General features: G+C 49.8%; 1 protein-coding gene and 3 long non-coding RNA genes across 9 annotated transcripts; 1 reads left to right on the top strand and 3 right to left on the bottom strand.

Moving 5' to 3' along the window:
- Window positions 1–103,548: 103,548 nt before the first annotated feature.
- LOC123582813 lies at window positions 103,549–116,547 on the bottom strand. Of its 3 annotated transcripts, XR_006704586.1 has the most exons (6): window positions 115,902–116,547; window positions 107,796–107,885; window positions 107,189–107,336; window positions 106,635–106,892; window positions 104,187–104,291; window positions 103,549–104,037 (listed from the first exon to the last, which is right to left on the bottom strand). It is a non-coding gene; the product is annotated as an uncharacterized LOC123582813 (long non-coding RNA). The 3 variants fall into 3 exon arrangements; XR_006704584.1 differs by having other exon boundaries at window positions 103,549–104,291; window positions 115,902–116,544; XR_006704585.1 differs by lacking the exon at window positions 104,187–104,291 and having other exon boundaries at window positions 115,902–116,543.
- Window positions 116,548–116,550: 3 nt separating this feature from the next.
- Window positions 116,551–250,125, top strand: CORO2B (coronin 2B). Of its 4 annotated transcripts, none has more exons than XM_045449292.1 (13): window positions 116,551–117,002; window positions 118,480–118,573; window positions 186,075–186,275; window positions 226,574–226,690; window positions 236,220–236,369; window positions 237,026–237,190; window positions 239,193–239,309; window positions 239,435–239,539; window positions 240,092–240,188; window positions 243,759–243,871; window positions 244,210–244,300; window positions 244,502–244,641; window positions 248,161–250,125. In XM_045449292.1, exons 3-13 carry the CDS (start codon window positions 186,075–186,077, stop codon window positions 248,290–248,292), a joined length of 1,428 nt encoding a protein of 475 aa, XP_045305248.1. In that variant the 5' UTR covers window positions 116,551–117,002; window positions 118,480–118,573; the 3' UTR covers window positions 248,293–250,125. The 4 variants fall into 4 exon arrangements, with proteins under 4 accessions (XP_045305248.1, XP_045305247.1, XP_045305246.1 ...); XM_045449290.1 differs by lacking the exons at window positions 116,551–117,002; window positions 118,480–118,573 and adding exons at window positions 117,759–117,927; window positions 203,996–204,174; XM_045449291.1 differs by lacking the exon at window positions 118,480–118,573.
- LOC123582815 lies at window positions 223,845–228,110 on the bottom strand. The gene is made up of 2 exons (XR_006704587.1): window positions 227,959–228,110; window positions 223,845–225,596 (listed from the first exon to the last, which is right to left on the bottom strand). It is a non-coding gene; the product is annotated as an uncharacterized LOC123582815 (long non-coding RNA).
- LOC123582816 lies at window positions 246,221–248,223 on the bottom strand. The gene is made up of 2 exons (XR_006704588.1): window positions 248,116–248,223; window positions 246,221–246,295 (listed from the first exon to the last, which is right to left on the bottom strand). It is a non-coding gene; the product is annotated as an uncharacterized LOC123582816 (long non-coding RNA).
- Window positions 250,126–285,287: the final 35,162 nt, after the last annotated feature.

Raw genomic sequence — 285,287 nt, 5'->3', positions numbered from 1 at the left:
ACACCTAAAATAAGAGCTAAAACAACAAAACTCTTAGAGGGAAACCTGTGTAGATCTTTCTGACCTCAGCATGACCTTAGAAAATGATTTCCTAGACATGACACTAAAAGTAAAGGCAACAAAAGGAAGAATCGAGAAACTGAACATCATCAAGATTAAAACTTTTTGTGCTTTTAAAGCCACTGTCAAGAGAGAGAGCACAAGAGGGTGACAGGGCAGAGGGAGAGACAGAGAATCTTAAGCAGGCTTCACACCCAGCACTGAGCCTGATGCGGGGCTTGGTCCCATTCCGGGATTGTTACGTGAGCTGAAATGAAGAGTCCGATATTCAACTGACTGAGCCACCCAGGCGCCCCCACTGCCTAGAACATTCTTCAAAGTGTTTCCTGGTGAACAGGTGCAGAAATGTCTTTATTTCACAGTGGAATTCGAATTATAGGCTTTCCACATGTTCAACCCTAGATAAGGGTAAACATTTTCCAAATAGTTTCATCAACCTAAAAGCCCACCAGCAGTGGGAGAGGGTTTCATGGCTTTATAACCTTACCAACACTTGGTGTTGTCAGACATTTTAGGTTTTGCCTATCTCATGAATGTATAATTGTATCTCATTTTAACTTGCAGTTTCCTGATGACTGTTGGGGTTGAGCCTCTTTTCCTATAGTTATACAGTTGTATACTATCTATGTTTCTCTGTCTATGACATCCCTGTTCTTTTTGGGGTTTTTTTGCCCATTTGTCAATCATTTGTCATTTTCTTCTTGATTCATATTTATAAATTCTGGAAGTGATTCAATACCTTGTTAGTTTTACTTGTTGCCATTACCTTCTGCTAGTTTGTGGTTTGTCTTTTTACTCCCTTTACGGTATCTTTCCATGAACAAAAATTCTTAATTTTTTTTTTTTTAAGTTTTTTTTTTTTCAACGTTTATTTTTAGAACAGAGAGAGACAAAGCATGAACGGGGGAGGGGCAGAGAGAGAGGGAGACACAGAATCAGAAACAGGCTCCAGGCTCTGAGCCATCAGCCCAGAGCCCAACGCGGGGCTCGAACTCACAGAGGGCGAGATCGTGACCTGGCTGAAGTCGGACGCTTAACCGACTGCGCCACAGAGGCGCCCCAAAAATACTTAATTTTAATGTAGTTAAATTTATCAGACTTTGTCTTTATGGCTTGTACTCATTGTGTCTTAAGAAATCTTGCCCTACTTGGAGGTCGTAAAGATAGTCTCTTATATTATCTTCCAATACTTTTATGGTTTTTCATTTTACGTTTAAGCTTTTATTCCATCTGGAGTTGATTTTTGTGTATTGTGTAAGTTGGGGGATCTAATTTCACTTTTTTCCATATGGATAACCAATTGTCCTAGTACCACAGATCTGCAATGTCTGGTCTGTCGTAAATCAAGTTCTTGCATATGTGAGGGCTTGTTTTTGGGCACCCTATTCTGTTTCGTCCCTATGCTAATATCACATTGTCTTAATCATCATATCGTTATGATAAATCCTGATATCTGGCAAGGTGAGTCCACCATCTGGTTTGTTGGGGATTTTAAAATCAGAGTGTCTTGGCTAGTCTTGACTTTTTTGCTCTTTCCATAAATTTGAGAATCAGCTTGTTAAATTCTAAAAAAAAAAGAAATACTTTTGGGATTTGAATTGGAATTATATTGAATTTACATACCAACTTTAAAGACCTGACACCATGAAATCATGATTTATTACTGTTTCTTTTGTAGCAAATGCTGTTTGTGTCCTGTTTAAGAAACCGTTGCCTGTTTCTGGGAATGCAAGCTGGTGCAGCCACTCTGGAAAACAGTATGGAGGTTCCTCAAAAAACTAAAAATAGAACTACCCTATGACCCAGCAATTGCACTACTAGGCATTTATCCATGGGATACAGGTGTGTTGTTTCGAAGGGACACATGCACCCCCATGTTTATAGCAGCACTATCAACAATAGCCAAAGTATGGAAAGAGCCCAAATGTCCATAGATGGATGAACGGATAAAGAAGATGTGGTATATATATATATATATATATATATATACACATATATATATACACACACACACACACACACACACACACATATATATATATATACACATACATATAATGGAGTATTACTTGGCAATCAAAAAGAATGAAATCTTGCCAATTGCAACTACGTGGATGGAAATGGAGGGTATTATGCTAAGTAAAATTAGTCAGAGAAAGACAAGTATCATATGACTTCACTCATATGAGGACTTTAAGAGACAAAACAGATGAACATAAGGGAAGGGAAACAAAAATAATATAAAAACAAGGAGGGGAACAAAACAGAAGAGACTCATAAATATGGAGAACAAACTGAGGGTTACTGGGGGGAGTGTCGGGGGGATCTAAATGGGTAAGGGACATTAAGGAATCTACTCCTGAAATCATTGTTGCACTATATGCTAACTAATTTGGATATAAATTTTAAAAAAGAAAAAAGAAAATTAAAAAAAAAGAAACTATTGCCTGTTTCGAGGTCATGAAAATATTCTCTAGTGTTTTCTTCTATTATTTTGTCATTATTTTTAAACTTTTTTGCTCTTCACATTTAGGTCTTCCATCTAATTCTGGATTTGTTTTGGGGTTTTTTTGTTTTTTTTGTTTTTTGTATTTCAGCTAGTAGGCCAAACAGATTTTTTTTTTTACATGTGAATAGCCAATCAACCTACTACCATTTATGAGAAAACAATCCATTCTTATACTACATTAGATGGTCTCCTTTATCATAAATCAGGTGACAGAATATGTGTGGATCACTTAATAGATTCCTATCTGTTTCATTATTCTGTTTGTATATGAAACATGTTGTTTTAACCCCAACAGCTTTATGACAGGTTTTGTTACCTGGTGGTGAAAATCTTCCAGCTTGGTTTTCCTGAAGATTTTTAAAAATATTTTACATCTTTTAGCTTTTTTATGTGGATTTTAGAATTAACTTGTCTATGCTCACTGAATACACACACACAGAGGTTTTGATTGGAATTAGATTGTATTTATAGACTAATTTGAGAAAACCGACATTTTCACAATATTAAATCTTTCAATCCGTAAACATGGTATATTCCTCCCCCCTTTAAGGAGGAATATATCCATTTTTAAAAAGATATTTTAAGTAATCTCTACACCCATCGTGGGGCTCGAACTTACAACCCTAATATCAAAAGACACACACTCTGTGACTGAGCCAGCCAGACACCCCAGGAATGTGTCCTCTTTAAACATCTTTCCTCAGTAATATTTTGTAGTTTTCACCATAGGAAACTTGCACATATTTTGTGAGGTTTATTCCTAGGTACTTGATGTTTCTTGATACTATTATAAGTTGTCTTTTAAATCCTACTTATTTCTGGTATACAAAAATAACATAAATTTTTAGTATTAACTTTGTATGCAATGACCTAGTGAAATTCACTTATTAATTCTAGTAGTTTGACTGTAGATTGTTTTTGGATTTTCTAGGCACAAATTAATGTTATTTGTGAATAAAAAATGTTTTGTTTCTTCCTTTCCAATCTGTATGTCTTTTATTTCTTTTCCTGCCTCATTGCACTTGGCAGGACCTCTAGTACAACGTGGAAGGCATCTAATAGGAGCCATCCGTGTCTTGTTCCTAATCTCAGACAGAAAGTTTTCATTATTTTATGTTGATATTATAATAGCAATAATAGAAATTGTGTTGGGGCACCTGGGGGGCTCAGTTGGTTGAGCCAACTTCAGCTCAGGTCATGATCTCACGGCTCATGGGTTCGAGCCCCACATCAAGCTCTGTGCTGACAGCTCGGAGGCTGGAGCCTGCTTCGGATTCTGTCTCCCTCTCTCTCTCTGCCCCTCCCCCACTCACACTCTGTCTCTCTATCTCTCTCAAAAATAAATAAACATTAAAAAAATAGAAATTGGGGCGCCTGGGTGGCTCAGTTGGTTAGGCGTCTGACTTCAGCTCAGGTCGTGATCTCACAGTTCGTGGGTTCAAGCCCCATGTCGGGCTCTGTGCTGACAGCTCAGAGCCTGGAGCCTGCTTCGGATTCTGTGTCTCCCTCTCTCTCTGCCCCTCCCCTGCTCATGCTCTGTCTCTTCTTGTCTCAAAAATAAATAAAAACATTAAAAAAAATTTTTTTAATTGTATTAAGCAATTATACAATAGCAATATTAGGCATGATGTTTCTTGTAGTTTTTTTCTAGATACCTCTTAAAGTTTAATAATGTTCCCTTATATTTATAGTTTGATATGAGTTTTTATCATAAATATGTTAACTTTGGTCAAATATGTTTTCTGAATCTATCAAGATGATCATATTATTTTTTTCTTTCTTTTGTTAATATTGTGAATTATATTAATTGATTTCCTAATGTTAACCCAAACTTGCATTCCTAGAATAAATCCCAAATAGCATAACATGTTATCCTTTTTTTTTTTTTTTTTTAATTTTTTTTTTTCAACGTTTATTTATTTTTGGGACAGAGAGAGACAGAGCATGAACGGGGGAGGGGCAGAGAGAGAGGGAGACACAGAATCGGAAACAGGCTCCAGGCTCCTAGCCATCAGCCCAGAGCCCGACGAGGGGCTCGAACTCACGGACGGCGAGATCGTGACCTGGCTGAAGTCGGACGCTTAACCGACTGCGCCACCCAGGCGCCCCACATGTTATCCTTTTTAATATGTTGCCAGATTTTATTGACTAGCACTTTGACAAGGATTTTTGCAGCTATATTCATGGGAGATGATGATTTTTGCCTTTTCATTTTTTGTGATTTTTGTTAGGGTGTAATATCAAAGTGATGCTGGCCTTACAAAAAGTGTTAGGAAGTGTTCCTTATTTTGATGTTTTCTGGAAGATTTGTGAAATTAGTATTCTTTTTTCCTTAAGTGTTTAGAAGAATTCATTTGTAAATCCATTTATTCCTAAAGTTTTCGTTCTAGGGAGATGTTTAAAAAATCAAATTCCTTTAATAGATATTAGACTATTCAAAGTTTCCATTTCTTCTGCCAATGTTGATAAATTGTCTTTTTTGTCTTCTAAAATTTTGTCTTCTAAATTTTCTAATTTATTCAAATAAAATTGTTCATAATATATTATTTTTTGACATCTATAAGATTCATGAAGGTGTCTATATTTTCATTTCTGATAGTGGAAATCATATATTCTCTCTTTTTTTCTTGATCAGACTTGCTAAGGAGTTATCAATGTATTAATCTTTAAAAAAAAAACAAAATTGGGGGTTTGTTGTTTTTTCCCATTGCCCAGTTACTTTGTATTTTATTAACTTCTGCCTCTACCTTTGTTCTTTCCATCTGCTTTATTTAAGATTATCCTTCTGAACTTCTTTGTGTCTGTTAGACACAGTATATTTGAGCCTTTTTTTCCTTTTCTAAGGAAACAGAGCTAGAAATTATACATCAACAGTGTAGGTAAAACGTCCTACAAGCTTTGTTTGGTACATATAATAGTTTCATTATTGTTCAGTTATAAGTATTTTCATTTCTGCTGTGAGTGCTTCATTGACCTCTGAATTACTGAATAGAATGGTATCCTTAAATTAAAATTCTAAAAAAAAAACTTAAAAAAAAAAAAAGGAGGCACCTGGGTGGTTCAGTTGGTTGAGCGTCCGACTTCGGCTCAGGTCATGATCTTACGGTTGATGGGTTTGAGCCCCACATTGGGCTCTGTGCTGATGGCTCAGAACCTAGCGCTTGCTTTGGATTCTGTGTGCCCCTCTCCTTCTGCCTCTCCCCCGTTCACACTCTGTCTCTTAAAAATGAATAAACATTAAAAAAAATTTTTTTAAACTCAATGTGTGAGGTTTTTTCCTAATGATCTTTTGGTTATTTGTTTTCAACTCCGTTGCATTATATTTAGAGAATATGACCTGTATGATACCAATTCTTTGGAACTTTTTGAGATGAATTTTGCAACTTGCTATAAAGTCATCACAGGGGCACCTGGGTGATTCAGTCGGTTCAGTGTCTGACTCTTGATTTCGGCTCAGGTCATGATCTCACAATTTGTTGAGTTTGAGCTCCTTATGGGGCTCTCTGCTGTGTGCAGAGCCTGCTTGGGATTCTCTCCCCCTCTCTCTCTGTCCCTCCCCCCAAAAAAAATAAATATTAAAAATAAGTTATCATGAATGTTTCCTATGTGTGTCTGACAGTTCCTATATTCTTTAATTGTTGGGTATAATATTCTATATATGCCCATTGGATCAAAATTTGCATATTGTGCTATTACAGATTTTTTAAACATTTTATTACTCCACAGATACTAGAAAAAGTGTTAAAAATCTTTCACTATAAGGTCTATTTGTCTATTTTTTCACTGTAGATATGAATTTTTGCTTTCATCTTGTGAGGATATGTTATTACATGCATACAAATTTAGAAGTTCATATTGGTAAATTTTTCTATTTACCGTTATATACTGTACCTCTTTAATTGTAAAATACTTTTGGTCATAAAGTTCTTTTTTGTTTTTTATTGATATAAAAGTCCAGGTTTATTTTGTTAGTATTTGCCCAGCACATCTTTTTCCATGCTGAGACTTTCGATCTTCTGTTGTTCTTTGTTTAAAATTTTTTTTAACGTTTATTTTACTTTTGAGAAAGAGAGAGACAGAGCATAAGCAGGGGAGGGGCAGAGAGAGAGGGAGACACAGAATCTGAAGCAGCCTCCAGGCTCTGAGCAGTCAGCACAGAGCCCGACACGGGGCTCAAACTCATGAACCACAAGGTCATGACCTGAGGCAAGGTCGGTTGCTTAACCACTGAGCCACCCAGATGCCCCTGTTGTTCTTTGTTTTAAACACGGCTGTAGCAAACAGCTTATCATTGGCATTTTCCTTTTTAACCCAATCTGACAACTTTTCTCTTTTAACTTGAGTTTTGTCTATTTACCCTTACTGTGTGATGTATTTGAGTTTACTCCTAATATCTCATTATGTACTATTTCCTTTTCTGGCTTTTTTTGTCTCCTTTTCCACCGATTTCTTTTGGTCTTCTTTCTCATGTATCAGGTTTTTCCTCTTTCCCTTTACTTTATTAGAAGTTGTATGTTTAAAATTTTTTTTTAACATTTATTTATTTTTGAGAGAGAGAGAAAGAGAGAGAGAGAGAGAGAGAGAGACAGAACATGAGCGGGGGAGGGGCAGAGAGAGAGGGAGACACAGAATCTGAAGCAGGCTCCAGGCTCCGAGCTGTCAGCACAGAGCCCAATGTGGGGCTTGAACTCACGAACTGTGAGATCATGACCTGAGCCAAAGTCGGACGCTTAACCAACTGAGCCACCCAGGCAACCTGGAAGTTATATGTTCTTTGTCCGTTTGTGTAGTGACTGTCCTATTTATCTTGAAATGCGGATTGAGATTTTAACACATGCTGAAGATATTATCTATCTTTCTACCGGGTAATATGAAGATCTTAGATTTCTATAATTCCAACAATCTCTTGTGATTCATTTGCTATCATTGTCCAATATTCTAGTTTTACCTTGTTTCTTCCACTACATAAGTTAGTCAATAGTATTGGTATTTTATGCAATTATTTTCTATCTGTCTGCATCTTTACAAATACCTTTGCCATCGTGACCTCTTGCATCTTAAATCTTCTGTCTGGGACTATTTTCCTTCCTGCGTGAAGCACATACTTTATAATTTCCTTGAGTGAAGATTTTCGGGATAAACTCAGTGTTTGTTTATCAGAAAATGTTTTATTGTATCCTAATTCTTGAAGGATAATTTCACTAGGTATAGAATTCTATACTGGTGGTTATTTTCTCTCAACTCATTACTTTTCTGTTAAAAGATCAGTTACCAGTCGAATTGTCTTTTCTCTCTAGCTGCTTTGAAAATATTTACTTCATGTCTAGGTGTGTGTGTGTGTGTGTGTGTGTGTGTGTGTGTGTTTACTCTTGGAATTTATTAGGTTTTCTGGATATATGGATTACAAGCTTTCAATAATTTGGGGAAATTATTATTTTTATTTTAGAGAAGGAGAGTGAGCACAAAGCAGGGGAGAGGGGTAAATAGAGAGAGAGAATATCAAACAGGCTCCATGTTCAGCCCAGAGCCCAATGTTGGGCTCAATCCCATGACCCTGGGATCATGACCTGAGTTGAAATTGAGAATTGGACCCTCAACCAACTGAACCACCCGTGAGCCCCCTGGAAATTATTAGCATTTATTTCTTAAAACGTCTCTTCTCCATTTTCTCTTTACCTATTTCTGGAAATTAATTCAAAATATATTTAAAATTTCACGATATCTTCCATGTCTCCTAACACCTCCCTCTCTTTCATATTTTCTAGCTCTTTGTGTCCACATTTGGCTGTCTTTTGAAAATATTTTCCAATTTACAAATTTTCCACTCAGTGTCCAATCTGTTCATTAACCAGTTCATTTGGGTTTTAAGTTTTAGCTCTTGTATTTTTTCAATTCTCAGTCTACTTGGTTCTATTTCAAACCTGCTCATTCCTTGTTCATATTTATAATAACATTTTTTATTTCTTTCCATGTGTGAAATCTAGCTTTTCCATCTCCTAACTCCAGAATATGAAGTCCTTGTGGATCTTTTGTTTGTGGTTTCCAGTGATCCTTCCTTTTGATATCTTATTTCCTTGTGTATTTTATTTCATGTTGCTTTTACTGCGAGTTTCTCCTTTTCCTTGGAGGTTTATTTGTGGAATTCTTTGAGGGTTGGATTTAAGTTTAGTCCCTTCAGAAATTATTTATATTTGTTTCTTTTAACATAGGACCACTTAAAATTAAAACCTCCGTTCGAGGTTTTTGGGCCACACTGAGTATGAACCTGAACTGGAAACTCACACAAAGGTCACCTTATAGTTTTGAATTTTCAGAGTTATTTTTAGATTTTATAAAGACTAGTTTTGGGGCGCCTGGGTGGCGCAGTCGGTTAAGCGTCCGACTTCAGCCAGGTCACGATCTCACGGTCCGTGAGTTCGAGCCCCGCGTGGGGCTCTGGGTTGATGGCTCAGAGCCTGGAGCCTGTTTCCGATTCTGTGTCTCCCTCTCTCTCTGCCCCTCCCCCGTTCATGCTCTGTCTCTCTCTGTCCCAAAAATAAATAAACGTTGAAAAAAAAATTAAAAAAAAAAAAAGACTAGTTTCAATGCTTTACCCTCTTTGAAGAGTCCATTTCTTATTCATTTCCACTGAAGACCAAGCTTTTTAGGGATGTCTTAGCTTTATGCAAAGAGCTCTTCTATTAGATTTTCTACCTTGGGGGACCCCTAAGCCTCCTGTTCTGTTCCCTGCTTCTGTAAAACCATAAAATAGAAGCTCAAGATACTCCAATTTTTTAAAAACGTTCATTTATTTTTGAGAGAGGGAGAGCGAGAGCAAGAGAGAGAGAGTGGAGGGAGGGGCAGAGAGGGTGGATGCGGGGCAGAGAGAGAAGGGTACAGAGGATCTGAAGTGGGCTTTGTGCTGACAGCAGAAAACATGATGCGGGGCTTGAACTCACAAACCTCGAGAGAATGGCCTGAGCCGAAGTTGGATGCTTAACTGACTGAGCCATCGAGGTGCCCCCAAGAGCCCTCAATTTTGACAGATATCCACAATTCCATAGAGAGCTTTGGCTCTCCGAATTTACACTCAACGATTTTGGGTTTCGCCTCTTTTGTGATTCCCTACCTTTATGCCAGCTTGGCAGTGTGCAGTTGAAAATATTTTCTCCTTTCACAGCACTGTGTATTCTTTCATTTGGTAGAGTTGTTCATGGTCCGCCATCATGGAGGAAAAAGAAGTCTCTGTCACTTCACAAAAAGGAGCCTAATGCCTCGAGAGAAGTCAGCTCTCTGCCACGCAGATGTTGGCATTGTCAGGGCAGGTAAATGAGTCCGCTGAGAGTAGTGCTCATAGAAGGATCCCTGGGGCCAGGGCTGACCTGGCGGATTGCTCTGCCAGGGCCACTGTGGGAGGTGTGGCTGAGAGAAGTCTCTGATTTATGGTTAAGGCGATCAAGTGTCCCCAGCGCCCTCCTAGCCTTTTCTTCTATCCTCCACCTTCCCCTACCATACTTGTGTCCCACCGTGCACGCCATCACCATCCACTTCATAAGAGGATGATGTGGAACATGACAGGAGGCTAAGGCCAGTCTAGCTGGAGATAGAATAATATGCTTTTTCCTAATCATGGTCCCCTCCAGAAAATGCTCTTTGCGCCTTCTATCTACCACCAACCACTGGCACTTGCCGGGGTTCAGCTGGTCTCCCTTGCCTCCCTGCCTCACATTCAGCAGCAACCACCTAATGTCTAGCCTGTGGTCCTCTGATAGCCAGCCAGATACTGGCCTGGGTGCCCAGGAAGGAAATACCAGCCTTGGGGAGTGAAGTGCCACCTTTGGCTGCTGAACACTCCGCTGCATTTGCGTTCTGGTCTCTGCTCCAGAAAGAGCAAGCAGAAGAAAGGCGGGCATGTGGGCTCATCACCTTCATCTTCTTGAGAGCTCATAACTTATTTACTGAATGCTCCCTTTACATTAGGCCCATACACTCTTGCCTGCACTAACTCATCTAATTTTCAAGCAACCCTGGAGTTAAAGGAGGTCAACCCTCTTGCCCAAGGTCCCCTCTTGGTAAATGGTGCTGGGATGCAAACCGGGTCAAACTGTCTGACTCCAGACGTCAGGATCCCGACCCCCCACAATTTATAACCTGAAGCGACCTTTTGGATAATCTGATGCAACCCTTCCATTTTGTAGAAGAGGAAACTGAGACTCCCGGAAGTAAAGCGATTGGCCTAAGTGCATGCAGATTTTCCTCTTGACGAGGTATTCCTCCAATAAGTGAAAGCAGAACATGGGTGCTTTCACTGATAAAAAGAATTTCATGTTCCTCTAGGGCAAAGGGAGCACACAGGCCAGGGGAGAGTCCCACAGCATTGCCCCCTGTGAAACTCTGACCCCAGCCAGACTCCAGACGTAGAATCAAGAGAGCCTGGCACTGGGATCCCTCCTTCACATCTCCTACACACCAAGTTGGAGGAGGAGGCAAATTCCCTGCCTCCTTCTCCGGGTACTCCCCCAGCTGCCTGCCTGCCGCCTACCCACAGGGCTGTGGTCAGGCCAGCCTGGGACGTATTGGATGCTGCTAGATTTCCATCTTCCCGTCCAGCCTTGGAAACCCCCCCTCCCAGATCTTCGCAGATTTGGGGAAAACTGAAAAGTTGGCTCTCCTTTCTGACATCCTGTGGAACACCAAGCCTGGAATAAAAAACAGAGCCGCCAAGCTACGGCACAGTCTCATTGAAAATGAGAGCCCCGGTGGAGGAAAAGTCAAGCTGCCCAAATGCACAAAGTATGCCAACCTCCAAAGACAGACAAAGGGGCTAGGGCTTTGTTGTTAGTATTGCTGTTGTTTCATATTACTTCCTTTGTGGAAGAAAATATCTGAGGAAGCCAGTCCCCACCTAGAGGGGTGTGTGGTGTAGACCAGAATGATGGGTGTAGTGTGTATAGGGGGTGGGGGAGGGCAAGGGGGGGGCCAGCGGGTACAGTGGTGATTCCGTGGGGTAGGGGGTCTCATGAGACACAGTGTTTAAAACAATATTTTTGGGTAGAGCTGGAGGTACCCTCCCCAGACCACTTAGCCCAACACCCTTGTTCTACAAATGAAGAAACTGGGGCTCTCTGTGGGAAAGGGACGAGCCTGGGAATCTACCACCAGTGAGTGGCAGCCACAGTTTAGGAGCCAGAAAGGGAAAATCGTGGTTTCTTTGAAGTCCGTCACTTGTCAGCCAGGAACGCCAGTGGAGAACTGCCCTCCAGTGTGGAACTCAGGGGTCATCAGCCCCAACTCAGGGGTCATCGGGGAGGGAGCAGGAGATACTTAGATGGGCTGCAGAGCCTTTACAACCCACAGCCCACCTCCAGCGGTCCTTCCCTTCATTTGTCCTTGGCACTGACCACTTGTGGCACAGCATCTATCACATTGTAAAGCCCCTATCTCATGTCTGCCTCCTGTGAGCTTATAAAAGCCATCTTCATAGTGCCGGGACCACACACATGGCAAGCGCTCCATAAATGTTTGTTGAATGAATGAACAAATAAGTGGATGGATGCATGCGTATTTAGATAGATAAGGGAATACACCAACTGGTATTTTCCCAATGAACAAGATTTCAGTTCAGCGTTGTAGAAAGTTCCCAGCATCTAGAAACAAGAGGTGGCTGGTTAAATCTGTGTTCGCTGCTTACCAGCCATATGACCTCCTGTGAGTCGCTCAGCCCATGCTTGGCGCTTGGCAACAACTGGACTCACCAAGTGCCAGTCCCTGTTTTAAATGCTCACTTCACATTGCCTCCTACAAAACTCACAAATAACCAATGAATTAAGCATTGTTATTCCTATTTTACAGACGAAGAAACAAAGGTGCAATCAGGTTAAGAAACAGGGACCTTTATAAAGCTTGAAATTAAGGTCCAATGTTATGTGCTGCTTGATGTGTGGTGAAATCAAGGGGGGTCCCAGTGGCCTAATGGTCAGCTCCCCTCTTCCCTCTGCTCTTATAGATAAACTTCTCTAGCCAACTCCTCTTATTCGATGGGCCAGGTGCAATTCTTGCTTATCCCTGAATAGCTTGTTTTAGCTCCTCGCCAGACCACAGAATTATATAAACAAGCCAGTCACAACCTCCTGCAGGAACCAGGAGGTGCCATTCCCTCTTGATGTTACAAAGCCTGACTCCCTCAACCCCCAGTTGTTCACCCTGTTCCCAAGTGAGACTCTGTGTGGTCCTGCATGGTGGTGGTGTCCTCTTCCCTAGGCTGTGAAGATAGATAACAAATAAGCTACTGTTGGTCTCATCTGTCTAGCGTGTGTTCAGCCATCCCCATAACCCTAGGGTGGTAATCTCCCCATCACCAATGGGGCGAAGAGGTCATCAAAAAAGAGACTTGCCCAATGTCACACAGCTAGTGTGCTATGAAGTTGGGACTTGAACTTTAGCATCTGATTCCAGAGCCGACAACCTTTACCTTTGTGCTAAATTGCTCACAGCAAGCATTCAATAATTGCTATCTCATTAGTCTGTAAGCATCATAAGTTCAAGGGCAGTGTCTGTTCAGAACTGCATCCCCAGCGTCTAGCATGGCACCAGGAGTATTAAGGGATAGTTCAATAAAGTTTTATAAATGAATAAGTGGATGAACAAACCTCACCCTTCTGAATGTCAGTTTCCTCATCTAAAATATTAGAATAATCATCTCCATTTACCTCGCTAGAGAGAGTTTGTCATAGAGGGTAAAATCTATAGGTCTGTAATCAGATGACTTGGGTTTAAATCCAGGTTCCCCCAATCATGTAACCTTGGACGAGCTTCTAAACACTCTGCGATTCAGTTTTGCTGTTATCAGATGAGGATAATAACAGAACCTACCTCACTGAGTTCTCATAAGGTCTAAATGAGTTTGCGTACGTGAGCACCCAATAATGTTAGCTATTACTATTAATTTATGGGGATATTGTGAAGGACATGTTAGGATGTGCATGTAAAGACTCAAGGAGAACTGTGGAATGGGTGGTTTGTCTTTGGTGATGTCCCAATCCCCCATGGTGAACACTACCCAGCAACCATTCTGCTTCTTCCTTCCTAATAGAACCCCAATTGAGGAATTGGCCTTTCCCACTCATGACTTGAGGGAAGATGGCCCCATTCCCAGCTAGAAACAGATCAGGGCTAGTCTATTCCATTGTGATAATTTTATTTCCTTTGCCTGTGATTGGTATAGGAAAGGGCAATGAAAGATGAGGAGAGATGAGGGGAGATGTGCTAGGGTTTTCCTGTTTTTCCCCTGGATGTTTCCATGGCTGGATGGGACCAATGGACCCTGAGCTGCCATCTTGTGCCAGCCTGAGGACAATGATAAGGAAGAGGCAGAGGAGCAGCTAGAGTTCTGATGACCTCTGTCTGAGGTTCCTCTACCACTAGGCTTATTATTTTGTGAGGGATAATACCTTCAGTCATTATTTAAGCCCATTTGGGTCCAATTTTCTGATGCTTGCAGACACAGCATCACAACTGATGTAATTCTTCTTGAACTTGGCACCCTCATCCTCCTCCTATTGCAATCGATTGTTTTCAATCAATTTTTCTCTCAATCTCTCATCACATTGCAGGGTAACTAATCATATGTTCCTCCTGCACACACACTCTCTCCCTAGACTTTAAACTTAGGGACAGGAGGGAAGGTGTCTGCTCTGCTTGCCATTATATCTCTAGAGCCTAGATCAGGGCCTGGAATGTAGCAGACGCTTAATAAATATTTGTTGAATAAGTGAATGCATTTCTTAGTCTTTGAATTGTTATTAGATAAGACTAGATAAAATCACTGTCCCAGTACTTGATTCTGAATAGAAAATTCTAGAAGACTTACTAGAAAATTCTTGCTGGGTTTTATGAGATATTAAAGGTCATCTTGAGGAAATGACATTGGCATATTTTGGATTACACTTGCAATTTTGGCAGATTGAATAGTGTAGACAAGTTTCTCTCTGAGGAAAACTCCCAAACTGGACAAAATATTTTCCAAAAATTAGCTTGAAAGTATGGGAAAGCTATTGAGGTAGTAAAAAATTACTGGACTGAGATCTGTAAGAGGAAGGAAGCCCAGAGAGGAGCTTGGCATTTGGGCTGCCTTGTCCTGGAGGCATTTGCAAATCCAGAAGATGCAGCTGAGACACTGGGAAATATTTTTGACAACATTTGTGGGTAGGGAAAATAATTGTAGTTCAGGATCTGTGAAAGTGGGGATCATGGTAAACCTCTAAAACTTTTTAATCCTGAAGGGCATGCCCTAAAAGTAAAGGTGAACTGTTAGTAATCCAGTGCTCACATAGACTGAAATCCAGCTTGTAGACATTTGAGTACCCAAGAAAGTCTCAATCCCAAAATATTATTAAATGATTAACAGTATTTACATGATCTGAGCTAGCTTGGGAGCCTAGCAGAAGCAAAAAATCCTTTCTGGAAGATAAAATTCAAGCTCTAAATTTATTTTTATAATTTTCAAGTACAATGACCTATGTACAATCAAAGATAGTCCCATGAGAAGATAATGCATCATATTTGAGGATCAGGAGAAATAACATACAATAGAAACAGACCATAATGAATCCAGTTGATCAGACCCAGACTTTAAAATAATGATGTTTTCTGTGTTTGAGGAGATAAAAGATAAGATTTAAAATTTAAATCTTCTAAAGAACCAAATAGAAATTCTTAAAATAAAAAATTAAATAATCAAAATTAATAATTTCAAGAATAGGTTTGAGTCAGCTGGGGAAAGACCTAATAAACTGGAAGGCAAAACAGAAAAAAATATCTAGGATGAACATTAGGAAGAAAAAATAATTGAAAAATGCAAAGATAAGAGGCATAAAGGATATTGTCTTAGTCCATTCAGACCACTACAACAATACCATAGACTGGGTGGCTTAAACAACAAACATTTATTTCTCACAGCTGGGAAGTCCAAGATCAAGGTGTCACCAGATTGGAGTCTGGTGAGGGCCTGCTTCCTGGCCATCTCTCACCATGGCATCACGTAGCAGAAACAGGGAGAGAGGTTTCTGAAGTGTCTTTTACCAGGAAACAAATCCTATTCATGAGGTCAACATGGTCACGATCTACCCAATCACCTCCCAAAGTCCCCACCTCCTACTACCAACATATTGGGGGTTAGGATCTCAGCATACGAATTTTGAGGGGATTCAAACATTCAGTCTATAACAGATACAGTGACAAATTCTGATAAATATTTAGTGGAGTCCCAATGGTGGAGGAGAGAAAAAATGGGACAGATCCAATATTTGAAGAGTTAAGAGCTAATGTTTCCCCCAAACTGATGAAAGGTTTAAATTCAGAGGTAAACGACGTCAAATTAATCTCAGTAGGATATAGAAAAAGAAATCTACATCATAGCAAAATTTATTAAAACCAAAAGAAAAAAGAAAGATCTTTGAGGCAGCTACAGGAAAATTAGACATTTTGCCTTCAAAGGAACAAGGATTAAACTGACAATTGACCCTTCTCATCAGTAATAACAAGAATCAAGAGCGTCCGGGTGGCTCAGCTGGTTAAGCATTCGACTCTTGATTTCGGCTCAGGTCATGATTTCAAGCCCCGCATCGGACTAGCACTGACAGTGTGTAGCCTGCTTGGGATTCTCTCTCTCTCTTTCTCTCTCTCACACACAAAACAAATAAATAAACATTAAAAAATAAAAAGAAATTTAAGAAAAGAAATAATAAGAATCAGAGGACAATGGGATGCTCATTTCAATGGGATGAAAGAAAAAAAATATAATACCCAGAGAAAACATCCTTCAGGAATAAAAAGGAAATAATATCATCTTCATACAAGCAAGAACAGAGAGAATTTGACACCAAAAAGTCCATTCCTAAAGGAAACGCTAAATGGTATTCTTCTGGCAGAAGGAAAATGATCACATGTGGAAAGCCAAAGATGGAGGGAAAGCCACAAAAATGGTAAATACGTGGACAAGTCCAAATACTGACTGGCTGGACGAAAATAATAAGAGTCTCACAGTTTTTGAAATACAAGGGAGAATTAAAATAAACAAAAGCAACAGTCTATAAATCAGGAGAGCAGCAACTACAGTGCAAGTGTTCTGAGGTTCTTGCATTGTCTGGGAGAAGATAAATCCACTTATTCCTATTAGACTTTCATAAATTAAAGATGCACGCTGGAATCTCTAGGGAATCATGAACGCACAGCAAATGTCTTTATTACTTCCCACCTAACAGAGTGGGGAAAAGAATAATGACAAATAATCTACCCAAAAGAAAGCAAAAAAAAAAAAAAAAAAAAAAAAAAGAAAGAAAGAAAGAAAGAAGAGAGAGAGAGAGAGAGAGAGAGAGAGAGAGAGAGAGAAAGACACACATCAGGCAGGACAAATAGAAAATACAAAGGTGGTAGATTTAAACTCAAATATAGAGACAATTATATGTAAATGGGACTATGTGCTCCAATTAAAGTTGAAAATTTAATTAAAGATTAAATTTTTAAACAATTGAATGCTCCTTACACGAGACAGGTCTAAAGTGCAAAGATGAAAGTTGACAGCAAAGACATGGAAAATGATCTTCCATGCAAACACTCATCAAAAGAAAGCCAGTGTGACTATTTTATTTTTTTAAAAAAATTTTTTTTGAACGTTTATTTATTTTTGGGACAGAGAGAGGCAGAGCATGAACGGGGGAGGGGCAGAGAGAGAGGGAGACACAGAATCGGAAACAGGCTCCAGGCTCTGAGCCATCAGCCCAGAGCCCGACGCGGGGCTCGAACTCACGGACCGCGAGATCGTGACCTGGCTGAAGTCAGACGCTTAACCGACTGCACCACCCAGGCGCCCCCAGTGTGACTATTTTAATACCAGAAAGTAGATGGTGCCGAAACGTATGGCTAAAGACAGACGTTTTGTAAAAACAGAAGGTTCAAGCGTTGAGATCATGACGTGAGTCGCTCAACTGACTGAGCCACCCAGGCGCCCCTTAAGGCTAGTTTTTTTGTTTTTTGTTTTAAAAAAAAAAAACAACTCTTTAAATGTAAATGCTATGAGGAACCCACAGGAAACCGTGAAGCAGCCGGAATGCTAGCTCAGCCACTCACCATCCAACCTGATCTCAGTTGGATGCTTAACCTCCCTATGCCTCCACTTCCTCATCTCTGAAATGGGTTGCAGTTCCTTTTCTCATGAGGGGAAGGCGGACAGGATGTCATCACCATCATGAAATTCATTCTCATCTCATTTTTCTTCCAAGTGTTGAGCTTCAGCCATCGCCACAGTCTCATCAGCCAGGGCAGGTGCCATTGTCTCTATGTCCAGGTTGGGAAACCGAGGCTCAGAAAGGGGACGTGAATTTTCCCAAGCCACACTGCAACAGCAAAGCTAGGATACGAAAGCCACTGGCGGTCTTTGTACTAGGCTGGCGCCTGCACAAACCTGCCTCCTCACGGCCAGCGTAAATGGAGATGGAATTCACCGTCCTCATCTGGTAGGCCCAAGGTGAGGCCGGGCTAATCTTCTCTGACATCTGTGCTTCGGGTGACCCTGGCAGGGCCCTGCTGGTGGCAGCTCTCCAGCCTGGGCCAGGAGCAAGAGCCCCTCCCCCAGTTAATGACCATGGCCCAGGAAGGCGAGGCAAGGTCCTGCGGCTGTCGACCACAGTCACCAGCAGGCCCCTGATTCCAGTAGCTGTCCCGGAAGCTGCAAGCCACGGCTGTAATTTCCAGGTTGGGCCTGGACCAAGAGCAACCCCACTGCTGAATCAGTCACTCAATCAGTCCTATCCTATTTCTTGGCTTTCTGGCCAAAGCAGCTTGGCCTCCCGGAAGTGGTGCACGGGAGCCTGCCTTCTACCTGGGACATTGGCTGGCTTCGATCTGATGTCCTCACTGTCTTTGTCCTCTTCCCCACAGCTCTCTTGCTTGAAGGAATCCATGCCCCTCAGTCCTCCCCCCTCCCTCACCCCCAGACTCCCTCATCAATTGCAAACCTTTCTGGCTCCACCCCACGGGCTGAATCATGCATTTCTTCTCCCCAAAGGGCCCCAGCTGGGGTTTCTGCCAGACAATCTGACAATCTGTGCAGATAAGTGCAGGGGACTTTTCCCACAAAAAAAAAAATGGGAAAATGGCCCAGAAATTAAAGAACTTGCCTCCCTTCCTCACTCTCCTCCACCCCCTTCCCATTCTGCAAAATGCCTGAGCGAAGCCAAAGAGGAGATGGCTTTTAGGAGGACAGAGCAGGGACTTCTTGCAACGTCCAGTGCCTGTTTTGTTCTCAGCTGGGCCAACAACTCAGTGTCCTTTCCTGAACCCCCATGCCCTGCAGCACAGCCCGAGGACTCTGGGTGAAGGTATTCATTCATTCATTCATAAAAAACCTTAGCGTTTGTCACCATTATCGCTGATGGCGAAGGCTCTGGACCATGCAGTCACCTCCCAGCAGGACTATCTGTATCCCTGCTAGTCTCCTTAGGTCTCTTTCCCACAGGAAGCCAGGGTCCCCTTTCTGAAATGTGAATGGGTTACAACTCCTCTGTGTCCCCCTCTTTAAAACCATTCAACATCTCCTTATTGCTTTTAAGGGAATTGTCACTTTCACACCTCCAAAGCCCTGCCTGGTCTTCCCACTTACCCTCCAGTTTCTCATGGGCCTCCTTCCACCTCTATCACTGCCCAGGCCACACCAGCCTGCCTATAGTTCCCCGCAGCCACACATACCCCCCCCCCCACCACAGGACATTTGTATATGCTGTTCCTTCTTCCTGGGGTGTTATTCTTTGTTACCTAACAATGCTTGCTTATCCTCAGACTTCAGTCCCTGTGTCTCTAAGCCCAGCTTAATCCCAATCATTCAGGGTACTCCCTCATGGCACTATGGACCTCCCCATCACAACAGACTCATGGTGCATCGTACATTTGTTTTTGTGGTTATTTGGTTGATCATGTCTGTCTCCTCCATGAGATCAGGCAACTTGTCTGATTCACTCACTCCTGTATCCTCCAGTGCCTAGTAGTTTTCTTGGCACAGGCAAGTGCCCCCCCATCAATATTTGTAGAGTGGGGAGAAGCAAATGCGGAATCCACCTGGTGCCAAACTCCTATGACCCAGGAGCTCTGGTTGGAGGTCTCACAAGATTCAGAGAAAAAGACAACCCAATCTGAGGGCTGTGGATGGTTCAGTCCATTTGTAAACATGGGAAAGACACGTAGGTGCATCCTCAGAAAGTGTGTGTGTGTGTGTGTGTGTGTGTGTGTGTGTGTGTGTGTGTTCAAACCCAGTGTAGTTATGCGCAGCTATAATCCCGTGGCCCAAACTGTTGCCAGTGCAGAAGTCCCTCTACCTCTGAAGACCATACCCTCCTTCCCAGGACAAGTCTTCAAATACTGACATCAATTTCCTTTAAAAATCATTCCTTAGTTTATTCTGGTCTTCGGCCTTGACAAGAATCCCGTATCACTCCTTCGCATGTGTTCCTGGCTGTGTGACTGCCTGTCCTTTCGGATTGTATATACGTCCTTTCCCAGATGTGGCTCGCAGGCTGCCTGATGCTGCTGTGTTGGGTTTATCAACCAACTCCACTTAGCGTCCTGTGTGTCAGGCCCTATCTGACTGCACTCAGCTGAGCTGTCATTTGCTACAATAAACTCTATGCTATAGTCTCTCACAAGCCACTTGCCTCTGAGTTGTCCCAGGAGATTATTAAAAATGCAGATTCTGGGCTTCATCCCAGACTTACTAAAACCAAGCCTCTGAGAAAAAGGTCCAGGAATAACATTTTAAGCCAACTTCTCAGGAATTATCATGCACAGTTGGAATTGCAAACCACAGCTCTGAGGAAACTGGAGATAAACCTAGTAAGAGTGGGGACCCCTTGCACATTTTATTGCTTTTACCCCCGCCCCCCAGGTGCACTTGTCTAAAAAAGGATGGAATTCTCGACAGGGTTGGCCGTGAGGAGGACAGATGTGGTGTGTTTCTTTTCTTTGATGAGAAGAAGCTGTTTACTAGGTAATAGAATGTTCCTTCCCTGGGGCTTCAGTAATATCATTTCTAGAGCTACTAAGGTTTCTGAAAATGCCTCAGAAGCTGATGAACTGGGCGGGCTCCAAATTCACTGGCCCGTTGCTCACACATACTGTGCATTTATTTGTGTTCAATACTATTTATTGAATGTCTGCCTTGTGCCTGACACTGGGGATACTTTGCTGAAGAAAACAGACAAACATCCTGTCCTCATAGAGCTTACTTTCTAGTGGAAAAGGAATAAGCCCACATGGATACAGAAGAAGAAAGGAGATTACAGCAGCAGGTGAGTGATGTTAGCTCTCCTTTGGAGGGATAACATGCAGTGAGATGTGGGGTTGAGACATAACAGATAAAGGTGACCCATGAGGAGGTCATAAGGAATGTCCAAGGGTAGAGGCAGGGTGGGGGGTAGGAAGGATTCGGAAGATGATTAGGGACCATGTCAAGATGAGATTAGATCTGGGGCGCCTGGGTGGCGCAGTCGGTTAAGCGTCCGACTTCAGCCAGGTCACGATCTCGCGGTCCGGGAGTTCGAGCCCCGCGTCGGGCTCTGGGCTGATGGCTCAGAGCCTGGAGCCTGTTTCCGATTCTGTGTCTCCCTCTCTCTCTGCCCCTCCCCTGTTCATGCTCTGTCTCTCTCTGTCCCAAAAATAAATAAACGTTGAAAAAAAAATTAAAAAAAAAAAAAAAAAAGATGAGATTAGATCTTATGTCAAACTAGAGGGGGCCAGGACTTATGCAGTAGACTGACAGCTTATTGACAGATAGTAGCTGTACATCGGGTATGTGGGAAGGAGAGGGAAGAAAAATGTCAAGGTGAGGAAGTGTGAGCCTGACATTTTGGAAAGAGCTATAAAGCTGGTTATACAGAGAGATGAGGTTTCAATGTGGGTCCAGGCAACCTGGACAGGGCTGAGAAGGCACCAAGCCGAAAATTTGCCAGTGTGGCTCATCCTTATGTAATTCCACTTCCGCTGAATGTAAGGCACTGGTCCTTCTCCTGATAAATGGGGCATGACAGAGTGGAGGGCGTGGCTCCAGGGCTCCCCAGAGACACAAGCAAAACGTGTTCTGAGCACCTGACAGGAGACAGGGATGTCACATCCAGACTCACATACATACATGTACACACAGATATCCACTTCCATACTCACACACGCGTACACACAGTCACCCTCCTTCCTTTGTTATACCAAGACTGTCGCGAATGGGGTGGGGATGAGGTCGGTGCTACCACGGCTGCTGGGGGCGTTGGTCAGGACACCCAAGTATAGAGGTTAAAAGAGAGAAGAGTATGTGGCTCCTTGCTGACATCTGAGCAGAAGGCTTGTGACAATCTCGTTCCGGTTCAGCTCTCCTCTTCTCCCAGTCTGCAACTGAACTTTTCACAGCGACTTAGTAATAATAGTAACGACGAAGGCGAGAGCTCTTCAAATAGCACCCAGCTGGCGTTCATCCTCCCGGAGACTGGAAAACACATTTTTGAGGTCAGATTTTTTTATGGTTGGGAAGTCATTTTGACCAAAGCAACTAGCCTCGTGCTGTGTCATTTTGACAATACGATTTTATGCTCGTTATATTTTTAGTGTACTCTTTCCCCCCATCCTTCGATGGATATTTTCTCTCGTACCACTGTGTGCTGGGGAGCTGTCCGAGATGCTCAGTGGGAATGAGGGGACCAGCCCTGGCTCTCTGGGAGCTTACACCCTAATGCAAGATCAGGCCTGGGGAGCCAAGAGGTTTTGTGGTGACCAAAAGGGCTGGGAGTCCTCACTGAGCCCACTGTGGACCTGCTGGGATGTGCAGCCTTCCCTCCACTCACCCAGAAGACGCACTGGCACCGGCACCACCATCGTTCACAGAATGCAGTCACGAGTGTGCAGGGCTCAGGGAGGCCCCGGGGCTGCTGAGAGAGGAGCCATGTAGCAGAGATCGGAGTCCAACGCTGTCTGCTCCCGAAGACCAGACCATGCTGCTTCCTTCTCCCGCTCCCTCTCCTCGGGAGACTTCTCCCTGCTTCCCACAAGGGAAGTCCTGGGGGTGGTGGGGAGGGAGATTCACTTTGGGTGTGGCCAACTTCCGGGGGAGACAGCGACGAAACCCCACAGGTCTGGGCGTGAGTCTAAGGCAATGCTAATGTTCCGGTTCTGCTCCTTCGGAACGTGCCCTCCAGTCTGCCCACCTTGGGAGCCCTGGCCACCCAGCTCCGTTCAGCGCTCTGTGCTGAACAGGGCATTGGGCCCTGGGGACGCACAAACAGAGGAACCAACGTGCCCGGTGTCTGGAACAGACACATGGTAGTTTGATGAAGTAAGAGCAGGGGCCCAAGAAGGTCAAAGTTGGGGACACTTAACCCTGAGGGATATGTGCCCAGACTTAAACAGATGCCGTCTTCTCTGTAGGGGAGCTCCCCAGCACAGGTCCGCCATGGCACCCCAGAGCCTAGCACAGAGCCTGGCACGTAGTAGATGCTCACTAAATTTTTGTTGAGTAAATGACTACAGCCAGGTAGTGAACATGGGTGAGGCCACTGGTCTTGCCTCTCACGTGTCCTGGGTTGTGTGGCCAAGCCGTGGTTTCTCTTCCAGAGGAGCTCTGGAGAGGAACAGCAACCACCAGTGCCTCAGGGCTGGAGGATCACATTATTAGTGAGCCCCGAGGAGCAAAGTGGATTACTCACAAGCCTTGGTTCCAGACAGGGCGGACCATGGAGCTAATGAGAGAGAAGCTTCAGGGCCCCCTCTTGCCTGGGCCCATCCAAGGCTAAGCATTCTTTACTCAGTGCAGGATATCTGTGAGCCTGCGCCCTGGTGATGTCAGCACCACCCTCCCATCCGTAGAGCTTCCCTGAGGACTGTCACTGAGCGTGCAGGTCCTGTTTTGAAAGCCCACGGAGAAGAATCTGAAGGAGACAGCACTAAGATGCAGGCCTTACCGTCACCCTGCTCCATGGGTACCTGTCCGGCAGGTGGGGGTACAGTGATGACTGGGCAGAGCTGGGCCAGGTGCCCAGGCATGACTCCCTAGGCATAAAGCACCAGATAAGCAAGAAACTTGACAGAAAGTTTTATGTGACATTACCAGTAACAAGCTATGAAGCTGACTTTTCCAAACTATCAATAACACAAAACACATTTCGATAACCCATGCCAGAGGGAAGACTGAATTATCTTTCTTTCTTCTCTTTAGAAAAGATTTTATAAAATCCTTATTGCATAAGGAGGTAATCAAAGAGGATGCAGTCAGAAATGTTAAAATATAGGAGGGGGAGGGGCGCCTGGGTGGCTCAGTCGGTTGAGCGTCCAACTTTGGCTCAGGTCATGATCTTGGGGTTCATGAGTTCGAGCCCCGCATCAGACTGGCTGCTGTCAGCCTGTCAGCACAAAGCCCGCTTCAGATCCTCTGTCCCCCTCTCTCTGTGCTCTCCCAAAACTAAATAAATATTTTTAAAAATATATTATGGTATTCTTCTGGATTTTGTGATGTTTGTGTTATTTGCCATATTTTTAAACTTTTCACTTATGATTTCTAATTCTTAAAAAATTCACTTTTATACCTGATTCTACATATGTATTTTGTGTATTTTTTTTCCCCTTGGAAGGTCTCCCCTCCCCCAAACTGTGGAAGCTTCAGGATCCATATATGGTGGATACATCTGTATAGTTCATGACATATGCTCATCCTTGCTGTGGTCATTGCCTATTTTTTTAATGTAGGTATTTAATAAACACCCTTGAACCTACTACCCAATACCAAAACATAGACGACTGGTGACTTATTTCTCCCAACCCATTTTCCTGCCTCCTTCTGCTGAGATAATCAGTATTCTGAAACTCGTATTCATGGTTCCTTTGATTTATTATATTTTTTAATGTTTATTTATTTTGAGAGAGAGAGAGAGAGACTGCATGAGCAGGGGAGGGGCAGAGAGACAGAGGGAGAGAGAGAATCACAAGGAGGCTCCACACGGTCAGCACAGAGCCAGATGCAGGGCTGGAACCCAGGAACTGTGGGATCATGACCTGAGCCAAAATCAAGAATCGGGCACTTAACCGACTGAACCACCCACCCAAGCACACCAAGGTTCCCTGACTTTAAAACTATACAGTAAAACCTTGGATTGCAAGTAACTTTTTCTGCGAGTGTTCTGCAAGACAAGCAAACGTTTCGAATAAAGTTTAACTTGGTAAAAGAGCGGTGTCTTGTAATACGAGTAGAATGTGAGGCAGGACGTCACATGATCATAGCTGAGCCAATGGTTCTTGGAATTCGTTTTGCTATACAAGTGCTTTGGATTGCAAGCACGTTTCTGGAACAAGTTATGGTCACAGACCAAGGTTTTACTGTATTTACCAAATACGTGTGTTTAGCTTTAGTGTGGCTTCGTTTTTAACTTTACAAAGGCGCTGTTGATGTGTTTGTGTTTGTGTTCATGGCTGGAAGACTCAATATAGTAAAGATGTCAATTCTCCCCAAATTAACATATAGGTTCAATGCAATTCCTACTGAAATCTTAGGCAGGTACTTTGCAGTTATAGACAAGATTATTCTAAAATTTGTATAGAAAAACAAAAGAACCAGAAAAGCTAAAATCATTAAAAAAAAAAAAAAGCAAAAGAAATTGGGAGAAATCAGTCTACACAATTTCAAGACTTAGTAAACAGCAACAGCAATCAAGATTGTGTGGTATTGGTGGAGGGACAGACACATGGGTCAATAGAACAGAACAGAAAAGTCAGAATTAGACCCACACAAATATATCTAACTTAGTTTTGACAAAAATGCAAAAGAAATTCAACAGAGAAAAGGTAGCTTTTCCAACAAACAGTCTTGGTGTAAAACCACTGGCAGAAAAATGAACCTTGATCCAAACCTCAACCCTTGTACAAAAATTAATCCAAAATGAATTATGGACTTAAACGTAAAGCATGAAACTCTAAAACTTTCAGAAGAAAAAAAACAGGAAAATCTTTGCGCTCTAGGGCTAGACAGAATTCTTAGACTTGACAGCAAAAACATGATCCATAAAAGGAAAAACTTGTAAGTTCGACCTCATCAAAATTAAAAAATTCGATTCTGAAAAACACCTCGTTACACCCTGTGGATAAAAAACAAGCTACAGACTGAGGGAAAATATTTGAGCAAACCACATAACTGACAAAAGACTAGTATTTAGAATATCTAAAAAGGTCCCAAAACTCAACAGTAGAAAACCCAAACAATCCAATTAGGAAAAGAGCAAAAGACACGCCTAGACATTTCACCCGGGAGGATACGCAGATGATAAGTAAATACACAAAGAGATGTTCACCATTAGCCATTAAGGTAATGCAAATTTGACATTTACCATGGGATGTCGCTATGCTCAGGATGGCTAAATTAAAAAAGATAGTGACAGTGCGGAGAGACTGGGTCACTCAGTCATTGCTGGTGGGAATGTAAAAGGGCACAGCTACCCTGGAAAACAGTTGGACAGTTTCTTAAAAAAACTACACATACAACTACCATATGACCCAGCAATTGCACTCCTGGGCATTTACCCCAGAAAAATGAAGACTTTTATGTTCACCTAAAAACCTGCCCCCGAATGTTAAGAAGAGTTTTATTTGTGATAGCCAAAACCTGGGACGAACTCGGACATCCTTTGACATGGGTTGCTAAACGAATGTGGTATTAACTGTGCCAAATCTCCAGAAATCATGCTGAGTGAAAGTTACACACTGTGTGACTGCATTGATATGATATTCTTTAAATGACAAGCTTATAGGAAGAACGTGCAGCTCAGCGGTTGCCAGGGTTAAGGATGGACACAGGAAAGAAGTGTATGTGGCTGTAAAGGTCCTTGTGGAAATGATCTGTCTTTTCAAACGTGTCAATGCCAATATCTTGGTTGTGATACTGTGCTATGGTTTTACAAGACATTACCTGGGGAAAACTGGGTGTAATGGTTCTCACAGCTGCATATGAATCTACAATTAATCTACATGTCTTGCAGTTTTCTGGGGATGGGGGGAAAAGAGTATCGGTCAAAGTAATTTGAAAAATTAAAGGTGCCCTATGGATTGAACAGCGGCCATGGCTGCTGATGTTGGCCATGACAGTGCCTCTGGTACTGGCTAAGTACTATGGATCACAAATGCTGTGGTGTAAAGGAACCAAACCTTGTCTTGAACCCAAGACAAAAGACCTGGGTTCAAATCTCAGCTTTACCCCTTCCTAAGCCCTTGACCTTTGGCAGGTCATTTGGGGCTCAGTCTTTTGTCCTTCCCTGATCTTCCCCTCACTCCCTGTGGTTCAGACAGGGCCAGTCTGTCCTTACTGGCCAGGGGTGGGCACAGGGCTGAGGTCCAGCCATTCAAGGACTCATCAACTGAGCCAAAATTATTGGTTCTGGCGTTAGGCTGTGACCAAGGCAGGACCAATTAGAGTCTTCCTTAAGCCTTCTTTTTCTTTCTTTTTTTTTTTTTTTTTTTTTTTTTTCACCAAAGCTATCATTAAAGTCACTTTCTCTTCCTCTGGGACCATAACTCTAAGAATGACATGGTAACTGGTTGGGATCTTCTTCCCTAGACACATGGGAGAAGCAGTAACTTGATATTGTTAGAGTTCCTAGATGGAGCCAGACCTGAAGCTATTACTGCAATAAATATCGTTTTTAACTTGTGCTCCTTTCAGTGAGGTCTCTATCACTGGCACCTAAAAAATGTACCATGATTGGGGCACCTGAGTGGCTCAGTCGGTTGGAGCATCTGACTTGACTTTGGCTCAGGTCAAGATCTCACAGTTCATGAGATCGGGTCCCGTGTCGGGCTCTGCGCTGATGGTGTGGAGCCTGCTTGGGATTCTCTCTCTCCCTCACTCTCTGCCCCTCCCCTGCTCGAGTGCACGCGCTCTCTCTCTCTCTCAAAATAAATAAATAAACTTAAAAAAAAAAAGTACAATGAATATCATTTCATTTAACTACTTTGAGCCTGTTTTATTATCTATTTATAGATAAATATATTTATCCATTGTACAAGTCGATGTAATAATAATAGTAATAATCTCACGGATGTACTTAAAGAGATCATGTGCATAAATCTTTTTCCCCTCCTCCATCCTTGACCTGTTGATTAACTTCTTGGTTGGACTCACAGACAAATTTAAAACAGATGAGACTATAGTTAGAGGGGACTCACAGGCATCCAGAGCAACCATTCAATACTTAAATCTTTTCTCTCCTTCCCATTTAATTTCCTGAGTCTATTTATTTATTTATTTATTTTACAATGGGGATGACATAACCACTTTTTTTTAAATTTTTTTTTAATGTTTATTTATTTTTGAGACAGAGACAGAGCATGAACGGGGAAGGGGCAGAGAGAGAGGGAGACACAGAATCAGAAGCAGGCTCCAGGCTCTGGGCCATCAGCCCAGAGCCCGACGCGGGGCTCGAACTCACAGACCGCGAGATCGTGACCTGAGCTGAAGTCGGACGCTTAACCGACTGAGCCACCCAGGCGCCCCACCACTTTTTTTTTTTAAAGCATATGTCGTTGGGGGTATAAAATGGCTTGATGCACATCAACGCATTTTGCATAAAATGGAAGAAAATAGTTATTACCTTACAAGGAGCTTGTGGTCCGGCTACAGAGATAGGGAATCCTCCCAGAATCTTCTTGGCAGAGGTTCTGAAGGTGCAGTGTGCACAGAAATAACCTGAGGAGGGGGGCGGGCCGATCAAAATGCACATCTCTTCCTTCTTACAAACCCGGGGTCAGGTCGGTGTCACGGTCTGAGCTCGCTGCACTAGAGACTAGAGGAAAAGACCAGAGCACGAGGAAAGGCAACACTTGAATGCTTGCTGCTGATAACCAGAGGAGTCGGCAGCAAAGTGCAGAAAACACAGCTAGTGCAGAGTAGGGACGGGCTCCTGGAAAAGGGCTTCAAGGGGCGCTTCTCCCAGAAGCGGACTCAGAGCCACGGAGTCAGGTGCCCTGGACCGGCCAAGCAGGTGCTCCCACGGAAAACTGGTAAGGGAGCCAGGGAAGCAGGCTGCGCCAGGGGAAGAAACCAAACTGAGTGCTGTTCCAGGTCCCGGGAAGGGGGGCTCTGAAATGTGAATTACACCTCCGTACCCCCACATGGCCAGTCATCAGCCGTGGGGTGGGTGGGTGGGGATCGACTCCGACCTCATCCAGCTGTCCCTGTGGGGACACTGTCCCAGCATCCAAGCACAAGCCTCTGAGGGTCAAGGGTGCCAGCCAATAGCAGCGAGAAGCTGGAGAATGGGAGCTGGGAGAATGTGGGTGGGGCATTGGCATCATCCATTCCCCGGGCCTGGGACAGCACCTTGAGGCTGGATCTAGGAAGGAGGAGAAGGAGGGTGTTTCAGAATCCTGGCCTGAAAGCACCACAGGATGGATTCAACGTGGCCAGAGTTGCCACTTTGCTCTTATTTCTTGTATTCCCAGCAAAGCGCAGATAAGAATCCAGAGCATTTGAGAACGTGATCCACCCACCCCCGACCCCTCCTTCTTAGCCCCCCACCACACACTTCAAAATGAAATATTTTTAGCTGTGCTCACTTGCTGTCTGTCTCTCCAGACAGGGTTGCATAAGAAGGAGCTGTTTTCCTCCCTGTGGGAAGCTGTGCACGGATGGGAAAGCCATTGACATGTGGAGAAGCAGCCAGTGTGGCTTAGGGGGTTGGCAGGTCCCAAGCCTCTCGGCACATAAAGGGAAACCTGACGAATGCCAGGGAGGCGCGATGACTTCACACAGACGCTGATTTACTGCAAAGAATAATGCACAAGCCCTCCCCCTGCCCCTGCCTTTTGGACTTTGGGAATCAGAAAACGTTACAACTGGGAGCCTTTGCAAGCAGATCATCTGGCCTGAACTGGTCATCATAAAGACGAGAAAACTGAGGCCCCGAAGTGGGGAAGGGAAGGGGGCCAATACCTGTAAAACAGAACCACTACTAGGCCTGGGCCCGGTGTTGGACACTTTTCCAGACTGTTCCATTTTAGCTCCACAATGGTGTTGTGGGGTAAGATTATGAACACCATTCTTATAAACAGGGATACAAGCTCAGGGAGGTGACACAGGTTTCCCCAAGTCTCACAGCCAAGCAGGAGCAGAGATTCAAACCCAGGCGCCCTGGATGTCCAGACAGAGAGCCCTTGTTTGTTTGTCTTAATCTTCAGGGTAATTTGGGGAATGATTTTCCAGCCAGCCATGAAAGAGTCTGTGCCTACAGCTTCTCACTCAAGTGTCAGTGCCACAGGGCAGGGCACTGTCCCTTTTGTTTCCTTCTACATCCCACTGCCTAGAACAGGGCCCATAGGTGCTCCGGAAACATCCATTGGATGAGTTAGGTGAGGCGAGCAAGCATTTATTGCACACACCCTTCATGCAGCTACCTGTTCCCCTAAAGGAAATAGCACTGTCCCTTGGGGTGCTCATGCTAGGGTTGATAGGATAAGATGTACACATGGAAAATGCCAGAAAAGAGTCCTAGGTGACGTAGACACATACGAGCTAGGGTTGTCCACATGGGTCTGGGTTCAGGGCAGCTTTGGGGGTGCGGGTATGTCACCACTGCTCTACCCGCTTCTGCCCCACCTACGCTCCGGCTGAAAGGAACCAGTCCTCACGTTTTCCCAGCCAGAGCCTTGGTCTGAAATAGGCTCCTTGTGATTCCCCGTGACCCACCAGCTTTCAGGGATCAGTTTAGATACCATCTCCTAGAGGAGGCCTTTTCTGATCCCTTCAGCTGGAGGGGATTTCTCCCATCCCTGAGTTCCTATAACACTTGCGCAGCACCTCTCTGGTAGCATGTGACTCATCTCCTTTGCTGAGCCCCAAGACAGGTATCAGCCGCACCCCTGGAGCTCCAAACACTTGATAAAGAAACTGCGCCCGCTGGTGTTCCCTACGTGTATAAGGATGAAATGGAGGAATAGTTGGGGACAAGGGTACTGGACAGACAGGAGTGCCTGGTGGTTTTTGGAGTCGGTGGCTATCTCCATGCTATGATTCAAGGAGCACAAGATTCAGCTCCCTTGAATTGAACATTCCTCAGCATGGTGCTGCCCCTCACATCTACTGTTCACCACACACTGCCGTGAATTAAGGTAGGGGTAGGAAGTCCTCTGTCCCCTTGGCTAAATGAAGCCCTTGGCTTAATTTCAACTCCCGTATGGAGAAAGCAGCAACAAGTGATGTATGTCCTCATTTGGCACGTATAGTTGCAAAAAGGCATATGGCTCTAAACGCCGTTGGTATAATAGCCTAGAGAGAGGTGGTTTTCAAACTGCTCTGAGCCACTCTCAGGGTTCCATAAACAACTTGCTTCTATCTCTCATTGCTTTTATGTTTCTCTCATTCAATTTATTTGAATGAATCTTACACGAGGAAGTTTATGGGGTGCCTGGGCCGCTGCTCAGTTGGTTGAGTGTCGGACTTCGGTTTCGGCTCAGGTCATGATCCCAGGGCCGTGGGATCCAGCCCCATGTTGGGCTCCGTGCTAAGTGTGGAACCTACTTCGGATTCTCTCTCCCTTTTTCTCCCTCTCCCCTGTTCATGCATGATCTCTCTCAAAATAAAAAAAATTTAAAAAAAGCAAAAAAACAAAAACAAAAACACACCAAAACACCAAAACAACAACAACAACAAACAGAAGCTCATGGACCTGGGAGATGGAAACATCACATCCTGGGTCCCCCCTGCCTGTCTTTCTCTGGTTATCTGGGTCCTTCCAGTCAGCACGGGTGCCTGGACACGCACAGCATTCAGAAATCTGCCTCAAAGCCCGTATTTCCTCCTCGTAGATCACAAGCTCTTGGAGAACACTGAAACTTGCTCGTCGTGTGTTCCCCCGGGACCCAGGACGTATCCTGCACCCAGTAGGTGATGAGTGCTTCTTCTTTAGTTTCTTCACTCAAGAGGGGGAAAATAGAGTGGATGGATTAGATGATTGGAAGTATTGGGGTATTTGGTAAAATTATTGATGAACATTTGAAGGTAATTTTGGAACACTAGGACGAAATGACTATGGGAATATAGAAAAACCAAGTAAATAGAGGTGGGGGAGGGACAGGAAGAAGGCCATTATTAAATCTAATCCTTGGGGCGCCTGGGTGGCGCAGTCGGTTAAGCGTCCGACTTCAGCCAGGTCACGATCTCGCGGTCCGTGAGTTCGAGCCCCGCGTCAGGCTCTGGGCTGATGGCTCGGAGCCTGGAGCCTGCTTCCGATTCTGTGTCTCCCTCTCTCTCTGCCCCTCCCCCATTCCTGCTCTGTCTCTCTCTGTCCCAAAAATAAATAAACGTTGAAAAAAAAATTAAAAAAAAAAAAAAAAAAAAAAAATCTAATCCTGCCCCAGGCTGAAGTCTGGGCCCACATCCTGCCACATGAGGGCTCAGTGCATGTGTGGGTGGACATTCATGCTTCGTGCCATGTTCCAACTGCAGCCCTCCAGAAAAGCATCCACCTCTTGGCCACCCCCAGGACCTAGGGGTGTGTGCCCAGCAATGTGGACCCTCCTTGGGAGAGAGATTTCTGGAGAAGACTCCCCACAAGGGGGCTATAAGAGGGCTTGGGGCCATTTACCCAGGCAATTCTGCACGCGTCCCAGGTAAAAGTGCTAAATCCCCTAACTACCGCCCCAGGAAGCGAAGAGATTCTGCTGAAAACAAACAATTCAAGAAATTTCAGGATAAACGCGCATCCTTTCCTTTTTAAAAATCTGAGACTCAAAACCAGCAGAAAGAGCTGCGGCAGGATGAAAAGCCGGGGCCATTAGGAAGAGTAACCAAGGGTGGGGGGCAGAGGGCTACAGGTTTTTGTTTTGTAGTGGGTTTTTGGGGGGGTTTTGGGGTTTGTTTTTTTTTTTTGCATTTCAGCAGTATCTTCTAAAAGAATGTGTGTGGTACCTGAAATACACAAATATTAAAAAATTAAAGAGGACTTTGGTAGCCCTGTGGAGGGTGGACACAGATGATGAGACTAGAGGCAGGGAGGCCAGGGGAGGCCGGGACGAGGGGCAGCAGGACAAGGCCTGTGGAGGAAGTTTTCTGGGGGAGGGGTGCTGAGGCAGGGCCCGGTGAGGAGCTGCAGGTCTGGGTCCCGAGAAGACTCAGTGTTGGGGTCAGTTGAGGACAGGAACACCATGGGGCAGGCGAGGCGGGCGTCCCAGGCTAGCCTGGGAGTGAGGCGTGGGGTGTGGAAGCCCCGTGTTGCCCTGACTGCGGCAGCCCCGGTGGCCTGCGAGCCCCTCCATCGTCTCCCTGACCATCCAGCAGGCATCTTCATGACAGCTTGGGAGGGGGCCCGGGCTTCCTCTGGCGGGGGGGGGGGGGGGGGGGGGGGGAGGGGGGCAAAGAATCCCAGGAAAAGAGAGAGAAAATGATGAAATCGAATCCAGCCCTGAAATAAATATAGCCAATAGTTGAGATTTTTAAGAAAAAGGGAAAACAAAAACAGCATTTGGTACGTGAGTCACCCCAACTTCTCCCAATTACCAGCTTTTAGGTTCCAAAGAAAGCTTCCGACAGAGGAGCCTTGGAATGTCGGTGGTGGTGAGGACGCCAGGCTCCGACCCCTCCCGCCAACCTCACGTTTGGCTCTTTCCAGTGGAAATCGTCAGCCTGCCTGCCCAGAGCTGCATGCCTCCTCCGGCAGCTGGATGCCAGAGAGAGGCCAGTGGACTGGGAGCCAGGAGAACTGGTGCAAGTCATGTCCCTCTCGAGGCCTCAGTTTCCCCCTGCAAGTGAGGAGGCTGGACTGAAGGGTGTGAAAGCCCGTCTGGCCGCCATGTGGTCTGCTGTGCTTCGGGTGTGGCAGGAGCAGCAGATGTCCGGGCGCCCCTCCGGCCCCCGGGGCGCTTAAACCATTTTGGTATGTTTCAGGGGCATGTTGTCTTGTCAGGGGCTCCCATTCAGAAGACTGGGTGGAACTTTGGGGGGAAATCTCTCCACCTTCTGCATCTGGAGGAGGAAGGGGGTCTATCTGTGGGCTCACCCTGTCTGGCCGGGGAGGCTTCTTGAGGTGTTTTCAAGCTTGGAGAGTCAGATGGATGACCGCCCTCTTTGGCCGGTTCAGGAAAGGGTGCCGGATGCAGGGGGATGGACCAGATGACGTCTACAGAGCTCTCTGCCCCATTCCCGACTTCGAGGCAAGCTTAGTAGTAACTTTTCCTCTCCCCTCCGTCTGCACCACCTTGCTGTATCCGCACATTCCCCTTCCTTATGAAGCAGGGGCTTCACGATTTCCAAGGATTGAAGTGTGCATGGTCAGGCGGTGAGAGAGAAGTTAAGCGGTGTGGGGCGGGGATGGCTGTCATTTCGGTCAGTCAGGACTGAGCGCTGGAGGCATGGCAGTCATGTTCTGGACCCTCAGCCAGTCCCGCGGCCACGAGCCACACTTGGTGAGAGCTTCCCGCTGAGCCTAGTGCACCTGACGTGCCACGTTCTCCTAGTCAAGGACCACAGGGCCTGGGCCTGCAGGATTCCATGCAACAGACCCTTATGCGCTGCTGGCCTTGGTTGACAAGAGGCTCCTGGTAGCCCGCAGCCCCTGCTTCTTGCTAGATGAGTGATCTTTTTTAAAAATATTATTTATTTTTGAGACAGAGAGTAAGTGCGAGCAGGGGAGGGGCAGATAGAGAGAGGGACAGGGGGTCTGAAACGGACTCTGCTGACAGCAGAGAGACTGATGCAGGGCTTGAGATCACGACCTGAGCCAAAGTTCGATGCTCAACCGACTGAGCCACCCAGGTGCCCCCTAGATGAGTGATCTTGAGCCACAGGAAGCAGACAGCACCTCACAGGGTCTGACTGGGCAGATCTTCCGGAAGGAGCAATTTACAGAGGTGTGCACAGGGGTAAGGGAACCCACGGAGGATGGGGTGGCCCCAGGGGCTCCCGCACAGGGTGTGTTCCACTGTAGATGAACCTCTCAGGGCACAGAGCAGTGGAGAGAACGTGGAGGGTGGCTCTGGAGGGCAAAGGCCAGCACACGGGAGCTTTCTGGGCCTCAGTTCCCTCATTTGTAAAATGGTGGTGATAACCATCCCTGCGCCATGGGGCTATTGTCCGAATTAAATGAATCAATCTGTGTCTATTGCTTAGAACAGTGCCTGGCACAGAATACTGGAGGTGAAGTGCTTGCTAACAGCCATATTATTACCACGCTCCCACGCAAATGTGTTCCCATCCTCTAGACCCCCAAATTTCCTTCTTCCCTCTTATCCAGATCTCTCCCCTGCCAGCTAGCTCTTGAGAAGGGCCTACTCACCAGTTCATACTAAGTTGTACAGAACTAATAGGCTTCAGGAGTTACGTCTGCCTGGGGGCAGTTGCATTTGCTGGGAAGCACAGCATCCTCCTGAATCTAAGGCTGTAACTCAGCTGATGTGATTCCAGGTGAGCGGCCTCCTCTCCAGCCGGGAGGTTTTGGGGTGAATGCAAGCTTCCTGCGGCCCCTGCCCAGGGACTGAGCTGTGAGCATCTGACAGGAGGAGGTGGTCGAGCTCCACCTGTTGGACGCTTGTCAGCTCCCGAGAAGCCAGCCTTGACCCTGAGCTGGAGGGGCCCTCCCTTGCCTTCAAGGCTGGGGACAGCACAGCCAGCACCCAGACAGCAAGGCGCCTACAGAAGGGTGGAAGTTGAGGCTGATGGTGAGGCCGGGATTTGAACCAAGAGTCTTGATCCCCAGGCCGAGGTCCTTCCTTCACCCCGCCCGCCCCCCACCACTGCCCACTCTCAAGTGCACACCCTTGAGCGGTCAGAGACATCCCTGGGCAGCCGTCTGAACTCATTAGTTGGCCCTGGAGCTTGGCCTTCCAGCCAGAGGGGAATGTGTGACCCAGGAGAGGCTCCAAATGTGACTCAGGCTGACAGTGCGGATGCTTCAGGGTGCCGAAGCCTCTCCTGGCCCCAGAGCCATCGGTGAGTGGGACCCTCTGTCCAGGGCATGTGGCCACGGAAACGACTCCCCGCTCCCACCTGTGGAGGTGCCCCCCAAATGAGGCTTCCATGGACCTCAGAGTGCCCCCCTCCCCCCACCTCCCGGCCATTGGTCACATGCTCTGGGACAGTGTGAGCTGATTGTTTATGCAATGTTTGCTCACAATAGCAACAAGCGCCCCTTTTTCCTTCCACAGACCTTTGATCATAACATGCCGTCACACTAGGAGGGGCTGTAAAGTAGCTGGCAGCAGGAAGCATCCAAACAGCAAGTTGGGGCTCCGGAGAGCCTTGGAAAACAAGCTCTGACTCAAGAAAGCATCCAAACAGCACGCTTGGGCTCAGGCCCTCTCCCCAGCTCCTGACTCATGCGCACGGCCCCAGGCCTTGCTCCTTGGTGACAGTCCATCCTCTTCTGCCACACTGCAGTCCCCAACCCAGCATCACCCACACCCAGGTGGCCCCACTTCCAAGGCTGAGAAGAGGAAGCCGTGGGGCAGCGAGGATCTTCGAGATACAGTGAAATCTTATGACATTAAAATCGGAAGTTTCTTGATTTTGCATGAATGCGCAGTGTTATTTCTTTGTGGTCCCAGCTTTCATCGGATTCCCAAAGGGACCCTGTGTTGGTCGGGATAGACTAGGTAATGTTGAAGTAACTGATGGCAACAGTGAATTTTCCGAGATCCTTGTTAGGGTCTGTCTCCTGTCCCTATTCTCCTTCCCTGACATCCAGCTGCCCACCGACTTAAGAACAAACTGTTTCATTAAGTTACCCTTTGTGTAGCAGGCTCACAAGAAACCGGGTGTTTTATGAAGTGCTGTCTTGTTTGATCTTGTGGGGCAAAGGAGGAAACTGAGGGCTCACAGAGGGGAGGTGGCTTGTCCAACGTCACCCAGGTAGTTGTGTAGCCAGAAGCTGGGCTGGGGTTTAAAGCCGAGCTGAGCCGACCCCAGTAACTATAGCAACTCAACCGCATGCAACCCTCCCAACTGTGTGGCTGGTCCCGGGGTCTGTATTGGGCCCACAAGTTTCCATAGCATTTTCATTTATTTGGGAATATTTGTCAGCACCTCCCACGTGCTGGGGACTGTTCTAGGTGCAACGGTTCAAGTGGTGAATAAAATGGACCCAGGGCGCAGGCAAGGGGAGGGAATGGGCTGGGAGTAGTAAAGAGAGAATAACTGGGTCTGAGGCTGGTTTGGAGATTAAACTTGATCTGGGAGGAACAGTACCTGGTGGGAGATTCGGGCTCCGTACAGATTAGCCAGAGTTAATCACGAGCTTTCCATGGTAAACCAAGTCACTGTGTCTCCAGGATGGGCAACACAGCCGCCTAGAAGGAATTCTAGGGACTGTCCCTGTACCACTGAGCCTCGGATGACTTTTTTTTTTTTTTTTTTTCAACAGTGGAATCGCATTCATCATTTTGTCTCCAACAGCGTGGGGTCTGGTTTAGGGAAAATGTTCCCCAAATGCTTATTGAATGCATGAGTGAACAAGTGGATGAATGAATGAATGAATGAATGCTGGCCAACAGGGAGCAAGCCCTTTCCATTCTCTGGGCCTCAGTTTCCTCATCTGTCCACTGAGATGTTGTCTCAGGGTCCCGTGACTGCTGGCATCTGATGACTGATGTGGCAGCAGTGTGGCTAGGTGGTGGGAAACCCCACTGGCCCAAATGGGACCTGTGTGTCAGAGCAGGCCACTGGGGGATTTTGCCCCAGAGACAATTGCTCGCACAGCTAGCAGGGGAATCAGCCCTTGCCTCATTATTGTGGAGTTGGTGAGGAAGGCTAGGGTGGCTGGACTCAAGGGCTCCGTGGCCAGGATTCACAGTCAGACGGGTGTGACTCCAGAAGTACAGACAGGAAATGTCTTTCCCCAAATACTTCTTCTGCCGGTGCCTGAAATTTCACCGTTTGTGATTTATTCCACTGGGTTCAGCATCGGTTTTGTTTTCTCTTGTTTTGTTTCGGCGAGTGCTGTTTATAAATGCTAAAAACTTTGGCAGAGCGATAGGGCTTTGACATAAAATTCCATTCTCCATTTCCTTTAATGTACCAGCTTCTGTAGTGGGGGAGGGGGGCAGTGGAGGTAGATGCAAAGGTAATAATAAAGACGTTAACAGAATTACCATTTACTGGGCATTTACTATGTGATGTGTTCTGTGTATATTGCTTACGTAAGCCCTTACCACTATCCTGTGAGTACAAATTTTGGGCTTCATTTTAAAGATAAGGGAATTGTCTCACAGACAAGCTAAGATACTTGTCTGATGTAACATAGCTGGGTCAGTCCTTTCCTGTTTAACCGCTACACTATAAACCCCCTGGTTGTGGGGGATTATATACAACTGGAGAAAGATACCAAAGTTGAACAGAATCAATGCTAAATAGAGGCATACACAGTGAGTCATGGGGAGGAGCCATGCATGGTCAGAAAGGTGAGGAGATTTTATTCCAGCCTGTTCCTGAAGGAGAAGAAGGGTTTTCATAGACGGAAGTCCTGAAGAGTGGTCAAGCCACTCTGCCGTACTGTTGTGCTAGGATTGTCCGTAGTCTCCTGCCCTCGGGCTGGGATTTATACTGTGGGCTCTCCTGGTCCTCAGGCCTTGGGATTCTGACTGCTAAGCCACATCCAGATCTGTCTGCTGGTTGGCATTGGGATGGTTAGAGAATACAACCAATGGATGGAAGAAGAGGGCGAGTAGGATGGGCCAGGCCTTGAGAGGCCATGGAATTTGGCAATGGGGAGCCATTGAAGATTTTTGCACAGTGAGATCTCAGATAAAAAGCTTATTTAAATAAATTGAAAACAACGCCCTCTGCAGGCAGCACGAAGGATGGACGGAGTTGAGTGGGTAGGGCCACGGTATCCCCATGGTAGTGAAGGCCTGAGTTCTTCGGGCAGCAGAGGGTGGAAGGGAAGAGACTCAGGCAGCAGGGGAGGGGGGTGGTACAGGGCTTAACAGCTGGCTGGAGGAGGTGAGAGCTTGAATTGGAGGCATAGGTCAGAGGTGATGAACCAGCCAGAGCCCAGTGCTGGGCCTGAGAAAAGAGGGTAGGTTGCACTTGACCAACCTGGGCAGCTGGGGGGCACAGGAAGTCCCCCCAAGGCGAGTAGACTCTGAGTATCGCCCTGCTCTGATCATAATGGTGTGCCCTGGGCGGCCAGATTCTTCACAACAGTGCTTCCCAAACTACGGGTGGTAAAGGACCAGGTTTTTGTTTTTTGTTCTAAAACCGTGTGTCCAGCCCAGAGAAGATCAATATTTTGATCTACACCCTTCAGTGAGGCAAGTCCACTGATCATGTGCTTGGAGGTCAGGCAATTTCAAGGCTCTATACACATTTCTGAATGCTTCCCCTCCACCGTTATTTTGACCTCACTGCAGACTAGTAAAAACACAGTTTATGGACCCTACTGTCCACTTTCACCCTCACAACCACCCAAGAGTTAGGAACTATGGTTCTCGTTGTACAGATGAGAAAACTGGGACCCGGACAGGTTTCTAACCGATCCAAGGTCACACAAAACTAGAAAGTTGCAGCGAGCAGAGATTTACTCTGTCCTCACTCGAGTCATACGACCCTATCAGGCAGCCCTGTCACTTGACCTCTTTTCCTGGGGTTCTTCAGGTTGTTTTTAGTGCTCTTCACTCCTTTTCTCTGGAGGCCGAATCATGCAGTGGCTTTGAGTCAAGAAAAGGAGGCCGTAGAGGGGAGAGCCTTTGCCAGAGGTGACCTCACAGCCCATGTCCCCAGGGCACAGTGGCTGGAGCATGCAGAGAGCTCAGAGCCGGTGGGGACCTTGCCAGAGTGGCCGGGAGCACCGACCCTGAGCCAGGCATCATTCCTAGGGCTCTGCTACCAACGTGGGCTGAGAAGGGGAGGAGGAAGTGTCCCATGGCGTCCTGCCCAAGGACAGTCCCTTTAGTGACCCCAGGGGGTATTTAGCAGTGGCTACAAGCGACAACAGAACATCGGAGCACCCATCACCTGCCAGGCATGGGCGAAGTGCGGAGACATTCTGTGTTTGCTCTTGCTCTGTGGAAGAATCTAGAGGATGAAATCTTGGGTTTTTTTCTTTTCTGCATCGAGTTCTTTCCCGCTCTGAGACTGAGGCCAGGCTTTTGGGTTCCCTCGCCTCAGGGATATTTGCAGAGACACAAGAGAATGGATTTGGAACAGTCTCCTTTTCAGGCTTCTGGGAAAGCCTACGCTCAGGAGGAGATTGTGTCAGAAAAGGGGACAGGCAGTGCCTCTGGGGCAAGCGAGGTGGCAATGAACAGTAAGAGATCCCAAGTTCTCAGGGGAGGAGCTGGAAGCCGCTGGGTTTGTGGGTAGGGGAGGCTGAGGTCCATTTCCTGGGGCCGTGGGTGAACTGTGGGCCTAGAGAGATTCATTCATTCATTCATTCATTCATTCATTCATCAAATGGTCACCAAAAGCCATCTGTGGATGCATCCGTCTAGGTTCTCAGACTTAAAACAAGTTGGACTTTAGGAAAACAACAGCACACTCATTTCATAGAGTAGGAGTCTCTCCTCCAGCCCCAGGCTGTGATCATCCCTCCAGCCTCTGCTTGCTCGTCCTGCCCTACCCCCCCCCCCCCCCCCCCCCCGCCCAGCAGGACACTTTTGCTCCAAACTTTGATATTCAGTGGCTCCGTCTCAGCAAAGGATAGGGTGCATATTCCTTGCTGGAACACGCCAAGCCACTAGAACGGAATCAACTAGGCCTGCGCATGATCACCGCTTGCACACACTCCTTGACACCCACGTGTGCACACTTGCCCCTCACCCTCCACCTCCAGGCTAGCTCTTCCCCTTCCTGCCTCATCCCCAGCACATCCTTTCCACATGTTTCGTGCTCAGGCAAGGCACGGCCGCTCCGTACAATACGCTCTCAGCTCTCCGCTCCCATCCTTACGCTGTTTCCTCTGCCCCAGATGATGTTTGGATTTCCCGTTCCTCATCACACCGAAATCTTATGAACTGCCCGAGGCCCAGCTCACGTCACCTCCACCGGGAAGCCTTCTCTGATTTCCATGGTCAGAATGCATGCTTACCACTCCCTGCCTCCAGCCAGCCTGACTCACAGGACTCACTATACCCTCCTCGCTTTCCAGCCGTCACCTTCCGGTTCCTCTGCACAGCACGTTGCTGCTGGCTACCCTCCAGGTGGCCCACACACTCCCTTCCCACCAGGCTAGAGTCTCCTCCCCAACTTGTTCCTGTTAGTGCCCGGATGACAGACGCACACAGGCTCAGCGAGCGCCCAGCTCGGACAGGAACAGGTACACACAGGCTCCCGAAAGGGACAGCCCAGGAAGAGCCTCCGGTTATGAGGTGGGTTGAATCTGCTGGAGGAATGTTCTCCTTTTGAAGGTTGGGGGCTGAATTAACCCGGGGTTTATTGAGAAGCAAACCAATAAAAGAGGGAGAACGATGATGAACTCCTGAAAACGATCAAAGCTGTTCAAAAGAAAATGTAATCGTGGCACACCATGTGTATTATACTTTTTAAGTTTATTTATTTCTTTATTGAGAGAGAGCCAGAGAGAGAAAGAGAGAGAGAGCAAGCAGGGATGGGGCAGAGAGAGAGGGAGGGAGGGAGAGAGTCCCAAGAAGGCTCTGCATTGAGAGCCACCCAGGTGCCCCACAAGATGTGTTCTTATTTTTATATAATCATACTCATGTCAGTACTGAGCAGAGATTTAAGTGAAAACTGTGATACACTCTGGGAAGTGTTAAGATGGTTGCCTCACTTCTGAAATCGGGATGCTGCATGTTTTCTGTTTTGTCATTTGACGGCACTCATCGACTTCTTAAAACCTAGCACGTACACAGGGCGCCTGGATGGCCCCGTAGGTGGAGCATGCAACTCTTGGTTTCGGCTCAGGTTCGCGGGATCGAGCCCCGCGTTGGGCTCTGGGCTGACTGCAAGGAGCCTGCTTGGGATTTTCTCTCTCTCCCTCTCTTCTCTGCCCCTCCTTTGCTCACGTGCTCTCTCTCTCTCTCTCTCTCTCTAAACAAATAAATAGATATTAAAAAAAAAAAAAACCTGAACACAGACATTGCTTCGAAGACAAGTTGACTGCGACTACTCCCCTGTAGCAGACCCTGACATCCGTGCCTCCCCCCCTGGGGAATCCGTGGCGGAGCCGGGCTGCAGAAAGGGAGCCCCGGCCCTTCAGCGTTCAGGGCAGCTCCCTCGGGAGGGGTGTGGGGAGTCTGCTGGGACACAGCTGATGCATCTGGTTGGGTGTTATTGTCATGCCTCAGAATCGTGGGGCAAACTACTCCTCCTTAACTGGCACGTCCCCTGGTAGGTGGAGGCCAGGCGGAAGACGTTAGGGAGAAGGGTGTTTGGGAACGACGGGCAGGCCAGGGATGGGTGTTTGTTTTCCCTCGGAGGCCCAGACACTTCTGGGAACCATTGTTCCCCAGCGTGGTTTTTTGAAAACTCACTCTGCGAATTCCACGGGCCGCCCAGACGGATTCATCCGTCTAGGAATTTGAGGAGCCAAGAGCAGAAATAACATTTTATGAGAGAAGGAGGGGGGCATCAAAGCCAGCAGGCTTTCTGCAGAACCCGCTCAGGTCTTGCACTTTGGGGATCGCACCTCGTTACTGGCCCCCCAGCCTCACCAGGTTGGTTTTTAACAAGCCGCCCTCTTGCGTGCTCTGGCTTTTTGTCAGCATTTTCCAGGCAAACTGCTGTTTCTCCTGGTGCTGGGACAAGTCCCCCGTGACCCCAAAGCAGGACCCAGACCCCGCCATCCAAGGGGTCTTGTGCTTTGTCTGCCAACATACCCGGGTCTTCTTTTATGATGTTCTTTTCACCCATAAAGCAATGGCTTTGATTTCTCTACATGCTTTATGGTTCATAAAAAACACCTCGTTGATCTATGTTATATCAACATGGGATGGGCAAGGATTATCGTTTCCATTTTACAGGCGGGGAAACTGAGGCTCAGAGAGGTAAAGGGACTTGCCCTGACCACACAGCTAGAAAGGGCAGAGTTGGAAATTGAACCCAGGTCTCCTGAGGCCTCCTCCCGAGCTCTGCCCAACATCAGGCACTCTGAAGGTGTGCCAACTCCAAGCAGATGCCTGTGCACCCTCACCACGGCATGGCACCAGGGCTAGCTTGCCTGCCTGCCTGCCTGCCTGCCTTAGGGGGAACTGGGTCTCCAGGCCTCTCAAGTTCCTGTCCCCTCCCCGACCACGGTCTCCTTTCTAGGTTTCAATTATGAATACCAGTTGGACAGATAAGGCTAACTCACTCTAAAGGGTGAATGAATGCCACTCAACCCCTCCCAGGTCAGAGTAGCCAGAGCCAGGATTTGATGATAGTTGGAAAGCCAGCTCTGTCACTGGACAGCTGTGGCATTGGGCAAACCTTAAGGCATTCTGGGCCTCAGTGTCCTCTCCTCTAAAATGGAGGCAGTAACGCCTATCACAATAAGGTTTTACAGATCAGACAATCAAAATAACTTATCACCATACAAAGGAAAAGGATTACTAACATCAGCTATAATTATAGCTGCCACGGGCCCCACCCCTTTTCTATGAAGGATCCATCATTCTCCCCATTTCACAGATGGGACTACTCACACTCACCGCTAAAATTTGACTTGTCCTGGGTCACACAGTGAGTTGGTAGACGTTTCAGGTCTAGACCTTAGCGCTGCTCCCTCCGAGTTCAATGTTCTTTCACTTTCCGGAAGTCAAACATTTGCTTCCCCATGTAAATACCCACCTTGTGCCTGGGTCAGTCCACGTGGCTCAGCTTTCGGAGAGTAGCTAGCTCATCAATTCTTTCTCTAGGAACTCGTATGTGTGTTAGGATTCCTTGGGCTGCAAGTAACAATCCATACCTAAAACACGAGGAAAATATATGACGTCATACAACCAGCAATCTAGCGACCCCAGAGCTGGTGAGTTTGGGCTCCGTGACATTGCCAGAGAGTGGCAGTGTCGATGCAGCATTTCTAGGAATTCACATAGGCAGGATGGAGCTCATGGAAGAAGGGAGGCTGTTTCCTGCCTAGTATCTTTGCTTGTTAGTGAGGAAGATTTTCCAGAAGCTACCCCTCCTTCCCAAGCAGAATTTCCCTTATATCTCACTGGCTAAGGCTGCACCACAGGCCCGGACTAAACCCATCACTGGCGAGGAATAGAGAGTTGCCAAGATCAGCTCAGGCTAATCAACACCCACCCCTGGGTGTCACCTCCCGGAACACATGGGAAGGTGAGTGCCTAAGAAAATCAGGGTACCGGCAAGAACCTAGAGCAGTGCTGTGCAGTAGAACTTTCTGCCGTGATGGAAACGCTCTGTGTCTGTGTTGTGCAATATAGAATAGTATACCTACCATTTCAGGCTTGGCGGGTCTAGAGGGGCTATGTGAGTGTGCATGCGTGCACGCGTGTGTGTGTGTGTCTGTCTGTCAGATAGGTAGCCAAGGGTCTGCTGCACAGTTAATGAGCTTTCCTGGGGATACTTATATTCTCTTTCCCCCAAAATGGAAAGAGAGGCTAATTGCAGGTCATAAACTGGTGGGTACAGGTGGAAGATGAAAAGCCCCCAGTGGTCCCAGGTTAAATAGAAGGTGAGGACCCCAGAACCTTGGAGGAGAGGCCCCCACTGAGCAGCCCTGGCCGAAGCAGACACCAGGACCTCCTGGACAGAGCGGGGGCAGAGACCCTGAGACCTGCCCTCTTCATGAGCTTTTTGTCTCCCCTCCCTTGCCCGCCTGTTCCCTCCATCCTTCTCCCTACTCTCCTCCCTTTCTCCCCCCTCTGTCTCTTCTTTCCTCCCCCTCCCTTCCTGTTCCCTCTCTTACCTCCCCCTTCTTTTGTGTCTCATCATCCCATCAGATTTTAAACTGTTGTCAAAGACTTTCTCCAAACCCTTTCTCTTTCCTGGGTTTGCCAAATCCTGCTTCCCCCTGTCTCCTTTGCCCAGCTCCCTGCCTCTAATTTATCACTGTCTTTTCTAGCATGTGACCCTCACTTGGAAGAGGAGCCTTCTGGAGACACAGTCCCTGGACCCCAAGTGATGAGTCTGACCTTGGAAACGCTTGGTCCCCAGAGCAGGACCATGGCAGGAGCTGGAAGAACAGTTTGGGAAAGGAAAGGGGCTTCTCGGAGCCCCTCAACTCACATAGCGCAGTAGGAGGTGGGGACAGCTTGGGGCAGCTGTGGCAAGGACTCAGGTGCTTAGAGATCATCCCTCTCTCCGCATGGCCTGGGATTCTTGGGCAGACTGTGGGGGTGTGAGATGAGGCAGGGTCTTAAATCTAGGCAAGGGAGTCAAAGGGCCAGCCACAACTCTTCATAAGGAGGGTGGAAGCAGCTTGAAACTCTCCTCCAGGCCCCCCACCCCTCGCTGACTGAAGTGGTTTCAGCAGATGCGGGCACAATACCAGCACAGGGCCTTGGAGCTGAGCTGGCCCATCGGTCCCCTCTCCTTCCGCAGCTGGAGGACCCGGGCCAGACGAGAGAGACGGGAGGTCCTGCCTATGTGGGCAGGGACCAGAGACCCTCTCCCTGTTCCCAGCAGGCTGTGCCACGGGTCCCCCTTGTCCCGGAAAGCTGCTGTACCTGACTGAAAGTGCCACTCTCTGAGGGCTCCCCAAATTTCTAAAACCTGGGAGTCCTGTCTGGGCCTATGCAGCTCTCTGGAAGGAGGGATGACTTCATCAGGATGCTTTCCAGGTTTCTGGTCTTTGCCATATGTTTAAGGGCAAAACGCCATCACCCAGACCCTTTCAAAGAGCCCAAATGGCTTTTAAATGGGACAGAAAGGGGCTTCTGCTCTCCAGGAAAATCCCCCACCCCAAGTCATAAACAGGCTGGGTAACCCTAGCTCAGAGCGTCCACGCCATAAATGCTGGCTTTGTTCGAGGAAGGGGCCTGGGAGAGGGATCAAGTCTGAGCGCGGTGATTGCTTTCCCTCCTGGGGTCTGTGTGGGTGGGAGATGTCCGCGTCCCCGTGCCGAGCAACACGGCCCACCCAGGTGGTGATGGACAGAGCTGGGACCGGCCTGGACCCTGAACACAGAGATGGGGGTTGGGCGATATGGCCCGGCTGGAGGGCTTTCTCATAAACACGCCTGTTCTGCTACCAGGCAGACCACCTCTCTAAGCAAACAAGTCCCTGGGTCCGGCCTCACTCCTAATCCTCCCTCCCTCCATCCCTCCTGCCCTCCTTTTGCGCCGGCACTGACCCTCTAGCGGGGTGCCAGGGCCCCTCGCCCTCTTTATCTCCTTGCCTCTGTTTAACATGTCTCTTCCTCATCTGCTTATCCCGTCCTGGGCTTCTGTCAAGGTCTAAGTCAAAAGCTGCCACTTCCTTGAAGCCCTTCCAGATTTCCAGCCAGAGTTGAACAATTTCTCCTCTAAGTTTGTCGATGACCAACTCTTTTTCAAGACTGCATCTGTGTAATACTAATAGCTAGTATTTACTGAGCACTTACTATGCACTTGTCCGAAGTCTAAGTCTTCTATGATCACTAACTCACATGCCCTTATAACAGTCCTATGAAGTAGGTACTGAAATGATTTCCTTTTACAAATGAGGAAGCTGAGGCACAGAGACATTGAGCAGACTGCTCACAGCCACACAGCCAGTAAGTGGCACAGCCTGGATTTAGTTCTGGACAGTCTGGGTCCAGAACCTGGGCTCTTTGACCTCCTGCCTCCTCTCTCAAAGTGGTTTGTGAACACGGGGCTGACTTGTGGCTTTTTTTTTTTTTTAATTTTTTTAATGTGTATTTATTATTGAGAGACAGAGAGAGACAGAGCATAAGCAAGGGAGGGGAAGAGAGAGAGGGAGACACAGAATCTGAAGCAGGCTCCAGGCTCTGAGCTGTCAGCACAGAGCCTGAGGTGGGGCTGGAACTCACAAACTGCGAGGTCATGACCTGAGCCGAAGTTGGACACTTAACTGACTGAGCCACCCAGGCGCCCCAGACTGGTGGCTTTGAATCAGGGCTGCACCTTCCCTAACAGGGTGACCTTGGTGAGGTCACTCGTGTAACCTCACGTGGGAAATAGGGACAACAATAGTTCCTATGCTGCAGTATTGTTACGAGAGTTCAGTGAAATAACGTGTGCAAAAAGGCTTTGCACAGAACTCGGCATATAGAGAGCATGCTCAGAAAAGTGCACTGGGCTTACTGTCCCTACCGTGACCCCTCAGCTTAAAGAACGATCCCGCCCAGGGCGCCCGGGGTGGCTCAGTCGGTCGAGCGCCTGACTTCGGCTCAGGTTGTGATCTCGTGGTTGGTGAGTTCGAGCCCCGCATCAGCCTTGCTGCTGTCAGTGTGGAACCCTCTTCCTCTCTCTTCCCCTCCCTCCGTTGCTTATGCGTGCACTCTCTCTCTTTCAAAAATAAATAAACATTAAAAAAATAATAATAAAAAAGAACAATCCTGGCTTGTAGGCCCAAGCATGGAGGGCCTTCCCAGGGAGGCACTTGGCAAAGGACTCACACGGGATGAGCCCAAGTGTAAGGACCACCCCTGCCCAGGACCCTGGCGAGGCCTGCCCATGTGGCACGGGGAAGGGGGTGGTCCAGGCCAGTGCTGCCACCTGGCACTTCCCCGTCTTACCACCCCAGAAACAAGGCACCCTCATTTTCACAGAGCCATAAGGGCAAAATTCCAACATCAGAAAACTAGCCAGCCAACCAAGGAACCAACCAAAGACACTCTGGAAATAACAGGATTGAGGTCAGAGGCCCAGAGTGATAAGATTCCTTTGTGTCTTTTGTGAGAGGAATCAGTCACATTGTCTCCAGGCTCAGGTCTTGACCTCGCGGTTTGTGAGTTTGTGAGTTCCAGCCCCCTGTCCGGCTCTGTGCTGACAGCTCCAAGCCTGGAGCCTGTTTCGGATTCTGTGCCTCCCCCTCTCTCTGCCCCTCCCCTACTCATGCTCTGTCTCTCTCTGTCTGTCAATAATAAATAAACGTTAGAAACAAACTAACTATTGTCTTCCTTGCAGACAGGGGAATCGTACTATCTCAAAAGATGTATGTGTGTGGACAATAATCCCTGGAGGTAATGAGCAAGAGTAAAAGGAGTTGTGATGTTAAGTGTGGCATGGGGGGGGGGGGGGATGTGTTTCCAGAACATTCTTTAAGGGTGTTGTTATAGCCCCTCACCCTATTAAAAAACATTGCAAGCAAACAATGTTGTTTCAGACACATTTGTTGTGCTGTACCTGTTCCCCCTGTCTTCTGGGCAAATGTCCTCTCCCCCCAACTCCCAGATCACGGGGTTCTGATTCCACACCTGGCTCCCAGGTTGGACTTGTGACCCAATTCTGGCTTTTTAGAGCCTCAGATGGCTTGGGCCATGGAGGGTGGCTCAGAAGTGAACGTATGAGACTCATTTCAAGGACTTTGGTTAGAACAGTTGGGGGAGTGTGGGCCTTGACTGCTGGTGGCCACATGAAGAGGCCTCACCTACACACAGGACCATCCCTGGCTCACCGCCTCCGTTCCCCCTTCCTTCCCGTTTTGCCCCACCGAATTTTAGGTTCCCGTAGCTTGCCAGCGGGGCTCTTACTGATCTTTTCCCTACATGTTAGTGTCTCCTCTGAGAACCCTGGAGCCCGTCCACAGCTCAGAGGGTTCGCCCCAGCACCATCTAGCCCACTGACCTTGAACTACCCTCTCACTGCCCACAGGCTCATCTCCAGCTGTCCACATCTGGCCCAGTTCTGCTAGAAATTCTGTCCCCATGGGAGCAGGGGGACTGCTCTGGGCTGCTCCAGAGTCAGCTAGCAAATTCCTGAAGCCTTAACAGGTTGGTTTTCATTAAAGGCTTGAAAATTCTGGACAGCCAAACTCGTCTCTTTGGGGTAATGATATTTGCAGGCCCCGAGGCCTGACTTCCAGCTCCTGGGAATGGCTGCTGTCTGCCTCCCAACAGCCATCACTTTGGGTCCTGGACTACCTGAAGCCTCTTCCACCCTCCTGGAACACTCCAGAGGCTGGGATCTTACTGGATGGAACAGAACCCAACTATTACAAACTAGACATCCAGACAGGAGGGACCAGAGGGCCATAGGCACAGGCCCCAAAAAGCACAGCCCAGCCTCAAGCCTGAGTCTCCAGCACAGCCAGCATCTCCCTCTTCCTTCTGCCCTTGGGGGCCCCCCGGGGTACAGTTCCTGCCCTCCCGTCTCACAGGCTGCCAAGCAAACAAAATGATGCGATTATGTAACTGTAAAGTGTCAGACGCTGTTTCCCCAGTTCTTTGCAGGAATTTGTGCCTCTTTGGCTTGAGGGGTGTTTTTGTTTTTTGTCTTCCTTTGTACAGAATTCCATTCAGGCCACCCCCTCAGCACCTCCCACCAAGTAATTTAAAGGGAGTGATGCTCCTAGAGCTGGAGGAATAATCATGATTATCTGCACGGACATTTGTGGTGCCAGGGAAGAGACCCAGATCCCCTCATGTGAACCCACGTAGCAAGCGAACAGTTAACGTGGGGCGCACGCCGGCTTCTCCCTGTTCTGAACGCCCTGTTCATGCCCCGTAGGTGCTATCGACGGGAGTGACTCACGTTTCTAAAGGAGAACCAGGTCAAAGGGATTTGCTTTTGTCCCACCAGCTCATGCCCATCCCACCTCTGACGTTGGTGAGGAAGCTCTCAGATAAGGAATCGGAGGACTGTTTCGGGAAAGGTGATGTGGCCTTTCCCCTCCCCTCTGAACCGTGAGTCTGTGCAGTGGGGACATTGGAGCTGGCCCGCAGCACCAGCGGCAGCCGACTTGGGGACGAGCGTGCAACACTCATCTTTGTATCCTCTGCTCCGGGCTTGTGGCCGGGGCAGGACTGAAGTCACAGGAATGGCTCTGTGAACACTACTGGCCACTCCTTTCAGACGAAGACTCCTCCGTGGTGTTAACTGTGTGTGGTCTGGCAGCTACGATCAAATCCAGACAGGCCACTAGGGCAGGAAGGAGCCAGCAGATTCAGTGGGCGCAGGAATCCATTCACTCATTGGATCAGCATTCATTCATTCAAAAAATATTTGATGCGCTGTGTGCCAGGCCTTGGGGATGGAATGGTGAGGCTGACAGTTGGGGGCCCCTCTCCCACTCTGGTCAGGGAGTAGGCAGTGGTATTGCAGTGTGACAATCACCGCTGTGCCACGGGAGCCCACGACAGGGGCACTGCTATGGGTCCAGTTGTGCCCCCCCACGCCCCCCAAAAAAGGTATGTCGAAGTCTTAACACCTGGGACCTGTGCATGGGCCTTTATTTGGGAACAGGGTCTTTGCAGTTGTGATCAAGTGGAAGTCATTAGGGTGAGCCCTAGTCCGCCATGACCAGTGCCCTTCTCAGAAGAGCAGAAGAGACAGACACAGAGATACTCAGAGAAGACGCCATAAGGGAGGCAGACACCGGAGCGATGTTTCTACACACTAAGAATTCCTGGCAACACCAGAAGCTTAGAGAAAGGCATGGGACACAGTCTCTCCAGAGCCTTCAGAGACAGCATGACTCTGTTGACACCTTGATTTGGGACTTCAAGCCTCCAAATCAGTGAGAGGATATGTTGCTGTTCTTTAAAGTTACTTGGTTTGTGGTATTTGGTTACAACAGCTCTAGGAGACTAATACAGGCACGGCACCTGTCTGGAGATACCAACTTGGAAGCCTTGGAGGAGGAGAAGGAAGACATGGAGGAGGAGGAGGGGGAGGAGAGGAAGGAAGGGGAAGAGGGGGAGGAAGGGGAGGAGGAGGAGGGGGGAAGGAGGAGGAGGGAGAGGAGGGGGAGGAGGAGGAGGAGGGGGAGGAGGAGGTGGGGGAGGAGGAGGAGGGGGAGGAGGAGGAGGGGGAGGAGGAGGAGGTGGGGGAGGAGGAGGTGGGGGAGGGGGAGGAGGAGGGGAATGAGGAAGGGGAAGAGGAGGAGGGGGATGAGGGGGAGGAGGAGAGGGAGGAGGAGGGGGAGGAGGAGGAGGAGGGGGAGGAGGAGGAGGGGGAGGAGGAGGTGGGGGAGGAGGAGGTGGGGGAGGAGGAGAAGAAGGAGGAGAGGGAGGAGGAGAGGGAGGAGGAGAGGGAGGAGGAGGGGGAGGAAACGCATGCCCCGTGGCATAGCAGTGATTGTGACACTGTAACACCATTGCTGGTCCACCTGCCTACTCCCTGACCAGAATGGAAGAGGGGCCCCCAACTGTCAGCCTCACCATTCCATCCCCAAGGCCATGCAAAGTCCCTTTGGCAGCAGAATAATGGTCCCCCAGAGATGTCCATGCCCTAGTCCCTGGAACGTGTGAACGTGTCACCTCTCATGGTGGAGCAGTCTTTGCAGATGTGACTAAGATAAGAAACTTGAGGTGGAGAGATTGTCCTTGACCATCTGAGCAGACTCAGTGCAATCCCCAGGGTCCATGTTAGAAGGAGGCAGGAGGGTCCGAGTCAGAGAAGCAACGTGACAATAGAAGCAGAGTAAGGGAGGGAAATAGAAAGATGTCACACTGCTGGCCTCTAAGAGGACACAGCCATGAGCCGGGAAATGCAGGCAGCCTCTAGAAGGAAAGGCAGAGGCAAGGGAACAGGTTCTTCCCCTAGAGCTTCCATAAGGAACCTGCCCTGCTGACACCTGGACTTCTGCCCTGCGAGACCGATTTTGGACTTCTGACCTCCAGAACCGAAAGATAATAGACACGTGTTGCTTTAAGCCACTAGGTTTGTAGAATGTGTTACCAGCAGTAGGTGACGAATACAACCCCTGTCTGTTTTGTTTCAGTGTTAGTGTTCACCCCCCAAAATGAGTCCAGTTCCCCTGCGCTGACATTGGCCTCTGCTCCAGCGTCGGTGTTAAATGTCATGTGTGTGTATGTTGGGGAAATGTACAGTGCTCCTTCATGTGTATATGGTTTTTTTAAGTTTGTTTACTTTGAGAGAAAGAGAGAGAGACAGAGAGAGAGAGAGACAGAGAGAGAGAGAGAGAATCCCAAGCAGGCTTCATACTGTCAGCACAGAGCCTGACACAGGGCTTAAACTCACGAACCTTGAGATCACGACCTGAGCCGGAATCAAGAGTCAGACGCTTAACAGACTGAGCCACCCAGGTGCCCCGATATTCTCTTCCTTTCTAATTTTTGCCAGGATTATTGGTGTCATAGTTGTCTGAGGGCCATGAGCTCGCATATGCCTTCATATAGTTTGTAGCCACTTGGCATTTTCCTTCTGTGGACTGCTAATTTGTTGGTTTGTGGGAGTTTCTTTTGTGCCTTTCCATATCCATATACCATTTTAGTCGGTGAAAATATTTCCTCCCAGGTTATCATTGTTCAACTTGTACATTAGGTTCTTTATTGAACAAAAATTGTTAATTTTGATGTAGACAAATCATCACTTCTCTTTGTAAGGTTTTGTATATTTGGTGCTTTCCATAAGAAATCATTCCCCACCCCCAGTGAAAGCCCTCTAGCATGTCTTCTGTAAGTTTTTATTTTATTTTATTTTATTTATTTAAGACGTTTATTTTTAAGTAATCTCCACGCCCAACTTGGGGCTCAAACTCACGATTCCAAGATCAAGAGTGGCTCACTCTACTGACTGAGTGAGCCAGGAACCCCTAGAAGTTTTTAGCTTTACCTTTTGCATCCAGATGGTATTTACCTTTCTTAAAATTTTTTTTTCAACGTTTATTTATTTTTTTGGGGACAGAGAGAGACAGAGCATGAACGGGGGAGGGGCAGAGAGAGAGGGAGACACAGAATTGGAAACAGGCTCAGGCTCTGAGCCATCAGCCCAGAGCCCGACGCAGGGCTCGAACTCACAGACCGCGAGATCGTGACCTGGCTGAAGTCGGACGCTTAACCGACTGCGCCACCCAGGCGCCTTGGTATTTACCTTTCTTATAAAGCTTTACAATTTGATCTTGCTGAGTTTTCACTCGGTTCATCCCTAGAGGATTTACAAATGTGTTGCTTTTGTAAGGAGGTATTTATTTTCTACTTATTTCTGATTGATTATTGGTATTTTAAAGCAAGGCTAATGAATTTTGTGCGTTGATCTCGTATCCAGCCATCTCGAAGAACTATTTTAGTTCTATTAGCTTGCCTGCTGACAAGCTAATAGTTTTTATAGTTAATATAGTTTTTATTTGAAGAATCATAGTTACTTCCATTACAATAGTTATATTACAATTTTTATTTTGAGAGAGAGAGAGAGAGCGAGAGTAAGTGGGGCAGGGGGGAAGAGAGAGAGAGAAGCAGGCTCCAAGCAGGCTCTGTGCTCAGTGGGAACCCCACTCAGGGCTCAATCCCACAACCCTGGGATCACAACCTGAGCCACTCAACCGACTGAGGCCATCTAAGCACCCCATACAAGTTTTTATTTCTTTTTCTCTTTGATTGCATTGGCCAGGCCCTCCAGCCTTACACTGAATCATAGGATCGTGGTGGGCATCCCTGTCTCGTACCTTAATGTATCCGAACTCAAATGTACTTGAACTCAAAAAAAAAAAAAAAAAAAAAAAAAAAATCTTATTGAGTATATTTGCTATAGGACTTAAGAAACTTTCTAAAGTTAGATAAGTTCCTTTCAGGGTGCCTGGGTAGCTCAGTCGGTTAAGCGTCCAACTTTGGCTCAGGTCATGATCTTACGGTTCATGGGTTCGAGCCCTGTGTCGGGCTCTGTGTTGACAGCTCAGAGCCTGCTTCAGATCTTCTGTCTCCCTCTCCCTCTGCCACTCCCTCACTAGTGCTCACTCACTCTCTCTCAAAAATAAATATTTTTAAAAAGTTCCCTTTTACTTTTTGCCTCTAAGAATTTTTATCATAAAGAGACGATGAACTTTTCAAATACTTTGTATGCATCTGTTGAGACATCATGTGATTTTTCTCCCTTAGTTTATTAATGTGGTAAAATACATGCATAGATTTCCTGGTCCTGGAGCTTCCTTACATTCCTGAGATAAAACATTCTTAGTCATGATGTGCTGTTTTTAAAATAATTTGCCAATGTTTTATGAAGCATTACAACTATGGCAGGAAGTGAAATTGCCTACAATTTTCTTTTCTTCCTGTCCTTATAGCTTTGAGAGCAATGTGAATAGGGACCTCTTTCTTCCTGTTAGGACTCCTTTGGGGCTAGGCTTTTGTGCTGCAGGGGCCCAGAGAGGTGGCTGAGTCAATCTCGCCATGTATTTTCCTCAAATCAAGGTTTTCCTCGGAGAATACAGGTTACTTATGTGTTTATAGAGAGTGACCCTGACCTCCTTTCCCCCAACCTACTGGGGGTCTAAGTATTCTACGGTGAAGATGTGCTGGGTGGACCCACCTGTCCGTCTTACTTGTGTGGCCGATGACACGTGCTCTGCATCAGGCTGTGCTAAGGTCAGCCTTGCCAGGGCACGAGAGGTCAGTCTGGAATTGCGGTTTGAGGTTAGTCTGTGGTCAATGAGTATTCGCTCTCTGCAGTTAGGGGCAGCCCTCGACGATTGGGGCCAATACGCAAGGATGGTTCGTGTTCACGGTCGGTCTCTAGGTGGGGTGACTGTGACGGGGCTCATGGTCAGCCTGCGCCTGAGTTTAGAGCCAGTTTGTGCCTGGTTTTAAGGGTATTTGTGTGGCCAGGGTTGAGGTCAGTCCTGCTAGGGCTAGGAGTCAGTGTATAGCTGGAGTCATGGAACAGAGAGTGGCCACCACGGGGCCTGAGGCTGGCCTTGGCTCCATGGGCAGCTCTCACTACCCTAGGCACTGCAGGGAGCCCCTGGCTTTATCACTTTGGCCGAACAGCCTCTGCTCTGGGGCATCCGGATAGCGTGTGGTCTGGCCAGATCCTCCTTAGTAACCTGGGCCATGGCAAACCTTGGCCTTGCCCTCTCACAGGGGCTCCACTCAGCCCTGGAGATGGCCTGTCACTCTGTTTCCAACACAGCCAGGTGGGACAGCTGTGAGACGGCATTGTCCTGGTCCCCCAGGGTCAGCAACCCCCGAGCCACCCTTCCCCAGAGAAGCTAGAAGCTAACCTAGAAAGAGAGGAACAGGCCATGGAGAAAAATGTGGCTGGTTAAAGCAGGCCTGAAGGTGCCCTCGTGTACTACCCAGTGGCACTGCTGTGTGGAGGAAGGGCTCCTGGGTTCAAATCCTACCTTGCCCACTCTAAAGTGAGCCATCGTGGGTAAGTCATCACTGTCTCCAAACTCCAGGGGGTTTTGGTTTTGCAAAGGGGGAATCAGAATTTCTGATGTCACCAGACAGAATGCAGAAATTGATAGTTAAAACTGTAAAGTGCTATTCCAAAGTAGGGGGTGGTGGCAGTGATGGTGACCGTGACACCAGAGGCTGGTAACGGTTTCTTCTCCTGGTGGGGCACAGAGTTTCTGCCGCAGGTACAGGGAGGGGAGGGCCAGCTGTGGAGTCACACAGCCTTCACTTCCAGGCTCAGCCTCTTCCTAGATGTATGTCCACGGACAAAGCATGTTACCTCTCTGAACCGCCTCATCTGTAAAGGGGAACACTCAGGAGAGCCAACATTGTGGAGGTACTTATTACACGTAAGCGCTTTTTGTGAAGTATCTCATTTAAATCCTCATGACCTTGTGCAGGTGAGGCTACCGAGGCACAGAGAGGTTAAGTAAACTGTCCAAAGTCACACAGTAAGGGCACAGTCAGGCGTCGCACCGCGGTCAGCTGGCCCAGGTCCTCGCTCATGACTGCCACTCTCTGCTGATGCTCTTGGTGCACACTACTCCCTCCATCCCCGAGTTACCCTGTGGATACTGAAGGTGCAGCAGGGACCGCGCCTGGCCCAGGAGATGAGGAGGAGGGGGGCCCTCCCGGTGTTCTCTGATCTGGCTGCCGGGATGCTGGAACCCAGGAAGAAGAAACAGTATGCTGAACACATAGCACTGTCTCAGCCACCCAGCGTGTTATTATCCCCTGTTTTACAGATGTGGATATTGAGACTTGAAGATCATGTGGTTATCCCAAGGTCACATGCCGCAGAGGACCTTTGACTCCTATTTTAGGACTCGTGCCGTGACAGAGGCAGCCTCAAGTGTGGAATGTTCCTGATGGCTGTTTTGTTCTTGCCTCTGCAGCAACATGGTCCCAGTGTCCCTGTCACAGCACAGTGATAAAGATGATAGCAGAGGTTCACTCAGTGGCCCCTATTTTCCAGGCACTGTGCTAAGATTTTAGACACCTTCTTTCTTTTCATTCTCATGAGGACATTTAAAAGTGAGGTCTACCGTCCAGATGGCCAACCGACACATGAAAAAACGCTCAACATCACTCATCATCCAGGAAATACAAATCAAAACCACAATGAGATACCACTTTACAACTGTCAGAATGGCTAACATTAACAACTCAGGTAACAACAGATGTTGGCGAGGATGCGGAGAAAGAGGATCTCTTTTGCATTGTTAGTGGCAATGAAAACTGGTGCAGCCACTCTGGAAAACAGTTTGGAGGTCCCTCAAAAAAACTAAAAATAGAACTACCCTAAGACCCAGCAATCGCACTACTAGGCATTTATCCATGGGATACAGGTGTGCTCTTTCAAAGGGACACATGCACCCCCATGTTAGCAGCACTATCAACAATAGCCAAAGTATGGAAAGAACCCAAATGTCCATCGATGGATGAATGGATAAAGGTTCTTTTATCCAGAAGATGTGGTATTTATACACAATGGAGTATTACTTGACAATCAAAAAGAATGAAATCTTGCCATTTGCAACTACATGGATGGAACTGGAGGGTATTATGCTAAGTGAAATTAGAGAAAGACAAATATCATATGACTTCACTCCTATGAGGACTTTAAGAAACAAAACAGATGAACATAAGGGAAGGGAAACAAAAATAGTGTAAAAACAGGGAGGGGGACAAAATAGAAGAGACTCAAATATGGAGAACAAACTGAGGGTTGCTGGAGGGGTTGTGGGAAGGGGGATGGGCTAAATGGGTAAGGCCACTAAGGAATCTACTCCTGAAATCATTGTTTCACTATATGCTAACTAATTTGGATGTACATTTTAAAAAGTAAAAAATAAAATTAAAAATAATAAGGGGTGCCTGGGTGGCTCAGTCAGTTGAGCGTCTGACTTCGGCTCAGGTCATGATCTCACGGTCCGTGAGTTCGAGCCCCGCGTCGGGCTCTGTGCTGACCACTCAGAGCCTGGAGCCTGTTTCAGATTCTGTGTCTCCCTCTCTCTCTGACCCTCCCCCATTCACTCTCTCTCTCTGTCTCAGAAATAAATAAATGTTAAAAAAAAAATAACAATAATAATAATAATAAAAGTGAAGTCTATGGAAACCAATTTGACAATGGTGCCTAAGTGGCTCTGTCAGTTAAGCGTCCTACTTCGGCTCAGGTCACGATCCCCTGGTCTGTGAGTTTGAGACCCGTGTCAGGCTCTGTGCTGACAGCTCAGAGCCTGGAGCCTGCTTTCAGATTGTGTCTCGCCCTTTCTCTGCCCCTCCCCCACTCATGCTCACTCTCTCTCTGGCTCTTAAAAATAAGTGAGGTCTACTTAGGCCTGAAGACCCCGGGAGGAAATGTTGTAGATGGGTAAACCGAGGCTCAGAGTGGACTCCCATTGTCCCACGTGCCAGCAAGTGGCTGCGCTGAGACTTCTCCTGGGCCTCTCTGGCTCCAAAGCCTGCTCTCATCCCCTCTGTGTTGTCTGAAACCAGGCTGAGACTCTGACCTCTGACCTCTGGGCCTTCTGTGGCCTGCCAGGCACACCTTCGTGTTACTTTGAACTTGTCCCGCATTCTGATTTGGAGAAAATGAAAACTCCCACCAGGCCTACGTCCCAGGGGGTAGCTGAGGATAGATTCAAAAGGTCAACATGTTGCAGGAGTGGAAAGAGCTTTTTAATACCCTCCAAACTCTGCCTCTGCTCTTCCTTCCTGACTTTCCTTTCTCCTCCGCAGTAACAGAGTTAGGACAAAAGTGATGATTATTTGAGGGGCATAATCGGGGTCTGTCCCTTGGAAATGCCTCTCCTCCCAGCCTCCTGGGGGTTTTCCAGTTTGGGGGCTGTTCCCAGGGACCCCAAGAAGACTGCCACCATTTCCCTCCACCGCGATGGAAATAATCAGCCCCTTTCTTGCTATTTGGATGGCCATGCTTGGTTGGGCTCTTAAATATGATCTTTGTTTGCAGTGCATTTTCAACCCCTGACAGGTTCTATTTTTACTTCTCCAGCCAGAGGAGCTCTGGGAAGGCGATTCCAGCACAAAGGGCCCTAATTAATTTCCCCTGCCTTTAAATATTTTTTCAAAGTATGTGTTTGAAAAGGACATTAGGAAAAAAAAAAATTTCCATGATTTTGGAGGCGGATTCCAACATACTTCTCACCACTTTCCACTTGGAAAGCAGCCTCCCCCTGCCAGCAGTGACTGGCTCATGCCCTCTGTTTTGCAGCCGTTATTTCTTGTCCCTCCTCCCCACCGACCAGAGGGACCGCCTTCCCCATCCACCGCTCAGGCCACAGGCCGCCTTCGCTTCCAGAGTCTGGGGGCCCAGGGAGCAGATGGTCCTGTCTAAGGGCGGGGCAGAGGTAAAGGGGGACCTCCGAGGGCCAGAATCATGGAAGCACAGGACTGCGCCTTTGGAAAAACCATCAGGGAGATTCCTTTGCCCTGAATCCCCTCTCCCAGAAGGGCCACTGAGCCAAACCATACATGTGGGACGGTGATTTATGATCGATCTGGCCACCCCAGCTTTGAAATGACATTCCTCCCACCGGCCTGTGCTCGTGAGGCCACAGAAAGCGTGAGCGCGCCATCCCAGGGTGACAGAGAAGCTTCTGTGGTCTAGAACATGGGCTTGGAGGGAGGCCCTGTTCTGCTTCGGGAGTGATTCTGGGTTTCAAGCCTCTCGCTGAAAAGTTGTTTTGAAAGAGCAGAGGCTTTTGAAAACACTCAAGAAAGGCCTTCTCTCTTTTCCAGCTCTGGGTTGCCAGGGTTCGGTTCCAGATTCCCGGGGTGAATCCTGAATCCAGGCAGGGAAGTCAAGAGCCTCGCAGCCCGAGGGGCATCTCAGGCACTTGAGAACACTGTGCCTGAAATCCCACGTGAGTACTTCTCGCTCTAAGAGTTGAGGCACCATCTCTGGCAAAATGCGAATCCTGTTTCAGCCAGCATGTGAAAAGTGCAGGTGGCCATGACCTAGGGACAAGATCCCCTCCTCCGCTGTCCCTCTGCTTTCGGTCCCCTTCTGTTACCCCTCTGCTTCTCCCGTCCCCCATGTCCCCCCACCCTTTCCTGCTCCCTCCCAATTTCCTCCTCTCTTCTCTCCTGCCTCAGGGCTCTCCTCCCCTGGCATCTAGATGCTTTCTTCCAGGCAGTCTTTTCTGCTACAGTTGCACTTGAGCTGCAGCTGAAGAAACACGCTGGGGCTGGTCTCCACCCTAGGGCTTCCCAGGGGCTCCCTGGTAACCCCATGATGACGTCTCTTGCTCCTTTCAGATGGAGCCAGGGGAGGCGGGAGTTGAAGGCTGGCGGCAGGAAAAAAACAGGTCTTCTCTTCATAATTGTAAACACGGAGAGGTCAAGGGGCCTTAAAAGACATGCAGCAAGCCAGATGGGCTTGGTCCCTCAGACCCTGGGCCTCCAGACCCTTAGTTCAGTGCCCTGGAATGACCTCCAGTCCAGGAAGAGAAGCTCAGGCTGTGCTTTCTGGTCACTTATTCTAGACGGCACGCCCTGGCTGTCCAGCTCCAGGCCCAAACCTGCCTATACAGGGGCAGAGGCAGAGCATGCAGGATCTTGGGGAGCCCCTCACACTTGGGGAGCCCCTGATCCAGCTGGGCATCACGCATGTGTGCTTGGTCGTGCCCCCACGGCCCCCACCCCAGGACAGAAGTACTCTGCAGATGACTCCTCGGGAGAAACCGGGTCCGAGTAGCCTGCGGAGCATGTGGTCAGGGCAGACAAGGGCCGAGGAGATCTGACTTCAGAAAGTTGTGCAAACACAGGAGCAACATCCATAAGCTTGTGTGACTGGAGTCTTAGAAGGAGAACAATGAAGAAACAGGGGAAAAGCCATACTTGAAAAGACCATGGCCGAGAAGTTTCGAAAACTGTCGGGCAGGTTAATTCTACACCGTTAACTCTACATTGATATTTCTGTTCTATTTCACTTTTGTCCAGATTCATTGAGATATAATTGACATATAACATTGCTTAAGTTTAAGGTGTACCTGTTGATTCGATACACTTAACGCATTGAAAAATGGCTACCATAGTGGCCTTAGCTAACGCCAACATTATGTCACATAATTATCATTTCTTTTCTGTGATGAGAACATTTAAGATCTACTCTCTCAGCAACTTCCAAGTATATAATACAACATTATTACCTATAATCACCATGCTCTATGTTAGATCCCCAGAACGTATTCATCTTATAACTGGAAGTCTGTACCAACTTCTCCCCTTTGTCCCCACCCCCAACCCCTGGCAACCGCCATTCTACTCTGTTCCTATGAGTTTGGCTTTTTTTACTTTCCACAAATAAGTGATATCATACAGTATTTGTCTTTCTCTGTCCTACTTATCGAACCTAGCGTAATGCCCTCAAGTTTCATCCATGTTGTTGCAAACACTAAGATGTCCTATCTCATGGCTGGAGACTATTCCAATGTGTGAGTGTGTGTGTGTGTGTGTGTGTGTGTGTGTGTGTATACCATGTCTTTATCCATCCATCCATTGATGGACACTTAGGTTGTTTCCTTATCTTGGCTATCATGAATAATATTAATTCTATTTTAAACCCTAAAGACCTAGGCATGCTGGCTTTAGAAACTCTGCTCTTAACTACTCTGCTATGGCCTGTATAACTTCATAGTGAATATTTCTTTTTTCATCACTGATATTGGCAATCTGTACCCTCTCCCTTTGTTCTTAATTAGTCTTTCTAGAGGCCTATCAATTTCATTAATCTTTCAAACAACCAACTTTTGGTTTTGTTGATTTTCTTTTATTATTTATGTCTTATTTCATTAATATCTGCTCTTATATCTACTATTTCCTCCCTACTATCTTCTTTGGATATAATTGGCTATTCTTTTTCTAATTTCTTGAGATGGAGATTTACACAACTGATTTTCAGCCTTCTTTTCACACAGGAATTTAAGGCTATACCTCTCTCTCTCAGCATAGCTTCTGCTGTATCTTTTTTAAATGTTTATTTATTTATTTTGAAAGGGAAGAGGGGCAGAGAGAGAGGGAGAGAGAGAATTGTAAGCAGGTTCCACACTATCAGTGTGGAGAAATCTCACGAACTGTGAAACCATGAACTGAGCTGAAATCAGGAGTTGGACTTTTTAAAAAAAATTTTAAGTTTATTTATTTATTTTTTGAGAGAGAGAGAAAGAGAGGGAGGGGAGAGAGAGAGAGAGAGAGAGAGAGAGAGAGAGAGACAAGAAGAGGGACAGAGACAGAGGGAGAGAGAGAGAATCCCAAGCAGGTTCCACATTGTCAGCACGAAGCCAGACCTGGGGCTCAAACTCACAAACTGTCAGATCATGACCTGCGCCAAAATCAAGAGTCAGATGCTTAACTGACTGAGCCACCCCGGTGTCCCAAGAGTCTGACTTTTAATTGACTAAGTCACTTAGGTATCCCCTACTGTATAGTTAGGTGAATATTAGATATATTGATTTGAGCCTTTCTTCTTTTCTAATGGAATCATTTAAGGTTATAAATTTTCCTCTAAGCACAGCTTTAGCTGCATAAGTTCTGCTATGTCATATTTGTCATATCATTCAGTTCTAATTCTATTGTGTTTTTTTCGATCCAGGTGAAGCATGATTAATTTTCCAACATCTGGGAGTTTTTTCATTATCTTTGTCCTACTGATTTTTAGACTTAGTACACTATAGTCAAAGAACATACTTTGAATCATTCCTATTATTTGAAATTTGTTAAGATTTGCTTTATGGGTTAGCATGTGGTCAATGCTGATAAATGTTTCATGTGCACTTAAAATGAATCTATTTTCCATTGATGTTAAGTGCAGCTTTTGTGTGTGCCAGCTACGTGAATTTTGTCAACCCTGTCACCCTGATTTCTAACTTTATAGATTTTTGTTGCTTGTTTCATCAGTTTCTAAAAAAGATATATTAGAGTCTCCCCCTTGTATTTGTAATTTTGTCTGTTTCTCCTGTTAGCCCTGTTTATTTTTCCTTTATACAGGTTTAAACCTATAAACAAGGTTTATACAGTAAAACCTTGGATTGCGAGTAACTTGTTCTGCGAGTGTTCTGCAGGATGAGCAGACATTTTTAATAAATTTGAACCTGATAAATGAGTGATATCTTGCAATACGAGTAGTATGTGTCACCGAATGTCACGTGATCACAACTGAGCCAGTGGGTCTTGAAATTCGCTTTGATATACAAGTGCTTTGCATTACAAGCATGTCTCTGGAACAAATTAAGCTCATAAACCAAGGTTTTGCTGTATGTGTTTTCATGAACATTGTTCAGTTATTTCAAAGTTAGTGACTGACAACCTTAACATCTAGGTACTTGTGGGTTTGTTTTCCCTGTCTGTTCTTCTTGTCTGATTTTTCCTCTTGGCCTGAACTTGGTACACCTAGTTTTTCTGATTGGATACTGGAGGGCTTATACAAAAATGTGTGGAGGCTTTGGATGTTCTCATCCTCTTCTGTAGGGGATTCACCCTATCCTCCAGCAAGCAGCTGGAGCAGGGGCCGTCTGCCTGCCTCAGTTCAGTCAAGGACTTAACTGACTGAGGCCTAATTTTGGGCTTTGTAAGACTCGGTCTTCCTCTGGTTGATCTTTCACCCCACCCATAGCCCTCCAGCAGTCCCAGCTTTGAACCTAGTGCCATTCCTGGGTCCTTTATCCTTGGAAAATCATGAATTTAAATTTCGCTTGATGTCCTACCCTGCATAGCTAAGAATTGGCAGATTGTCTCTTGAATCTGGACTCCTCGAGTCCTGGCTGGTTTGGCAGTCAGGAACTGTGCTTTTGCTTCCTTGCTCTGTGAGACGATCTAAAGTCCTGCTGGCTTCTCTGCCTCCTTGTGGGTAACCTTGGCCAGGCCCTCCACCTCTCACCCTACACCAAGTGTCCCAATGGGAAGAAAGATGACCAAACATTGAAATCTTTCAAAGAGATTTCTTTCTTTCTCTAAAATCCTGGCCCCTTGAACAGTGACTACCTTGGGAGTCCTACAACTCTACCAAGAAATTTAAATAAATATTTTATCCAGCTTTTTTAGTCAGCCTCAATGAAAACTTTCCTTTGACACACGCTTCTCCATCATATCCCAAAGTGGAATTATACCTTGTTATCCTTTAAAATATTGCTTTAATGGGGTGCCTCAGTCAGTTGAGCCTGAGACTCTTGATTTAGGCCCAGGTCATGATCTCACAGTTTGTGGGTTTGAGCCCTACAATGGGCTCTGTGCTGACAGTGTGGAGCCTGCTTGAGATTCTCTCTCTTTCTCTCTTCGCCCCATCCCCCACTCACATGCGTACACACTCTCTCTCCCTCAAAATAAACATTTTTAAAAATAAAATAATAATGTCAAAAATAAAATCAAATAAAATCTTGATGTAAGGGTTTTCAAGTCAATCAGAAGTATTCTCCCCCCCGCCCAATCCATTTTTGCTGTTCTATGAAGGTACACACAAATAAAGCATATATATTTTCATACACTTTTCAACCCGTTGTCTTAGGCTTACCTCCCTCAATCATATTCTAATAAATGAACTTTACAACTGTATTGCATGTATATATTTTATAAACTGACATCCTAAGCATTATCCTCTTTGACCTTCGCCTTAATCCGGTAGAGTACATAGGGATAAAATTTTCTAATTTGAAAATCATGGCACTGCAGTTCATAAAATTCATTTAGCAAAGAAGTTAAGAAGTATTCTTTTTTTTTTAATGTTTATTTATTTTTGAGAGTGAAACATAGACAGAGCATGAGCGGGGGAGAAGCAGAGAGAGAGAGGGAGACACAGAATCTGAAGCAGGCTCCAGGCTCCGAACTGTCAGCACAGAGCCTGATGCGGGGCTCCAACTCACGAACCGTGAGATCATGACCTGAGCCGAAGTTGGAGGCTTAACCAACTGAGCCACCCAGGAACCCCCAAGTTAAGTAGCATTCTTGAATGAATGCTGCTAATTATGTGGAGGAATTCTAACTAAAATTTAGTTGTTTTAGCTCCAAGTCCAGCCACTTTTTTTTTTTTTTTTTTACTGTGGGCTCCTTGAAGCCAGAACCTTCTTCTGACTATTCCATTGGGCTCACCAAGGGTCTGAGTACAAAACAAATGCTCTAGGGATGCTTGCTGAATTGATTTATATTGTGTTGCAGCAGCTGATTAGAAGGGGAGGTTCCCAGCCTGACACTGGCCCTAACTATTGCATCAGATTTTTATTTGAAAGGAATGGAGAATAATAAATTAAATTCTGGTGCCAAAAGAAACCCACAGGAATTTATGAGAAATACAACAAATTCACTAAAATTCCTACTCAGTATTTGCTCTTCTCTGTCTTATATTTAGGCACATCTGGGTATAACTAAATCAGATAAACCTGCCCCTCTCAGACAGCTTAACCCACCAAAAACCCCCCACTAAAACCCCAAAATAAAGCAAACTAACATCATTTAACCATTAATGGGGCCTATTATGGTCTAAAATGACAGGCATATAAATTGAAGCCTTTTCTGAAATAAGTCATTCAGAATTCCAGGGATGGAGAGAATACAACCTTTATTTTCCAAGTACATTGTCAAAAAGGTCAGGAAAGACTACAGTTGCCTTGAAGTGAATTACTGGTTAGCTTGTCATAATTTAGAAGAAGAGAGTGTCCCTCAGTCTGGGTCATGAGATTCAACCAGGCTTTATGAGTTACTGAGTTGAGGCTAACCCAACTCTTGACAGAGGCTTTTACAGGGTTTGGGGAAAATATTCTTCATTCATTAAAAAGTAGAAATGCAATTTCTGCTATTTGCTTACTCAGTGAAAATCCCTAGACTCGTGTCTCAAATTCAACCTAATTCACATCTGTCCCCAGCACAGAACCCACAATCCACGGAGGAGGTCAAAATTGTCAGCATTGTTTATGGAACAGGCTGCTGGGCAGAGAGTGAAGCTTGGTTTGCTGAGTGTTTTTAATTGTTTTAATCAGCTTTATTGAGTTATTATTTATACGTATGTGATACATGCACACATATGCGTATATGCTTATACACAGTAAAATGAATCTATTTAATTTCTTTTGAATGTTTATTTAAATTTTTGAGAGAGAGAGAGAGAGAGAGAGAGAGCATGAGCAGGGGAGGGGCAAAGAGAGAGGGAGACACAGAATCCGAAGCAGGCTCCAGGCTCCGAGCCGTCAGCACAGAGCCCAATGTGGGGCTCGAACTCACGAACTGTGAGATCATGACCTGAGCCGAAGTCAGACACTCAACCGACTGAGCCACCCAGGCGCCCCTAAAATGAATCTATTTAAAGGGTACAGTATGAAGAGTTCTAACACATGGATGCATTCGTATAAATAACATCAAAAGCAAGGTAAAGAAGTCTCCTCACCCCCCACAAATGTGCTTGTGCCCTGTCCCAGTCCATCAGAGTGGTCCTCAACCAGCCCGAGGCAACCACTAATCAGCTTTTTGTCACTCTCGCAAAGATTTGTTGTCTCTAGGGTTTCCAGCATTTCAAATGCACGGAATTCTAAGTATGTGTTCTTTTACAACTGGCTTCTTTCACACAGCACAATTATTTTGAGATCCATCCACATGGCTGTATGTATCAATAGTCATTCCTTTTTATTGCTGATTAATAGTCCATTATATGCATGAACCACAATTTATTTATCCACTCACTGGTTTATGGATACTTTAGTTATTTTTAGTTTGGGGCTTTTATGAAGCTGCTAATAAACATTTATGTGTGAGCTTTTCATGGATGCATGTTTTCATACCTCCTGGGAAATGCCCAGAGGTACGATTACTGGATCGTAGGCTGAATGCATGCTTAACTTTATAAAAACCACCCAAACCTTCTGAAAAGGCAATACCATTTTACAATATCACCACTATCCCCCGTCTCCACATCCTTCCAATTCCTGAAATGTTCCGGGTTTTAGTACCAACCACTCTCATGGCTGTGTAGTTACAGGTCATGGCGGTGTTTAATTTTCCTTTCCCTGATGACAATAACGTCAGGCACCTTTTCACCTGCTTCTGGCCACTCCTACATTTTCTTTTGTGAACTGTCTCTTCCAATCCATTGGACATTTTCAGGGCTGTTATTGTATTCAGGATATAAGTCCTTTGTCAGATATATGACACGTAAAGTGAATATTTTCCCCTGGCCTATGGCTTGTCTTGTCATTTCTTAAAGGTGTTTTCCAAAGAGCAACAATTTTTAGTTTCGATAAAGACTGTTATGAATTGAGTTGTGTTCCCCCTAAAATTCATAGGCTGAAGCCCTGACCCGCAAGTGAAGCCCATACTCCTGAATTTGGAGGTAAGGCCCTTTAAGAGGGCAACTGAGGTTAAATGAGGTCATGAAGCTGAGGCCCTAATCTGATAGAACTGGTGTCCCAGAGGAAAAGGAAGAGACCCCAGGGATGCAGGTGTGCAAAGAAAAGGCCATGTGAGGACACAGGCAGCCATCTGCAAGCCAAGGAGAGGCATCACTAGAAACCAACCTGCCATCACCTTGATCTTGAACTTCCAGCCTCCAGAATCTTGAGAATAAACATTTCTGTTCCTTCAGCACCCCCAGCCTGTGGCGGATGCTCTAGCTGACTAATAGACCAAGTGATCCATTTTTTTTTCTTTTCACGCCTTATGCTCTTTATGTCCTAGCTAAGAAATCCTTGCCTACCCCAAAGTTGCAAAAATTATCTCCTATTTCTTTTTCCTGCAAGTTTTCTAGTTTTACGTTTAGGTCTCTTACTTATTTTGAGTTCATTTTTATGTGTGGCGTTCAGAAGGCATTTCAGTTCATTCCCCCCACACCCCAAATCCAGACACCTACTGATTCCCACACCATGTGTTGAGACTGTCCTTTTCCTTTATTGAAATATGTCAAAACCCAAACGCCAATGGAGTGTGTATCTGAATTATTATTATTATTATTATTATTATTTTAGTCTTTATTCTGTTCCACCGATTTGTGACTATTTCAATACCAGCACCAAACTTTCCTGGGCTTCATAGGAAGCACCGAAATCAGGTCACAGACGTCCTCCAACATCTTTTTTTTTTTCCCAAATTGTTCCGTCTAGCCTAAGTCTTTTATACTTCCATGTACAATCTAGAATAAGTTTGTCCATTTTTAAAGTGGGCGCCTGCTGGGATTTCGTTGGGATTGCTTTGAATCTGTTGGTCAGTATAGGGCGGATTACTGTTTTAGCGATATTCCAATCCATGAACAGAATATAGTTCTCCGTGGATATGGGTCCTCTTTGATTTTTCCCAGCGACGCTTTGTAGCTTTTAGAATTCAGGTCTTCCATGTATTTTGTCAAGTTTATCCCTAAGTATTCCCTGTTATTTGGTAATGCCGTAAATGTTATTTTGTTAAATTTTGATCTCGAGTTGTGGTTGCTAGAGAAAAACAGTTGATTTTGCATATTGGCCTGGTACCCCCTCACCTGGCTAAAGTCCCTCATTGGTTCGAGTAGCTTTTCTTAAAAAAACAATTCCTTAGGATTTTTCTATGTGCCCAATCATGCTGTCTATGAATGAAGACAGTTTCTAATTCAGGCGATCTTTGTTTCTGTTCCTAGTTTATTGAGAAAGTTCCTTTCTGTTCCCAGTTTATCGAGAATTTTTGTCACAAACTACTGTTGAATCTTCTCAAATACTTTCTCTGCATTTATTGAGATGGCTATATGATTTTTATTCTTCATTCTGTTCACACGGTAAATTCCACCGATTCATTTTTAATGTTAAAACACTGCAGTTAATGATTGCATTCCTAGGGAAAACTCTACTTTCGCACGATGTGTTATCCCTTAAAATACCACGAGTTTTATTTTGTAAGGATATCTTTAAGATTTATTTCAGGATTAATAATTGGCTTTTTGTAAGTTCTATTTTGTTAATATTTTGTAAGGAGTTTTTTGTGTATGTTCATGAGAGATACTAGTCTATGGTCTTTTTTGTTGTCGTTGTTTTAATAATGTCTTCATGTTGTTTCAGTATCAGGATATGATGATCTCACAAAGAGTTGGGACGTGTTCTCTCCTCCTCCTCCTTTTTCTGAGAGAATTCATTTAAAGTTGGTATTATCCCTTTCTTAAAGGTGTGCTGGAATTGACTGGTGAAGCCATCTGGATCTGGAGTGTTTTGTTTTGGGGGGGGAGCTTTTAAACTACTAACCCAGTTTCTCTAATAAATTATGCTTTGTGCTTGAGTGTCCAATTTCAGTTTCAATTTCAATTTTACTCAGATTTTAGCAAAAACATTATGCAGAAGCAGAACTAAGACACCCCCAATGACTTCATGAAACATTACACTTTCAAGCAATTCTTTCTTTTGAAAATTAGATGGCGAAAGCAAACTTAAAAGGTGTGAAGGGGTAGACAACCTGAATCCCTGAATCAGCCTTTTTTCTCTCCCTAAATCAAGATCAGGTGTCTTCTGATCCCTGACAGTTCAGTGTTTCTTGGAGGAACACAGGCAGCCAAGCTTGAGGATGATGTGACCAACTGATACCTTAGTCCCTGACTCTCTCTGGTCAGGAGATACAGTATTTTTCATCCGCGTGCTTTGCATATTTAGCGTCTTGATAAGCATAACTCTATTTACTGATTTTTGCTTTATATGTGCTTAATAATTTAGAAGCAAGTAGCCCCAGCATTTTATTTGCTCATGTTCTTTCGCATTATGCCAGTCCCATCGATCAAAGTGGGCCACAGTAGGTAACACAAACAAGTCTAAGGAGTTATACCACAAAGCTCAAGATACGTATTCATAACACATATAAAGCTACTGTGGGTTTCTTATTTCCTTGTGAGGAAGTTTTGTCTATAAGCAGTTGGCTATTTCATCCAATTTGTTGATTTTATTGGCATAAAGTTGTTCATCACACTCCCTAACTATGCTGTTATGGTCTCTTGAGTTTGTGGTTATGTCTTCTCTTTCGTTCATTATGTTAGTAATTTTTTAAAAAAATTTTTTAACATTTATTCACCTTTGAGAGACAGAAACAGACGCAAGAGGTGGAAGACCAGAGAGAGAGAGGGAGACAGAGAACCCCAAGCAGGCTCTGCACTGTCAGCACAGAGCCCGACGCGGGGCTTGAACTCCAAACCGTGAGATCATGACCTGAGCTGAACCTCAGGCGCTCCATCACATTAGCAATATGTATCTTCTCTCTCATTCTCAGATGAATCTTGCCACAAGTTTTCCAATTCATTGGTCTTTCTGAAAGCCAACTTTTGGTTTTGTTGAAGCTCTCAATTATTTGTCCATTGTCTGTTTCTGCTCCTTATTATTTCTTTCCGTTTACTTGGAGTATTATTTGCTCTTCTTTTCCTAATTTTTGTTTTCAGAATGAAGCTAGAAACATTGATAAAAATATCTTTCTAAAATAAAAATTCAAAGCCAAAAATTTTCATCAAGCAGTACCCCCCAAATTTTATGTCAAGTTTTCTTTTTTTTTAATGTTTGCTTATTTATTTTTGATAGAGTGCAAGTGGGGGAGGGGCAAGAGCAAGGGAGAGAAAGAATCCTAAGCAGGCTCCATGTTGTCAGCACAGAGCCCAACTCGGTGTTTGCACTCACCAACCCTGAGACCATGGAAGTCAGATGCTTAACCAACCAAGCCACCTGGGTGCCCCTAGGTTGAGTTTTCGTAATCACCTAGTTAAAGTATCTTTGTAAATATCTTTTGTGATTTTCTTTTTTTTAGAGAGAGAGAGAGAGCATGAGAGAGAGTGGTAGAGGAAAAGAGAGAGAGAGAGAGAGAGAGAGAGAGAGAGAATCTTAAGCGGGCTCTACGCCCAGCACAGTGCCCAACATGGGACTCGATCTCACAACCCTGAGATCATGACCTGAGTCAAAATCAAGAGTCAGATGCTTAACTGACTGAGCCACCCAGATGCCCCTGTGATTTACTTTTTGAATCAATAAATGTGTTGTTTAATTTCTACATATTTGGAAGTTCTGTTTAATTCCATTTTGTTGGAATTAAACGGACTTTATTTTCAGTCCTTCAATATGCTGAGATTTGTGTTCATGGCATCTTGATATATGTTCCACGTGCACTTTTAAAAAATATGTATGCTGTTGGTAAGTGGATGCTCAATAAATGTCAGGTCCAATTTGCTCAAAGTGTTCAGGTGTTTTTTACCTTTACTGATTTTTTTTTTGTAATTTTTGCTCTATCAGTAATTGAGAAAAAGTGTTGAAATCTTCAACAATAATTGTGAATCCGTCTATTTATCTTTGCAGTTCTATAAATTTTGCTTCATGCACTTCAAAATTATCTTAGTAAAACTATACACGTTTAGGATTTGGGATCTCCTGACGAACTGTATTTTATTATAACTAAATATTCATTTTTTTTTTTGTCTCTGATCATATTTTTTTCCCAATACCACTTTTTCTTTTCTTTCTAAGTTTCAGATATTATGTTTTTTAATTTTTTTAATGTTTATTTTTTATATTTGAGACAGAGACACACAGCGCGAGCAGGAGAGTGGCAGAGAGAGACGGAGACCGAATCCGAAGCTGACTCCAGACTCTGAACTGTCAGCACAGAGCCCGATGCAGAGCTCAAACCCACAAGACACTGATAGGCAACTTCACGGGCAGATTCTGGCGGCTACACCTTAGAACAGAAGTTAACAAACGGTAGCCTACAGGCGAAGCTAGCACATTGTATGTTTTTTGTAAATAAAGTTTTATTGGAACAGCTGCGTTTACTTTTGTCCACGGTTGCTTTCATGCTACAACAGCATAGCTGAGTCTTTGCTGCAGGGACCATGGGTGGCCTAGAAAGCCTTAAATACTAACTATCTGGCCCAGCACAGGAGAAGTTTGCCAGTTCCTCCTGCAGAGTAAATGGTCAGGGTGCTGTAACTTCAATTTAATAAGTATGTATCGAGTATCAGATGGCTGGCATGGGGGAAGGGGAGAGTCTTGTTCATAACATGGGTACCATTTAGAGGGGCAAGATAAAGTATTTCCAGGTAGCAGGTCTCCCACTTACTTGTGTCTCCTTCAGACGTTCAAAGAAATGTACGCTTTTACTTGTCTTTGCCAGTAATTGATCTGAGCTCCATCAAGTCACTATCCGTTGGGTAACACAGGCAAGAAACATTATATTTTAATCTACCCCAATAATTCTGAACTGCATAAAATAATTTGTTGTGTTTTTTTTTTAAGCGATGCTTGGTTTCATTAGGTAAAAACGTACAGGGTGTGGCAGCTGGGGGAGAGATGGGTCTTTGGATTTTTGCGGTGTCCCCCTAAATTGCCGACTCCAGATGCAGAGGGTTAGTTTTCAGTGCTCTTTGGGCTGGTAACTGTGAGGGGGTCCTGGGTGTGACGCTGACCCTGGAGTCTGTGGTTGCTGTAACTCATGGATTGTACTCCCTTCTCCTCTGCACGGTCAGAGCCTCCATCGCCCCAACTGATTTGGCCCCACTTTGGCTCTGACTGTTATTTTGATTAAAGCCTGGTCTTCAAGTTCACTCTAAGTCAATAGGTATTTCCCTGGAAACTCACAAGTTTGCGGAAACACCAAAAGTCAACTTTATTGTCATTTTCTAACCTCCTTAGACCCAGTAGGAGAAAAAAGAGAATTTCTGGACCCATTAGCCCTTCTTGCACTCTAGGCAGGGCACTGGGACCCCTAAGGAGGGGACCGGGTGTCATTATAACAGCCTTCAGGTTCTCACAGACCTGGATCTCACTCTGGCTCATCAGAGAAGGACAGATAGCTGGGGGTCCTCATTTCTGCTACATGAGCTTATTACAGTTCTGAAGGGTTGATGGTTTGGAAAACTATTCGTTTTTTAAATTATTATATCACAGAATGGCAATCACACGCTTCTGTTTCAGTTTTTGTGCCTAAATTCAAGCATTTGCATTACAGTAGAATTTCAAGAACTGAGAGTCAATAAATTGATAACTGGCACAGATGGGCAGTGCCTATCCATAATTCCCTTCTAGAAAAAGGGAGACATTTTTGCAATATTAATTTATTTTTTAATTTTTTTTAATGTTTATTTATTTTTGAGAGAGAGAGAGACAGAGCATGAGTGGGGGAAGGCAGAAAGAGAGAGAGAGAGAGGGAGAGGGAGACACAGAATCCGAAGCAGTCTCCAGGCTCCAAGCTGTCATCACAGAGCCCGACGCGGGGCTCGAACTCACAGACCGTAAGATCATGACCTGAGCCGAAGTTGGACGCTCAACCGACTGAGCCACCCAGGCACCCCAATATTAATTTATTTTAAAATAACAACAATAATGGGGCGCCTGGGTGGCTCAGTTCGGCGTCCGACTCTTGATTTTGGCTCAGGGTTCGTGAGTTTGAGCTCCGCGTTGGGCACGGGCTCTGTGCTGACAGCGTGGAGCCTGTTTGGGATTCTCCCTCTCCCTCTCTCCCTGCCTCTACCCTGCTTGCTGGTGTTTGCTCTCTCTCTCTCTCAAAATAAATAAAATAAAATAAAGTAAAATAAAATAAAATAATAATCAATATGACGCATGTTATGAAAATAACTATATTTTCAAAAATAAATAAAATCAGTGAAAAGAGTGGCATTATTTTACATTTTTAGAAATCCCACTGATGTTTGACTTAATGAAAAACAGCTGGATTCTTGTATCTGCCTTTGCAGTCAATCTGCTTTGATATGTTGTTTTGGTTCAAGTATCTGAAGAAATTCTGCTTCTCACCACACACACACACACACACACACACTCACACACACTATGGTAACTATGTGAAGTGATGGATATGTTAGATTGTGGTGATCTTTTCATGATGAGTATGTATATCAAAACATCAAATTGTGTACCCTAAGTATAAACAATTTTTTTTTATTTGAGAGAGAAAGAGAGAGCACGAGTGGGAGAGGGACCGTGGGAGAGGGAGAGAGAATCCCAAGCTGGTTCACCCTGTCAGCCAGGGTTCAATCCCAGGACCGTGAGATTATGACTTGAGGAGAAATCAAGAGTCCAACACTTAACTGACTGAGCCACCCAGGCACCCCAAGTATTTCAATTTTTATATGTCAATGATATCTCAATAAAGCTGTTTTTAAAAGCTTTTTTTTTTAAAAAAAAGAAAATCTGGCTTCACACAAATATGTAGTTAGAAAAAGGAGGAGTATTTTAAGATTATAAGATGATGGTGAATATTCTGCTTTAATGGTGCACCAAAGTTCAGAAGGTGGTCGTTTCTTAAAGGGTAGTTACAGTGAGGGGTGCCTAGTTGGCTCAGTTGGTAGAACATGCAACTCTCAATCTCAGGGTCGTGAGTTCAAGTCCCACATTGGACCCAGAGCTTACTTAAAAAACAAACAAAAAACCCCAGCTTAGTTGTAATGAATGAGGAACCTGAAATCCTATCAGCAAACTTTTCATACTCTGTTACATTAAAATCCATTTGTCAGTGCGCCTGGGTGGCTCAGTCTGTTGAGTGTCAGACTTGATTTTGGCTCAGGTCATGATCTCATGGTTGTGAGATTGAACCCCGAGTTGGGCTCCATGCTGGGCATGTAGCCTCTTTAAGATTCTCTCTCTCTCTCTCTCTCTCTTTCCCTCTCTCTCTCTCTCTTTCTCTTTCCTCTGCCTCCCTTACTCATGCACTCACTCTTTCCCTCTCTTAAGAAAAATAAATAAATAAAATCCATAGTCAACTTTGTACTTCAAGTGCATCCTCTGCCTATGCACAGTCTTCAAACATCACACACTGAGCATGTGGAAAGTATTGGTTCACTGAGTTATTTAGATCTTCCAAATGTTGATACATCTCAATATACAATATAAAAAACAACATTCCTTAATGTCATGACCAACCACAATGTATTGGAAAGCTGTCGATCTCACAGTGGCAAATACAAATTTTCCAAAATTCTGATTTGCACTTGAAAGCTTGAATTTTATATTTGGCGACAATTATTGTCAATTCTTTTCCTTTAAGTGGCAGGCTTAGTTCATTCATTCTCAAGATTGTGTCTGCCAACTACCCGAGTCTGGGTAACTATACTTTATCTGTCTTTCAAGTAAAAATGGTGTTCCATGAAAAAGTGTCTAAGTTTAGCTCACGATTCAATCACACAAGTCCTTGTCCTCTAAATAACCCTCATACTTTTGTAGGGAGCCGAAAGGCTGTGTGCGTTTTTCCCATTTTGTCACACAGAATCAGAATATTAAAAAGGCATGTACTCAAGGTTCAATATTTAGTAAAATGAATAATTTTTACTGCTTCATCAAGTATATGCTTAAACCCAACATGACTTTTTTTTTTTTTTCCCCACTGCAAGTATGTAGTGGTGAAAAACAAAATCAATGAGGGGCATCTGGGTAGCTCGGTCGGTTAAGCGTCTGACTTCGGCTCAGGTCATGATCTTGTAGTTTGTGGGTTCGAGCCCCACGTCGGGCTCTGTGCTGACAGCTCCGAGCCTGGATCCTGCTTCAGATTCTGTCTCCGTCTCTCTCTGCCCCTCCTTCTCTCTCTCTCTTTCAAATATAAATAAACATTAAAAAGATAAAAATAAATAAACATTTGATAACTAAATATATTATCATGTGATTTTAGGGCCCAAATGGTCATTTGAGTTGAGGGTCCTGTTGGCACCAAGGAATACTATTTTATTTTATTATTTTTTTTTTTAATTTTTTTTTTCAATGTTTATTTATTTTGGGGACAGAGAGAGACAGAGCATGAACGGGGGAGGGGCAGAGAGAGAGGGAGACACAGAATCGGAAACAGGCTCCAGGCTCTGAGCCATCAGCCCAGAGCCCGACGCGGGGCTCGAACTCACGGACCGCGAGATCGTGACCTGGCTGAAGTCGGACGCTCAACCGACTGAAACACCCAGGCGCCCCTACTATTTTATCTTCAAGGGCTCATGGAAGAGTTGGGTCATGACACAAGATCATAACAGGCCAAACCCAAAGGAATCCATATCTCTGCAGTCGGTACCATAGTAAAGGTGCCAGTGGTGACTTCGTTTCATCAAAACAACACCTTTGAGAGCTAACTATCCCCGACTACTTGAAGCGAGAGCCTTCTGAGTGCTTTGCCCAATGCCCTATGAATTACGAGGCTGTTCCATCTGGCTGGAGGACAGGCGTTCTTCCCGGCCCCGGAGTGGGCTGTGCTACTGATCCCTCTCACTCTTCCAGGTGGTTCCTCCCCTGGTCGCCGTGTCATTTCCTCCATGCATGGGCTTCTCGGTGCTCTGTGAAGACTTGAGGGGAGCCCTCTGGGGATCTCTCAAGTTCCTTCTCTCTGTGGCTTTCTCTCTCCTCTGTGCCCTATGAATTCTACCTGCCTTGGTCTCCCTAAATTTAGTCCTATCTTCTCAACCGAGAGGGTCCACTGGGATCTGTCCGTGTTTCCTTCTGCCCGTTCTGTGGCCTGGAAATTCTCTCAGGACAGCGGGATGGGGCAATCCCAGGACTCACCTCCTTTGTTTCTTGGCTCTTAGGGATCATTGTTCTTTATTGCTTGAGGTCCAGCATCTTGAAGCCATTGTTTCCTATTTTTTTTTTTTAGTTGTTTCAGGTAGGCCAGTAAGTCCAGCCCCTTACTTCTTCTCGCCTGGAATTGGAAGACCCAAAATGTTCCAGATCTCATCCTACCATGGGCACCCATGTACTAGGCCGACCCATCCTTAACCGCACAATTTCCGAGCTCATCCCTTTTTTGCAGTACTTTGCCAAAGGCAGCCAACACTAAGAAAACCACACTGTTAACTTCTACCTTCAAACTTCTTTGTCACCTGCTTCGTTAACTCCTAACTACTTTTCCTAGAGTGCATTCCAAGTAGCCACAGAAATAATTTTACCAAAAGCTCCTCCCCTACACGGATCATCAACTTTCCAGGGTCCAACATCGGTTTCTCACCGCCTGCCACTGAACCTCTAAAAGAATGCCACATCTTCTGGTTATTTGTTTGTTTCAGCAACCCTTCACTTCCAAATACAAATGTCTGTGGCAGTAGGAATGGGCGAAGCTAAACTATGCTAGCAACAACCCCCAAATGAACCAGTTTATTTCTGGCTCACCCTGCACATCCGGTGTGGTCCCGAAGGAGGCGGCCTTACTCGAGGTAAGTCACTCAGCAACCAGGCCATCTGAGGCTCTGTCTCCACACCTGCCTTCATACCTGCTGAGCCGGGAGAAGATGTGGCCGAAATTGTGTACTGGCTCTCAAAGCCCCGCATAAGGGTCACATATCACTCTGTTCACATCTCAGAGGACGGGGTAACTTATATGGTTTCACTTAAGTTCCAACGAAAGCGGAGACGTGCAGTCCTACCTGCCATATGCCAACAAGCGGGGAAATAGGAACACTTTTGACCAACCTAATGCCTACTTATACGTTGCATATGCTCCTTTGATAATCAGTGGATCCGTATGGGATTTATTAAGTAACGCTTCACCACCTGGCATGTTTAACAAGAAATACCTTGCTGCAGACTTCTGGGTTGTCAGAATTTATCGTAGAACAAAGGACTTCCAAGGCAGTGCGAATCCAGGAAGCATCTGGTTGGACTAGTGGAGATAACTCACGAAGGTGTCCGTCCAGCAGGGGGGAAGCGTTGCGAGCCGGAAGTGGCCACAAGGACAGTGTCCCAGGCTCAGGTCCTGTGGAGGCTTCTCCAACACTGGCTCTGCTGCTTATTGGCTGTGTGACCTTGGACAAGTCGTGTCCCTTCTGCAGCCCTCAGCTTTCTCTTCTCTAAAAGGGGAATAATGTGAGTCGAAATTTCCAGAACAGTGGCTGGCTTGTTCCCTTCCCACTGGCTGGGAAATGTCTCTCTCCTGGACCGGAGCCCAGGGCTGATTCACAGTCACTATCAGCATCATTCTTAGGCCTGGGCCAGGTCACTAAGCTGTTTATCTTGGTGTCTGAGTCCATTCCTGACATTGCAGAGACACAGAGACTGAAATCATCTGAGGGCCGGGGGGATCGCCACCCCCACCTTTCTACCCTCCTCCCCCCACCAACACCCATCACCCCAAGGGCTTGTGGGAGTGACTAAAAATGCAACTCTGAGTCCAGTGAGGCCAATTTCCCAGGGGTGGAGTCAATGGTTCCCATGGAGACTTTCCCCTCTGCTTCCAAGGAACCTTCCCTTGTGATGACTCTTGAACTTATGCCTTCTTTCCAGCCCCTGTGCCTGTGTCTGAGCTCAGGACTTCCACTCCTCCTCCCTGCGACAACTGTAGAAATCTCCCCTCAATCCTGCCCTGGTCTCTCCCCAACCTCCTCATCCAACCTGCCGGTGATTCCCAACCCAGGCTTCCCAGCTTCGCCTTTGCCCCAATAGCCTTCAATCGCTGTCCAGGTAAGGGGACAAAGCCCCACTTCAGCTCTGGACCCTTTCCCTTACCTCTCCCCAGCCCTCTATCTGAACAGTCAGTCTGCTGGACAAGTCACATGCTTGCCTCCGGAATATCCCCTCACCGTCCTTCTCTCTGACTGTCTGTGGACTATTCAGACCCCACCCTGGTGACCACACCAGCCAAGTCCAAGCACTTAATGGCCCCCACTGTAGACAACCAACTGTGTAGGGTAGTGGTTAAGAGCAAAAACAAGGTCCACACCCTGGCTCTACCCCTCCTGAGCAAGTGGCTGTATCTCTTTGTGGCTCAGTTTCCCCATCTGTGGAAGGTAGATAATGATGGTGTCTTCCTCAGAGGATTTTTGCAAAGAGCAATTGAGAGATAACATGTAATAATGTTCAGTGTGTGTGTGTGTGTGTGTGTGTGTGTGTGTGTCGCTGGTGAGCTGTGGCATTAGTCATCATTTAATCCATTGACTGACCCACCCACTGGTACAAATGCACTGTACCCTTCATTTTTGCCAGGCTCTGAACTAGCTGCTGGGGACACAGAGATGCCCAGGACTCAGGCCATGCCCCTCGAGGAGCCCTCTTACAACCAGACAAGAGAACCAGGTCAACAAATAACTGGACACTGTGTGACATGCGTGTGCAGATCTGTGTCCAGGCAGTGGGGACAGAGAACAGGCGTGGTCCTTCCCCCTAGGAGAGAGCACCTGCTCCGGGCTCCCCAGGTGGACAAGGCTGACAGCACCACACCCTAACTTGACCCCGAACACTTAAAGGATGGGGGCGACAGCACAGACCTCCCCGTGCTCCCTCTGGTGCCTGGCACAAGGCCCCAGCCCTGCAGGAATCCAGCAATATTCATTAAGGTGATGAAGCACAGACAGGTTGAATCATCTGTTGATTCTGTAAACTTTTCTGTGCCTCGTTTCCTGCCTCTGTGAAATGTTGGCAACAAAACGGTCCCGCCTTCGTGGGGTGGTGCGGCTTGAAGGCGTAATGATAAATCAGAGTTATGATGACTGGCGCATATGGGGTGTTCCATCCATGAGAAAGGCACAAATAAATGAAAACCTTGCCTCTGAGCTTTCCTGGGTTTCCCCCTAACTTTTCAATCTGGGGGGGGGGTAATTCATTTATTTCTACTTTCTCGTTGTTTTGATATGGAAAAGCGATTGCTGCTATAAATGTTAGGTCTCAGGTTTAAGTGACTCCCAAGTGTGTGGCCTTCCTACCAGACCTACGTGTGCCCCTGGCATGCATCAGGTGGTAAGTTCAACCTTTGAATTGTGAATATAATTAGAATAGAAGAGAATTGCATGCTGTGTAGGAATGGATGCTCCGTGCATTTTAAAGTTCTTGACATAAAGAATGGGGGTTCCACACTGGCGTTTCCCACCATCCCTGAAGCTCCCAGAGGTGAAGGCTTTATGCTGTCCTCCCGCTGGAACTGGGGGCAAGGAGGTGGTGATGGGGGGAGGAGAGGGGAACAGAGGGACAGCCAGGGCTGCATCTGAAGGAGCCAGAGAGGCTTCCCCTTCCTTATGTCCTGGCCACTGAAATGTTCCTTTCTCAGAAGAGAAAACTCCCTTTCTCTGGTTCAGTAGAGTATAAATCCAGGGTAACTGAGGCCGGCATGCACCCCATGGGGGCGGCAGGAGCCAAGGTCACCTCCTGAGCTCAGGCCCAGACATCCCCAGCCTCCAGCCCTAAGGTTGTGTTTTGGAAAATGGCACAAGGTTGTGCCAGGGCCCAGAAAGGCTGCCAGGGTCGGTGGCCACCCAGAGACTTGACATTCCCCCAAAAAAAGGTCTCTTAAACCCCCGACTTCACCCGACTCACTCTCCCTTTTTTGCCAACTCTTGTCACTTATTTTCCAGTACGAAATACCAACAGTGAACTGTCCTCTCTGCTCTCCATTTCCTGGGCAGAAAAAGGACTTGAGGCTTTTTTGTGAACACAGAGCCATTCTCTCGTTAATTGTCCATTATTTTCCAGTCCTCTCCCCCTTCGCATTTCCTGCCAGGAGGCTTGCCAGACAAGGGACGGTAGTGTTCGTCTTGCAGATGAAGAAACCCATCTCAGAGACATGGAGTCATTTGCTCCCAAGACCTTCCAGGACTTGGCTTAGAGATTCTGCCGTCCGTTTGCGGGCTTTCCTCCTTTCCTCACTTTTCCAATACTATGCACCGATTCGGGTTGTATGTGGAACGAGTTTCTGTAGATCGAATCTTGGCTCAGCTCCCCCATGGACTTCCCAGGTTTCGAGGGACCTGGGGGAGTCTTGTCAAGATGGGAACAATGGGCCATCCCCAGCCCAGATCCCCTGGCTGCTCCATGCTCGTTTCCCAAGCTGGGTTTTTTGGTAATTCTAGAGCCTGGGATATCTAGATGGGGCACCAGGAGTTGACCTGTCTTCACTGCCCTGTGGAGCACTTTTCCTTCCTCCCCTGCAGACTGCCTGCTCCTGATACACCGTCTGGTGCTTAATAGTTATCGGACAAAAGAACAAATGAACGTTGCCTTGTTATGTCCTTGATCGACACTTATTCCTGTCCCTCTCTGATGTTACACTCACCTTTTCTTCCACTGACCTTGCCCTTGACCTTAGCTGGTGTTTGCCTTCTGTCTACTCTATCACCTGGTCCTTGGGGCCAGGACAAAAAAAAAACCCAAAACCTACAAATACGAACTAATATTTTTGGCAACCACTCAGGATATTTTCTTCTTCTCTTGTTAGATCACATTTTTTTCTATTTGATGGATCGGACAAATAAATTAACTTATAACCTGTCTCATTCCAAAAAAGATCCCGTTTTGGTCTATGAGGTTTTTTTTTTTTTTTAAGTTTATTTATTTTGAGAGAGACAGAGACAGCACGAGTGGGAGAGGAGCAGAGAGAGGGGGAGACAGAAAATCCCAAGCAGGCTCCACGCTGCCAGTGCAGAACCCGATGCAGGGCTCAACCTCACCAAACTGTGAGATCATGACGTGAGCCAAAACCAAGAGCCAGATGCTCAACCAACTGAGCCATCCAGGCACCCTTGGTTTATAAGTTTAAATACAATACAAAATGAAGCAAATTATAAAACAAATGCCAGAAGTACAGCCAAGTGAAATGATGGTAAAAAAAAAATGTAAAATAAAAAATGAGATATGGTTGGACTGGATTTTTTGTTTCTCTCTCTTTCTTTTAGATTAAGTAAATTGAATTTTAAAAAATATCAAATTGTTTCCAGGTAATTTAATTCCCTATAACAAAGTTCAAAAACACACATTTACAGTACTACAAAAATATCTATCACCCAGCTAGGTAAAATGCACAACACCTTGGCATCCAATAAGAAACTAACAGGCATGCAGAGAAGCAGGAAAATATGACCCACTAATGATAAGAAAAATCAGTTAATAAAAACAGATCCAGAAATGATATGGGTGATACATGTAGCAGACAAGGACAATAAAACAGTTACATAACTGTATGTTCAAGGCGGTAAAGAAAAAATCGAATATGTTGAGTAGAGACATGGAAGGGACAAACCAAACTTCTAGAGATGAACAACAGAATATCTAAGATGAAAAATACACTTGATGGGACAAACAGCAGACTAGAAACTGCAGAAGAAAAGGATCTGTGAACTTAAAGGCATGATCATAGAAACTGAATGAAACACGGAGAATAAAAGGGAAAAAAAATGAACAGACCCTCAGTGAGCTGTGGGGCGGCTCCCAGTAGCCTTCTGTACATCTAACAGGAGTCCCTGAAGGACTTCTCCCAGCCTATTTAAGATAGACACGTTCCGGGTACCTGGGTGGCTCCGTCGGTTAAGCGTTTGACTTTGACTCAGGTCACGATCTCATGGTTCATGGGTTCCAGTCCCATGCCAGGGTTTGTGCCTGGAGCCCGCTTTGGATTCTGTGTCTCCCTCTCTCTCTGCCCCTCCCCAGCTGACACTCTGTTTCTCTCTTTCTCAAAAGTAAATAAACATTAAGAAAAATAAAAATAAAATAAAATAAACATATGCATGCATAATGTTGATTATTGTTTTTAATCTGCACAGTCGTATCCTACTGAACATTTCATTCAGCCACTTGTTTTTTTAGCTTAACTGCATGCTTTTTAGATCAGTCCAGGTTGATATATGAATCTGATTCTTTTAACTTCTGCACCCTATTCCATCGGCTAAGTATACCACATTTTATTTCCCTATTCTTCTGTTAACAGGCATGTAAATTAGCCAGCGTTCTTCCTATCGAACTCAAAGCTGCAAAGAACATCTTTGTGATGGTGTCCTGGTAAATGTTCAACCATCAGCTCTCCAAAAAAAAAAAAAAAAAGAATAGAAGAAGAAGAAAGAAAGAAGAAAGAAAAGAGCCTTGCTTTGTAGTGTTTGTTAATTTCCACGTTGTAAATATTCCCATCACAACTGATGCCACCAAATGCAGAGTTGGGGAGAATCGGACATGATAAGGTCCTGCGGGTTGGAGCCACCAGGTCCACACCTCCCTGTGCGTGTACGTGACAGTTTCTCTAGCAATAGATCTCCAAATGAAGCTGCTTGGGCATTCTCAGATTTACCGCTTACTGCCAAATTGCCCTCCAAAGTGGCCTTACTCATTCATACTCCTTCCAGTAGCAAATGAGAGTATTCCCGTCTCCCCGTCTTTACCAGTACTCAGTGCCTTCAGACTTCCATTTCTGTCACTGTGATGGATGAGAAACGGGCCAGCCAGTGAGGCCGAACCCCTTCTCATGTGTTCATTGATGACCCGGTTGTCATCCTTGTCTGCCAACTGCCCTTCACATCCTTAGCCCACTTTTCTCTTGGATTACTTACCTTTTTCTCAGTGATCGCTAGAAGTTCTTCCTCCATCATAGCCTGATCCCTTGCTTGGTATACAAACGGCAGATATTTTTAGTCTGACTTCCTAATCTTTCCTTTGTTGGTTTATGCTTTTTGTAGTTTAAGAAATTCTTCCTCTCCTTCCTCAACTCATAAAGATATTCTCCTCCATGCTTCCTTTTTACCAATCACTTTTTTGTCTTATTACATGAGCAATACCAAGACTTTGTGGAAAAATTGGAAAACATATATAATCAAGGAGGAAAAAATCACTTACAATCCTCCTACCCATAACCACTTTTGGTATGTTGGTCTGATGTGTGTGTGTGTGTGTGTACCTGTGCCTTGAAGTGGGCTTGTGATGTCACCCTGCTGAGGGCACCTAGCTGTACAGTGTGTATTTCCCTAAAGTTTGGTTGCACTTTTTAACCTGTCAATCTTCCTTTCTAGCATTTTTTATCTGGACCTCCCAAGAGCTTGGTTTTTGGTCTATTTAATTGGCTTGTTGATAGTTTCATGTGTCTGTTCTTGTGGCACCAAAATCTCCTGCTGTCTTGGGTAAGGACTGCCAGCTCCTTCCCTCCTGTTCCCATTCTGGCCCTTGGCTAGCCTCCAGCTGAACTGGCTTATGGGGGTCAGGGTGAAGGGGCCACGGGGAAGACAGAATGGGAAAAGCTCTGAGCTGGCAAATTGAATCACTACCATCGAACTTCTGGTGACAGCCGCGGGCAAGTCACTTGGTCTCCCAATCTTGGTAAGCTCCTTGCTTCCTGCTTCCTGGAGGGTGCAAACTAGACCGTGGGGGGTTTCCACACCCGGGAGCAAGTGACGTCAGCCAGGAGGCCAAGAGAAGGATGCCAGACCCCAGGTGTGCTTGAAGCTGGGTGTTCGCCATAAGGGATGCTGCCTGCCTGAAGCAGATTTGAAGCTCCTTCTTTCCTGCCAACAGGAAGATACAGCGCTCCCCAGACAAGCCCCAAACAAGCTTGGAGGAGCCCCCTGGGATGGATTGTTTCTTCTAGCTGATTGAGGTTCCGGCAGCATTGAATTTCACCCCCGCCCCTGATCCACTTAGGCAACTTATTTAACCTCTCTGAAGCTCGGTTTCATAAGCTATAAAATTGGAACATGATAGCACCTATCTTGAATAATTTATTGATCCGGGCAAAATGAGGCTCAACAGGCACACTTTAATATAATGGCTGAGTTCGGGGGATTCTGGGGTCCCCTGAGAAGGGACGGGCGTCATACCCAGAAGGGCCAGCAGGTGGTGCTGTCTCAGAGCAAATCTCCCAGCCGCTCCTGGGAAGGTTTTCTCCAGCAGGCGGGGAGGTCCCTTTGGGGCCCTAGAACACTGAGATTGGAAGGGCTCTGGAGTCCACCTCCCTCACTTTCCAGAGGCGGGCTCTGAGACTAAACGGGGCATGCTGCTGTAGTCATGACAACCCGAGCTCAACCCCAGGCCACTTGCATCCCAGAGGGAGCTGCTGAGCCCCCCCCTCCCCCCCCACCCATGCTCATACTCATCCCATACCTCCAGCCTCCCCACCACCCACGGGCCACCCCTTCCCCCGTGGGCGTGGGCTGTTTGGTGCGCAGAGCCTGATCGAGAGGTTGAGATGATAGGCTTCCTGAAGCTTTGCTGGATGTGTGTCTGGGTGGGGAAATGGTGCCTGGCCCTCCAGGGGAAGAGGACCCAGACTGCCCACCCCTTGGATGACCCTGGACAGGGTTCCCCTACTCAGCCTTTCCCAAGGGTCACTGGCCCAGCTGGCTGGAAAGGGGTGCGGTTAGGAGAAACTCAGGCATGACCCGAAAGAGGCAGATTAGAGGGCACAGAGCCGGGATGCTCTGTGCTCTCCAGGGACTCATTCTGTGTGAGTGACTGGCCCCCAGCCCAAGCACCCAGGTATCTCACTCTCTGGGTCTGGGAATTGGGAGACCCAGCAAGTGACCCCCAGGGGCTCTCCCTGTGCGCCTAAGACACAGTCTGGCGTTAGAGGTGGCTCATCTCCCCTTGGAGATCCTTAGACCCAGGTCCCTACACAGGCTATGCACAAGGCTGTGCTGTCCCTCGCTCTTGTTTCCATCTCCAGGAGCAGAGAGAACAGAGACAGACCGTCCCCCAGCTCTGCCTCTGCACCCTCTTCTTCTTCTCAACATCAGCCCCCTCCTGCATCCCCAACAGACCTGGGCCTTGACCAGACACCTCACTCCCTCTGAAGGTCCTGCATCGTCTCCAGGCAGCTCAGACCCTCAGAGCCCCTGGGAGGGACACTGAGCGGCTGAGACCCTGGGGCCAGGGAGCCACAGGGCCCTGACAGGCAGGTGGGGGCCTGGGCTGCTTCCATTTCTTCAGCCCACGGCCTCTTTGAAAGATGAAAAGGGACAACTAGAGTTACAAAGACTGCAGCTTCTTTTAAATACTTCTGGTTCCAGATTAAAAGTTGCCACATCTGAAACACGACAGTGACAATAACTCCCTGAATATGACTTCTAAAGTTGAGATTTGGGGCCCTTCGTGAATGTAAGGCCCTCCTTACATTCTCCTTCCGTCTCCGTCCTATAGACCAAGATTAGCTACTGCGAGCTTGGGTGAGTTAGGGGAGGGGATGGCGGTACAGAGACTTGGCCCGAAGCGCGGAGCCTGGCGTCTGCTCCGTCTCTGCCCCCCGAGGTCCTGGAATCACAGAATGTCAGGCCCAGAAAGGGCCTTGGTGATCCGCTGGCTTAGATCCTCCCATTACAGGTGGAGAAACTAAGAACCAAGGAGGCGAAGTCCCTTTTGCTCAAAACACCCAGCAAGTGAGAGTCAGACCCAGGCCAGGATACCAGGTCTCCTGACTCCCAGGCTTTGCTGCAGTAAAAATGGGAAAGGAAAAATACCCAGGAAAGATTGAGGCTGAAACACCCCCTTGTTCCTCTGTCTTCACTTAGGCCAACTGAGCCCGCCTCTCTCCTGATGCCAAATCCATGACCCCGGCCACAGCGGTCACAAAAGCCGTCCGTTTCATCTGCTATCCTTGGTATTTGGACACAGAGGGAATCCGGTTCCATCTAAACACGAGAGCAATCTAGAAAGGGCACAAAGCTCCCAAGGGGCAGAAACGGCCATGAGAGGGATGGAGGGGGTGGGCCTCGTTGCTGGGCAACCAGCTTCATCTGTTGCCTCGGTGACAGTCCCATCAGAGGGAGGCTGTGTGCGAGTGTGTGCCTGCGAGTCTCCAGTCTTCTCAACACCAGCTGGCTGCAACCATCTTCTCCCCGATTGCAAACTGCCTCCTGGACACGATTGAGGCCCCCCCAAGCATGATCAGGACCCTCTCCTGCCTCATTCCCTGCCTTCTTCCCCATTCTCATCACAGAATCTCCTGTGATGAGCATCTCAGCCTCCCCAGGTCATCAGCCTTTCCAATGACAACAGCATCCTTGATCTTGCCTCCAGACCTTCGCTCTAGCGGTTCTCCCAACCTAGTGGCTTGCTGGGTCACTGCCTCCTAGGAGCAGAGGGGGTGGGGAAGAGGGAGGCTCACTGCTTGATCAGCATGCTTGCTTGGCTGGGGCAGAGGCTGCCTATGAGCGAGGCCCCCTGCTGTCAGCCTTTGGGTGCCTGAAGAAGCCAGACAGGTAGCCGTTCATACACTTCAGTGAGCATCGCTGGCATGCCAGGCAACATGCCAGGCCCTGGGAACATGGGAGCTCATAGGACGGTCCAGTCCCTGCGGCGTGGCCAAATGGGGGAGTCGGACAAGGAAACTGAGGGTAATACAGGTGGGTGTGGTCCGATAAAGAGGAGATCTCGGGAAGCTGTGTAACTACAAGAAGAGGTATCTCATCCTTAGCTGAGGAAAAGAGGGGTGTGCTAGGCTGAATAATGGCCCCCCAAAGACGTCCATGCCCTAAATCCCAGAACCTGCGAGGGTTACCTTATGTGGCAAACGTTTACAGGTGTGATTCAGTTAAGATTCATGAGATGGGAAGATGACCCTGGATGATCTGGGTAGGCCCAATGCAATCACAAGAGTCATAAAAAGGAGGCAGGGGCACCAGGATGGGCATCTGACTTTGGCTCAGGTCATGATCTCGTGGTTCGTGAGTTTGAGCCCCGAGTCAGGCTCTGTGCTGACAGCTCAGGGCCTGGAGCCTGCTTTGGATTCTGGATTCTCTCAAAAATAAATAAACATTTAAAAAATTAAGAAAAAAAAAAGGAGGAGGAGGAGGAGGAGGCAGGAGCATCAGAGAGAGAGGACCCAGGATGATGTAAGCCAGAGGCTGGAGTGACTTGAGGAAGGCGTCATGAAGCAAGGAAACGGATGGCCTCAGAAGCCAAAAAAGGCAAAGATTGGATTTACCGCCTGAGCCCTCTGGGAGGAACAGAGCCCTGCCGACAGCTTGATTTCAGTCCTGTAAGACTCATTTTGGACTTCTGGCCTCCAGAACTATAAAAGAGTGAATTTTTTTGTTGCTTTGAAGTTTATTTATTTGGAGAGAGAGAGAACCTGCACAAGCAGGAGAGGGGTGGAAAGAGAGGGAGACGGAGAATCCCAAGCAGGCTCCACACTGTCAGCACAGAGCCCGATGCAGGGCTCGAACTCACAAACGATGAGATCGTGACCTGAGCCAAAATCAAGAGTTGAACACTTCACCAACTGAGCCACCCAGGTGCCTAAATGTTTGTTGTTTTAAACCACGGAGTTTGTGGTGGTTTGTTACAGAAGCCACAGGAAACTGACGTGAGGGGGAAGGCTTCTTGGAGGAGGTGATGTCCAGCAGAGTTTTGAAGAGTTAATAGGAGAGAATCCAGCAAAGGGGCAGAGGAATCAGCTTGGGGAAAAGCCCGAAAGCAGAAAGGCTCTTGGCACTCTCGTGCCCCATGCATGATACAGTGAGGATTTGGGGATGGGGTGCAAGGGGTGGGAAAGTGCTATCAGCGATGAGAAGGGAAACCAAGGCAGGGGCCAGACCACGCAGGGCCTTACCAGCCATGAAAAGGAAGTGTGGATGTCTCCCTGAGAGAAATGGGGAGCCATTGAGGGTTATAAGCAGGGGGTGGCTGGATCCCATTGGAATCCTAGAAAGGTCATTCTGGCTTCCGAATGGAGAAAGGATTCCAGGGGACAAGAAGGACGTGGGGAGGCCAAGGTGAAGGCTGAGTAGCATTCCAGCAGGAAATGAGCTTGAAAGTGGCAGCCGGGAGAGGCAGTGACAGGGTGGAAAGAGCTCAGCAGACTGGTTGATCTGCTACTATGGAGAAGAGTCAAATAACACGGAGGGCTCGGCTTTGCCAGTAGGTGGTGCCATCGGTCACATTTGGGGCACTGTGGGGGGCGGCTGGAGGAGGTCAAGGAGACTGGGCTCAGACACAGAGGTGGATGGACCACCAGGGGTGCATGCCACAGGACGGGGGCAAGTGGGTGGACTCCTGAGCTGAATCTCATCTGGGCTCCACCGAGGGCTTCAAGCAAAGCCAAGCCCTCAGGAGGCCTAGAGATGCCTACCTGGAGGCCTGGGGGGGTCCCACTTGGAGAACTTGCGCTGCCAGGGCCTGAACGGATCTTACCTCCTCCCTCAGGCAGCCCTCCAGCCCGGGCCCTCTCCTCTTCACAGACCTAGCGAAAGAAGCATATCGGTTCCAAGACCCTACGACTGCCATTGCTTGGGCTGGAGCATTTGGCCAGGTTCCTGGTCTTTGATTCCCTTCATTCCCCTGATAAACCACAGACAGTGTCAGTCTGGGTTTGAGGGAGGGCTTCCCTCACTGTCAGGGAGAGTTGGGGGCTACCATTAGCCCCCTTCACACCCTGCATGACCCCCATCTTGGGTTAGGGGGGCTCCATCAGCAAATGACTAGGAAACAAATGGAAAAAGACACTCACCTTTATGAGAAATCAAAGAAATGGCTATTTCACTGCGGAACGTCCTCAGGGTCAAAGGTGGCTGGGCTGGCGGAGACCCTGGGAGCCTGAAGCGTGTGTCTGGAGGGCAGCTTCAGAATCTGTAGCTCGGAAAAGGCTCATTTGTTTTTGCTCAGTCATTTCCCTGCTGGGAATGGGTCCTAAGGAAACCAGCAGAGATGTGGAAGAAAAGATTTATGTACAGAGCTGTATCTCATGGCCGTGTTATAATTGGGGAAATGGAAACAGTCTAACGAATAACAGGGCAATGGTTATGGAATTCAGGGTCCCTCGTAGGAAGATTATGAGGCCTTAAAAAAAGATGTTAGGAAAAAAAAAAAACCTTAATGATGTAGGAAAATATGTGTAATGTAAAATACTTACATCATGTACAGTTGTCTTAATGGTATAAACAACTCCAGCAAGGAAAGTTGCAAAGAAAGAAACTTAAAAGCAATATGCCAAGGGGTGCCTGGGTGGCTCAGTCGGTTGAGGGTTGAGCGTCCGACTTCAGCTCAGGTCTTGATCTCACAGCTCATGAGTTCAAGCCCCGCGTCAGGCTCTGTGCTGACAGCTAAGAGGCTGCAGCCTGCTTCAGATTCTGTGCCTCCCTCTCTCCCTGCCCCAACCCACTCACATTCTGTCTCTGTCTCTCTCAAAAATAAATAAACATTAAAAAAAAAAAAAAGGCAAAATGCCAACGTGAAACCTTGCTGGGCTATAAATCTGGTACTTTGGGTTTTTTTTGTTTTGTTTTTGTTATTTTGTTTCCTCTGTTGTTGCCTCTCTGTGATTTTCTGAATTTTCTACATTTTCTATAATATATAGATATTACTTTCACAAAAAGAAAAAAATAATAATAAACCAAAAAATCTACTGGAAATCAAGAGCGGGTCTGCTTCCAAAGCCCAGGGCTTTCCTAGAACAGATCAGAGTCTAGACCTCACTCCACCACATCCCGTGAGACTCAAAGGGCAGGGAGCCCCCTGGGTGCTCCTGGCTCTGACTCGAAGTCACCCGGTGCCCTGAAGGAAGAGAGGAGAGGCCTCATTCCCCCCTGCCCACGCCCCACATGCCCAATGCAGCCCCAACACTTTGCCCGCACCCTTTGGTTTAACTTTCTTATCTGCCCTGTGGAAAGGGTATTGTTCTCACGTGGTAGGTGAGGAAACGGGGGCTCAGAGAGCCTGAGGAAGCGGACAGGTAAGTTGCTCAAAGTCCCACAGCCAGGAAGGGTGGAGCCAGGGTTCAACCCCAACTACCCCAGTGTTTGGGCCTAAAGTCAGACGAGGCCGCCCTGACAACCGGTAAATGGCAGAGCTGGGATCTGAACCCAGGCCTGTCTGATGCCCAGGGGTTGCCTTTAACTGGAAGGAGTGGATTTAACTGGAACAACATGGTGATTGCTGGCCCCGGGTGCACATTAGAGTCAAACCCGTGCAGCTTTGTAAGAATACAGATGCTGGGGCACCTGGCTGGCTCAGTCGGTTAAGTGTTGAACTTCGGCTCAGGTCATGATCCCGTGTCTGTGAGTTTGAGTCCCTTGTCGGGCTCTGTGCTGGCAGCTCAGAGCCTGGAGGCTGCTTCGAATTCTGTGTCTCTGTCTCTCTCAAAAATAAACACTAAAAAAAAAAAATTTTTTTTTTAATACAGATGCTGATGGGGCACCTGGCTGGCTTAGTCGCTAAAGCAAGCGACCCTTGACCTCAGGATTGTGAGTTTGAGCCCCATGGTGTGGGTAGAGTTTACTTTAAAAAATTAATTAGGGGCGCCTGGGTGGCGCAGTCGGTTAAGCGTCCGACTTCAGCCAGGTCACGATCTCGCGGTCCGGGAGTTCGAGCCCCGCGTCAGGCTCTGGGCTGATGGCTCAGAGCCTGGAGCCTGTTTCCCATTCTGTGTCTCCCTCTCTCTCTGCCCCTCCCCCGTTCATGCTCTGTCTCTCTCTGTCCCAAAAATAAATAAACGTTGAAAAAAAAATTAAAAAAAAAATTAATTAAAAAAAGATTTTTTTTGTAAGGTTATTTATTTTGAGAGCCAGAGAGAGCAGAGGAGGGGCAGAGAGAGAGGGAGAAGGAGCGAGAGCATCCCCAGCAGGCTCCGTGCCGTCAGCACGGAGCCCAATGGGGGCTCAAACTCACGAACTGCATGATCATGTCCTGAGCGGAAACCAAGAGTCAGATGCTTAACCGACTGAGCCATCCAGGCGCCCCCCCCCCCGTTTTTTCAATAATAAAGATACAGATGCTGAGGCCTTGCCCCCAAGGCAATTAAACCAGACTCTGGGTTGGGGCCTGGGCATCTGCATTTTTAATGTCCCCAGGTATTTTCAGTGTCCACACCGGATTCTCTCTAAAGTCCCTTCCTACTTGAACTTTCTGGAGGCTGTCTTGTCCAAGGTCACACAACTAATTAGAGACGAAGTGAGAGAGTGGGCGCAGACATTCTGGACCCCTGAGCAGGGCTCTCTGTCTGCTCCCTGCCCACTCTGGAAGGTCTGAAGAACAAGAACTCCTGTGCTATTTTTGGAAACGGAGGGATGGCTGTTTCAGCTGGTCCCCTGCCAGTCCCAGCCCTATGTACCAGACAGTTGTCTGACTTCTGCTTCTCTCTCTGGGGCCCGGGCCCAGCCCGCCGCACACCCCACCCTGCTGCACAGCGGGCGCTGGGGTGGGAGGCCCTTTCCCACACCGCCCAGCCTCAGGCAGGCCAAGTGGTCCCGCTTCGTGCGTACCTGTCCTCACCGTCACTGAAAACGTTGTGTCGAGAAGGCCCCTGTGGCACTGCCTGCGTTCTGGGGAGCAGCCCATGTCTTCTCCATGAGGTCACGGAACAGATTTGTTGGCCAATGAATGGGTAGGACTCGGAGGCTGAGAGCCTGGCTGCCTCCTCCCCACCCACCCCCTGGGTCATGGTCCTCCCAGCCTGTCCCCCACTGATGTCCCAGCAAGACCCTCCTCCTCAGTTTCTGCTCCCCAACCCCAGGCCAGCCAGCCGCTTGACCCCTAAATCCCTGAGTCCCCTGCATGTGCAACCGGGTCCTCCGACCAGCCCTGCTTCCTCCTGGGTTGTTGGGAGGGTCAGAGTGGGTGACAGGCCTGAACCCCAGTGACATGGCCTCCACGCTGGGCGACTTCAGGCACCCAGGAGTCCTGATTCCTCCCACTCAGGTGGCCAGGAAGTCAGGGCTGGTGGAGGCTGGGCTCTCCCATCTTGAACCACACCAGGTGGCTCTCCACAAACGGCTAGTTCCCTTCCCCCACTTTCCCCCTCCCTGCAAAAACTGAAGACGGTTCCAGCCCAGGCCCAGTTCTTTTTGCAAGTGAGCCAACAGAGGGAGTGGGGGAACAAACAAGCCCCCTACTCAAGGTGACCCAATCTGCTTATGTCAGAACTCACGGCTCTGCATCCCAAATCAGTGGTCTCCTCACCACGGACCGGGGGGCTGGCCATTATGGATGGCAGGCGACGGCCCCCCAGGGCGCTGGGACTCACCTACCTCTCACCTGGGTTGCCATCCTGTGTCTGGGCTCAGGAGTCTGTGTGCAAGATGTTGGGAGAGGGGCCCAGATTCTCAGGGTCACGGTGGGGATCAGGGAGCCAAAATGGACCCCCCCCACTCCCGCCATGGGATATGTGTGCCATTCTTCAGGCTCTCCTGGTTGCCCAAGAACAAAGGAAAGGGAAAAAGTAATGGTTAACTGATAGAGGTCACCGCCATGCAGGATGTGAGTCTCCATCAATTTATGAACGTCTTAATCATTTACAAGAAAAAAAGCAACCTCCAGGAGCCTATAGACTCAGTCTCCTGGAGCCCTACCACCACCCTCCACAGTGACATGGGGAACAAAGGCAAGAAGAAAATGTAGATCAAATTAAATTTCTTTATAACCTGCAGCCCTCTGACAAATACTTGAGACAGGCAGCGTGAAAGTCCCAACTGTCTGGTCTTAATGTTACGGCCTTACTAGGGGGAGAAACAATTTTAGCTCAACAATAGCAAGGCCTCCAGTGTCCTAGGAATACTCCTTAGCATATGAAAGTCCTTTTAGAAATCTCCCTTTCTCCTTCCCTTCCCCCAACCCCCAAGTATATAATCAGTCACTCCTCACAACCCCAGGGCAGCTTTTTCTACCCAGGGTCCATCCCACGTGCTTTAATAAAATCACCTTTTTTGTACCAAAGATGTCTGGAGAATTCTTTCCTGGCCGTTGGCTCTGGACCCCCACCCTTACTGCCAAACCGCATCAGTGGTAGGAGTTCTTGTTTTCCATCTTGATGAAATTTATGTCACTGACGAGAAGAGAAGGACTTTGTTCCTGGCCGATGGTTTCCCCAACTCTACAAAGACAAGAAGAGGTACACGGCCATCTCCTCTTTCCAATGCTCTTCTGATTATGCAAGGCAGAGTCTGGATGGAGGGAAGCAGGGCTGGGTTCCCTCAGGAGTCCAAGGTCAAGGCCCGTCAGGTCAGTCTCAAGGCCACAGACGACCACCTGGTCCTCCCTCCACGACCTGAGTGCTGGGGAAGACGGTGTGGCGCGTTAGAACTGGAAGGAGTAAAGGTTGGTGCGGAAGGGGGGCAAGTTCAGAAAAGGAAAGGAGAGAAGGCCCACCTATCCCTGTACCCCTGGGAGTTCCTGGCTGGGACCCCAAAGGATGACAGGAGGTTCAGGGGCTGAGAAAGGAGACAAGTGCAGATGAAGGGAAATGCTCTCATTTTTACCGTCTTTCCACAATGCCTACTGATAATAAGAATGCATGGTGGAAAGAAAGGTGAGGTCACGAGAGCCGGGGCCGCCAGGAAAGAGCAGAGCTCTCACCTTCTGAGCTCCACAGGGAGCCAGGGGGGCAGGGCTGACCCAGGCTTCCAGTTGGGTGGGTCACCGCTGGGAGGCGTGTCCCCCCCTTTCCCAAACTAAGCCCTGGTGCAACACACACAGGGTGCCCTTCCACACACAGTCAGTTGTTACCTTTAGTAATGCAAGTGTAAGCGTACAGGGGCGTGGGCCTTCCCAGCTAGAAATCCACCATGCTCAAAAAGTCCACATATGTAAGGTTTATAAAGCCCAGACCCACATGGCTCAGGCCAGAGGTGCCGAGGTCAAATGGACCCCCAAGAGCAACCCCCGAAGAGCCAAAGTACTTTGTGTGCGGAACAAGGTGAACCCCAGCCCATACCCCCAGGGGTGTCTGAATGGCTCTTTATTTCCATGAAATCACCTTCATTTTGCAGAGGGCTCAGCCCACCAGGTTGGAAAGAAGCCTGTTTGGTTATTATTGGGGGTTTTCTCCCCCTCCCAGAATTGCACCAGAATGGGAAGCATTCGTTCTGTGGCCCCGCCTGCCGACATCCTCACTCTCTAAGCCCACGTGATCCTTGGCCGGAGCCACCTCACAGACACCTGAGTACTTCCTGGAGCCCTCTTGAGGGACCAGTGGGCCTCTTGTCCCTGCCTCTCAGAATCAGTCCCCTGCAGACCTCTCTCAAGGTCTTGGCATCCGAGCTGAGTCAGGCTTCCAGCTTTTGGAAGCTCTTGGAAACAAACAAACGGCTCTTGTTGGCCGTGAATGTCCCCGGGGTAGGAATATGCAAAGCCTAGCTGCCTCAATGAGAGGAAGGGGACACAGAGCTCAACACAAGATCTGTCCCACTTATGTTCTTGCCAGGGCTCTGAAGAGGACGCGTAGAGAATTGCTCTGTGGAGTTTAATTCTCAACAGAAGCCTGGGAGGGCTGCAAATGAGGAAGCCGAGGTTCAGGGCTAATCCACCTAAGGTCCCACGTCTGGAAAATGGTGGTCTGACTTGCGCTTTTCATGCCCAGGTTTTCAAAATTAAGGCCACATCGTAACCATAACAGCACCTTCTCTGAGGGCTTACTAGAAACCAGTCACTGGTCTAAGTGCTTTATGTGTAATCCAGGGAGGTAGACACCATTATTTTCATTATCACTTTGAAACACAGAGAGGTTAAGTGAATGTCCAAGGCCACAGAGCTGATGGGTGGCAAAGCCGGGACTTGACCTTGGGCAGTCTGCCTTCAGAGTCTGCACTGCTAACCAGGCCTCCATAGGCAAGGACAAGGGTGTGGTGGATAATGGGTGAGAAAGTTGCTTGGCATCGCCCCCCTCCCAGGAATGTCATTCCTCTGTTCCCGTTAGACTGAGCAGGCCCCTGGGAGGCCCCAAAGACATACCTCAAGTGGTGGGCATTTGGGGACTGTGAAAGGCCTTTGGCGGGAGGAGGGCAGTCCTGGCAGTTGAGGGATGTCTTAACCCAATGGCAGGCAGGGAAACCCAACAGGTACTTGTGGGCACCTTCTAGAACGGGACGGCAGGGAGGGTAGAGGGGGCACAGGGGCTTCTTCAGGGACCAGTGAGCGAGCTGGGGCTGGCAATGGCCTGGGGGAAGGGCAGGCAAGGGGAAGCTGACAGGTGAGGCTGGGTCCCAAACCGCTTTGGGGATACACTGAGGGGGGGTTCGGTGGGGACCCCCCCATACATAATGCTTCTCTCAGCTAAACCCAGACTCTCTAGAAGCTGTCTCCTGCTGCCACTGCCTAGCAGGCCCAGGGGTTCTGCTGGAGCTGCAGATGGCTGGAGGGTGGGGGTAAGAAGGAGAAAGCAACCGCCTTCCCCTGGATGCCAGACAGGATGTGGTCTGCAAGAAAAGAGGAGGAGGAGGATATGGGGCCACCGGCCTCCCTGCTAACTCCCTGTGGGCAGCTGTAGGAGAGGTAGGTGCAAAGAGCTGGACACATCTTGGAGCAAATCCTAGCTCTGCCCCGACTTGCTGTGTGACGTTGGGCCAGTTAATCCCCCTCTCTGAGCCTCGGTTCCCTCATCTCCAGGTCCTGCTACCCACCCCACTGAGGGGTTGTGGGGAATAAAAAGAAGCAATGGGTGAGGAAGTGACCCATACAGGCCACGGAGGGCGCGTGTTTCCCTTCCACCGCAGTACTGTCCTCATCTCGGCAAATATTTACGAAGCACGTTTCACACTGGACGCTATTGCGTGCACTAAGAGAGGGGCGGGTAGGCAGATAAGTGTGAGACACAGCGGTGCTTTACCAGAAGAGCCATACATCTGAGGGGCAAGGAACAATCATAATCCAGTCACACCCCTGCTAGTTCAAAGTGGCAGGGTGTTTTACTAATGCTTTAATGCAGAAATTGTCCTGTGCTTTGTTTTGCCGGGAGCAGTTGCAGAAGAAAAAATAAGAAAGGGGCACATTTTCCCTGCCCCCTGGCAAGAGGAGTGATAGCCTCTGGGGAAGTTTAGGGCTCCCTGGCCCGGGGCAGGAGGTGGGACTTAAAAGCCTTTAATGAACTGGGGCGCCTGGGTGGCGCAGTCGGTTAAGCGGTTAAGCATCCGACTTCAGCCAGGTCACGATCTCGCGGTCCGTGAGTTCAAGCCCCGCGTCGGGCTCTGGGCTGATGGCTCAGAGCCTGGAGCCTGTTTCCGATTCTGTGTCTCCCTCTCTCTCTCCCCCTCCCCCGTTCATGCTCTGTCTCTGTCCCAAAAATAAAAAAAAAATAAAAAAAAATAAAGCCTTTAATGAACTTACACACGGGCATTTGTCTTAGAAGCCCAGCCCATCTTTCTCAAAGTGTGATCAGAGGACTGAATCAGAAAGACCCAGAGCACTTACTTAAGCGCATTCCTGGGCTCCCCTCCTATGCTGCTTTTGTAGCATCTCTGCGGATGGGGCATTTCAGCAAGCGGCCCACGAGATCCGGAGCACGCAGAGGTCTGGAAAATCCTGCCAGGCCACTGGCAGGACAGGCTGGGGGGCACAAAATGCAGGATCGCATCGTGGGCATTGAAAGCTGGAGTTGGAAGGCTGGGGAGGTCAGAGGCCAGGCCACACGGAGCCCCTGAGGAGCCAGGGCCTGGGAGGGACGGCCTCAGTGAGCCCCGGAGGACCAGCCATGAGCTGGGAGACCTTGCAGCCTGCGGTGGGGGGGTTCTCCCCCGCAGCGGAACCAGGCCTGGGAGGATGTCTCTGCTCCCTGCAGCCCCTCTCGGGGAGTGTCAGTGCCAGCAGGGACTCCATGCAGCTGACGTGGTTCTCGAAGTGTAAAATGAAACAAACAAACGAGTAATAAAATAGATAAGTAAATAAAATTTTTAAAAATAAAATGAGGGCTGCCAGGGTGGCTCAGTCGGTTAAGCGTCCGACTCTTGATTTGGGCTCAGGTCACGATCTCACGGTTCGGGGGTTCAAGCCCCACATTGGGCTCTGGCTGTGAGCACAGAGCCCTCTTCTGATCCTCTGTCTCCACCTCTCTCTGCCCACCCCCTGCCCCCGCTCACACACTCTCTCTCTCTCTAAAATAAATAAACTTAAGAAAAACAATACAATAAAATAAAACGAAACAGACAACTCCTGTTCCATGTTAAACGCTCAGAGACCAAGAAAACCTGACACAGTGACTTGCGGGAATGTGAAAACTGTGAACTAACTGAATAGTCTGCTAACAACCAGATCAGGACTCACTTCAAGGCCCTCCGGTCCCTGTGTGCCTCCAGTTTAAACTCTGAACACTTTCCTCAGTCCCAACCAGCTCGCTGCCTGCCTTAAAAATCCTGTCAGTACTCTTCCCAGATTTCCTCATTTTGGCCCCTGCTGACAGCCTGTGCGGGTGGACTCTCCCTTTCTGCAAGAGGTCTAAGAAACTGAGATTGACTTCATCAGCGGATCTCTGGTGTCTTTGGGGAAGTCCATGGTCAATTGCTTGCCAACAACCTTGGCTGGCGCCTGTGACGTAAAAAGAAATACAGATGGTCTTTGTCCCCCCGAGTCTTAAAACCCTTGGAATTTCCCAAATATGAGGAGTGTCATTCATTAGGAGTCCCTTTAGAGCACACCTGAATGTAGGCTAATGGGCTGACTTAGGATGGGGGTCCTGGAGAGCCTCGGGATGGGGCTGGCCACCAGAAAGACTGAGTGATCAGAGAGTTAGAACATTCAGACCCAGACACCGACCTCCTGGAAAGGAGAAGGAGGTGGTGGCCACAGATTAGGCTCTATATGACCAGCAGGAGTGGATGAGCTTCTGGACTCCTGGAGATTTGGGGAGGGGGTGTGCTCGGAGAGCATGGAAATTCTGCACCTTTTCCCACATCCCTTGCCCTGGGCATCTCTTCCACTCGGCTCTTCCTGAGTTATATCGCTTGTATTGCACTGGTAAATGTACATAAATGCTTCTCTGAGTTCTAGGAGCCGTTTTAGCAAACTGATCGAACCCAAGGATCAGGTCGTGGGAACCTCCAATCCACAGCCAGTGACGGGGCACCTTGGGGGTTCAGTCACTTGGGAGACTGGCTCTTGATTTCAGCTCAGGTCATGATCTCACGGTTCGTGGGTTCGGGCCTCCTATCCGGCTCTGCACTGACAGTGGGTGAGGAGCCTGTTTGGGGTCCTCTCTCCCCCTCTCTCTGCCCCTTCCCTACTCGTGTGCACATGCTCTCTCTCTCTCTCTCTCTCTCTCTCTCTCTCAAAATAAATAAACTTAAAAAAAAAAAAAGCACAGGTGACAATATGGGACTCGGGATTGGCATCTGAAAGGGCTGGGGGGTAATCTCTTAGGACTGTGCCCTTACCCTGCGGGATCTGATACGATCCCAGGTAGATAGTGTCAGAATTGAGTTAAATGTGTGGGACACCCGGTCAGTGTCCATGGAGAATTGCAGAATCGCTCAGTGGTATGAGAAAAAAAAAAAAAAAAAAAAAAAAACCACTGGAGTGCCTCAATAAAGGTCAGTTTGGTTTAGGAAAATAAAGACTTGCCCCCCTTCCTACACTCTGAAAGCCTGGGTTGAACCTTGCCTACTGAGTAGTGGCCCGAATAGGTAGGCTGGATAATGAGCCTCCCGAAGGAACCACCCTTGCTGATGCCTTGACTTTAGCCCAATGAGACTGAGATTGGACTTTGGGCTTTCTGTAAGAGAATAAACTTGTGTTGATGTTAAGCCACTAGGCTCGTGGTAATTCGTCAGAGCAGGAGTAAGGAGCTGTTACGCCCACCATGTGAGACAAAGGCTCTGAGATGGGCCGTGGGTGCAGCGCGCTCAATCCGTGTGGAAGAAACAACTCGCCTGGGCCAGGGGGACATGAGACTTCTGCAGTTCTTAGGTGCTTGGTGACAATTGGGTGAGGGAAGGGAATGGCCAGGTGGGAGGAGGGACCACAGTGCGGAGGGCCTTCTAGGCGGGAGTACCACAGTATAGGGTCAGGCCAGAAAGGAATGGGCTCTGAAGGTCAGGCTTCCGGAAGGTCGCCTTGGCTGCAGAGAGGTGGAAGGACCAAAGGGGCTTGTGGGGGGCCAGCCACAGTTCGGGGAGCGCGGGTGAACCAGTGTTAAGAAAGGGAGGAGGAGGGCAACTTTGACGGTACCCAAGCTGGCGCCCACAATTCAAGCTGACGGGACAAGATGGAGGGCAGAGGACAAGATACTGTCACCCCCAGGGTCTATCTGTCTTTAATCCTTCCCCTCTCTGGGCCTCAGTCTCCCCGTTGGTAAAGTGATCCCTGACAGTCTCACGGTGAACCCTGAGCAAGGACTGGCGGGAGCAAGACTGGCCCATGCTTCCCACCTGCCTCCCCTCCTGGGGGTGTAGTTCCAGAGGGTGTCCACCAGAGGGCGGGGCGGCCCACAGCCTCCTTCACGCCGGGACTCTGAGACCTCCCAGGGTTTCCATCCAGGCGCGCGCGACTGCCTGCCACTCTTGGCATCTGTGTCACTTTGACTTCTGTCGTAGGAGTTACGGGTGCCGGAGGTTTGTCGGGGCTTAAACTTGTGGCAGCTGGGGAGGGAGGAAGCGGGACTGGCAGGGAGAGCGGCAGCCCCTGACCCGAGACTCACTAAATCTGGCCACTCAGCAGGGACCCCTGGAGCCCAGTCTGCAAGCTCCTTCCTGAAGAGGCCAAGGAGCCGCAGCGGCCTCCCCTCCCTCGAAGCACAAACAACCCACTTCCTGGGTCATCCCTTGCCGGCTGGTCCCCCCCCCCCAGCTGCCCTCAGTAGGCCCTCTCCTTCAGGCACAGCTTCGGGGCCTGGGGGCCAGGCGGCCAGGCCTTCTGACTGATGGATTCAGTGTTGAGGGCAGAGCGAAGGACCACCTGAGGCGCCCAGAGGAACCAGGGCCCAGCCCTCCTCGCCCTGTGGTGGGGTTTGCACAAATTAGCACCCACTCTTTGGGTTTCCTATGGCACAATCAGGGTACTCTTCCGGGCCAGCTCCCCCCACCCCAGGGCGGGCGGGTGAGGATCCAAAATGGGAGTGTGGGAGGGGCCAAGTGTCCCCCAAAGGAATGGCACAGGAAGGGCAAGGGCCCTGGAGCCCTGTGGTTTTAAGGGGCTTGTGTGCTCCCCACACATGCTCCCAACACGACTCCACCTCCCCGTGTTGCTGGGGTCCCAGGAAAGGGAGGTTTGAAAGGGTTTTTTTTTTTTTTCAGAATCAGTGAGGTCTGGGGGTGCTTGTAGAGGAGTGCTGGGCTGCAGACTCTAGGCTGGGCTGGGTCCCTCTGCCCAGTGCCTCTCTGGCACCATGATGCCCATCTGCCATTGTGGAGCACTTGGGCAAGGGCCTGCTGCTCCACTCTCCTGGGTCCAGATGGCCGTCCTGTGCCCTCCTCTCCCGTGCTCTCCCCACTGCCCTCGCCCCCAGCCCCACTCAGAGCCAGGGCCTGGGTAAAAGCCAAGGCTGCCTCCCAGCACCTTCTCCTTCCCGACTGGAGGGTCCTTGGTTGTCATGGAGACCAGGCCTGCCCACGTCCCTCAGCCTTCCGGCAGGGAGGGGGAGATGGCTGGGGTGCCCGAGTGGAAGAGGGACAGATATCCAGATAGAGATAGCAGGAGAAAATCCACCCCCCTCCACACATGCACATACACACACACACACACACACACACGCACACTCACACGAGAGCCTGAGAAAGGACAGGCACAGTGTATGAGGTTTGTCGTGACTGATCTGTTGTTGGGTTAAGAGAGTATAACCAAGTATGCAGATGTGTGTGGGGCCAGGTGTCTGTGTGAACGGAACATGCCTCAGGGAGCCTGAGCGGACGAGAACATGTTTATCCGATGGCGTGTTAGGAGGTCCTGTTTGTACAGCACGCAAGGTGTATCTAGTAAAGGTGTGCCCGTGAACGTGTACCCGAGCTGTGGTGACTGTGTGCCCGTGGGCAGGAGTGTGCATGCACTGTGGGGGGTGTGAGGGCCCGACTCCCTAGCTCCTACGCACTGGGTGAAAAGGCAGACTTTGGGTGCCGGTCATTGGGTAGACAATGAAGTATGGGTGGGAGAACCTTGGGAGAACCAGGAAGGAGCAGGGACCACGATGTAAAGACCTGACTGGCCCCCTTGCCTTCATGGTAAGATCGTGCTGCTTCTCCCCTTCCTCCTTTTCCCCAAACTGTAGGCCCCCTGTACCAGGATTGTATTCCCCCCTTGAAGTGGGAGACCGTCCCAGCCAGGTCCTGGTTTGTCCCCTTAAATCAGAAGTTTCCAGAGTGTATGGCTTGACATTCTTATTGGAATAGGGTTCTCACTTAAATTTGAATTTCAAATAAAAAGGGAATAATTTTTTTAGTATAAACGCATCCCAAAGAGTACATGGAATTTACTTATACTAAAAAATTACTCATTGTGTCTTGAAATTCAAATTTAACTGGGTGTCCTATATTTTTATTTGCTAAATCTGGCAACCCTATCCTGGAAGCCCCCCAAAGACACAAATAGGTTGGAATGAAGGATAGAAAAAGATATTCTATGCAAATAGAGACCAAAATAGAGCTGAGAGGGTATACATACTAATATCAGACAAAATAAGATTTTAACTCAAAACTTGTTACCAGGGGCGCCTGGGTGGCTCAGTCGGTTCGGCGTCCGACTCTTGATTTCGGCTCAGGTCATGATCTTGTGTTTCATGGGTTTGAGTCCTGCATCAGGCTCTGTACTGACAGTGTGGAGCCTGCTTGGAATTCTCTCTCTGTCTCTCTGTCTCTGTACCCATGCTGTCTCTCCCTCTCTCTCAAAATAAATAAACTTTTTAAAAAAGTTGTCACCAGAGACAAGGACACTGTATATTCATAAAAGGGTCAATCCAACAAGAAGTTATAACAATATAAACTAATGTGCATTTAGCAACAGAGTCCCAAAATAGATGAAGCAAACGTGGACAGAATTAAAGGGAGAAATATACAGTTCTACAATAATAATAGAAGACTTTAATACCCCACTTTCAATAATGCATAGAACAACTAGAAAGAAGATCAATAAAGAAATAAAGGACTTGAACAGAGCTATAAACGAAATGGATCTGAAGGCACATACAGAACATTCTACCCCACAACAGCAGAATCTGCATTCTCCAATGCTCATGGAACGTTCTCCAGGATAGACCATATGTTAGGTCACAAAACAAGCCTCCATGGATCTTAGAAATTTAAATCATCCAGGCCATCTTCTCTGACCACAATGGAATGAAAGTAGCAACCAACAAATGGGGAAAACTGGAAAATTCACAGCTATGTGGAAATTAAACAATACACTCTTAAGTAACCAATGGGTCCAAGAAGAAATCACAAGGGAAATGAGAACATTAGAAAATACTTTGATACAATAAAAAAAAAAAAAAAAAACACAACATACCAGAAATTCTAGGATTCAGGGAAAGCAGTGCTTGGAGGGAAATTTGTAGCTGTAAATGCCTACATTATGAAAGGAGAAACTTCTCAAATCAGGAATGTAACTTTATACTTTAGGAAACCAGGAAAAAAGGGGCAGCTAGTGGCTCAGTTGTTGCAGCATGAGACTCTTGATCTCAGGGTTGTGAGTTCGAACCCCGAATACTTAAAAACACAATCTTAGGGGCACCTGGGTGGCTCAGTTGATTGGGCGTCCAACTCTGGCTCAGGTCATGATTTCACGTTTCATGAGTACGAGCCCCGCGTCGGGCTCTGTGCTGACCGCATGGAGCCTGCTTGGGATTCTCTCTAACCCTCCGTCTCTCTGCCCCTCCCCTGCTCAGGTGCTGTCTTCTCTCTCTCAAAAATAAACAAATAAACATTTTTTTTAAAGATTATGAGAATATGAACGATTAACTGTATGCCAAAAAAACTGGATGACCTAGATGAAATGAACAAATTCCTAGAAAGACACTAACTACCAAACCTGGCTCAAGAAGAAAATGAAAATCTGAACAGAATTATGAGAAGTAAAGAGATTGAGTCAATAAGGAAAAAGCTCCCAACAAAGCAAAGCCCAGAACCAAATGGATGGCCTCACTGCTGAATTCTACCAATCATTTAAGGAAGAATCAACATCAATCTTTCTTCAATTTCTAAACAATAGAAGAGGTAGGAACACTTCTAACTCCATCTGTGAGGGCAGTGTTACCCTTATACCAAATCCAGACAAAGATGTTACAAGAAAGCTACAGGCCAATATTCCTTAAGAACATTAGATGGTCTAAGTTCCAAATAATTGCTGTATTTATTGTTAAATATGTGTGTGGATGGGGGTGTATTGTAAGTCAGCATTTTTTGCTTACTGACCCTTTAATAAACAGTGTTTTCAACATGTGAGTCAATACGGAGAATTTCCAATTATACAGCAGATCCTGTATATGTGAGTTTCCATATGGGATTGTTTGGAGAACAACTTAATTACAGCGAGATCTTTCAAACTTCCTCGCATAGTTTGTGTCTCAGTAGATTCAAAATCATCAGTGACTACAGGGTCATTGTCAAAATAAAGAATAGCACATGAGTTCTTCAATTCTGTCATCTTTCTAATGGGTCCAATCATGTCAATATTCTCTACCTTTCAGTCATTTTCTCTGATTTTTGGAGAAGAAAAACTTCAGGTTTTGCCAAATAGAGTGAAATTTTTCTGGCGAAGGTATTTTACTGGAAATTTTTGACTATTGAAACATTTGTAAGCCACTGTAAGCCACTTAGTTTCAACTAAAGAAACAAAGACAGAAGCACATTGCAATTTCTACATTTTGTTGTGAAATAATCTCTACCAAATTGATCCTTATATTTAAGACTTTTCCTATTTGTTTATCTGTTGCTTCGTGTGGAAGGGAATCTTCAAGGGTAAGATTAATAATTGTTCTTTCATGAATTTTGAGCAAAGATGAATGGACAAGTATGGCTTTAGTGTCATGAATTGAATATGATTTGGGAAGATTGATTTAGACATATTTACGTATTTGCAGAGGCTATAATGTGATTATTTGCTACTATAACAGACTAATACAGAGATACAAGTTTTTCGCTATTTTCAAAAATATATTAATGTAACTAAAAAGTATTAATCATTGCTATTTTCCTTTTTTCGTACTTTTATTTTTAAAAATTTTATTGGCATGAATAAATAAATGTATATATATACATGTATATGTATATATATGTATATGTGTGTGTGTATGTATGTGTGTGTGTGTGTGTGTGTGTGTGTATATATATATACCTTTAAAATTCACTTGTAGGAGTACCTGGGTGGCTCAGTCGGTTAAGCATCCAACTTCAGCTCAGGTCATGATCTCGCAGTTTGTGGGTTCGAGCCCCACATCAGACTCTCTGCTGTCAGCATGCAGCCCGCTTCAGATCCTCTGTCCCCCTCTCTTTCTGCCCTTCCCCTGCTCACACTGTCTCTCTCTCAAAAATAAATATTTAAAAAAAAAACATTTTTACCATCTGTGTTTCTTTTCCAGCCATTTTTATTATTTCTTTCATTGCAAGAGCATAGCTACAAGTTCTCTGTGTCAGGGAAGGGATGACCCCCACACTGGATGTCAGATGCACTACAAAGGGTCACTGCCTGGAAGAGGCATTTGTCTATGGCCCCAAGACCAGGCCTGCCTGATGCTCTGTGTCTGCCTCACTGCTTTCTGGAACCTTCCTGCCCAGCTAGGCATAATACCTGCTGGGGGGCCCCCAGTCTTAGCCGATGGTTCCACAACATCCCCCTCATCCCCTGGGCCTGGCTGCTTCCTCTGCCATGTGGTTCTCGGCCCCATGCCAGCAGGGAGGCAGACCAGGGTGAAAGCAGAAGGGAGCCTCATGGTGTTAATTGGTGCTAACGAATTCCTGCAGCCCCGTCTTTCCGTCTTTCCTCCACCGCTGCGGGGAGGCAGCTTTGCACTTTGCATCCTGAAGTCAAGCAGCCCCTTCCCCATGCCCTAGGTGCCCTGCACACGTGAGAAGGGTGGGAGCAAAGAGGGTGTTAGTGTTAAAAATAGCACCTTCTCTGTGCCGGGGTCCTTCCTAAGCACTTTTCTTGGATGCTACTCATTTAAGCTTCGCAACAAGGCAGGCATTATTCGGAATCCCAATGTACAGCAGATAAACAGCCAATATAGCCTGAGTCCTTGCTCTGTCCAGTCTCCATCCCAGGCCAGGGACAGACTTTGCCCCAGCAGGTGGCTGCTGTCAATCATTTTCTCTGTTTGATAGAAGAGGAAACAGGCCCGGAGAGGTTAGGTAATTCCACGAAGGTCACACAGCCAGCGAGCGGCAGAGACAGGATTTGGACTCAGATGGGGCTGATTCTAAAGTCTGACGCTCCTTACCACCACCCAAAACATCCTCTCTGAGGGGCCCCCACTTAAAATCCTGTCTCAATCTTGTGGATACAGGAGGTGTCTGTAGAGACCCCGGGCCGTCCCCTCCCCTCCAGCCTCGGGTCACACCTGCAGGGAGTCACATGTTGCAAAGACTTCCTTCTGGCCCTGGATGCCTCGCTGCTCCAGGCTCCTGCCTGCCCCCTCCCTACGCTGTGACCCATCCATTCTCCACAGGCTTCCTCCGTAGCGTGGCGAAAGAGCAACTTAGGCTCCCCGGCTGGCTCCTGGCTTTCCTTTCCTGGCCTGGAATGTGGCAGCAGAAGTCACAAGGGGGGAGGAACCCAGTAGTGCTGCCCGGTGCTCCTGGGGTGAATGTGGCAGGAGCCAGGGCTCTGGGGGCCCAGGTTTGGCCTCTCTTGACTATCGATTTGCTGGCGTCCAAAAGGAAGGATTTTGCAGCAACAGCTCAGCACAGTGTGCATTTCTCTCTCTCTTGCTCACTCATGCCTGACTCTACTGACCTCGTAGCAGCTCGAGGACCTGGGGGGCGGGGTACAGTGATGCAAAGTATTCAATAAAAAACTCCGACCCGCTGATCCCCACCCTCCTTCTTGGGTCTGACGCTTCCTGTTCTTTGACTTCCACGCTTCAATTTTCTCATCCGAAAGTGGGCATAAAAACAGAACCTGTTTCACAGAGTTCTTGTAAGGAATAAGTGAGGTGACGTATGTCACATGCTTTAAAGGATAGTCCTGGCTCACGGTGAGTCCTAGAGGGATGTTGGTTATGGTCCTATTTGTTATTACGAAGCCAATCCCCAGGGATCAGGCAACGAGGGGCCAACCCCTGAAGGCATGGGGTAAACCTGGAGATTGAATACAAGCATTGGGGCTTCCAGAACCTTCTTTGCCACCGACTGGCTGGGTGATCCAGGGCGAGCTGCTTGCTCCCCACCCCACCTGCTGCTCCCCCCCTTACCCCAATCCCATGCTTCAGTTTCTCATCTGCAAAATCCAGATGGTTGTAAGGATTAAATGAAATAATAAGCATAGAGTGCTTAACACAGTGCCTAGACATAAATGGTGGCTATTATCATCATTATCACTACTTCTTCTCTGAGAGGTTGTCATGGGGATGGGAACAAAGAGCAAGTTTTTTTTTTTCTTGGTTTGTAACTAAGGACACGGGGACCCAAAAAGTCAAAATGACTGACCTGAACTCCACTGCCCGATTTCTGGCACAGCTGGGATTTAAGAACATAGTATCACCAGTCCCTCATACTAATAAACTGACTTGCTGTCTACAAACTGTCTCCAGGGGCACAGGCTTGTTTATCCTAGCCTGAGACCTGGTCATTTTGCCTCCGTTTTTTTTTTTTTTTCTTTTTTTAATGTTTATTCATTTTTGAGAGAGAGAGAGAGAGCAGGGGAGGGACGGAGAGAGACGGAGGCACAGAATCCGAAGCAGGCTCCAGGCTCTGAGCTGTCAGCACAAAGCCCAACATGGGGCTCGAACTCATGAACCGTGAGATCATGACCTGAGCCGAAGTCGGACGCTCAACCGACTGAGCCACCCAGGCGCCCGTTGCCTCCGTTTGATAAAATGGGTTTTTATTGGGGTGCCTGGGGGCTCAGTCGGTTAAGGGTCCGACCTCAGCTCAGGTCATGGTCTCACGGTTTGTTGAGTTCGAGCCCCGCATCAGGCTCTCTGCTGTCAGCGCAGAGCCTGCTTGGGATCCTCTGTCTCCCACCTAAGCCCCTCCCCTCCTTGCACTCTCTCTCTCAAAAGTACATAAACAGACATTTAAAATAGATTTTTATTTTTTAGGGCAGTTTTAGGCTGACGGCAAAATAGAGCAGAAAATACAGACTGCCCACCCACCCCTGCCCCCAAACACAGACATCGCCTTTCTATCAACGTCCTGCACGCGGCAGAGAGGGACATTTGCTACGATCCATAAACCTACACTGACACGTCATTGTCACCCAAAGTCCATAGCTTGCATCAGGGTTCCTGCCTGGTGTCGTTCAGTCTGTGGGTTTCGACAAATGTGTGATGTCCTGTGCCTACCGTTAAGGAGCGTACAGAATAGTTTCACTGCTCCAAAATCCTCTGTGCCCCACCTATTCCTCCCGTCTCCCCCTTCGCCCCTGGCAGCCTCTGATCTGTTTGCTGTCTCCATAGCTTGCCTTTTCCAGAAGGTCATGTAGCTGGAATCATACCGTATGTGGCCTTTTCAGACGGACTTCCTTCACTTCATGACATGCGCGTCAGGTTCCTCCGTGTCTTTTCCTGGCTTGAGAGCTCATTTCTTTTTAGTGCTGAATGATATTCCGTTGTCTGGATGTACTGTTGAGGGTTACCCACTCCCCTGCTGAAGGACATCTTGGTTGCTTCCAAGTTTGGGCAATTACGAACGAGGCTGTTTACCGCTATAAACACCTCGTGTGGGTGTTTGTGTCGATGTAGGTTTTCAACTCCTTTGGGTAAATGCCAAGGAGCATAATCAATGGATCGTATGGTAAGAGTATGTTTAGTCTGGTAAGACACTGTCACCCTGTCTTCCAAAGTGGCTGTGCCACCTTGCGTTTGCACCAGCGATGAAGGAGAGAGTCCCTGTGTCTCCACACCCTCACTCGTGTTTGGTGCTGTCACCCTGGGGAGCTTTGCTCCCATTTTGCAGGTGGGGAGACTGAGGTGCAGAGAAGGGAAGGCTTGGCCCCGGCACTGACAGATCGTCCTCCCCCTCTCCCTTCTCCCTGTGCCAAAAACTCACAGTGTGGGGACCGATGTGTGTTCTTTGGCTCAGGAGTCATTTTTCCGGTGGGCTCTGTGCCCTTCCCAGCAGGCTCGGGGCAGAGTGTCACCTGCAGGGAGAGGCTCCTCTGGTGGTCACCTCAGCAAGCATCTTCGCAGAGGTGATCCTGGAACACAGGGCAAAGCTGCAGGCCGGGCTGTTTCTCTCTCCCTCCGTGGATGGTGGGGTGGTTATGGTAGGTGCTATCTGGCTTACACTTCCCCTGGGGAACCCCAAGTAGGAAAGTCGGGGCCCTTCCACGCTCTCCTTTCTTTGGCCCCTGGGGGACACAGAGACTGTGGAAGACAGGCCTGTCCCAGCTAAGCAGCAGGGGAGCACAGGGAAGGATCTGTGTCCAAAAAGACAAGAGACCAATGCAGTGCGGCAGAAAGAGCCCAGGTTGGAGCCACACTGACCCAGAGGCGAATCTTGCCTCCATCACCGCCTCTTGGGTTGACCTTGGGCTCCAACTCTCCGAGCCTCCATTACTTCATCTGGAAAATGGTCATAAACCCCCTCTAGGACTGTGGGTAAAGACAGATGGAGACAATGGACCTAAAGGGACCCAGCCCCTGAAACGGCTCACCTTGAAATCCTTGACCTTGGGTCCCCATGTCTGATGATGGCAGAAAACACTCATCTTCCCACCTCCAGGGGGCCCCGGCAGGATTTTGTCCTTTGGGAAAGAAATTTGGAGGAAGACGATTAGGAATTTGGATTAGCACACGCGGCTGCGGGCGGCTAAAGACCATGCTCCGGGCTGAGGAAGAGTTTGGGGATGGAGATCATCTGCGAGCTTTTAGAGATGCAGAGTGTTCGTCCGGCCCCAGACCTACTGCACCAGAATCTACATGTTAACAAGATGCCCCGGTTCATTCATGTTCATTCATGAATGAGGTTCATTCATGTTTGAGGAGCCCTGCCTTAACAGCAAGTTAAGGAGAAGACACCCCCAGCTAGCCTTTACCTACCCCAGCCAATCCACGAGGAACTGTTGAGCACAGAAGGCCAAGGCAGAGAGGGAGAGAAAGAGGCAGAAAACAAAACCCTTCCCAGGACGGCAAAGATCTACCTAGGACAGTACTGCCGCACCTCATGGAGTACCTTCTTCAAAACTTTTAAAATCCCCTGCTAGTTAGTACCTGAGACAGGTCAGGGCCTACAGTGCCCCCAGTGCAAGATGCCTGGGAGCCTGGCCTGGACCCCGCCTGAGCCTCAGTCCCCCATTCGTCTCCTTCGGGTACCCTACCACCTTTCCCCCCAGGGCATGGGGTTGGCTAGATAACCCTCCACCAGGAGCACCGGGACTCACACTTGGGGAGCTGTCCCAGAGCCCTGTAACCAGCTCTCAACTCTAAGAGGGTGGACGGGTGGGTGGCTGGTTCCCACAATCGGGCTGGTGCTATCGTTTCTGCAGGGTGGAGGTCACGAGAGATGGCGCCACTGAAATGGGGCTGCCACACTGATGAGGAGCGATTCCCGTGCAGACTCAGGACAAGTTCAGGCCTCTGGGCTGCCATCAGTCCGCTGCTGACCCTCGGGCTCGAGCCCTGTGCGTGAGTCTGTGTGGTGGCTCTCGCCCATCCATGATTTGCCCATAGTGTCACCTCTGGCCTACAGCACAGAGTGACGGGGGTGTTAGCGAACGACCTTTGCCCTGGTGCCAGCCTCCGTGACCAGCCAGGGCACGTCTCCACCCCAGTGCAGTCTTCTGTGGCCTGAAGCACTTGTCACTCCCACCCTGGCATTCTGAACGGTCAACTTATGACCACAAAACGAATGATCCTTCTCGGTCTCCCACATATTGGGTAAGACTCGCATTTATGGGCATCATCAATAAAGCAGATGAAGACCCTTTGAGAAAGTCAGGGGAAGCCGCTGTTTCTGGACAACCCAACGGGTGATGCAGCATCACGACTGATGCGACTAGCATGAAAGAAACAGGAGCAGGGAGCTGCAGAGGTGAGCAGATCCACACCGTTCTGATAACGAGCAGGTTCCTAAGAACCACGGCGTTGTGAATAATAACAGCGTTCTCGTCTTTTTCTCATGGTGGAAGGTAATGGATTAACCAGGAACGACATGTTGGACAATAAAGAACAGGAAAAGAAGATAGTTCTTGGATTCTGTTAGGAATCTTCATCCACACAGACTGGGCAATAAACAAGTAAGTTGGTTTCTTTTCTCTACGCGTGATTATAAATCTTCATTGATAAATCACCGTGCCCCACATGGGCCAAGAATCGTGCGGTGCATTTTTTTTTTAATGTTTACTTATTTCTGAGACAGAGAGAGACAGAGCATGAGTGGGGGAGGGGCAGAGAGAGAGAGGAAGACACAGAACCCGAAGCGGGCTCCAGGCTCCGAGCTGTCAGCACAGAGTCCGACGCGGGGCTCGAACTCACAAACTGTGAGATCGTGACCTGAGCTGAAGTCGGACGCTCAATCGACTGAGCCACCCAGGCGCCCCTGTGTAGTGCATTTTAAAATCAAATTGTTTATATAGACATGGATCCTCCCCCAACACACAAATTTCCACAAGGCCCCCCACGCGCTAAGGGCAGCTCCTTCCGGGGGTGGAGATAAGCCTGGTTCTTGTGAACCAGAATCAGCACATCTTGCAGTGGGCAGAGACCTTGGCCACCATCTGGTCCAAAGCCTGCTCTTTACAAATGATAAGGGGCTGAAATGCAACAATGACACCTCGGAGTATTTAACATGGACGAGCTGGTGAGTGCTGGGAGCTCAGAAAAGGGAGAGGACAGAGTGTCCGGGCGATGGGGGTATCCTCGGAATGAAAGGGCTTTTTCTGCTGAGCCGACCTGGAGGAGACTGGTGCGGAACATTCCTTAGGCAGCGGTAGGGGAATCAGGCACCGAGGGGGAGAGTGAGCAGGACCTTGGGCGGGGGGGGGGGGGGCACTGTCAGGGACTCGTCTGGCTGGAGTGCATCCGGGAAGGGTGGCTGGGCTGTAAGCAGATCTCTGAGACCTGTCTCTGAGTCTCTTGAGGCCCCACCCTTGCCCTCCAAATTGAAGAGCTTCTCTCCCATGAGGCCATCTGGATACATGCCATTCTCATTCCTGGGGGCATCTTTGGGAAAGCCAAGGGGGGCTAACCCTGGGCAGTACCTGGAGCCACTGAGTTTGCACACTGTTTCAAGCCACAGCACAGAAATCCAAAGCCACGGCCCCTCTCTGAAGCTGTTTCAGGCCGACTCCCCTCGCCTCCTCCTGTCCCTGACGTGCCTGTAATCTTGTCTTCAGTGGAAAGATTTTAAAAGCCTCTGGCTAAGATTTTGAAGCCCAGGTTAACATTCAAGTACGTTGCCTGAGAGATGGAAATGAAACAGCCCCTTCCTCTCGGTTCTGCGTGGTTTGTGAAGCACCTTCTTACCCGTCCGCCAATGGGGCATCCACCATACTCTATGGTGAAAATCAGTGTTTCCCAGAATCCCAGGAAGACTTATTTAAACACACTGCTGGACCCCACCTTCAGAGTTTCCACATCAGTGAGCCTGGTGTGAGACCCAAGAATCTGCATTTATAACCAGCTCCCAGGCGAAGCTGCTGCTGGTCTGGGACCCACACTTTGAGAACCACTGATGTAGGTGTGATCAAAGTTGAGGTTCAAAAGGAACTCAAGGCTGGATATGTGGTTCCCAGGTCCCAGGTGGCTCTTTACAAGGAACTGCTCACACCCTCTGTTGGTAGTTGGGGGCATGGCAGGGTGGTTTTCCCCCTTTCTTCTTTTTTTCCCAAACATTCTTCATCTTTATCTATTTATTTCAACTAAGTTCATTTATTTATTCTGAGAGAAAGAGGGAGAGAGAGAGAGAGTAAGTGGGGAGGTGGCAGAGAGAGAGAGAGAGAGAGAACCCCAGGCAGGCTCCGCACTGTCAGCACAGAGCCAGAGGCGGGGTCCGAACCCACGAACCGTGAGACAGTGACCTGAGCCCAAGTGAGAGGCTTCACCAACTGAGCTACCCAGGTGCCCCAAACATTTTCCAACTTTAATAAATGTTTGCCAGTCGGTATTTCTAGAGTAGATGGGTGTCTGTAATCTCATTCTGTAAATGAGTAAACCGAGGCATGGCGAAGCCATGGGGCTTTGGTAAGCCACATGCTCACGTGTGGCAAAGCTTGAGCTAGAACTCAGACCTCCTGATTCCTTTCCCTGCACCCCGGAGGAGTCCTAACCCACAAGCTCCTCAGGCCGATACTCTGTCACTGAGATCCCCTAACAGTTCTCCGCGACCAGTGTTGTTATTCTTCTCCGTGTTGGAGAGGAGGAGACCGAGGTACAAGGAGGTCAAACAACTGTTCTGATCACGCAGATAGTGTGGGGAAACCAGGATTTGAACCCAGGCATCGCGGCCCCAGAGCGCAGCCCTTAACCGCTGCACGCTATGCAAGTAGGCGGTGTTTCTGGAACGCGTCTGTCTCTGGGCTGCGCGTGCAGGGTCTGCCTGTGCAAACCATCTTCCCTCCCTGCGACTAAACGTGCCTGTTTACCATCGTGGCCCCAGAGAGAGCTGGAAGAACAGACTGGGGGCGGGGGCGGGGAGGCGCTGACCTCCGGCTTCCCTCACGGAACCCCGTTCTGTGGCTCTTCCTCCTTCATCCACTTCCGTGCCTCCCACATGTGTGCAGCACACCTATGGACACACACACCCACACGCGCTCACAGAGGCTCACAGAGTGGGGCACGGGTGAAGAGCCTGTGGCCCAGGTGAGGGTGTCCCCAGCCAAGGACACACAGATGTGCCTACTTTCAGGAGGCTCACCGATCACCACCCCTCAGATACAGGGTGAAGGATGACACCCCACGTCGGGGGCCCCCTTGCCAAAGTCGGTATTATGTGCATTGTCTAGGGGCCAGGGGGAAAGGGAGTGAGGGACAAGGAGAGAGAGAGTGGGCGAGAGACGGACCGAGGCAGGGACAGGGACATAGAGACAAAAGCACACACAGACATGAGAGGACAGGGGGGCAGAGCTGGAGGACAGACGGGAGGAAGAGAGAGCATGAATGTCCAGCGGAGGGAAGGCAAGAGGAAGGAGAGCCCCCAGCCAGGCATGAGGAGCAGTGGAGGGGGTGGGGGGTGAAGGGCAGAGTGGGAAAGGCAGGCACGAGTGGGGTCTGTTGGTGCAGAAGTGTGGAGAGGTCACAGACACGCAGATTCGAGGCATGGAAAGGCGGGGACAGTGGCAACACGAGGTGGAGAGAACTCGGGAACTGAGGCAGGTAGCGGGGGAGAGAGACTGGGAAGACAATGGAAAAGAGACAGGAAGGGAGAACTGGGGACCAGGAGAATTGTATAGAGGGAAAGGGCCGAAGCGATGCACGGGAACCGCCAAGAAAAAGAGCAGTCCCTGTCCTCAAGCAGCTCCTCCTCCTCCAGGAAGCCCAACACACAAACAGGAAATGACAAAACAATGCGAAAGTGCAGAAGGAAGCTCCAGGAATATGGAAAGTGGCACAGAGGCTGGCATCTGAACCATCACAGTCCTGGTCATAGTCCAGGGAGGCTCCCTGGAGGAGGCAACATCGGAGGAAAGAAAGAGGAAGACTCCGATGGGCGCTGAGGGGGGAGCGATGGGCAAGAGTGTCATGGAGACAGGAAGCCTAGGGATTAAAGGGGCTGGGGTGTGCCTTGGAGGGCCCTGTTGGGGCTTCATCCTGAAGGCATCAGGGAGCCCCTGATGGATTTCAAGGAGGCAGGTCTGTGTGTGTTTCCTCAGGGAAGCCTGAGCTGCTGGGTAGAGAATGATTGGTGGGCACAAGATAGGAGGCAGGAGGATCAGTCAGGGAGGCCCAAGCAAAATAAATGGCTGCACTGGGCAGTGGTAGTGGAGATGGGGAGGAGGGGAAGGATTTGAGGGGCAGTGAGGTCTGCGGGGCCTGTCGACCGAGCACCCAAGGGCAGGCGGGATGTGCCTGTAGGTCAGGGGATGGCATGAATGAGGCGGCCAGTGAGCACAGGAGGAACACCCCCTTCCTCTGCGGCTCCATGGCTTTGGAAATTCCCCTCCGTTCCCTGCTATGGTGCAGCAGATCTGGGATGTGTCCCCCCGTCCGTGGGCAAGGACCAAGCCCTTCTCACTCCCAACATGGCGCCCGGGGAAATGAACACACTAGTCAGGGCGGAGCCTGACTTTGAGAGACCCAGCGCCTCACTCTGGGGTGCCGGGACCGGAGCCAAGGGGTTACTAAGGCAGAAGCTAAAGGTGATGTCTTATTGGATTGGTTGAGCCGTTACCCAGCATGTCCCATGTGTCAGCCATGCCTTGTGATTAGAAAGAGAGAACACATGGTCAGAGCCCATCCAAAGAGGACAAATCTACTTAGTTCTGGCCATTATGACACAGTTTGGATCAGGCCACTGTGGAGGTCGTGTCAGGAGAGCCACCTAGAGGAGGTGCCATTTGAGCTGGGCTTTGAAAGATGAATAGGAGTCTGCCAGGCAGAGAAAGGGGGGTAGAGGCATCCGAGGCCAAGGAGAGAGCGTAGTCTAAAGCATCGAGGCGCCAAAGTGTCTAGGGGAGACAAGCGCACTCTCATTTACTCCCCAATTTGCAGGGCATTCCCTCAGTTTCCCTCGGCTTCCATTGCAGCTCCGTGCCTGGTCCCAGAGATCACCTTCCCATTAGACCACCGGCATCCAACTCCTTCCTCAGGCTCTGCTTTCGGGAGACTCCAAACTAAGATGGGCTGCGGGGTGGGAGACCTGGGGCAGGAGGTATCGTGGTATAGACAACTGCACTACAGAAAACGCATTTCTGAGTATTTTCTCTGGGCCAAACCCTTGATTTGGCAAGTGGATGCAGAGTTCTTTGAGAGGGTCCTCACGCTCCCAGACCTCCGTCCTGACTGGGGACATGAGACAAGAGGGGTGAGCCACCAGCACGTGAGGGATCAGGAACGTTTTCTGTCTGCCTTTGGAGCGTGTCACATGGGTTGTGGGCAGCAGATTGATGTTCCTAATTACATTTGGCTCAAGCTGATATTAAGTATTTGTCTCATTCCCAGAGCCCACAATGCCGGCGGATGGTGGGGAAGGTGCCAAGAGGCATGCTGGGTAGCTGAGGCTAACAATCTGGGATTTTAAATATCCATGAGAGATAAAAGTGGACAAGTCACAGCCATGGAGGAAGGGTGACTGGTGTTCTTGAGTACCTTTAATGGCTTCCAAGAAGGACCAGAGGGGCCCTGGAAAAGGTCCTGAGGTCCATCTTCCTGTCTTGAAGGCTGACCTACCCAAGACCGTGGAGACAGGGAATGCAACCCATTTCTGATGCTGGATAGCTAGATGATGGAGATGTTTTTGTGGGTCTAATTTAAATTTCTTCTAATGCAGGTCAAAGTTTATTTTGCTTGATTCGTTGTTAATGGCATTACAGATTCACCAAGCACCAACTGTTTGCGGGGGGGGGGGGGTGGGTACTCAGTAAGAGGGCATGCCTTCGTGCTCAGGACACTTGTCAGCTCACCGTCTCGACTGACGGCAAGCTCATGAAAACAAGACTAGGCACTCAGACCCAAAGGCAACAGGGGGAGTATGGGGGCTGGAGTTGCCAAGGGTACAGCTTCAAGCAATGTGGCCAAAGGCACGAAGTCCCACATGGAAATAGGAAGGGTGTGCACAGAGGAGCATCTGCTCCCCAAGAGAACCGGTAAGTCATTCCAACCCCTCACCTGTGGAACCAGGACTAAGAGCTGTCCTTCCACATCCTAGGATAAGTGTGAAGCTCAAATAAGGAAGCAGGTATGGCTGCACCCTGGAAGCCACCGAGCCAAGGCACAAGGCTGTGCCTGATCTAAATAAAAAGACTTCTGGGGGCGTCTGGGTGGCTCAGGTGGTTAAGCAGCAGCTCTTCATTTCAGCTTAGATCGTGATCTCAGGGTTTGTGAGAGCTGCGCTGTCAGCACGGAGCCTGCTTGGGATTCTCTCTCTCTCTCTCTCTCTCTCTCTCTCTCTCTCTCTCCCTCTGCCCCTTTCCTGCTCAGGAGCTCGCTCTCTGTCTCTCTCAAAAATAAATAAACATTTAAAAAATTAAAAAAGAAAAGACTTCTGTTCAAGTCCTATCTCTGTCACTGTGTAATCTTGGGCAGGTCCTCTCCCCTCTCTTGAGTCTGTTCACTCAACCAAATGAAGATGATAATTCCTTCCTCATACTCTTGCATGTAGGATTACAGGAGGAAACGAAAATAAAAATAGCAGGGCGATCCACAAAGCACTCTACAGGTGCTGATTACTCTATTATTGCTGTAGTCTACTCGGTGGGCTCCTTGAAGGCAGGCAGCCGATCTCCCCTGTTCTGCCAGCACCTGCCACGGAGCAGGTGCCCCTACGCCACTCGGTCCACTGGGTCCTAGTTCATTACTTGGTACAACCGCGGTGGAGCTGGAAGCCAGCACTTCCGGGCTTGCAGAGGGAGAGGGGTGCGCGAAGATCCCTCCCGCCTCCGCCTCCGTCTCCGCGTCCACTAACCCCTCCTCTCCGGAGTCTCAGCGGTTCAGTATCTGCCAAACCTGTTCTGCTCAGGTGCTCGGGAGGGGGGCCTCCCTTCGAGTGGTTGTCCCTCAAGTCCATCAGCAGCTCCAGGGCATGGTGTGACCCAGGTCAGGATGAGTGCACCACAGGTCGCCCCTATGTTCCCCCAGAGCAGCGCTGCACCCAAGCGTGGACTCACCTAGGGCAGGGTTCGTCCAACCTCGAGAAGACAGCTTTTACAACATGGGGTTCCGTGGAGACCTCGTGGCGACGTGGAAAGAGCGGGCGCCAGGAGAAGCGCCTGGAGCCAAGTATGGCCGCGTGCCCTTGTCTAAGTCACTTCCCAGTCTGGTCCTGAGTTTCCTCCTCTGTGAAACTGGCTGCAATTCCCTCTAGGCTGGCCAATCGCTGCGGGACTTAGGTTCAAAAGACTGCTAGCGCGGCCCCCCTCCCGCGACCCTGTGCGGGTCCGGCGAGGCCTGCGGCCGCCACGCCCCTCTCCGCTGCCGCGCGGCACTCTCGGCCGGGGCGGACGTCGCCAACCTCCAGGGGGCGAGCCCGCGGGCTTCTCGGCCCACGCGGCGCCTCGGTCGTCTGGCGTGTGACTTCAGCAGCGTCCCCGGGCCAACGGGGCCCTCGAGCGCCGGGGTGGCCGCGCGCGCCCGCAGCCAGCAGGTGCCAGGGCCCGGCCTCTCCCGGACGCGTGGCGTCCGCGGGCGCGAAGGGGTTAAGGCCGCGGGGCCGGGGCGCCAGGCCCGGGCTCCGGGAGCGGCGGTGCCCGGCGGCGGGCTAGCGAGCCCCAGGCGCAGGGCAGGGCAGCGGGCGGGCGTGCGCTTCCTCCTCCTCCTCCTCCTCTTCCTCCTCCTCCTCCTCCTCCTCCTCCTCTTCGTCGTCCTCCTCCTCCCTCCGCCTCCTCCTTTGTAGCGAGTTCCCGGCCCCTCTTCCTCCCCCCGCCCCCCAGCCTGGGCCCTCTCCCCCTCTCCCTTTCTTCCTGCCTCGCCTTCCTGCGGCGAAGGAGGCTCATCTATTATAAATGCACATTCGGGGCTGACATCAGCGGCGAGCGGCGGGCGAGCGCCGACGAGCGGTCCCTGCGCGCTGCCCGCCCGGAGCGCGGCCCCAGGCTCAGCGGAGCCGCCCGCGGGGCGCGGGGAGCGGGGAGCGCGCCCAGAGCTGCCCGCGCCGCGCCGGACCGCTTCCCGCCGCCGCCTCGGGCCCGCGGTGGACCCCGGCCGCCGCCCCCGCACGCCGCGCCCGCGCCCCCGCACCGCCCCGGAGTTTCTGCATGACTGTCACAAAGGTAAGCGCCGCTCGCCCGCCTTGCGCCCGGGACCCGCCGGCGCCTGCAGCCCCCGGCCTCGGCTGCTGGGGGCGCGGGGGTGTGGGCGTGGGGAGGGGGGCACTGGTGCCGGGAAGGTGCGGCGCGCGCCTCCTCTGCTTCCCCGGTCCCTCCAGTCGTTCCGGGCCCCAGGGACTGCGGAGGGAAGGGGGTTGGATGCCGCTTTAGCAGCCGCGGTGGTTGGGACGACATCTCTCCGCACCGGCCCACCCCGCGACTGCATTTTTAACCCTGCTTAGGATGCTGCATTTTTAACCCCTGGAGAGCAGTGTTAGGCAGCTGCGTGGTGTCCCCCATTGGAGCGCGCCACGGGGAGCGTCGCTGGCAGGACAGTGGGTGTGGGAACGGGTTTGTCGTCCTGGGGAAGGCCATCCGAGGGGAAAGCCCACCCCACCTGCTGGCCTCTGCCGCCCATCCCGCGAACTCTGGCCCCACTCCAGAGTTACTCAGTGAAGTCGCTCCCCAGCCCCGGGAGTTGCTACCAGGGATAGGACAGGTTCTGTGGCGACTGGCTTAAAGAGGGAACGTGACAGGGAAGGGAGAGATGCGCATTCTGGCAGTTCCCATATTGGAAGAGAGTTCTTGGACTGTTGGCACTGGGGCCCAGGTTCATTGGAGAGACTTCGGGGCCTCCCTGGTATGGAAAGCTGACCAGGGTGGTAGAAAGTGCCCAGGATTAGGAGACCTGAGGAGACCTGAGTTCACTCCCCGGATCACCCCCAAACCCCGTGGATGACCTTGGCTGGGCCCTTCTGCTTTGGGCCTCAGTTTCCTCTTGTGGAATATGAGGACGATAATGTGGATCCTGGGGCTGGTGACAGACAGTGGAAGAACCAAGAAGAAGATCCAGGGTGTGAACCCACACTTCTCAGAGCGCTCCTTCAGGGTAAGGAGCTCACAGCCTGGCCTTGGCATTCGGTCCGGCAATCCACACACCCAAGGCCAGATTCCAGTAGCTGCCCAGCTGGCTGTCAGAATCGGAGAGTCAGAGGCCAACATGGAGAGGGCAGCTTACTCGTGGTCAGGGTAGTGGATCAGATGGAGGGTCAGCTGTGGAGGTGATGGGAGGGGTGGTCCTGGCTCCTTCTGATAAGCCAGGGGCTACCACTGCCCCCATGAAATCTGCCTGCCATAAGACAGCATGTCTGTTCGGGGTCTTTGAGCTCAGTGCCCAAATTGCCTCTTAGAAACACTGCAGGAAGATGTGCCTGGGGGCTGAGGGTCTGCTTTGGCTAGTACCGGCAGGGCTGGCTGGGAAGGATTATTATCATTAAGGTTATTAATGTCGAAGACGCAAGCAGGCCGAGGCAGAAGAGTAATGGATGGGCCTGGATGAGAGATAAAGGATATGAGATTTGTAATAATAGCACTCACATCTGACTCAATGCCTCCCCTGTGCCTCTTTATGTGCATGAGCTCAGGTAGTCTTCCTTCCCAGGAGGCCTGCAAGGAAGGAATGTTCAGCCCCCTTTAAGAGAGGAAGAAGCAGAGGCTCAGAGAGGTCAAGTGACTTGCCTAAGGTTACACAGCGAGTAAGTAGCAGAACTGGGGTTTGCCTTCAGATGCATCTCAATCTATGGCCTGTGATCTTTCCATTGCTCTACACTGTTGAGTACCCTGGAGATTGGGTTATTCCCATGGAAGGGGGTCAGTAGTTGGAGGCTCAGGCCCTGGGGTGGAGAGTAGTTGTCTGCTAAATTCGTTGGCAGGCCAAGCCTCTCGGTATCTAGTGATTATTCACTAATGCCCTCCCCTTTCCCCCACCCCCCGCCAAACCCTTCTGTATGTTTCTCCTGTTCTAACCAATGTGGCATCGGTTTAAGCCAGCTCAGAGGATTAAATAAAATCCCCACTTTAACCCTATCTTCTCTCCCCTTGGCCAGCCCTTCACAGACCGGAAGTGTTCATGTGGGGAGGGCTACAAGAACAGGAGAAATGCAGGAGAGGGGTCTGGGGGCAGTCCTGCTGCCTGAGAGCCTGCTGGAAGAGCCTCCGCCATGATTTCGAGAAGAACCACAGTGCTCTGGGAGTCTGAAGCCTGGCCTCTAGTCCTCAGTCACCCACACACAGGCTGTGTGATCTTGGGCCAGTCACTCCCATCTCTAAGCCTGTGTTTTCCCATCTGTGAGATGCAGCAGTGAGTTTCATTGATGTCTTGGGTCCCTTCTGCTGGGCCTTGGTACAGCTTCGGTGAGGAAGTCAGCTCTGATGGAGACTGGGGGGCTCTCTGTTCTGGGGAGGGGCGGGGAGGGGTTGGTCTAGTTGTAAGCCAGATATGAAGAAGAATCCTGAAGGGGGTCTGGAAGGTGGAATCACTGCTTACCAACTGGAGTGACAGGCAGGGGAGGAATGGATTAGAGGGCGAGACCCCAGCCCTTGCTGAACCTCCTCGAAGCAAAGGTCCTCCCTCTCTGGCGAGCCTCGGCTGCCTGCCCCTTGGAGTCCTCAGGGCCAGGGTTAGGTGTGGATTGCAGCAGGTCTTATTAGCTCAGAGGGCCTGGAAAGTGCACAAGAGGAAACCAGATGACGAGCTGCTAGACCTTCAGTAGGACTTCCTGAGAGCAGGTGGGCCTCCATTTTCCATTTACCATCCCTATTCCCACACGTAGCCCAGCCGCCTTCGCGGTGAGGTCCAGCCGCTGAAGTGGCACATAGATCCTGGGCGGTTCTGGAGGGACCCCTGCCCTAAATGGCACTAGAGCTAAAGAGCCCTGAGGATCTCTGGAGGGTGGCCTTCTAGCTCGATGGCATGATTCCTGGTTATGACGTTTTTTCAGCTCTATCTTATTGTGTGTAGTTTCGTAAGCTGTCTTAGCTTCTTTATGTAACGAGGAGGAAAAGGAAGAAGAAAAGAAGGGATGCGGCTTCCCAGACCAGAACCATCCACGGGAGTAAGGTCCTTCCTGCCCCCAGTCTCAGTCCAGTATCTGTCCAGAGGGCAAGTCAGTGTTGAGGGAACGAAGGCCGCTTTCCCAGGAGCAGGATCATTTTGTTCTTTGCGTTCTCAGGCCTGCTCTTTATACTTTTTCTGTCTCTGTGCCATTTCAGTCATATGTCAGTGCTTCTCTGGTTCTAAATAGGTTTCTAAACTGCCATCAACTAGAAAAACAGAACAAAATACATTAGAATTGTGTGTAGAGCACAAGTCAATAGGCTATAAGAAAAGTCTGCACCGGCGCCTGGGTGGCTCCGTTGGTTAAAGCGTCCGACTTCGGCTCGGGTCGTGATCTCGCGGTTCATGAGTTTGAGCCCCACGTCGGGCTCTGTGCTGACAGCTCAGAGCCCAGAAGCTGCTTCAGATTCTGTGTCTCCCTCTCTCTCTGCCCCTCCCCCACCCGTGCCGTGTGTGTGTGTGTGTGTGTGTGTGTGTGTGTGTGTGTGTCTCTGTCTCACAAAAACAAATAAACATTAAATTTTTTTTTTTTTTTAAAGAAGTCTGCCAGCTGTCATGCAGGACTTTGCAAACCCCTTTTGTTGCTTCTAGGGCCTTTGGAGTGATTTCTTGGCTTTTGTCTGGATGTGACCAGACTGGACCGTGAGGCTTGGAGGTAAGGAAGGTGATGACTTATAGTGACTGGGCTGCCTTGTTCCCAGGTGCGACTTGTTGGGTTAGACGCCAGTGAGCTCAGTGCTTTCTGCGTTCCCACGGTCAGCTCAGGGGGTCAGCAGTCCAAGAACAAAGAGCCCTGAGGAGCAGGAGTGCCTGACGCACCTCAGAAGGTCTTAGGAGAAGGAGTGAGTGCAAGGAGAAGACTCCAGATGCCAGCATCCCCCTCTAAGCAGCCAATTCCAGGTTCACAAGTGTAATCAGCAGTCACACCATGGCCCCTCGTTCCGTAGGTCACCCCTTCTCTCTTCTGTGCCTGTCCCAGCGGAGCACGGCTCAGGGAGGGGAGCCCATGGCTCCTCCTGAACGCAGTGGGGCTGAGGACAGGGTTGCCTTGCCCAGGTAGTTACTAACAGGCCTTCATTTGGCAAGGTCATGTGTCTCTCGGGCCCCGAAGAGTGGCCCCAAGTCATCCAAATCTCTCCCTTGACAAATAGGGGAACTGAGACCCAGGGAGCAAATTATAACTTGCCTAAAGCAAGTGCTTTTCCCACCCGGCTGCCCTGCAAGGGGGCCCCCCCAGGCAGCCTGAGTGGGGACAGGGCCCCACTCCAGTCACCCCACTGCATCGTCCTGGCCTGGATGCTGGTGTCTGAGATTCCCTCTGCTGGGCAGCCACCCCCCTTGTTGAAAACTCCTCAGGGGTCAAGGTGTATGGGAGCCCTTGCTACATCCAGGGTCAGGATGGGGAGGAAGAGATATAAAGCCCTTCTGCCTCCGACTCCTGGACCCAGGATCTAGCCTACCCAGGAGATGCCTGGACTCCCAGACATTCTACTTCCCAGCACTTCTTTCCTGTCTGGCCCTTACTGGGAGAAGAAATGAGAGAGCAAAAGCCTGTCACAGAGCCAGCTCAAAGGCGGAGACATTACCCGCACAGACCCAGCTCCCAGAAACCTGGGGGTGGCGTGGGGCTTCTGCTTCTCTGTTCCGTGTACCCATTATACCTCCTCCCTCCACTCAGTTCTTCTTCCAGAGCCCTGGCATTCTCATGATGAAGGTCTGTGGCTAACATTCACCCATTCGTATCTGAGCCCCTATTCTGGGCCAGGCTCCGTGTGAGGCATTAAGGTCACAGAATGCCTAAGCCACAGGCCCTGCTGTCCGGAACCTTGGAGAAGATGGGTGGGGAAGGAGATGTGCCAAAGTCCTGAGTTAGGAGTCTCAGAGTCTAGCGGGCACAAGCCAGGAGAGGTCTGTCGTCTGCATACTTTAAGTGTTCATAACTTCAGGATCTTTCCTTCCTTACTGTCTTTCCCTCCAGGCAATACAGCTCCTCACTCTCAGAAGAGCTCTGATGAGTTACTTTCTTCCCATATGTGCCCAGATGCCCCGTGTTTTCTTGCCTGGGGCATTGCCACCTTAGCACCTGTGGCAGCCCGCAGAGGCATCTGGGATGCATTGTGGGGCTCCCCAGGGCCCCAGAAGCCCCCTGGCTAGCTGGCCGTGTGGAGTCAGACTAGACTTGAGCTTGGCCGGTCTGGGAGTGTGGACACTGGCTAGACCAACGGCCTGGCAGCATCGGTCCCTGGCAGCTCGGAGATGGAGTGAGTTTTTCCATTTCTCTCCCAGGTTGGCTAGCCTGGAGCAGACATGGCCTCAGCCACCGCCGGCTCCTGGCACCGGGGTGGCCCAGATTCTGATTTGGATATGCTAGCCACAGAATTTGTCTGGTGTCCAGGAGATGAGAGAATGTGCAAATTCCCTCTGTGCCCAGCCCCCTCTCCTTCCGGCTTCTCCTGATCAGCTTGTTCTGTTCCCCTTCCTTTCCCTGCCTGGGGACCCTGCAGGCTCAGGCCCAGCTCCCGGAGTAGCCTGGAGCCTGGGAAGCTTAGAGCAGCTGGCACGGAGCAGGCCCTGCCAGGCAAGGACAGATGCAAATCCAGTGGCTTCCACATGAAAAGAAGCTGTTTAGAATGAGCCTCTCCTTTGTGGGCCTGGAGTGTGGAACCAGCTGCAGAGAAGGCACAAGTCGGTGGGGTGGGGACAATGGAGGAGGAGCCGTCACCCGCCTTTCTTTGCCCTCTCCCTCCCCCTCCCCCAGGAGGCCCCTGGAGGGGCCTTCCTAATTGGTTTCTGGCTGGCACCCTCCTTCCAATTAATTAACACAGCAACGGGAGGCACCCAGGTCTGCTCAGGACAGTCCCACTTACAGAAAACAAACATGGGCTACTGCACTGAATCCCTCCGAGGGTCCCAGGGTGAGGAGGGTTCCCCCTATTTACAGATGAATAAATAGAGTCTCCGAGTGAAAACATGGCCACACCCAAATCACAGAGCTAATGTGGGTCGGAGCTGGGATGCACACCCAGGTCTTCTGACTTTGAGCCAGAACCTTCACAATCCAATCACTCATGGTCCACATCCTATGAAGATTAATCACCGTCCTCACAAGAATAACAGTTATTAAGCAGGCATTGGGCACACTTGATCGCGTTGACTCTGTGCAACCATGAGGTTGATTCTAGTATCAGACGATCCCATTCTCCAGAGGAGGAAATTGAGGCTCAGTGAGCATAAGTGAATTGCTCAAGGTTGCAGGTTTCGTGGGTGGGGGAGTGGGTGAGGATCCGTACCCGGCCATCTAAGTTCCAGGATTGTATTCTGTCCCCCACCCCCACCCCGTGGCAAAGGGCTCTCGTCTGGGCATCTGGGGCCCTTACCCTCTTGAATATGCAAATTTCCTCTGTGCCCAGGGTGGGTGGCCCTCTGGAGAGGGCCCCTGATTACCAGGGGGCGCTGGTGGCTGAGAATGCCAGCTTTAGAGTCAGACAGATGGCCCTGTATCATTTCCTTGCTGTTTGTTCTTGGGCAAGTTGCCTAACCTCTCTGAACATCTGTTTCCCCATCCATTAATTGGGATTGATAATAGTAGCACTTAAAAGGATTATTATAAAGATTAAATGAGCTGATCCGTGTGAAGCACTTACCACATGCCTGGCAGTTAGTGTTAGCTATTAACGTCGGGTAGACAGAAAATTAAACACGCTTACAATGAGTGTCCTGGGGCTTATGAGATGAGAAGTACAGGGAACTCCGGGAATAACAGCAGAGGGCCTGACCTAGTCAGAGGGGCGGGAAGGTGACTTTTAAGCTGATTCATGAAGGATGAGTAGGAGGTAGCCGGTGAGAGGGAGGAGCTGAGGAGTGGGTAACGGAGGTGAAGGCACAGGCAGTTGCCGGAAGTCAGATCACTGGCCAGGAATGCTCCCCACATGCCAGCATTGTTGGTGAGAGCTCAGCACATGGATTGGCTCCTTTTACGCTTAGAGTGACTTTATGGTGTAGGTTACCGTCATCCCCACGTCAGGAATGAAGAAACAGGCACAGAGAGGCCAAGTAAGCTGCAGAAAGTTGCCCAGCCAGGCAGATTAGAGGCTGGTCTAGACGTGGGCCTCTGGACTCCCACATTCTTTTTCTCCTCCTCTCTGTGGCTTCCTGATCTCGAGAGGATGGCTTTTCCGTGGGCCACTTCTTAAAGTCAACCTGGGCAAGGGGGGTACGGAAGTGCCACATTCAGTGGTCCAGCCTCTGCCGCCCCTCAGAAAGCCTCCCTGGTTAGCAGAGCTTTGTTTGGAAGGGCAGGGCCTCTCCTGGCTGGCAGGCAGCTCCAGGGAGGGGTCATTTGTTTTTCCAGAAGGAAACTTTGCTCTGGCAGGAAAATTTCCACCTTATATTTTTACTGGGCCCGATTCTAACCGTTTTTATTCTCGAAATCTTTATGATTATCTGGGCTGGCTCTTGGTCTTTAAAATAAAACTGTAGGGACATATACACACCCGTATGTATGTATGTGCGTGAAGTTTCACAGGGCATGGCGCTCGGGCCACAAGGTGTGAACTTACTGTCCCCTGTGTGAGACAGATGATAACACCCTTGAAGGCTCCAGCTGCCCAGCAGGGGGATATGGGGATGCTCCCTCTGGATGGGTGCTCACACTAATCCCTGGAAACAAGCCCCCGTACTCGGTGTTCAACTCCAGAGCTGTCTGAGGTCATCTGGTCCAGCCCTCTGCCTCCATGGCACTCCACACTTTCTAGGAACATGAGGCTGACTCCTAATCTTAATTTAGACCCGTTTAACAAATACTAGTTTCTTGTAGGCAGTGCCCGGGCTCTTGCCGGGTGTTAGGTCCCTGCTTTCAAGAAGCTGACAGTGAAATAAGCAGTAACAACAGCAGAAGGCACTGACCTTTCTAGGGTGCTTTGTTTATCCCGGGCACACAAACAGTGTTTCGTGTGTATTTACTCATTTAATCTTCCGGTGTTCTTACTGTTCCCCTTCCTGTAGGTGCAGGCACAGAGGCCCAGAGAGGGAAGGGAGGTAACTTACTAAGGTCGCCAAGCCGGTTGTGGGGGGTGGGGCGCGTAGCGTGCCTTCCAGGCCTTTCTTACCACTCAGTCTGGCAGGTAGCGATGACCCTGCGGCCTGTGGCCAGGTCAGGGAATCTGGAGGCAAAAGACTCGGGCTCTGCTCTTGTCTCTGCTCCTCCCTGCGTGACCTTGGGCTAGGCCCTCAACGTCTCTGAGCCTCTGTTTTTCTCATCTGTGAAAAGGAAATTCATTTCTCCACCTCACTAGGGCATGGTAATATGTAATTAAGTCACTCTCTGTAGATGTCATGAGGGGGGTAGTTTAGTGTCTCTTGGCACCTGTCCTGCTGCCTTCCCCCACCAGTGTCCCACCGCTTTGGGAGTTAGGCAGTCCATCCAACAGCTAACCCCCTTCTCCCCTGCTGTTGCCCTGACTGAAAAACTGTTTCACACTGTGTCGGCAGAAAGGACCAGTTCATCTCCCCCAAACAGCCTCTGTCTGTTTTAACTGTCAGGCCACTTTGGGGCAGATGAAAAGTTGCTTTTCCCTCTTCCTGTCCTATTTTGGCTGTTTTAATATGCTTGGGACAAATAATCTGGCTATAAAAATTGGATGTCCTGCTTTCGTTTGAAAAGTGAGGCGAATAAAGCCTCTAAACCTTGATCTGGATCCCTGCAGGCCCAAGCTCCCTGCGGAAGGTGGGGGAAGGTTTGTCCCAAAGCACAGTCTTGCCCAGGTCTCTGGGAAGAGAGACCCAGCCCCCACTGGCAAATGGCCTTGACCTTTGCTCCAGATACATCCTGGCACCCTTGAGGCTCAGACCCATTTTTCCTTTGAGTTTATGGAAAGAAAGACCCTCTACTAGCTTTGCAGTAAACCATTTAAACATCTTGAATGTGACTTCAGAACTAACAGCATTACAATCTGGGATCTGGGGGGAATTTCCAGGACGTAGAACTGCTGATGGAAAGAAAGGTGTTGGAGGAAGGGGACAAGAGGATTTAATTCCTGAGGTTTTGGTTTAGCTTCATGAAGAAAATGTTGTTCACACTTGCCCTGCTGACCTCCAGGTGAAAGATCACGTTGCAGGAATGCATGGGGAAATTTGGGATTCCGAGAAATTTGGAATTCTGGGAAAGGGGATTTCTGTGTACCTGAGGGTCCATCTGATAACTTTTTATTATCACAACTGTGTCCTCTAAAGACCCTGGGTCTGCCTTCCTGCCATAGTCATTATAATGAGTGAGAACAAACTCAAGTTGTTATGGACTGAGGCTATTCTGTCAAATTGGCCTTTTCAGGGTCCGGATCTGCATTAATTCCTCTTTTCTGGGAGTTTCTGTGGTGCCCCGGCTCTACTACATCAGCTGTAGGTAAAGGCCCAACGTGTTCTGTTGTATGGGAATTGTTTTCGGAGCATGAACGTTGACTCCTTGACTTGATTGTGAGCTCTCAGGCCAGAGATGATGTCTGATTTTTTTGGTATCTTTCACAGCACTTGTCAAAGATGTGGTGTAGACTTTGGGGTAGCCGGTGCAAAATACAAGGTTGGGTGGGATTTTGAGGAAGCCCAAACTATTCCCTGTATGTGGCTGCCTGGGCTAAATCCTTACTCCTGTACGTCCGTGGACTGTGAGAGCTGGAAGGAACTCTGAAGAGGTGTAATGGGGTCCCCCATTTTGCAGAGGCGAAAAGTGAGGCCCTGAAAGGTTTACCTAAGGGGGCACAAGTGGCCAAGTAGGGAGTGGGGCTCCCTCTGGTTGATGGCAGGCTCAGGTTGGGTGAGTTTCAGTTCAGTCGGTTTTTCTAGGCCAAGGGGTGATTCAGAAGTAGGGGAAAGTTCTAGAAAGGAGACCCTGAGAACTTCACCTAGATGGCAGGGGGCACCTGAATGGAGAGGCTCAGCTCCCCAGGTAACCAGCCAGGACCACCCTGCCTGGCCGTGGCCATGGCAGAGGCAGTAGGAGTGAGCTCTGAGGCTCCATCTGCTTGGCCAGAGGGCTGTGATTCCCGAGATCTGGCAGCCAGGGGCCCCACGTTCCAGGCTGCCACCGTGGCCGCCACAGAGGCCCGTGAACCCCACTCTCCCTCCTGGAAGCCAGCCCTCCTGGCACGCTGGGCTGCAGGCAATCTTTCCCTCCTTTGTTTCTCTGAAACCATTAGAAGGGCCTCTGGGTTGGGAGCCTGGGTTGCTAAGAGCTTTCTTCTGGCCAGACCTTATCACTGGCTTGAGAAGTCTCCGGGCAAAGTTTTCCCTGGAACTCTGGCTTGGAGGGAGGGAGCCAGGGAGGGAGAGTGGGCGGAGGAAACAGAGGGGGCTCAGGAGCAGCAAACAAAGCCACCCCTCTGGGGGGCCCCTGGAGACCCAGAGTGCTGGACAGCAAGCTCTGTGGGCCTTTGCTTTAGAAAAGAGCAGGAATGATGTTGAGCCTGCCCCCCATGCTGAGCGTGTCGCATCCGTTATCTCGCATACCCCACAATTCTGGTGTTACCCCCGCTTTACAGAGCGGGAGAACAAGCCTCAGAGAGGGCAGCAGTCGTCCCGGCTTGCACAGTGGGAAAGGGTGGACTGAGACCTGACCCTGACCTCTCTGACTGCACAGCCCCACGGACATGCAGAAACCTCGGGGCCCCCTGGCCAGATAGTGGGAGCTGACCGTGCTGTGTGATTGCTTTTTTAAGATCACCCTCCCAGCACCGTGCCGAGAACCACTACAGTCTTCAGTTCCTTTGGGCATTTCAGATGTTATTAAAATATAAGTTCCCCCAGGAGGGGTAATACCTTACTTAAGTGGTTATCATTGACTGGGCCCGGCCTGCAGATAGCAAGACCCGAGAATAATGAGACTGGCCACTCGGGAGAGGTTCCCAAGGAGGAGAGTGAGGTGGGAAGGGAGGATCAGTGAGCCAGATTTGCCAGGGGGACTGAGTGGCGAGGGTGGCCATCAGTCCAAGTTCCTCTCCACCCTGACTGCCCCGCTGTCCTGACCGCTGACTACCCTCCCCTTCCCCTAGGCAAATAAAATGAGGCCCTAGATTTGTTCAAAAAATATTTGCTGATGGGGCGCCTAGGTGGCTCAGTCGGTTGAGCGTCCGACTCTTGGTTTCGGCTCAGGCCATGATCTCACGGTTCATGAGATCGAGCCCCACATCAGGCTCTGTGCTGATGGTGTGGAGCCTGCTTGGTATTCTCTCTCTCTCTCTCTCTCTCTCTCTCTCTCTCTCTCTCTCCTTTCCTGGCGCTCTCTCGATTTCTCTTTCTCTCAAATAAATAATTAAAAAAAAACAAAGGGGAAAAAAAAGTTTCCTGAGCACCTGTGTGCTAGGCCCAAAGCACGCGGCACCCAGCATGAGGGTTACACTCAAGCAGTCCCCTCTGGGGGGAATCCCCATCTAATGAGGGAGACAGGCCGCCCAGAGGGACACACAGCTGCGGGGATGTGGCAAAGAGAGGCTGGTGAGCTGTGGTGTGGGACGGCAGGGGTGTGTGCACAGAGTTCTGCAGCCAAGGGGACAGGCCGAGGAGGCCAGGGAAAGTTTCTGGAGAAAGGGAAGGTTTCTTTGCTCAGTCTCCGAGGATGAGGAGGCAGAAGCACATGAAGAGGAAGGAAGGGCATTCCAGGGAGAAGGGATGGCATGAACAAAAACACGGATGTGCACACGGGTCTGGCTTATTCCACGAGAGGCAAGAACTGGGTGCGGCTGGGTGGAGAGGGCAGCTTAGCGAGCAGCGGAACAAGGCCCGAGGGGCAGAGGCAGGAGCCAGAGGGAGCTTTGGCTTGAGCCCTGTGGTGGCTCGAGGTGCCCCGGAGAGGTTTTCACGGAGGAGTGAAGTGATCAGACTCGCATTTTGGGTGGTCTGCCCCAGCCTGACCTTAGAGGACATTCCCAAAGCCTGGGCACAGCGAGGTGGGTGTAGGGGTTTCAGGCCCCCAGGCCGGATTCCCTGCAGGTATCTCCCTGTGTCTGGGAAAGAGCACCTGTGCCCCTTCTCCCCCAAGGAGATACCCCTGGCGGGACCACTCCACGCTACTGGCCTCTCCCGTCTGCCTGGGGCTGCCTGAAAAGTTGGGTCTGGGGTTTGAGAAAACAGAAGGAGGGGACAGAGGGCCAGAAGTCTCCTGCTGGGAAGACGGCCTAGAGGGAAGACCTCTCCAGAGGGCTTCTAGCGGCTCCTCCTAAACCCCAGCTAAACCCCCATTGGGTCAGTCCTGCCCCCCTCTGGTTGGGACTCAGTTTCCCTGTCTATCTTAGGATAACATCACCTGGCCCAAGGCTGGGTGCAGAAGGGAGCTTACGGATGTACTTACTCCCTGTTCTGCCCAGTCTCAGGCCCTGCCCCATCCTCCTCCCTCTGAGCCTAGCGCACGCGCGCGCGCACACACACACACACACACACACCGCAGACTGCCAAGGTTGTGAAAAGCTAATAAAACTTGGGGATTGAGGATCAGGGTTAGAGTCCTGGTTCTGCCATCAGCTTGCCCTGTGACTTTGAGCAAGACCCTGAGCCCCTCTGAAACTTTGTGCTTATTCCCTTTCATTTGGTGTGAATATCAGCCCTTGGCACGTGAGGGGGTTTTATCAGTCGGCCCTTTCCATGTCTCTTCCAGACCCCCCCCCCCCACCTGTGCTGATTCTCCCTCCTTCAGCCAGAGAGCCCTTCTTCAATGAAAATTCTGTCCACTTCTTATTGGTGACCTGGCGTAGGACAGGGTGGGGTGTGGTGTTAACTGGGATAGGGCACGACAGAACCTTCTGGAGTGACGGTCGTCGGGCAAATACAGGCACGAGTAACAATTTTTCAAGCTGAACACTTAAGGTCTGTGCACTGTGGGCACGTTGGGAATATTTTCATATGTTAATATTAAAATATGAATCTCTTATTTTCTTCTGTAAAATAATCATTGGCGTAATACATTTACCTATTAAGAATACAATGTTAATATTTCATATATTTATATTTGATTTTAAAAGCAAGCAGAAAAAAGATCCTTCCCAGCGTTCTGCTTCAAGCTTCATTGCCCTCCGTCTGTTCCTGTGTTCATTCCCTCTGCAAATGTTTGTGCTTCAGGCAGCCCAGGCATAGAGGTGTGTGCATTGTCGCGGGAGCTCAGAGGTGCAGGACCTGTAGTGGCCCCCATTGTCCTTAGAGGTGGTTCTCAACGCTGGTCGCACATCACCTGGGGAGGTCTGAACGCTTGCCCCCACGGCCGGCTTCGTGGGAGTGTGACCTGTGTGACACTGGGTCTAATGTTCTGCTGACACTGTCTTGAAATGCTTATTCACTTTTGGTCAAGGGTCCCTACAAATCATGGGGTTGGTCCTTTCTGCCCGCCTTCCCCCCAGAACAATAGAATCCGAATCTCCGGTGGGGGGCGGTCCCAGGCATCAAGATTTCTTCAAAGCTGAATTCCCTTCTGGAGTCATGTCCAGGGGCAGCCCTCATCCCCAGACACCTGGCTGAAACAGAAGCTGGCACCTGGCTCTCTAGAGGCTTGTAACTGAGTTGGAACAATAAGACCTCACACGCGAGGGTGTCACAGGAGCAGTTCCCTCGTGGCAGCGGTGGCAGGGACCCATGAGGGAGCTCAGGGAGGTGAGGGGGGATCCTTGTGGGGGTGGGATGGTCTTGGAAGGCTTCCAGGAGAAGGTGGTGCATTCGCCCTCCTGAAAATGACGAGAGCAAAGAAGGGGAAAGGAGAAAAGGCAAAGGCAGATAGCATTTAGGGAGGGGAAGGACGGACCGGCCTAGGGGAGGGAGGGAGGAAGCAGGCTGACTGGAGTGTGCACTGTGACTTGCGTGGAGGGAGGTGTGGCTGGGAAGCCAGGGCAGGGCGGGGTTGGGAAGTGCAGGAAATGACCGTCTGAGAAGTTGGAATCCAGTTGGCAATGGGGAGCCGCTGAGTGTTCCGGCCCAAGAATGATGTGCTCCATGGACGTCCGAATGAATAAACAAAAGGAGGGTCTGGGGGAGCCTTCGGGGGACTGGCCTGCTCAATTGCCGAGGTTTCCAGCCTGAGCTCTGGTCCACCTGTTCTTGGACGCTCTGCCCCCTCTTCCTCGTGGGCGGTGCCTGTCTGTGCAGGAACCTCGTGTCCCCTGCCGCGTGGTCTTGGGCAGCAGCGATTGAAGCGTCCCCAAAAACAACAGACACTGAGCAGACTATGTTCTCCCATTTCTAGGAACAGCAAGCAGTAGATGAGTAGGCGGGTGGGGTGCTTCTGGTAAAAAACAGGGCCGTTCTCTCCCGCTCCCACCAGGTTCCCAGGTTCCCCAACCCAGGTGGGCATCCCTGGCAGGAAGGGGGCTGTCCCTGCCATCGTGTACTTCCCATGGCCTGGAGGACAACGCTTTGCCTGGGAAGGGGGTGAGGGTCCTGCCTGCAGCTGGGGAGCCCCCATTTCTGAGTAGCCAGCAGCAGAGCAAATGCAGATCTGTTTGTTTCTCAGCCTCCTGAAATATTTATGCAGGAAGATGAGAAAGGGGTTCTGTTTATTGAACGCATCCTCCAGGGAAGAAGCCACAGGGAACGGGCTGCTTCCCGGGTCTGAGAGCCAATGAGCAGAGAAGGAATTTCTTTGGATTTAAAGCCAGACAGAGCCTGTGTGCTTGCAGAAGGAAGGGAGGGATTTCTGGAGGGGACAGAAGGCCCTCTAAACCCCCTACCTCCGGTCCCAGGAAAGCCTTTCAGCACATGCTTTCCTGGTGACTCCAAATAATAACAACTGAAATCTCAGCCTAGTTTCTATTCTGGGCTCTGCCTCTAACCTGCTGTGTGCCCCTGGGCAAGTTGCTTAACCTCTCTGGGTCTTCGTTTCCAACTCTGAAAAGAGAGAAGTATCTATGCAGTGCTGTCTCTCTGGTTAGTGTTTTTGGAGACTCAGATGGGCTGTGGAACGGGAAGCAGTGAAGGGGTAGGAAGGGGTGCAGGGAGCATTATACCATGCAAAAGTCCCAGTTCTGGTGTTCAAGGCCAGAGAACGGACTAGAAGCAGGACTGAATGGCCAGCCCAGCCAGCAGCCTCAGCTGTGACCTGCGGGCACCGGCCAGAGGGAATGCTCCCAGGACCAAAGCCCACCCCCCAGGACCCCTTCCCTCCTTCCTTTTCCAGCTGAGCCCCGCTGTTGATGTCCCTGAGAACTCTGGCAGGATTTCCTCCCAGGAAGGGGACGTGGGTGTCCAGTTTGTATCCCCTGGGAGTTGCGGGCACCAAGGAGCAAGGCTGAACTTTCCCCTGACAGTGGGACCGGCTTTGTCTTCTGAGAAGAAAGTCTGTGGCTCTGTGCCTCGAGCTTCATGGCAGGCCTCGGGTCACCTGCTGTCCACACTCAGGGCACCGGGACTCCCTGTCCTCAGTTTGGCCCCTGGGGCAGGGCTTCAGAGGCTTCTCCTGGGTCTGGGGTTCTGTTCCCAGCTTCATCCCTGGCTTTTGCTATTCCTATGTCCCGCAGTGGGCCTTGCAAGAGGTAATAGTCAATCACAGCTTTCGCAGTAGAACAACCTGAATCTTAATACACAGTATCATCCACTAAGCCCCTGCCCGGTGCCAGGCACGGCGCGGGCTCAGAGAACACAGAGGGGACAGATTTCTCTGACCTTTGAGGAAGCTGGATTCTGCCTGGGAGGCCGACACAGATACCGGTGACGTGTTTGGGGCAGCGCTGGACGCAGTTCCTAAAGGCCGTGGGGCACTGGGGAGACTGGACAAGGCCTCTGAGAGGAGGTGATGTTTAAGTGTGATGTGCAGGACTTGGGAAAGGGGCGGAGCGGGGGCGTGCAGCGTGCGTAAAGACAAGGATAGCCGCGCTCCTGGGGTATTCCAGAGTTTTGACGTTGTCCGGGGAGACTCCAGGGTGGAGGGTCAGGGGCTGGGAAGCTGGGGAGGGGGCTAAAGGAGTAGCCAGAGGGGAGGTGAAAATGGAGGCTGGGGCCTGTAGGGGATGAGTGGGTAAAGAGCTTTTCATAGAAAAGAGACATGATGGCGTCAGTAGATTCCATGACAATAAATATTCATTAAGCACATACTAAGTGACGGGCACAGCAACATCAGTGAACAGAAGAGAAAAAGGCCCTGCCCTCAGGGCATTGGCGCTGGAGGTGGAGGAGACAGGACAGAACAGAAATATAGAAATATTAGGATGTCAGGGGGCGGTAAACATTACTAAGAAAAATACATTAGGGTCGGGACAGAGCAATGGAAGGGGCTATTTTAAACGCGGTGGCTCTGAAAAGGGGGACGCGGAGGCCCCGAGTGGAATGAGGGGAGGGATGGAACCACATGGAATCTGGGAAGACCTTTGTGGCTGAGAGCAGCAAGCTCAAGGCTCAGAGGAGGAGGCCGCCGGTCACAGGGCACAACCAGAGTCCCTCGTCCGGGGCAGTGTGACGGGGAGAGGCTCAGAAAGGAGGCTGAGGCTGGGTCTGGGTCACACTGAGTCCTCCTCCCTCCGGCAGGCTGGCCCATGCTTCCTGCTCCCTGATGTTTGTTGACTGACTGCTTGAGAGTGACCGCTCATTGGAAGAAGGAGAGGAGGTGGGAAAGGTTGGGGGCTGGGAGCCCAGCAGCCACATTGAGCTGATGACCCCGGGCAGAGGCAGTGGCACCAGGGACGAGGACTGTCCAGGCTTAGTCATCAGGTGGAAGGAGAGGCAGATTCCCGGAGCTGTCCAGAGAAGAGCCGGGTCCACAAATGCACAGGGCATTACCAGCGGGGGCTCCCACATCCCCTCCCACGGCTGCTCACCTGAGCCAGCCCAGCCCCTGTTGGGGGGCCCGCGAAGCAAAGCCAGAGCCTCACATCCCACTTGCCCTCTTGAGGATTCTCCAAACGGGGCTGCGTCCTCCGGCAGGACTGGCTGGGCTCCCCGCCCCCGCCAGCTTCACCGGGCGTCCAACCTCATTAGTATTTTGAGCAGAAGCATATTTATTATTTCCTGCGGGGAATTGGTGCCCTGCTCGTTTCAAATTGAGTAAAACCAAAGAGCAATTAAGAGGCACAGCCTTCCCAGGTCAAGGAGGTGGGAGGGGAGAAGTGACGTTGCCGCTTTGCAGGCTGCTGGGCACCTCTGTTCTGGGTTGGCCAGGGTTTGGGCGGCGAAGAGGGAGGTGCTGTAGGATTTGAACTCACCGGTAACAAAATACTAATGATCAGTGTTTACTTGGTGCTGAGCAAAGTGTTATACATGCATCTTATGACATTCTTTCAACAGCCTGTAGGGCAGCGGGGGATGGCTTGGGGTCCTGTTACGTCCACTTTATGGGTGAGAAAACTGAGCCTGGGAGGATTAAATAGCATGTCCAAGGTCACACAACTGGTTAACTGATGGAGCCAGGGTTCCAGCCCATCCCCGCTGCCCTACAGAGTCCGTGTTAGCTGCCTGGCCGTTTTGTCCCTCAAAAATACTGCATGTAACCCAGAGCTTTTCTTCCTAATTTCTGTTTCCCTCCCATCAAGTAGGGAAAAAAGGACCAAACAAACAAAAAGCTCTCGTTGGGATGGAATGCAGAGGCTTCACCAGAGTAACTAAGGTGAACCAGGGCAGGGAAGGGACACAGCTAACGTCCCGTCTGGACCACGGTACCAATCCCAGGGGCCTACAGCTACACCCATTACGCTTGGTGGGCCTGGGGGCAGCGGACCTGATAGGGGGCCATTATGGGGGTCCGGGCAGGAGGCCCAAGCTGGCCAGATGGAAACCACAAGAGCTGGAGAGGAAACAGGACACGGGGTGGCGTTTCGGAGGTGAGGAGTTGGTGGACGTGCGTAAGAGGGAGAAGTCAGCAGAACACTGGGGTTCCTGGGGCACAAACGAGGAGGCAACCCGGATCCGTGTCCCAGATCCAGCCCCCTCAACCAGAGCATCTACCTGTTCCATAGCCTTGGCTCCGAGAGCACTTCCAGTTTCAGAAAATCAGATTCCCCCAGAGGCTGAAGCTCAGAAGGAAAGGGATGACAGCCATCTGGACCTGGGGGTGTCCTGGCTCCCAGGGAACAGAGCTGGGTTCTTGGCCAGAGAGAGAGAGATGGGGGAGGATGCTGGGAGGGAGAGATTGAGAACAAACAGGAAGTTTTGGCATCTCTGCTTCTCTCTCTTGCAGGGTCAGTGATTTTTGCTAATAGCAACCTCCTGGAAAAAAAAAAAAATGGATCCCATTTTCTCAGTAGAGTAGGGCTGCTTTCTAAAAAAAAAACCCTGGGGGCGCCTGGGTGGCGCAGTCGGTTAAGCGTCCGACTTCACCCAGGTCACGATCTCTCGTTCCGTGAGTTCGAGCCCCGCGTCGGGCTCTGGGCTGATGGCTCAGAGCCTGGAGCCTGTTTCCGATTCTGTGTCTCCCTTTCTCTCTGCCCCTTCCCCGTTCATGCTCTGTCTCTCTCTGTCCCAAAAATAAATAAACGTTGAAAAAAAAAAAAAAAAAAGATTTAAAAAAAAAACCCTGGACCTTAAAGAAGTCTGGGGCGGGGGCAAGTCCCTGGCAAGCGTCCCTCCCTGGAGCCCACCAGGCCCTGGGGTCTCTCTGCCTTCTCTCCCCAGCTCCTTACTTCCCATTTGTACCTCTGGAGCAAATTCCAACCCTCCTCACTCCCTTCCACTCTCTGTGCCAGGCTCCTTGCTGGACACCAAGAGGCTAATCTGTCACCTGGTCTCTGTCTAGAATGCTGGGGGTTTTGTGCAGAAGCCTTGCCAGGAGAAAGCTCCTATTCTGCCTGAAACTTCTGGAAGCCGGGGACGTTGACACTGTTTGAGGGAAACTAGGGGTCGAGAGCTAGGGGGAGGTGGGCTGGGGCAGCCCTGCTCTGAGCCTGTCCTGGGTTTAGGCCTCAGCTGGTCTGGGCTGTCCTGGCTTGGGGGTAGGCTGGGGGAAGGAGGCCCTACCAGCCTGGTCCACCTGGGTGGCAGTGTTCCCAACTGTCCCGGACGCTTAGCTAGGTGTTCAAAGCCTTCCCTCTCTGACCGCGTCTACCTCCTTGGCTCCAGCCCAGACCCATCTGGCCGCATTGGTATGCTTGCTCTCCCCAAATTCAACTTGTGCTTTTCGGTTCCCTGTACTCAAAAGGGCCCCCAATCCCTGCTTTCAAGGCCCAGCCAAAAGGCCACCTCCTTCACGGAGCTTTCTCTGCTCTGTCCTCATTCCAGACCCCGTCCCTTGTCCCGTCACTGCGGTGTTGAGATGGTTATAGCTGAAGATGCCCTGCCTCCCCTACCGGAGGGCAAGCCCCCTGTCCTGAGTGGGAGGGAGCGTGGGATGCCACGGATCCCATGACGTTTTTCTCGTGCCTAGCCCATGTATGTTCGGGCAGAGATTTTTGAATGACATGTTTGTGTTTTGCGCAGATAGAAGAATCTATTCTGCACACGCAGCATAGCCTCAGCCATGTGAGATGCATTTGTTGGCAGATCTATCAAAGGGTGCAGAATAAAGCCTCCCAAGCCTGACCCCGGAAGGGCCTGGGACAGATATAGGGAGTTTATTCTTCTCCCTCCTATTCCCCGCAGCTAGCGCCTCACTGCCCTTGAAGAATTCTAAAGGAGGGAAGTACTCCCCAGGGCCTCACAGACCCCCCGCCCACCCCTCCAAGAGAGGCAGTGGCCTGGTGACCTCGTAACAGCGGTATGCTCCCCCCGGGGGCCCTGCCATCCCCTGGGAGGCTGCCATATGCTTTCCGGACGTCCGGGTCTCATTATGCTCCAACTCAAAAATTCATCTTGTCTAATTGTGCTCAAGGCCTGAGTAAATTCAGGAACTATTCCCCAGGTTCTGGGGGCCTGGAGTTTCCATGGCAACGGAGGATGCGTCCTAATGAACTGCATCCTTGGAGACTGGCTAGGGGGTCCTGCCTGTCCCTCCATGTAGACTCTTGCTGCTTGGTGGAGGCCCCCTCCAGAGGGGGCCTGGGGCTGGGAAAAGGGGGTGGAGGCAGCCTCTGCAGAAGCCACCAAGACCCCTAAAATCCCCCCCAGTGCTGCAGGGATAAAAGACGCTCATAGATGATCTCATCTATGGATGAAACCTCATTGCAGGTCAGGGAGTTTCCCTTTCCTCCACAACCAAATAAGTGAACACCCCTTCATCTAAAACACACACACACACAGACACACACACACACACCCAAATTCCATTGGTTTGAGTGCCCTTTGGTTGGCAAGCTTTTGAAAATCTGGAAGTTGCTCTCCTCCTTGAAGGCCTGGCTCAAATGCCACCTCCTCCAGGAAGCCTTCCTGGAATCTGTCTCTCCCAGCCACCTGTGCTTGGTCTGTGCCTCACGACTGTTTTTCAGCACCATTGCCGAGGAGTGGACTTTGCCAAGTATACACCGGGTTTGCTTCATACCAGGTGGCAGGCTCCTCTCTGGAGCATCAGATGTGGGGCCCCCCCTGGGGCTCAGAAGGAGAAAGGGGTCTTTGCTAGCAGCCTCTCTCCGCCCTCAGGCCCACCCTAAAGCCCAGGCCTGGGAGCTTCTCTGTTGATGTGGCCCCCAGGGCCCCCGGAGACCCTCCCGCCTCCCATGACTGGGGGTGATGGCCAGGGGACCACACTCTGCCTTCCTTATCTGGGGAAGAAGGGATGCCCGAAAACCAGGCCTTTGGGCAGAGTGGGAACAAAAAGGAGACTAGAAGAAATTAAGACAGCAAGCAGGGGACAGCTCTGGCCCAGCCCCCAGCCTCTGGGCTGCTGGGCCCTTTGGCCCTAAGCCTGGCCCCCTGCAGAGGAAGATTAGCGTGGGAGGAAGGCTGGGGGGGGGGGGTAGAGATGCAGACCCAGCAATTTTCTGAACATCTGCCACACTTCCTTCTCATCTGTCCTGCTGGCTCTCAGTTTCCAGAAGTGACCTGGAGACAGAGGAATGAGAGAGGGAGGAGGGTGCCTATCTGACTTTTAATTAAAAGGGAGAGGATACCTCCCAGCTGGCTTTTCGGGCAGTGGCGCTCTATGACGTGGGTGTGTCCCTCAAGGGATGGGAGCAGTGGGCAAGTTTCTGGGTGTGTGAATGGCTGACAGACAGTAGAGATTTGAAATCTGTTCTCTGTATCCACTCCCCTTAAGGCAGCAGACTGTCCTTGAGCACCTGCCGTGTGCCAAGCCTTGGGCCAGGCCCTCTAGGGATAGAGCGGTGGATGAAGTGCGTCCCTGGCCTCTAGGGCTCCAAGGAGGGTGGTGGGGCCCGTGTGTCACTGGGCCTCCCTTCAGCCAACACCCCCTGAGCACCGCCCGTGTGCTGTGCCTTCTGATAAACACTGGGGGTACAGTGGTGAAGGTGGCAGCTTACAGTCAAGGGCAGCATGCCGGCGGGGAACGCAGGGTCTGACCCTCACAGCACTGGATGAGGAATGTAGGAATGAAGGAAGCACCAGGGGCCCAGAGGAGGAGCGTCTAACACAGTCTAGGGGGAATCAGGAGGCTTGCCTGCGAAGGTAGCTCTGAAGCAGAGACCCAAAGGAAGAGGAGGGTTTGGCCAAGAAAACAGTTGGGAAGAAGAAACCGGCATGTGCAAAGGCCCGGAAAAGAGAAACAGAGGCTCTGCAGAACAGGAAGGAGTTGAGTGCATCCAGGGCACATCGGGCCCCAGATGTACCGGGGTGGGGCCCAGGCCAGCGAGGGCCACTGTAACCCAGCTTGCAGGGACTATGGACCTAATCCCAAGAACAGAGGAGGGAACTGCTTACTGGCTTTACCCAGAGGAATGACACCATATTTAGGTTTAAAGGGGCCACTCTGGCTTGTGTTGACTTTTGATTAAAAAATTAAAAATATTCCCAGTGTTTCATGGAAGGTCACCCTCTCGGTGCCGTGAAAGGAAACAAGTGAGGGGCAGGGAGCTACCACAGCGTCTGGCCCAGGACACACACATGTTACCTAGATGTTTTAATTCACCTTGACAACAGAAATATCAGGCCACTAAAGAGAGAGATGAGCACGTCACTGCCCTTTATGATGTATCTTTAACTCCCGTCTGTCCCTGTTGTGTCCCAGGTTAAGCAGGGGCCAGTCATCATGTCCATGGTTCCCAGCGCTCTTGTTGCCCTGCTTGGTGGGGGTCCCCTAGCTAGGTGGTTTCTCCTTTTATTGCCCCTTGTGGGGAAAGGATGGTAGGTGTGAGGGCCATAGTTCTCCACTCCAGCGATGGAGGTTCAGCGAGAGAAGTAACTCCCACCCCCTTCCTCTCCAAGAACACAGAGAGGCAATTCCTTTCTGTTTTCTAACACATGGTTCATGGAAGCAAACCTGTTTCTGGGGCAAAGAGGGACCACTTGTACGAATCTTGCATGCGTGCACACACACATACACACACACACACACACACACACTATTATTTCTCTTGGTGGGACACGTAATTTTATTTTCTGGGAGGCGCACAGAGTTTTGCAATCCCTTGCTTAGAAACAGCTACCCATTGGAGTAACGCCCGTTTCCCTTGAGTGGGAAGGCTTTAGAGAGCCCCCTGCCCCAGTTTGGGTTTGGGAGGGAGGTGACAGATGTCAGGTGGGGACTTTAAGGAGGTATTAAGGTTGATCCAAGTAAAAAGGGTGGCCCTAATCCTGTAGGACTGATGTCCTTATAAGAAAAGGAGGAAGAGCATCTGGGTGGCTCAGCTGGCTAAGCATCTGACTTAGGCTCGGGTCGATTTGTGAGTTCGAGCCCTACATCAGGCTCTGTGCTGACGACTTGTGCTGACGGCTCAGAGCCCAGAGCCTGCTTCGAGTTCTGTGTCTCCTTCTCTTTCTGCCCCTCCCCAGCTTGCACTCTGTCTGTCTCTCACTCAAAAATAAATAAACATTAAAAAAATTTAAAAAAAAACAGGGAAGAGACACAGGAGGGTGCAGAACACAGAGGAAAAGCCATGTGAACACATACGCCAGGAGGAGAGGTCTCCCGGGAAACCAGCCTTGTTGGCACGTTGACCTTGGACTTCCAGCTTCCAGAACCATGAGGTGGATTAAGCCAGCCAGCCTGGGGCATTCGGTTATGACAGCCCTAGCAGATGAACACATGTGGGGATGCTGGGGCTCCGTTGGGAGGTCAAGGTGGACAGAACATGGCGGGAGGAATTCAGAAGGGCAGCTGGTCTCCTTCGGAGGCTCATACTAGAACACATGCACCCTGGAGATTCAGAATAAAAGCGGGAGCTATGGGGTCAGACTGCCGGCATCCAAATCCTGGCTCCTTCCGCCCTCTAGCTGTGCGGTCAAGGACAGGTTGGAAACCCTCAGTTTCATCATCTGTAAATGGGGCTAATAACCGTAGTTGCTGTCCTTAACCCCCTGTTTTACAAGCAGCATTGTGAGCATTAAGTTTTTGCTTTTTTTTTTTAATTTTTACATCCTAAAACAGTGCAGAGTCTGTCCTAAGAAAGTCCTGCATAAACAGAACGCCCCTCTCCATCCTTATTGTGTTGGCTTGTCAGTGACATCACTTAGGGTGTCCTCTCATGTCACCCGAACTCCAGGGGCACCAGCCGTTGTCCAGAATACGTTAGGACTTACTTGAGAGCAGCGTTCATTACCAGCTTCTAAGGTCAGACAATCATTTGGAGCCTCAGGGCCAGTCTCCCCTCACTCCCCCAAACCATCTTCCCCACCTTGAAGGGACCAAGCTTGTGTCTAAGTGACTCCCCTTGTGGCTAAGGAGAGGAACCCTATTGATGAAAAAGATATGCCCTCACTGAAGCTATCCCGAGCCAGTCTTACGCAGGATTTCATACCAGGAATATTTAAAAAGTGATTTTTTTGTTTAAAAAAAAAAGAGTGACTTGATCTCGATGGTGTGATTAGAATATGCACATGTCCTTTCTAGGGGGCTAGTCTGTGTATGTATAAATAAGCCAGGACTCTCTGTGTGTATAAGCCCTGACTTAAAGCAACCATTCCTCTTCGGTATAAATTCCGCGAGTTCCTTGTGCTAGGATTCCGACAATCGGAAGTCCTGAGAAAAGGAGGCACTTCTGATATATTTGGTTCGACATCTCTGTCTGCCTTTCTATACTGTATATTTATTATTTTGATAGTTACGAGACAACTAAGCAAACGTTTAAGAAGTCTTTTTAAAAAAGAGAGACAGAAACTCCAAACTTCCAGCTGCCCTGGACTGTCCTGGGTCCTGCGACTGTGTACTCCAGCATCGTAGAAGTCATTATCAAAGACGCATAAAAGCAAAGGAGTGTCAGCCTTTTGAAAAGCAATTTGGCAACACGCATCACAAGCCATAAAAATGTCCATATCCTGTGACCTAGTAATCCCACTTCTGGGAATCTGTCCAAAAGAAATAATCCAAAGGCGGGGAAAGGCTCTGTGCATCAAAATGCTCATCATGGCATTATTTATAACAACAAAAGGTTGGAAGCGAAATAAAGGCCTAACAATATGAGACTGGCTAAGTAAATGAGGCAGCATTTATTCAGTAGAGCAGTCTGCAGCCGTTAAAAATTATAACACCAAAATGATATGGCAATGTGGAAAGACGTTCATGTTAAGTGGAAAGGGAAGGATGCAAAGTTTTTTGCACACCGCGATGATCACTGTGTAAAAGTTCTACAGAAGATACGGATGCTCTGAGGCTGAAAAATGGAGGGAGAGTGGACAGGACCTAGAAGTGGGCCTGGGGAGAAGGGCGGGGGATTTGCAGGTGCTCTGAGGTTTGTGAGATCATCCGCTGGGTGGATGGAAGTCCTGTTTACTGGGAGTCCCAGTGGCAGAAGAGGGGCGGATAGAGGTGGGGAGGAGATCAGTAGTCCATTCCCACATGTCTGGAGAGCATCCAAACGCTGGGTCTAGAGCTCAGAAAAGAGGCCCAGGCCCTGGGTAGAAAGCCCAGAGCCGGCAGCTTGTAGATGGTGTGAAATCTGAGTGTGGGTGACCTCAGGCAGGAGTTTGGGGCAGTGGTTCTCACCCATGGCACTGTTATGTCGGGGTTGGGGGTGGGGAGCGGTCCTTTCTGGCAGGCAAGTTCAGAGTCTCTGGGTGGGGTCACATCAGCATTTGTTCAGAGCTCCCTGGTAATCCAGTGGTGGGGTTCGCTGGATCAAAGTGGAAGAGGAAAGGCGGGGTTTGAACCTGGCTGACACAGAGGACAGGAAAAACGCTCAGAGGTGACAGAGAAGGTGTGGCCAAGGGAGGTCAAGGAGAGGGAATGGTGATCTGCACCAACTGCCGTCCAAAGGGCAGCATGAGGAGGCCTTGGCCTCTGCCTTTAGCTGTGTGGATGAGGCCCTGCCAGCCCTGGCATTCTGGCTTCTAGAACCCCATCCATGGCCCTGCAGCACCCAGCACAGGGCCTAACACGCAGGTGGCAGGCTTTAAGCATCCACTTTGCTGAACTGAACAGAACAGTTGTTGGTCAGTCACTTCTCTTAAAGTAAGCGTTTTCCATACCCCAAATTCTGGCACATGGTCTGCGAGATTTTTGACCCACTTCTGGGTGGAAGAGGCCATGGAGAAAATGCAGTGTGGATATAGAAGCATTGAAATGATGGGGATGTTTTGCTAGCTCATGGGTACAGCAGGGCAGAATATTTGGAACTGGGACAGACAGAAAAATCTGGAGCATAACTTAACACAGAGTTACACATCCCCCAGTCTCTCTGGTTAGCCTCTGATGGCTCCAGGTAGAGAGTGGTTTCTTGAGCACAGAGGGGTGGGCACGGAAGACGTTTCTGGCGTCCCTTGGAGCTGCTGGCACAGGGCAGGCACTTGGTAGGTGTTGGGTACGTCCCTCATTAACTGTGGATGATTCAGAGCCATGGAAAGGGTGTCCCAAATCGGAGAGCACTACAAAAAGGAGCCTTGTCCCAAAATTCTGAGTGTCTCCCTGCTTTCCCTCTGGCTCACCAGGATAAAGACAGATACTGGGTTTGTTTGTTTGTTTGTTTGTTTGTTGTTTGTGGTGTTGTTTTTGGAGTTGGTGGAGGGGTTAGCAAGGAGTCTCGTGGATTCTGTCAGTCAGGCATTCAGACATGGCACAGTTCCACAACGTCTGGAGTCTCAGCTAGAATAATGCACATGACAAGGGGGGACATGAACCTCTAAGGGGCTGGAGTCACTTGGAAGTTTCTTCACTCTGATGTCTGGTGCCTGAACTAGGGTGACTTAAAGGCAAGCTCATCTGGGGACGGGGGACTGGAGCATCTACACATGACAGCTCTGTGTAGCTTGGGCTTCCTCATGACATGGTGGCCTCAGAGCGCTCAGATTTTTTACGTGATGCTTCAGAAGCAAGTGTTCCGGCAAACAAGGCAGAGATGCATGGTCTCTTATGACCGAGCCTCAGAATCACACAGTCCTTTCCACACCTAGATTCAAGGGGAGGGGGACATGGAGCCCACCTCAAAGTCCTTTTCAAAAACTGCTTCTCCGGCTCTCTCCAAGGTGGATCAGACTAGATCTCCAGGAGCAGACATTGTCCTGTGTTCATGTCTCTGGCTTTCCCGAGACCCCCCGGTCTTTATCGTCTTCCAATCACAACTCGGGCATGTACTTCATGAAGTGGGGGCTGGGGAGTGGGGGGTCCCAGGGCTCAGCCGCAGCTGCTAGACAACCTCATACGGGGCTTTCTGGACTGAAATGCTGGCCTCCTGAGTGGACTTACCACTCAGCCTGTGCCTTGCCTCTGGGCCAGCCTTTCCTGTCCTTTGGGCCTTCAAACCCCAAACCAGACCTGGCGGCCTTCCCAGGGCCCCTGCAGGCCTGGAGGAGGGAGTCACAGGCTGTCCTGTGACCTGGGCTGCGCAGTGCCCAGGGGGAAGTGATCCAGGTTTGGCCTCCTACGGCTGCCAGGCCAGATCCCAGCAGTGGTGGTTACGGTTTCCAGGTCTCCTGGGGAAAGGGCCAGCAGGGCACGTTCTCCGTCCCCTATGCTCTGCTCCCCGGGCTGGGCCAATCTGCGCAGTCTGACCTGATGGCTGGCCCGCTAGCTGGCGGGGAACCCTGCTCTCTCCACCTTCCTGTGTGTGTGTGGCGGGGGGGGGGGGGGGGGGAGCATTTCTGTTTTTCAAGAATTTGACTCTTTATGCAGTGAAGTGATTTTTTTGGAAGATGATGTGAGGACCAAGGTCAGGGAACATACCCTCCTCTTCTTCCCCATTCCTTCTCTCCTAGAGAGGGATGACCCTCCGGAACCAGAACCCAGAGCCCCTGAGTGGTTGGAGCCTCCAGGCTTCGTTCTCCACCCCTCCCCTTCCAGACTCCTGATCCCCCTTTCTCAGGACTGATGGGGCTGCAGGAGGAGACGTGGAATTCTTCCTCTTGTCACCATCATTGCCATCATTTTTCGCCTCCCCTTGTGGGCATGATCCCAGCCCTTTACCCATCCAAGTAATGACTAAAGCTCGGGGAGAGAGAACCCCGACTCAGACCTGGTCCTCAAGGGGCAGCAGCGGGAGGCGCTCAGCGGGCTGGGGGAGTAGGGCAGGGGTCATGGACAAGCAGTGTTGACTTGCGCCTCTGGGTGGCTGGGGCTTGGCCCCAGCAGGTGGGGCAGGGAGAGGGGGAGGTGACAGGAATGGCCTGAGGGTGGGGCCTTGTGGGGACCAGGGTGCAGGCCACCCCCGTGGGGGCGTATTTGCTGCGGCAGGAGAATTGGTCTTCATCCGCCACGGTCCCGCTCTTGAGCCTTTTCTGGCGGAAGGGGAGAGGATATGGTGACCTGAATCACACACGCCAGGCCGGTAGGAATGGGCCTGCCTCTCTCTCTTGGCAGGGTCCGTGTTTAAGGGGCCCTGGCTGCGTGAGCGCTGGGAAAGGGGATCCATCAGTGGTGCACACCAAGCAGCTAGGAGGTGGTCACAAGGGTCTGACCCAGGGTGGGGTCAATGGAGAGGAAAAGCAGAGGTGGAGTCGGGGAGCGTTGAGGTCTCCAGCTTCCCTTTGCTGCTGGCCTCCAGCTCCTTCCCATGCTTGGCTCTAGAGCTTCTCGCTCCCATTCTTTACCCAGAGCATCCTGTGTGACTCAAACAAGACATAAGAGCTACTGAGGTAAGGCCGCTGCTCGGGCTGCCCGGGGGGTGAGCTGGGGTCAGTCGGTGAGGACATGGGACTGAGAGCTGCTTTTCACTGCGCACAGTGCGGACGGGCCTTCTGGGCCTCATCACGAGCTGTGATGGCAGACAGGATGGAATGGGGTGGGGGCGTGCCAGGAGGTCCCGTTCAGTACACTGGCTTGACCTGGAATCCGCGTGAATCATCCAGATTGGCCCCCTAGCCCAACCCCAAGGGGCTCCATAATTGTGCAACCAGCTTCTCCCCGCCACCCTCCCAGTTTTCTTAGTGGAAACCTGGCCAGAGACTCAGGCACAGAGAGAAAGTGGTTGCGGTGGTGATTCCATTTGTTATTCAGAATTAACTAGGTGAATATCTGTGGAGTGAGCATTGGAGATCTGTCCGAGGTGGACCCTGTCTTCAGGGAGCCACGAGCCCTCAGTAAATGCAAATGGGTGCAGCCCAGAAGTGGAGCTAGGGCCCCCAGGAAAGCATGGGGTCTCCCGTGTCTGGTTTACGAAGCAAGCAGTGAGCCACTCCCTGACCCCATGGGGGATGGGCTGGGGGCTGGCTTAGGTCCCAGGTGCACCCCTTCCCTGCCTACCCTTGATTTGACACCCAAGACCCCTTGCTGCCTGGCCCCACCCATCTTCCCAGGCTGATCTCCTGCCCTGCTCTCCAGATCCTCTGTTCTGCAGCAGCAAGCTCCCCGCTCTTTCCCAAATGGCCCATGATCTTTCCCCTCTTTCCATGCCTTTGTGCCGTTTCCTCTACCCAAAATGCCAAGGCTGCCGCTCCCCTCCCTTGCCCCTGGTTCTGCGCTCCGATTCTGGAATCTGAGTTAAGCTTCGGGCAGACTCCCATGCCAGCTTTTCCTCGACGCCTTCCCCATCTTTCTGTCGGAATCAATCAGGCATTGTCCTGCCTCCTGTGCAGCACTGCGGTTAGTTGTTTAACTCAGACACTTACTGGATTGTGAGTTCTTTGAAGGCAAAAGTGGTGCTTTTTTTCTTAGAGGGAGGTTGAGACCTAGTGGGGTAACTTGGGTTAGGCTCTCAACTCAGCCACTTACCATTTTACAATCGTGGGCAGATGACCTAATAGGTCCGAGCCTCAGTTTTGTTGTCTGTAGAACGGAGACAACAATACTTCCTAGGATTGTCACTAATGCTCAGGGTGGCCCAGTGCCTGACAAGTATCACATGTTCTGGAAGTGTGGTTCCCTTCTCCTATTCTGCTGGTCCTACTGTTGTGCCTTGCACAGATAATATGTTCAGTGATTGATGAATAAAACGAGTGGCTTGAGCCCAGAAATAAACCCAAAGCATATACAGTCACAAATGTTTGATAAGGACGCCAAGAATATACACAGTGTATATTCCCAAAACACTGTGGGAAAAACAGTGTTTTCAGTGGTGTCGAGAAAACTGGATATCCACCTGCCAAACAATGAAGTTGGACCCTTATCTTAAAGCACACATAAAAATCAACTCAAAATGGATTAAAGACTTAAATGTAAGACATGAAACTGTAAAAATTCGGGGGAAAAAACATAGGGAAAAGGCGCCTTTGCATTGGCCTTGGCCGTGATTTTTTGGCTATGACACCAAAGCTCAGGCAACAAGAGCAAAAATAATAATTGGGACAACATCAAACCGAAAAGGTCTGCACAGCAAAGGAAACCATCTACAAAATGAAAAGGCAGCCCACAGATTGGGAGAAGACCTTTTCAAACTGTGTATCTGATAAGAGGTTAATATCCAAAATATATAAGGAACTCCTACAACTCAATAGGGAAAAGAACAAAACAACCTCATTTTTAAAAGTGGGCAAAATTTTTATTTTATTTTATTTTATTTTATTTTATTTTATTTTATTGAGAGCGCAAGTGGGGGAAAGGGGCAGAGGGAGAGAGAGAGAGAGAGAGAGAGAGAGAGAGAGAATCCCAAGCAGTGCAGAGCCCTACACAGGACTCGATCCCATGACCCTGGGATCATGACCTGAGCCGAAATCAAGAGTCAGCCAGCCGCTGAACTGACTGAGCCACCCAGGCACCCCTGGCAAAGAATTTGAATAGACATTTTTTTTCCAGGAGAGACATACAAAGGGCCAACAGATACATGAAAAGATGCTTACCACCCGTCATTATCAGAGAAATGCAAATCAGAACCATAATATCACCTCACACCTGTTCATATGGCTGTTATCAGAAAAATAAAAGGTGACAGGTGTTGATGAGGATGTAGAGAAGAGGAAGCCCTCAGGCATTGTTGGTGGAAATGTAAACTGGTGCAGCCACTATGGAAAAAAGCGTGGAAATTCCTCAAAAACGCCAAAAGTAGAAATCCCATATGTTCCAGCAATTCCACTTCTGGATATATAGCCAAAGGAAATGAAGTCATTACCTTGAATAGATATCCGCATCCCATGTTCATTGCAGCATTATATACAATAGCCAAGATATGGAAGCAGCCTAAATGACCATTGGGGGTGAATGGATAAGGAAATTGTGATATGTTCGTGATATGTGTGTGTGTGTGTGTGTGTGTGTGTGTGTGTGTGTGTGTATGGATTGCAGCATGGCTCAGCCTTAAAGGAAGGAAGTCCTACCATTTGTGACAACATGGACGAACCTGGAGGATGTTATGCTAAGTAAAATAAGCCACAGAAAGAAAGAAAAAACTGTATGATCTCACTTATATGTAGAGTCTAAAAGAGCCAAATTCATGAAAGCAGAGAGCAGAATCGTGGTTACCAGGGGTGAGGAGGTGGGGAATAAGGGTTGGTCAAAGGGTACAAAGGGTACAAAGTGGCAGTTATATAGGATAAATAAATCTAGAGATCAAATGTACAGCATGGTGACTATAATTGATCATACTGTATTGAATATTGGAAATTTGCTAAGAGAGTAGATTTCAGGTGCCTTGACTATGCGCGCGCGCACACACACACACACACACACACGGCAACTGTGGGAACATGGATATGTTAGTTAGCTTGGCTATAGTGATCATTTCACTGCATATATGTATATCAAATCATTATGTTGTAGACCTTAAATATATACAATTATTTTTTTTTATTTTTTTTTTCCAACGTTTATTTATTTTTGGGACAGAGAGAGACAGAGCATGAACGGGGGAGGGGCAGAGAGAGAGGGAGACACAGAATCGGAAACAGTCTCCAGGCTCCGAGCCATCAGCCCAGAGCCCGACACGGGGCTCGAACTCACGGACTGTGAGATCATGACCTGGCTGAAGTTGGACGCTTAACCGACTGCGCCACCCAGGCGCCCCAATATATACAATTATTATTTAAAAATAAAATAGTTTTTTAAATGAGCTATTTAAATGCAAGCTATGAGACTTGCATCTATTTTGGAACCATAAGATGTACAGATCAGAAGGGACCTTAAATACCATTTGGTTTATGCTCTCCGTTTCATATTTCCTGAAACTGAGGACTGGAGAGCACATGATGTACGGACAGGCACTTGAAAGAGTCTCATGGCAAACCTTAGTCTCCTGGTCCTAGTCCAAGGCTCTGACCATTCCTGACACGTTGGCTGTCCCTTGGGACCACTGGGCATGGGCACGACCAGGAGACATTCTCACAGGGATGTGGATCCTTTGTGACAATCCTGCATCTTCAAACACCTCTGCTCTCCCCACCGCACCCTTTTCCCCTACTCATCCAAGTACTTTGGCATGGTACCCAAAGATGGTGGAGCCCTGGCATTTCCCTGGCTGTGCAGGGATGCAGCCATTAGCTCTAGCTTGCTGATTTCCCTGGAGAAGGTTGTCTCCCATCCGTCTCTTGTGCTCTTTGTTTTGGTGTCACGTCCCTTCTGCACTTTCCTTCATGCCCCCTCCTCTTCTGCGTCCTCCCTACTTCCCCAACCTCCCCCTGCCCGCTTTCTCCCTCCCTCCCCACAAGCACGCTGTGCCTTTAAGTTCTGTTGGAGGAAACGTAGTCTCAGGCTAGATCCCAGGTCCATCTTCTATACCTGAGGGTACCCCGCTCCCAGGGTCCCATCTCTCAAGGAACTGATGTTTTCATTTCACTTATTCAAATGGCTTCTCACCTTGCAGAGTACCATACTCTACTCCCCAGTAGAAGAATTCTGGCTTCTGTGAGACAGGTTTGGGGGAGATCAGCATGGCATCAGGCTAGTCCAGAATGTTCACATCTAGAAAGAGAGCATCAGAGTGCAAATGGGCCTTAGATCATCCTGTCCCTTGACTGCAACTCGGAGACCCCAGCCAACACCCACGTCAGGTAGCACCTTTCATTCGACACCCTGAAAGGGGCCAAGGAAATAACCCAAGAGGAAGAACAAAAGAAGCATTTTGCACAAAGTTTTATTTGTGTTAGCAAAAAATTGGGAAAAATTCCATGTTACATTCCATGAACATTTCATGAACAACAACCAAGCTAAGCCAACTGTGGTTCTTCAGCCTGAGGACAGGATACGCGCCCCAGCCACTGAGTATGACAGGTGTGTGCTCACCATGATTTTGCCCCTTCCATTGTATTCATTTTTATATTTATTTTTTAAATGACGTTATCTTTTCTGTAGGGGCTCCTGGGTGGCTCAGTCGGTTAAGCGTCCGACTCTTGATCTCGGCTCAGGTCATGATCTCACGGTTTGTGGGGTTGAGCCCCGAGCCCAGCTCTGCACTGATGACGCGGACCCTGCTTGGGAGTCTGTCTCTCCTTCTCTCTGCTGCTCCCCTGCTCACTCCCTCTCTATCTCTGTCTCGCAAAATAAATAAACTTTAAAAAAAAAAAACATCTTTTTTATATTATAAAAATGATATATGCTCATTTCAGAAATTTAGAAACTCAGAACAGTATAAAATGGAAATAAAATATCACCCTCTCAAGATACTACCCTTGGCATTTTAGTGCCTCTCCTTTCACTTACTGTTGTATTCTTCTTTTTCTTTTTCTTTTTAATGTTTGTTTATTTTTGAGAGAGAGAGAGAGCGAGAGAGCAAGGGAAGGGCAGAGAGAGAAGGAGAGAATCTCAAGCAGACTTTGCACTGTCAGCACAGAGGCCAACGTGGGGCTCACACCCACGAACTGTGGGATCGTGTCCTGAGCTGAGTGATCACTGACTAAACTACCCAGGCACCCCACTATTGTGTTTTTCCTGTTAGTGTATATGAGTATATCCTTCCCTGTGTGTTTTTTTTAATTTTTTAAATGTTTTATTTATTTTTGAGACAGAGAGACAGGGTGTGAGCAAGGGAGCAGCAGAGAAAGAGAGACACGGAATCTGAGGCAGGCTCCAGGCTCTGAGCTGTCAGCACAGAGCCAGATGTGGGGCTTGAACTCAAGAACCGCGAGATCATGACCTGAGCAGAAGTCTCAGGTTGCTTAACCGACTGAGCCACCTAGGCAACCCTGCACTTATTATTATAACATTGTGTCAGTGGCATTTCCCCATTGGCCATAATATTTTACATTTCATGAAATGAAATTGCGATGTATTTTTTAATTGATAACATTTTATAGTTAATTACTTCATTTTTTTCTCCAAAGAACATAAAATAATAGTTGTGTAAGTGGTTGAATTGGATTTGATGAAATCTTATATAAAAGTCTATCATATAAATAGGAACGTACTTGATTTTATCACCTTCTTATTCTTGGACATTCAAGTAGGTCCAGCTTCCTAATTTTTTTAAATGTTTATTTTGACAGAGATAGAGACAGCGCAAGCAGGGGAGGGGCAGGGAGAGAGGGAGAGAGAGAGAATCCCAAGCAGGCTCTGCACTGTCAGCACAGAGCCTGATATGGGGCTCTATCTCAGGAACCTCAAGATCATAACCTGAGCCAAAACCAAGAGTCAGACGCTTGACCAACTGAGCCACCCAGGCGCCCCTCTACTTTTGAGAAACATCCAATTTGTGAAATGTGTCCACATTACTCGTTGTTTATTGGAGTGGATTCTCAAGAATAGATACAATGAGACAAAATGAATGAAGGTTTTAAAGGCTCTGGATGCCTTTACCATGTATGTGTTGACAAGGATCAAAAGTGAATATAGAGGGATAGATGGGCATTGCCTTTGCCAAGTTCTTATTCTCTATGCAGTTCTTTGTGTGTAGTTATCAAAATGATGATCATAAGGACAAATTAGGAGTAACTCCATTTATTTATAGGGAAGGGGCTTGCAGGACGGAGGGAGAGAGAGTGGGAGAGAGTAGGAGACTGAGAACACCCAGCCCTGCAGGGGAGCCCTCAAATACTGGAATGGATGATGCACGAGTGAGTTCTCTGAGGTCTGGGGTGGGCAGGAGAGCTGTCGGGATGAGGGAAGACTGTTCGGTAAGATTTTGCACACCCCTAAGTTGTGTGAAAGAGCACTGAACAGGGTGGGGCCAGGAGACCTGGGTTCAAGCCTTGGTCTGCTGATACCTTGCTGTCTAGCCGACCTTGAACACATGACTTGCCCTCCTCACACCTCAGTTTCCCTCTCTGTAAATGAGGGAGCGGGATTGGATGATCTTGGGATCCCTCCCATCTGCAGATGTATAGCTTGGGACTGCCCAGCATGTGGAGGGAGACAGGTGGCAGTGGCTGGTTCATAACTCACCTCAGCCCTTCCCACCCCTGGTGACCCACTTGTTCCTTGGGGCCTGGAACACCTTTTTTGGCATCCCTTACCCAGGCAGAACGTTAGAGCCATTAACCACCCCTGGGACCACACAGGGAATTAGTATGGCCAGGCTGAGCATAAGGGTGGACTCCCTCCCTAACCTCACCAAAACTGAGGACTCCTCAGAAACCCACTGTCTTCTCCTCTCCCTGGAAAGTTTCAGGAGAGATAGTGGGAGTGATGGAATATGGAAAGCTTTTAGTCCTCGCTTGTGTGGCTTATCCTCACTGGCCTTTCTAAATCACAAGTCAGAACTCCCCTCCCCCAGGCTCATGAAAGAGGGAGAAATGGGAATCAGAAACAGGATTTGGGGCGGAGATGCTCTAATAAAGACCCAGAGTGGCATAAACAAAATGGCAGTTTATTTTTCTCTCACGTCACATCCAGATGTAAGTATCTGGCTGTCAAGGTGGCTCTCCTTTTCAAAATGGTTAGGGGCCCAGGTTCCTTCTCTCTTTTAGCTCTGTCACCTAAGATGGCTCACCCCATGCCCATGTTTCTACCTGCAGGAAGGGGGAAGAGAAAAGAAGCGTTCCCTCTTCCTTTAGAGGACAGGACCTGGAGTTGCCACATGGTACAAGTGCTCGCATCCTATTGGCCGGGACCTCATCACATGACCACACACTTGGCTGCAAAGGTGGCTGGGAAATGTAGTCTTCCCCCCCCCCCCACACACACACACCTCCCCCGCCCCCACTAAAAATTGAGACTGTATTACTATAAGAATAGGACAGAATTGAGGACGGGGGGGTGGGTAGGTGGTGAGCAATTCCTGCAAAAAAAAAAAAAAAAAAAAAGATCTGAAAGCCCAGAGCTTCAGGGCTCCAAAAAGCAGCTTATTAAAATGATTTAACCAAACTCACATTTATCAAAATAGATTCAACCAATCAAAATAGAACGAACATGGCTCTTCCCCTACTCATCCCTCGCATGCCTTCCCTCCTTTCTTTCTACGCAGCAGATCTTGAAGGACTAATCTTCAGTCCGCAGGCGAGTAGCAAGGCTCTCCCCTAGGATTGAAAACAGATTCGGAATTGCAAGCTTTTCCTTGAATTCTTGAGAGCCAGTGAAGTCCAGTTCCACAGAGTTTTGTTTTCACACACAACCAAAGGCTGCTTGCAAATATCCCCCTGTATTAAACAGGGATGATCAAACGATAGTATTTGTAAACCCAAATTATTACATTTTCAGAGTTTATCGGGGCGGGGAGGGGGGCTTGAAATCAGTATTCTACCAAGACTGGTGCCTTTGCAAGACCTTGGCAGGGCTCCTACTGTGTGCACCTTTATGGCTAGCTAGAACTCCCAGAATTCTCAGTAAGGTCATTTAGCTTCTGTATCATCTTGAGCTGGCTTTGGTGTCCAATCGCTGTTTTCCCTGCTTTTATATTATAAGTTGCTATGAGTTTGGCTCGATCACTATTGATTTAATTTGTGGTGGGTTGGTTCGTGTAGCACCAGTGAGTTTATTTGCATATTTGAAACCTATAATTTTTCATTGACTGTTGTGTCTTAAAGTGTCATCTGTGGACCACCTGCATGCAAATCTCTTAGGCACTAGTTAAAATGCAGATTCCTGGGCTCTCACTCAAACCTCCTGACCTAGAATCTCTGGGAGCAGGCTCCAGAATAAACGTGTCCACGCCAGTGAGAACCTCTGAACACATTTTTAATGTGTTTGCATGGTGGTTCAACAACCAGTCTCCCGGGCCCTTCTCGCTAAAGCATTCCCCAATTCCATGTGTATGAGCTGGGTTGCATGAGGATTTATCCTCCTTAAATTTCCTGCAAGAGAAGGGGTGCTGTTTTATCACATAAAATTGTGCAAGCCTTCTTTTAATTATGCAGTAGGTGATTCGTAACGCCCCTGTTTTATTCTCGGCTATCCTCACGTTGCTTTTCCACTGATAGGTGGGCATGGGGAGGTGAGGGGCCTCTCTGCCAGCCAAAATCAGAAACCAGTGCCCAAGACCTGAAGGAGCACATGAGACCCTGATGGGTAGTAACACCTGATGGAGATGCTCTTTTTTTTTTTTTTTTCTTTAACGTTTATTTATTTTTGGGACAGAGAGACAGAGCATGAATGGGGGAGGGGCAGAGTGAGAGGGAGACACAGAATCGGAAGCAGGCTCCAGGCTCCGAGCCACCAGCCCAGAGCCCGATGCGGGGCTCGAACTCACGGACCACGAGATCGTGACCTGAGCGGAAGTCGGACGCTTAACCGACTGAGCCACCCAGGCGCCCCGGAGATGCTCTTTTAAAGAAGGAATAGGAGGGGGCGCCTGGGTGGCTTAGTCAGTTAAGCATCTTGCTCTCGATTTCGGCTCAGGTCATGATCTCACAGGTCGTGATCTCACTGATGGTACAGAGCCTGCTTGGGATTGTCTCTCTCTCTCTCTCTCTCTCTCTCTCTCTCTGTCTCCCTCTCTGTCTCTTCCTCTCTCTGACTTTCTGTCTCTCTGTCTCTCTAAAAATGAATAAGATAAACTTAAAAAAAATAAAGAGGGAACATGAGGACGAAGACAAGGCCACGTCACAAGGGAGAAGCAGCTAAGCCTGAGAGTCAAGGATGTGGCTGGGGGCTGCACTTGGAGGGTGTTTGGGAGGATTGCAGGACTTCCCGGGCTGTCTGGGGACCGCCTGGGTCTCCACCCTTGCACTGTGTGTTGGGGGAGGGGCCGGTTCCAGGGCCCCAGCAGGCCCTTTATCCACTGCCCTCAGCTCTGACTGGAGCATTGTGTCCTGGCCGTGTCCTTCACAGCCTCTTAGTGACGGGCCTGTTGTCCAAAATGGGCCCGCGGCTGGTCCGGGCCTGCGCCCATGTATTATGCATCACCAGCTCAGACAAAGCTTCTGTGTGTGGGAGCCGGGTGGGGTGGGGGCTTGGCCCCCCACAGAGTTCTGTTTACCAGGCACTGGATGCCCAGAGGGTGGGATGCCGGCGGGCTCTGTGTACAGGAGGTGGGGTTTGCAGTGCGGCCTCTGGGACATCATGGATGGCACAGCAGACCTTCCTGGCTGAAATGGGACAGCCAGGGAAACAGTGCTTGCACCCCCAGGGCTCCCAGGCCTGCTCCAAATGCACCGTTGGGTCATTAGCAGAGGCTCTCTGGCTAACCCGGGCCCCCGCTAGCCTGTAATTTCCTGGGGCACCTGTGGTGTACCCCGAGGTCCTCAGGCATCCAGGAGACGGGACTAATGCCAACCTTCCTAATCAGAATGGATAGAGAATCAGTCCATTAACCTGGATGGGGAGCCTCTTGAGGGGTGCAGGTGGAGCTTGCTCCTCTCTGTATCCTCTAACTTGGGGGCCCAGGGCATGGCAACCACGCAGTAGGTGCTTGTGGAATGAGGAAGGGTTCTTTGAGCCTTCGTGGCAGGCCCATAGGCTCAGGCTCGGGCTCAGAGGAGAAGCGGAAAGAAGATGCACAGCCCCCACTTCTGTGCTCACTCGCAGCCTGCCAGAAGACATAAACTTGAGGGGGATGAGACTGGCACTTTAGGGCCCCCACTGAGGGCCAGACCTGCTGGGAAGTTAACACGCAGGGCATACTCCCTCCTCTCAGCAGCCCTGTCCAAGGAGAGCTTTTCTGTATTCTGTGCTGGAGGAACCCTCCGTCCACTGCCCGCAGCCGACCGGAGCGCAGCGCGTTGTGCCCGAGACTGGTTGACCTTCGCTCGGTTAAGCATGGTACCCTGGCTGAGATGGCCCAAGGGTGGCTCTACGCCTTGTGCTTTGGTAGTGAACGGTGCAACGATGGGCGTACCTGGGTTGCCGTGGGGAACATGACCGATCAGAATGATCTCAGAAGCCTTTTCAAAATAATACCCATGCCTCTTCTCTACCACCCGGATGGTGATGTACATTTATAAGGGGTGGGGGGTTACGAATCTTGGGCAGGATGTATGTCGCTTGAGAAAGCTGCCCGGTTGTCCCACTTCCTTCTCAGACAGGTATTTAGCCTTATTTTTAGTGTTATTTATAGATTTTAGAATTTTACTGTGACTTCGGCAAAAAGACAAGGCTTTGCTCAAGGCCACCCAGCCTCCAAGTCTTGCTGCCTGGCCCGCTGGCCTCTCTACCATGCCTCACTCCCTGAAAGGCAGGCGGCTGCCCTGGATCCGAGTTCAGACCGCCGGCTGGATGCTGTGGGCCATTGGGCAAATCTCCCAAGCCATGGCTGGGACGATTCTGACACGCCGTGAGCGTGGCTGGGGCAGCACATGGGCCGCGACACGTGCGGGGAATCCCATGCCGCAGTCATCTGTGAGATTCCCATGTGCCAGGGCCCGGCACTGCCCAGGGCCCCAGATCTGGGTCCTCTCTCCTGGGCACCGGCAGTGTCATCGCAGACACCGCAAGGAGCGATCACCATGTGCTGACGTGCATTTGGTTCTGGAACAAAACACACAGTCAGGCTAATTGCAATTGCGTGGATCGGAGAAGGCTTTCAGAACGGGGGTTTTGAAAGGAGGCAGTGTGTGTGTGTGTGTGTGTGTGTGTGTGTGTGCATGTGAGTGTGCACATGCATATGTGTAGAAGTGTGTGCTTGTGTGTGCACATGTTTGTTCACAGCAAATTCTGTGATCCCAGGTGACAGGTGACTGGCCCATCTTTTTGATGGACAAAGGACCAAAGAGATAAAGAAATAGTATACAGGGGCCCCTGGGTGGCTCAGTCGGTTAAGAGTCCGACTCTTGATTTTGGCTCAGGTCATGATCTCCCCTATTTGTGAGTTCAAGCCCCACATTGGCTTCTGTGCTGACAGAAGACAGCTTGGGATTCCCTCTCCCCCCCCCCCCCCGCCCTCTCTGCCTCTCCCTTGAAGGATTTGAGTGTTGGACTAAGGGTCATGCACGTTGTTCTCCTAGTGGAGGGACATTGAAAGTGTTAGAGTGGAAGAAGATAGGGTCAGAAGGTTCTGTTTTTACTTGGAGGAAATCTCCAAGGGTTTCCGGGGAGGTGGGAAGGGAAGGAACTAACATATACTTACCTTCTCATTGACTCCTCCGAAGAACCGTGGACGTGGAGAGCAGTGTCCAGGGTCACCAGATAAGGCTCCAGGGATATGAGGGGTTAAGAAAATGGCCCGGGAGTTGTTGGGGCTGAGTCACAGCCGACATGCCTGCCTCCGAGCCCATGCTTTCCCAAGACACCAGCTCCCTCCTGCTCTGCAAAGCAGGACAGGTCTCTACCCCAACACAGGTGGCCACGGGGTGGGAGGTGGGATCGGGGGAAGAGGCATGTGGGCCACTGTGGCCTCTGGTCTCTCCAGGCCCTGGAGTTGGGCCTGACAGCACCTCTCAGTCTGGAAAGGGACCTTTGTACTTGTCTGTGTGCTTTTCTGTCTAAACCACTATTTGTCCTCCTCTCTTCTCTCTTGGTCTGGGGACCAAGGGACTTGTTTCTAGCCCCATCTCTGCCACTACCTTGCTGTGTGACCTTGAGCAAGTCGCTTGCCCTCACCGGGCCTCCACGTTCCCCCTTGTGAATGAAGAGCGGTGTGTGTGCCTGTCTGTGAGTATATGTGCGTGTGTGTGAGTGTGTGCCTGTGTGTGCACGGGGGCCAGTGTGTGCTTGTGTGTGTTCTTTCTCAGCCAGACCAGAGGGACTCTAGGCCTTTCCTCGCCGTGTTCTCTCCCCGTGGGGTGAGTGATGCTGGAGGGGGTCCTCAGTAGGTGGGCACTAAGCCACACTGTTCTTTTCTACCCACACCCAACCACCTCAGTTCTGAAATCCATACTGGTTTGGCCACCATCCTGCTGGGTGGGTCCTGTGGCATGGGGGTTTATAGTTTATAGTTGAATTTTGGGCACCCAGGATGCCCTGGTAAATATGCTATTCTGAATTACTGGATTTTCAGATCACTTCAATAGCGTTTACTGAAAAACAAAGGCAAACAAAGTAATGTTTATTGAGTATCTACTATGTGCCAGGCTCTGTACTAAGTACTGGGGACAAAGAAGTGAACCTGACTTGGTCCCTGCCCTCCAGGAACCCACAATTAGTGCCGTTGCTTTCAGACGTTTCTTGGCTATGGCTCCTAATTGGAAAAGCACTTTATGTTGCTACCAACTATGCACACGCGCGCACACACACACACACACACACGCATATATTGTATCTACAAAACCAAATCAAAAGTCAGGCCATGCACTCTGATATTTCTCAGTCTTTTCTACTCTGTCTCATTTTTTTTTCAGTGCTGGTAGCATCCTACCACTTTGATTTCACAACCTGCTGGTAGGAGGTCACCCTCCAGCGTGAGAAACGCTGGTTGAGTGTAGCATATAGCTCCTATATGGTATTGCGTATAAATTATGTGCTGTGGGGAAAGAGGGCAAGGAATGGGCTCTTTTGACTGGGAAAATCCGGGAAGGCCCCCAGTTCAAATGGCACTTGAGCTGGGTCTGGATGAATGATAGGGTTTCCTCAGAGAAATCTGCCTGTCAACAGAGAATGGGGAAAGCCAGCTGGACAGAAGTAACAGCAGGAGCACAGGCCAGGAGGGAGGAGTGCATTGGGGAGGAGCTCACGTTGATGCACCTGACAAGCGCTTTGCCCAGGTTACCACATTCAGTTCTCATTATAAATACCAGGAGACAAGAATTCTTTATACCTTCATATTGTGGATGAGGAAATTGAGACTCAGAGAGGTTGTATAACTTGCCTAGGGATCAGGTGGCTACTGAGGTAGAGGCAGAGCCCAGATTTGAACTCAGGCAGTTCTACTGACATTGAAATATGAAGTTCCTAGAGATGTGACCTTAAAGGTATTTGGGGGTTAATTCATGGGGATGCTTGAGTATAAGCCTGAAAATGTTTAATTTCACCCTGGAAGTAAGAGAAAAACAGTATACCTTTTTCGGAAAGGGAAGGGACATGATCAAAGCTTTATTTGGAGGAAGATCCTCAGCATAGGACATGGGCTCAAAGAAAGACAGGGACACCTGTCAGGCGACGGTAGCAGCATTTTTCAGCCCACTTTTCAGTCCCAGGGACCATTATATCATATTTATCTCAGTGCGCTTAAGGACATTGCTTATATATCATATGAAAGGAAAATAATTCGTGTTTCCCTTTTTACTTTGGCTGCTAGGAAGCTCAGAGTTCCAATCTGTGGTATTCTCCATGGAACATTCAAGAGCTCCAATAAGCCTTTTATGTGTTTATTTTGCCTTGCCTTTATTCTCCTACCCTCACTTTCCTTTAATCTGAATTTCATCACTGCTTGATTTTTCATCTCACTGTAATGTATGCATTCTGGTATGCCTTAGGGCAGGCTTTAAATGAAATACAAGGGAAACCCACTGAAGCACCTGGAGAGCTTTTTTTGTTGTTGTTGTTGGTCAGACAAGATTGGAAGCTCCCGGAGAGTAGGGATTGACTTACCGTCTCCCACATCTTCTGTCCCAGGGCTGGGTGCCAGATGAGTATATCACGTTGATGTAAACCTTAGGCCATCGGAGCTGCGAAGGGCCTAAAGCCTCCTTTCTCCCTCTGTTTCTCCAAGAACAGACAGGAACCACCAGGGATATACAAGACGGTTTCACTGGGGCCTGGGTGAGTGTGGTTGGGTTTAATTGTCACATATTTATTTAATCTGTACTAGAAAAAAATGCAGCTGACACATCGAACCGGTTACATCCTGGACAATATCGCTGAGAAGGGGGCTTGCGCGGATATTTAAATTTTGGAAAGGATCAACTTAAACAATATTCTTAAATAAATATGGCTCAGGGGATTTATAGAGATGGCAAGATGGTGTTGGCAATGGTGCACAAATTGTGAAGTCTGGCAAACGCTGGTTCATTTTAACCCCTCTTCTGACAGAGGACGAGGCAGAAGCCCAGAACACCCTCGCATGTGGGTCCTGTAGGTCATTTGAAGCCACGGGAATAAAGAGAGCCTTCCTTCCAGCCTCATCTGGCCCCACATCATGCTTTTGAACCATTTCTATGTTTCCAAAATGCCTTCTGTCTTCTACTCACTTAATACCTTTTACCCCCGCCCTCCAAGGCAGACATAGCCGGAGTTGTTTCTCCCATTCTGTGGATGGACAAACTGAGGCCCAGAGTGGGGATCGCCCAGCCAGCTCTGGAGGGACCGGGGTTAGCACAGTTCCAGGCCTTCCCACTGTGTGTCAGGCAGGGTCAGGCTGGGAGCCAGGGTCCGTGTTGAAATCCCCCCACCAATTGTAGAAAGTTGGCTGGGTGAAAACAGGCCGTCTGCTGGCCGGTGTCCGCTTGGGAGCAGCTTGAGCCATACTCGCTGCTGACTCCATGCTGCCCCGCTTCCCCAACGTTACTGCTTTCCAGAGGAGCCCAGATGTCCTCGCCTGCTTACGAGGGGGTTTGTTTCTCTGTTCCGTGTGGACGGACGATCTCAGCAGTGAACGTACTCCACTCCGACCACCGCCAATCTGCGAGCGCCCTGCGGGGGACCCTCCTGGCCATGAGTAATGAAACCACAGCATTTAGTGAGCGTCTTGGCCATGCCAGGCCCTGCCCTCACAGATGGGCGCTCACGTTGAATGAGCCGCTGCTCTCTGGCCGCCAGGGACTCATGGTCTGGTGAGGGAGGCAGACGCATGAACAACTAGCCAGAAAGTAAAGTGCTAGAACAGAGGGAGGGACCAGCTCCGCCTGCCGGGGCTCAGAGAGGCTCCCCAGAGCAGGAGACATCCGGATTGAACTGTGCCCTTGCATAGGGCTTGCATAGGGAGAGAGGAGAAGGCATTCCTGGCAAGGGGCCAGGCTGAGCAAAGGCCCAGCGGTGACCGGGAAGGGTACTGTCAGGCTGGGGTACTGAGCTGAGGGAGGCAGGAGCGGAGACAAGCAGGACCCCGCTGCTGCCCAGGGTTCCACGCTGGCACGGACCTGGAGACCAGCACAGGTGTGGCCGGGGTGAGAACGTGCCAAGGTTGGGATGATGGCTGGGCTGGAAGCAGCCTTTTGAGAACAAGTTGGGTCCATTTTGGTTTGGCTGTTGGTTTGTGTTAGGGACGCAACGTGGCTCAAGACAACAGGCTTTGGAGCCAGAAAGAACTAGATTCAAAGCCCAGCTTCGCTCCTACCAACCATGGGGCCTTGAACGAGGTGTTTCACCTTCCGAGCCTTGGTTTTCCATCTTTAAAATGGGAATAATGAGCCCTTCGTCTCGGGAGGGAGAACTCAGTGAGACCAAGTCAGAGGAGGGCTTAGCCCAAACAAAGCCTGGTTTGTAGTGAGTGACCAGTATGTTGCCAATGTTGTCCGTGGTGATGGTGGCGACCTCCCAGGGAGTGGCTGTGTGTGTAAAGTGCACTTGGGAGTGTGCAAGTCTGGACTTCGGAGTGATTTTGAGACCGTCTGGGTGGAGTTTGTGACGACAGCGTGAGGATGCGAGGGCTGGTTTCACACACCCTGGAGTATAAGTCCCCTAGACGCCATCTGACTGAGGGCTGCCGGTGGCTGGAAAGGATGCGATGCTGTGGGAGTCCCACCTCTGACACCTGTGCCAAATGACCTTCCAATTTCATTAATTGCCTCCGGAGATGGGGAACTCACCACTTGAAAATAATCCATTCCGTCATTGGACATCACCGGCTACTCCTTAGAAACAAAAGCAACCCACCCCTGTGGAGTGCCTTCCGAGTCACAAAACAGATCTCTGTCCTTCCTTCCTTCATCCTCCTTTTCTTCCCTCCTTCCTTCCTTCCTCCCTATCTTCCCTCCTTCCTTCCTCCCTCCTTCCCTTTCTTCTTTCCTTCCTTCCTTCTTTCCTTCCTCCCTCCCTCCCTTTCTTCTTTCCTTCCTTCCTTCTTTCCTTCCTTCCTTCCTCCCTCCCTTTCTTCCCTCCTTCCTTCCTTCTTTCCTTCCTTCCTTTCTTCCTTCCTTCCCCCCTCCCTTTCTTCTTTCCTTCCTTCCTTCTTTCCTTCCTTCCTTCCTCCCTCCCTTTCTTCCCTCCTTCCTTCCTTCTTTCCTTCCTTCCTTTCTTCCTTCCTTCCTCCCTCCCTTTCTTCTTTTCTTCCTTTCTTTCTTCCTTCCTCCCTCCCTCCCTCCCTCCCTTCCTTTCTTCCTTCCTTCCTTTCTCCATAGATATTTGCTGAGCACCTGCTACTACTAGGCACTATTCGAAATCCTGGGAGTGCCGCAGGGAAACGAGGCAGACACGAGCACTGTCTTCAGGGAGTTTACAGCTTCGTTGACCTTGTCTCACAACACCCCTGTGAGGCAGCCGTGGTAGGATTGCAATTGCTTCCGTCAAGGGGGCGCCTGGGTGGCTCAGTCGGTTAAGGGTCCGACTCTCGATCTCGGCCCAGGTCATGATCTCACAGTTTGTGGGTTCGAGCCCCACATCGGGCTCTGCACTGACAACGTGGGGCCTGCTTGGAATTCTCTCTCCCTGTCTCTCTGTCCCTACCCCACCTGGGCTCTCTTTCTCTCAAAATAAATAAATAAAAAAAAAAAAAGAATCGTTCCCATTTAACAGACTGGGAGACCGAGGATGGTGGTAGTGATGAAGACAGCAAAAACTTACAGAGGTCTGGAATGTGTCAGGTGCTCTCTATGCTTTATGGGAATCTAACCTTCACATCAACCTTATGAGGTAAGCACTATTAATATCATCCCCTTTTATACATGAGGAAACTGAGGCTCAAAGAAACTGAGGCTAGACGTCGCCTGCCCAGGGGTCACACGGCAAGGAAGTGGCCCGGCGTGCCCTGCCCGAGGGATTAAGGCTCTGAGATTTGCCAGAGTAGCAGAGCTGAGGTCAGAACTGAAGCAGCTTGCCTGAGACCCCGGCCCTTTGCACCGTCGGGAGGTCCTTAGGGAGCCCTGGCAGTGTCCCAGCGTGTGCAGGCTGACACGGGTGACCTCCAGCCCTCCCCACCCAGGGCCACGTGTGCCCTGGCCTCCTCTGCCCCACCTCGCTTCATCCCGAGGGGACAGAAGTGGGCGAGGTCAGCCTCTCCCAGCAGCGAGGTGCATGAGGCCGTCCCGGACGACAGCCAGGAGTCATCGCAGGCGGTGGGGCGGACTCTGGTGGGAGACGCCAAGGGCAGCCTGCAGACTCCTTTGCTCTGGAAATCTCGTCGGGCTTCCCCATCGCGAGCCAGATTTCAGCACCCTCGCTGCGACTGGGCACGGGGAGCGCAAATGGGCTTCTTGGTGTGGGGATGGAGAGGAGACCCTTGCTGACTCCTCCCTCGCTGCCCACCCCTCCTCAGTTGGGCCTCCAGCCGGAAGGAGGATTCCAAGCCCTGTAGCAGCAGGATGACGGAAGGCAGGAGGGATGGACCCCATCCTGGCAGATGGCCTCTCCTCACTCTCTGACTCTGTTATCTCATCCGATCAGTGGGGATTAAAGACGCCGGCTGCCCGGTGTAGATGAGGTAATCCGTGTCGGAGATGCTCTGTAAGCCTGAAGCACCCTACAAGGTTAGACGGAATGGACGATGAACGCGATCAGCAGCACAAAGAGTAATGGGGATGTAGGATCATCAGGACCTTCGGAAGGTGCCACCCACCGTGTTTTCTCCGCCCAAGCTCATATCAGGAAGCACTGTCTCCAGGACCCAAAGCCGATATACCACGTATCTCAAGTATTAGTGTTGCATTGAATCACCCGAGGGGCTTTTTAAACATCAGACTGGCAGGTTCTGGGTCAGCCCCAGAAGATTCTAAATCCAGCGGCTCTGGGGGTAGGGCCGGGGTCTCTGTTTCCCCTCCAATGCTAGTGGCTGAAGGCCACACCTGTGCAGAGTGGGGACACTACGGGACGAGTGGCAGCGTGCCCAGGGAGGCTTCCTCTGTGCCACACTAACCGGTGGGTGTCCAGAGCGCTGTCACTGCATGGGCAAAGGGACTGGGTCTCCTCAGGGCACCTCACAGGGCCCTCGGAGTCTCTAAACTTGAAGTTTTCCCATAGTTTCTGGTATGCAACTTTCTGTACTGGGGACCAGGACAAAAATGTCTCCGAGTAATTTTTTTAAAAGCCGGGTTTATTGAGCTATGATTTCCATGCAATAAAAATCATCCTTTTTAGGGTGCAGTTCCGCGGGTTTCAGCAGTGACCTAGAGTTGCGTAGCCACCGTCGATTATGACACAGAACATTTCTGTCACACCCTCCCCCAGATTCTGTCCCGCAGCTTTGGAGTCAACCCCCCCCCCCCCCTTTCCACCTCTGGACCTTGCTACTGATCTGTTTTCTGTCTTTATTGTCTTGTCTTTTCCAGAATATCAGATAAGTGCAGTGTTTGTGCCTGGCTTGCTTGGGTCAGCGTAACATATTTGAGATTTGCCCGCGGCCCACTATATCAATAGTTTCTCCCTTCTTATCCCTGCGTAGTATCCCGTTGAATAGACGTGCCACAGTTCATCTTCCTGGGGTAATTTAATCGTCCCTGGCTTTCATCCACAAATGCTATCTAGCAAGAAATGCGATTTGTTTGGTTCACATGCAGACCTTTCTGCTCTGGCTGCTTCAAAAGTCAAAGTAGTTTCATTGTTCAGCAATACTTTTTAAATTAGCTACTACATGCTTCTCTCTGGGGGCATAGTTCAAGTGTGTACAAGAGTTACAAGAGCCATAACGCGGAGAGGTGGCTTAGGCATAAGTGGAACACCCCACGTCTTTCTGAAGGAGCAGCAGTGGGGAACGTGGACTCAGAAAGGAGTCTGGATTTTTATATGAAGTGTCCTGATTTGGGGGGCACCTGGCTGGCTCAGTCAGTTGAGCGTCCGACTTCGGCTCAGGTCACGATCTCACGGTTCGTGGGTTCAAGCCCCGCGTCGGGTCTGTGCCGATAGCTCAGAGCCTGGAGCCTAAGTCGGATTCTGTGTCTCCCTCTCTCTCTGCCCCTCTCCCACTTGCGCTCTGTCTCTCTCTCTCTCTCTCAAAAACAAAATAAAAACATTAAAAAAATTTTTTTAACATATCCTGATTTTTTTAATGTTGGCAAGTAACGTTTTTAATCACCGTGCTGGCCCTTTAGCCCCACATCTGCTGGCCAGATTGGGTCCGTGGATCTCTGTCTCATGGCCTGTGGCTTCTGCTGTGCTGAGTCCCAGGGATGCAGAGAGGAAGGATTCTTGCCTCTGAGTTGGTCATATACCAGTGGGAGAAACCAGACTGGGAGACCAGTAATTACACACTGGGGTAAGGGTTCCATGAGCCACGTAAAAAGATATTTTGAGAAGACAGCCCTGTACCTCGTACCCAGGACTGTCAGGAAAGGCTCCCCAGATGAGGTGACCTTGAGGTGGACCTTGACGCATGAGTAGGAGTTTGCCCACAGGAGGGACATGCCATTCACGAGGATTAGCCTGGGCAAGAAATGTGGGCACAGAAGAGGCTGGACCCTGCGGAGACTGGTGGGTCGTCAGGTGTGAGAGAGCACTTTGGGCACAGTGATTGATTTAGCATCGGTTTCTTTCATGGACTTGACCCTGAAATACTGTATTTTCAAGTCAGGAGGTCAGCACCGCCCCAGGTTGTTTTGCTCTCATAACGTATTCTACCAAAGGCCTAACTGTCCATTGTCCTGGAAATCCTGCCACGACCTTTGGTGGACGAACTGTGGCTCTATGGCCAGCATCTCACCCCTTTCCCTTGGAGGCCCGGGGCCCTGGGGCTCTCTGCCTCTTTCTACCAGATGCGCTTGGAGGGCCAAACCCAGCTCCTGGGAAGGATTGAAGACCAAACTGCCCAAACGTGTAAATAACTGAAAAGCAGCACCAACGGCTCGGGGAGTTGGAAGGAAGGACGTCATTGAGCCTTGAGGTCGGAAACACCGAGGGGGCAAGGGTCAGCGTCCTGGAGGAGGTGACGAAAACCTGAGACGCGTCCCGACTCACGTTCATGTTCTGAGGCTGCTCTGGCTGCAGCACGTGGGGCCTGGTGCCACGTGCGAAGCAGCCTGACCCGGTTGAGCTTCGCTCTTTTCACCTCCCCTGTGCCCCCTGGGGAGGAGTGATGTCGGCAGAGAGGGGATGATGACACAGGTACAGGGTTCCTGGCCTTGAAGTGAGATAAGGAGGGGGCAGGATAGAGGATAGAGGCAGGGACCTCACGGCAGTCACTGCCTTTACAGCGGTGGCTCTTTCTTCTTGCCGAGGGGGGGAATGTCTTAAAAATGCAGATGCCCTGGCCCCATCATTGGTGATTCCATCCCATTGGCCGGGATGGTCCAGGTATCAGCACGTGCTAAAAAGGAGCTCCCCAGGTGGATTCAGGGTGCTGCGAGGGCTGAGAACCACCGCTTTGGAGAACAGCCGGGAGGCCCTGGAGGGGTGACTTACGGATTTGAAGAATGGGTAGGAGGCCGTGTAGCATCCAGGCACTTAGCGATTACTGGCCAGAGTGCAGGGCACAGCTCTGAGCCCAGGGTCCGGAGCCAGACTCCTGGTTTAACTCCCAGTCCAACCGCGGGAACCTAGCAAGGCACTCACCTTCTCGCTGCCTCCATTCCCGCATCTGCAAAATGGGCACAGCGATGTTGGCCTAATAAAGGTACCGGGGAGTAAAGGTCATTCAAGTGCACCGCTTCTAATGGTGCCCGACACGTAGTAGGCTCTGAGTAAATGTTATTTGTGAAATCACTTCTTACTTACGAAATTTCACTTTGACTTGTTTATGTATTTGGTTGGCTTTATTTTGTGGCTCCCTGACTGTTTGTACCCCGTGTGGGTTTCGTAGGGGGAGCCATCGACGACCAAGACCTCATCCTAACCCTCGGGGAATTTAGAGGGAAGACCTGAGCACGTGAAAAGCAGCGTGCCAGGGCAGGGCAAGTTATTCTTAGTGCCCACGGGCCCTGTGAAGCGACCTTCGGTGTGGCGGGTCCCCAAGAAGGAGGAGCGTGTTGGCGGGGGGGCACTGGGGCTGTGTGGGGGAGACGCGTCGGATTCCAGGACACAGAGGGAAAAGTGCAGGTGTCCCCTTGGGCCATTTTGGGTCGGGGAAGGGAAGTAACCACACGCCATAGACTCTAATGGGGACACTAAGAGAAGTCTGGCTGCAGCATAAGTGGTTAGTGGAGAGGAGACTGGAACAATGGTTTGCTGAGTGGCATCGTGACAGGTCTGGTCTTTCCCCAGGGTGCAGGATGCAGTGTGGGATGGGGGGATGTGGGCAGGAGGTGAGCAGGGAGAAAAGGGGCCTGGACAGACTCCGGCTGAGCCCCGCCTGAGGGGATGACTGGGTGCTGGCCAAGCCGGGCCCGCGGAAGGAAGGAAGGGTGGCCCGGGGTGTGCCTCAGCCCTCCCCACTGGTGAGGCAGAGCCCCTGTCCTGGTGGGAGGGAGCTGCAGTCTCCCCATCACCCTCCACATCCAGCTGGGCCCTCCTGTTTTCACCTCCCTGCCCACTCTGGCGTCTCATCAGTGGTTCTTCAATGATCAGGTCACACAAGAGGTGGGAGGGAGCTGTGTCTCATTTATTCACTTATTCACTCAACAAACAAGCGTTCGTTAAGCCTCTGCTGTACGTAAGGCCCCATGGAAAATGCAGACATTACAGACCTGGTCCTTGCTGTCCGGAAGCCTACAGTCGAAGAGTCCTTGGCCTCATTGTGCTGTGACTGTAACACAAAGTAGGCATAATGGGGTGGGGCGGGGCTAGAAATACAAAGTGTTCTTTTTTTATTATTCTTTGTTTAAAGGTTCATTTATTTTTTTAATAAATTTTTAAAATGTTTATTTATTTTTGAGAGAGAGAGTAGGGGAAAGGGAGAGAGAGGGGGCAGAGGATCTGAAGCGGGCTCCAGGCTGACGGCAGAAAGCCAGGCTTGGGGCTCAAACCCACAAACCAAGAGATCGTGACCTGAGCCGAAGTCAGACGCTTAACCACCCAGGTGCCTCAAAGTTTATTTATTTTTGAGACAGAGAAAGAGAGTGCACATGTGCATGCGTGCACACAAGTGGGAGAGGGGTAGAGAGAGGAGGGAAGAGAGAATCCCAAGCAGGCTCCACACTGTCAGCACAGAGCCCGATTAGGGGCTCAAACATGCAAACCATGAGATCGTGACCTGAGCCAAAGTCAGATGCTCAATGGACTAAACCACCCAGGCTCCCTTAGAAATATAAAGCATTCTGGTGGCTCAGTCGGTTAAGCGGCCGACTTCGGCTCAGGTCGTGATCTCGCGGTCCGTGAGTTCGAGCCCCGCATCGGGCTCTGTGTTGACAGCTCGGAACCTGGAGCCTGTTTCAGAGTCTGTGTCTCCCTCTCTCTCAGTCCTTGCCCTGCTCTCTCTCTCTCTCTCTGTCTCTCTCTCTCAATCTCAACAATAAAAATAGGCATGAAAAAAAGTAACAATGAACATGACGCATTGACAAAACGACAAGTACGGAACGCCTTCTGTGTGCCCAGCACAGTGCATGCCTTATCTCATTTAATGCCCACAAGAGGCACCAAGAAGCTGTATGGCCTGTTTGTTGAGCATACACCCGGTGCAGCTGGAAGGCTTGGGTTCAAGTCTCCCCTCCACCTCTTCCCTATGTGACTTAGGGCAAGTTACTTAACCTCGTGCCTCAGTTTCCTCCCCGGTAATTGGGGGAGATAATAGCACTTAGTGTAGCTCTTACTTGCTGTGAAGAGTAAGTTAGTATTTGCAAAATGCTTAGAATAGCGTCTGACAGATAGCAAGCACCACGCTGTGTCAGATACATTAGACACGCATTATATTGCTTCATCCAAGTTAGGAACAAGGAAACAAGAACAGCTTAGTCAAGGGACCTCACAGTAGCTAAGTGTGTTGGGCACATAATATGTGCCAGGTAATGTCTGGAGCATTCTACAGGCATTTCCGCACTTAATTCCCACATCGAACCACCACTGTGCTTTTAGGAAGTACGACCTATTGCCTTATTTGTCTGGCAACTTGTGACCGTAGTCGGTCGTGGGTAGAAAAAGACCTCTAACCGGGGCAGGATGAGAACATGAGACCGTAGTGCCCACAGGCCCCTCCCATGTCTCCCAGGATAGGTGTGTGGTTCACCTCCAGGCGGAACAGGGAGTTAGAATTGGGTGATAGAAGCACTATGACGTTAGCGTTGGCAGAGAAGAGTCAAGGGTGTGAGACCTGCCAGGAGGCGCTGGCTGAGCCATGGGATTGTACTGGGGAGTACTAAGTAGGTCTTGGTGTTTCGTGAGCTGGTCTGCCCCACATTGGAAGTTCTGGAGTAGTCAGAGTCCGAGAATAACATTTAGGTCAGAAGCACAGAAAGGTAATTGGAAAGGCCCTGTGCGTGGCCACCATGTACAGTTGTGCAAGTTGTGCCCTGCACAAAGGAATCTGGCAGAGGAGCGAGTCTAGCGCATGCTTCGCCCCCCCCACGTTACGGGCTCTGGTCTGGATCTGCATCTGCCCGGAGAGGGGGCACCATTTTCTATTTTCACAAAGTGCCCCACAGACTGGGGTGGTCCTGATTCCTCGGGAGGGATGGATAGACTATCTGCAGGGATGAGTCTGTGGAGGTCAGTGGTTGCCAGTGGGCTGTCACCTGACGACCTGCCGCTTTGGCTTCCATCGTGACCGGGAGGACCCGAAGCAAAGAACATAGCCTGGGCCCGGGACAGGGCTGAGACGATGTAGATGGAAGGCTGGGCACCGAGCAACTTCTGGGGCTTCCTGGCGTGCTCACGACGTGGCTGGGGACCCGCAGAAGTGTCAGTGACAGAGCAGCCCCTGTGGGGATCCCATCAGGAAGGTTTGGATGGGGCTGAAGAAGAAGCTGAGCCTGTGACCCTGACCCCAGCTCACCGTAGAGTCAGGGAGGTGGCGCTCTTGAGCCGTGTGTGTGTGTGTGTGTGTGTGTGTGTGTGTGTATGTGCACTCACATCCAAGTGTGTCAATACCACGAGGGAAAGGAGAAAGAGGACTTCCGAAAGCAAGAATCCCAGTGGGCCGTGGGAGGGTGTCCTGCCAGAGGTACTGCCACCTTTCGGAGCCGCCCGACGGCCATGTTTTGTCACCCACTTTGCCGTTATGTTGGAAGGGAAGAGGCTGGGTGCTGGTGCTTGCTCCTTGCCCCCCAGGCTCCTGCCAGATGTTTTATACACATGACCTCATTTTCCCCTCCACCCCTCTTCCTTGTGGTTTCTGTAGCAATGACAGCTTTTTCAAGTCTCCACAGCGTTGCAGACCCGCAGCGTGGCATGTGGGGTGTCTGGGTAGCAGCAGGCAAGGGGAATCTGATTCTTGCTCCCCACCCCCGCCGTGATCATCACTGTTACCCTCCCCCGATCCTTGGGACATTTCCAGCATGTTCTGCCACACAGGAGGCAGAGGCAGCTGCCTCAGCCCACCCCGAGGAGCTGTAGGAGAGGAACGAAAACCTGGAAGGGGAATGTAGGGGTCCTCGCTTTTCTTCCCCCCTCTGGCAGAGGCCCCGGGCCGGGTGTGGGCTGGGCATTGTGGTGCCTGGGCCTCCTCACCGTCTCCGGAATCACTGGGGTTTTGACTGTGGGGGCAGAGCCTCTGAGACCTAGAGACCTCATGGAGACATGTCGTAGGCAGTGTCCACAGACTCAGCCATCTGCTGCCTCCTGCTCTTGCTTCTTCTATCAGCTGGGATGCTTTGGGCTGCAAGTAACAAAACAAAACGAAACAAAGACAAATAGAAACAAACCAACAAATGAGAACAAAAACAAAAAACAGAACAAAAGGGCAACCGGGAACGCCTCAAGCTGTAGGCATATGTCTGTTTTATTGAACGAGAGGCGCGGAGCGGGGGGGACCAGTGGCCAGGTGGGGGCTGCTGCCAGGCGATGCCCCAGGTGCTCAGGCAGGGTGAGTCCACAGGGTCAGGGTACTCAGTGCAGGAACCTCTCGAAGCCAGCGCCCACGCTGGAGGAAGTCCCGACGCATATGCATCTTCTCTTGAGCTGCCAGAGACGGTTGTTGACCCTCCGCGTTGCTGGAGGGGCTTCTCTGTTGGTTCGTAGAAACAGATTCTATTACCCGTTAGTAATGGAAGGCAAGAGAGTGACTGGCGGGCAGGCCTCACAGGCTCCCAGGGGCAGCCACACGACCGGGCATCAGAAGCCTGGAATGACGTTGCAGATCTGCGCGTGCACGGGATCCCTCGGGCCATCCTGTCGGCTCAAGCCTGGCCTCTGGGACAGTGATGAGAGCCCTCTTCCTCTGCCTCTGGCCTCTGGCCTCTGGCCTCCTCTTCCTTGGGAAGGGACTGGCAGCACCCTCCCCCACGCCAGCCCACGCTCTGTAGCCCCAGGGGGCGCTCTTCACACGGTCAAGTGTGCAGTGCACGGCCTTCGCGGCCTTCCATGGCCGCCCTGACAGCTCGGATGTGCAGAGAGGATACGGAGTCTTTATTTTCTCCAAAGCTGATGTGATCTCATTCAGAAGCCCCGCCTCGCAGAGTCACGGTGATAAAACACATTCAGGCCAGTCCGGGGCGGGGAGGGGGTAGGCGGTCACTGGCATAGACTTGTGAGGCAAAGCCTCAGCCTCTTTGGGTAATTTAGCTTCTGCTTGAGTGATTCCAGAGGACTCGTCTTTCAGAGCTCCTCCTCGTCTGGCTCTTTTTCAAAATGACATCTGTGGCTATAGGCGGTCGGGGCTTATGTGACCTCAGGTGTTGGGAAGGGGGACCTCTGGCTCTGTGCTGCTCCTTAGACAGGTCCTGGCTAACAACCACTGAGGTGCGGCTGGTCTGTCCTGTCCTGGAGCATTCTTTGAGCACCTGCCACTGAAGTCTGCAACTGACGGACTCAGGATCCATTTTTTTCTCGGCCGTGACGTTCCCAAAAGGTGAGCTTTTGTCTCACATCCATCTTGCCCCCAGCCTCTGATGCAGTTAGCTTGCCCCTCACAATGGCAACTTCTTGGTGGCCCATGGCTTTTACACCTTCCATGTCCTCCTTCAGGGACGTGCAGGGGCGGACTGCTGGGTTCTCTCCACCAGCCAAGAGCTGAAGGGGGCTCAGGCTTGCACACCCAGCCTCCTGTGGCCCTTCCCCTGGGCCATCTTAATCCTGTGAGGCCACTTCTTTGAATAGCAGTTACTCTCCTTCCAGAATCTTTTTTTTCTTTAAGGTTATTTATTTATTTTGATGGCGCACCTGGGTGGCTCGGTCGGTTGAGCATCTGACTTCATTCAGCTCGGGTCACGATCTCGTGGTTCGTGAATTCACATCCCACATTGGGCTCCCTGCTGCTGGTGCAGAGCCTCTTTAGATCCTCTGTCCCTCACTCTCTGCCCCTCCCCTGCTGGTGCTGTCTCAAAACTAGATAAAACATCTTAATAAAAAAAGGTTTATTGGCGTGCCTGGGTGGCTCAGTTGGTTAAGCGTCCGACTTTGGCTCGGTCTGTGAGTTCGAGCCCGGCCTGTGCTGACCGCTCAGAGCCTGGAGCCTGCTTGGGATTCTGCGTCTCCCTCTCTCTCTGAGCACCACCCCCCTCCCCCCGCTTGTGCTCACGCTCTCTCTCTCTCTCTCTCTCTCTCAAAAATAAACACTGAAATATTTATTATATACTAGAGAGAGAGAAAAAACGCAAGTGGGGTAGGGCAGAGAGAGAAGAGAGAGCAAGAATCCCAAGCAGGCTCCGCACCACCACTCCAGCGTGGAGCCCGAACCCACGAACCGAGAGATCGTGACCTGAGCTGAGGTTAGACACTTAACCGACTGAGGCACCCAGGCTCCCCTTCTTCCAGAATCCTAACCAAGAAGTTGGAGCGAAACCCCTCACCCCTCTGCCCTGAGTGCGACCTCCAACCTAGCGAGCGCATCGCCCCTGAGCTTTTGGCGCAGTGTGGCAAATCAGGCCGCACACCTGAACATGAACTTCGCTTCTGATTGCCCTTCACACTCTCAGCCTCTGTCTGTGAGAAGTGGGCTTCCCAGCCTTCCTCTGCTGTCTCACCAGAGTTAGCCAAGGGAGACTCTTCAAGTTGCTAAGGGCAGGGAGACCGGAATGGAGAAAAGCCTCTTAACTCTGGTTCTTAAGATTGTTGTGTAGCTGCAAAATCCTATTTTGGATGTCAGAACCTGCATGTTTTTTATTCCTGCTTTGACCGCCCTAAGCCTCTCTGGATGAATGGATGCTGCCAAGAGGAAGAGGGGCAAGGTCACAATTAGCAAATGTCAAGGAGCGAAGCTTGCTTACGTATCTAAAAAGGAAGAGTGACCCTCTTTATGCCTCTCTGTGCCCTCTTCTCCTTACCCCTTCCTTCTGCTTGTGACTTCTGCCTCGGCCACTGACTGCTGGCTCCACGTAGCTCACATTTAAACCCTCCAAGGAAGGGGGCGGCTGGGTGGCTCAGACGGTTGAGCGTTTGACTTCGGCTCATGGTTCATGAGTTCGAGCCCCGCATCGGGCTCTGTGCTGACAGCTCGGAGCCTGGAGTCTGCTTCGGATTCTGTGTCTCCCTCTCTCTCTGTCCCTCCCCTCCCTAAAAAACAAACAAACAAACAAACTTCCTCCAAGGAAGTTGCTGAGTGGCTGAGCCAATCACCACTGAGTGTGGGTCTCCCCTGCTGTACAGAGCTCTGGAGCTTAGCTAGAGGTCCTTGTGGGACACAGCATGGCCCCCTAGATGAGGCTGTGTTCCTTGTGAGTCTGGCCGGCAGTGGCTATCCTAGGGGATTCGTTGGCCAAAGATCCAAGAAGGTTCCCCTTAGTAGATGCTTTTTATAAGGCAATGAGTGAAAGGTAGAGAACATCATGAGACCTTCATCAGTCAGTTGGTTTTTTAAACAAACACCTTTTTATTTTCTCCATGACATTTAAGTTTAATCAAAAAGTTTCCACTCTCTTTTCTAGACCATCAGCTGATAAAGTTTCTCCCATGTCTTGGAGAAAATGGTAATTCCTATGCACGCACACACACACACACACACACCCCACACACTTGCACACGCACATCCCTAGGGGGCTGGTGAGCCGCACAAAGAATTTATTTCCAAATAAGCTGTGTGCAGGGGCGCCTGGGTGGCTCAGTCAGTTAACCGTCTGACTTCCGCTCAGGTCACGATCTCACGGCTCGTGAGTTCGAGCCCTGCATCGGGCTCGGCTCTGTGCTGACAGCTCAGAGCCTGGAGCCTGCTTCGGATTCTGTCTCCATCTCTCGGGCCCTGCCCCCTCTCCCCAAACAAATAAATATTAAAATAAATAAATAAGCCGTGTGCAGGTGGCCCAGTGTCTGCTTCTCTGTGGGCAGGCTGATGCTCTGCCCTGTCTATACCCAAGATGATTAACAGTAGCGTAACGGTCTTCGGCTTTCCCTTTCTAATTTGGGGCACTGAGACATGGGTCGCCTCCCTCTGTTTTCTAGCAGAGACACTAGTCCATAGCATGAAGACCATCCCGCTCTTCCGTGCCCTCCCTGCATTGCATTCCGGATAAATTATCTCTCGGGAAGGGGAAGGCCCAAGCCAAGTGACCACATTCCTCCTGCAACAGTTTATCAGCCCGTCTTTGCCTGCGCTGACGGGTGACAGGGAGCCAAGGTCTCGTTCCGGGAGGTAGGCCGTCCCAGGGAGCCCTGGCTACAGAGACCGACAAGCGGAAACCTTGGACCCTGGGAAAGCTCATGGAACTCCGCCCACAGGCAGCACTGAATGCCCCCTTCCCAGGAAGCATGCTTGGCACATTGTTTTTGGAGGTTTCCTTGACTGTGCTGGGTCCGACCTCACACACATATGAGCCCTGAGGTGCGCTGGCTTGGGGATGCCCGAATGAGCAGATCCCTCCATGGGGAAGGACCCCTGCAATGCAGGTGTTCCGGGGGCTGGGCCGGGAGTCCTGCACATGAGATCCCAAATCATCCTAAGCATCAGGCAGGACATTTCACGGGTGAGGTGCCTTTGGGGGGGTCTCCCCAGCTCAGCCTATAGCCTCAACTACCAAACAATATTTAAAAAAAAAAAAAGTTACTTAGCCTCACCTACCAAGAAACCAGAGGGCCGTGGAGGAGGGTGGGAGGAAAACCTCAGTGAAAACCTCAGTGGAAAGAGAATTGGGCTGAGAACCAGAAGGCTCAGGTGGAATCCCACCAGCCTTATTAAGCACTTACCTTGTGCTCCGCAGTCTAGGAATGCAGAATAAATCCTTCAAGGAACACATTAGGCCAACTCTTGGACTCACCCGCCCTACCGCAGGGTGGCTGTTAAGGGCAAATGATATCCCTTCAAGTACTTTTTAAGGTACAAATGGCTTTATATAGTAACTTTGGTTCACAAAGTGCTTCCACACTTGTCATTATATTTCACTGGGCCCTCACAGCTATCCTAGGGAAAATGGATGAATTCTATCCATTTCACAGATGGGAAAACTGAGACTCAGAAAAGCAAAGGGATTTATGAAAGGTCACAGAACCGGGGCTTCCGAGGGCACAGTGCCCCTTGCACCGAAGCTTAGGGGCTTCCTTCGCTCCGGGATCACCTGGCAACTTTCTAGAAGGCAGAGTCTCAGGCAGCACCCACTCTGGACTTCCTGAATCACACGCTCTGGAATTGGGGCCCAGGGGATTAGGCTTTAACAAGCCCTCACTCAAGGTTGAACCGGAACACTGCATATCTGCAGACCACCTGGGATCTCACTAAACTGGAATTCTGCTTTAGTCCCAAGTGGGGCCCAGGATTCTGCATTTCTTTTTTTTTAATTGTTTTTCATTTATTTTTGAGGCAGAGAGAGAGAGCACAAGTTGGAGAGGTGCAGAGAGAGAGGGAGACAGAGGATCCAAAGCAGTCTCCACACTGACAGCAGAAAGCCTGATGTGGGGCTCGAACCCACAGACCGTGAGACCATGATCTGAGCCAAAGTCGGATGCCCCCAAGTAATACCCGTGCTGTCAGTCCACAGACAGTACAACGAATAGTGGGGATCACCTGCGGAGCTTTGTTCAAATGCAGATTCCCTGGCCCCCTCGCAGAGAGTGCCATCCGGAAGTGGAGCCCAGGAAGCTGAATTTCCACAGATACCCCAGGAGACTCTGAGATCGCTGGCCTGGGACTCACACTCTCAGGATCCCTTCTCTGGCGTTCAGGCTTGAGGACATCCACCCCAGCCTCGTTTTCAAAGGTTTTCCTCCTCTGCTCCCCGTCTCCACCAGCCCTGAACCACCCACTGATCCCCTGCCAAACTGTGGGTTAAGGGGTGTGAGTGGGAGGCCATCCCTGAGCCAGTGGGGCCCTCCGTTCCTCAAAATAGGTCAGAAGTCTGGCACAGACCGGGCTCAGTGGCTGCAAATAGAAACCATCTGTTGGGCCTGGGCTTTGAGCTCCGCTGCCCCTCCCTCACTGGGCAGAGGAATATAGAACCCCAGTGGTGGGTGGGTGCTTCTCTGGGCAAGGCCTGCCCACTCGGGACACTCCCACCGGGTCCGCATGCAGAGGAAATTGGCAGCCCCATGGAATACACACCGTACCCCTTCACCCTTCCTCACCCTTCACCCCCAACAGGCATCTTGCAGTGTGGACCGGTCATCATCGTATCACCTTGCTGTGTGATCTTGGACAAATCCCTTTCCCGTTCTGGGCCTTAGTCTCTGAAACGAGAGGCTGGATTTTAGGGGACCCAAGGGTGCTTTTCTGCTCTGACAGGCTGTGTGGTTGGTTCTATGAAAGCCTTTGCATGTCAGGACCCGCATGCAGGAAAAGCTGGGCCCGTAGAGGGGCAGACATCTCCCCAGCTTGCTGCCCAGGTCGGATCTTACAAGTTGGGATCTTGTCCTGCAGATCCCCATGGGGGGATGGGCAAGGTTTGTGATCTGAGCATCAGGGGAGCTTTTGGAGGCTATGAGCTACAGAGTCGCTTTTCCTTATTCCTGTCATCCCTTCATTCGTTCACGTGTTTACTAAACCTTTATCCATACCGTATTGAGCCTGATGGTGAGCCCTGGAAAAATGAGGAAGAACGAGACATAATCCCTGCCCTCTGGTAACATCCAGCGAGATTGGGGAGCAAACACGGTGTGAGATCTGAGTTCCAATCCCACGTCGGCCCTTGCTGTCAGTGCGAGGAGGCCAGGGAAAGGGGAGCACAGGACAGAATCTGGGAGCTTCAGGAAAGACTTCCCAGCTCGGGAGCCATCCTGAGGGCGGTGGGAGGCTCTCCTGAAGAGCCAGGAGCAGCGCAGGCCGGCAGCCTCCTCCTCATGTGTCCGGTCCCGCTCGGCAGAACAGGAAAGACGGCAGGGCTTCGGGGCAGAAGCCTGCTCCAGGAATAGACTGCACGTCTGGCCAGACTTGCGTTGGGTGATGGGCAGCGTGCAGCATCTATGGGATGCTATCTGTATCCTCCCATCTGCAGGCTGTCGAGAAGGTGCCGTCCCAACCAAGTTCATTCCCGCTTTGACTTGCTCTCTGAGGGAGGGAGACAGGACAGAGCGGGGAGGGATCCCATTGCACGGCGGAGGAGGGCTTGCACGAGAGGCTCTGGGAGCCGGTGGGAGCGCCGGCCCGGCACCCAGGCCTTCCACATCTGCTGGGGGTGGAGAGAAGGTCATTGGGGTGACCCAAGACCGTGGCCTTCCCGGTCCCTTTACATTCTTTCTGGTCAGAACTATTGAGTCAGTAACTATTGGGTCAGTAACTATTGGGAGATTCAGTTTGATTATTAGTCTCTACTAGGATGTGACTTCTGGGGGCCAAGCAAGATTCTACCGCTGCTGTCCGATCGAGTTTTTTGCGATGATGAAAATGCTCCGTAATCTGTCCTGCTCAGTGTGTTGGCCGCTAGCCACATATGGCTACTGAGCACTTGAAATGTGGTTAGTCCGACTAAGAAACTGAATTTTAATTTGATTTTATTTCAAGTTTTTTTTCGATGTTTATTTATTTTTGAGAGAGAGAGACAGAGCATGAGCAGGGGAGGGGCAGAGAGAGAGGGAGACAACAGAATCCAAAGCAGGCTCCAGGCTCTGAGCTGTGAGCACAGAGCCCAACGCGGGGCTCGAACCCACAGACCGTGAGATCATGACCTGAGCTGAAGTCAGACGCTCAACCGACTGAACCACCCAGAGGGCCCAGAGCTGTTTGTATTCAAGCCGAGAAGGAAGCTGGGAGCACCTTCATGCTATGGGTTGGACTGCACTTTGGAACCCTGGGCCTACTGAGCCCAGGGTACTGAGCATATGTGGAAGTCAATTTGAGAACCTCTGGTGTGAGGAACATGCCAGAAACCTGCATTCCAGCTCAGGTCATGATCCCAGCGTTGTGGGTTAGAGCCCACATGCTGAGCATTGGAGCCTACTTAAGATTCTCTCTCTCTCTCTCTCTCTCTCTCTCTCTCTCTCTCTCCCTCTCTCCCCCACTTGTGCACTCTCTCTCTCAATACATACACACATACATACATACGTAAGCAAATAGTTCTAACTTTGCCTGTTTATTACCCTGTGTGTCCAGTCCCGGGTTCGGGAAAGCAGAAGCCAGCTCAGAAATGGAGGAGGGCCAGGTGACCAGCATGCGGGCTCAGGGCCCCCACACGTTGTGGGCACCTCTCCCCTGTGTCCTCACGTCCCGTCCTCACAGAGATTTGGGATGGAGGTGTGGCTGATGCCCACGTTGCACAAAGAGGCCACTGATCCGGGAGAAGGAAGGCGGCTCGTCCCACGTCACACAGCCCGTGATCCCAACAAGACTGAACGTGTCAGCCTTTCTCTGGCAGCACGTGGCCAGAAAGTGGCTCTCCCATAGATCCCGATGGGCCAGCGCAGATCCCCGTGGCCTCCTGGGCTCTCTGGCTGACCGTTCTCCCCCAAGGACACAGCCGCGAGCTCCCCCCTCACCTGAGTCGGAGACGTTTTTGTGTTCCAGTTAAAGGACTACATTTCAGTCACCATCATCTAGAAAATGTACCCGCTGGCCACAATAAATCATTTCTAGGATCGGAGGACAGGATACAATTTGCTTCCATGTGGAGTGTACATAGTGATTATCTCAGAGGAGAAAAAAGCCAGCCTCCATTTCTTAAGAGGCTACAAGGGCCATTCAGCTGCGAAATGAATGCTCCTTCCTTCCGGGCCCTCCTCCTCTCGGAGGGAGACCGGGATGGCACTGGGCCCAGGCAGAGGCCGCCAGGGAGCAGGCCCAGCAGCTGTGCACATCTGGAGGCCAGAGCCTCTCCCTCCCTCCTCCTGACCCTCAGCCCAGCCCCCTCCTCCTCCTCCTGGCGGATCCTGGCCTCCCCAAGTAAACACTTAATTGAGGTCAGAGCCTCTCCCTTACAGGAGAAGGGGAGAGGCTGGGCCTAGTGTTTGGCACGCATCTGCCCTGTGCCAGTCACCTTGTATTTGGTGACTTCATCGCATCCGGTGAGCTGGGGGGCATTATTTGCATTTTATGGATAGACAAACTGATGCTCAGAGAGGTTGAGCAACTGGCGTAAAGTCACACAGCTGACAAATAGTAACTTTTGGATTCTTTCTGACTCCCGAGCTCTGCCTACTCTGTAGTTTCTTTATACTTTTGTGTAGTGCCCTGTGTTATACGGAGCGAGGGCGAGGGGATGTGAGTTTAGAGACAGGCCAAAGGAAAAGAAGATGAGTCCTAGATTGGAAAGAACGGTAGACTGAGAGTCAAAAGTTCTTGGCTAGTCTTGGCCCTGCCACGTTCATAGCTTGTGACTTCGGGCTAGTCTCTTAACCCCCCTGAGCCTCAAATTAGTCACATACGTACTGTATATTTTCAGTGAGGTTATGGTATCTGCCCATTGGTCAGCTGGGGCAGAGGGAGGAGAACGAGGTGGTGTCTAGATTGGGCCGTGGCTATGACGTGGGGGGGCTTCTTGGGGTGGTGCTGCGGGCACTGGTCGCCTTGCTGATACTGTGCCGTCAGCAGCAAGGGACTCGCGGAGCCCTAGACGGAGAGCTGTACTGAATTCAGAGGCTTTGGCCTCCTGGTGACAAGGAGCCCAGAGGAGATGGGGCTGTGTGACCGGCAGGACAGACATGCTGCAAGGAAGGCCGTGGACCTAGAGGCACTAGTGGGGAGGGGGGCTTAAGGACCGACCTTCATCCTGTGGGCAGGAGTGGGGCATCCGTTTGAAAAGGAAACTCAAGACCTCAGTAAGCTGAAGTCAGCTCTGGCGTGAGGTTCCTGAGGGAGGTTCCACCGTGTCGCATCCAGGGAACCGGGCAGTTGTGCCTGACCTTGGCTCCTGCCCTCCCCCCATCCTATGAGCTTATTCAACCAGGGTCACTGTGAAGCTCCTGCTAGACAGGATGGTCCAGGGCCGGGCCGGGGCTGGGGTGTGGCGGTGCGGGGGACAGAAGGAGTTGGCTGACCAGGGAGGTCACAAGCTAGCAACAGGAGAGAGAAAAATCCTGGCCAGGGCAACAGAACCATGACCCTTGCTGGCCACTCTGACCCCAACGCCCCTTTCTGTTACAACACAGTGTCTTTCACAGAGGAGCTCGGTGATCTCATCTTGGGGCCAGAAGACCAGCTAGTCCTATCCATTTTTCCGCATCACCCTGATCACAGGTCATCCACCGGAATCTTGAACCCTTCCAGGGTTGGGAAGCTCACTACCCATCAAGGCAGCTTCCTTTTCCACTGCAGGCAGCCTTAACCATGAAGAAAGCGTCCTTTTTAAGGAGCTCCAATGTGTCTCAGTCTGTGCTGATTGCACTTGAAAGCTGCAGAGAGGGAGTGTGCGTCCCACCCTCACTAGAATTAGCTGGGGGGATCCACCAGGATCAAGGCTGTGCTTGGGGGTCAGGGGGTGAAGGGAAGAAGGCCAGATTTTAGCTCATCTCTTGGCTGCCGCACTGATTTCCCTTTGAGGTCTGGGCAGCTCCTCCACCCCAGCCTGGGCATGGCCCCCTCCTCGGGCAGAAGAGGGAGGAGTGTTTTCTGTTCCCTTGCCTGCACACCCATGCAGCTGACCTCAGAGTGAAGTCAGCCCCTTAGTAACTGCGGGTGGAAAGGTCAGCCCCCCGGGGCCTGCGGTCCACCACCCTTCAGAGCAAACCCTCAGCGCACCCAGCCGGTCCCTCACCGCTCTCTGTCGGACCAGGTGCTTGGCACTCGTTGCCTCTGCCTTCTCCTCTCCATCCTCGCCCCCACCAAAGCCAAGCGACGAGTAACAGGGCCATCTTTAACCTGAATCAAATCAAAGCTTTACTCCTGACTCCTAAAGCTTACAGAGAATACAGGAATGACTTTGAAGCTGTCACAAAGCAACATGTGACAGATCTCTGGAATGTTTTATAACACAACTAACTTGGTGTCTTCAAAAACTCAGTGCCGTTAAAAAAAAAAAAAAAGAAAGAAAGAAAACAAAAAAAAGATGATGGGGATGTTCTAGATGGAGAGGAGGCAAAAGATCACCACCAAATGAAACACGTGGGAGCCACGTGGCTCCCCGTCCTGGTTGTTCACAATATGGGAGAGCTGTAAAAAGCATTTGGGAGCACTTTGAGTGTAGGCTGGGTCTTAGATGGTATTGAGAAACTGTTAATTTTCCTAGATGTGATCGTGGTAAAATGTGCTCGTGTAGGAAATTGTCCTCCTTTGTAGGAATTGCATGCTGACGTAATAAGGGGACAACAGTCATGTTGTTTGCAACCTCCTTTTAAGTGATTCCGCAAAAGAAAAAAAAAAAAAAGACAGATGTGCATGTGTGCGTGCACACACACACGGGGAGAGAAAAAGAAATGTGGCAAAATGTTAATGATAATTAACCTAGGTGATGGGTGATTATTTTACCATTCTCCCAACTATTTTTTTTAATATTTATTTGTTTTTGAGAGAGAGAGAGAGAGAGAGAGAGACAGAGCATGAGCGGGGGAGGGGCAGAGAGAGAGGGGGAGACACAGAATCCGAAGCAGGCTCCAGGCCCCGAGCCGTCAGCACAGAGCCCGACGCGGGGCTCGAACTCACGAACCGCGAGATCGTGACCTGAGCCGAAGTCGGACGCTTAGCCGACTGAGCCACCCAGGAGCCCCCCAACTATTTTTACGTATTGAAATCTTTCATCATAAATGGTTTGAGCAAACCTGATCTGGGCTGTAGAGTCAGGAAGGCAAGAACAGGTTCGAGTCGCCTCGTGGGCTTGCCAACTGTCTGAAGCTGGGCTGGGTTGTTTCCCAGCCTGTACGAGGACAGCCGTAGTTCCTGCCCACGGGGATTGTGCACGGCCCCCGTGCTGCCTCCGTGCCTGGTACAGGTGGATGGCCTCTGCCCCCGTGAGGCCCACAGTGACACCCCCCTTCCCTGATGTCCAATTCCCATGGCACTTACGTTCCACGGTCCGTTTGCCACCACACGACGGTTAGATTACCGTGAACTTGTCAGGCACCGGTTTCATCTCCTCCATACTTGAAAGCAGAGTGTGAGTTGCTGCTCTCCTGGACGCCCCTCAATAGCCTGGGCCCACAGGAGCAGCAGTGGTGTCTTGAATGGGACTTACACCTATGTTATCTCCTTTTGATCCTTATTAAACGACCACATAAAATCACAAATTACGGATCTTGTTTTAGAGCTGGAGCACCTGACACTCAGAGAGGCACAGTGTTTTTCCCAAGGCTTAGCGGGAGTCAGACCGGGGAATGGAAACCCAGGACCGCAGACGCCCGGTCCAGCCCCCTGCCGTGCACGCTTGCTGTGGGTTTTGAGTGAGGTGAGGCCGCAGGCGCAGTGATGAGGACCACGCAGGCCCCCGGCCCTTCTGAAGGCCTAGCCGAGAGGAGAGAATGTCTTTGGAGATCCGGCCCCAGCCTACCAGCCAGTGGGAAGAGGCCAGTGCCGGGCTTGTGGAGAACAAAGCCCTTGGAAAGACACTCTCCACTCTTCCCAGGAAGCAGGCTTACATCATTCTAGGGCCTGCTGGGGCCCAGCCCCGGGAGACAAGCTCGTGGGAAGAACAGGCCTTCCGAGTGCAGGCCCCAAGCCCCGACGGTTGGGCTCTGGACCCTCAGGCTGCAACATCCAGCTCAGAAACACTAGCTGGGCTATGAGGGACACCAGTGGGATGTGTTTAAGAACATAGGTATGCCCACCAGGGGCCTTGACCACAAATGCCTCTTTGTATACACCCCGAGGGATGCAGCACCGGGGAGATGGGGGGAAGGAAGAAAGGGCAGAGAGTGGGACAGCACAGAAAGGGGAGGAGGCAGGAGGAGAGGAGAAGGCAGTGGAGGTGAAGTCACACGGGAAGATAGACCTAGGTACAGCCAGCACCCGAGGGCTCCACCCGGGGTAACGTGAGTGTTGTGGGAAAGGCTCCAGAGAGCCCGTCAGGTCAGCTTGCCTGTCGCCGGAGCTTGAATGTCGCCGGAGCTTGAATGTCGCCGGAGCTCTGGGACTCGGCGTTTCTCAGGAGGCCAGTGTGGATCTGCCCGGCCATGGCAGACACAGGCTGGGGGCCCTGAGGACCTGGGCGCAGGCCCCACGCCTGAGCATGTTGGGCTCTGGGGGAGAAGCGGGAGTGCAGGGTGGGGGACTGCACAGAGCCCAGCCCTTCATCTCTCCTGCCTCACTTTCTGCTCTATCAAGTGAGCATCCAGAGGGATGCTGGGGCTGTGCTGTGCACGTCACGGCAGTTTGGCATTGACTCCTCCGCACACGTGGAGGTAGTGGGGATTATTACCCTCCTTTACATAAGAGCCGACGGAGGTATAGCACAGAGAGGTTAAGTGGCTTGCCCAAGTCACACAGCTAGGCAGCAGCAAAGGTGGCAGTGTATCTGGGGCTGTGTGGCTCCCGGTCTGGTCCTTGTTACCCTTCATCCTCACAGCGACCCGTGAGGCCCTGCAGTGAAGTCTGGACCGGGGAAGAGTTTAGTGCTGGGCTGTCATCGACGGGCCTGGCTCAGCCCATCCCAGGTGCCAGGCCGTGGGCTGTGCTTGGAGCGGAAAGAGAAATTGTCGTCTTGCTTGCCAGACGTGGGCTAGGAAGTGGCTCCCGTGACCTTGCGGTCTGGGGGAGACTGAACTGCACGCTAGCTGTCTACCCCCCACCCAGGGAGGGGCTGGGCCTGTCACCGGGCCGGGTGCCCAGCAGGTCTCCCCATGGCATCCAGGACTCACGTGGACTACCCAGGAAGAGCAGAAACCAGTCTTCAGTCTGGCCCAGAGGCCTTGGGGGCACCGCCTGCCACCACAGAGCTGAGACTGTCCTCCTAGGAAGAGAGAGCTCGTGACACATGGAGACTAGTTGCTCAGGGAGAGGTGCTGGCCGTCCAGCGGCTCTGAGGAGTCTGGGGCTGTTGAGTCGGTCCCCGAAGGCTAAGTCGGTCCCCGTAGGCTGGGCAGGGAAGAGGGATGAAGGCCGGGAACGCACCAGCATGGAACAGGAGTTGGAATTTCTCTTTCTTTCTCTTTCATGGGAACTGTGGAATCTAGAATGTTCCAGTGGAAGGGACAGAGCAATTCCTAGCACTCCCATATCAGACTGGATTTTTGCCAGGTCTATGCTATGATTTTCATACTGTATTTTTTTTTTAATTGATTCATTATTTTTTAACTTAGCCTTATTAGCAGTAATATTTGTGAAATCGTAGATTTGGCATGCAAGTTATATTATTTCTAACGCAAATTAAAATAAACACGTAACTACTAAAATTTTAAACTTCATCTCTGTACCATGTAAGGGGATCGTGAGTGACCACCTGGGACCCCACTCTGGGCATCGCTGACGTAATCCTGACATGGAATTGATGCCTTGAGAATGGAGGGGGCTTCCCCAAGATCATGCAGCCAGGAGTGCTGACCAGGCTCCCATCTGGGCTCAGTGCACTTGCCCTCCAGGGGGACTTTGTCGTGACCAGTCCTGGCAAACTTGGGCAGGGACCAGAGAAGGCAGATGGAGTGGGTGGCAGTGTGGGCAGAGGCTGGGAGGGAGGGAGGGAGGGAGGAGTGGCAAGCAGGGAGAAGGCCCCTTGGAGTGTGGAGTGATCTGGGCAGTGGAGAAGGTAGGGGTGAGGTGGCTCAGGGAGCGGGTGGGAAGAGGATTTGTTGGCAGGTGAGGAACCTTCCCTGAGATTCTCAGAGATTCTCAGAGATTCTCTTCCCTGAGATTCTCCTTATTGGATCTGAACTCCTTCCTTCAATGAAGAGACCTTTCCGGCTGAGCTCCTGGCGTTATTTAAATCAAATGCAAAGTTTTGTTTTCCAGTTCCCAGAGCTGGTATCCTGATTCTGCGGTAGTGCTTCCTTTTGTGTTGACTTCCCTTGGAAATTTCCTGTAAGGATACTACCCTTGCCTCTTTCTGTCCTGCGATGGGGTAGGAGACATCAGGAGATTTGGCAACAAGGGGAAGGCAAAGTTGGCAAAGTTGGGCCAGAAGCGTGTTCATTTACACAGCACTGTTGAGCTCCAGCTGCGTGCCAGGCCCCAGCTGGGGACTTGCGTGTGGCCCGTCGCATGTAGAGACATGTCCACCAAGAGCACTCCTATGTGGGCTCCATCTGTGATGATGCCCGTTTATAGGGCTTTCCCCTAGGAGGCGCCATCTTGTAGGGAAGCTGCACTCCGCTGTGGGCTGCCCACTCAGTCTTCTACGCACCTACTCGTGCGCATCTGCGTTCTTGGCTGCATGGCACGGGACACGCATGCAGTAGGGGCCAGCTGGTTGGTTGGTTGGAGCCTGTGTCATCAATGATGGGTAGCGAGGGGCTGGGAGGGGCACCACTCCCTTGTCTAGAACAGGGGCTCTCAAACTTCAATGTGCCTGTCTCACGGTGTGTTTCCTGCAGGTGGGAGGAAAGCTGAATTAAAATGCCAATTTCTGGCCCCAGCCCCCAAATGCTGGATTCAGTAGGTCTGGACCGGGACCCAGGGGTCAGCATTTCTCACAAATGTTGTACGAGGCTCAGATGATTTTGATACAGGTGATCCTTGGACCACGCGTTGAGAAACCTTGCTCCGAAGGGTAGGCTGGGATAGGAAAGAGTCTCAGATTGCCAATCGGGAGACCTGTGTTCAGGGCTCTACTTATTAGCTGTGTGGCCTGGGACAAGTCACTTAACTTCTCTGTGCCTGGTGATGATGGTGAGATATAGGACTAAGAGATTTCTGAGGGTGCATTTGTGGATTAGAAGCTCTAGAGAGAACCAGAGGGGGGGATGGTAATGGATGGTTGTGTCTTTGCATCTAAAGGGGGACATCTCCCCCACCCTCCACTTTTGTGGACACCCAGCCTCCTCTGTCTGTACCTCCCATACTGAATTGAGCACCATCTTTGACATACAAAAGGCAGCCCATACATGTTGCTGGGTGGATGGTCTGCTCTGTCACATGTGTCACATGCCATGTCCCTCAAAAGTGAACATCTTGTCTGGAGGGTGGGATGGGAGTGTGTAAAAAGACAAGAAATGTGTGAGTGCCCTCATGCCAGTCTTTGCTCTTGCAAGAGTTTGCTACGACAGTAAGTCCTCCAGCATGGGGCGGGGCACACAGGGAGCCCTGCATTCTCAGAGGCCCCTTCCCTTGTCTCCACATCCCTCCACCCAGTGCCCAGGCCAGGCCCTTCCGGAAGTAGTGACCTGCCTGACCCTTGTCTCTCCTGGTCCCTCACAGATGTCCTGGCGTCCACAATACCGCAGCTCCAAGTTCCGGAACGTCTACGGGAAGGTGGCCAACAGGGAGCACTGCTTCGACGGTATCCCCATCACCAAGAATGTTCACGACAACCACTTCTGTGCTGTCAATGCCCGCTTCCTGGCCATTGTCACCGAGAGCGCGGGAGGTGGCTCCTTCCTGGTCATCCCCCTGGAGCAGGTAGGACCCGCACCTCCCTAGCGCCGGCTGTGGCCCAGAGCAGGGAGAAGCCCTTCTTGGTCACTGTTGAGTTTGTTGCCTCCATTTCCCTCTGCACCACCACCCTCCGCCCCACCATTTTGCTTCCTCGTCATGTGTCGGGTGGCTGTGCCCTCCCCAGGGTTTTCCTGAGGTTCGCCAAAACAGGTGCAGGCCAGGATCCCGGAGACCTGAGATCTGTTCCCAACACTTCCCCAAAGATTGTTCCCGGAAGCGCTTGGACAAGTCACTTCCCTTCGGATACATGGGGTTCCCGTTAACTGGGGACTGGGACATCGGATCTCTGGCTGACCCCCAAGACCAGGTCCGGCCCTGCCATTGTGTATCCCAGATGCCCTTTTGGTTTGGAGGTGGGCAGGGTGAAGACCCAGCCATAGGCACGCGGGGCAGCTGCAAAAATGACACACTCATTAAAAAAACATTTCGAGCTCTCTGCTGAGAGGCTGGAAATAATTTATCTTCTCCCTCGTCCCCACTTCCCATCTAAAGGTTTTCCTCCTTCTGTGGCCGCCTTTGTGAATATAGCCAATTAAATCTGCAAAACCTAGATCATGAAATTTTGAAGCTCTGCGTTCAGGCAGAGTCCCTGGAGGCCCGTGGGAGGTCACGCGCCTCAGGGAAAGTGCTCGCTGTCAGTCTCGCTTGTTTATGGCTGAGCTCTCCCTCGCCGGCCTGACTCATCTCTACTCCCACCCTCCGCCAAACCACTCAGGGGAGGAGCGGAAGGAAGCGTCAGTTCTCAAAATCCGCCGTCAGTTGGCGGTGGAGGATGGATTTTTCCAGTCTCTCCTACCCACGGTAGGAGAACACAGATTTGGGAAAGCCGTAGGCCATGTCCTCCCCCCACTAAAAGGGGCAGCTGCAGTGACACTGAGGACATGGCCCTGGTGGCAGGAAGCCTGGATCTTGGTGGGCTTTGCCACTTGCCAGCCACGCGATCTCAGGCACGTCACCTAACCTCTCGGCACCTTAGCTTCCCCTAATGGCAAAACGGGGATGCTGAATCCTCCCCCGTCTACGTGCATGATGTTGGCATGGACTGGGATGGTAGGTATGGAAGTTCTTTGTGGACCACATAGCATAGGAAAGGCGTTTGGAGACTTTCCTGGCAAAATCGTTAGCTCTGCTCACGGACTCTGCCCACAGATGCCCACAACAACTCTTAACACGTTCGGAAGGATTCTGAAATGTAGCTCGTCTCCCCTCTCGAACCAGAAGGGCTCAGATCTCCGTCTACTTACGGGCCAGCTAAACTCCAGCCAAAGCAGGTCCCCCAGCCACGTTTGGGTTGGTCCCAACTGGGGCTCAAGCCCATTGCTGGCACCCCTGCGATACTCCACAGTATGTGTGGCTTGCAAAGGACAATAGTCAGTGGCTCACACTGTAACGAAAATTAATTCCAGATGTGTTAAAGATCTAAACATTAAAAGAAAAGAGAAAGGAGACAAGAGAGAAAAGAAAAAGCTGCAAGTATATTACAGGAAATGGAGAGTATTTTTTTATTATTTTTTTTAATGTTTATTTTTTTGAGAGAGAGAGAGACAGAGTGCAAGCAGGGGAGGGGCAGAGAGAGAGAGAGAGGGAGACAGAATCTGAAGCAGGCTCCAGGCTCTGAGTTGTCAGCCACAGAGCCTGACGTGGGGCTCGAACCCACAAGTGAGATCATGACCTGAGCCGAAGTCTGATGCTTAACCGGCTGAGCCACCCAGGTGCCCCGGCAAGTATTTTTTTAAATCACGCAATAAGGAAAGGATTTCTAAGCAAGACAAAAATCCCCAAACCATAAAGGAAATGATGAATAGATTGAAACAAAAAAAAATTTTTTTAAGGTACAGTTTCTATACTGCAATGAGACAGGTAGGGAAAATTTAAGGCAAGCCACATCACTGATACAGGATTGGTGCTATATAACAGACAACAGATCCATGTTCAAAATAGAGAAGCGGTCCAGAAAAACCAAAGAGAAACAGAACCCAGTAGAAAACAGGCAAACAATATGAAAAAGAAGTTCACAGAAGATGAAAATCAGTCTTTTAACCTACTAAAATAGGAAAAGATATAAAAGTATAATCATCTTTGGTATTGCAAGGCTGTGACAGAACACATTCTTAGTGTACTTGATGTATTTACGTCAAACTTACAGGTAGCTTGGCAATAACCATTAACATGTAAACACGCATATCCCCTGGCCCAGCAATCCCACTTCAGGGAATCCATCCAACAGAAACAGTCTCAAGTATACAAAAAAAAAAAAAAAAAAGTTTGCAACATTCTTTAGTGCTCGATCTGTTTTACGATTATTTTATTTCCTACAGACAGAAAATTTCTCTCTCAAATTGCTTAAAAGTTTCTAAACTCTTCCTCTCAGTTTCTACAGTGGTACCAACGAGTTTGCTATTGTCAGTAGAAGCACTGGTCTAGAATATGATAGAATTTGTAAACATTTCAAGAACAGCAGGAAAAACAGGTACTCTGTATGGAGTGTGAGACTCTGGATGGAGATAATGTATCTGGACACATACGTATGTATTCCACGTACACAGAGCTTTTCAACTTTATTCATTCGCATTCTGTGATACATTGTGTTTAAGGTGACTGATAACGGGCTGGCGGTGACTCACTCTGCCAGTTGGTTTCTGTTGTTTTCTCTGATTTCAGTAAGTTTTCACTCGACAGAAGTGCATGATGGTTCATGTAGCACTTTTATAATAGTGAAGATTGGAAGCAATCTGCAGGTCTATCAATAAGGAAATGTGTGAATGAATTTAGGGGACATCCACATGAGCTCTGCAGCCATCGCAACTGATGATGTAGAGGTGCCTGGCTGGCTCAGTCAGTTACGCATCCGACTCTTGATTTTGGCTCAGGTCATGACCTTGCTGTTCTCGAGTTGGAGCCTTGCATTGGGCTCTGTGCTGACAGCGCAGAGCCTGCCTGGGATTCGGTCTCCTGTTTCCCTCTCTCTCTGCCCCTCCCCTGCTTGCTCTCTCTCCCAAAAACAAACATTTTTTTAAAAAACTGATGATGTAAAGCAGTTGTGGCCAAGTGCTCAGCTCAGAATCACTTTATACTTTTTTAAAGTATTGAGGACGGCAAAGAACTTTTACTTAGATGGGCTCTGTCAGTATTTGGCATATTCAAAATAAGAACAAAGGAATTTCAAAAATAGCTATTTGTTCATTCATTTATTTATTTTTATTTTTTTAAATGTTTACTTACTTTTGAGAGAGAGAGAGAGACAGAGCTCAAGCAGAGGAGGGGCAGAGAAAGAGGGAGACACAGAATTGAAAGCAGGTTCTAGGCTCTGAGCTGTCAGCACAAAGCCCAATATGGGGCTCAAACCCACGGACCATGAGATCATGACCTGAGCCGAAGTCAGACGCTTAACTGACTGAGCCACTCAGGAGCCCCTAATTCATTTAAAATAACATTAATGAACCCGTTTCACGTTCTCCCAAGAAACATATTTTTATGAAAAGTAGCTATTTTCCAAAACACAAAAAATTAATGAGAAGAAAAGCATTGTCTTACCCTTTTGCAAATCTCTTTAAGTTCATCCGGCTTAATAGAAAATTTGCATGTTATATATGTATTTATATTAGAAGATTTGTATATCTGCTCCTGCATTCAGCCTGTTTTAATACCGTGCACGCAGCCTCTGGAAAACTCTGCTGTATACTTGTGAGAGAATAGCAGTGAATAAGACACATCTTGTCCTCGTATTATTATAAAAATAGTTTCAACCCAACAGAATCCCTGAAAGTCTTGGGAATCTCCCCAGAACACACTTTGAGAATGGCTGATGCAGGAGAGTGTTTGATGCGAGAAAATTTCATGACCAACTGTTAAGTGAAACAAAAAGGTCAAACATCATTAATCTCATTAGAAAATTTCTATTCCATCCATCTACCGAGCCGGAAAAGACTGGGAGAAGATACACTTGATGTTAATAGGGGTTATCTCTGAGTATTGGGATCTCGAATTCTTTCATTTCCTTCTTTTTCCTTAGCCATAGCTTCTAAATTTGTTTTTAGGAGAACACTTAATGTTTTGTATTTTAGAGAAAAAATAAATAAATAAAAGCAGTTTGTTGGCGGAAAGAGGGAGCCCTTGCGTTCTCAGAGGCGGTAGAGAGGGGCTCCGTTCGGCCCTCCATTATGTTTGTTGCAAATGTTTCCTCCCAGAGTTACACATGCATGTAACTTGTTGGAGAAAATGCTAGCAAGACGGAAGTATCTGCAGTGAGGGCGAGGGGTGTCAGTGGGGTGGGTGGCTGAAGCAACTCTTTGATCTAGGAGGTCCCCTTAGCTTGAGGCAGGACCGAGTGAGACCATGGGGAGCAGGGTCCACGCCCAGAGAGGAGGTCCTCGGGCATCAGGGCAAATGCCTCCCCTCCTCCGCTTCGTGGGCCAAGCCTGCCAGTCTCCTGCCTACTGTGGTCACGCCGAGCCTGCAGGCCTGGCCCAGCTGGGCTGGGGAGAGGCTTACAAACAATAACAATAATGCCAAGTTCAGAACCCTCTCATTATCTGTCAGCAGTAGAGAGGAGCTGTTCCACGTCGGTCGATTTTCGGAAGAAGGTTCTATTACTTTAACGCCAGGTTTTCTTTCCCCTCAGTTTGACAGAAATCGCTCTAAAAACAGTTTCCTGAGTTTTTCAGTAGAAACACCGAAAACATTTGGGCCCTTTCTTGGTGGATCCTAATCATGGCTTTGAGCATCAATTATGCGCTGTGGACTCATGAAGGCACACTTTTGTCCCTACTCGGACTGGCTCCAGGCTATTTCCTCCCCCCCTCCCTCCCCCCAGCAACCAGAAGGCCACAGAACATTGTCTGCTTTTGTAGTTCTTTTCTTATCCGCCCCCCCCCCCCACGTCAGTTATCAGGTGGCCTTCCCATTCCTTTCTTGTCTCTCTGAGAGGCTCAGGCCCAGTGAGAACAGCACTAGCCCGGGACGCCCAAATCCCCATCCTGAGTGAAACTTCTGAGAGAGAGACCCCAGCCTCTTGGCCTAAGATTTCAGTATTTGTGACTGAAAACTTCTGCGGGGTAGGAAGCGTGGCCACAGCGACTCCAAACAGCGGCAGGGATGATGCCTTGCCTTTGTACAGCACTCTAGCCCAACAAAACCTGAAAATCAGTCCTCTTGGGCGGTAGAGCCATCTGCGTTTTACAGATGGGGAAACCGAGGCTGCAGAAACGGGCCTACAGTTGGTCAGCGCAGGAGCTGGACCCGAAACCAGCTTACCAACTTCTGAATCCACACCCCTTTCCACTGCTCAGGACGCTGGTGAGCCGATAAGTTCTGGCTGGCAGATCTTGAAGAAGTGAGTTTGTCTTCCCTGGGGCTCTCGCTCGGGCTGCTGTTGTGAAGGCCGAAGGCTGTTTTTTCCCTAGTTAACATTCTGCCGCCAGCTCTGTCCTCTCTGGAGTGGAATGTTAAGCCGCAGATGGGGGAGCAATCAGCACCCTGATTGCCTGGCACAGCTGGAGGGGCCTTATGAATATTCCAGAGACCAGGCACTGTGCCCAGCGGCCTGATTAACCACTTGGGCCTCCCCAGGTGCACCGCCCCTTTCCTGCTGCAAGCCACCGCCTCCAGATCCCCGGCTGCAGGAAGGCCAAGCTGGAAGCAGAGTTTTTGCTTAGCCGGCTACCTGGTATCCCGAATGACAGCTGGTAGAAAGGAATGAAACCTGGCCTGGACATCAGGAGTCTGCGTCTCCCCGTAACCCAGTGGTTCTCAGCCCCGGCTGCACGCTAGAATCACCTGGGCGGATCTGCAGAGTCTCACGTAACTGCTGCTTTTGAATCTCACCTCAAGTCCCATGATGAACGTAGGGCTATTCTCCCCATTTTAAAGATGAAGAAACAGAGGCTCAGAGAAGTCAAGTGACTCCTTCAAGATCGCACAGCACACAAGTGGCTGTCCCAGCAGCGGGCCTGCCCACCTTCCAGAGGGTCAGGCAGAGGCGCATCTGGACATGTGCCTTGTATTGTTGCTACCGTTGTTTGAATGTCTCCCAGGATGTCCTTGGACATTAATTCAACGGGTATTTTATGAGCTCCTCTGATTTGCCAATACCATTTGTCCATCCCCGCTGGAGGCCAGGAGAGCCAGGTATTTCCTAGACTCTGTGGGAAGCTTCCTGTCTGAAGGACCGAAGCAACAGTTTCGGTCAGCAGGAAGAGGTGGAGACAAGTGTCCTGGAGCCAGAAACCAGACAAGATACTGTCGTTGCTTCAGTCACTGGGCTTGGACTGATCACCCAGCCCCGTGACGGGCGCTGGGGCACTTGAGTTACATCCAGCCTGGTCTCTGAGAGGCTCAGGGGGCATCCATTGGGGATCCAGGCAGGTGGGAGTTTCCTGAGAGGGTCCTACCCATGTATGTCTTGCTCAAGGAACCAACTCCGTGGTGCGTGGAGGAAGCTATCGAATGTGCCCGTCTTAACTCCTCCCTGCCAGCCGTTCACAATGATTGGGCATTATTCTCCAGAAACTGGGGCCCTGGTTTAAATTATGTTCAGATGTAGCTGCATATAATGAAAATAACCTGATTCTGGGACTGGGATGCTAGCCTTGGTCTCTAGGTGGGGGTCACTTCTACCCCCTTGTGCAAGTTCTATGCACCTGCCCCCCACTCCATGCCTGCTGAGGGTCAGTGACCTGGTGGCAAAACATTTCCCCCTTGAACTTGGGTCTGGGGTGTTGCATTCTTCACCCCCAATCCAATCAGTGTGGCCTCTCTTGCTTTTTGTCCCGTCTTTGGTGTTCAAGGGTAGGGGGTCTTAACCAGAGCTAAACAACTGCTCCCCATCTTCCCAGCCCCACAAGAGTAAGTGGTAGAGGTGGGCTTGAGCAGGAGTGGTAGCAAAACTCCACAAGGTGTCTCAGGGAAGAGAGCAGAGCCCGGAGCAGGAGAGCAACACAGGATGGGCAGCTAAGAGATCAGGCTCTAGAAGCAGGCAGACCTGGCTTGAATCTCTGCCTTGCCACTTAGTTGCTGTGTGACCTTAGGTGAGTCACTTGACCTTCCCGTGCCTTAGTTTTCCCTTCTGCAAAATGATTAGGTTAGGCCACATGCTCTCTCTTGTTCAGTTTAGCTGTCACGCTCTCTTCCCTGCTAACACCGCTTTATTTGAATATGTCCTCACCAGTGTGCTGCTGGTAGGCTCTGTGCAAAATACAATAGCTCCTTCTCATTCCACAAGACTCAACTCAAATGAGGCCAGTTCCATAAAGCTTTCCCCATCCCAGTACCCACCCAGAGGCATTCTGTGATCATGGTTATTAGGGTATTTCCTAAATGCTTCATTATTTTCCAAATAATTAGTGTATCCATCTATTTTTCCATCTTCTCACCCATCCATCCACCCATCCACCCATCCATCCATCCATCCATCAATCCACCCATCCATCCATCCATCAATCCATCCACCCACCCATCCATCCATCCATCCATCCACCCATCCATCAATCCATCCATCCACCCATCCATCCATCCATCCATCCACCCACCCATCTATCCACCCACCCATCTATCCATCCATCCATCCACCCATCCATCCATCCATCCACCCATCCATCAATCCATCCATCCATCCATCCATCCATCCATTCATCTATCCATCCACCCACCCATCTATCCACCCACCCATCCATCCATCCATCCACCCACCCATCCACCTGTCCATCCATCCATCCACCCATCCATGCATCCATCCACCCATCCATGCATCCATCCACCCATCCATCCATCCACCCACCCATCCATCCATCCATCTATCCATCCATCCATCCACCCATCCATCCATCCACCCATCCATCCATCCACCCATCAATTCATCTATCCATCCACCCACCCATCTACCCACCCACCCATCCACTGATCCATCCACCCATCCATTCAACAAATGTTTATTGAGCATCTACTACGTTCCAGTCACAATTCCAAGACCAGGGATACAGCAGTAAACAAGACCAAGTGTTTGTCAGCATAAAGTTTGCAGTTCAGTTAGTTGCCTAGATTGGACTGAGAGCCCTGAGGGTGAGGAACATGTCTGACTTGTACAGGGCTGCACACAGCTGCTGCTCAGCTAGGGGGCATCGGGCTGACCTGAGGCCAGGTCCCGAGACTCCCGTGCCCCATCTTCCCAGCTGGGGTTTTCTCTTTGCTGGTCCTGGGGAATCCCTCTCCTGCAGGCCCTAGGGACGAGGTGGTGCCCTGCAGGGGCTTCCCAGCCTGAAGGGGACTGCCCCTCTGTTAAAGACCTTAGAACAGTATTACTGACCCAGCTGCTCTTACTCTGGAACCGACCCCAGAAGTTGGCAGACCAGTTAGCTCCATGACTCACAGTACATTCGACGCCTAATAATAAAAAGAAAGGTGAAAAATGAGTGCCCAGCCTGGTGCTGAAGACTAATAAAATCAGACTTTTTGCTCACCCAAAGCCTTTGCTTCCATTCCAGATTTCTGGAACACTCCCTCCCTATCACTCCCCACATCGGCACTGAGCTCCTCAACCCTGCTGGCTCCCGTGGAAAAGCCTCAAATCTCCATCACTGCTCCCTTCTGCAGACAGGTCTCCCCCTCTCCCGGGGGGAATTCAGAGAGCCTTTTCCAAATCCATTTTTCAGATCTTTCCTCAATCGGTCTTTGTTCTTCAAGCTGCCTTCCGCTTGGTGCAATTTGCATCTCAAAGCCTGTGACAGCCTGAATGTACAGTAAGTGACTTTGGGGAAAGGGGGGGGGGGGAGAATTGTGCTCTGAGAGAGAAGTCACAACTTCATTCCATTTGTCTGAGGGCCGAGATTGACAGCCTCGCTTTTTGTTTTTCCCTTTTTTGGAAGAATGACTGCCTTTTTTTTGAGGGAAGTGAAGGCAAGCTCTTAGGCAGACAGGGAAGTGTTGGTCCCTTATTTTAGTTCGCGGTTGTGGGCTGGGACCCCGGGATTTGAGGTACAGGGGACCAGGGAGGCAGTCTGACTGGTGGATACCCTGAGAGGTCAAAGAATCTCACCCCTCTGCCTTGGGTCAGGGCCTCTGCTGAACTGTCTCCCTGGCTTCAGTCCTAGCAGAGCCACTGAGGTTGGAAATAATAGGGCCTGGTTCACGAGGACTTTGTGAAGTTGGGCCATGGGCCTAACTCCCCAGAGGCACCAGCCTAGACACCAGACCCCTTTGCCAGCTAGCTGGATCTGCTCCCCACTTTCCTTCTCAGGCCTGGAGCCTCCCACACCTTTAGAAATCAGAGCTCCATCCCTTAGCTGTGAAACCCCGGGCATGTACCCTCTCTGTGCCTCACTTTCTCTATTTGTGATAATACTGATACTTACTTCTCACGGCGCCAGGATGATTAAACAAAATGCTATATAAAGCACTCAGCACATAGCCTGGCACAGTGTGTGCTCAGTAAGTAGGCTTGGTGATGACAAGGGCTTTTGCCCACTCCCTCCCCTTCCTCCGTCCACCCAGGCCCAGAAATAGCCCGTGGGCTTCCCAGCCTGCAACCAGCGAGGGGGAGGCTTGTCTCTGGTTGATACAGTCACTGAGCATTGTAGAGAGGAAGGTACTCACAGCCCAGTCATTTGTGCCCAAAAGGGAACGGGGCTGGGGGTGTGGGGGCACACTGGCGGGACTGCTGGGAATGCCCAGAGGAAGGGGAACTTGGGGAGGGGCCTGGGGGCATTTTGGCACCTGATCATGCCCTTCTGTAGTCAGCCTGCCTGCTTATCGGAGCCCCCCTTGTCTGCCAGGGTTAAATGAGATAAGGCATGTGGAGGCTTACCATGACGGCTGGTATACAGCAAGGACTCAATAAACTGAGCTATACCGCGTGTATTGTTAACAACTATAACACGCTTCATTTCACATCATGGGGAGAAGAGGGGCTGGGGATCGGGACAGGGGGCTCTCTGGAGTCTGGCTGGCTCAGATCCAAGGTACAGGACCTCTGGGTGGGTGTGAGTTTGAGATTCTGTGCTCTGAGCCGGCCTGAGGCCTCACAGCCCTCCCAGCCGCCCCTCCTCACCCCCCTCCCCAGTGCCCCAATTCCAGCCTCACGCTGACACATTATCAGGGTCGGAGGAGCTTCCAGTGATCACATGTTCTCACACCTCCCTGTGCCCATGAGAAATCCTGGCCCCAAAGAGAAGTGTCTTCCCAGGGTTGCAGGGCGTGCCCAGATGCCCTCGGGGCTCTTTCCCAGGGGTTCTTGCCCTCAGCCCCTGGCCAGAGTCCCAAATCAGACCTACCGAGGTGTTGGTGGTGACAGTGGCTCCCCTCCAACCCACGGGATTCGCATTTGGTTAAGGTTAGGGTAAGATTTAAGGAGACCAAATCCTTGAGACCCAGAGGAATGTGCAGCTAGTTGTACAATTTCAGCCCATGAGATCTGTTCACCGGAAGGGCCTTCCCCAAGCCCTCGAGAGACACTTGCCTGCTCTGTGAGGCGTGAGGCCACGAGGCCTCAGCGTCTGCAGCTCCCGCCTCCTGTGTCCACGGACTCCGGACGCTTCAGGGAGCAGAAGTGATATAGGGGACGGGAGGGGCCTGGTAGGGATGGCCGTGCTTAGAACCCTGCATTTTATAGATGGAGACACAGTGGCCCAGAGAGGGCGAGGGACTTGGTCAAGGCGGCACAGCTAGTGGGTGCCCCCACGTGTCAGACGATCAGCTGGGGCCCCAAATCCTTCAGAATCTCATCTCCTCACTGCTCCCTGCCCCCCGCCAAGAGAAGCACCCAGGCAACAGCGACACCCCAGGGCCTTTCTGTGAGAAGCTTCTGTCTGCCCGGACAGGGAGGCAGAACGCCCAGTGATGAGGCATGAAGGTTCTGACGTCCGTGGGCCTGGACTCCAGTCCTGACTCCACCATTTACTAGCCATGTGCTTTGGGCAAGTTACCTCCTATTCTGTGCCTCTGTTTCCCCAGCTGTAAAATGGAAGACACGCTGAGTCTCAACCCAGAGGCCCTCCTGAGGATTCAGTGAGATGTCACAGAAAGCCTCAGAGGGTGCCCAGTATAGGGCATGCCCGCGGGCTCCCCACGTAGGGTGCCAGCCCCCTTCCCTCTGGTTTACTCCTTGATCTCGAGTGACTCCAGTCCCAATCTTAGTCTCCTGAGGTTAATAGATATAGCACGAGAGTTTTCAAACTTTAGTTCTTAACGCTGGAACATGCTGTGCAAATAAAACAGGTTCTTAACGGTAAGGGCGGGGGCGGGGGGGGGCAATCTGGATAAGCCCATGGACCCCTTCAGAGAATAACATTTTTTTTTAACGTTTATTTATTTTTGAGACAGAGAGAGACAGAGCATGAATGGGGGAGGGTCAGAGAGAGGGAGACACAGAATCTGAAACAGGCTCCAGGCTCTGAGCTGTCAGCACAGAGCCCGACGCAGGGCTCGAACTCACGGACCGCGAGATCATGACCTGAGCCGAAGTCGGACGCTTAACCGACTGAGCCACCCAGGCGCCCCGAGAATAACATTTTTAATTACACAAACTAGGATTAGAAAAGAAACCAACAGTACTGACATATAGTTACCAAAATTATACCAGAACTATGACATAGTAGGATATGTGCTTTTATATTAAGTGTAACACATTAATTAATGTATATTAAATAACACATTAAATTATGTAGATTAAATATAACACATTAAATAACATGGCCAAGGGGAGCACCTCATAAGTGCTGTAATTCCACAGTAGTGCTGAATGTAAACGTTATTTGGGGACAACAGTAGCAGAATATGATGTGATCTGAAAACATCTGTGATTAGTGATGAAAAAGTTACAGGTTCGGCTAGTCTTGCTGGGCTTTGTTGCCTACATTTATAAACAAAGGAAATAACAAATTGCAGTCCGAAGCTGGTGACATTTCTCTCCTGTCCAAGCTCACAGACCTACGGGGTCTGTGGACCCAGATAAAGACCCCCGAGATAAAGTCAGAGGTGGAAGGTCATTGTGTAAAATCAGGACAAGTAGAATTGCTCTGGTGAAAGCTTGGTGGGGGAATGGAGTGGAACCTGCCTGAGCCCCCCTGGCCCCTAAATCCTAAGCTTTGCTGGCAGTGAGGAAGCCTGACTTCTCTGCCTGGCTCCTTGTGAGCTTGGACAGGTCTCTTTGTGTTGCTGGGCCTCAGTTTCCCCATCTGTAAAATGAGCCGTTGCACCCATTGTTCTCTAAGATCTTGTCCAGCCCTGTGGTTCGGAGAGTCACGCTTCTCCCGGCTACTCCGGCCGCCGCCACCCCCAGAGACAAAGGCCTCAGAAGTGTGGGTCTACAGGAGCCCTGGACCAGAGAGAGGGAACAGCTGGGGCCAGGCTGGCCAGCTCCCAATTGTTCAAGGCAGGAGGAGGAGGAGATGCGTGGTGCTCTCCAAAGCGACAGCTGGGTGAGCCTGGCTGGGGGCCTCGTCCTCGCCTGCCATCTGTGCCTCCTTCCTGCAGTCCGCCAGCGGGGGGCGGGTGGGGGTGCGGATGGGGCCCGAGGCCAGGCAGCAACCTGGCTGGGAGGGGGAGGGGCCGCCTGAGAAAGAGCCAGGGTAGAACACCGTTGCCTGTTCTCTTTCCACCCTCCTTTTTCCCACCCTGGTGGCAGAGAGTCCCGGACGGGGGAAGATGCACAGGCCTGGGTCCAGTTAGGTTACGTAATGGCTGTGTGACCTCTGACAAGTTACTTAACCTCTCTGAGCTTCACTTTCCTCCTTTGTCCAACAGACATCGTTCCTAAAAATCATTCCTGGGTATCTGAATGAGATTTAAATGATATGGGGTAGATGAGGTACACCCCCCCCCCCGCCCCCGCAGTGCTGACAGAGATAGCACTGTGGGCTCAGGGCTGTAAGCCGTCCTGAGAGCGCTTGCCCCTGAAACAGTGAGAGCACCTGCTGGCCGGAATAATGCAGCTTTGAGGCCAGGATGAGGCTCTGGGCAAAGGTCTCTAAAACACTCTCATGGCCCCCAGGCACTCAGGACTTCGTTCCAGCTCTTCCCCACTCGGGACTGCCCTTACCAATACCTGCAAACAGAAAGTCTTACCCATTTAGAATAACATCAGTTTCTAAATAAGCATTTCTTTTCGGGGAGTAAAACCTTCACGGAGCTTAAACTTCAAGAGTAACCAGAAGACGAAGAGTGAAAAGTCTGCCCGACAGTCTCGTAAGCAGAAGTGGTTTAACAGGGCACAGAAAGCAGAAATTTATAAAAACAACGGACAAATTGGACTTCATCAAAATGAAAAACTTTTGCTCATCGAAAGATACCATTAAGAACAAAATGATGAAAAATAAATGAATGTTTAACAACAACAAAAAAGATACCATTAAGAAAGTGAAAAGGCAAGGGTGGGTTCGAGCCCCGCGTCAGGCTCTGTGCTGACAGTGTGAAGGCTGCTTTGAATTCTCTGTCTCCCTCTCTCTCTACCCCTCTGCCACTCTCTCTAATAAATAAGTAAACATTTAAATAAATAAAAACTAGGGGTGCCTGGGTGGCTCATTCGGTTGAGCATCCGACTTCAGCTCAGTGCTGGCAGCTCAGAGCCTGGAGCCTGCTTCGGGTTCTGTGTCTCCCTCTCTCTCTACCCCCTTACCCCCCCCCCAAAAAAACAAATAAACATTTAAAAAATTATTAAAAAATGTTTAAATAAAAAATAAAATTCTTAAAACAAAAAAAAAAGTGAAAAGGCAAACCACAGACATGGGAGCAATACATACGGTGAGTATTCCTCACAAAGGACTGGTATCCATAATCTACGACTGCGTTCCAAGTGGGCGAAGAAAGAAAGGCAAGACTTAAATGAGCTTCATGTAAAAGTGAATATCCAAAAAGGCCGATAAGCCTGTAAAGAGGTGTTACTTTCTCAGAGTCATTCCAATGAGCATTTTTATGAAGACTGGGGCTGCAAATCTTTTTGTATGTTTAAGACCTATTTGCACTTCGTTGGGTCATTGCTCGGTGGGAAAGTGCAAATGGAAACACGAGTCGGAACCACACACGCACCAGAATGGTCGAATTTACAAACTGACCGTCTCAAGTGTTGACGACGATGTGGAGCAACTAGAACCGTCCTACTTTGCTGGTGGGAACGTAAAACATGACAGCCACTTTGTAAAACCCTTCTGCAGTGTCTAATAAAGTAAAGCAACTATCTGCCCACGCGAACCCACTCATAGGTTTATACCCAAGGAAAATGACCACATATACCCACAAAAGAACGTCTTATGAAAGAACGTTCTTAGCAGCTTTATTCAGAATACCCCCAAGCTAGAAACACCCCAGACGTCCATCAGCAGGATAAACAAATCGTGGTCAATTCAGAAAATGGAATAATACACAGCAGTAAGAAGGAGTATCTACTGATACCCACAGCAGCATGATGGATCTTTAAAATACATTGATCAGAAAAAGCCATACACAGAACAGTCCACATCATATGATTCTACTTACTGGAAGTTCAGGATGAGGCGAAAATGATTTACGCTGACAGACGTGAGAAGAGAGGTTGCATTTGGGGTTGGCATGAGAAGACTTTTAGGGTGATGGAAATGTTCTGTGTCTTGATTGTAGTGGTAGTTACATGAGTGTATACATATGTAGAAATGCAATGAGCTGTATAGAGAAGATCTCTGCCTTTTATTACATGTAAATATTCCTTAGTTAAGAATTTCACATTAGCGGGAAAGGGCAGGTGCTTTTGAAATTTCGATAGATATTGGCACGATTGTCTTCCACTGAGGTTGTAACGGTTTACGTTCTCACCAGCAAAGTGTAAGTGTGCCTGTTTCCTTGCCCCCTTAAAACTGGAGTGTTGGCGTACTTTTAAAGTTTTTTGCTAAGGTGATGTGTGGGAAACTTTTCTCAGGGTGGTTTCCAGTAGCATTCTATTAAAAATGAAGTTGAAATATCTTTACATGTTTAAAATCTATCTGCAGTTTCTTTTGGTGGGAATCGTCTATGCATTTCCTTCATCTGTTTTTCTAAAAGGTCATGGATTCTTTTATCAATTAAGTTATTTGTATATTAGGGAAATTAGCCCTTTTGGGGGATAGGAGTTGCAGCTATATCTCTCAAATGGTATGGCTGTAATGCAGGTTTCTTGTTTTAAATCTCAAGAGGTCTAATTTACCAGTCTCTTCTTTTATGGCTTCTGGATCTTGGGCCATGGTTAGAAAAGCCTTCCCTTCTCCAAGGTTATACAGTAGTTTCCCTCCATGCCTCCCAGTACCTTTACAACTTCATCTTTATATTTAAATCTATATTTAAATTTACCTTGGTGGAGGGGCACCTGGGTGGCTCAGTCCCTTGATTTCGGCTCGGGTTGTGATCTCATGGTCATGGGATTGAGCCCCGTGTTGGGCTCTGCACTAACATCCTGGAGCCTGCTTGGGATGCTTTCTCTCCCTCCCTCTCTCTCTGCCCCTCCCCCACCCATGCTCTCTCTCTCTCTCTCTCCCTCTCAAAATAAATAAACTTAAAAAAAAATAATAAATTTGCCTTGTTTGTGAAGTATGAGGTGTAGACTCATCTTAATTTTTTTTTTCCCATCTGGTTGTGTTCATACCACTTAGTGAGTCATCCATATTTCAGATCATCTGATTGGAGCTGCAATCTTTGCTACATTCTACATTTCTGTATGTGTTTGGGCTTATTTACGGACCATCCAATCTCTTCCACTGCGTAGGATAAATTAGAGAGAGTGGACAACCTTACGATGTTGAGTCTGTGTTTGTAGTTTGCTTGTTCTAGGCCTTTGTGCCCTTTTGTAGTAAGTTAAAATTTTCCTTCAGATAGATCTCTGCATTTCTTGCCATCTGTATTTACTGTTTTGCTGTTGGTATTGTATATGGGGCCCTTTTTTCCATTATATGGGGCAAACTGGTGACTGCATATTAGAAAGCCATTGGTTGCTGTATTTTCATTTTTTATCTCGCCATGTTACTAAATTTACTAATTGTTTATGGTACTTTCTCAGGATATTCTCTCAGGTATCCTAAAGATATTATCTTCTCATTTGCGAGTAGTAATAGTTTCACCTCTTTACTTATAATTTTCTAGTAACTTTTTCTTTTCTAATTGCATTGGCTAGCACCTCTAGGAAAGTGTTAAGCAAATAGTAGTACTTTATTCCTAACTTTGATGAACCTACATCACATGTTTACCCATTAAATACTTTGAGTTGAGATGGGTGCCTGGGTGGCTCTGTCGATTAAGCGTCCCACTTTGGCTCAGGTCATGATCTCACAGTTTGGGAGTTTGAGCCCCGCATCATGCTCTCTGCTGTCAAGGCAGAGCTCGCTTTGGATCCTCTGCCTCCCTCTTTCTTCTCCTCCCCTGTTCTCTCTCTCTCCCTCTCTCTCTCAAAAATAAATAAATTAAATAAATAAATAAATACTTTGAATTGAGGAAGATAGCTTTTTTTCCACCAACATTTTATTATGAAGCTTTATAAACATACCTTAAAGTTTAAATAGTTTTGCAGTGAACACCAGCCATATTCTACTATCAACAGCATACTGTATTGGCCAATGCTCTATTTGTTTGAGGCAGAGAAGGGTCTTCAGACAGAGACTTCCTTGGAGACATGTTGTGTAGTTGGCAGAGGACCTGGCTCACGTTGTGCCATCAGATGATGCTTAAATGTACAAATACCGAGAGTCAGGCCCCAGGCCACTTAGTGCCCTGCCCGAGGTGTCACATAAGCATCAGAAGTCGAGGGGAGCCCAGATTTCAGGACATGAAGTGGGTGAGGTGATGCTCAGCTCCCCCAGCCCCTTGCCCCTGTGTTCTGAGCTTCCACAGGACCCAGGGATCATGGAGCGCATTTCCAAGAGACACCCTCTTTCCTGACAGCTGGGGGGGATTTCCTTTCTTCCTTCCTTTCTCCGTCTCTGCCTCCTGCCTAGCGGACCCTTCCTAGCAGAGCCCCAGACAAAGAAAGGGAAGCGGCCTGAGAAGGTATTTCCCTCCTTCTCTGGGTGAACTCTTCCTGGACAGCTGGACTGGGCAACAAGGCGAGGGTGTGGGGGCTGGGGGTCAGGGCACGAGGAAGGAAAGGGCCAAGGTAACTGCCTCTTTCACCCCTGTGGTGGACAGGAGGCCTCTGCACTGTCATTTTTATTTGTATATTGCAGTCACCTCCTTCAGTTAAAAGCAATGAATTAATTAATTTTATCTATATATTTTTATGTGTAATACACACACACACACACACACACACACAGCCGCATAGTCAGATAGACTTGAGTTCAAATCTTGGCATTGCCAGGAATAAGCTGTGTGACCTTGGGCAAATTATGGTTCTCACTCCTCCTCGGGGCAGTGGAAGGACCAGTCTGCTTCTGTCAGAGGAAGGCCCATGGCAGACAGGCACTAGGTGTCCCTGTCCCCAACCTCATCTCTTCCGACTCTCCCTCACTTGCAGGGGCCCTCTCCCACTCTGAAAGTTCCCAGGGTCTCCCCTCTCTTTCCGGGCTAAGCTCACACCTGCCCTGGCTCCACGGGATCTCCCCCGTCCCCCACATGCACCCCTCCATCCCACCCCTGAGCTGGTCCTGGTCTTACCCACCGTTGTGCCCTTTTTCCTGCTCGCAGTCCTCCCCCCACGGCTCTGGGGCACCACCTGGGGGAAGCCCCCCGGGGCTACCATGTTTCTCCCTCTGGTCTGCCACGAGATTCTGCTCACACCGTCCCTACCATGTGGCTGGCCTCACTCTGTTTTCACACCTGTTCCTGCTACACCCACTGGGCTCCTCGAGACCAGGGACAATGCCCTCCCATCCTTCTGTTCCAACACCCAGGATTCCACCAGGATACTGGGCCAGGATCTTTTAGGGCCAAGAAACGTTTTGAGGTACAGGGTGGTGACAAGTGTTGGCCATGGCCCGAAGTCTTCTGGACTACAAGCTTTGAATTTAAGGCCCTGAGGGGGGGTAGTGAGACCCTGTGGATAAGACTGAGGCTTCTGACAGACCCCAGCTCAGCCACCTGCAGCCATTCTCCCCCATGAAAGAGCAGCCTGGTTGGGCATCTGGGAGCAGTATCCTGTGAACTTAGCATCACACAACAGGGTTTGCCCTGGGCATCTCGGCTCACCCACAAGCCCCTTCTCGGCCTCAGTTTGCCCCATCCGTGAGATGGGAGGGTACACTAGAGACCGCGGTAATGTGGGCACCGCCTCATGCTGGAGGAATACAGAAACAGCTAGTTCTGTATGTGCTAGGAGGCAGTTGCTGGGAAGGGGGAGCGAATTCAGACCAGTTAGCTCCATTTCTGTAGGAAGAATTGGAATATGTGACCATGAAGTCAGGAGCTTTGGGGCTTAGAATTCAGCTTGGATTCAGCTACTTCCTAGCTAAGCTACTAGACCCTAAAGCCTTGGTTTCTTCTAAACTAGAGGCAATAAATCCTACCTGACAGGGGTGTTGTAAGAACAACAATTGCTCACACCGTTGAGGACATACAATGGGCCAGGGACTGTTCCTTGTCTTATTGGAGTGCTCACAGCAGCCCCATGAAACAGGGGCTGCTCCGTGTTACAGATGAGGAAACTGAGGCACAGGATAGCTGGGTAACTCCCCCGAAGTCACACAGCTGGAAAGTGATAGAGCCAGAAGAAACCAGAATGACACAGACCAAGAGGTCAGCAGTCCCTGGCGTATAGCAAGCCTCGGTCAGCATCACGACCTGGGGCTTCTGCTCCCCTGAGTACGCACACTTGGCAATCTGCAGGACGCGGGTGAGGGGAGGGGCATGGAGGGAGAGCAGGAAAGGGAGCTCCAAGAGATCAGAGAAGCTTTTGGATCATGCAAACAGTATAGACAGGTACACAGACAAGGTTTCTGTTCTCAGGAGCTGTGTGGGCCAGTCAAGGAGACAAACAATAAACAAGGAAACAAACCAGTCGTTGAGGTTATTTCATACACAGTAGGTGCTGTGAAAAAAGCCCAACTCAGTGACGTGATAGAGACTTGGGAGGGACATATTAGATAAGATAGTCAAGAAAGACCTCTCTGAAAACTTGGATGGAAAGGAGTCAGTTATGCAAAGTCCACATGGAAGAGTGTCTTAGCAGGAGGGAACAGCGTGTGCTAAGGCTCAAGGCAGCAAATAAGGCCAATATAGGGGAGGCATCATGGGTGATCAGGAGAGCAGAGATGCAGAAGAGATGGACAGTTAGGCAGGGGCTAGATTATCCAGGACCTGGAGATCATACTAAGGAGTTTGAGTTTTTACCTTGGTGCAGTGGAAGCCATTCAAGCTCAAGGTTACTCTGCTTGAGCTAAACAAAGAAATACACATAAATACACATCCCTTAGAAAACCTGAGACAGGATTTGACCTTGAGAAGCAGGGCATCTTGTTCACATTTGGACCATGGTTTATTTGCTGGCACGTTTGTCTATCTGCACATGGGGAGGCTTCCTGATGAGAATGGTTACAGGGCCTCTCTCTGGCCAGGGCACAGTGGAGGTAGCTGTGAAGAGCTTGGTAGACTTTTCTCACCCAGTAGGTGGGATGTGTTCTCTGAAAGAAATGGCAGAGCTTTGCATAAACGTGGGAGCGGGCCAGAGCCAGGAGAGCTAGCAAGAAACCCAGTCCCGCGGTTGCCCCTGACTTTTGGTGCATCACTGGGTGGCCCCATTTTCTTGGAGAGCAGTGCGCAAGGCTGTCTCTCAGCTTGCTCTGATTTGATGCCCCTGGGCCAGAAATAAACATGAACTTACTGGAGAGATCATTCCAGGGTGGTTTGAGGGCTCCATAAAGAAATCCCTGACAGTGTCCTGCTAATAAAAAGGTTGTTTTTATTATAGATAACCAACCATGTCGGGAACTGGATAGGGACCAAGAAGGCAAAGTAGAAACGTTTAGAATCATTAGTTTTGTATTCATTTTCTAGTGTTGCATAACGAATGACTGCCAAACTTAGCTGGGTAGATCTGGCCCAGGATCTCTCATGAGGCTGCAGTTCGTTTGTCTGCTGGGCTGCACTCAACTGAAGGCTCGACTGGGGGCACGTAGGCTTCCGGGCTCACTCACAGAGCTGTTGGCAGGAGGCCCTAATTCCTTGCCACCTGGGTCTCTACGGAGGCTAAATGTCCTCATCCATGGCCGCTGGCTTCCCCTGAGAGGAGATCCAAGAGAGGAGGGCCCGAGGCAGAAACCACAGGCTTTTATAGTTCTCACCACATTCCATTAGCGTCACAGACCAACCCTGGTAAAATGTGGGAGGGGGCTACGGGAGTTGTGTCTACCAGGAACTAGAGACTGCAGGGAACCACCTTGGAGGCTGCCTCCCACCACATCCCACGGTTAAAATGCTTTACGGGGGGCGCCTGGGTGGCTCGGTCAGTTAAGCGTCCGACTTCAGCTCAGGTCATGATCTTGTGGTCCGTGAGTTCGAGCCCCGCGTCGGGCTCTGTGCTGACCGCTCAGAGCCTGGAGCCTGTTTCGGATTCTGTGTCTCCCTCTCTCTCTGACCCTCCCCCGTTCATGCTCTGTCTCTCTCTGTCTCAAAAACAAACGTTAAAAAAAAATTAAAAATAAAAATAAAATAAAATGCTTTACGGGATCAGGTAGTGTTCTGAGGGGGGACAGGGATGGGGCATAGGCTGATGCGTCAGCTCACAGGATTCTGACCATGCCAGACTTTTTCAGCAGCCCAGGAAAGCGTGATGGGCGATTCACAGAAACAGTGAATAGGGAGGGATGAAAGCACTCTCAGCTTGGAGAAGACTTACACCCCAAATAATAGGATTTTCCCCGGGGATAACAGAACGACTTGATCATTTGGAGTGTGTGTGTGTGTGTGTGAGAGAGAGAGAGAGAACTTGTTGAACGTCTTCAAGTTGACCTCTTTGAGTATGTGTAACCACGTAGTCCTGACTCAGGAGAAACCACAAATGATGCGGTGGCTCAGCTCTGGAAGTGAGAGGAAGCAGCATCACCAGAACCAGGAAGAAGGCTGGTCCGGGACAAAGGGGCCTGGGGGGAGGGAGAAAGAGAGTAAGATCAATCAAGGCAAGAAGCCAGGCCCTCCGGGTTCTGAGGTGGGGACCTGCCACCCACAAACCCATCCTTCCCGCTCCCCACCAAGTGGCCAGGCATTCTGGGACCACAGGTGGAATGTGAGCTCAGCGACCTGCGGCTTGGGTCAGATGGATTAGTGGAAGGTGTCGGGGTGGCCTGGGGTGACAGTGAGCTCAGGTGGAGGTGGCTGAGAATACACAGCAGCCAGGGGAAACCAAACCCCGAGGGAAAGGGGCTAAGAACAGGCTGTGGCTTGGAGGGTGGTGAAGGAGTGTCGGGAGCCACTGTGAGTGTGGGAAACCCCAGCCAAGAGGGGGGGGGGTGCAGGGTCCCCTCTTCTGCCCTTCAGCAGGAACTCTGAAAGGGGTGTCATTGGAAATGTCAGAATTGGAAAGAAGAGCTTCAGGATTTATCAGGATCCATTCTATTTTCTTATAAGTAAGAAATAAAGACCCAGAGAAGGAAAGTGTCTTGCCCAATGTCACACAGCACTGTGGATGACCAACTAGGAAAGAGACTTCAGCTCCCGAGGGCTGGCAAATAAAAAAGCAGTTGACTTTTTCTGTGTGGCTCCAGAAGCAGAGTTAGGGCGCTTATGGCAAGACATACAAGGAGGTGGATTTTCATGACAATATAAAGAAGAGTTTTCTGGTGAACTGAACATAATAGCGAGCTACTATGACTGTGAGCATTTAGGTCAAGGATGAAGCGTGTCTCAGGAACCCCAGCCTAAGGAAGAGCCGGTCTGCTAAATCTCCTCCCACACAGTCTAAATACAGAGTTCTGGATGAGGCTGAGAGCAGCGCCGCCACCGCCCTCTGCTGGTGGAAACGCAGTAGCACAGCTTCCCCGGCTTGGCCACTGCACTGTCCTCTGACCAGTCGAGGCTTTCCAGATGAGAAGCGACCCTTTGGGATCTGAGAGCTCCCTGCTGGCGCTTCAGGAGAGGGGGTGGGGAGTATCCCCTGCACAGATGTTCCAGAAGGCAGGAGGGGGAAGCAGAATGCCCCACCAGTGTCCGTAACGTGGGAACAAAGCCCGTGAACCACCCTTGGGTGATCTCTGTGCTCCCTTCCGGTGCACAGGGCCTCCAGAACTGACAGGGTGGGGACTGGGCACCGACCTGAGTGTCTGCAGACCTGGGTGTGGCCCTGGACATAGCCATTGTTCACTTCCCCCCTGGGTGACTTGAGCAAGTGCCCTCGCTTCTTGGGCTTTCACACTGATGGTGGGGTGTGCAGGGGGCAGGGGCTCTGACCACTGGAGAGGCTCATGGGTAGGAGCTCTCCTGTGGGACACAGCACGAAGAACACCATACTCGGTGATGGCCAGTGACCTCATCAGCCAGAGTCTGAGGTTAAGAGTTTGCACCGACCCCAGCCACCGCATTGGTTCTCATTTCCCCTCTCCCCCTTTTAGCCAGTAGCCTTAGCTCTTTCTCCTCAGACCTGCCTCAAGGAAAGTCCCCAAAGCATACTCAGAATGAGTATGATCAACAATATCTCCCACCACCGCACTTCTCCGGAGTATCGACGTGTAAAAAGCAGCAAGGTGTAGCACCAAAGGAATTAGTCCCTAATGGTGGAGTTTCAGGTATGAGTCAGCTGAGGAGTCAGTGATCCTTTCACAAACCAGTAAGATCTTCGAGTCAAGAAAGGAGGAAATCTTCCCCTTCCCTTTTGTGCTGGCCAGACCATGGGCTGGAAGTACAGTATTGTTCTCAGGTCTATGAGCCATCCTTTAATTGGGAAATAGAGCAGAAGGTAATCTGAAGAAGGCAGCCATGATGGTGAAAATACTTCGGATCCAGCATGAATTGGAGTGTTTGTACCGCACCCCCCTTCCGTGTGCTCCAATTTCCCCTTCCAGTGTCTGCCTTCTGCTTTGCTGCCACTCCTTTATAAGGATTTCACAGGAACAGAGGGGAAACAAGCTTGTGTTACTTCTCCTTCCTCAGTCAGTTCAGCCTCTGCTTGGGCCTGCACATCTGTCCCCTCCTCTAGCTTATCTTCCTAGAGAAAGCATACGTTTCCGAGGGCAGGAACAGCGTTTTCCAGGAGCTGCCTTAGTGTCTGAAAAGAACCGGGGCTCAGGGGGAGAGTGTGAAGTCCTAGGTGCTACTTTCAGCTCTGCTACTTTTTTGCTGTGGGACCTTGTGCAAGTCAATTAACCTTTCTGAGCCCCAGTTCGCTCATCTCTAAAATTAGGGAAATAGTACCTCCCCCAGGGGAACAGTGGGAATTCCAGTAAGACGTTTATAAATGTGTTTGTAGACCATAAAACCAATATCTCTCATAGAATAATACACATAGAGACACCCAGCCCCTGCAAGACAGCTTCTGCCTCTCCCCATGTCACCTTAGGCAAGCCATTTATAAAATGGAGATAATAAGCAAACACACATTTAAAGTACTTAGAAAAACACCAACAGTCGGTGCTCAGTAAATGTGAATTATTATTATGTCTCCTGGAAAGAGAATTCATTCAGCCGACTGATTTTTCCTGAGCAACTACTATGTGCCAGGCACTGTTAGAAGCACTTCGGGACGCGGCAGGGAACAAAACAGACAAAAACCCTGGCCTTCTTGGGGCCTACATTCCAGTGGGGGAGACTGACAATAGAGTAAGTTGTATAATGGAAGATAAGGCTAGGAAGAGAAATCAGGGAAGGGGACAGGGATGTGGGAGGGTGAAGGGGCAGTTACAACCTTAAATAATGGTCGTCGGGTGCTCTGATTGGCTCAGCTTGACTTAAATGTTCCTCCTGGTCCAATCAGCTGTCTAGGAGGGAGGGGATGTGAATCAGGCTCAGCTTTAATGTTCATTCTGATCCAATTGGCTTAGTGTGTGTGTGTGTGTGTGTGTGTGTGTGTGTGTGTATGTGTGTGTGGGGGTGGGTGGGTGTGTTTGGGGAGGAGCTAACATGGCTGCAAGCCTCCCCATCTATGAATAAGGGCCGTAGTTAGGGAGTCACTGTCAGCTGCACAGACACTCCAAGGGAGGACCCCTGAATTCAAGCAGAACCTTCTTCTCTTCCTGGCCCACCTTGGCTTTCGACTTCCTAGAACCTATCTAGCTGAAGGTCCTCTCTTCAGCTATCGGGATTGAGGTGACAGAAGTTAAGGGAGCCACTTGAATAGCAAGGATAACGGCCCCCTTGTACCCCAGGTGTCACTGCCCCTTCCTAAGGCCTAATGTGCACGTGACATCCCCAGGAGAGTTGCTTAGCACCCATGTTGCTGGCCACTAGCTCACCCTGCAGCCCCACGTAGGGTACAGCCCCTTCCCACCCAGTCTGTGGCCTGGGGCTCCACAGCACAGGGTGTACGCTCTGGCAGACGAGGGAGCCCCAGTCTCTGTGCTTATGCGAGCCCTCTCTTCCCACTCTCACCCAGAGTCCCCAGGAGGTGGCTTGGGGGCAGGGGGCAACCACAGATGGTGTCCCAGGGATTGGCTGGTGGGGAGCCAGGGCCAAGCTCAGAAGAGCTGCCCACACGGTCTCCTGTGGGGGGCCCCAGACACACAGGCACTGCACCCTCAACCCCCAGCCTTCACAGCTGCATCCGCTGCTGTCCCACACAGACCAGGCCTCGCGGATTTATTGTTTGAGAATCAGAGTAGCCCCGGGTCACTGGAAAGATAATGGGTCTGGCTTGAGGCCAGGTGGCTGGCCTACCAGGGGCTGTGTTCCCCTCCCCACCCCATCCCGCAGCCCAGCGCCGCTTGACAGTGGGAGCCAGCCCCTGCCCTGGCCCTGTGGGTGGGTGAGAGAGGGTAGGGACCCTCTGGAAAATGTCACCTGCTTCTCACTCATACATCCATTCCATAAATACTTGGGAGTCTAGTCTGTCCTGTCCCCAGCACTGTGCTAAGTGTTGGGGATACAACAGTGACCAAAACAGACAGCGTCACGGAGCTCACATTCAAAGGAGGGATTTCGTTGCTAAGTGGCCAGTGCCAAGCCCAGGGAGGGTCCTTGTCTGTGTCTGATGAGCAAATGGGTGGAGGTTCAATTTGTAACCATAGGCTGTCAGAGCGGGAAGGGCCCCGGTGTTTCAGTTCTGTCCCGCAGACACTCCTGAGCTCGTGTGCAGGGGGGCCGTGCTAGGTCTGGGGTTGCGAGGATGGGTTAGGCACCTGCCCCACCCTCGAGATGCAGCCTCAGTGAAGCACCGAACCCAGTACGGGGAGCGAGGAGAGGGGGGCGGGCGGGGAGGGGGCTGGGGAGGGGCAGAGCACAGGGGTGGGGATTTTGCAGACGATAATGATAACTGAGATTGGTTGAGTGCTTATTTGGTGCCAGGGTGGGCCGAGGGGGGGTTACGGTTATTGTCTCCTGACGACACTGAAACGCTGGGAGGAAGGAACTTGCTCGGTCACGCAGCAGTGTGAGCAGAGCCAGAGTTAGAGGCCAGCCCCGGGAGCTCAGACTGTGTGCAGTCCGTGCCTTCACACATCACCTGGTCCCCCAGGATCACCCGACCTCAGCAGATGCAGCATAAAAGGGGCCTGGGATGGGGCAGGGCATCTAAGAAGGGAGCCTGGGGGGGCTCAGTGGGTTAAGCATCTGACTTTTTTTTTTTTTTTTTAATGTTTATTTTTGAGAGAGAGAGGCAGACAGAGCATGAGCGGGGGAGGGGCAGAGAGAGAGGGAGACACCGAATCCGAAACAGGCTCCAGGCTCTGAGCTGTTGGCACAGAGCCCGATGTGGGACTCGAACTCCAGAACCGCGAGATCATGACCTGAGCCGAAGTCGGACGCTTAACCGACTGAACCACCCAGACGCCCCTAACTCTTGATTTAGGCTCAGGTCATGATCTCACGGTTTGTGAGTTGGAGCCCCGCATCAGGCTCTGTGCCAACAGCCCAGAGCCTGGAGCCTGCTTCGGATTCTGTGTGTCCCCCTCTCTCTGTCCTTCCCCTTGTGCTCTCTCGCTCTCTCTCAAAAGTAAAGGGATAAACATTAAAAATTTTTTCAAAATAAATAAACTTTTAAAAAGAATAAAACATAAAGGGGGTTTCAAGGCCATTGATGTCCCAGGGCCATTGCCTTGGAGGTGGGGCAGCCCCTGTGGCCTGGCGGACCAAGGCTGAGGGTCTGAGCCAGGGGTCCCCTGCCCTGCCCTCGGGTTCCGCAGCTTCCGTGTGGGCAGTGCCGGCCCAGGACTGAGTCTTTGCAAGGAAGATGCCAGGCATTGGACCCTGCAGTCTGCATGCTCTTGATGGATGGTGGGCTCTCTCAGTGGACAATTCCAAAAAGACAAAGCAGAGGAGGGCCCAGCTCTGGGAAGTATGAATCCCACTCCCACTACTGACAAAAGCATCATCTGGGCAACTGGCAGCGTGTGGTTGGGGGGGGGGGGCGTTATTTGATCCTGAATACAGACTGACATTGTATTTAGGGCCAGAGGGCATAAGAAGCATGCCTTATACTTCTTAGGTTTTATTTGTATCCCACACTCTGCTGAGAACCATCCACGGTTTTCTCATTTAAGATGGGGGTGCTGATAAGCTCTTGGAGAAACAACCAGCATCCATGAAACAAGGCAAACAATACAAGGCGGGGCTAAGTTGAAAAGCAGGGCAGCATCATGGTTAGGCCCAGAGAACCACAGAAGACCATACACCATGTGAATGGTACCCTTTTGATTTGTGCAGTGCACGACCCATGCAACTATACGGGGGATCTGGTTAGGTCCAGAGTTTGTAGCATTATTCTCACCCATACAGTTTATGGCATTCAACAAAAATTTCCTGAGATCTTACCCTCAGTCAGGCACAATTCCAGGATTCGGGTTACAGCAGAGAACTAGGCCAAGCACCACCCCTTGTGTAGCTTATATTCTGATTCAGAAGTCACCCAGACTGAGGCTTGGGTTCTGGCCTTGCTGCTGTATTAATTGATCCCCCTGAGCTTTGGTTTCCTTATCTGCAAAATGGACACAGTGATACGTACTTCATGAGGCTATTGTGACAAATAATTTAAGTGACACTTGATTTCAGGTCTGACACGTGGAAGGCCCTCAGTAAATGACAGCCAGCATTATCCCCAAGAGTGGGTTATGGGGAGAAGGGCTACTGAAGCTGATGGAAGACAGGGAATCACGAGATGTGGAGGAGTCAGACAAGATGTCTTAGCAGGAGCAGGAGGCAGGGTCGCTCCTGAAGGATGGCCAGGGCATACAGAGGTCCTTTTAAAGATGGGTGTCCTGAGGAATGTGGGGGCGGGAAGTGAGGCAGTCGTCGGCCGGTGGGAACCCTCCCCCCCCTGATTTGGGGACCATATTGTCCCAAACCAAGGGTCAGGACACACATGATCTGGCAAAGAAGTTCTGTGTTTCTTCCCGATGCGAGAAGCAGTCTGAGAATTCTGGGAATTGGGGAGATTTCTTGTATTTTATGAGGATCTGAGACATAACATTTAACACCGGGTCTGTCTCTTGACATTCTGAAAAGTAGAACCCCAATAGAGCTGAACAAACTGGGGGGGTGCAGGGGGACCAGGGTGCGGGCCCCTCGAAGGCCAAACAGATAACCTGGATCTGATGACGTGGGGACAAGGCACATGACGCAGTGAGGATTCCTGTTGCTAGCGACAGAGGTCACGCTGGCCCTCTTAAGCAGACAAGGACTGGGGGGGCCTTCCCAGGTTCAAGGGGCTGGGGGCGATGAAGAACCAGACTTGGAACGCTGGGAGGCACCAAGTCAGCCCCTGAGGGTCCCGAGCAGGAAGTGGAGTCAGTCATCTGCCATCCCAGGTGGGAGGTCTGATTGGCCACACCGGGTCACATGCCCCTCCTTGGCCAGCAGAGGACCCTGGGTAGGAAGGGCCCCTCTTCACCTCTCATCACAGAAGGTGAGGTGCTACATCCCATCAGTGGAGTATCAGCGGGAGCCCCCCGCCCAAATCAGGAAAGGAACTTGGATATCCAACAGCCCAAATTCCTACAAATGGTTACAACCATGGAAGCTTCTGGAGGGGCCATAGGATGAAAGCGATAATTATGGAATGCCGACCTCACCCTGGGGTTCGAGAAGAGCCAGGCACCAAGGAGACAAGTTGGAAGGCTGCTGGAATACCTCAGGGGGGTGTGGGCGCCAGGGGTCTGGAGAGGAAAAGGCAGATGTGGAGGCATCTGTGGGGCTTAACTTACCAGAGGCCTCGGGAATCCTCTCTGAATGCTGAGAGGTACCCTGACTCTCAGGGGCTTAGCGCACAGCTGTCAGAGCTCTAGAGGGTCACATGGTCCCAGGCAGACATTCAGACGTCCCCATGCTGATCACCAAGAAGGATCACGGGGCTCAAGCGGGACGTGGTAAGCCATTAGCCATGCCGGCTGTAGAGACAGAAGTCCTGGGGGTGGCAAGTGGACCACGTGTTTGTTATGTGGGGCCCTCCAGAATGCCTCCACTCTTCAGAGGGAAAGACTGAGGCCCAGAGAGGCAGGAACTTGTCCCAGGCCACAAGCCAGTGAGCAGCAGGGCTGAGATAAAGCCCAAGTCAGGGGACTCCCAGGCTACTGGCCTTTCCAGTAGCAGCCCTCGAACCTCGAGTGGACTGGACAGAAATAATAACCCCGACTGAGTTTCATTTCACACCGCAGGAGACATATGCAGGGATGTCGCAGCAAGGGCCTCAGGCCAGCGCGTTCCCCTTTCTCTCCTCCTTCTGTGGCCCAGACAGCAAATGGAAGGGATTTTTATATTCTTGACAACATCCCCTTGGAACATACCAGAAGACCAGGGGTAGGGAGTCTCTGTTGAGATGACCCCTGGTCTATCAGACGTTCAGGCCTCTGGGCCAAGAAGCAGAGGGCTGGGGCGCCTGGGTGGCTCAGTTGGTTAAGCGTCTGAATCTTGGTTTCCACTCAGGTCATGATCTGGTGGTTCTCAAGTTCGAGCCCCGCATGGGGCTCCGTGCTGACAGTGTGGAGCCTGCTTGGGATTCTCATTCTCTCTCTCTCTCTTTCCCTCTCCTTCTTCCTCTCTCTCTCTCTCTGCCCCTCCCCTGCACGCTTTCTCTGCCTCTCTCGAAATAAATACATAAACTTAAAAAAAAAAAAGCAGATCTCCTGACTTTGCCTAGGCAAGGGTCGTCCATGCCCCCATCCCTCCCCGGGCTGCACCCATTTGGGGCGGGTCTCCACCAGGGCCCTCTCTGTGGCAGGGCCTCTGGGGAGCAGCACCAGGCTCACAGAAGGAGGCCTGCTTGGGGCCAAGAAACGGGGAGCCCCTGCAGAGCCTGTGTGGTCGACCCCACGGAGCTCCCCACCTTCCGGGAGAGCGGGGCTCTGTAGCAGGGAGGAGAAGGCCAGGCCCCCGTGCTCCTGCTGACGGCCTCGAGAAGGTGTGAGCACCCTCTTTTGGTTTTCTGCCTGAACAAGAAATGTGTTTTTCTATTCATTCAAAGCTACGTCTTTCCCCTCAATTTGCACAGACGCCGTCTTCTGTTTTGTACTTTTTTGTATTTTTCGTGTGTTTTTGCCATTTCTGTTACATTTCCAGTGGTTCACGGGTTTCTGCCCACATCCTCCTTCCCTACAGTGGGACACTGGGGCGTGATGGGGGACTGGGATGCTGGAGACCTTTTTCCTCTGCGGCCTCTCCCCCACGCCCTCCCCCATCACACTTAAGGCCTGGGAGACCAGGAAGCTTGCTCCTTGGGCTGGGGGGCCCTCCCCGACCTCCCTCTGGCTCCTGGGCTCCCTGAGCATGACATAGCTCTTACTCTGCCGTGACTGCCTGGCCCATCTGGGTCCCGCTGCAGCCCATTCTCCTGTGTTAAACCATCAATGGCTCCCCTTGCCATGGGGTAGAGTCCAGACTCTTTCGCAAAGCCAGCAGCTTCCTAAACCATCTGGTCTGGGCCTTCCTCTTGTCTCTCTCTGCTTACTTGGCTTTCCCAAATATACCCAGGCCTTTCAGGTGCTTGTCCTTCTGTGTCTTCAGCATTCCCCAGGCTGTCCCTGGCTGTGTGCTCTCAGTCCTTTGGATCTTCAGCACCTCCTCTGGGAATGCCTTCCTGATTGCAGGGTCTCTAGTTCTTTTTTTTTTTTTTTTTTTTTTTCAACGTTTATTTATTTTTTGGGGGACAGAGAGAGACAGAGCATGAACGGGGGAGGGGCAGAGAGAGAAGGAGACACAGAATCGGAAACAGGCTCCAGGCTCCGAGCCATCAGCCCAGAGCCCGACGCGGGGCTCGAACTCACGGACCGCGAGATCGTGACCTGGTTGAAGTCGGACCTTAACCGACTGCGCCACCCAGGCGCCCCGAAGGGTCTCTAGTTCTGGTCTCTCCTCTGTGCTCCCATAGCTTCCCCTCCCCCCCCCCCCACATTCCTCCCAGCAAAGCACAGGGCACCAATTGTCTGGTTCTTTGTCTTGTCTGCCCCAGTAGGTTAACAACAGCCAAGGGCAGAAACCCACCCCCAGGACATCCCATCAGAGTTCTCAGGCACAGTAGGTTTGGAGTTTTCCTACCTTCTGTATGTGTTTTAGCACAGGGGGTTTTTAAAGGGGCCAGTAATCAGGAAACTGCAGAGACAAGCATTGGGCCCCTCCCCAGTACACACACACACACACACTCACTCACTCACTCACTGGTCACTCAACATCTTCTATCCCAGACTCAGGGAGCCTCTTGTCTCTTCTCATGGAGTCTGTAAATGGATACCGCCTAGGATGGTGGACAAGGGAGGCCCCATCACCTGTCTTCCGAAATACCAGAAGCGACAGGATTCCTTACTGCCCTTCCCCACACAAACCCCCTGCCCCCCAGAGCCTTTCCCCCCTCCTCTGCGGGCACACACGCATACACACGTGCAAAGCGCCAAGGATCTTAACTGGAAAAGTCAGCCAACCCTCCTCATTTTGAGAAACACAAAGATAAAAGAAGAGAAGGAAAAATATCAAAACAGGAAGTCATGAAGTTAGGAGGCTTTCTGAGGTCCTGCCATGAATTTGTCTGTGTCTGGATGAACTTTAGAGCGTTCACAACCCTTATCCCGCACTCTGCCCTTTGACTCTGGGTCTACCCCTGACGCTCAGCCCCAGATGTGGTCTCTCAAGGTCGTAAGAGCAGAAGTATCCAGAATTATCTCCCAGCCTAGGGACAGGAGGGAGCATTTGTCTATTCCCTGGGTGATATTTCTAGGTGCTGAGGATGGGAAGGGGAGTCGGGGTGAGGGAACAGCATGAGCAAAGGCCCAGCGGTGGGAAATAAGGTGACAGTCATTCACCCAGCTTGAATTCTTGCTATGAGCTGGGCACTGAATGAGGCCCCAGACATGCCTTTATCCAGGTCGCTGACCTCGTGGTGCTCATAGCCTGGTGGCAAGGATGAACCAGGAACAAAGGCCATCTAGGCAGCGGGAGCATTGGAGGCGGGGACGTGGAGGTGTGTGTATCAGCATAGTGTGGCACCAGCAGCGGGGCGAGGGAATCTGTCAGAGCAGGACCAAGCTGGGACTACAGCAATGGCTTTTATGTCTGAATGAGTTGGGCTTTTCGAGTCTAGGCAATAGGGAGCCATTGAAACTTATGGAGCGGGGGAGTCGTGGCAGCAGAGCCAGACTCTAGGCGAGATTTTGTAAGATGAATTGGCGAGAGAACTGAAGAGGGTAGACACTAGAGGCAAGCAGACAAATCGGGGTCCCACCTCAGGAATCTCACGGAACCGTCCCGGAAGCTCTAATGTGAATTAAAGCCCTCCGCCCAAAATAGATCTCCTAGCAGACTGCCTGAGAATCTGAAAAGCCGGAGAGTGCCCCTGTGGGCCAGACGGCTTTCTCTAAAAGGTTCCTGTCAGTGTGCACATAGGTGACCGGCAAGATAATAGGACTGACCCATTATCTCCCAGTGTCGTCCTTAGAAGGCTTTCGCTTATTGGATTAACTGGCCGAGGAGATCAGGGCCCTGAAGTATGGGACGTGAGACCGGTGCGTTCTGATTGGGATGGAGACAGGGAAGGAGGAGAGTCAGAGGCCTGGACGGAAACGGCCACGTGGGTTGTGTGTGCATGCGTGTGTAAACGTGTGTGTGCACGCAAGCGTGTTGGGGACTGTCACTAGCAAATTAGGGGAGCACCCACACTTTGGATGAAGGGCACACAGTGTTCGGAGCAAGAGACACCCCGCTTGTCCCCACCGGAAGGGCCATGGTGGCGGTCAGAGCTCTGAACCTGCACAGACTTGTCCTGGCTGTCACTTCCGGGTGCGGTGACCAGGGACAACATTCCTTCTTTGTCCAGCCGCACTTCCCCGGGCAATATTCATTAAGTACCTGTATGTGTAACTGCTTTATGAGGTGTGAAGGGCTGGGAGTTGGGAGAAAGGCTTCCTTCGGGCCCAGGGCCAGGACACAGGGGGCCTGACCTTTGCCCAAGGCCTTGAAGAGAAGGACTATGCTTCCCATTTTCTGATGACCCTCTCTTATTTAATACCAACTTACATCTGGAGGAGAGAGAGCAGAGAAGACTGCAAGCAGCCGAACTGGGGGGTCTGGGAGGCATGGGATAGCACATGGCAGAGGGAGTGTGATGACTGACTGGTGCCCTGCCCAAAGATGGCTCCCCCACCAAAGCTTGGGATTCCTCTGTTAGACCACCCATCCCCTGGCTCAGCATGCTCCATGCCCTGGGCCCCCCTTTATTTTTTTTTTTAATGTTCATTTATTTTTGAGAGAGAGAGAGAGAGAAAGAGCACACAGGGGAGGGGCAGAGAGAGGGAGACAGCGGATCCCAAGCAGGCTCCACGCTGACCGAGAGCCCTATGTGGGACTCGAACTCACGAACGGTGAGATCGTGACCTGAGCCGAAGTCGGACGCTTAACCGACTGAGCCACCCAGGCGCCCCAGGGCCCTCCTTTAAATCACCCATTGCCTGATGTGACTGTTACCTTCCTATTTGCTTCATCTGTGCTTTCCGCAGATGAGCCTATAGTAAGTGTGTGGTGATGTTCTTTGATTCCGTGGTGTCCTTACCACAGCCCCTGCATCCCAAGGGTAACTTTGGGAAACTCTCAGGTAACTGACAGTCCAGAATGCTCAGTCTGAGTCCGGTCTCAGAATGCATGCCTGTTACCAGTTGTTCCCTGAAGCCCCGGCAGAATATGGAACCCCTACGGTCGTAGTTCCCAAACTTGTTGCCCATTGGAACGCTTGGGGATCTTTAAAAAATACTGATGTCTGGCTCCCCCATCCCAGTCATTGTGATGAAATCGATAGGGGTGCAACCTGGACATTAGGATTTTTTTTTTAACTTCCCAGGAGATTCTAAAATATAACCATGTTTGAGCATCACTAGGGAGAGGGGAGAGACTTGAGTGAGGGAAGCGGGGAGGGGTCTTCGAGAGCAGATTCAAGGGGATTCACAACAGAGTTGCCAGCCAGCCCCTCCTGAGAAGGTCACGAGAAACTCTAAGGTCCTACTTCCGATCTGTGACCACCTTTCTCCCTGATTAGCAAATGTCTCACCTACGGTCTGAAACAGGAGACAGCAGAACGGAGGTGGCCTCAAGGCAGATAACGCTAAGTACACACTCTTATCCCCGTGCCTCCCAGCTCCTCACCTCCAGCAAGTCAGTTCAGGAGCTCAGTTTTCTTATCCCTAAAGTGGATTGTTAGGGGAGGGTTAGAAGCATTTGATAAAACTCGGCAGGGTTGTTACGAGATTTAAATAAAACGGTGTACATAAACTGCTCAGCACCAGGCTTAGGGCTTAGCAAGCCCTTGTCGAATGATCTGTTATTACCGTCCTTGTCATCATTAGTGTTGCCGTCCCACGTCTTTCTGACAGCAGACTGTGTGACTCTCTATGTTCTGTCCGGGTACCGGAGGCAAGGAGCTCTGGTTACAGGCCAGCCTTGCTTCATACAGTAAAAAGTGCAGCCACGAAGAATCATAATGAGCGATAGCCCAGTGGGGTAGGACTCTGGGAAGCCCAGAGAGGCCAGGGGCCACGTTCAGGGTCACTCAGCGGGTGAAGTGAGTGCCCGAACTGGGCCTGGAAACCCTACCTCCTGCTCCAAGTCTGTCCTTGAAGCCGCGCTGAGCTGATCCCCCAGGTAAGAAATGTTTTGCTTCTGTGTACAGAATTCAGCTTTGCAGCGATGGGAAATTCTAAGAGGCTAAGGCTGCAATGCAGGTTGTTTTGAAAGTATCTTGTGGTCCAGTCAGTTCCCTGGGTTCAGATAAGAGCCTGGACGGAGGCCCAGAGCCCCTGCAGCTCCCCCTGGGCAGCCCTTCCAAGGGAGCGCCTGGCCCTCCATGGCCCGCATGCACGCTGTGCCCTCTGCAACCTGCTTTTAGTTAAATAGGCAGTTTTATTCCATTTCGGGGAGTTTGTTTCCCCCAAAAACATTTGTGGGGTAACAAAGGAGTAGAGAAGGCTGTGTGAGCAAACATATTTATGTTCCACAAGCCGTGTAAATCTGGGAGACACGAGTCTGTGTCTCACTTCCGGAAGACCTATGTGGTCACAACCAGAGGGAAATACTTTTCAGTCAAAGTTACGGAGCATGTCTGTGTGTGCTTTTAATAACGTCTATCTTTTTGATAAAAATTGTAAATGTCCTGGGGAAGAATTGGAAACCACGAATGTGCAACTAGCCAGACATTGCCACTATTAACATCTTGATGGATTTTCTTACAGACTACGTGGGGTCTTTTGCTTGTTTGTCTTTAATTTTTAAATTTATGTATTTATTTTGAGAGAGAGAGAGAGAGAGAGCACGTGCAGGGAAGGGGCAGAGAGAGAGGGAGAGAGAGAATCCCAAGCAGGCTCCCCACCATTAGCACAGACCCTGCTGTGGGGCTCGAACCCACAAACTGTGAGATCATGACCTGAGCCGAAACCAACTGTTGGGAACTTAACTGACTGAGCCATCCAGGTGCCCCAGACTGGGTGTTTTTTTGTTTGTTTGTTTGTTTGTTTGTTTTTAGTTTTTTTAATGTTTATTTATTTTTGAGAGAGACAGAGATAGAATGCGAGTGGGTTAGGGGCAGAGAGAGAGGGAGACACAGAATCCGAAGCAGGCTCCAGGCTCCAAGCTGTCAGCACGGAGCCCGACGCGGGGCTCGAACTCACGAGCTGTGAGATCGTGACCTGAGCTGAAGTCAGATGCTCAACTGACTGAGCCACCCAGGCGCCCCACTATGTGTTTTTTAATAGATGGGGAGCACTGTATAGGTATAACTTGTTTCTGACTGTTTCACTAACCATTAGTTCTTGAGAAATTCCCAAGTCATTAAATATTCTTTGAAAATACGATTTTCAGTGACCTCATAATATTCTGTAAGGTTGGTGTCCTATAACTCCTTTGGGCAGTGCCCCACCGTTGGGGACTGATTATACTGTTTGCTATGATGAATAACCATGCAGTGAACGTCTTGGCGTGCTTGGCTGCTGATTTTCCTGGGATGAGTTCCCAAAGTGGAGTTACTGGCCAAAGGCTGTGAACCTTTCAAAAGTCTTTGCAAGACTAGGTCAAATGCACCTGCAGGAAGGTTGCCGTACTCCACACCCCCTTCCACCGCACAGAGAGGCCTGTGTGCCAGCCCCTACTCACTCTGTCTTTTGGTCGATGAGGTATATTTGAGACACGACCCGCCGCCCCCCCAGAACCTGGCTCCTCCTTGAAAAGACTCAGGGTGTATGGCAGCCGCCACCCCACATTTGATGTTGAAGGTCTGTCTCCGTGCAGGGGCTGGATTTGTTCTTTGAGGCTTCCGGGATAAGGTCCGCACCAACGGCATGAAGATTTCCCTAGTGATTATAGGATTATAGACTCCAAGGAGCGGACTTCCCCTCCTCACCCCAGGGAGCAAGGTCTGTGCCTCAGTTCTGTTGAGGCTGAAGCGCTCTTTGAGGTTCAAAGACCAGACGGCAGGTTAGACCCCTACCACGGGGGCAGTTCTGTGAACTGACCATCTCCACAGTGATGCTGACATTATGAAACACTGAAAAGCCTTGACTCTGCTCCTTAGACGCTTTCTGAACCTCCGCTCCCTCAGCTGTAAAAGGTGTTATGTGAGGATAAAATTTGATCTCAGGAGGGGTCACCGTTAGCATCAGTGTGTCAAGATGAGAGTGAGTGTAGAAGGCAGTGTGGTGTGGCAGTTACTAACCAGACCTGCGTTGGGTCTCAAGTCGTCCCCCCCACCCCCGCATACAGAAATGGGAACAGGGGGCGCCTTGGGGGCTCGATCGGTTAAGTGACGTCGGCTCAGGTCACGATTTCACAGTCTGTGACTTCACAGACATTGGAACAGAAAACAGCGGCGTTTGGGGGGTGGGGGGGTCTGGGGTGGGGATTGTTCCCATGTAAGAAAAAAACCAACAGAACCAGCTTCCTTTAGAACGCCTAGTGTGTGCATTTTATTTATTTGGGCTTTAATTTTTATGTCCATCGGAGTGATAATTGTCCAGAGTTCATAAAGCCCAGGGCTACTTTGAGGTCTAGGGTACAAGTGGCTTGTATCGGCTTGTGAGAGCCCGTTGCCACGCCGATTGGTCAACATGGCCGTTATTAAAAACCAAGTTATGCATACTTGCAATTAAATAAATTATATCAGAAACAAAGGTACTGAATGTTAATAACTCATTACTCCCTGGTTACTTTACCACTCTCTGTGCTCTTGAGGAGACTTGTGTCTGTTATACGTACATGGTAGAAAGCTTACATAACGGGTCTGTTGTGAGGCTTTTCCAACTTTACTTTTGGTGACATCACCCTGGTAGATTACAATTAGCGTAGTGGGAATATTTTTGCCACTGGGATTGGCAAATGCTCCAAACCAGGGCCTTTTTCCCTCGGAGAACCAGTTAAACAGTTACCAGCACACGACTGCCTGTAACCAGTCCCTCTCCCCCTTTGCTACACACCCCGAGGGGAACTCTGTTCCTTGCTTTTAGCTGTTTCTTTTTGCATTTATCCCCCTATTTCTTAATTATATGCTTTCACTGCCTTGTCTGGATTTTTTTAAATCTCAGACATTGTGTGTTGACTTCCTATTATGGAATTTGAGGATCTGGCTCTCTTCCAGCTCAGTCTCCCCTCTTACTACACACACACACACACACACACACACGCACACGCACTTTCCCTACCTCTGTGCCCCCAGTATGTTATAGTGTAACTCTTGTTTAAATAAATATTCAGGATTTATATTATTACAACTATGTAAATGTTGTACATAAATCATTATCACTATGATTTACATTCGCTTTCTTATACAGCCTTCTTCCTGGGGTTAATAATTGTGTTTTGTTGTTTTTTTTTTTAATTTTTTTTTCAACGTTTATTTATTTTTGGGACAGAGAGAGACAGAGCATGAACGGGGGAGGGGCAGAGAGAGAGGGAGACACAGAATCGGAAACAGGCTCCAGGCTCTGAGCCATCAGCCCAGAGCCTGACGCGGGGCTCGAACTCACGGACGGCGAGATCGTGACCTGGCTGAAGTCGGACACTTAACCGACTGCGCCACCCAGGCGCCCCAATAATTGTGTTTTTTAGTTTACTTGATTTCTCCATAGAACAATGGTTTTCAGACATTTTTTCTTAGCAGTGGAACTCGTGTTGCAAAGAAAATGTTATGTAGAACCCTACAGGAAAAGCAGGGTTGCCAGGTCGAAAGTGGGGGGAATCTTCCCTTGAGGGCTGCAATTATGTGCAGCCAACCAGGTCTCACACTGCACAACCCTAGGGGGTCACCGTTCACATAAGCAACAATGTGGTTTAGTCCTGACAGTCATAATTCCCCACCCCACTGGGGAATGTGTCCATTGTGTAAGGCGAGGTCCACCTGGGGTGTACATTACATCAGGATCATTCTCAGCTTTAAAAAGACGAATTCCTTTCCCAGTGCAGGGCTCTGACCTCGCCCCATTCTCAGTGGACTCCGGTGATGCCGCTTAACCTGTCCGTCTGGTGCATCACCCGCACAGGCTGCTGGCCAGAAGCTGCTTTTAGCTGATGGCCACCTATCGACTGATTCGGTGCCCCTCAGATTTGCCTGGGCTGGGCTGGGTGCCAAAAGCTTAATGCAGAAGATTTGCTCGGGGACCGCTCAGATGCAGCCTTTGGGATCAGATGTAAGGGACGGCTCGGTCAGAGGGGGGTGTGAGCTGTGGGAGCAGAGAGCGCAGTGCCTGTCTGCCCTTAGAGGTCAGACTGCACGAGGGGAGTTGGCCAAAATGAGCAGAGTGGGCTTCGAAAAGCTCAGCCTTGAGGGTTACCCCTCGGCAGGAACCCCTGATTGGCCTTCCGCCGGGTCAACTCGTGTGAGTTGCTTAAGCTCTCTGGGCCTGAAGGTCCTCATACCTGAATCACAGGGTGTGTGAGAGCCAAAAGAAGATCATGTGTAACCCTGACCAAAGCCATGGTCACATGTGGCTCAGTCTCTGCTTAGAGTCTCGTTTTAAAGAAATAGTCCGACAGCCCAAAAGTCATTGAAATAGGCTTTCCAGCTCTAACTGCATCCCCCCATAAAATGGCAAAGGGGACCATTTGTAGTTGGTGGTGGTACACCCCAGACCCTTTTCGTCCATTCTGTAATTTTCCCACAATGCACAGTGTCAGTGGAGCTCTCCTGAGTACCCCTTGGGTGCTGTTTTCGTCTCTCTCTTTCTCCACCGTTGCCACTTTCCCTTGGGTCTGTTTTTTCTCTACCCGTCTCACCGTTGCCGTGTCACAAAAAACCCAGCTGATCTGGAAATGAGCCGATGGAGATTCGGACAGGAAGTGGGTGGGGAGAGGTCATAGCAGGACACGTGTTCTGAAATAACCCCACCGTACTGGTGAGGCAGAGGGCACGCGAGCAGAGGCTTTACAAAAATGGACTGTCTTCTTCGTTATTCAGTTGAGGAACCTAAAGCAGGGAGGTATGACCTGCCTAAGGTGCCTCTGAGGACCTAACCACTCTTAGCCAATGGGCGGTGACTGGGAAGAGCCTTCCTATTTCCTCCGATGCCCCAAAAATCTAGCATTAAAAAGCCTGGGGATGGAAACACAGCTTCTGCCTGTCATTTTCCTTCCCTTCATTAAACGGACTTCCCTTCCCTTCCCTCCCCCCGACCCTCCATCTTTTGTGGAATCAATTCCCTTTGAAGGATGTCTTTCAGGTCATATACCTAGCACATAGCGTGTGCCGGGCTTGTAAGGAGCTGGACAATCAGAGACAAGAGACAGGTACTGTCCTCCGTTGCTCACGGACAAATAGAAGCAGGCTGCAACGGCGCATGACGGTGCCTGTAACAGAAGGAAGCACAGAATGCAATGAGCACATAGAGGAGGAGCTCTTAACCCCTTCAGGGATCAGGGCGGACTTCCTGGAGGAGGTGTCATTATCTAATCTGCATGAGAATACTACTACCGTCATATATTGAGCATTCACTATGATGATAATCTACACACCATGCACTTTGCTAGGCGTTACCTCATTCGGTCTTCACAAAAGGCTAAGAGGCAGGTGTTACTGCCCTCATTTCAGAAATGAGGAGACTGAAGCTCGGAGAACTTCACTGACTCTCCCAAGGCCACGTACCTAAAAAGTAGCAGAGCTGTAATTCAAACACAGGCCTGTGTGACTCCATAGAGTATGCTTTGAACCACAGGGCACTGGGTACAGGTGTTTAAGATACGCACTGAACAAGCATCCACATCTGGGAGCGGCACTGGTCACATCGTAGGCAGAGTAACTTATATGATAGTGTTTAGGTGGACCCAGAGACTCAGGCCTCTTTGCTGACTCCTGGAGCAGCAGGAAGGAGCCTCCTGCTGACCCTGGCGCCTCCCTAGAGGGCAGGGGGGGAGTATGGGCACTGGGGGGAGTATGAGAGCACATGCCCCGTGGCTGGATGTGTGGACTGCCATGCCTGCTGCCCTCTAGGCTCTGGTTGTTCAGGTGAACAGGAGCATCTTAACTTGAAACTTTCACTTGGGGAAGGGGTACCTTTTCCTAAGTTGCACAGGGGTATGGTATGGACCAAGGGTGTGTCACTCTTCTGTGTCCCCTGCCCCATTACCATTCGGGGTTGGGGAGGACACAGCCACAGAACAATTTGGACCAACCTGGTGCAGAAATGCAGAGGTGAATAAGATAGTGGGTAGGTCCTTGAGGACCTTCCAGTCCAGTTTAGAAGCCCAGAATAAAGGCTCTCCTCTCAGGACCACCCTAGGCCCATCAAACTAATCCCCTGCTCTCTCTCTCTCTTCCTCCTCGGCAGACGGGCAGGATTGAACCCAACTACCCCAAGGTCTGCGGTCACCAAGGCAACGTGCTGGACATCAAGTGGAACCCATTCATTGACAACATCATTGCCTCGTGCTCAGAGGACACGTCGGTGAGCAGGAAGGGGCCTCCCCCCTGCTTCCTCCTGGAGGCCTCCCTTCCTAAACTCCTCTCTTTCTCCGTCTTTGCCCTTCTTCTGTCTTCTTTGTCACCCTTCCAGCCAGCCCCAGGGTGGGGAGGGAGCTAGGGAAAGGACGAAGAGAGCGAACCCACGGACTGTTTGGCAGATCTTGTGCTTTGAGTGTGATTTCCTTTGGAGGTGTCGATTTTGTAGGTGAGAATTAAAACAAGGAGTTTAGGTACGTGGTTCGGCACTCGTCGGTGGCCTCAAAAGGAGACCTTCCTCCCTGTGTGTGGTCTCCCTCCTGCCCACCCTGGGCTGGGAAGGACGCAGCTGGAGCTGGTGGGGCGGGAGGGCTCAGTGGTCGGTGCGCCAGGCACTGGGCTGGGCGGGAGAGGGGGGCCAGTGGGGGAGCCGTCCAGCCTTCTCGTCCGGGTGGAGAGAGCCCACAGAGGGGTGTGGCGACCCCAGCCAGCTCCGTCCCTGCCTGCTGAGGTGTTAGGCGACAGTCATCAGCCGTGGGGGGAGCAAACACGCTGAAAGTGGGGGCTGTCTCCTACGGAGCTCCTCCTCTCAGTCTGAGCTGGAGTGTGGTGAGTCCTCCTGTGTGACAGGGGCACTGCCGCCCCCAAAGTGAGGGCCGGGAAGGTCACACAACTAGGAAGCCGAGGAGCAGTCCTCTAAGAGCTGGCTGGACAGCCCGTGCTCTCCCCGCTCAACCAAGTGACGTCATGACACGAGTCCACACCGTCCGAGCTGGAAGCCTCTGCCCGCCCCCCACCCCGCCCCGGTGTCCCGTGTCTCACCAGGGCAGCCAGCTGGGAAAGAGAGGAGCAGTGACCAGCTTGACCCGGGGAGGGACAGACAGGCCAGGGCTCTCAGAGCCCTGGCTCCACCTCTGGTCCAAGCTTCTGCCTGACTCAGCTGGAGGGAGGAAGGGTCCCTCGCCCTGACGGCCCTGCCCGGTTCTAGCTCAGCACCTTCTTGCTCTGTGAGTCAGGTGCCTTTTGCTCCAGGAGCCTGGCCAATAAACCAGCTATCCACACCCCGTGTCAGGAAAAGCATCAGGCCCCGGCCCCGACCACACCAGCCGAGCAGCCCTCTTCAGTGTCGCACGCACTGACCGAAGGACCGCAGTGTGCCCGCCGTGCTCCCGGGTGCTGCCCTTCAAAGGGAGCTCGGCTGTGGAATCCCATGGGCCGGGATTGAATCTTGGCATCACCGCTTGCCAGCTGGGTGACCAAGGGCGTGTGACTTACCCTCTCTGAGCCTCAGCTTTGCTCCTCTGGGTAACGGCAAGAGTGATCCGTGCCTCTGGCAGCCGCTGTGAGGGGGAAAGGAGGTCTGTGCCCAGCACTATGCCTGCTGGTCTCTGTCCCTCTCCGGAAACATCACCAGCAGAAGGGCGCCACTCGCCGAAGTGCAAGGCAGAATGAAGTCAGAGTGCTAGGCACACGGGGAGGCGGGATTCGTTTTGCCGGAAGGGCAGGCAGGGGACAGGGAGTTAGGGAAAGCTAACTACAGGCAGAGAAGGGGCTGAAGGAGGCCCGGGGAGAAGGCACAGGCCTGCGGGCAGGGGCGGGGGGTGGGGAGGGTCATAGTCCCCTGGCCACTGTAACAAAACACCAGACTGAGTGGCTTGTAAAGTGAGTCACTTGCTTACAGTTCTGGAGCTCAAGTCCGAGATCAGGTGCCAGCGTGGTCAGGGAAGGGCCCTCTTTTCCTTGTAGGCCCACATGGCAGACGGGGCTGGGGTCCCTCTGGAGGCTCTGAAAAGGGCACTAATCCCACTTTGGAGGGCTCCACCCTCATGAGTTAGTCACATCCCAGAGGCCCTGAGTCCGCATACTGTCAGCTGAGGGGGTAGGATTTCAACATAAGTAGGGGACGCTATGCACCCCAGGGATCAGGGAAGGGGAGCTGGTGGGCCGGAGGGCTCATGGCTGGCTCTGTAGAGGAGGCCCCCCGCTCCCGGAGCCAAACAAGCCCTGGAATGTGGCTTGGCCACCCCAACGCTGGAGTAGCCCCTCCCGGAGAAGGTCCCTGAGGCCCGAGGGGGAGCACCGAGTCCAAGGTCACGCAGGGAGGCGGGGCACAGGCGGGCCAGAGCCCAGGTCTCCGGACTCCCAGGCAGCACTCCTCAGCACCTCACCAACAGTCTTAGGTTTACAGATGAGGAAACTGAGGCTCAGCGCCGTGAAGGCTGGCAGTTCAGATCCGTCAAACACTCAGCGCTGACATCTCGGTGTCTTGTCTGAGCAGGCCCCATACCGGGAACCCTCCGAGGGCACACAGAGGGGCGGCATCCTCCGCAGGTCCTGGGATGTTCGGGGAAGGAGCCCGCAGCTCCCAAGGTCAGGTGAGGAGGCTAGTCAGACCTGCCTCCATCAAAGCGCCTCGAGGGGCAAGCCACCGAGACACCCTTCCTCAACCCACTCCGGCCCAAATGATCAACTTCCTGCACACCACACGTGACATCCAGAACCAGGGTTAGGAGGTCAGTCAGCAGACCTACTAAGTGCCAGGCGCTGTGCTACTCACGGGGGGCTAGGGAGGGGACCCGCCGGCAAGGGCTAGAGAGGAGCTGTTTGAAGCAGATCCAGACCATGTCTCCAGGCGGTGCCTGCCCACCTCTTCTCACCCCTCCACTGCCCTCTGCTTGTCTCTCAGAACGTCCAGAGGACACTGAAGGGAGCCAGCAAGCCCTCCCAGCTCCGTAGCTCCTTTCCCATATGCCCCATCCCTGAAAATCCTCCAGTGAAATCCATCCCCTACGCCCCGACCCTCCCCCAGGGAGAGAGGAGGGCCTCGGGAGTCTGACCCCGTCCCGCCAGAGGTCCAGGGGAACATGCCCAGGCCCTTTCCCGAGGGGCTCCCGTCCTGAGGGAGAGATAGGGGCCATAACTCTCCCTGGCATCTGGCAGAATCCAGTTCTTTCCGCCGCTGGGTGATGTCACCTATTGTTGAACGGCTGTGCTTTTTATAGCTTCTGCTGCAGCTCGGGAGGGTGGCTGGCAGGCGGCGGGGAAGGGCTCTATGGGTTTCCAGCCTCGTGCTCCTAGCCTTCCCAGAGGGCCAGCAGCTGCAGAGAGAGGGAGAGGTTTCTGACATCTCAAGGAGAGGGAAAGGGTGGTCCCGGGGAGGGGCGGGGTGGGGGGAGAGGGAGGCAGGCCCCTCTCCCGGGCGGGCTGAGCTCAGCAGCTTTCCTCTGCCTTCTCTTCCTCTGCTCCTTTATCCAAAGGCTGCCCTCCCTCCCCACCCCCACCCTCAGAGAGGATGCCCCTCTCCCGAGGCACTGTGAGTGGGATGGGGCAGGATATCAGCCCTGCGGGAAGCAGCCAGAAGCCACCCACCACCCTGCCCTTCCACACACACACACACACACACACACACACACCACCCTCTAGAGAACCAACACTTCTTGGAGCTAGAAGGGAGCAACATACCCCTTTCAGAGATGGAAGGACAGGCACCCTGAGAGAGGTCGATGGCCTGGCTGAGGCCTCACCGACAGACCTGCCACTCAGGCTCAGGAGTCCATAGGCCTGGGTTCAAATCCTGGTTCTGCCCCTTCCCAGACCTGTGACTTTGGACCAGTTTCTTTTAACTCTCTGCACACAAGTTGCCCCCTGTAAAATGGAGATCATACTGGGCTCAGCATCAGAACGAAATACACCATGGTTCGTGTTTCTTGTCTACTGAGAACTCTCTCTAGAGCCCCTGGGGCAACCAGAGAGCTGGAGTCAGAGACCCAGTGCTCTTTCCATGTCATTCTTTGCTCTCTGGGCCCCCAAACAGGCCTTCTGTCACTGGTTTCCGGGTAAAGATGAAGCTGAATGGTGAACCTCAAAATCCAAGAGAGAAATCCCCCCACCCCTTCCAAACTAGGATTTCAGGGGTGATTTCGCATCTACCCAGCTCACCACCAGCTGGCGTAAGGGCTCCGCCAGGTCAGGGGATGACTCATGACTCATTGCTGAACCTGCTGATGATGTGATAGCAAAGCTTCTGGGCTTCTAGGATTCTTCCATTGTCTCATTCATTCAACAGGTATGTGCCAGGCACCATTCCTTACGCTGAAGGCAAGGATGGTGACAGGGGATCCTACCCCTGCATGGAGGAGTCGACCATCCAGTGGGATGGCCTGGCAGGTTGTCTGTGCCCTGGCACTGGGGAGCTGCTCTCTTTTTCGGAATCGATAAGCAGAAGGACAAACCGTGTCCTCTCTAAGGTGTCAGATTCAGTCCAGGCGAGAAGGAAGGAATGGGGGAAGCCACTGAGGTCAGAGCGTGGATTTGAACAGAGCTTGTTAGACTGCAGAGTTCTCCCTTTGTTCGCCAGCTGCCCCCTCCCCAGGCACAGGGACACTTGGTTTTGTAACTTTATTAACCATCCTTATCAGCCGTCTCCCGTTAGCCTTGTCTGCCCTGCCTGCTGTCTCCCCCACAAAACTGTGAGCTGCTGAGATGAAGGATACCCTCTCCTGCCCCGTATCTGGTGTGTGTGACATAGGGAGCCATGGAACATATTTGGTTGCATTGAATGTAGCTAAGTTAAACAGGGCTCTGAGCCAGGGACCTGAAAAGGGGCGCAGCTGGCTTGCTAGAGAGAGTGTTTTGCCACCTTTCTCCACCCCTTCCTTCCAGAAATCCGGTTTGTCTGCCCTTACCAGGTTTCCTGTTGAATGGAAGTAACTTTCCAGAGCAACCTCTGAGCCGATCCGCAGTGCTCCTCCCCCACACATCGGCTCTTTGCTTCAAACAAACCCCTTGAAGACCAAGGGGTTGGAATTCCTTTTCCAGCGGCTTAGGCCCACTGTGAACTCCAGCTCCTCCTCTGAGCTCCCATGGCACAGGGTGCCAGCTATGTGCTATAGCAGGAGACCCAGCGTCTCGCCCCCTCGCCAGTGATACATTCGATGATGTCAAACGCAGGGGACTTCAGGAGATTAACTAGTATGGCCTCAGCGTGCAGATGAGAAAACTGGGGCCTGGGGAGGGAAGTGGCTGGTATCAGATGGGGGTGAGGCAAGGTGCCTCTCTCCCTCTCCGTAGGACATTTTCCATCGGGTCCCCCAAGCCTTGCCAGGGACCCTACACCTAACAGTTATTGGTGAAAACAGCTCTTTGGGCCTTCCCCTGCAGTCCTCGGCTCCATGGATGGGACTTGGATCCAGTTCAGAGGCACAGACACAACCTGCCGTCCCCATCCCCTTGGCTCAGCCCCTGGGTCCCTAGGCCGAGCTGTCATCCCAGCAAATCCGCTGCTGTGGCTAGAAAGCCTCAGACTCCCAAGGACATGAAGCCCAGTGTAGTCCGACCCTACATGGGGCACATGTCTCTCTTCATCATCTAGACAAGGAGCCTGAGCCTCAGAGAGGTCACCTGGCTTTCCAAGGTCATCCAGCAGCGAGTGGGATTAGAACCTGGGCGGATCCCCACTTCACAGCTTCCCTCGCGCCTCTACCTTAGCCTGGCGTGGGACACGCCTCAGTTAGCTGACGCTCAGGAATTGGACTGTTCTGGAAATGGGCTCTTCCTGAGACCCGTCCCAAGCGAAGCTGCTTCCTGAGGCCTCCGTGACTAGGTGGGACACACATGGCTTCTGGCCTCCTCCGCTCCCTGCCGGCCTGCTCTACCCCGGTCAGGCTGCGGTTCCCCCAGCCACCGTGCCGGAGCCCCCCATGCACGCTGGTCCTGTGTCTGTCTCTTCCCCCCTCCCCACATCCCCAGCCTCTCTTTTCAAACTTGGGCCAACATCCTGTCTTCTAGCCCTGCTCTGCCAAGACCCTCCCCACCCACCCTTAGCCCCCCTTCAGCTCTGTTTCCATGGGTTCTCTGCCCTTAACTGCCCCACTGTGTGCTGCTCAGGAGCAGGGCACCGGGCGAGCTCAGCACAATCCCCTGGGTAGCAGGACTCTGGCTCACAGAGGTGCGCGTGTGGAATGAATGAGTCTGTAATCTCTGTTTCAGAGATCTCTCTCAAAGCCCAGAGGCCACTCTCCTGCCTCAGTCCACACTTAGGCACTGACTGCCTTGGTGTCCACATGTATATACTCATCTGTTGTCCTCAGGACACAGTATAAGGTGCCCATAGACAGCATCCTCTGCCTCCAGACGTGTCCACACTGGCCTTTCATTACGACCCTCAAAGGCTCATCCCTTTGAGTCCAAAAGCTTCCAGAGCTTCCTCCTCCAGCGCAAACAATAAACACAGAAGACGATGCCGAGTATTTCTAGGAACCAAAGAAATGCAAACCCGAAGAGTGAGATGTCATCGTCAACCTATTGGGTGGACAGAAGTCTATTTTTGAAGGTAGAGTTAGAGACCTAGGGAAAGAACTGCTCTCAGGCTCTGTTGGTGAAAACTGGGACAGCTTTTCGGGGACAGTTTTACAGTGACTATTAAAAAATGAAACGCTTGTAGGCACGTGCCCTACAGAAATATCCACACTCAAGCTTGTATTACAGGACTGTTCGGCACAGAGTGAATTGTAACAGGGACAAAAGTGGGCAGAACCCTGGTGTCCGTTAATAGAGGCTGATTAAATCCATCCTGGCAGAGTCACGCATCAGGTGCCCCCCCCCACCCCCCCGGCCACTTAATAAGATAAGGTAAATCCATGTGTCCTGGTGTGGAAAGATGTCCACTACCTGTTACGGGAGAAAAGCAAGTTGCAGAAGAACATGCGTAACGGCCTCCCTCTGCGTAAATGACAAAGAAGTGTGGGGTGTGTGGTTTGTTGGCTCCCGCTGGGTCCCCTATCACCTCGCTCCCCCAACCCCCACCACCATGCAAGGCTGTGTGCGAGCTCTGGGCTTTGTTTTGTTTGTTTTAAGTAATCTCTACCCCCAACGCGGGGTTCAGACTCATGACCCCCAAGATCAAGAATCACACGCTCTACCAACTGAACCAGCCAGGCGCCTCCTGAGCGCTGGGCTTTCGCAGAGAGCTGGAGCAACCAAAGGCGATTACCATGTCAGAAAAATATCGCGAACTGTCCCCTAATTATAACTTTTTCTCGAGTGTGTTTTTTAAACTTTTTTTTTTTTTGAGATTTATTTTTTTAAGTAAATTCTACATCCAGTGTGGGGCTCAAACTCACAACCCTGAGATCAGGAGTCCCATGTTCTACCGACTGAGCCAGCCAGGTGCCCTGAGTGGTTTGTTGTTGTTGTTTTAATGTGTATTTATTTTTGAGAGAGACGGAGACAGCGCGTGAGTAGGAGAGAGAGAGAAGGAGACACAGAATCCGAAGCAGGCTCCAAGCTCTGAGCTGTCAGCACAGAGCCCAATATGGGGCTCGAAACCACGTACTATGAGATCATGACCTGAGTGGAAGTCAAATGCTTAACCAGCTTAGCCACCCAGGCGCCCCACTGAGTGTTTTTTTTTTTTTCAAGTTTATTTATTTATTTATTTTGAGAAAAAAAGAGAGATGTGGGAGGGGCAGAGAGAGAGAGGAGAGAGAGAATCCCAAACAGGCTCCATACCATCAGCACAGAGCCCGGCTCAGGGCTGAAACTCATGGACCGTGAGATCATGACCTGAGCAGAGGTCAAGAGTTGGACGCTTAACCAATTGAGCCACCCAGCAACCGCCCCCCATCCCGAGTGTATTTTTTTAACAGAATGATACACCTAAGGGTGACCCCAAACCTTTGATTGAACCTGCCTTTCTCACCCCATGCCTCCCACGTCTATGTGTGCAGAGCTGGGTCTTCTGAGGAAACACACATGATGTGGGAAATACTCATTGCTAGAATCTGCGGGGGGAAACATCGAGAAGGGAAACCGCCAAGGGAATTCCCTCAGGGGTGCCCCCAGTTCCCAGCCTTCTCCCCTGTCCCTAGGACTGTCTTTGGCTTTCCCTGTTTACTCATGGGCTTCGGAATTATCATTGAACAGCTAACATCGCATAATGACATAACATATTAATTTGTTGCCCTAGTGTTGGCCACTTTGAGTGTTTCTAAATTTTCCGTGTTGCAATGAACACCTTCATGCATGGAGATTTTTGCTTATATTGGATTTTCAGAGTGAAATTACTAGGTCAAAGGATACAACATAAATGTCTTTATGGTTCCTACTAAAGATTGCCAAATTGCTTCCAAAAGAGTTACTCTGATTTATAATACTACCAACACCGATGGAATCTACAAGTTCCAGGAGATAATCTTGCCAACCCCTGGCCCTTGTCCCCTCCCGGGGTGGCTATTTTGGAAGGTTATAAATGGTATCTCAAAGCTGTTTTTCCCATTTGTCTCCTTACTGGCCAAGGTGGAGTTCAGATTTTCAAAAGATTTGCTTTAAAGGTGTCCTAAATGGCAGTCACGTGTGTTCTTTCCTCTCCAGGGAGCACGCAATCGATGGCATTACTGACGACAACAATTGTAACGAGGACTAGAACTCCTTAGGTCTTTAGAGCACTTTACAGTTTACAGACTTTGCCAACCAGCATCTCATTTGATTCTACCGGTAGGCAAAGCAAGGCAAAGAGTTTCCTCTCCCGTTTGTAGATGAGACGGTTGCAACCGCGCAGGGTGTGTTTGGCCAGAGACACGGAAGTCCCCCATGGCTAACGTCAGTAATGAGGGGGACACAGAGATGGCAGAGAAACTGCGCACGTCCTCTCTCTGGGGCCACACGGCCTCTGCTCTCTGCTTCTCCGTGTGTCCCACCTTCGCTTGGCCCATCATCTCTTTCTGCTGCTTCTTTTTTTTTTTTTTTAAGTTTATTTATATATTTATTTGAGAGAGACAGAGACGGCGTGAGCGGGGAAGGGGCAGAGAGAGAGAGAGGGAGAGCGAGAATCCCGAGGAGGCTTCTCGCTGTCAGCGCAGAGCCCGACGCGGGGCTCGAACTCACGAAACCGTGAGATCATGACCTGAGCCTAACCCGAGAGTCAGATGCTTAACGAACTGAGCCACCCAGGCATCCGGAAGACTGCGAATAGTGGCAGCATCCAGGCTCTGCGCATCCTCCCGGGGGGGTCCAGCGTCCCATCCACCTCTGCCCCTTAGTTCTTCATCTCTCAGGAGAGACTCCGGGCCTCCCAGCCTCCCAGATGGCTTTTCCTCTGCTCACGTGTCCATCCTTGGTGGGGGGCACAGTAAGGGACGGCTCCATGGGGTATCAGCAGAGTTGCTGAGACGGAGGTCAGAGCTCTTAGAAGGGTGTGGGAAGGGAAGCGGAGGCAGGCTTTTAATACAATACTGGCCAAAAGCTGATTACTGTGTGGCCCTCTGGGACGAGCTAGACTGTAGCAATATCCCGACAGTATGAGTTGTCTAGGGCTGCAGAGGCCTGCCAGAGAAACCCCCCCAAAGGCACAAGAGATGGTCACCCTCCTCTTGAAGTGCACCCCGGAGCCTCTCCCGGGCCTCAGTCAGGCTCTACCTGCCTCACTGGCCAGCAGATGCCTCACTGGGCAGATCTGGGAAGCCTGGTATCCGAAGGAGGGGGCCGTCAGGGGCTTCTCCTGGCCCTGCCCACCCAGCCCTCCGTCCCCCCGTCTGCAGGTACGGATCTGGGAGATCCCCGAGGGTGGGTTGAAGCGGAACATGACAGAGGCTCTCCTCGAGCTGCACGGGCACAGCCGGCGCGTGGGGCTGGTCGAGTGGCACCCCACGACCAACAACATCCTCTTCAGTGCCGGCTATGACTACAAGGTGAGCTGCTAGGCCGCGGCTGTGGGGAGGGGGGCGGGGGTGGGGGGAGCAATGTGGGTCTTGAGGAGCTGCCTGTAGGGGGCACTGTTACCTTCCAGAGCACGTTCATCAGCGTTGTCCCACCCGCCTGTCCATTCATTCGTTCAGTCGCTGCACACCGCCGGGCATCTTCTGTGCGCCCTGTCTTTCCCGGGGTCCACGGAGGCTGCCTGTCTGGCTTCTCTGGCTCCTACGGGTTGGAAGAGAATGCCCACTCCGTGCCCATGCCCTCTGCCGGGCCCCTTCTTAAATCTAGAAGTGGCCGCTGCCCTCCTGGTGGGAAAAAGGAGCAACCAAAGTTGGTGGAGGGAAGAGAACGGCACGCCCTCAAAGAGGCGTGCCAGCCACGGGGCCCTGGCCAGGAGCATGAATCCTTCTTGCTGGTAGCAGAAACCGATCCCGGCTGGGGCTGGGATCTGCCGAGGGACAGTAGTGGATTTGCGCAGCAGGGAGCATCAGCCTTTGACATAGAGTTTAACGCCACCCCCCCGCCTCCCAGCGCACCCCAACCCGGCACGGGGCGTCTCACCCAGGGCCACCGGGTGCAGACCGGGACAGACGCCTCACGGCGCAGCCGCAGGGCTGACCCTGCCTCCGGCATGCCCACCCCCTGGCAGGTCCTCATCTGGAACCTGGACGTGGGTGAGCCGGTGAAGATGATAGACTGTCACTCAGATGTGATCCTCTGCATGTCCTTCAACACCGACGGCAGCCTGCTCACCACCACGTGCAAGGACAAGAAGCTTCGCGTGATTGAGCCACGCTCTGGCCGCGTCCTGCAGGTGAAGCCCCACCGTCTTTGAGGGGAAGGGAAGGTGTCGGGATGTGGGGCTTGGCTTTCAGGCAGGCCTAGAGGAAAAGGCTGTGCCAGCTCCCCTTCTCCCACGCACCTGGCCTGCACCCCTGCTGACCTTGTGGATTCTGGGTGCTTCTCGGGGCCCTGCTTAGACTGGGTGGGGAGAGACCTCAGCACCCTTTCTCATCCCCACTGCACCCCTCTCCCCAGACGGGCTTCTTCTGGCCTGCTCCGGGGGCAGAACTGGTGGCACCCTTCAGGGCACAAATCCTTGGGTATCGCCCAGGCCCCATCGTGGGCACAGGAGAGGGGATTTGGGACTCGCTACCCAGGCACCTGCGTGGGGACCGGCCTGAGGGAGATGGCTCAGGGCACCAGCCCCAGAGACAGTGCCAAGCGGGGAGGTTGATGGAGAATTTAGCTCCACCTTGATCTTTGAGTGTTCCGGGTCTTGACCGCGAGGAAGGGATTAGATGCCGTTGGGGAGTAAGAAATGAACTTCTCGAACACCCACTGTGTGCCGGGCGTGGGGCATACATGGATGGAATGGGAGGGAAACTTTGGGAGAAATGTGAGGTTTACCTCCTACCCAAGGACCGATGCTTGACCCGGCTGTGTTTCTCTCAGAAGAGTCCGAAGTGGCAAGACCAAAAAGCCACCTACTATCACCATCGCAGAGAATAACACTCATAGTTATTAGCATCATTAGCATCAACCACCATTTACTCAGAGCTCCCCGTGTGGCGTGCACTGTACCAAGGGCTCCAGGACGTTACTCCTTTAATCCTCACGACAGCCTTTAAGGGGGGGGTGGCTCGGCTGCTCTCCCCCCTTTCACGCAGGGGAACTGAGCCTTGGAGGGGGGTAGAGACGGACACTCAGTTACGGGCAGAGTTATATGTGGATCCTGAGAAACTGAACAGAAGACCATGGGGGAGGGGAAGGGGGGGGGGTTTACGGAGAGGGAAGGAGGCAAACCAGAAGAGACCCTTAAATACTGAGAACAAACTGAGGGGGAATCGGGGGTGGGGGAGAGGGGAAAGCGGGTGACGGGCATGGAGGAGGGCACCTGTTGGGATGAGCACTGGGTGTTGCGTGGAAACCAGTTTGACAATAAATTATATATAAATAATATAATAATAATAAATAAATGAACATTAAAAAAAAATTTTTTTTTAAAGAATTCAAACCAAGCTGGGGTGGGAGGGGGTGGGTGCAGAACCCATGCTGAGCGGAGAAGAAGTTAAGGAGCTGAGAACCCAAGCTCCACCCCACAGACGTGACGCGGGCCAGAGGGGTGGGACTCCTCAGGGCCACCCTTCTTTGACAGACGTGGAACTGAAATCCAGAGCAGGTGACGCCAGCCTGAGTCTTTGCACCACCCCGCCAGCCTCTGGTATCCGACCTGATGCTGACTCATGCAGGCAAAGGGCTGTTGCATGTTAGGAGGAGAAGGAAGGGACGAGAACCGAGAGGCAGGGGGAGTGGAGGCAGAGGATGGCCCTGTTAGAAGGAGCCCTGGGTGAAGCAAGTTATCGAGAAGTGACCCCGTGAGTCCCCTGTGCTCCCTGGGCTCCTGGTCCCAGGGCTCTCTTGCTCCACAGCACCTGACCTGGCTTCCTCTGGTGGCTGTGACAAATCACCACAAACAGTGGCTTACAGCTCTCTCTCAGCTCTGGAGGCTCTGGGAGAGAACCCTTCCTCGCCTCTTCCGGCTTCTGATGGCTGCTGGCTTCCTTGGCTGGGAGCCACATCCTCCAGTCTCTGCCTCTGGAGTCACATCAGCTTCTCCTCTGTGTGTCTGTATCTCTCACCTCTTACAAGGATGCTCGCCGTGACCTTTAGGTGATCCAGGGGAGTTAAGGACCCCATATCACAGATTCCAGGGACTAAGGCATGGACATATCTTTTGGGGGCCCCCATTGAGCCTACTACGGTTTCCTAGTATCCAGCGGCCGTGGCTTAGCAGCTTTCTCTGTCCCTGCCAGGAGGCAAACTGCAAAAACCACAGAGTGAACCGAGTGGTGTTCCTGGGAAACATGAAGCGACTGCTCACGACAGGGGTCTCCAGGTGGAACACGAGACAAATCGCCCTCTGGGACCAGGTCAGCCACGGGGAGGCCAGGCGGTGACACGAAAGAGTTGTAGTCCTGGGGGCTGTGCTGGGGTTGGGGGAGGTAAGGGGCCGTCCTGCCTGGACGTAAGCTGATATGGGCCTTCTTCCCTGCAGGAGGACCTATCCATGCCCCTGATCGAGGAGGAAATTGACGGGCTGTCGGGCCTCCTGTTCCCCTTCTACGATGCTGACACCCACATGCTCTACCTGGCTGGAAAGGTAGTCGAAGATTGGGGGGTGAGGAGCGCTGGGGCGGCCTGTTGGGAGACCCCCTTCCCCCACCATTGTGCCCCCCCCCCCCCCCCCCCGCTCCTGCCCTACCCCCTGAGGAGAGCCAGGCTAACCTCTCTGGTCGTCTCTCTCACTCTCTTCGATCGAAACCCGCCCTCAGGTCTGACACTCATTCTTACTGAAGTGTCAGTGACTGACAGTTCCCTCCGAGGTGCACTGGGGTGGGGTGGACACCGGGATAAGGCTCAGAGCCTGAAGTGTAGAGCGCAGTGACTAATGACGGCATTCGAAGCACCTGCCGGGAGCTTTTTGGCAAACATGGCCTCGTCTATCACAAACGCTGTCTACACGCACACACCGCCTCCACCCCATCACCCCGTAAGTCCCCTGTGACAACCGGCCATGGGTCTAGAGGCCAGGTCTCCCTGGTCTTCGGACCACCGCTGAGGCTTTCTGCAGCAGACCCCCGGGACCGGGACCTGCTCAGCCCAGCCCACCCCCGCCCCCACTTTCCTCACCTCCCTCTCTCCCTGCCCCCAGGGAGATGGAAACATCCGGTACTACGAGATCAGCACTGAGAAGCCCTTCTTGAGTTACCTCATGGAGTTCCGCTCCCCAGCCCCGCAGAAAGGCCTAGGTAAGGGGGTCCAGAGGCTTCCATGGCTGTTATGCTATGGAACAAGAGACTGGATGTTTGGTTCATGGGTCACCCCTGCCTTTAAATGAAAATCAGAGTCAGAAGCTCACAGCTCATGGGCAGTCAGAACCTGCAGATGCTGCCCCTGGGAAGGTCCGCCTGTCCTTCTTCACCAGCCTGTCACCACCCACCTGACTGACTGTCATTCCATGGTGCCTGACATCCTCCATCACCTCTGGTCATCAGCGGCCCACACGGGCTTCATTCCCATTTGCAGATGGGGATACTGGCGCTCCAAGTGGCTCTGAACTCTTGTAAGGTGGTTGAAAAACTAAAGGTCAGAGAAAAGTCTGGGTCCAGACACTTTCCTGAAGCCTTTGGGAATCCAGGACCCCAGTCTCCAGGAGCAGCTCTGTCCCTGCCTGAGAGGACAGGAGGAAGTCCCAGGGTGTCCCCATCCCTGCACCCCCAGGCTCCCCAGCCTCTAAGCAAATCCTTCAGAGGGTCCAGAATTGATGGGAGTGTAGTGAGTTCTTCACACCCCCCGTTCTACCACCGCTAAAGTCTTACAGCAAAAGTTTCATTCCTCTCAACTGGCATTGCATATGATTCAGCAATTTCCTGTTTGGGGTCAGAATCAGCCCGTTGGAAGAAGTTTCTTCGGGGGCCCCGTTCCCTCCTTACCTCGGAGCCCGAGTCTGGCTTGTTCCCTCTGGGGATCCGATGCTACGGATACGGCTTGAGAGCCAGCTTCCAGACCATCAGTGCCGGAAGGGTCCGAGAGCCCACCTCAGTGACTGGCAGCAAGATGGCGGCCCTGAGATAGGCCCAGTGACCATTCCATTGACTTCACCCCTCCACGACTCTGTCGTCTCCTCCTCCTCCTCACTGTCACCTCTTGGTCAAGTAGAATACAAAGCATCCTGGACTGTAGAGTCAGACCTAGGTCGACGTTCTGGCTCAAATGTATAGCTCACCCTTCTGAGGCTCAATTTCCCCATCTGTAAAATAGGGAAAAATCAAGCCTACCTTTCAGGGCTATTGTAAAGCTTAGATGGAGAGCACCTGGCCGAACACCTGGCTCCTCCTGCCCTTTCACACCGTCGTTCAACAAACACTTCCTGGGTATCAGCCGTGTGGCAGCCTCTAGACTCAGTGGGAAACAGTGCAGAACCCAGCCTTCCTCTTGGGATCTCACATTCCACTGAAGGGAGACAGACAATCAACACCTAAGGAAGGAAAATACTGGATGGTAATAAGGTCTAGGCAGAGAATCAAATGAGGCAATAGAACAGAGAGTGACTGGGGGCTATTTTAGGCCAGGTAGTCAAGGAAGGCCTCGCCGTGGAGGTGACCTTTTAGGCCGAGATCTGAAAAGCAGGAAAGAGGAAGAGTAGGACCAGCAGGAAGGATCATCGATGCAAAGTCCCTGGGGCAGGAATGAGCCTGGCATATTCTAGAAACAGAACGGAGGTCCGGGTGACTAAGCGTGGACTCTGTGACATGGCAGAAGATGGGGAGAGGCTTGGGACATGAATCTGGAGCTTAGGGCAGGGGCTGGATGCCATGAGATGGGTTAGAAAGGTATAATCATGAGGGGTCTTCAGAGAAACAGATCTGCTGGCTTCCTGGAGACCCAGGAAAGCTGGAGGTGACGTTCGGTCCACGTCAGAAGATCTGAGAACCAGGAGAGCTGATGGTGTGAATCCCAGTCTAAGGACAGGAGAAGGTGACAGGAGCTGTCCCAGCTCAAACAATGAGGCAGGAACAAAAGGGGTGACTTCCTCCCTCCTCTGCCTTTTGTTGTATTCAGACCCTCAACGGATTGGAAGGGCAGGGCAATCTTCTTTCCTGAGCCCACTGATACATACAGCCATCCATCACACAGGGGAAGGAGTTTGGGTTTTACTGGGAACCCACTGGAGGCCTTTCTTTGTCTTAAGCAGGCGGGTGGGAGATGGGACAGCATGACGCAATCTGAAATGTTAGTCCAAGATTGCTCTGGCTTCTGTAGGGAGAACGGATTTTGAAAGGACAGGAGGGAGGCAGAGAGACTGGTTTGGAGGCCACTGTGGACTTCTAGCCAAGAAACGATGGTAACTAAGGAGGCAGCAGGAAAAGGATGGTAACTAAGGAGGAGGCGGGAAGATGGGGAGAAGATGAATCCAGGTGTTTCGGAAGTCGAGTCAGCAGGACTTGAGGAGGAGAGAGGAACGAAGGAGAACTGTCTCTCCTCGCCCCCGTCACCTGCGGCCACTGCAAAGCATCTGCCATGAGCCAGGCACCTTTCACAGGTTCAGAGTGGCTGGGTAACTCACCCCGGGCAGGTCACCTAGATCCTGCATGGCAGAGCCAGAATTCAAAACCAGCCTACTGGCTCTAAATCCCACCTGGGTACCATGATAGTACTTCCCTGCAGCATCTAGAATTCCTGTATCTGGAAGGGCAGACCTCCATTCCAGTCAAGGAGAGCTGCAACCTTAACTCCTGTCCACATCACGGAAGAAGAAACTAACATCCCCTGCGCTCATGAGGGTGGCAGGCAGTCAATGAGCATCTTCTGGCCCAATCCCCTGACCATCTCGTGAAGGGTCATACTGTTCTCCTCTAACCCGCCAAGGAACCTGAAGCCTGAGGCAGTGATCTACCCAAGACCTTCCCAACCAGAAAGAGGGGCAGAGTCAGGACTCAGAACCAGGTGTGTCCAACCCCAAAGCTTGTGTTCCTAACCCCACACCGCACTGCTTCCTCGGTGGGCATCGAGTAGAGGCAGCTGTTAGGAACGCTGTGGCTAGTGGGGACACACGGATAATACGTGCACCAGGCATGCGCACCCTGTCAGTCCTAGATACACAACTCGACAGCAGTCTTGGGCTCTAGGGTGCGTGGAGAAAGGGTTCTCTCTCCTTTGTTCTCTCTGAGGACCAGATACACAGAAGCTTAGGGGAGCTAGTTTATTTCAGGTGACAGGCTCAGGGCACCTGGGTGGCTCAGGGGGTTGAGCATCCGACTTCGGCCCAGGTCATGACCTCACGGTTCGTGGGTTCGAACCCCACGTCGGGCTTTGTGCTGACAATACGGAGCCCGCGTCGCATTCTCTGTCTTCCTGTCTCTGCCCCTCCCCAGCTCTCCCTCTCTCTCTCATAAATAAATAAACATTTTTTTAAAGCCTTAAAAAAAGAAACAAAAAAGGTGACAGGCTCTGTGGCTCTGCCCCAGCCATACTCTGTGACCTGGGGCAAGCCCCTTCCCCTAGACCCTTAGGAGTTTCATCTATAAAAAGAATGGAATAGACTAAACTATCCCAACAGCCCCTTCCAGTTATAAAAGGCCCCATTTCTAAAGCATGCACCCTGGTGAGGTAGGACTGGCCCGAAGGGCTTATTTGAGACGTTACTACTTAGAGACAGGGTCTGACTCAAGAAGCCCCCGGTCCACCTGCTGCCCTCAGCATAGAGCATTGCCTCCAGACCTAAGTGTTCAAGGACACTCTTGATCAAGGACATCGGGGAGGAGGGGTGCTGACGGGGATCCCTGGGACCCCATGGAGCCACGTGTGCCTGTCCACAGGGGTCATGCCCAAGCACGGGCTGGATGTGTCGGCTTGCGAGGTGTTCCGCTTCTACAAGCTGGTGACTCTCAAGGGCCTGATTGAGCCCATCTCCATGATCGTACCCCGGAGGGTGAGTGGGGCCATGCTGGGCTCCAAAGGGACCCCCGCATTGAATCCTAGCTGGCTCGCCATGGACTGCAAGCCTGAGGAGCCCAGAAGAAGGTCCTGTGGACTGGGGTCTTCAGGCCCAATTTGGGGTGGGAGTTGGGGGCCGTTCTAGGGTGGGGTCAGTCTGGCTTGCTAACAAATGCAGGGTGGGGATTCCACATGGGAGACACCTGAGTGTGAAGGCTTGGAGGCGGGACAGCGGGAGCTGGGCGGGAGGTCAGCGAGGAGAACCGGCTGCTGAACAGCAGGGGTTCTCTCAGTGGCCCCTATGTGTCCCCTCTTCTGCTCCCCTCACTGCAGTCGGATTCCTACCAGGAAGACATTTACCCCATGACGCCAGGCACGGAGCCAGCTCTGACCCCTGATGAATGGCTGGGGGGCATCAACCGAGGTACCGTGCGGGTGGGCTTCCCGGAAGAGGCTTCGAGACTGCAGCTTTTGCCTTCAATCGAGTTCACCCATTTCCCCTTTGCATGGCCTCTGCTCGACTCCCCCACGCTCGGCCAGCTGCCAAGGATGGTGTGAATGAAAAACACCATCACTCGACACTCGACCAACCTGCCAGTGTGAACGTTTCCCTTGCCTTTCGTAGATCCCGTGCTCATGTCTTTGAAGGAAGGCTATAAGAAGTCCTCAAAAATGGTATTTAAGGCTCCCATCAAAGAAAAGAAGAGCGTTGTGGTCAATGGAATAGATTTATTAGAGAATGTCCCACCCAGGACAGAGAACGAGGTAAGGAATATAAGTTATTACCTCCACAGGTCCTAGAAGAGCGAGACCTTTACGTTTCAATTATGGGCTGCAGGCCTTTAAGCCGACTCCATCTGGGGCATTTTTCTTTCTGTGACAAATGCCATAAGTAGCCTGCTATTGGCTTCCGTTGCCTCTGACCCTAGTAAATAGAGGCTGGGATGTGGTAGCGATATTGATGCCCCACCCCCAGCCCTCGCATTCACTAGCCCACGCAGTTCCGTGGCTCATGAATCCGTTTCGGAACGTCGCTGTCATTTGCTGTTCCGGGAGTTATAAATTCCTGGCTAACAGAGGAAAGCCTGGCCTCAGGCATTACGGTGTGGCCTTCCTCCCTGGCACCGCGGCAGCGACGGGGTCTGACAATTTCCTGTTTGGCGGGGAAGAGGCTGTGTTTATGAAAGTACTCTCTGTACCATTTACAAGGAGGGCAGGTCATCCAGGGACAGCCATAGCTGGGTCTTACCCATGCCCCCCGAAGGCTTCTCCTTTCAACGGTACCCCCAGTCCCTGATGTCAATACCAGGGACTGAGTTCAGCCCAGCCAGGGTTCACAGATGGCTGCCCTGTGCCAGGCACGTGGCTCGATGCCACTGGAGTAGAGATGACTACTTGGACTCCACTGCATTTGATTCCGGGCTCGGCCGTTTCCTGGCTGTGCCCGAGCAAGTTTTCTGACCTTTCTCGTGGTAAAATGGGGATATGAAATGCGGTGAGCATTAAAGAGGTATTTTCTAAGAGTCTAGCACTCTTCCCGGCCCACATTCAGTGCTCAATGAGGCTAACTGTACAGGTATCTATTGCTGTGTCAAACATCACCCCAAAACTTAGTTCTTAAACCCACAAACCTTTATTATCTCATAGTATCTCATAATGGACGCCCATGGCTCAAGGTCTGTCATGAGGCCGTGTGGTTAAACTGTCAGCTGGGCTGCTGTCACATCTGAAGGCTCAGCTGTGAAAGGAGCTGCTTCTGAGTTCATTCATGGTTGCTGGAAGGACGCATTCGCTCACAGGTTGTTGGACAGAGGGTTTCGGTTCCTCGTGGGCTATCAGCCAGAGGCCTCCCTCAGGTCCTTACCGTATGGACCTCTCCGTAGGGCAGCTCACAGCGTGGCAGCTGGTATCCCTCGGAGTGAGCAAGAGAAGGTGTCCAAGATGGAAGTCATAGTTTTTTTGAAAATGACAGACCATCACTTCTGCCGTTTTCTATTCATTTGAAGCAAGTTACTAGGCCCAGTCCACCCTTGAGGGGAGGGGATAACACAGCGGCCATCTTGGAGGTTTCTTGTCACACCAACTTAACGATCATCACTATTATTTGTCAAACGAAGACTATTCCTGACCTCTGGGACCTCACAGTCTTGAAGGGAAATTTGAAAGACAAACTGACAATTGCTATAAGATATGTTTCGTACCATTGTAGGGGGATGTTCCGATTCCTGGGGTTGGGTGGAATCATGGGACCAATGAGATTTGCTTCAAAATAATTCCTGGAGGCAGCGGGACAGGTGAATTGGGTAGGAGTAGAGATGAAGCAAAAATGGTCACGTGTTATTTCTTGAAGCCAGTTGATGAGTTCTTGGAGGCTCATAGTGTGGTTCTTTCCACCCTAGTATATATTTGGCATTTTCCACTTAAAAAAAAAAAAACACTTTTTAAGCACACTGAGAAGGTAGAGGTAGGAGAGTTGCTGCGATAGTCCAGGTGGGCCATAACAAGAGCCTGAGGTCGGTTCTAGTACCCAGCGTGGAAGAGGCAGGGGTGAGCAGCCGTGAAATCAAGTAGCATTGAGCTATGACTGATTTGTATGAACCAAAACCGACCTGGAGGAAAGTTTTCAAGGGTCTCTGAGCAGGCGACACAGATACCACAACCTGCACTAAAGCTCGTGCACCTTCCTTACTGTGAAGAAACTCGCTCAGAGCCTGCTGACTCTGGGTTTACCCACAATTTTAACCGCCGCCGCCGATTGGGATCAACCGGTTAGACATTTAGGCTATAAATGGTGGACACAGTGGTCTAAGTGTGAAGAGAAACTGGAAGTGTGGCACAGAAGAGAAGACTCTACGGTTATACGCCTCTGAATGTTACTAAAATTCATTTTACCCAATCTTACTAAAATTCGCTGTTGCTAATTGTACACTTACAATGAGTGGCATTTATGGTATGTGAATTACACCTCAGTACGGCTGTCTTTTGTTCTAAACGAAACCTGACCAAAAGGTTAGGCAAAGAATATTCGAGAACTTGGAAGCCACAGGAGTGTGTGGAATCATTTAGCACAGGGGCAAATAGCACATCATCCCTCTGAACAGATGTAACCAGTACCGATTTGATTTAAAAAAAAAAAAAAAGTCACTTAAAGAAAGAATCATAGGGGCGCCCGGGTGGCTCAGTCGATTAAGCATCCGACTTTGGCTTAGGTCCAGATCCCACGGTTCGCGAGTTCGAGCCCCTCATTGGGCTCTGTGCTGACAGCTCGGAGCCTGGAGCCTGCTTCAGATTCTCTGTCTCCTTCTCCTTGCCCCTCCCCGCTTCACACTCTGTCTCTCTGTCTCTCAAAAATAAATAAAGATTGCGGGCGCCTGGGTGGCTCAGTCGGTTGAGCGTCTGACTTTGGTTCAGGTCATGATCTCACAGCTTGTGAGTTCGAGCCCCGCGTCGGGCTCTGTGCTGACAGCTCGGAGCCTGGGGCCTGCTTCTGCTTGCGTGTCTCCCTCTCTCTCTGCTCCTAACCCACTCGCATTCTGTCTCTGTCTCTCTCAAAAATAAACATTAAAAATTGAAAGAAAGAAAGAAAAAGAAAGAAAGATTAAAAAAAAAAAAGACTTTTAGAAAGGTTCCCTTTCAGGGGAATCTGAAAGCCAGTGCCTGGCTGGCTTAGTGGATAGAACATATGATTCTTAATCTCAGCGTCGTGAGTTCAAGCCCCACATTGCGCTTGAAACCTACTTAAAAAATAATAATAAAATGGGGCACCTGGGTGCCTCAGTCAGTTAAGCGTCTGACTTCAGCTCAGGTCATGACCCCACAGTTCACGAGTTCAAGTCCCGCATCGGGCTCTGTGCTGTCGGTGCAGAGCCCGATTCAGATCCTCTGTCTCCCTCTCTCTCTCTGCCCCTCCCCGCTGGCTTTCTCTCTCTGTCTCAAAACTGAATAAACATTTACAAATTAATAATAATAAATGTCCCCATTCCAAATGGCAAGTAAGAGTATTATGTCTGCCCCCGTAAAAGGGTGAGCTTGAGATATTTGGGAAAGGGGCCCATGTGGACTCTCTCATACCTCCCCAGGGAAGTAGGAGCCATGAGCTGGGTCCAGAGAAGGGCATGCTGCAGGGCCAAGAGCCTCCGGGGACTAAAGCGGGGGCAGGGGGAGGCCTGGGAGAGAAGGGCAGAGGCTGACGGGGAACAGGGGCGGGCACGATACCCACTCAGGAAATTGCCTTCTCACCTGCTCTCTCCCGGCCGCCCTGGCCCCTCTCTTCCTCCACCCCAGCTCCTCCGAATGTTCTTCCGGCAGCAGGATGAGATCCGGCGGTTGAAAGAAGAGCTGGCCCAGAAGGACATCCGCATTCGGCAGCTGCAGCTGGAACTGAAAAACTTGCGCAACAGCCCCAAGAACTGTTAGCTCGCCGGCTGGGCTGCCTTCTAAGCTGACCTCCGATCTCTCCGTGGTTTCTACTCGTCCCTTAACTTCCCCTTCTCCGGTGACCCCAGGGACATAGCCGGGACTGGAGCTGGGGACAGCCTGAGGACCCCACCTGCCGCCTCCAGGACTGGAAGCTGACCTTTGATCTCTTGACCTCATGCTAATAAAGTCCCCAGCCTCTCCTGGAGACCCACCCTTTGGCGGCCACCCCAGGAGCCAGCTTCTCCCCTGCGGGGCAAAGAGCATGGGCTCCCTGAGGGGTGTCCTCAATGGACCAGGGAGCAGAGGGCGAGGCCAGGACCCCCAGTACTCACAGAACTTGAACTTTTGTCGCCGGGACATCTCGGCACTCCCCGCTGGGGCTCCCAACATCCCCGCTGGACTGCACAGAAAGGGCTGGATTACAGGCATCAGCTGTTTTGCCTCCCCTCCCCGCACCTCCCTTTCTTCCCCGGCAGCCAGCCCCACAAGGCTCACTCACCTGACAAGGGTTGCAAGCAGCCCGGCTCTTTTCTGTCTCTTGCCCCCTCTCTCTTGTCTTCAGGGAATTAAGAGGATTGCTCGCCAAGGCCATAATGACCCCTTGCCTTCCCATGATTCTCTTCAAAGCTCTTGGAACACCCTTCTCCCATTTAACTCGTGAGGTAGGCAGGGTAGGGAATAGTGTCCCCGTTTCACAAAGGACAGAACTGAGGGTTGCAATGGGGAAGTGACTTACTAAGTCACCCGGAAGGTCAACAGTTGGCCCAGGACCAGGACCCAGTGTATCCAGACTCCGGGCCAGGGCCCTTCCCAGTGGCTCCCACGGGGGCTTCGCCAGTGCCCAGGTCTCTGTGGAGAATGAGAACCGGAAGCCACTGCTCCCGTCTGCCCAACACTAGTAATGCCAATGTATCACACTGCCTAGTTGAGGCCCTCCACACTCAGTGCCCCTCTACCCTCCTGGCCCCCACCTTCTGCTCTCACTCCCCAGGTGACTCCCTCAGATGAGGCCTCTTCCTCCTGGAAGCTGAGGCTGAGAAGGGTGGAGCTCGGCCCTGGGGAAGGCAGAGCAGGGGTCTGACCTCTTGAGGGCTGCTCCACGTGTGCCCCTCACCGCTTGTGTCTCAGCCACTTTCAGCCTTACACTTGTAGAACGACCACAGCCCCTCGCGTCCGTATAGCACTTTAAAGTTTACGCGGTTCTTTGACACGTAGGGTCTCAGTTGAGCCTCACATCCGCTCCAAGAAGTAGGGAGCATCCTCCCTCCATTTTGCAGATGAGGAAACAGGAGTGGCCCAAGGTCACGCAACTCTTTGAGACGCCATATTTCATTTGGTCTTCTACACGTTTTCTTTTTTCTTCCCTTGTTTTCTCCTTTCATTGCCCACTACCCACCGAGTCTATAAACACTGCTCTCAGAAAAGTCACAGTCTGGGGGTGAGATCTGGCCTGCGGGGGGGGGGTCAAGAAACGGGTGTCCACTCCTCTCTCGTTAGCATTATGCCCCCACACCTGCTTGTCCCTTGGCCGCCCTGCAGCACATCCATCCACAGAGGCCAGGGCTCCCTAAGCGCCCCCCCCCCCCCGCCAGGTGACCTGGGCGGGGAAAGCCCCACCCCTTGGGCTTTTCCTCCAAGAACCCTCCACCCTCTCCGCCAGCTAAAGCAGGGTCTCCTCGCCCTCCACCCCCTGCAGCTAGACAGTGTCCCCTCTCATCTCCTCACACTTCTTGACCGTTTTTTTCTTCCCCGGTGACCTTTGTGGTCTTTTGTGATTATTTATGCTGCCTCCCAAGGATAGAATTGAAATAAAATGTTTTCAACTTCTCACACCCGGGCACGACCATCTCATTTAACTCCAGTGGCTCCTGCCCTTGGTCACCATGGTATCTTGATGGTCCGCTTCCCAGCCACAGCTCCTTGCCTTTCTGGAACAACGAGCCACGTCTGTATCTACAGATATAATGTGACACTTTTGTTCATCTACAGCAAGGCTTCTGAAGCAGCACTAACTGACATTTGGGGCCAGATAATTCTTTTCTGTGAGGGCCGTCCTATTCACTGTAAGATATTTAGCAGGACCCGTCAGATGCCATAGCAACCCCTCCCCAGTGGTGATGAACAAAAATGTCTCCAGATATGACCCAGGGTCCTCTAGGATGTGAGCATCACCCCCCAGTTGAGAACCACTGTTCTCCAGATACTCGGTAAGCATCCACTCTGGATGAAGCCCTGTGTTGAGGCTGGGGGACACCGATGTCTTACACTGGAAGGATGCCTTCCAGTTTACAAAGCAGACCTAGCTGCTATGGTCTAATATCATTTCCATTTTCAAGAAGAGCTGTCAAATCCAGAGCAATGACACGTTCAAGGTCATTCAGCTGGTATAGTAGGGAAGACACAGATCTTCTGAGCCCGGAGCCAGAAGACGCACATGCTTCCGGTCCGCCAGCCAGGCTCAGCGTCGAGCAGAATCTGTTCTGAGAGGAGGGCCGGGGACCCATCATGAGGCAAGGGGAGAAGGGCGGGAGCCGCCAGGCCTCTGGGAGACACTGTCTCACCAAGCCAGGATTGTCACGGAGCAGAGTAGTCAGGCAGCTAAGTGGAGAGACGTGTAGCAGTGTGGATGCCATAGGGAACTCAGAAGAGCCACAGGAAAGCAAGGAAAGTCTTAGAAAAGAGGGCTGGAGAGGAAATGGCAAAGGGCTGCAGAGAAGCATTGGGCAGGATGCCGGGGACTGGCGGGGTGGTCCAAGCCCAGATCTGCCTCTGAAGGGCTGTGCGACATTGAGTAATTTGCTACCCCTCTCTGGACCTCACTCTTTCTATAAAATGAGGGAATAGGACAATTTTAGGGTTCCTTCCCGGTCTAACACTTAAGTTTCCATTATGCCAGCAGTCGAGAGAATGGGACAAATCTCCAAGAGCCCCCGGCATCCAGCATAAGTAGTGCAAACAAGAAATATGTCAGGAGAAGAGAAACAGCAGAACAGTATCATGTGCAGATTCGGGTGCAGGAAAGCACTTTTGCTAAACATCAGTTTGAAGAAAGACACCCCTAGAGTTTCTGCTCTAGATCAATTCACGAAGTCCTGGGCTTGGAAAAAATATCAAGGTCGCCGTGAGTTACTGAGAGTTCCGTCTCCTGGCTGGGATATGCTGAGGAGGATACATTCTACCTTGACCAAGACATCACCCTCCCCGGGTCCAAGGGAGCAGGAGAACGGACAAGGAGATCTGTCTCATGTGTGCCTCTATCCCACCGAATCCCCAATTCTGAGCCTGACTGGACGGCTCTTTAATCACTACCTTATCATGGGAAATTGTCCAAGGTCAGGGTCAGATGTGATTTCCCCCACCCCTCCCCAAGTAGCCCATTTTCCCAATTGCATTGTTGAACAGCCCATCACTTTCTCATTGGTTGTCTTTATATCCTTCAGGTCTTCATATACTAGAAAATACTCCGTGCCTGGTCTGTTACACTGATCCCTCTTGCCAGTTACGGCCTCGCCCACCACATTGCTTTGATAACCATAACAATGTAGGACAGGGTCTTTGAACAGGTTTCTACTGCCGTGTTCCCCACCATGTGCCTGCTCCCTTCTTTTCTCCAGGTGAGGACATCTTAGGCTGGCCTCCCTTCTCTTCTACGGAGAGGTCCCTCCTGGACATGCCTAGAAGCCCTTGTCCTGCCCCTTCCCCCCCCCCCAACACCTGCTTGAATTTTCAAGCGTCTAACACATGCTGAGTAGCTGAATTTACTCAGTCCTGGGCTCTGGAAACCCATCAACAGGAAAGAACCAGGCCTGCCCTTAAGGGCTCAACCAGCGGTCAATCTGTGGGCATCATGTCACCCAGTGGGACACAGAGCCCCTGGAGGCTGGAATGAGCTTCACCTTCTGCTGGCTTCCGTGTGGGGTAGGCGGTTGTTTGGGGATTTGTTGTCTCCTGGGTTCTCTTCCAGCCAGATTCCTGAGATCCCAAGATGGGCTTGGGGCATTTTTAGACTCTCTTCTGGCACAGAGCAAACTTCCCAGGTTGCCAGTGGACCGTGTGGGATGTGGGAGCTTCTTCACTGTGGGAAATGACTTCATATTGAAAACATTCCCGCCACAAGGCTCCTGCTTCTCAGCCTTACTGCTGGGAAGGGCTGCACGCACAGACAGGGGCTGCCCGGAGCAGGAGCAGACACTTAACCTCCACCACAGGAAGCATTACCAGATCCTTTTCCTCCAAAGGGCGTGTGGAGCAGGGAGGGGAAGTGGGCCCTGTCTGGGATGTTGGCAGAAGCTCTCTGTTCTCTGTGCATGTGTGTTTCTATTTGGAAACAACCTGCAGCCCGTCTTTCTTTGGAATGTTAATTCGGTAACAAACACAAATGGGTCAGCCTTACTTGACAAAGGGGAGGTCAGGTCTGAGCGGTTCTACAAAGCTCCTGGCTCAGAGCCCCTCCCTTAGACGTGGCTGCCGCATTACCTGCTGTCCCCCATTAGCACATAGTCCCTTCGGGTTAAGCATTGCCCCTTGCCAGAGCCCTCTGCATATACATATGCATCCTGGGGCTGGGATGTTAGTATGAGTAGGGTTAACGGGCCCAGTGAGGGAAACGGGGCAGTGAAAAGGGTCAGGCCTCAAGTGGGAGGAGGGCGGTGGGGACCCTGTGGACAGAGATTTGGGATTTCAAGGTCACAGAGATTAAGGCAAGATTCCAAGACCAGAAAGAGTCTGCTGGGAGCTTGAATCCAGCCAGCAGGTGGCAGTTGATGGCCTTCCTATCAGGCCCATTTTTCCTGAGCTGGGTCCCTCCTGCCACCTCCCACGCCACCCCGGAATTAATGACCCAACCATGGGCACCAGGACTTCATGGCAAAGCAGGCACATGAAAGAGCCAGGATCTGAAACGCCCCAAGTATAGGAGAAGGGAGGCTGGGAAGAGCAGCCTGGCCGCCGCCCTGCCCCAGCTCAGCTGCTGCCAAGAAGCATCCAGAGGAGGGCGCTCACCACACCTCCTTCCTCTGAGGTGGCCTGCCCAGAGTAGCTGGGAAGAAGCTGGATCCAGGTTCCCGTCCCAGCCCAGCCCAGCCTTTGACCTAGTCTGCGACCTTGAGCCGCTTTTTCCTCACCACCCCCTTCCCTTAGGGACAAAGACAGGGAAGGCCTGGAGAGTCTGCAACTCAATGAGGCTTGGCGCTGAGGAGGCGGCTGAAGAGCTGGGGAGGCACAGGGTAGGGAAGAAAAGGCGGGGAGGGAGGAGCAGGGGTTCAGGCCAGACCTCTGCTGCCTGGTACTTCCAGCCCAGCCCAGCCCTGGGGCTCACCAGCGCCAGCCCCGTGTGGTCTCCAGGAAGTTACCGATGAGAGTGACAGGAGCGGCCTGGGGCACAGGAAGAAGGGTCGCAGCCAGACCACGGAAACCCTAAACCCCTGCTCTGGGCGACTGGACTCCACTCGCTGCAACCAGGAGCCAAGGAAGGAACGGAAGCAGGAATGGACGAGTCCCTCTGGCTGCTCTGGGCTGCCCCGAGGGGAAAGAATCAGAGGGCAGCCCTGAAGCAGGGAGTGGGGGCCTGGTAGGCCAGTGGTCCAGGGGCGCTGTGGTGGGGGTGCTGGGGAAACAGTCAGGGCAGGCTTCACATCTTTGGTCAGGGGGGCAGGGCGGGAGGAGGGGGAGAAGGGGATGGGGGGAAAGGGGAGAGTGAGGTGTTAGAACACCACCCAGGAGGGGCGCCTGGGTGGCTCAGTCGGTTAAGCCGCTGACTTCGGCTCAGGTCATGATCTCGCAGTCCATGAGTTCAAGCCCCGCGTCGGGCTCTGTGCTGACAGCTCAGAGCCTGGAGCCTGTTTCAGATTCTGTGTCTCCCTCTCTCTGACCCTCCCCCGTTCATGCTCTGTCTCTCTCTGTCTCAAAAATAAATAAACGTTAAAAAAAAAATTAAAAAAAAAAAAAAAAAAAAAAGAACACCACCCAGGAATGGAACCAGAGCTGGGGGTGGGGGGAGAGGAGCCACCCTCTGACAGACCACAGATGGGGCCCTCCACAGAGGGTGGCACCTCCCTTAAACCAGCACCACCCAATGGGGGACCTAGGACAGCATGGCTGCACCCAGCTTAACAGGTGTCCTTTGCATTAATTCAGTTCTTTTTTAATATCTGCCTTTTTCCACAATAAACCTTTTTTTTCTTTTTTTTTTTTTTTTCAATAAGAGAGGAAGTGTTTTTTAGCTTAAAGGTATTTTAAACACATGTAAGAGCCTAGGATTTGCCACCAACTGTTTTTCCTTGGGATGAAACCTCAGGCTTGTAATGTTCGGTCCCCCAGGTAAGGTCGCTGGGGCTTTTCCTACCGCATCACCACTGTTCCTCTGGACCGGAAGAGGTTGCTCACGTGAGGAGCTGGATGGGGTGAGGAGACTTAGGTCGGGCCGGGGGTTATTTCTGTTGGACGCTTGAGAGGTAGGGTCCTCCCAGGAGGCTCCCAGCTGCCTGCCACGGAGAGGCACGGCTCACACGGATGCCTGCAGGAAGTAAAAGAGGCAGCAGATTTTCACCAAGCCTTGGCTCAGCCTTCCCTGGATCCCCTTGATGCTGACTTGGCCTTTCTTGATCCCTCTAGGTCTGGCGCCACCCACTGACCTCCTCCCACTCGACCCCAGGTGTCCCCAATCCCTAATCTAGCCTATGGAAGAGCGGGCTACGCTGGCTGTCTTCACCTAACTTCCCGGTGCGGGGCATAAACCTTATGACCCGGCATCGAGCCCTTTCTCTTCCAATCAAAACTCTCGGCTTTCAAGAGTCTTGACTCTATCGTGAATTTTTGAAAATTGGCTTGGAAACTCAAACGCTGAGTATTGACCCTTTCTTTGTTTGTTTATGCATTCCTGCTATCAGAATCCTGACCTTCCCTTGGAGAATGTATACCTCAGGCTGGGGGGGAGGGGAGGGGAGGTATATCAAGCAGAGGCTGCTTTTAGGCAATAGGTTTGAGCAAGGCTGAAAGGCCCACGGTGATCACCGAGCTGAATGCGGAAAGGATCATGAAGTGACCCACCTCGAAACGCCCTGACCAACTACCACCAGGCACAGTTCCTAAGATTACCAATAAAGGGAGTATGTCCCAGACCCATGCTCCCTCATTCTGCCCTGTAACAATAGCCCCTCACCACTGCTTCCTCTCCGACAGTCTCTCCTTCGCTGTCCTGCCCCCTCCCTTGCAGTGTATTCAAGAAACTTCTAGCTCTTTTGTTCTGCCTTGGGTGAATCCTTCCACCGGCACAACCAGTCCCCTTCCATTTGGGACACCCCATATTCGGTGCCCCCCCCCCATCTGATCAAAGCACCGCACACATCAGGGACTGCAAAATCACCGACTGATTTCCAAGATCTACCCTCTCCGCCCCCTACAGCATGCACGGGTGTGTGAACGCACACGTATATAATAACTGGATTGTTAAGATGGCCAGAAAGATTAAGATCATACAGAATTGGGAGAAATGTCATTAACGATATGAAACTGGAGAACAGTGTCTTTTTGCTAATTTCCAGTGAACACCCGCTGGACAGTGACATTACATTAGGTGCCAGTGATATAAAACCGACTGAGACACACAAGTCCCTGGCCTTGGGTTTACTGAGGGCTGCGGACGTGTCCATGAGTAATTATAATTCAGTGTCATAACTACTATCCCAGAGCTGTATAGAGGAGCGATCGAAACACAGAAGACAGACCTCATGGTGATAGGTAACCTGAGCTCTATTTTTTATTTATGGAGATACGATTTACATATAACATTGTGTGAATTTAAGGGATACACACCGCAGCGTTAGCTGATACCTCCATCACGCCACAGAATTGTCATTCTTTTTGGTGCTGAGAGCATTTAAGATCTAGTCTGGGAGTCCCTGGGTGGCTCAGTCGGTTAAGCATCCGACTCTTGGTCATGATCAGGTCACGATCTCATGGTTTGTGAGTGTGAGCCCCGCATCGGGCTCCAAGCTGATCCTGTAGATCCTGCTTGGGAGTTTCTTTCCCTATTTGCCCCTCCCCGGTGTGCATGCGCACACATCCTTGTTGTCTCTCTCAAAAACAAACATTTTTTTAAAAGACCTAGTCGGTTAGCAGTTTTGGAGTATATAATACAGTATTGTATTACAACATATTGTAGTACCACGTTGTATGCAATTTCACGGTACAATACAGTGATTATAATCATTATTCTACACATTAGATCCCCAAACTTCTTTATCTCCTAGTTGCAAATTTGTACCCTTTGGCCGACATCTCTGCAGTCCCCTACCTGCCAGCCTCCAGGAACCACCATTCTACTCTGTTTCTAGTAAGTTCAGCATTTTTAGATTCCACCCAGGAGTGATAATCATACAATATTTGTCTTCCCTGTCTGGGTTATCTCACTTAGCATAAGGCCCTCGAGGTCCATCTATGCTGTTGCAAATGGCAGGATTTACCTCCTTCTAGGAATCTGAGCTGTTGAAGTGAAGGCAGTTTCCACTAGAGAAGAGAGAGAGGCATTCCAGCCAGGGAACAGCATGTGCAAAGTCACAGAGGGGAAACGACTGGCATCTGGCAGGGGAATTACAAAGGACCTGGAGTTGCTGAAGCCATGAAGAAGGCTGGTGAGCAGCAGATCGTCTGCACAGGGCCTTATACTCAGGCTATTTATTTGAAATGCACTTTTAAGCAATGGAAAACCTCAGGAGGTTTTTAAGCATCAGGACGGTCAGTCAGATGAAATCTGCATTCAAGAAAAAGCCGGGGGGGGGGGGGTGGTGGCGGTGAAAGAGAGAGAAAGTCTAAAGGCAAGGAGGCTGGTGAGAAGCTTCTGGGAGTTCCAAGTATGCTTGAGAATCAGGAGCAGTCGAGAGGGAGCTGGGCTCAGCGTACAACCAAATTCCACACTGTGTGGTGGAGATTAGATTAAAGGGATTATTCTTAGTGGGCCATGATATCAATTTGGTGGGTTGCAACCAGCATTTTTTTTAATGTTTATTTATTCTTGAGAGAGAGAGAGACAAAGTGTGAGCAGAGGAGGGGAAAAGAAAGAAGGAGACACAGAATCTGAAGCAGGCTCCAGGCTCCGAGCTGTCAGCACAGAGCCTGAGGTGGGGCTTGAACTCACAAGCTGTGAGATCATGACCTGAGCCGAAGTTGGATGCTTAACCGACTGAGCACCCAGGTAAGGGTAAGTATCTGTGTGCAGAACTTTTGGAAGTAGTGTACCTGTGTGTCCTGCTTTATGTGTGGGAGGCAGAGAAGGAGAGGGTGGGGTGGTGGGTGGACCAAGATGCAAGGCAAAATGCGTGTTTGTCTCTGAGGGACGAAACCAACCACGTTTGCAAGCCACTGATCTAGAACACGCTAATGGTACAAAGCAGAGAGTAATTGCCAGCGGGATTCCTGGGAGAGAGAGACTCAATCCATGTGTTTGGCTGTCAGGGATGGCTCCCCAGAGGGTGTTCGGGAGCGGGGATGGGCATCCAAGGAGACTAGGGGAAGGATGGGGGAGAAGCGGGAGCGGCATCCATGGTGGAGAGAAGGCCTTGAGAGGTGGGGCTGGAGAAGTCCTGCTGGATCCTTCCCCAGCCTAGGCCACTTCTAACGCCTCAAGATGGTTATCTTAAGGGGTTAACCTTTCAGTCTCAACAAAGAAAAGCATCTGCTGACAGCTTATCTTTTCGTCGGGCACTTACGTAAAACCTATCTGCCAAATAATCCATGTCTCTTTTGACCTCCCGCAGGGGTATCAAGTTCACTCTCAAAACAGCTCCCCTGACTAACAAGCAAGCAACATTTTCCATTTTCAGGGAGACTCTCAAGGGAAAGAGAATTGAAGGAGCTGGAATCTGGGTTCAAGTTCTAGCTCAAAACGCATTCGTCTGGTCAACGGCCATTTCTAAACCCCATTTTTGCCCGTCATAAAATGAATTCATAAGAACCACCCAGCCCTTCTCCCAAACCTGTGAGCACCAAGTCAAATCGCATTATGGGGGGGAGGGACCTAAATTACCAGTGCAGACCAATTACTTTTCCGGTTGGCCAGAAGGCCCAACTAAGGTCAGATCTCCCAAAGAATAAACACAATTTGGCAACCTTGCCGTTGTTACAGCAGATAAGAGAAGCTATTATTTTATCAGCTGGCACCAGAGTTCCTTTTAGGGAAGGAAGTGTCTTTGTTTAGGAAAATACCTTCATAGGCCCCTTGGGGGTAGAAGGTGAGGCCCTAAGGACATGGGTAGAGAGGAAAAAAACAAAGAAAGCTTAAAAAACTCTGCCTAAGGGGGCGCCTGGGTGGCTCAGTCAGTCAAATGTCCAACTCTTGATTTTTGTTTTGGGTCGTGATCTCAGTGTTTGTTAGATCAAGTCCCACATCAGGCTCTGAGCTGGCAGTGGGGATCCTGCTTGGGATTCTCTCTTTTCTTCTCTCTCTGGCTCTCTCTCTCAAAATAAATAAATAAGCATAAAAAAAAAAAAAAAACAAAAAAAACAAAAATTGGAAAAACTCTGCCTAAGAAGTGAACAAGAATTTGGGGATGAGGAAGAACAAAGAAGAGAAAAAGAAAGAAAGAAAGAAAGAAAGAAAGAAAGAAAGAAAGAGAAAGAAAGAAAGAAAAACTAAGCAAAATAGCCAAAGATTAAAAGTGGAAAGTTGGAGAAGCTTTTTATGGTTTCTTTTTTTGATGTTTATTTATTTTTAAGAGACAGAGAGAGCACAAGCGGGTGAGGGGCAGAGAGAGAGGGAGACACAGAATCTGAAGCAAGCTCCAGGTTCTAAGCTGTCAGCACAGAGCCCAGTGGGGGGGCTCGAACCCGTGGAATCAGAATCATGAGATCATGACCTGAGCCACCCAGGCGCCCCAGGAAAGCTTTTTAAAAGGAGAGATGTCTGGGAGCGCCTGGGTGGCTCAGTCAGTTAAGCATCCGACTCGGTTTCGGCTCAGATCATGATCTGACAGTTTCATGAGATTGAGCCCTGCATGGCTCTGTGCTGACAGCACAAAGCCTGCTTGCGATTTTTTGTCTCCCTCTCTCTCTCTCTCTCTCTGCCCCTCCTCCACTCATGCTGTCTCTGCCTCTCTCAAAAATAAATAAATAAATAAACTTTTAAAAAAACCACAAAAGAGATGTGTGGCTGCAATTCTGTAATCCAGCCCTCCATTGTAATCCATTCCCCAAATCGCCAATGAATGTCTACTATACAAAGCTACCCTGTGGGAGGAGGGCTAGAGGGTGTCAAAGAGAAGGGGTTGTATCCAACTCTCAGGGGCAATTCTGGGATAGAGATAAAGGTGTGGCCACAATTCAGCAAAGAAAGAAATTGAGAGTCAGAGGCGACACTGAGAAATGGAAATCCAAGGAATTAACAGACATCTTGGAGAAGGCCTGAATTTTCCCCGCCTTGTGGGATGGGCTTCAAACCCATCACATGGAGAGTTGGTTGAGGTGTTAGGATTACACCAGCAGACATTGGAAATCATCAACTATCCGATTCTTATCTATTATCACAATAAACGTTTTTCCAGGCTTCTGTCTGGCTGAAGTCAGTATTATCTAGCTAGTATTGATTGAACTTCAGCCATAATTTAAGCATCAACCACAGAAGAGAGTATGGTAGCTTTTATCCTCTCTTTTCTGACTGCATCCTGACCAATATATGCTCTGGGCGGTACCAATCTAATGCAGAAAAGTAATTCCTTTAGGATAATAATCTGCTGCACCTGCATGCTATGTAAAACTCTTTACCATTTTAGCTCATTGAATACCAGGTTTTCAAAATAAACTTACGAAGCAGGAAAGATGTGAATTATCAAATTCATATTAACAGTGAGGAAACTGAGGCCCAAAGAATCAAAAAATTAAAATTGGATTAGGTATAGGGATAATTTCAGATCTTTTTCTTTTTTTTGAGAGAGAGAGAGAGAGAGAGAAAGAGAATACGCACGAGCATGCAAACGGGGGAGGGGCAGAGGGAGGGAGAGACAGAGACAGAGACAGAGACAGAGACAGAGAGAGAATCTCAAGCAGGCTCTACACTCAATGTGGAGCCAGACACAGGGCTCAATCTCACAACCATGAGATAGTGACCTGAGCTTAATTCAAGAGTCAGACACTTAACCGACCGAGCCACTCAGGTGCCCTGATAATTTCAGATCTTAAGGACTATTGGATTGAAAAGATATAAATGCATGAAAAGCCAAATAACAGCATAAAAGAAGTAGGAATAAATATAAAAATAAATGTTGTAGGGGCTCCCGGCTGGCTCAGTTGGTAGAGCATGCAATTCTTGATCTTGGGGTTGTGAATTCAAGCCCCACATTGGGTGTAGAGAGCACTTAAAAAATAAAATCTTTTAAAAAATTAAAATACAAAAAATAAACAGTATAAGGAAGAACATAGTTGCTGGAAGAATGACAGAGGTCACCATGCATCCAAAATCAAAGTAGGGCCAGCTCAACCAGACCCCACCCACTTCTTCCCATCTTCTTGACCTCCCAAGACCATCACTGTCTCCACCAGGTTTACCATAATAGCTTCCTCACTAGCCTCTCTGACTCCAGGCTTGTTTTTCTAATCAGTTCTCCAAACAGAGTGACCTTTATAACTTTCAAATCTCCCCCTTTCACTGCCTCTCACCCTTAACCCCCTAGTGGCTCCCCACTGCCCTAATATGAAGGAGAATTCTCCAAGGCCATCTACAGATCTGTCTTGATCTGGTCCTCTCATCTCCCAGGCTACATCTTTTGCCATTTGTTACTTGAAACCCTTTGCTCCTTAGAGACTGCTATATAATGAAAACATATCTGGCCTTTGTCTATCTTCCTGACACAGAGCTCCTGAAGCATTTGGGATTTCCTGAGTGATAGTATCTTTGGTTATTCATAATAAGTCCCTTCCATCACACTTGAGTTTATGCTAATGAGGTGACTTAAGGTGGGGCCCCTAGATAGGCTCGGGATGGGGCTGGTCGCCAGAAAGACCAATGATTCCAGGATCAGAACCTCTGCCCCACCCACAACCTGCTAGGAGTTGGGGAAGGGGATGCTGGAGGATGAGGTCTGTAAAAACTTGGACAAGACCTTGAGAGTTTTGATACTGGTGAACACATTCAGGTGTTGGGAGGGTGGTACACCTCAACTTCATGGAGACAGAAGTTCCTGTGCTTGGGACTCTTTCTGATGTCTCCCTATGCACCTCCTCCTCTGACTGTCAATTTATATCCTTTCTAATAAACTATTAAATGTAAATAAAGTGCCTTCCTGAGTTCTGTGGACTGATCTAGCAAATTATCAAACCCAAGGTCATGGGAACCCCAATTTACAGCCAGTCAGAAGTATGGGTGATCTGAGGGACAGCTGAGTGGCTCGGTCGGTTAAGCATCCAACTCCTGATTTCAGCTCAGGTCATGATCGAGGCCCTCATCGGGCTCCATGCTGAGTGTGGAGCCTGCTTAGGATTCTCTCTTCCTCTCCCTTTCTCTTTCTAGAAAACTAAATAAAATTAAACAAAGAAGTATGGGTGGTCTGAGACTTGGCAACTGGCATCTGAATTGGGGTCATTCTTTTTTTTTTTTTTTTAATTTTTTTTTCAACGTTTATTTACTTTTGGGACAGAGAGAGACAGAGCATGAATGGGGGAGGGGCAGAGAGAGAGGGAGACACAGAATCGGAAACAGGCTCCAGGCTCTGAGCCATCAGCCCAGAGCCTGACGCGGGGCTCGAACTCACAGACCGCGAGATCGTGACCTGGCTGAAGTCGGACGCCCAATCGACAGCGCCACCCAGGCGCCCCTGAATTGGGGTCATTCTTATGGGAATGGGCCCTTAAGATGTGAGGTTTGTGCTGAGTAGTTAGTTTCAGAATTGAACTGAACACTCAGCTGGTGTTGGAGGATTAGTTGGTGTCAGAAAACATCCAGATAGATTTTTGTTTTGTTTTCCCAATTTCCTGAACTGTGTTTCCAGGCACTCTGCCTCTCGGCCTTTGTACACATCATCCCCTCTGCTTGCACCACTCCTGCCCACCCTCGTGGTCTGGTTAATTTCATTTCATCCTTCATGTCTTGGCTTCTTTTTTTAATTTATTTTTTTAATTTAATTTAATTTATTTATTTATTTTTATTTGAGAGATAGCAAGTGGGATAGAGGGGCAGAGGGAGAGAGAAAATCTTAAGCAGTCTCCACGCTCATCATGGAACCCGACTCTAGTCTTGATCCCACAACCCTGGGATCATGACCTGAGCTGAAATCTGACTGAACCACCCACATGTCCCATGTCTTGGTTTCTATGCCACCTGCCAAGAGAGGTCCTTCCCATCACTGTCACACATTAGCACCTACACCCTGCTCCTTCATAGCATCTTTGACTTCCCCTTCTCGACACTCATCACTTCACAGCTGTTACTTATATAATTGTCTTCTCCAAAAGCGAAGGTTGCTCCGTAACTCACTGATGGGTGAACCATGTCTGTCTTGCTCCCCATCAAATCCAGCACCTGCTGTAGTCCCTAGAGTGTCATAGATACTTAATAAGTATATGGAGTTCAGAATGAATGAATGGAATTCATTCAAATTGTAGGAATTTAGAAGGAAAAAAAAAAAGAAATCGGTATAGCTTGAGGTGGTCAGGAAAGAGGTAGGCTAGGACTTGAACAAGTGGAGAAGGTTTCACAACCATCCAATACATCAGTGATAAACCATGGCTCCTTCCTCTATCCCAGAAGGCAACTACAGTGTGGAGGACAGAGCACTGAACTATAAGACTGTAAAAAAAATTTTTTTTCAAGTAATAAGAAAGCACTGATAAAATATAGGGATTATTTATTTGGCGCATTGAGTACGTATGCACACACGCACATACAATATTCAAAAGAGAGAGGTTGGTTGAAAAATGCCAAAAAAAAAACAAAACTAGAAAGAATGATATCTTGGCAAATAAATAAAGTCACTTATATTTGTCCCTCTAGGGCAGAGACTGGGCAGGTCTGCTTGCAGAATATTAGAAAACACGGGGTTTATTTATTTTAAAACAGTTCTACTGAGGCGTAATTGATGTCAAAGAATTACACATATTTAATATGTATAATTTTATGAGTTTAGATACGTGCAAACACTCATGCTACATTTACCACAAACAAGATAGCAGACATATCTATCGCCCCTCAAAGTTTCTTCACATCCTTTTGTTTGTTTCTTTGTTTATGAGAAGAACACTTAACACCCTAATCATGACTCGAAGTCATGACGTGACTTCCAGGCAACCTGTAGGTGACGAGGACAGAATCAAATAGGGAAGTTGTTGGTCCCAGGGCCCAGTGAGATGCTGGACTCCAGGAAGTGATGCAATCCCGGAAGTTACATATTGCACATAAAGTGGCAATTCCGGAAGTGGTGTTTTAGTTCCAGCTGACAGCGTGGGAGGCAGACATCCCTGCTGAGACTCTGTGTAGGGATCTTCCAAAGCAAAGGGCTCAGGGTGAGAGGCCAAAGCTTTGCAGGAGATGCAGAGGCTATGGAGGAAGGAGAAGACAGTGCTGGATGTGCCCGCCCCCTACCCCCCCCCCCCCCCGGAAGGGATGCTCCATCGACAAGTACATTCAAGAGATGACGCAAGACCAGGAAGCAGGCTTCTCATAGGCTGCGTATTTGCTCTATGTCATCGTGAGGGAAGAACGGCCGAAGAGAATAGACATTTTAAGTACTTCTGTGAAACAACGTTTTAGTTAAGTAAGGAAATAAAGAAAAGGAGAGGAAAAAGGAAAAGAAGTACAAACACCACGTATCCACCAGTGAGGATAAGCAGTGAAGGGAAGGAGCTCAAAGAGGGAAAATTCTGGCCATTTTTGCTATAAAGCCCTGGGTGTGACTTCCAGTGTAGGGACCCGGACCATGGCCAGAGACTGTAGATTCCTCCAGTTTCTGGATGCAGAGGGAGTTTATATGTTCAGGGACCATATCAATTCAAGAAACCCCTTCCAGTCACCTGCAGGATAGCAGGGCAGGATAATAAACAGGAAAGTGAGTTACGGAGCAGTAAAACAGGGTCCCCAAGAGACAGCAAACATCACCTTTTAAGATCAACAGGAAAGGAGGAAGCAGAAATTTTTTCTCCTGAAAAACAAATTTCCAAATACTCCAGAAAACTCAGAAGAGGAATGAGAGAGAGAAAAAAAGAGCTAAAGTAAAGGAAGAAGGCAAGCTGAATGCCCCCAAGAAGTGTAAAAAACGTGATAGAAAGGAGAAGAGGCCTGCACAATTAGGATCCCCTACAGGGTGCTTCCTCCGGAGCCTGAGGCTCCAGAACAAGGTTGGAAGGTCAGGTGTGCTGAAACATGCTTCCCGCTGAGACCTCAGAGCACACTTCTTTATGAGAAGATGAAACTTTAGTTCTTCCTTCTCAACGTTGCTGGCAGAGAAGAGATTCCTTAAAAATTCCCTTTACACCGTCTCAAATCATCTTTCTCTAAAGAGCAAACCATCATTTTTTTGGTGACTCTCCTTCCTGGAAAACACGAGAGCCCAGCTCTCTAACCAGAAGCCTGGGTTGACCATGCACCAACCTCAGGGAGGTGCTGAGGGGCAAGGTGAGGCCCCTTCACGGGCTGGGCTGCCTAGGAGCCAGACTACCTCCCTCCTAGGCAGATGCACCTTGCTCTCTTGACATCAACAATGACTCCTCGTCACCAAGTGAGCTCCCAGGCCGACTCCACCATTCAGCCTGGACTGCACCCTTCGAATAAGGGATTCCCTTCAAAAGGATCATTCGTAGGGATGCCTGGATGGCTCCAGTTGGTTGAACATCCAACTCTTGATGTTGGCTCAGGTCATGATCTGAGGGTCATGGGATGGGGCCCCAGTGTCAGGCTCCATGATGAGTGTGGAGCCTGTTTGGGGGATTCTCTCTCTCTCTCTCTCTCTCTCTCCCTCTACCCCTCTCCCCGGCTCAAGTGCTCTCTCTCAAAAATAAAAAAAATAGTAATAATGAAATTAAAATAAAAGGATTGTTCATAGACACCTTGCACATCCTTGTGAAAAATACCTTAAATTTCACTTTAATCAGTAGGTAGAGATTCAAATCAGCTTAGGAAGATTCTAGGGAGCAAAATTTTAGAAATGGAGGAAACAATTCTAATAGTGTTTAAAAAAATATTTTTTTTTACAGATGGATACATACTTTTTAAATTTTTTAATTAAAAAATTGTTTTAGAGAGAGAGAGTGAGCAAGGGAGAGGGAGAGAGAGAAACAGAGACAGAGAGAGAGAATCTTAAGCAGGCTCCATGCTCAATGCAGAGCCTGATGCAGGGCTTGATCCCATGACGCTGGGATCATGACCTGAGCCAAAATCAAGAGTCGGACTCTCAACTGATCAAGTCAGCCAGGCACCCTGAGGCATACTTTTTAAAAATTAAAGTGGGGTTTTTTAAGACTGCGAGTGAGGGAGGGGCAGAGAGAGAGGGAGAGGGAGAATCCCACGTCTCAGCGCAGAGCCCAACATGGGGGCTGGACCTCATGAACTGAGATCATGACCTGAGCTGAGATCAAGAGTGGGAAGCTTAACCAACTGAACCACCCAGGCACCCCTAAACTGTATTTTAATCATTTAAAGAACATTAGTATTTAGAGGCGCCTGGGTGGCTCAGTTGGTTAAGCATCTGACTTCGGCTCAGGCCATGATCGCACAGCTCGTGAGTTCGAGCCCCACGTCGGGCTCTGTGCTGACAGCTCGGAGCCTGGAGCCTGCTTCGGATTCTGTGTCTTCTTCTCTCTCTGCCCCTCCCCCACTCATGCTGTCTCTCTCTGTCTCTCAAAAATAAATAAACATTAAAAAAAAATTTTTTTAGAAAGAACGTTACTATTTAATAAGTGACTTTAGCAGGCAGTCATGCTGAATTATTGTCAACGAATATGGTAGTACAGACCAGCGCTGTTTATCTCTTAATCTGAGTTGGTTCTTTTTTTCACTCATAGGGGCCATAATGCCGTTTCACATCCAGTCGCTTTGGGTGTTTCTGATGATGTTGGTGCAGGTATGAAATAAAATGTCAGGTATCTGGAATTAAATGCCTTCCTAAAATTGCACAAGAACACACACATCATGAAAAAGACTCAAATAATTTGGAAGTATACAAAGTGAAGTTCCCTTCCCTACCACTCTTTCACACCTAGGGGCATTTGGGGTAAATATCCTTAATTGTTTAATTACCCTTGCAGACCTCTTAATATCTATCCATCTATCTGTCATTGATTGATAAGTCACATACTCACACATATCAAAATGTACTCATGCTATGACAACTGCCCAGAAGCTTCCCTTTTCATTCTTTTTGACAAGACAACACATTATGGACATATGTTGAGGTTGTTATATAAAGGTTTACTTCATTCATTATCATGGTCACTTTGTCTCCTACAGTGTGGGTTTATCATGATATTAACTAATTCCCTATGGGAACTCCAGGCTTCTCAAATATTTTTCCATGACTTCAAAAAGTGTTTTAATGTTTATTTTTGAGAGAGAGAGAGAGAGAGTCGGGAGAGGCAGAGAGAGAGGGAGACACACAACCTGAAGCAGGCTCCAGGCTCGGAGCCGTCAGCACAGAGCCCGACGCGGGGCTCGAACTCACGAACCGTGAGATCATGACCTGAGCCGAAGTCGGACGCTTAACCGACTGAGCCACCCAGGTGCCCCCAGGCAGCCTGGGAATCTAAACCTGAGCTTAGAACACCTGCCAAAATTTCAAATCCCGGTACTCTCTAATCCAGCAAGCGCCAATTCTAGGAACTGATCCTACAGATACACTAACGGGCTTGCCAAAGGACGCATCGACAAGGTTATTCTTTGCGGTACTGTTTGCAACAGCAATAGACTGGAAGCTAATAGGAGACTGGTTAAATAATTTATGGCTCATCCACACAATGGATTACTATATAGCCATTTTTTTTTTTTCAAAAAAGAGAGAGGCTGTCTTTGTACCAATACAGAACAATATCCAAGATGTATTTTTAAGCGAATACAAGAGTGTAATAGCTAACGCTTGCACCCTGTATTTCATCAATTCTAGGGTGTGCATTTTTTTCACTTTGTTACAGTTTTGAAATAAGGATGTGTTACAGTCAAAGGCACGTCATAATTTAATTGGAATGGTTTTTCTTTCCTAGCCCATGAAATAATGATGTCTTACAATCCATGGCATCTTGGATTTGATGAAATACAATAGGGCTTACCAAGCGCAAGGCACTGTTCGTTTCAATCTCACGACAACCCTGGGAGAAGTACCATTCTTTTCTACATTTTACAGGTGAGGAAATGAGATCTGACCTTGGACAGTCTCACTCCAGGGCCCGTGCCCATAGATTCCCGACACTACATCTGCCTTGGATGACAACACCACATATCCCATATAGAGGGCTCACTGCATGCCAGGCCCCTACCTTAAATGCTTCCTACCTGTATTTGCTCACTTAATCCTCAATTACCACATGAGTCAGATGCTATTATTGTCCTCATTATACAGAAGAGGAAACTGAGGCACTAAGAGGTTATGAAATTTGCTTAAAGCCACCCAGCTAAATAGTGGGAGAATGGGGTCTGGCTTCAGAGGTTATTCTCTTAATACCCTTTATGTTGCCTTTTATATAAAAAGAGGGAGGGTGGGGTTCCTGGGTGGCTCAGTTGGTTGGGCGTCCGACTCTTGACTTTGGCTCAGGTCATGATCTCTCAGTCGTGGGATCGAGTTCCACATCGGGCTCCACGCTGAGTGTGGAGCCTACTTAAGATTCTCTCTCCCTCTGTCCCTCTCCCTTGCTAGTGCTCTCTCTCTCTCTAAAATAAAACAAAAAATTAAAAAACATGGTGGAGTTATAATGATACAATCATATTTGAAAAATGGCATCTTAGAAGAAATAAAAGAAACAATTACGAGTGTATCAGTAAGGTAGTGGGTAGGAACTAAGTAACTGGGGAGGGGGTGAGAAACTAACATTTCATTGTACACCTTTGCGTTATTTGATTTTTGACTCATGTGAGTGTCTTCCGTATTTAAGCCAAACACAATGCCAATTTAATGTTGCTGTGTATTAATACACCAGTGGTGTTAGAGCAATAGTCCTAAGTATCCAGTTAATAAGACTTCTGTATCCATTTACTCTTAATATCTATCTTTTAAGGCTCAGAAGGATTTTGTTCTATTGTTTTTATTTTATTTATTTATTTGTTTGTTTGTTTAGTTTTAAGTAGACTCTATGCCCAGTGTGGGGCTTGAACTCACAACCCTGAGATCAAGAGTCACATGCTCTACCTACTGAGTCAACCAGGTGCCCCTGGCTTTATTATTCTTTCTTTCTTTCTTTCTTTCTTTCTTTCTTTCTTTCTTTCTTTCTTTCTTTCTTTCTTTCTTTCTTTCTCTCAACTTTAGAAAGAGAGAGCAAGTAGGAGAAAGGGGCAGAAGGAAAGAGAGAGAATCTTAAGCAGGCCCCACGCCTAGCACGGAGCCTGACTCAGGGCTTGATCCCATGGCCCTGGGATCATGACCTGAGCCGGAATCAAGAGTCAGGCGCTCAACTGACTGGGCCACTCAGGTGCCCCATTTTATTGTTTTAAAGTAGCAATGGATGACAGATGAAAGCCTCCATCCATCCTGATCACAATACCATGATGTCAAGGCTTGAGTCCCATCATAACACCACACATATGGCTCTGCCAGACCGTGCCAATACAAGGACGGTGGCACATCGCCCATGCACAGTTCCGCCGCTCTCTTCGACTGCTGCTGCTTCCAGGGAGTGAGCAGTGGAATAGCACAAGCATCAGTTGTGTAGTGCATTGATTTTTCAAAGCCTTTTAACTCACTGTAATGTTCAATTTATAGAGCCAGTGGCTCTCCCGACATTTTTCTCCATCATCATTCAGAGAATCTGAATCTCTTGAATATCTGGGTCCCCCCCCCCAAATCCTGCCCTGAAAGGCTGGGACTTGGGTCGCCTGTATTTAGATGACACCATGGTAGCATCAGCTTTAAAGTGAATTCTTAAAAAGCTTTGGCTTCCTAGAAAAGATAATACAATGTCTGCTTTTGATTTGTGTTTAGCTTTGGAAGCTCCCCTGTGAGGACTTACACAAAGGACATGATGAGATCCATTTTGGCTTTGTTAAATGGTTTACTTGAGTTGGTACTCCGCACTGCAGTCTGATGCTTCAAGCGGGCGGGGGAGAAAGCAGCCATTCTTTGAGTGTTGACCTTTCCACGTGTTGTTCCAGCACAAGGGGAAAATACCTGGGTTCTGTTTCTTTCTAGATAAATTCCTAAATAATTAGCTAACAGGATCCCAGTACTCCTCGATCAATTCCTAGGTCAATTCCTAGTACTCAAAGGACTCAGGGTTCACTGTAGATTGCCCAAGTCATCAGAAGAGACCTCAGCTAGTGCCATATTTTAGGATTCCCCGTGAAGTTATAAAATGAAGAAGCTTCCAAACGGGGTCACAAAATTATGGCACATTTTAAATATACACATGTTTTATGTCAGTCTCTTTAGTATTAAAAAAAAAAAAAAAAAAAAAAAAAAAAAAAAAAAAAAAAAAGAGGGGCGCCTGGGTGGCTCAGTCGGTTAAGCGGCCGGCTTCAGCTCAGGTCATGATCTCGCGGTCTGTGAGTTCGAGCCCCGCGTCAGGCTCTGGGCTGACAGCTCAGAGACTGGAGCCTGTTTCAGATTCTGTGTCTCCCTCTCTCTGACCCTCCCCCGTTCATGCTCTGTCTCTCTCTGTCCCAAAAATAAATAAACGTTAAAAAAAAATTTTTAAATAAAAAAAGAAAAACCAAAATGTACTATATTTGTGCTACTTGAAAGATGTTCATAGAATTCATAAAAATATTAATTCACAGCACGTGACTGGCAGCGTGCTCCAGTGATGGGCCACAGTTTAAAGGCTCTGGGTTAACATCTGCTTTCAGTTTTGTGGCTGTGTTTCTGTGGTTATACGTATAATCTCATTTGGAAATAAGATTAAAATTCTATATTTAAGATGGTCTGTTACCTTGAGGCCTGGGGAATTCAGCAAAATTCTCGAGGCGGGGAGAATTAATTCCCACAAAACAGAAATTAGAGGGCTTTTGATTTTAGTTCTGCTCTTTGGCATAAGTTCTGGAAGGATTGGTATAAACCAGCTTCAAATCAGCCACAACAAAATTACTAGGATTCGAGTTTATTTTTTTATTAGTTCGTTTGCCCACAGAAAGGCATCGAGAGAGTAAATAAGTGAATTCAGCAATGCTGCTTGGCCGTTGCACTTTTCGATTCTTTTCATGGCAGGTAACTAAGGGTTCACTATAGTTTTTATAGTGTGTACAATATTTAATTAGAATTCTCATCAGCCATTTTCCGTTTTAAAGAAGCTCTTTAGAAAATATAGCTCCCCTGTAACGGCAACCTGCAGAAGAACGAAATTGGACCACTTTCTTACAACACACACGAAGATAAATTCAGAATGGATGAATGACCTAAATGTGAGACCTGAAGCCCTAAAAATACTGGAAAAGAGCATGGCGGTGATTTCGCTGACATTGGACATAGTGACTTTTTTTAAAGGTATGTCTCTCGAGGCAAGGTAAACAAAAGCAAAAATAAACTGTTGGGACTGCATGGGGTGCCTGAGTGGCTGGGTCGGTTAAGTGTCTGACTCCTGATTTCAGCTCAGGTCACGACCTTGCGGTTTGTGGGTTTGAGCCCCGAGTCGGGCTCTGTGCTGACAGTGCGGAGCCTTCTTGGGATTCTGACTCTCCCGCTCTCTCTTTGCCCCTCCTCTGCTCATGCGCTCTCTCTCTCTCTCTCTCTCTCTCTCTCAAAATAAATAAATTAACTTAAAAAAAAATTCTTGGGATTACATCAAAATAAAAAGCTTCTGCACAGCTAACGAAACAATCAATAAAACAAAAAGCCAACTGACTGAAAGGGAGATGCTATTTGCAAAGGATACATCTGATAAAGGGTTAGAATCCAAAATATATGAAGAACTTATAAACTCAAGACCCAAAATGGACAGAATACACAAACAGACATTTCTCCAAAGGGGAAAAAAAAAAATACAGATGGCCCGCTCAACATCATTCATCATTAGGGAAATGCAAATCAAAATTACAAATGAGATATCACCTCACACCTGTCAGAATGGCTGAAATCAAAACCACAAGAAACAAGTGTTGGAGAGGATGTTGGGAAGTAGGAAACCTCATACACCGTTGGTGGGAATGCAAGCTGGCACAGCCACTGTGGAAAACAGTATGAAATTCCTCAGAAAGTTAAAAATGGAACTATCCTACCATCCACCAATTATACCACTGGGTATTTACCCCCCTCCCCCCAATACAAAAACACCAATTAAAAGGGATACATGCTTATATCAGCATTATTTACACTAGCTAAATTACGGAAGCAGCCCATGTCCATCTACTGATGAATGGATAAAGATGTGACACATATCCATACTATGGAATATTATTCAGCATAAAAAAATATAAAATCTTACCATTTGCTACAACATGAAGGGAGCCAGAGAGTATAATGCTAAGTGAAATAAGCCAGGTAGAGAAAGACATACGCCATATGATTTCACTCATGTCTGGAGTTTAGAAAACAATCAAATGAGCAAAGGGGAGAGAAAGAAGAGAGATAAACCAAGAAACAGACTCTTAACTATAGAGAACACACTGATGGTTACCAGAGGAGAGATGGGGGTGGAGGGATGGGTTAAGTAGGTGACGGAGATTAAGGAGTGCACTTGTCATGATGAGCAGCGAGGGTTGTAAGGAATGTTGAATCACTGTATTGTACACTTGGAACTAATGTAACAGTGTATGTTAGCTACACTGGAATTAAAATGAAAAACTTAATTAAAAGAGAAAATATAGCTCTCATGCAAATATCAATCAAAAAAAAAAAAAAAAAGGCAAAGCAAGAGGGGTTATGTTATTATCAGATAAAGTAGACTTGAGAGCTAAGAATTTTACCCGGGACAAATCATAATGATAATGGGACCTATCTACCAAGAAAGCATGGCAAACCCTAAACGCGTGTGCACCCGCAGGAACGCTGCAAAATATACGAAGCAGAAACTGATACAGTTAGTGGATAAACAGGCATGCTCACACTGGGTGTTGAAGACGTCAATACCCCTTTCTCAAAGATTGATGGAAAGACACAGAAAATCCACAAGGATAGAGAAAAACACAACAACCAGTGGGACCTCACTGACATTTTTAGAACATTCCACCCAACAACGGCAGATCAGACATTCTTTTCAAGCATTCATGGAACACATACCAAGATCTCCCAGGATAGATCACATACTGGGCCATAAAACAAGCCTCAACAAATTTAAGAATTAAAGGCATTCTGAGTTTGTTCTTTGAACACAGTGGAATCGAACGAGATAACAAAAAGTTACCAGTGAAATTTTCAAACAATTGGAAACTAAATAACACACTACTATAAAAACCCATGGGTCCAAGAAGAGAGGGCAAAAGAAATTTAAAACATACACTGAACTGAATTCAAATCAAAATAAAATATATCAGACACCAGGGTGGCTCCGTTGGTTAAGCACCCAACTCTCGATCTTAGCTCAGGTCTGGTCTCAGAGTCTTGAGTTCAAGCCCCGCCTTGGGCTCCATGCTGGGTATGGAGCCTGCATTTTAAAAAAGAGAGAGAGAGAGAAAATAAAACAGCAATTTGTGGAATGCAGGTAAAGCAGCACTGAAGGGGAATTTTAGCACTAAATGCGTACATTTGAGAAGAGGTAAAATTCCAAGTGAGAGATCTACACCCTTACCTCAAGAGCGAAATAAACGCAAAGCAAGAAGAGAAGACCATGATAAAGACAAGTAGAGAAATCAACGAAATTGAAAACAGAAAAACACTGGAATTAAAAAAAAAATCAATGGAAAATCAATGAAACAAAGAGCTGAGTCTTTGAAAAGATCGATAAAGCTGCCAAATCTAGGAAGATGGGAAAAGAAAAGAAGAAAAAAATGAGAGAACGCATGAATTCCCAATATCAGGAACGAAAGTGAGGATTGTACTACAGACCCTGCGGAGATGAAAAAGAAACTGTTGGCACCTGGCCGGCACAGTGGGTAGAGCATGCAAGCCTTGATCTCAGGGTTGTGAGTCCAAACCCCACATTGGGCATGGAGCCTACTTAAAAAAAAAAAAAAAAAAAAAAAAAAAAATTAAAAAAAAGAAACTAAGGTGATACTATGAACAACTCTACATACATAAATTTGACAACATAGATGAAAAAAGCCAATTTCTCAAAACACACAAGCTGCTACAATTCACCTAATGTGGGATAGATACATCGAGTAGCTCTGTAACTACAAAGAAATTGAATTCATAATTTAAGATTTCCAAAAAACTTCAGGCCCAGGTGGTTTCACTGGAAAATTCCACCTTAAACGCTTAAAGAGTTAACACCAATTCTACATACTGTTATTTAGAAAATAGGAGAGAATACTTGCAAATTTATTTTATGAAATATTACCCTGATACCAAAATCAAATAAAAATAGTACAGAAAACCAGAACCCAATATCCATCATAAATATAGATGCAAAAATCCTAAACAAAATATTAGCAAATAGAATTCAGCACTATATAAAAAGAATTATACACTATGACAAGGTGGGTTTCTTCCTAGGCTGCAATTTCGGTTCAACATTTTAAATCAATTAATGTAACCCACATGAGCAGTCTAAAGGGAAAAAAAAGTCACATGATCCTATCAATCATTGTAGGAAAAGCATTTGGCAGAATTTAGCATCTATTCCTGATAAAGGCACTCAGAAAAAAGGGAATAGAGAGAAACTTCCTCAATTTGATACTAAAAACCTCCCGTAGCATTATTACTGGAGAAAGACTGGATGCATTTTCCCAAAATTCAGGAACAAAGTCAGAATGTTCACTGTCATCACTCTTATCCACATAGTGCCGGAAGTTCTTTCCAGTCAGAGCATTAAGTCAAGAAAAGAAATTAAAAGCATAAATATCAGAAGGAAGAAATGAAACTTCCTATTTGCAGATGATATGATTACCCACATAGAAAACTTTCCTTCTAGACAGAAAACTCCAACAAATCTTAAACAAAAACAAAAACAAAAGGTTGCAAGATACAAAACCAACGTAAGAAATTTCAATTGCGTTCTTATATCCTAATAATGAACATGGAGACAGTGAAATTAAAACTAAAATGCCATTTAAAATTGCTTTAAAAAAAAAACAACTCCAAAATACTTAAGTATAAATCTAACAAATGTACAGGACTTGTGTGCTAAAAACCACAAAACACTGAGAAAGAAATCAAAGAATATCTAAATGGAAAGACAGATTGTGTTAACAGATTAGGATACTGAAAACATAGTAAGGATGTCACTTATCTCTAAACTGATATATGTTTAATGTAATTTCTATCAAAATTCCACAAAGAATTTTTTGTAGACACAGACAAGATTTTTCTAAAATTTATATGGAAAGGCAAAGGGACTAGAATAGCTAAAACAATTTTGAATAAGGAGAATATGGTGGGGGGAATCTGTCTACCTAATTCAAGATTTATTAAATAGCTATATAGTAATCAAGACTGATGGAGGGATAAACACATAGATCATTAGAATGGAGTACCCAGAAATAAATGAATGGATGAATGAGTCAATCAGTCAATCCACATATATCCCCAATTGATTTTTTTATGTTTATTTATTTTGAAAGAGAGAGAGAGCACGGCGGGGGGAGTGGCAGAGAGGGAGGGAGAGAGAGAGAATCCCCAGCAGGCTCTGTGATGTCAGCATAGAGCCCAATATGGAGCTCAATCTCACAAACTGAGCCAAAATCAAGAGTCGATCGCTTAGCCAACTGAACCACCCAGGCATCCCTGCCCAACTGTTTTTTGACAAGCGTGCAAAAGCAATTTGATTACTCAAGTCCAGTGGAGTAAAGATAGCCTTTTCAAAATATGGTGCTGGAATGATTGGATACACAAAGGATTAGACTTAAATGTAAAATGTTCAGGGGCACCTGGGTGGCTCAGTCGGTTGAGCCTCGGACTCTTGATTTTGACTCAGGTCATGATCTCGCGATTCATGGGATCAAGCCCTGCGTTGGGCTTAGTGCTGACAGCATGGGTTGCCTTCTTAGGATTTTCCCTCTCTCCCTCTCCTTCCGCCCCTCCCCTGCTCACGTTCTCAATCTCTTTCTCGCAAAATAAATAAATAAAACTTTAAAAAATAATAATAAAATGTAAAACCATGAAACTCTTGGAAAAAACACAGGAGAAAATCTTCCAGATTGAAGACTAAACAAAGAGCTGTTTGTCTTGATACCAAAAGCATTATCCATAAAAGCATGAACCGCACTTCATCAAATTTAAATTTTTGCTCTGCAAAAGACCATGTTAAGAGGATGGAAAGACAAGATAGAGACTGGAAGAAAATATTTGTAAACCACATATTCAACAAAAGACTAGTAACTAGTACATATAAAGAACTCTCAAAATTCAATAGTAACAAAAGAAAGAAGCAATCTAATTGGACAGGATATTTCACCAAATAGAATATCGTGATGGCAAATAAGCACATGAGAAGATGATTAACTTCATTAATTATTAGGGGGATGTAAATTAAATCCTCCAGGAGTTATTGCTTCATACCCATCAAAATTTCTAAAATAAAAAATTGTGACAAAACCGGGGTGCCTGGCTGGCTCAGTTGGTGAAGCATTCAACTCTTGATCTCAGGGTTGTGAATTCGAGCCCCACGTCGGGTGTAGGAATTACTTGTTAAAAAAGTGACAAAACCAAATGCTGGCAAGGATAAAGAGACACCCGATTATTTATACATTCCTGGTGGTATTGTAAAATGCTATGGCCTCTGTGAAAGAGTTTGACAGTTTCTCTGAAAACTAAACATGTGACTACCATACAATCCAGTCATGCACTCCAAGGCATTTACTCCAAAGAAATTAAGACTTATATTCGTTAGAAACCTATACAAGAATGCTTACAGCAGCTTTATTCATGGCCAGAAACTGGAAAGAAAGCAGATGTCTTAGAATGGATGGAAGGCTGAAACGAGCATGGAACACTACTCAGTGATAAAAAGGAACAAGCTATGGATCCAGGCATCAACTGACATGGATCACCGGAGAATTATGTTGAGTGAAAAGACACAAGCCCAAAAGGTTACATATTGTATAATTTCATTCATATAACATTCCTCAAATGGCAAAATTAGAAAAATGTAGAACAGAATAGTGGTTGCCAGGGGTTAAGGAGGGATTAGGGGCAGGAGGGAAGTAGGCGTCACTATAAAAAAGGTAATATGATAGAGGTTCCATAAAAAATACAAAATAAAAAATAGAACTACCCTATGACCCAGCAATTGCACTACTAGGAATTTATCCAACGGATACAAAAATCCTGATTCAAAGGGGCACATGCACCCCAATGTTTACAGCAGTACTATCAACAACAGTCAAGTTATGGAAAGAGTCCAAATGTCCATCCACTGATGAATGGATAAAGAAGATGTCCATCCACTGATGAATGGATAAAGAAGATATATATATATATATATATATATATATATATATATATATATATACATATACACACAATGGAATACTACTTGGCCACGAAAAAGAATGAAATCTTGCCATTTGCAACAGTGTGGAGAGAACTAGAGTGTATTATACTAAGCGAAGTAAGTCAGTCAGAGAAAGACAGATGTTACATGATTTCACTCTTATGGAGAATTTGAGAAACTCAACAGAGGAACATAGGGAAAGGGAAGGAAAATTAAGATAAAAACAGAGAGGGAGGCAAACCATAAGAGACGCTTAAAAACAGAGAACAAACTGAGGGTTGCTGGAGGGGGTGGGTTGGGGGCAGATGGGCTAAATGGGTGATGGGCTTAAAGTTAAGGAGGGCACTTGTTGGGATAAGCACTAGGTGTCATATGTAAGAGATGAATCACTGGGTTCTATTCCTGAAACTAAGACTACACAGTATGTTATCTAACTTGAATTTAAATAATAATAATTTTAAAAAGGTAACAAGAGGGATCTTTGTGATAATGGAAATGCTCTGTAGATTGACTGTCAATGCAAAGATACTGTGCTACAATTCTGCAAGATCTTACCATTAGGGGAAGCTGGGTGAAGGGTGTGCAGAATTTCTCTGCATTATTTTTTTACAGTTACATGTGAATCTACAATTATCTCAAAATAAGAAGTTCAATTAAAAGATATTCAATAAACTGGGAAAAATATCTGTAGCAAACACATAAGGCATGGGATTAATAAACTCATTTTACAAAAGCTTTATTTTTAAAAAAAAATTTTTTTTAATGTTTATTTATTTTTGAGACAGAGAGAGACAGAGCATGAACGGGGGAGGGTCAGAGAAAGAGAAGGAGACACAGAATCTGAAACAGGCTCCAGGCTCTGAGCTGTCAGCACAGAGCCCGACGCGGGGCTTGAACTCACGAACTACGAGATCATGACCTGAGCCGAAGTCTGACGCTTAACCGACTGAGCCACCCAGGCGCCCCTTATAAAAAGCTTTAAATCAATACCTTTTAAAAACTTTAATACATCAATGTAAACATAATAAAAATCCCCCCAGAACAATAGGGAAAGGATGCAAACAGATTAATTCAGAGAAGAAATACAAATCATTAACAAAAATTTGGGAAAGGAAATGTTTAATAATATCCAAAGGAATACAAATTAAATTTATAATAAGATGCAATCTGCTTCCTACAAAATTTTGGCAAAAAAAGAAAAAAAAAGAAAAAAAAAACAACAAAAAAAAACAAACAAAACCCCACAAAAACACAACGAAATTAAAAAAATATATTCAAAAGTGACTAAGTCTCAGAGGGAAAAAGGGCACTTTCACATACTACTTGGGGGATGTAAATTGATATAACCCTTCTGGAACGCAATTTGCTAGTATTAAGTGTAAAAAAATGTTCCTAACTTTTGACCTAGTACCCAGCTGCAAGAAATCCATCCTAAGGAAAAATCAAAATGTGGTCAGAGATGTATGTACTGTAACATTCCCCCTAGCTTTGTTTGCAATAGAAAAACTTGGAAACAAGCCAACATTTAACAATAGGGAATGATTAACAATTTTATATATAGTACATACATACAATGGAATGTAATACTATCTAAAAAACACATTTTCAAGAAGATTTAATGACCGGGAATGTTCAAGATATGTTTAGTAAGAAAATATACTATGTTGTTAAGTGATTTTCTATGGGCCTTGGTATAAGAGATTTAAAATTTTCGTTTCTAAAAAAAAAAAAAGAATTTTTGTTTTTACTCTGCATATTCCAAAATTTCTATAATAAGCTTTTCTTTTTTACTTTGGCAATACAGAATTATGTGAAAATATTTTAGGTGAATACAAAATACAAAGTTCATGTTGTAGGTGATTAAAAAATCACCCATAATCTTAATTCTAATAATATGTCTTTGTTTTGCATGTTTTCTTTACCTTTGTTTCGCATGCTATCTCCACATCATTATTACCATCCTGAAATTTTTCCACATACAGAAAACTTGGAAAAATTGTGCATCAAACAGTCATATATTTACTACCTAGCTTCTATAATTAACATTTTGGCCATATTTATTTTATCACATATCCATCAATCCTTCTTATTTTTTATGAATTTAAAAATAAGTTCCAGAAATCAGTGCCCTTCACCTCTAAATACGTCAGCATGCATATCATTAGCTAAAGTTCAATATTTACTTATGTTCTTACTTTTTTTAGGTAAAATTTACACACAGTGAAATGCACCAGTCTTGTGTTTGACGAACTCTGATGAATGTACATACATTTGAAACGCAAACTCTAATCAAGATAGAGAATAATCCTTTCAGCCCAGATAGTTCCTGATGCCCCTTTCCAATCAATCCCCAGTTGCATACCCCAGAGGGAAAGCAGTGTTTGATTTTATCACTGTAGATTAGTTTTGCTTGTTATTAAAATTTATGTAAGTGGAATCATACAGTCTGTACTCTTTTGCGTCTGGCTCGGTTTGCTTGGCATAACCGTTTTGATATTCTTCTGAGTTGTTGCGTTGGTCAGTCATTCATCTGTTTTTTATTGGTGGGGAGTATTCCATTATTGGGTCATCCTACAATTTGTTTCTTTATTCACCGGCTGTTGGACATTTGAGTTGTTTCCAGTCTGAGGCTATTGCAACAGAGATACAGCCCTTGTACAGCATCTTGTGCTGTCCTTGCATTCTTGTACAAGTCCTCCTGTGAGCATGTTTCATTTCTGTTGGGTAAATATTCAGCCATGGAATTGCTGAATTAGAGGGTAGGTATACAACTGTAAAATTTAAAGAAATTGCAGAACTTTTTCCAAAGAGGCTGTACCATTTTATGCACCCACCAAAACCACAGCAGAGTCTGGTTATTCAACATCCTCATCAGCTTTTGTTGTTGTCAGTCTTTCTCATTTTAGCCATTCTGGTGGGTGTGAGTGATAACTCATTTCCCTGATAGCTAATGATGTTGGGTACTTTTTCATGTGCTTATTGGCTATTTGTATCTTTCTTTGAGAAATGGCCTGTTCAAATATCTTTATTTTACGCATTTTTATCTTTTTTTTTGTTCTTATTGAATTATACAGCATATTCTCTTTTTCATATGGCAAAAAACTTTACATATTGTTCTTATTTGTATGCATATTAATTTGTTTTCTGTTCTCTTCAATAAGTATTGCATAACAGTTGCATAACATTTCTCCTTTTTTCCTCCTAGACAGCTGGAAACGTCACCCGTTTTATTTTATTTATTTATTTATTTTGAAAAGATAACTTCAGTTTTATTAATACCTAATGACTGGTTCTCACCTGGGATACAATAACAGTCATCTGGGGAACTTTGAAAAAAATTTTTTTTAATTTTATTTTTTATTTTTTAAAATTTACATCCAAATTAGTTACATATAGTGAAACAGTGATTTCAGGAGTAGATTCCTTAATGCCCCTTACCCATTTAGCCCATCCCCCCTCCCACAATCCCTTCAGTAACCCTCTGTCTGTTCTCCATATTTAAGACTCTTCTGTTTTGTCCCCCTCCCTGTTTTTATATTATTTTTGTTTCCCTTCCCTTATGTTCATCTGTTTTGTCTCTTAAAGTCCTCATAGGAGTGAAGTCATATGATTTCTGTCTTTCTCTGACTAATTTCACTTAGCATAATACCCTCCAGTTCCATCCACGTAGTTGCAAATGGCAAGATTTCATTCTTTTTGATTGCCGAATCATATTCCATTATATATATATATACCACATTTTCTTTATCCATTCATCCACTGATGGACATTTGGGCTTTTTCCATACTTTGGCTATTGCTGATAGTGCTGCTATAAACATGGGGGTGCATGTGTCCCTTCGAAACAACACACCTGTATCCCTTGGATAAATGCCTAGTAGTGCAATTGCTGGGTCGTAGGGTAGTTCTATTTTTAGTTTTTTGAGGAACCTCTATACTGTTTTCCAGAATGGAAACGTCACCCATTTTAAAGTGTCATATGCCTTTTTGCATGCTGAGACAGTTTTAAGAATATTCAGTTCAGGGGCGCCTGGGTGGCTCAGTCACTTAAGCATTCAACTCTTGATTTCGGCTCAGGTCGTGATCTCACAGCTCATGGGTTTGAGCCCTGAGTCGGGAACCTGCTTGGGATTCTCTCTCTCTCTCTGACCCTACCCCGCTCATTCTCTGTTTCTCTCTCTGTCTCTCTCAAAATAAATAAATGCAAGGAACTTAAAAAAAGAAAAGAATGATCAGTTTGCGTGGTTACTGATCAAATTTGGCAAAATTTAATTTGTCACCATAAAATCTCATGGGACAGCTCAAATTCAGATTGTGCTGAATCTTGAAATCAGGGAGAAGACAAGCCTCCCTAAACTCTATAGTCTCACCCAATTCCTCCCACTAGGGCTGGCATGGTGGTCAATGACTGCTTTTTCAATATTTCCTACACGGTGGTCCATTTCATGAACTATTGATCTGTGGGGGAGAATCTGACTCCCTAGTATCAACAGACCCATCAGTTTATCCTATTTAAGAGCTCTTGCTGTGAGGGCTCTAGTTCTCTCTTTTGCCTTGCAAGGAATTCAATGGCACAGCCTGGAGGTGGTCAGGTCAAGGGCAGCCAGGAACCTAAATTATGGAGACCTAAGAGACTTCCGGGGACCAGTCACGGCCGCTGAGAACTCCCAAAATCTGAATAGGGTTCAAAGAAGCGGGCAAAGACAGGTGTTGTGACAGGGGCCCGCACAAGATCTGGGGTGCAGGAAGCGTGAGCAACAAAACGCAGAAACCAATTCCTCCACCAAGCTTCAGGTGCTTAGCCTATCTACAGCCTCTCCCGAGAAAGGGGGCCCAGGCGGCTCTTTCTGCACAGTTGATAGGGCTTCTCAGCGGGAAGCTGGAGCCCCCTTGGCCGGATGACTGAAGCACGAGTTGGTGTCCAGGCCAGAAGCTGCCCAACAGTGGAGGCCCCCCGCTGCTGGTGACTAACCGGCTAGGGCGGCTCATTTTTGCCTGGGGAAGGGCAGGCCTGGTGTGATGTGCAGAGAGCAGGGGAGTGCACTGGGTGGCTGAGGCCCTGGGGGCTGCCATGATATGGGAGTGACGTGTGTGTTATATAGTCCTCCAGGGGCCAGGACACAGAAGGGCTGGGCTGGCGTGGTGTTTCCCGCTTTCCTCCCTACCTCTGGAATCCCAGCCACGGAGTTTGGGATGCTGGGCCCACGGCGTGTAAGATCTGGCTTAGGATTCTGGTCACTGGATGCGCGCTCATGAGCTCTTGCTGGAACGGCTCCGGAGGGGAGAGTGGCCCTGAGCCCACAGGCAGAGACCACGGCCTGTGTGTGGCAAGACCCAGGGAGTGTGGAGTGTGGGGTCCCAGGGAGTCGGCAGCAGGTGGGGAGGAACCAGCAAGCGCAGAGTCCGACGGCAAGCAGATTGCACGAGCTTCCTCCGTGGACGCCCACTAGCGCCACGATGCGAAAAGCCCTGATCCTTTTCCTTGCCCCAGCCGCGCCCCCCCCCACCCCCCCGCCCCCGGCCCCTGCCAACGTGAAGATCCACGGAAGTTGTATTAGGGAGAACAAGGGTTATTCTTCCCCCCTTCCACCTCTCACATCTGCAATCGCGTGAGGTCCATCCGTAAGCAGCTGACGGACCCCCCTTCCCTTGTCCGAACTCCAACCTAGTCCTACCCTGAGGGCCCCCCTCCGCTGCAGTCCCGAAGCCTGGAACCGGAGACTTTTTCCTGTTCCCCATCACTGCTTCCATGTCTCCTTCCTCTTCCTTTAAAAAGTCGTGAATGCCTCTCTGTTGCTGTTTTCTGCCTCCTCTTTGGCGAGGTGGTCCATCATCTCTTCTCCTGTTGTGATTCCTGTCATCATTCTCAGCAACTTCAATGACGCTGCGGATGAACCGTCCAATGCCTCGACATCTCAGCTCTGCGGCCTCCTCACCTCCAGTGCAGATCTGCTCTGGCGTCCCGCTCAGACACCCACCTCCACGGCCCTGTCCTTGACCTTCTCGACAGTAAGTACGCCCCGTGGGATAGCTCCACTCCCTGAGGGCTGCCTCCGCCTGCAGCAGCTCACACGCCTTGGCGGTCCCGGCCCAACGGCCCTTCCACTCTGGCAGTTCACCTTCTCGTACCTTCTCCCCATCAGTCATGACTCACTTCCCTCCTGAGCCGACTCGGGATTCCTGGTCTGTCCTTACAATCTCGTAGACACCCCGTCTCCCTTGCCCCACGCCTTATGCGTTAGAATCATCCAGCTAGTTACACAATTTTTTACAGAGTTCATTTATTTATTTTTGAGAGAGAGGGTGAATGGAGGAGGGGCAGAGAGAGGGGGAGAGAGGATCCCAAGCCCCAATGCGGGGCTCGAACTCCTGACAACGAGATCATGACCTGAGCAGAAACCAAGAGTTGGGTGCTTTACGGACTGAGCCACCCGGGCGCCCCTCATCCAGCTAGTTAAATCCAACTCTCTGCCCCACCGACGCCCATACTCAAGCAGCTGGGCCATGTTGACTGGTCCCCCCTTTAAAGTTGTGGTTCCCAGTCGCAGGTAAATGGGCACTGGCCCCTCCCAGGCTTCCCAGGGGTGGTCCCCCCGTCCTGAACAACCACAACTGTCTCACACCTTCTGGTCTCTCTTCAAACCCTCTCTCCCAATCTGCCCCCTCCGCCCGGAAACTCCACTGACCACCGTGCCTCCTATTTCCTTCAAAAGCAGCCGGGAACCCTGCCACCTTCCCTCCACCAAATCTACCCACCTTCCTGTATCTACAGCCTTGCAGTCCCTTCTCTCCTGCTACAAAGGATGAAGTGGGGTTTTTTTTTCCCCTCTGCCAAGGGCTAAAGAGGATCCCCTGCCTCTGATTTTCCCCAAGATGCGCCCCATTTCGTGTACACCACGCACGCCTCCTTCTCTACTGGGTCATTCCTGTCAACATGCAAACATGCTCCGTGCCTCGGGACGCTTCTGGGATGCAGACGCCGCGGAGAGGTGGCCTGTCCCAGGTCACAGGGCCTCTGGGCTCTAGCCCAGGATGGTGCCCCCAGCTGTGCTGCCTCTTGCGATGTCTTCAAGCATGGGAAGGAACTGCTGTTGCTCCTTCAAGACAGCCGGTGTCCTCCCTCTCTCCAGAGGTAGAGATCTCCTTGCTCCTGAGGTACAAGTCATTTCTGTGGCAGACGTCTGCTCCCAGGGACTATGGAGAGCCTGGTTTCATCACAGACTTAGGAGTCTGGAGAACCGCAGAGCTGAGTGGGAGGACCGTACTGGGCCTGAGAACTGGATTCCTGAGAAAAGGTGTGAAATTAGTCAAACCAAGATTTGGAGATGAGTCTTTGCTGCAGATCGTTGTAGACTGCAGAGGACTGAGAACTGAGGAAATACCTCCGTCCTTCAGGCCCGGAAGCTATGGGTTCTCACGCCTGCTTGTGCCTTCCTGGCTGTGTGATCCGGAGCAAGCTCCATAATGTCTCTGAGCCTCAGTTTCTTCTGGGAAGAGGAAAGACTACCTACCTCAAAGGCAATTGTGCTGTGAGAATCTGTGGGCCCCGAGACGGGTCGGTTTTAGCTCTCCTTCCGTATTAGGTCAGCTGGGTGACCCAGGCAACTGCGGGTGTGGATAGACCCGGCTATCTGTCTACACGGTGAGACCTCAGAAGTGCACCGGCCTCTGCAGAAAAGGCTGTTTCTGCCACATTGGACCTTTCCTCCTGGCACCTGGGAGTTTGGGCAGGGACTGCCTTTACCAAACTTCCTGTTCAACCTAGGCCTGATTGGGGGGCCTCAGGGCAATGAGGGAAAGACTATCACAGTGAAGTCCAGACTAAGGCTTCAGATGTAATGTCATCTGCATTGCTCTAGGACATAAAGCCAAGGTGTCTGCAATCATCCAGCCAGTTAGTCTCAGAGCAGAGCTAGGATGGGAATCCAGGCCTCCTGACTCCCTGAGCCCTGGCCAAGACTCAGAACACCTCAGGAGGTGGGCAGCAAGATTTAGGATACTCCCAGAGCACAAATTCAGTTCTTTTTACAACTAAGATCTTTCAAGAACTGTATCCTGACTGTGGCTGTTGATACAGAGAGTAAATTTTATTGCATGTAAATTTAATTTTTTTTTAATGTTTTTATTTATTTTTGAGACAGAGAGAGACAGAGCATGAGCAGGGGAAGGGCAGAGAGAGAGGGAGACCAGAATCCAAAGCAGGCTCCAGGCTCTGAGCTGTCAGCACGGAGCCCGACGCGGGGCTCAAACTCACAGACCGTGAGATCGTGACCTGAGCCGATGTCGGACGCTTAACCGACTGAGCCACCCAGGCGCCCCTATTGTAGGTAAATTTTTAAAGAATGTGGGGGATAAAAG

The sequence above is a fragment of the Leopardus geoffroyi genome, chromosome B3, assembly GCF_018350155.1.
Source record: "Leopardus geoffroyi isolate Oge1 chromosome B3, O.geoffroyi_Oge1_pat1.0, whole genome shotgun sequence".
NCBI lineage: Eukaryota > Metazoa > Chordata > Mammalia > Carnivora > Felidae > Leopardus > Leopardus geoffroyi.
This window is presented reverse-complemented; position numbering and strand designations above follow the sequence as displayed.

Coding starts and splice junctions, on each gene's coding strand:
- CORO2B (XM_045449290.1), top strand. CDS start 117,774: ATGACCTTGGCTGGGCCCTTCTGCTTTGGGCCTCAGTTTCCTCTTGTG. Junction 204,175..226,573: donor GGGCCAAGAAACGTTTTGAG/GTACAGGGTGGT, acceptor CCTCCTCGGCAG/ACGGGCAGGATTGAACCCAA. Junction 244,301..244,501: donor GCTGGGGGGCATCAACCGAG/GTACCGTGCGGG, acceptor TGCCTTTCGTAG/ATCCCGTGCTCATGTCTTTG.